Consider the following 288,358-nt stretch of genomic DNA (forward strand, 5'->3'; position numbering starts at 1 on the left):
AACACCTAAGAGAGGGAATTGCTGGCAATGTTAGTAAGATACCCTTCGACGTGACCAGATGGCACCAAATTGCTTTGGACAAATTTTACTACCACAAGCAGGGTCTAAGAGCTGCTCTGCTCCATGTACATACCAAGACTTACAATTTCCAGGCTTTTTAATACTGACAATCCAAAGAATGATAAATAAATAGCTCTTTTGTGATTGTGGCTTTAATTCACACTGCTCTGATACTCAAAGGTTAAGCATTTTTATATGTGATAAATGTAATTGACAATTAATTGTATTTGTTATGATTTATTGCACATTCTTTATAAGTTCTATATATTAATTCTTTATAGTTAAATGAATCACATTTATACCAGCATGTCACTTCTCTTCTTAATCTTACTTTTTTTGAGTTTCTACAATTTCTTCAGAAGTGAGAAAAGCAAGATGTACATATCTCAGCAACAAATAACACACCCAGTGCCAAATCTTGGCTTCTAACACCATTCCCCAATAAAAGGAATCCAAGCTACTTGGAGAAATGGGATTTTACTGCAAACATATTTATCAGTAAGTGAATATATTAGTGTTTTAGTATGTGAACTTTCACACATGGTTATCACAGTGAATAAATTTTCCTACAACCTGCTTTTTTTCCTCTCTTGATTTACAATATTCACACAGGTTGATGTGTGGCTCTATTTCATTAATTTTTACTGTTGAATAGTAATATATATGGAATCATAGCACATACACCATACTAATCTGTTAATAACAGGGGAAATCCTCTGTACTATTCCTCAATTTTCTGTAAACATAATACAGTTTTTTTAAGTGTATTTTTAAAAAATGAATTTGAAAAGATATACACCAATTTCAAGATGATGGTTATTACCCTCAAGGTAGAGAAATGGAGGTCATCCAGGGTTTGACCCATGATGTTAACTTACTTAACCACGTGTTTAAGAATGCAAACCCTGGGACTGGGCTGACTTGCTGAGTATCACAGAGGAATGCAGGTCCCCTGTGCTACCCAAGTTCTGTGGAAGGACAGGGCAGGACGGTCTGGGAAGAGGATGGCTTTCAGGAGGATTTCCAATAGGAAGTGAGGCTAGAGGTGGGTGGCTAGCAGACGAGAGGAGAGAAGGATAGTTTGAGGGGAATCCCAGGTGGGACGTTCGCTGAGATTGGGTGTGTAGCGTCTGTGTAGTGAGGCTCTTAAGGGAACCACATGCATGAGGCTTAGGCAAGAGTCAAGAGCAAGAAGACTGGCAACACCAGTGAGGGCTTTAGATCCGCTCCTGCTTCTGTGGACAGCAGACTGCGGGCCCTGCATAGGTCTGACCCTGAGCCCTCCCACAAGACTTCCATTGTCTGTCTACTAGAAAGCTCTTCACAGCTTCCTCTACCCAAAACACCATGCCCTCCTGGCTTCTCAGGCTTTGCTGCAGGAATATGCAGGGCAGAAGTGTGTGTGAGGGGGGCTGATAGCTACTGTAGGGATGCTTGGGCTCAGAAAAGTAAAGAAACTGGACTGTCACCCTTGGATGGGTCATTGGCTCCCCAAATATATGCAATCCAGCTCTGGGCAGAGAGGCAGGAGGAAGGAAATCTGGTCAGAGGCACAGCCTTGTACACAGTCTCTCGACAGCCTCCCCATCCTCCCTGTCACTGCCGTGTGCTCTGAACAGCCACGCTGTGGTCCCCGACCAGATGCTCAAGCTTCCCATGGCCTCTGGGCCACTTCCCTGCCTGCGGTGCCCTAAGGGCTGCCCGGAAGTTTCAAGTGAGCACAGCAGAGGTAGGAAAGCAGATTAGCTGATGAAAGAGCTCAGTACAAGTTCTGAAACTCAACTGAAACTATTTTGAGGAGTGAGAATCACAGAATCCAAGAATTAAAAGAATCCAAGAAGACATCAGACATGGCAGACTCAGTGTCTTGAGTAAGAATTTCCTTCTGGTCAACCACACCATGGTGCAACAAGCTTGGCAACAGACCCCAGTCATTCTTTTCGAGACAGTCCTCGTGCAATATGCCTGCAAATGATGGATAACCTGGATCTAGTCACAAGGAAATATCAGACAAACCTAAAGGAACATTATGCAAAGCCACTGGCGGTGCTTTTCAAAACTGTTAGTATAATAGAAGACGCAGAAAGGCAAGGAGACATTCTAGGTTAAAGACAGCTAAACAGACATGCTAGCTAAAAGCAATAGAAGTGCGTGCATTCCAAGTCGCTTCAGTCACGTCCAACTCTCTGACCCCAGGGACTGTAGCCTGCCAGGCTCCTCTGTCCATGGGATTCTCCAGGAAAGAATACTGGAGTGGGTTGCCATGCCCTCTTCCAGGGGATCTTTCCAACCCAGGGATAGAACCTGTGTATCTTATGTCTCCCACATTGGCAGGTGGGTTCTTTACCAATAGCGCCACCTGGGAAGCGCATACAATCCTGTATTAAATCCTGGATCAAGAGAAAAATAAGGATGCTACTGGGACAATTGAAATTTGAATGTGGACTGTAGGTTATGTAAGATTATTATTAATATATCAAAGTATATCCTGATTTTGATAATTGTGCAATTTGATAATTGATCATTTGGTAATTATGACTATGTAAGAGAACATCCTTACCCTTAGGAAATACATACTGAAGTATTTAGAGGTAACGGAGCAAAATGTCTGCAATTTACTCTCAAACTTGTCAAAAAAATAATAATTATGCATAGAGAGAAAATGTTAAAGCAAGTGTGGCAAAATGTTAATTTGCAAATCAGAGTGAAGAGTAGTTAGAATTTCATAGCATCATTCGTGTTACTTTTCATAAGTTTGAAGTCATTTCAAAATAAAAAGCTAAACTTCTTTTTAAAGAAATAGCCCTATAGGGAACAAATCGTTTTCCTTCTGTGGAACTGAAAGCGATTTACCTGCCACAGTTGCTCTGCTCGCCGGGACCATGCAGATCACATTTAAGCCCTCTTTATGCACCCTCACATACATGAAGACAATTGCTGTGTCCTCTGCTCACCCCAGCAACCCATTTGCTATTCTTCTCTCATCCAGGTTGAATGTCCCCAGTGCCTCCAATCCTGACTCTCCTTCTAAGAGGTTGCGCCTCCCCATCTGTGGAGAACCCTCCTATGATCTCTATTATTTTCCTCACTTCTCTGATAGCAAAGGGTCCTGGCAGGGAGCTGTCATCAGCTTGCCTTAAGGGGTCTGGACTCCAAGATGCCAAACGCAGGACAGCAGGCCTCCCTGGTCAGGTTCGGGTAATCAGAGTGCATAGGAAATTGGGGCTGGGAGGTAATTTCCTTGAGCACTCCACAGGGAATGCAGAGTTGTGATTACCTAAGACCACTTGGAAGCATTGCAGCTGGAGTGGTGCTTTGCTGAATTTGGCAGCCCCAGGGGGAAATGAGGCTTTTTAAATCAGGAAGTCTGATTTGGCTAACGTCTCTACCCCGTCTGTCGTGCCATCCTCTGCCAGGAGTGAGGAGCTGCCTGGAGCGAGAAATCTGCTTGCTGGCAGTCATGGGGTGGGTGGGGGTGGGGGCCGCTGATGAGAGCTGGGAAAGGCGAGGCCCCAACAGGCCAGAGCCCCTGCAACCGTCATAACTCTGCTCCCACCTTGCTGTTTTCCACTCAGAGTATTTGAGAGATGATACAAGATGGAAGGAGGTCCCTGGTGCATCCCTCTGCTTGCTGGCAGGGTGTTCCCTAAGCTGACCTCAATAGACTAGAAAAGGCAGAAGCAGGAAGGTCTCATTTTAGAGCAGAGGACACAAACTCACAGATCATAGACCACGTTATACCTGCAAGTCCATTTTATTTAGCCTGTATACTTTTTCAAATTTTCTGAACCTGTAGAAAACATTTAAAAATCAGAAGATAATCTTGTTAAAAAGAAAAAAGACTTCTGCCTTTTGTCAAGAAGTCAGGAGTTCTGTATGCTCAGTATCAGGAGCTCTGTATCAACTCACGAAGAGCATCATCAACCCTTTTTAGGTAGGGCACAAGGGTTTTAGTTTGCCACAGTCCCCACCACTTCTTAATGCCTCCTTGACTGTGGGGTCTGGGTGACTTAGCATTTATCATCACATTTGCTATTTTCCTTACAGTGGGTTCATTTTTCTCTAACCTTGTTTTTCTCCAAAGATGGAAGACAAAAGACACCTTGAGCCTTTCAAGAAGAAACATTTTCCACACCTACCCACTTTGTTCCATCATGATCCATTTCTGCCTCTCTAACCCAGAAAACTAACAATTAACAATGTCTCGTTTTAGAATTGGATTCTCAGATTCCCCTGGTGCCCATATTGGAAATCCTTCCTTAGGACTCTCTTTCATCAGTCAAATGGATAAAAATAAAATCCTTCCCACATAAGAGATTATGGCCACCATTCCTCTGTTAACAAATCTTTTCTTAATTTAAAAATCATCAAAATTACCAATATCTGATGGCCTCATATGCTTCCGTGCAAATCCTGCAGCCCCTTGCTTGAGAGTCTAACCAGCCTCCAGCTCAGGGGGGAAGCTTCCCTCAGCCCCTGCCCCTCACCTCTTCCTGTCTGTCCAGTCTAGCTGTCCCCAGCACCCAGCTGGATAGCCAGTCCTGGGGCTGGTGTCGAGCGAGGAAGGAGGTGGAGAGAGGGCAGAAGGAATCATGGGCAGATGAGAGCACTCGTGGACTGGAGTGCAGAAAGAAGACAGAGGTTTGCTCAAGTCCTCTTGTCCCCAGAGAGCCCCAGATGGCGATCTGTGAAGGGGTTTCCAGGTGAGGCAGTCTCTCAGTTACAGAGATGCTCTCACAAGATTGAGGAAAGATGAAGACTTCCATTTATACCAAAACCACACAGGAGAGTACCACGAAGTCGAGTTTCTTTTTAATAAATCCTTTGATTAAATCGTGAACAATTTTGTGTGTGTGCGTGTGTGTGTGAAGGGCTTCATCTATTCATGTAGGCTTTTGTATGTCAGATTTGGAAATCCTGCCTTGGCATTTCTGCTTCTTTTTAACAACACTGGGGGGCTTCCCTAACGGCAGTGCCCAGGCTCCCCTTGGGCGCTGGGGGCCCCAGGTCGCTGCCCCCTCCCACACAGGCTGCCCGTCACAGCCTGTCCTGGGAGAGAGAGACAAGGGCCCTTAAGACTAAGTGAGGGCTGAGCGCTACAGAGAGGAGCCTTACCTGGGCAGGAAACGCTCTGGTCCTGAGGATGGGCGGGAGAGGAGGCAGGGTCAGAAGTCACGGGGCTCCGAGGGTGGTGCCTGCCGTTTCTGTACTGCCGGGTCACCTTTGCTCCTCGGACCTCGGGTTCAGCTTCCTTGCCCCTCCTGCCTGGAGCCCTCCTCTCCAACTGCCCCATTCAACTGCCGCTCCCACCACGCCTGTGAAGGGAACCCTGGGGGATCAACATTCCCTCTGCCCACGTTAAAGGGCACTGTCCCCTCGCAGGATGGCCCTGGGGCAGGGTCCCGCTCCTTCGGTGACAGCGAAAGCTCCTGTCATGGGCTTACCCAGCCAGCCTGCCACATCACCGCCTTGTATAAGAGGAGAAATTCCTTCCCCAGCTGGTCTTCCCTACAGTCAGGAGACCAAAGAACAGAGGGTTTTCCATGACTGATTTGGAGCAAGGCTCAGACTGTAGCCAAGTCTCCCCACTCCCAGGAGATAAGCATTTCTCCCTCTGTGTTCCTGCAAAGGTGAAGCAACTCTGAGGTCCAGGGATGGGGAAATCCAATCTTCAAAGCAGAAAACTTCATTCATTCATCCCCCATTCATTTGACCAAAAATAAAATGCAACTTGAGCTTAATTTTGTTTTCTTGAATTAAATGAAAAGTAAGTCCGGGATTGGCACTCTTGCATATAAAAGTTGTCTGCTTATCTCACTTCAAGCTTGCAAACTCCGTAACACAAGTAACACAGGTCTTGCCCAATTTCTTGAGTCCCTGTGAGTGGACGGCCTCGGTACCTTCCTCAGAACACATGCCCAGCTCAGCGGTGGCTGGAGGATTCCACCGCTGCCGGTGAATGGTTGGGAAGGAGCGGCATCTATAAACCCAGAAATAGCAAATCTCGATTCATTCTTAAGAACTATTTACCACCTTAGAAGGCCTTCTTCATCTGATTCACATGGATTTTACAACAAATTTTTCTGTAGCATTTCAAGCCTGCCGAGGCCTCTTCCTACTCTCCTCCTGATCAATTTCTCCCCCTGCTGGTTGTTCCTGACTCCTTCATACCCTAGGCGTGTAATTCACAGAGGAGACACAGGCAGAGAGTGGGCCTGTGGTTGCCAAGGGGTTAAGGGTAGAGGATGGAGTGGGAGTTTGGGGTTAGCAAAGGCAAACTATCATATATAGGATGGATAAACAACGAGATCCTACTGTATAGCACAGGGAACTATATTCGACATCCTGTCATAAACCATAATGGAAAAAAATATGAAAAAGAACATTGGGCTTCCCAGGTGGCTCAGTGTTAAAGAATCCATCAAGAGACATGGGTTCAATCCCTGCTTTGGGAAGATCCCCTGGCGAAGGAAATAGCAACCACTCCAGTTTTCTTGCCTGGAAAATCTCATGGACAGAGGAGCCTGGCAGGCTTTAGTCCATTAAGTCGCAAGGTCACGACTTACTGACTAAACAACAAACAACAATAAATATATGTATCAACATATAGATATACATAAAACTGAATCACTTTTCTGTACAGCAGAAATTAACACAACATTGTAAATCAACTGTACTTCAATAAAATAATTTTTTTTAAATTCACAGAGGAGGCCTCCCTCTCTTTGTGCCTGAAAGGGAGGTGGGAAATGGAGAAAGTCTACAGACAGCTGAAGCTGAAACTCCAATAATTTGGCCACCTGATGTGAAGAAATGACTCATTGGAAAAGACCCTGATGCTGGGAAAGATTGAAGGCAGGAGGAGAAGGGGACAACAGAGGATGAGATGGTTGGATGGCATCACCGACTCGGACATGAGTTTGAGCAAGTTCTGGGAGTTGGTGATAGACAAGGAGGCCTGGCACGCTGCAGTCCATGGGGTTCCAAAGTGCCAGACATGACTAAGCGATTAGACTGAACTGAACTGCAGACAATATAGGAAAATCTTTCCAGGAGGAAGTTTCCCTGAACTCAGGGGGGTGCTGGGCCCGCAGAGGCTCTCTCTCTGCAAGTCTAAGCTGTCTCATTTTATTTGCTTCCATGCCTACCTCCATAGAAGCACATCACAGCTAATAATATAACTTGACATTTGTAGGGCCTTTGTGTATCACAAAGTTCTGCCTCCTTTCATCACTGGATCTTCACAACAACCCCAGGAGGTCTCAGAAACCCAGCACAGACTCACTTTCACAATTTCCAAACAGATTCAAATGCTGTCGGGTTTATGGAAGGAGAAGAACAGGCAATTTTCCTCCATGTCTACAGACGGTCTATAGGGTTCTACCAAGATACAGTTTGAGGTGTCACATCCAGAAGATCATTTGGCCGATCACACAGCAGGTTGTGGCATGAATCACGGAGAGGGCCCGTGCAGTCTCCACCCCAGGGAGTCCTTAGGAGAAGGATAGACAAGCTCCTGTCCGGGTGGTGAGAGCACTCACAGAAGCTCTGGGCACCGAAGCCCAGGCAGGGAGTATACACCCCTATGGAGGGGGTTGCAGAGGCCGAGAATCCACTGGAGTACAAGAAGAGAATAAACATTTTAGAAATCCTTTCTAAATTGTCCTCCTTCTTATAGAAATTCTATTTTGTGTGTGTGCCAATATGTTTGTACACAACCTGTGTGTATATGCAGTACATCATGGTAAATAAGTGTCCACGCCTGTGTCAGGACTCTGATACTGCGCTCAGAGCAAAGTTTCAGGACCGCTCCTCTGGAGGATTTTCCAGTTCTATGAGGCCTTTATTCTAAAGTCACTCTCTGTCTGAAATCCTCCCTATTCCTGCCTTCACCAACAAAGCATAAAAGGCATGAACTCAATCAACCTCAAAAAATTGCTTAATACTAAAAAAAAAAAAAAGTATGTGTGTATGAAGGAGAGAGTGAAGGAAGGAAGGAAAAGAAGGCAGGAGGGAGGAAGCTGGGAGGTGGGGGAGGGAAGGAAGGAAGGAAGGAAGAAAGACAGAGGGGAGAAATAATAAAAGGAGAAAGAGACAGACAGGGAGACAGACAGGGAGACCTGGCTCGACTACTCCCGGAAGCACACACAGATCAGCATATGGAGTTGCACAGAATCGGCACATGTAGCTCTGGAATTGGATCTGAGCTCAGAGTATCTAAAATTCAATTTCTCCAGCTACAAAATGAGAATACTAACTTCCAACCATTGTAAATTAATTGGGGATTAGATAAAGCAAGTGTTTAACACAGTGTCTTAGACATAGTAAACAGTAAATGGTAGCTATTATTTGTGAAAAATAATTTTTTAATTAGCAAGATCGCACAGGGAAATAGGAATTTTACCTTCTGGGCTGCTGTTGGAAGGACACAAAGGATCTGCTAAAGGAAGGTGTTTGGGGTTTTCATTTTTGTTTGTTTGCCTGTGAAATCAGGAGAGAGATACAGGGGGAAGATCAAACAAAGCTGATGTCAAATGATTTTGCAAAGTAACTTGGAATTCGAATGGGCTTTTGAAACAGGAAGTGAAAGAAACATAAATGAGTGAACCAGACATGTGTGCATACTGCGATCAGAAAGCAAGCCTCTTGGAAAACACAAAACATGTTCTTGGGGAGAAAACTTGTGTTCTGGCTCAGCTCTGCCACTTAGAGTTTAAAGACCTGGGCACATCTTTGGAAGATAATAGTTTTTTATTTATTTTTAATTGGAGGATAATTGTCTACAACATTGTGTTGGTTTCTGCCATACAACAACGTGAATCAGCCGTAGGCACACACATGCTCCCTCCCTCCCGAGCCTCCCTTGCATCACCCACACCATCCCACCCCTCTGCATTGTCACAGAATGCCGGATTTGAGCTCCCTGCACCATACAGCAAATTCCTACCGGCTGTCTGCTTCACGTGTAGTAATGCATATGTTTCCGGGCTCCTCTCCCAGTTCATCGCATCCTCTCCTTCCTTCACTGTGTCCACAAGTCTCTTCTCCAAGTCTGCATTTCCACTGCTGCCCTGCATACAGGTTCCTCGGTAAGATTTTTCTAGATTCCATATATATATGTTAATATATAACATTTGCTTTTCTCTTTCTGACTTACTTCCCTCTTTAAAATAGGCTCTAGGTTCATCCACCTCATTAGAATGGACTCAAATGTGTTTTTCTATGGCTGAGTAATATTCCACATGTGGGAAAGATGACCCTCCATTCTCAGGACCAGGAAAATTATGCTCATTGTCAACTATTTTTTTTTTAATGATTGGGTCATGAAGTTCTTGTAACACATCTTTCTTCTTTCTTCATGCTAACTGTTAAGAAACTCAGAGTGAAAACTCTTAACCCTCTCTAGCTATGGTGCACAATCTTATGGCAAGTATTTTGTGTGGACATGCTCTGTAAGCTCTCAATCATGAATCGGGCACAAGTCCAGAACTGTGAAGTCTATTGATGAGTGTGGGGAAAGGGGTGAGGAGCAGCCCAGTAAATGCCGAGTGGGACTGCTGCTGCCGCTAAGTCACTTCAGTCGTGTCCGACTCTGTGCGACCCCATAGACAGCCACCCACCAGGCTCCCCCATCCCTGAGATTGTCCAGGGAAGAACACGGGGGTGGGGAGCCATTGCCTTCTCCGCGAGTGGGACTGGGACTGTCCTATTGGAACAGAAGGTTCTGAATCAATCAGTTGTTGCTTGAGTACGGCACAGATGACAAAGCATTTGGGAACCAAGGACTGGCCAGGAAGCATCATTATTAAGTGGGAAAATTATGCTCCTCTTTGCTGTAATGAGAAATGGTTTTGCCCTGTGACTGCTTAGAGCTCCTGCAATGGCCGCAGGAACTAGGGAAAGGTCAGCCAAGCAGCAACACTAGAGTGTGTGTTTGGGGATCACTCCCTGCTCTGAGCAAACCTTGCCCAAGCACAGTATTGGGTGAGGCCTTTCTCCCCAGCCCTTGCTACGCTCTTGCCCTTTCTTTTTTTTTACAATCTAATTTTATTTCGTTTGTTTTATTTTTCATTTTTGGCCACATCGCATAGCATGCAGGATCTTAGTTCTCTTACCAGGGATCAAAACCACGCCCCCTGCATTGGGAGCCCAGAGTCTTAACCACTAGGCCACCAGGGAAGTCCCCTCTCCTGCCCCTTCTATTCCTCCCTGTTTAAGAGTCAAGTCCCAAGCCAGCCAGTTAAAAGCCAGTTAAAAGCCAGTTGTGGGCAAGAAGCCTCTGTCTGAGACTCAGCTTCCCTCTGTAAAATCAAGAATGGAAATAAATGAAGTTTCTTAATCCTTTTTGTGCCATGGATCTCTCTGACATTCAGAATAGAGTTTCTAATGCATAAAATAAACTACACAGCAGTGGGAAGAAAACCAATTACACTGATACATAGTTAGCAAAACAATATGTAAAAAGCAAAATCAGATATTGTCATATGTGTGCTTCTCTACTGATACAGTAAATAACTACTATAATTTCAAAGCGGTGGTGCATATAAATGATATTTCGTGAGACTTCCCTGGTGGTCCAGTGGCTAAGACTCCACACTCCCAGTGCAGGGGGCTGGGTTCGATCCCTGGTCAGGGAACGAGATCCCACATGCTGCAACTAAGATCCCATGTGTCACGACTAAGACCCAGCACAGCTAAATAAATACATAATAAAATAAAAGAAATGATATTTTGAGACATCTAAAACAACTGAAGTGAGATTTGAGAATACTGATGATTTCTATTGAGGACAAAGTCACGAGTAGTACTAATACTATTATAGTTCGTTGTCTCATTCATAATCAATGGAAATTTCTGTTAGTAAAAACAAAAACAAAACAATTTCTTTTCCCATTCAAATTGATGGCTCCCCGGAATCTAGCTAAGCAGTGCATGGACTACAGGCTAAGAACATCTGAACTGACAATGTCTGAAGCTGCTTCTGACTCTGCCGCAGTTGGATTCCACAGAGTTGGATAGACTACGACACTTAGGCTAATGGGGGTGAAATGTTACTGTCTTAACAGCTGGTGGAAACTGGTTTTTGTTGGCTTGTTTGTTTAAAGAACTGCCTTGACCGGTCTCTTAAGGTAAACTATACGGCCCTGATGACTCGCCCGGCAGGAAAAGTCATCAACAGAGAGAGATGAACAGCTCTGAGTGGCACGGTTTAGGGCTCGGGAAGTGGAGGCAGAGAGAACTCAGAGGGTGCGGTGAGCAGTATGAAGTGAACTAGCACAGAAACGCCCCCCTGGCCCAGACTTCACTGAAGTCCTCTGTATCACTGAGCGACTATCACTGTCACTTTCATAGGTACAGAGGGAATAAGGAAATTAAGAGAAAGTGCTGACTTCTCCTTCTGGGTCTGTGTGATGGAGGAAATGAGTGTCTGCATGGTCTAAGTGGATGACTCTGGAGTCTGAACCAAAAAAGGTCATAGAAATAAAAGTGCCCCAGAAATGAACTTTGGGGAAACTTTGGAGAACACATTAGAACAAAGGTTTGGACCTTTGCAGTCTAGCCCATACGTGATAGAGTCATCTTGCTAACCCCTGAATTCTGAGTATGGTGCAGGGTCTGGCATCAGCAACATCTGGGAACTTGTTAGAAAGGCAAATTCTCGAGCCCCACCCAGACCTCCTGAATCAGAAAGTGTGTCGGGGTAGCTGCCCTGGCAAGGTTTGCTTTAGCCCTAGAGGCTAAAGAACTCCTGCCATTGGCATTATCATGTTCACCATTGCATCCCAGAGTTGTATACTCCCTAGAAGTTATCCAATCTGATTTCCCATGCACACAGAATCCCTGCCCGCACTGTCTTGTGGGAACCCTCTCTGAGCCTGGAAATATCAGCAGTGCCCCTTGCCCTACACCGGGGAGAACTGTCTGAATCAGAAAAGGCTTCCAGCCAGGGGGAGCTCCTAGCCCGACCTTTCCAGTTGAAGAATGCTTGTTCCTGGGGACCTGGGGCTGCCCTCTGGAGCTGTTTCTAGAGGAAGCCCTTAGGGAAAGTGAAGACTCCCTCTTCCTTCCTGGTGCCTCTCACAACATAGCTCAGGTCACCTAGCGGTCACCCTTCAAAGAGTCTCCATTTAGCTGTGTTTCTCTTAAAATAGTGTCCAGAGCTAGAGACAGAGGGCAGGGCAGGGCCAGGCGGACCACTGTCTCCTTTGATCTGTACATCTGCTTATTGTTTCTGTGACCACATCCACATCACATAGTTTGTGTTGAAGTCTGTCCACAGCACTCAACCAGGAGGGGGCCTAGGCCCTGAGGGCAGATGGAGGCCTTTAGATCCCTGAACACTAAAAATACTCTCCCATCCCCACAGGAAGGTAATTGAAAATACAAATAATGGCAAACCATTACGAAAATACGGGCTTCCCTAGTGACTCAGATGGTAAAGAATCCGCCTGCAACGCGGGAGACCTGGGTTAGATCCCTGGGTTGGGAAGATCCCCTGGAGGAGGGCATGGCAACCCACTCCAGTACTCTTGCCTGGAGAATCCCATGGACCGAGGAGCCTGGAGGGCTACAGTCCATGGAGTAGCAAAGAGTCAGACACGACTGAGTGCCTAAGCATAGCACTAAGTAAATATAAGGAAGTAGCAGTACATTCTCTCATCATAATTATTTTTAGGTTATTTTTGTTTTTTGGTTTTTTTTTTGGTTATTTTTGAAATATCAGTTGGGGGGGACTTCCCTGGTGGTCCAATAATTAAGAATTCACCTTTCAATGCAGAGAATGTGGGTTCGATCCCTGGTCAGGGAACTAAAATCCCACATACCATGGAGCAACTAAGTCCATGCATTGCAACTAGAAAAGCCTGTGTGCTGCAACGAAGACCAGTGCAGCCAAAATCTTTTTTTTAATTTTTTTTTCAATTTTTAAAATTATATTACAATATAGTTCAGATAGCCCCCAAATATATAAAGAATTAAAGAAAACAAACTCATATTCATCATTCAACTTAAGGAATAAAATATTACCAATATTGTGTTTTTTTAAAAAAAAAAAAAAAACCAGAACATCATATATTAGTTTTTCAAACAGTTTTGCTTTATTGTTGTTTGGAGCCAATGGGTCTCAATTTCCGCCGCATATTAGATTCACTTACCGCTTTAAAAATCCCAAGGTACACTCTCTACCTCAAACCAATGAAATCAAAACACCTAGGGGTGGACCTCCATCAGGATATTTTAAGCACCTTGGGTGACTCCAGTGTGCTGGGAAGGCTGAGAACCCGCCCTGAAGAGAAGCTGCTGTGAAGAGAGGTGAGAGGAGGCCCTGAAGACCAAGTGGAAACCTGTCTGGTTCTCGTCCTCTGACTGAGGGGTCAACAGTAGTTCTCAGGGGCTCTAGACCTGGAACCCGCGGGACCGTCCCCGCATTTTTGGGGAGAGCCTGCCATCTGCTGGCCAACGGAAGGAAAACAGGCAGCTAGCTTTGACCTGGGGAAGGACCCGGGAGTCGGGCATGGGGCAGCAGCACCAAGAATGTGGAGCGCCCTCCCACATGTGTCCCAGGCAGCTGCCCCGCGGCAGCTCTGGGAGACGGCGGCGCCGGGCGAGGAGAGTGATCCTCAGCCTGCCGACGAGCAGCTCTGCGACACTGCAGAGTTGTGCCAGGCTGGGAGCAGGAGCGGCCGCTCTTCGGGGCCCCGGGAGGAAAACGCAAGGATAGAGGGGAAGAGGACCCACTCAACAAAAGGGTTTTTAAGACAGAGAAGACGTCCACCTGGGAAACACTCTCAGGAGAGAAGCGGGTTTTGCCGAAGAACCAGGCGGCTCAGAGGCGATGCACACGTGGCACCAGCTCCGGGTCCAGCGATTGAATCAGCCCTGCCACAGTTCATTCCCACATGGGGTTTGCTTATTTTCCTCTCTGCCTGGCACAGTTTTCTGAGCAAACCTTTGTCCATTTTTCTGGTCTCATCGCTTCCGCCAAGAAGCTTGCTCCGACTGCCTCCATCTCCTGAATCCTGCCCTTGCCTCCTGTCACTTGCTTTTAGAGCCTCCTGTTTCCTTGCTTACTATTTTATCTCTGGGAGGGCTTCCTTGGTGGCTCAGCTGGTAAACAATCTGCATTGTGGGAGACCTGGGTTTGATTCCTGGGTTAGGCAGATTTCCCTGAAGAAGGGAACCGCTACCCCACCCCAGTATTCTGGCCTGGAGAATTCCATGGACTGTATAGTCCATGGGATCACAAAGAGTCAGACACTACTGAGCGACTTTCACTCACTACTTACTCTCTGGCGGGCAAATTCCATGAGGTCGGGGACATCATTACATCCCCGTCATCCACCCCAGTGCAACAGAGTAAGAAATCCTCATTTACTGAATTGATCTTTCTTAGGGCAAAATTTAATCTGAAAACAAAAGGAAAGTACTTTGAAACATATTCTCCTCGAACAATGAGGTCTCCCTAGAAGTAAACTGAAAATAATTACCTTTTCTATTTATATATATCTATAACCATTAGGGGTGCAGAGGTCACAAATGATCTTATTTCCAGTTGGCATATGTATTAGTAATAAGTTAACTCTTTATTTCACCTATCTATGCTCCAATTAGTAAACAAGCACATGGTAGACAGCTACTGTTTGGGGGCTGCCCACTCTTTCCTAATGTAGTAATAACACCCCAATTTTATTTTGGGGAAACAATCCTCTCCATTCTCCGTTTATGTGATTCAGGGTAGCTGATCCCATCCCCAGGCCCGGGTGCGGGCATACAGTTTGGGCCCTGCCCCTCACTGCATTCCAGCAGCCTAACATGCAGCTCGTTCACGGCTGAGCACAGGATTCAAGCTGGCCCAGTGAGATTTAGCCCCGGAGTTTTGCTGGGATCCCTGGAGAAAGGACCGGGAGTATGGAGCTGGTGGAATGTGAGCCTCGAGGTGCTGGCAGCCGTGCTGTGCCATGAGGAGAGAAGGCCAGAGAGTGAAGTCAACAAACCAAAGTGAGGCTGAGTGAGGAAAGGCAGAGCCCGCACGGCAGACGTCCTTTTGATAATGGCACTCAACCCAGAGCTTTTTCTGCAACTTTCCATTACATGAGCTAATAACGTCCCCTTTACCAGAAAGCTTAAGAACGTTTCTGTTCCCTGTAGCTGAATGAGTACCAGCTCACAGAGAAAGCAGAACTGAGAGTATGACTTTTCATTTTTTTTTTTTCTTTTTTACAAAATCACTATCCCACTTACAACACTTTTAACACCAATCAGAAAATTGTGATAAACTTTACCATTATTATGAAATTCCTACATGGTCTCCAGGGGAGCCAGCAAGGGCCCTACTCCAGGCTGTGCTCCCTCAATGTCCTTTTCCCGCCCATCACCAGCACTTCGAGAACGTCCCAGCCCTGCTTTGTGGAGAAGCAGACTGCAGGCGGCGGTCTCCTCCCCGGCTCCAACCACTGCGCCATGGCCGGCTCAGCCACAGCCGCCTCCACGCAGCCCCTCCTCCTCAGCTCATCGAAGTACTGGCTGTTGCCAGCAGGGCTGCGAACACGGACCCCGGCTTCTTCTGCAGGACCTCAGGCTTGTCAAACTCCACCACCTGGGAGGCGGAGAGAGAAGGGGAGGGAAGCGGGGTGCAGCTGAGCTTGGCCCTGAGGGATCCGAAGGCCTGGGCGCCATCCTCCCAGCAGCCTGGGGGTGTCCCCTCACCATCCCGTTGCCCATGACCAGGATGCGGTCGCAGTTGAGGATGGTGGTGACACGGTGTGCGATGATGAGCACTGTGCAGCCCCGGAAACTTTCACGGATTGTGTGTTGGATGAGGACGTCCGTCTCCAAGTCGAGGGAGGCTGTGGCCTCATCAATAAGGATGATCTGGTGGATAAGAAACAGGGGTGAAGGCAGCCTCCTCAGACTCAACCCTGGGTCTAGTCCTGGGGTGACCACTAATCTGCCTAGTACCTCAGCTGGAAAAAGAGATCTTTGGACTCGGTTCGAAACCCACTTGGAGCTCTAAGTTATCCATCACATTATGAAGAGAATGTTAAGTCTCAACCAAGAACTAACTATACTTCATGTCTGTTAGTAGCTTAGTCGTGTCTGACTCTTTGCGATTCCATTGACTGCAGCCCGTCAGGCTCCTCTGTCCATGGGATTCTCCAGGCAAGAATACTGGAGTGGGTTGCCATTTCCTCCTCCAGGGGATCTTCCCAACCCAGGGATAGAACCCGTCTCCTGCATTGCAGGCAGATTCTTTACAATCTGAACTACCAGGGACGCCTTCTTTAGTGACCAGAAAATTAAGTTCTTGAAAGTGAAAATGTCCCAGTGGCAACTTCCTGTCTTATGAACTGCCTTCCTATTTGTCTGAATTAAGGTGGAGCAATGTCCCTCTCAGGACAGGCAAGCACACATCCTAGGTGGCAGAAAAGATGGTGTAGCTAGTATGTGGGTAAATGCACTTTGTACTTTAACATGTTTGTATTTCTTTCATTAACAATATGCATCAGATGCCATTTGCTGCAACATGGATGGCCCTAGGCATTGTCATACTGAGTGAAGTAAGAGAAGGAGACATATGACATCCCTTATATGTGGAATCTAAAAAGAAGTGATACAAAAGAACTTACAGAACAGAAAGACACTAGCAGACTTAGAGAACAAACTTTTGGTTTCAGGGGGAGGAAGAAAGGGGAGAAGGGATAGTTAGAGGGCTGGGGATGGACATGTACACACGGCTATATTTAAAATGGATAAACAACAAGGTCCTATTGTGTAGCAAAAGGAACTCTGCTCAATGTTATGAGCCTGAATGGGAGGGGGGTTTGGGGGAGAATGGATATATGTATACGTATGGTTGAATCCCTTTGCTGTTCTCCTGAAACTATCATAACATTGTTAATCAGCTATACCCCAACACAAAATTTAAAAGTTTTTTTAAAAATGCATTGGAAGAATTTAATTGGCATAGAAAGTGTGATTTTTGCTCCTGCACGGGGCATCACAAGTAAATCATGGGATAGGTGGTACAGAGATATGACAACAATCATAAAGTGATGACACAAACTTAGAAAACAATCTAGAGAAAGCAGTCTTCACACCAAGTGGCTAAGTAACCAAAATAAGGAACCGAGAGGTTAAGAAAACGCTACCTACACATTGCCAGTCCTGTCACCCCTCTCTCTTAGCAAGAGGGGAAAGTCCCTCCTCTGAAACCTCCCTGCTCCAGGCCCGTCGAGCTCTGTCTGCTCTTCCCCACAGCTCTGCCTGTCGCACCAACAATTTTTGCACTGCTCTTTAACTGACCATGTCGTGTATTGCATGTGCGTGTGTGTGCAAGTACATACACATGTGTGAGTGTGGAGGTGTGTGTATGTATGTGTGTACATAGCCTCACCTGTGAGGGAAAGATGGCTCCTAAGTAGCCCCTGTAGTACCTGCAATATTTGGAAAATTTTAAGCTAACAAAGGTCTATCTAGTCAAGGTTATGTATGGTTTTTCCAGTAATCATGTACGGATGTGAGAGTTGCACTATAAAAAAAGCTGAGTGCTGAAGAATTGGTGCTTTTGAACTGTGGTGTTGGAGAAGGCTCTTGAGAGTCCCTTGGATTGCAAGGAGATCCAACCAGTCCATCCTAAAGGAAATCAGTCCTGTATATTCATTGGAAGAACTGATGTTGAAGCTGAAACTCCAATACTTTGGCCACCTGATGCGAAGAGTTAACTCATTTGAAAAGACCCTGATGCTGGGAAAGATTGAAGGTGGAAGGAGAAGGGGATGACAGAGGATGAGATGGTTGGATGGCATCACTGACTCAATGGAGATGAGCTTGAGTAAACTCCGGGAGTTGGTGATGGACAGGGAGGCCTGGCATGCTGCAGTCCATGGGGTCACAGAGTCAGACTGAACTGAACTGAACTGAAGAAACACTATTGGATGAAACTTTAAAAAAAAAAAAATGTTATTTTGCTCCAGAACAGGTGTCATCTGATTCTCAAATCTAATAAAGATGAGGGAATATCCTGCACCCAAGTTTTAACAGGAAAGCACAGTAGGCGACTTTGAGTGACTGTATCTCTAGCCTTGTGGCTTTGTGCAGGAGGAGTGCACTGGGGCTTGGTTGTGGCAGAGATGTTTCAAGTCTAGGTTTGGGTGCCAGGGTGCAGAGCACCTGGGCAGAGACGCCCCCCCTTCTACAGGCAGGGTTGCCCAGAATGGCAGAAAGTGACCATCAAGCCCTTTGTGGATTTGTGGACAGAACCCAGGGCGGCGCCCAGAGTCCCACGTGCCTGGGGGAGAGATAGCGGTGTGTTTCCCAAGCCGAGCATCCCCCAGACCCTTCACGTGCCCCCAGCTCTCACCTTGGAGCTACGGAGGAGGGCCCGGGCAATGCAGAGCAGCTGCCGCTCCCCCACGGAGAAGTTCGAGCCATTTTCCACAACTTCTGCTTGCAGGCCTTGCGGCAACTTTGAGATCTGTGATATGGAGGAAGACGCCCGTGGGCCACTGTGGGATGAGTTCTAAAACTGACCCCCTCGTTCCTCTCCTGTCCTGTCATGACACTCCCTCCCTGCCCCTGTCTCTACACTCCAGACACTGGCCTTTCTCCTCCCCAGCTCTGCCCATCCAGTTCCCCTCACAAGGTCTTTGCACCTGCTAGTTTTTATACCTGGAATGTTCTCTCAAAGATCGGTGCCCAGCTGCCCCCTCAGCATTTGCTTTGTCAAATGTGCATCTCTACAGAGGCCGTGGCTGGCCACCCACTGCGGTGTCTGCAGTTCTCATCACTACCTGCACAGCACTTGTCCCATCTGAGTCTCTCCTGACAGTAAGCACCAGAACAACAAAGCTGTACCCGCTTGCCCTGAGCTGGTACCCGCCTGGCTTACTACTGGCATCATCAGCCTTTATCTAGGGATCTCAAACCACCTCATCCCCATGAGATGATTTCATCCACGCAGCACCTGGCATACCACAGTAGAGGAGCCCCGAGGACCAGCAGGGCCAAGAATTCAGCCTCGCACTTACTCACCGTCTTGTTCAGGAACGTCCTCTCCAAGGCATCCCAGATCTGCTTGTCTGTGCAGCGGTCAAAGGGGTCCAGGTTGAACCTGTCTCGGGAGAGGAAGAGAAGCGTTCAAGAAGCACACTTGCCCATTGAGTCGTCTGCACCCCACAGAGCACGTGACTGAGGATGGTTGGGTCAGTGAAACTCGCTCAGTCGTGTCCAGCTCTTTGGGACCCCATGGCCTGTAAGCCCACCAGGCTCCTCTGTCCATGGAATTTCCAGTCTAGAATACTGGAGTAGGTTGCCATTTCCTTCTTCAGGGGATCTTCCGGAGCCAGGGATTGGACCCAGGTGTATTGCATTGCAGGCAGACTTTTTGCCATCTGAGCCACCAGGGTAGTCAGGATGGTTAGAGCTGGATTATTGGATCCAGAGAAACTCATCAAACTCCCACAAGTGGGCTTCCTGTGCCTTGCCAGTACCCCTTCCTTCTGCAGGCAGCAGCTCCCAGGTCTTGTTTGGGGGCCGCCTCCTTCCTAGCCATCAAGCCTGTGTGGTCCAGGTGGGGCTCTACCACCAGCTCAGGGCGGAGCAAAGACTCGGGTGTAAGCAAGCCAGAAGGTGGTAACCCCTGGCCGCAGCAATTGGCTGAGGGGTGGGGAAGGTAAGCAATCAGAGCGTATCTCAGGACTTGGACAACAATCACCAGAAAAGGGGCTTCTACTTTCTCACCAACTGAACAAGTGAGGCTACAACCATCTTGCCTCGGAAAAAGGAGACATGGAGGCCCACAGTGGAGCCCAAGGATGAAGCTGAGGCAGACTGAAGGGGATATTGGTCCTTTGAGTCAACCTTGGCCTTCCTGTCTTGTGATCCCAGAGGTTCTTTTAGCTTAAGCCATCTGGGGTGTGTGTGCGCGTCTCTGTGTGTGTTAGCATATACACAACATAATATTTATCACTTTAACTGTAATTGTAGAATTCAGTGGTGTTCAATACATTTACAATGTCATGTAACAATCCACTAAAACTCATCAACACCAATAAAAACTCTGCTGATTGAATGTTCTCCCTCCCCTTCCTCCTGGTAATCTCTTTTCTACTTTCTGTTTCTACAAATTTGCCTATTCCTGGTATCTCACTTAAGTGGAAATATACAATATTTGGAGCTTCCCAGGTGGCATTAGTGGTAAAGAACCCACCTGCCAATACAGGTAGACATAAAAGACTCAATTCAATCCCATGGGTTGGGAAAGATCCCCTGGAGGAGGGCATGGCAACCCACTCCAGTATTCTTGCCTGGAGAATCCCATGGACAGAGGAGCCTGGCAGGCTACAGTCCATGGGGTCACAAAGGGTAGGACATAACTGAAGCATCCTACATCTGGCTTACTTCACTTAGCATAATGCTTTCAAGATCCATCCATGTTGTATCATATATCAATTTTTCATTTGTTTCTAATTGAATAATATACCACAGTTTGTATAGATCACATTTTCTTTATCCACTCATCTGTCAATGGACATTTGGATTGTTTCTACCTTCTGGCTATTCTAAATAAGGTCATAAGCACTGGTATACAAATATCTGTTAAGCCCTGCTTTCAATTCTGTGATAATTCTTTCAAATCTGTAGATTTGATTCTTGAAATTTAATTATTTCAAATTTAATTATTTCATATGATTTGGTGGATCATATGATAATTCCATATTTAACTAGTCAGTTCAGTTCAGTTCAATTCAGTCAGTTCAGTTGCTCAGTCGTGTCTGACTCTTTGCGACCCCATGAACCACAGCACGCCTCCCTGTCCATCACCAACTCCCGGAGTCCACCCAAACCCATGTCCATTGAGTTGGTGATTCCAACCATCTCATCCTCTGTTGTCCCCTTCTCCTCCTGCCCTTAATCTTTCCCAGCATTAGGGCCTTTTCAAATGAGTCAGCTCTCTGCATCAGGTAGCCAAAGTATTGGAGTTTCAGCTTCAACATCACTCCTTCCAATGAACACCCAGGACTGATCTCCTTTAGGATGGACTGGTTGGATCTCCTTGTAGTCCAAGGGACTCTCAAGGATCTTCTCCAACACCACAGTTCAAAAGCAGCAATTCTTCGGCGCTCAGCTTTCTTTATAGTCCAACTCGCACATCCATACATGACCACTGGAAAAACCATAGCCTTGACTAGACAGACCTTTGTTGGCAAAGTAATGTCTCTGCTTTTTAATATGCTGTCTAGGTTGGTCATAACTTTCCTTCCAAGGAGTAAGCATGTTTTAATTTCATGGCTGCAGTCACCATCTGCAGTGATCTTGGAGCCCAGAAAAATAAAGTCAGCCACTGTTTCCACTGTTTCCCCATCTATTTGCCATGAAGTGATGGGACCGGATACCATGATCCTAGTTTTCTGAATGTTGAGCTTTCAGCCAACTTTTTCACTCTCCTCTTTCACTTTCATCAAGAGGCTCTTTAATTCTTCCTCACTGTCTGCAATAAGGGTGGTGTCATCTGCATATCTGAGGTTATTGATATTTCTCCCAGCAATCTTGATTCCAGCTTGTGCTTCCTCCAGCCCAGCATTTCTCATGATGTACTCTGCATATAAGTTAAATAAGCAGGGTGACAATATACAGCCTTGACGTACTCCTTTTCCCATTTGGAACCAGTCTGTTATTCCATGTCCGGTTCTAACTGTTGCTTCCTGACCTGCATACAGGTTTCTCAAGAGGCAGGTCAGGTGGTCTGGTATTCCCATCTCTTTCAGAATTTTCCACAGTTTACTGTGATCCACACAGTCAAAGGCTTTTGGATAGTCAATAAAGCAGAAATAGCTGTTTTTCTGGAACTCTCTGGCTGCCAAATTGTTTTCCACAGTGGCTGTGCTATTTTACATTCCCACCAATAGTTCATGAGGGTTCCAATTTCTCAACATTCTTGCCAACACCTGTTATGTTCCTTTTTCTTTTCTTATTATTGCTAGTCTAGTAGGTATAAGGTGGTATCTCGTTGTGGTACGGTTGTTTTTTATGTCTCTTGCAGAGAAGGAATCCTAACGAATCATCCGGGCAACTAACATCATATTTGGATCTAATTGAACTTTATGCCCGTTAAGGTTTGCCCGGCCCTTGGCATAGGAAACATAATAAACACATCCTTGTTACGCGACCACTCAGTCCCAATTGAAACCTTTCTTAACCACTGCTTTTTCTTTCCCCAGTTCAACACACATTTTGTGTGTACAGCTAGATTGAAGAAGCAGAAGGTAGAATGACCTATTTGCATGGTATTTGATAGTTTCCAAAGCATTTTCACAGATGCGATCATTGACATCCTCTTCCTCATGAGACAGATATATCTCTTTAATTGATGAGAAAATTTATGGCTTATCAGTGTTAAGTGCCTTGTTCAAGCTCATACCACAAGTCAGAGAGACAGGCTGGAATCAAGGTACTCAGGGTTAGACAGAACCTCAAAAGGTGGGGAACCCAGGTCTCCTGTACGCCGGTCCATACTTTCTGCTGCAAGCAGTGGTCGGGGGAAGGGAGGTACTATCACTCGTTAGGGCGTTGAACTACCTGGAGTTGTATCTCATCTTTACCATTTATGTGTGTTTCTCCTTCAATAAGTCACTTTCCTAAGTTCATTTTTTAGAAAATAATAGTGCCCACCTCACAGAGTTGCTCTGACACTACAATGACACAGAATACTAAAGTATAGGGCTGGCACATTTAAATGCTCAATAAATGTTAATTCATATTTCTACTACTCCTATATCAAGGCATGATAGATTTTGGCCAACTTCTACCTTAACACAGAAATTCATCACTAAATTTTATCTCATTCCTCTAAAACAACACAATCGGTACAAAACTCTCTGTGCACATAGTATGCACTCTCCTTGGAAAGACTTTCCTCCCTTTTTCTGCCACGCAGTCTTCTACTTAACCTTCAAGACCCTACTCAAAGGCCTCCCCCACTTCTCTGGGAAGGCTTTCTGAATTCCCCCAGGCAGAGTTGTTTGTCCTACTCCTAGGTTCCCTTAGTTGGTTCATATCTCTGATCTAGCAAATTACATCCTTGTATTAATATTATAACTTGACAGATCTTACACGTCTACAACTCTCCTCACCCTTGAATGTGAACTTCTGAGGGGAGTAAGGGCACTGATCATTCATCCAATTGTCCCCAGTCCCTGGCACAATGTCTGGACCTGGCAGAGGCTCAGAAAAGGCAGGTTAAGTAGATGAATGAAGGAATGAATGAATGATGGGTAAATAAATAAATGGATAACTAAAGCTCTGTGATTAGTCTATCCTCTTGCCTCTAAGATAAATGCCCTGTATATGAGGCATCCAGCTGCATTTTCACGCCTCATCCTTCTACAGATTCCATACCTTGGACTCCCACATGCCTGAGGAGCACAATCAAGCAGCAGCCCTAACCTGGATGATCTCCAGATTGCCTTCAGAGGAAACAGAAAGTGTGGAGAGAAGGTCAGAGACCCAGTTCTATCTGCCTCACTGATGGGACTGCCTGGATGGCAAACATCCAGCTTAAACAGTCCCGTTGGCCTTATCCAGTGGGAGAGAGAAGAGAATAAACCACATCCAGACATGGAAAGATGTGGTCAACCACAGAGCAAACACTGATAGTGATCTGAAATCTGACCAATCCCATCAGGGTTTTTAAAAATTAAAATTAAAAATAAATAAATAAATAAAAATTAAAAAATTAAAATTAGGCCTTTTGTTTAGGCCTTTTGATTACAAAGTGTTCTTGTGTGTATCCAGGCCTCATTCATTCCTCAGGGACATCTCTTCTCCCACCAAGGAGAGAGCAGAGGCCCAGAAACTGGGACTCTGGCCACAGGTGACAAGAGGCAGCCCAACCCTAGGGATCCGCCCAGTGACTCCTGCTGGGAGACTGTCCTCCGCACAGGCTGCCTCAGCCCAGCGCTCACCTGATGGTCCCTGACAGCAGGACTGGATCTTGAGGGATAACCGAGAACTTGGACCGCAGGTCCTCTAGGCCAAGGCTGCAGATGTCCACGCCGTCGATGAGGATGCGGCCACTGGCTGGTTCTACCAGGCGGAAAAGAGCCACCCCCAAGGAGGACTTCCCTGCAGGGCAAGAATAAGCGGGGCTCTGTCTCCTGAGTCTTCAGGAGGGGCACACAGGTCAAACCTGCTGTCCACCCCAGACTCCCCTCCCCGTGACCCACTCCTTGTCATCACGAACCAGAGAGGGCAGAAGAGGCTCGGAGTCTCCAGTCTCCACCCCAAGCGGTGCCTGAAACCATGAGCAGCTCTTACTGCCTCAACCAGAGGGCATGAATGGAGCTCCTGGGTAAATCCAGCCCACACACAAGTCTTGTTTTACACACACACACACACACACACACACACACACACACACACACACACGGTGTTATTGCTGCTTTTTAAACTCTTTGCCAGCATTAAAAAAAAAAAAAAAAAATCCAAAGAGCCAGCATATAAAAGCTCAAATTGCATGATTCTCTTTGAGAGTCAGTAAAATGGGTGACGCTGGGCCCATATCCCCTCAGGCAACAGACAGCTGGAGCCAAGCGTAGCTGCTTCCTTAAGAGGGGACAGTATTCAAGTTCAATGCGCTGCCCTCCCCTCCCTCCTTTCCTCACACCCCAGGCCCATCACGTGCATCTGAGTTTTCAACCTCTGCTCTAAAAGGTAAGGTCGATGTGAGGGGCAGCCACGTGTCTTGTTCACCTTTGTGTTTCCAGGCCTGGCATATAGTAGGGGCTTGCTAAATACCTACTGGATGAATTCAGTCAATTGGACCATCTCTGCTTGAGAGTGGCTCTACGTCAGACCTAGCCCTCTCAGCCCAGCTACAGGTGAGAAACGGAAAGGGAAAAGCACATGAAGGAACACAGCTGGGACCTCTTCACTTTGCAGCAGTACAAGGCCTGCAGGGGCCTGAGGAGACAGAGACTTGGGAGGCTCCGGTCATCCTGGGGGGCTACCTGGAGGAGGCAGCCCCTGGAGCCCAAGGCCGGGGTCTGAACAAGGCAAAAAGTGGAAGGGGGTGAATACCCTTGGGTCAGAGCTCCCAAAAGTGACGAGAGGAAGAGAGGGAAGAAGTCAGCCAGGAGAAAGGAAGTAGGGAGAGGCAGGTGGAGAAGGAGGTGGTCTAGAGGAGGAGGGGAGAAGAAAAGGAAGAAAGACCAAAGTGTTAGTCATTCAGTCCTGTCCGACTCTGTGATCCCATGGACTGTAGCCCACCAAGATCCTCTGCCCATGAGATTCTCCAGGCAAGAACACTGGAATGGGCTGCCATTTCCTTCTCCAGGGGATCTTCCAGATCCAGGGGTCGAACCTGGGTCTCCTGCATTGCAGGCAGATTCTTGACCATCTGAGCCGCCAGGGAAGCCCAGGCAAGCAGGTCTTCACCCTTGCAGAGCCCTGAACGCCCCCTGCAGGAAGCACTCGTTCCTGCACCCTGTTCACCCTTCCATCTCTCCTCAAACATTGGCCTCAGAGTCCAGGCCACTGTAGTTCAAGGGTCCAACTCTGTGGCTCTGTTAACACCACCCGTCTCCTTCCCCAGGGCCTTCACCACCAAGGCGATCTTTTCCATTCCTTATTTGATGACCTGTCAACATCTGTCCCCTCCACTGGAATCCCACAACAGCAGTGACTATGGATTTTGTTCTTCTAGCACAAAATGAGGCCCCAGTAACTATGTAGGGTCACTGAGTCAACACATGTCTGAAGACAAGTCTGACACCCAAATCCAACGTTGAAGACAGGGCATGTCCTGGACGCTGAGCTCACCAGAGCCTGTCCTTCCCACGATGCCCACCACTTCCTGGCCGTGAATCGTCAGGTTGAGGCCATGGAGAACAATAGGCGTGTTGTCTCTGTATTTCATCTGGTAATCCTGGAATGTGATTTCCCCATTCTGTGGCCACCCATGAGGACAGTTCACGCCTTCTATGTGTAAAGGAGCCTCAGGGACACACATCTCGTTTTCAAAGAGAGAAAAAGAAATCAATGATTATCCATTTCTGCCCATCCCCTGCTGACTCACTGGCCTCTAGGTGTTGGGTGTGTGAACCATCCCAGCCTGCCCTTGAACCAGGGTTGAGCCACCGCCATGTAATCAGAGGAGCATTCCACCCCCAATCACCTGAAATGCACATGATTTTATCCCCAAAGAGTGAGAAACCATATTGGTAAGTTCCCATGTTATTAACATAGAAAACTCTAATTTACCATGTGAGGCTCTACAGACACAGAATCCAGAATAATGATAACCGGGACAGCAGAGTTAGCTTACTCCTGTGGGTTGTGTTTTAGAGCTCAGAGCCCTTGGGCAGACAATTTCTCTCTATTCCTATACATAGAGGTAGGCAATTTTAAATGATTTCACAGGCAAGGAAATAGAGGCTCACACAGGTCAGATGACATGTTAAGATCACACAGCTGATGGGTGGATGACCGGAGACTCAAACCCAGGGCTGCCTGACTCTAAGCCCACAACTCTGCATTGAGCAAGGTGGCTGGATTGGGGGGGAAGATTCCTCCTCTGGATATTGGGATAATAATTCAGCTAACCATATTAAGTTGTTTTGTGATTCCATGAAATAAACTAGATATCATTATACTGAGCCTTTACTATGGGCCAGGCACTGCACTAAGTGATTTACATAGGATGTGATCTAATCTTTGTAACAACCCAATGACACAGATACTGAGGTCTGTCTCATTTCATCAGTGGGGAGCCGAGAGGCTGAATAAGTCACAGGGTTGCACAGCTGACTCAAGGAGCAAAGCTTAGACCTGAACCCAGGTGATCTGTTTACAGAATCTGGATTCTTAAGTACTATGACATAAATAGAAGCAATATTAATAACAATTATTATTGTTATCATCATTATTATATTCGAGCAAACCTCTCTCTTCTAAAAAGAGCAGATCATTCCATCTACATCTAAGAGTGCCATGAGGGATGTAGTCAAAATGAACTGATGGGTGTGGAAGAGCTTCTGAGAGATGATGTATACCGTGCTGGGGAGTTGAGGGGGAAGGACCAGAAGCCAGCTGCCTCCTGGGAAAATCTCAGGGCCCCGGAGGTGCTGGGGCTTGCAGAGGCTGGATGTGAGACTTCCACATCTCCCTGCACAAAGCCCAGACCTGTGTCCCACCTTCATGTACTGTAGTATCCTCTCCGCAGCTGTCAAGTACGCCTCTGCCTCTGAACAAATCCGGACACTGGCCTGGAAGTTGGACGCCACCTGGAACAAAGGAGAAGCATCTGACTAGCAGGCTGTAGGGGTGAGCGCAGGTTCTCACCGCTTCCAAAGGTGGGAAATTGCCATTCCTCCTGAGTAGCTCCTCAAACCAAGACAACTTCCCCTTCAGGGAAGGAGCAGGTACCTCCGGTGCCCCGCTGAGCTACTTCTGGGTGTGGCTGCAGCTGTGGTGGGCCGCTGGAGGAGAGAATCCCACCAAGCCTGTTTCACCTCAGGAACCCTCGGTTTTCTGTTCGAAAACTTTGTCCATACCACAGGAGCCCACTCAGCCCAGGTGCAGCCCAGAAACATGGGAGTTACAGCCCTTGGGAGCAACCCTCTCCTAGTGGGGAAAAGAGCCACTAGATAAAGTCTCCTATCTCTTGCCCTTCAGGGACAATCCTGTTAGTTGAGCAATCCTGTTAGTTGGTCATAGAGCAATGACTCTCAATGACACACTCCTGCAGTGCAATTCCTCCTTCCCTGTCGCATGCTCCTGCTCCTTGGTTCTTTCTAGGGAGCATCTCACAAATAATCTATCTGCATCTGAGTCCTTGTCTCGGGCTCTGCCTTCAGAGAAACCCAGACTAAGAGGAGTCTCAGGAATTCTTAGGAATCGGAGGCACCACAGATGAGGAAACGGAGGCCCAGAGAGAGGAAGTGATACACACAGAATCACCCAGAAACCAGAGGCAGAGCTGGAATGGGGGCCCCAGTTTTGATGCTCTGCACCCCTCAGGCCATGCAGAAGGTGCCAGGCAACAACTCTCTTACACAGCCAGTCAACAAACTCTGATGGAGGTGCTGGGCCAGGCTCCATGCTTAAAGTGCAGCAGACCCAGGCCCTGCCCTCAAGGAGCACCCAGGAGAATGGGGAGAAAGACAGGTCCATAGAGAAGCATGATAGAGTCAGCATACAGCTCCGTCACGGCCACAGGACAGTCACTAGACGAGGGCCACTGGGTAGGCTTGCTGGAGAGGGTGGCACTGGAGGTACGTTTTTAAGGAGAGGTGGGATTTAGCCAGCTAAACATGGGTGGAGACAAGTGTTCTAGTAGAAGGACAGTCTTGACAGTAGTAAAATGGCATCATCCATTCAGGGCTCCTCAGGCCATGTGACTGTGGATAAAGCAAAGGGTACGTATGGGCTAGGGAGGCTAGGGACGGAAAACCTGTCTAAGTCAGAGAAGAGGCCACCATCAAGAAATGACGCTGAGCTGGGAAAGGATACCATACACAGTTGACTACCTATCAACAGCCGGTCCCATCTTCCTTCCTTGCAGACACACCTTCTGTTATGTTCGGGTGTCTGGCAGCCTGAAATTCCAGGGAGGCTTGGTTACTTCAAACCGATCCTATTAACCCCTATCCTCTCGCCAATGACTGGTTTAGCAGTGAGCCATGACACAATTCTGGCCAATGAAGCACAAGGAAAACTCAGATGTGAGTATTCTAGGAAACGACTCCTTGTTCTTACAAGGGGGCACATGGAAAAAGTTCTCTCCTCTCCAGCGTTAAGCAGTTTCTGGATGAGGATGAGTTATTTGGGGCTGAGCAGCCATTCTGTGAACTCGAGTAGACAATCCTGAGGATAAAGTCAGACTGCGGATGTCAGAGCAGAAAAATCAAAGATCATGGTGTCATGATAACCCAGTAAATTAGCCAACAGAGGACAGCCCTACCTCAGCCTTCTGGTCACATCAGGTAATAAGTTCCCAGATTGCTAAGGCCATTTTGAACTGGTTATATGACTTGTTTTGGCTTATAACCAAAAGTATCTCTAATATTTACTAAGAAATCTCTCAGGGCTACAAAGCAACATTGTGTGTGATACCTGCCTCCCAAAGCCTAAATTTCCTCCAGAGTACATGCAGGAGTCAAAGTCTGACCAGAGAAGAGAGTGTATGTGGGGTCTAGGGCTAGATTTAAGGGCCTGGAATGTAAGTCGATGGCTTAGGTCTAGTGCATAAAGAGACACGGAGTCTCTAGAGGGTCTAACCAAGGTGATGACATGAGGAAAACCAAAATTAAAGATCACTCTGGAGTGGGGGCTTCCCTGGTAGCTCAGCTGGTAAAGAATCTACCTGCAATGAAGGAGACCCCAATTCAATTCCTGGGTCAAGAAGTTCCCCTGGAAAAGGGAGAGGCTACCCACTCCAGTATTCTTGGACTTCCCTTGTGGCTCAGATGGTGAATAATCTTCCTGCAATGCTGGAGACCTGGGTTTGATCCCTGGGCTGGGAAGATCCCCTGCAGGAGGGCATGGCAACCCACTCCACTATTCTTGCCTGGAGAATCTCCATGGATAGAGGAGCCTGGCAGGCTACAGTCCATGGGGTCACAGAGAGTCAGACATGACTGAGCCGCTAAACTGAAGAGAGTGGATGGGCAAGGCAGGGGAGCTGAGAAGTTGTTACCCAGAATAGAAATTAGACACTCAAACAGAACATCAGACATTGAGAAGAAAGGATGAACCTGGGGCCATTCTTTAAGTCCTCAGGCCCCCTGGCAGAGCTCCTCCTTGGTGTCCTGTGGTGGGACAACTGGTCAACCTTGAGCAAACACCCGTATACATGATGCACCTGGGAGAGCTAAGCCTCCACCCACTTTTTGCTCCAGCACCAGATAACCAAGGCATAGCGTTCACCAGGCAGGGGGCATGTCCTTAGTGACTCGTGTCCCCCAGGACTCCAGCGTGGGGCCTCTCCCCAGAGTTCTGGAAGGCTCGGGGTAATTCTGCAGTGGGCTACATGCACATGTGCTTGTGTGTGTACAGGTGTGTGTTTATGTATTTGTGTGTCAGAGAAAGCGAGAAAGAGAGAGAAGAGTGTGTCCCACCATGGACAAACCTGTCTCTCAGTAACTGTGGGAGCACAGGCAAAGTAACTCTGGAGACTCTAGCTTCCTATCTGTAAGCTGGGAACCATAATAGGGAACGTTCATCCAGCATTTATTCTGAGCCAAGGTTTTTAACATGTATGAACCTTTGAGTTTACAGATATTACTCACAAGTCCATGATTCCAGAACTTTTATGATCTCCCTTTCATAAAAGGAGTAAGGAGGGTAACAGATTTCCCCAAAGTCACATAGGTGATAAGGCACAGAGCCTGTTGAGAACCTGCACCTTCTAAACCATATGTTCTTAACCACTTGGCCGCATCTCATGGAATGTGGTGACAGTTAAATGGAAGAAGCACAGCAAGTGTCCAGCAGGGCATGGGCTCAATACAAGCTCCCCAACTGCCCACTTACGGCCTGGGGCTGCTATCTGTGGGCATGAGCACCACACAGCCACCTGCATGGCCTGCGCACCCGTGGAAGAGTCTGCACACAGGCATGGCCATGTGGGCACAGCACACATGTGTGTCTGCCACAGGGTTCAACAAGGAGCAGGAAAGAGCCCCTCTGCACCCAAAAGGATGCCTCAGCATGGGGCACACAAGACCCAAGTCCAGTAAGAGAGAAAGAATGAGAGAGGATGGTTAATGACTACCCCCGTGGGAGAGAGTGCCAATGGAACTGTGTACGCATGGTTTCCTGAGTTTCCAAACTAGCCTCCCAGCCCTCCGTGGAGAGCCGTTCCCCAGGACTTTGTGGACATAAGGCTTGGCCCTGATTCTGGGCATGGAAGAATTCAGGCCATGAGACATGCAAAGCTTCTACACCAGGGTCCCCTCAAGAACCCATTTTAAAAATTAGATTCCAAGACCCCGCCCAACCAGGACCTGACTCTGAATCGCTCCCCTGTGCTCTGGAGCGTGGCCCTCCCGTCAGCTCCATGAGCCCAGCTGAATCAGCCCACCGGGCTGGGCCAAGCACTCGGGTTCAAGTCTGTGCACTTTGAAGCCTGACAGGCCTGCCCCAGAGGAGAACTGGGAAACTTACATTTTAAATAGCCTCCCCAGATAGCTCAGAAAAGTGACAACTGACTCAGGGTATGTATAGTAAAGTAAAAAAGACACCACAGGAAACCAAGAGGTCAATGGCCTTGCCCTGGCTCTGCTTCTAAAGCTCTGTGCATTCAGACAGTTCCTTCCCCTCTCTGGGCCTCAGTTTCCCCATTTACACTATAGGAAGGTTGGACTCTGCTGTCTCTGGGCTCCTCTTCTATATTCATATAGAATCCCAATATTCTATGATTCTGTTAAATACCTTTCAATATAGGCTTCCCAGTTGGGAAGTGACAAGGAAACAGAACAAACCTGCAGATTCAGAAAGCCAAGCCTCCAGTTCATAAGGTCACAATTGGCCAAAAGCCAAGGTGTAACCAAAGCCCCACAGAGCCCTGAGTCTGCCCACAGGCCACAGCCCACTAACAGCCTCCTCCCTGCCCCCCGCCCCGCTGTCTGAGAGCCCTCCCCTCACCTGTAGGACGAGGCTGATAGCCATGGCTTTATAGGAATAGGAGGCAGAGGAAAGGCCGAAAACCAAAAACAGGGCCACAACCAAGGTCACCAGGTTGGTTATGAGCTCCAGCCTCAAGGCCACCCATCGCGCGGAAGACAGAAACAACAGCAGGTAGTTATTCTGTACATCTGTCAGCTTTTTAAACCTGACAAAGAACACAACATGAAAGTCACATGTGTTTGTCTAACCCAGGGTTTCCTAACACTGGTTGCTTTCTCCAGCATCCAGCTCCCCAGTCTCACCAAAGAACCAACGAAGAAAATTGGAGAGGATTCCTTCCTACTCCTTTCTCAGCCATGGAGTTCACCTGACCCCAGATCTAGGAGTGAGCTCGGACCGATTTAGGCCTATTAGCAGTTTTCTTCCCCTGGCCTTGATGATTGATTTAGGATGGGTAAGTTACTCTATTGGACCAACAAGATTGAAAAAAGGCCCAGATTTGTGAGTGAATGAAGGAAAGCAATCCCTTCTTAGTATCTGTCCACCTTGTTCATGGCTGTATCCCCATTGGGTGCTGAGCACCTGGGAGGTTCTCAGTGTTGACTAAATGATTCCTTAGTCCTAGTCTCTGCACAGTCCTTGGGTCGCTCTAGCGCCATTGGGAGAGCTGGCACTATGGTTCATCCAATATTTCAGTTAACAGAGCACACACCATCTCCCACGCCCAAATCTTTCCTGGCTTCAAGGCCACCTGAGATGCTGCCTCCTCCCCAAAGTCTTCTCTGATCCCAAGCTGCGGGTTTTCACTTTCTCCTCTGAAACCCCAAGTCATTCTACCTGCATTTCTCCTACTGCATCATATTCAACACTTGTCTTATTACAAAAAAATACATCTGTGTCCCCTGTCTTCCATTAGACTGCAGACTTCTTGTAGTTCAGTGCAGACCATGTTTGACTGATGGTTACAAGTAGAAAAGTTTATGTTATACGATTAAACCTCAGCAACAATCATAGGATTTGATTATTTGTTTCAACAAACATTTAGAAGGCAAATCTATGGGTGTCAATAGTGAAGAAAATTCTTTTATTTAGAAAGCTATTGTTCTTTATTATTCTATTGTATTTAGATATCTGTTTGCAAGTGAAAGAAAAAAATGCAATAAGTAATAATATGGTAATACATCATAGCCTTCATTATATTAATATGTGTATATAACAGCACAGGTCTTTAAGACTGACAGACATTTTTCATATCACCTACATTTTTTATTCTTATAAGTACCATCTTCCAGATGGGGTTCTGGAGGTGCAGTGAAATAAATGGAATAAAACAAGGATCTCTCTGATTCTTCTGAGGATGGTGCTATTTCCGGGTGCTCTGTTTCCCACCCTTCCTGTCACCCACCATTGCCACACTCCCCGTCACCCTCAGAGAGCAGAAGGACTCACTCATCGATGAAGTCTTCAGTTTTTCCATAGACGTGGATGGAGCTCAGGCCCTGCAGCGTGGTGAGGATGTGGGAAAACAAAGGGGAGCAGCTGTAGTTCTTCAGTCTCTTGAACACATTGATGACCCTCTTGAACATCCTGCATTGAGAACGGGAGTGAGTGACCTGAGCCATCTGCCTCTGACACCCTCCAGTTCTAGGTCGGTCCTAGACTCCTACCCCTAGTCACAAACCTCATTCACAAGCAAAAAGAACCCACTCACCTAAAATAAACCAGGCAAATAAAGAGGATGATGACTCCCATCAGCAGGATATAGGGAGATAGGAAACTGATTATCAAGAGGATGATGATCACCACCAAGGACAGGAGCAGACACTGTTCAACCACGATGGGCAAGAACTGATCCAGTTCATCCATGTCCCCTGCAAAGCAGTTCAGAAGCCGGCCAGTTGGGGTTGTGTCGAAGAAGTGCATGGGGCAGTGGGACACCTGTGAGAACAAAAGCAGCCCAGATCACAAGGCTGTCTGCACGCCTTGGTGGGGGCTTGATGATGACACCAGGTATCCTCAAGCTCTGAAAGATGTACAGAATGCAGGCTAAAGGATATCCAGGGAAGGCAACGTAGAGCACTGCTTAAAGGCAGAGGCTCCAGAGTCAATCTGCCTGGACTCCAGGGCTGCCCCAGTCTTCCACCTACTGCTCTGGGACTGTAGGCAAGTTACATGTAAACTCTCTGAGTCTCAGGGTCCCCCTTTATAAAATGGGGATGATAATGATGCTTCAGAGTTGTGATGAGGATTGTACAACTCTGAAAATATACTAAAATATACAATTTCAAAGGGTATATTGGGACCTCCCTGGTGGTCCAGTGGTTAAGAATCTGCCTGTCACTGTAGGGAACATGGGTTCAATACTGGGTCTGGAAAGATGCCACACGCCTCAGAGCAACTAAGCCCATATACCACTACTACTAAGCCCACGCTCTAAAGCCAGTGCTCTGCAACAAGCAAATCCACCATAATGAGAAGCCTGTACACCACAACGAAGAGTAGCCCCCAGTCACTGCAACTGAAGAAAACCTGCACAGAAATAAGTAAATAAATAAAATTGTAAAGAGTATATGCAGGTTTGATCCCTGGGTCAGGAAGATCCCCTGGAGAAGGGAATGGCAACCCACTCCAGTATTTTTGCCTGGAAAATCCCATGAATAGAAAAGCCTGGTAGGCTAGAGTCCATGCAGTCGCAAAGAGTCGGACACAACTGAGCAACCAACACTTTAATATAATTATTTGAGTCATGAAGTGGTTCTACAGCAGCCCTCATGGCAAATGTCTGGATCCTGCTGATAAGTATAGTTTGCTTGCTGTCTAAGGTAGGAGGTCATCATCATCAAGCAGTCGCTCGGTTGTATCTGACTCTGCAACCCCGTGGTCTGCCAGGCTCCTCTGTCCAGGGACTTCTCCAGGCAAGAATACTGGAGTGGGTTGCCAGTTCCTTCTCCAGGGGATCTTCCCGACCCAGGGACTGAACCCAGGTCTCTCTCATTGCATGCAGATTCTTTACACAATCACTGACAAATAAAAGACTAAAGCAGTCACCCCCTTAGACGCTGAGCACTTTTGGGGGGTGAGGGGCTAGGGGGGCAGGACTCAGCTCAGCTGTGGCATGAAAGGGATCTTTCTGAGAGCCCTTGCTCACTAGGGATTAGAAGTATATGGTGGGGACACAGGGTCAGAATCTCTGGTTGCCTCCTTAAGTAGCAAAATCATCTGGTTCTAGTTTTGTTTCTATATTTGTTGATGTTATAGTTGAGCCAATTTTTTCAGAGATTTTTTCCTTTACTTGTGATTATTTAAAACTAGAGGGGAAATTTAAGATCAATAAAGCCATAAAAGGGTGAGCAAAGGGAAAATGTTTAAAATATGAGATGTATTTTCTAATGAAAAAAACTCGAACATTTCTCAAAATTAAAATATAGACTATAACTTTGAGAAGGCCTGGGCACTAGGTGTTTCTAGAATCTGGGAATGTGGAGTTAAAAACTTAGAGACCAGCTAGCTAGTGCCACCACCACAGATTAGGTGGTAAGGACTGCCAGGCCTTGGGGTAACATTTCCCTCTCCTGCCTTCTGGCTCATCAAGCTAGTTGCTTTATCTGAGATGTGGGGAAATGTCTTGGCCTCACCCTCCTAAACTAAAACACAGTTTGTGGGACTTCCCTGATGATCCAGTGGTTAAGATTTTGCCTTCCATTGCAGGGGGTGCTGGTTTGATCCCTGGTCAGGGAACTAAGATCCCATATGTCTCACCGCCAAAAAGCCAAAACACATTGTAACAAATTCAATAAAGATATTTAAAATGATGGCCCACATCAAAAAAATATTTTTAAAAAATTTGCATTGAATCTACAAGGAATGATGGGTGCCCTCATTGCCTCCCGAGAATCCCTCTGAGAAGCCCCTCTCTACAGTTCTCCTGAGCTCCATGCAGCTCCCTGGAAATGTTCTGCTTCTTCTCACCTCTTCATCTTGAACTGGCGAGATCTCGTTCATCCTCACATCTTAGCACAGAGGTCACTTCCTCCAGGAAGCCTTCTTGGACTCCCACCTTCCTTCCACCTTCCCCATGCTTGGGTCAGGTGTGTCATGTTCTTATGGTCTTGTGTGCCCCCACCCCATGGTTAACTCTGCGCATCATATTACAACAGATTATCTTCCTCTCCATCTCCCTCCTTAGGCTATAGTCTAAGATGACCCAAACCCCATCTGCATTGTTCACTTACCACTGTGAACCCAGTGCCTACCCCAGAGCCTGGCACCCAGTTATATTCGATAAGTGAAAGACAGAAAGGACATCTCCAAGAGGTAATGTGATACTATAGATAACTTGGTGTTCTAGCCATAACATACATTCTAACCATAACACATATGGGGTTTCAATTTTCTCATATGTAAGATAAGGGTAACATACCTACTTCCAAAGGAACTTAAGGAAATTAGAAGCAACTCTTTATGTGACTGTGCTCAGCCAACAGAGGCCAGCATTGATAGCTGAGGGCTGACCCTCTAGGAAGGGGCATTAAACTTTTAATATCATGCTCCTAGTCGTGGGAGTTTCAGTGAACCTACCTCATTCTCTGGCCTGCTCCCACCCAGTTAGTGATCCCATGTAAACTTACAACTATATGACATTATATTCTCCAAACCATGGAGATAGCAAAAAAGATCAGCAGTTTTCAGAGGTCTAGGGGAGGGGTATATATAGGCTGAGCAAAGGGGATTTTTAGGGCAGTTTGACTATTCAGTATGACGCTTGATGGCATTCGCATGCCAGTACACGTTTGTCAAAACCCATAGAAGGTACAACACAAGGAGTGAACCTTAATGCAAACTATGGACTTTGATAGATAATAATAATATATCAATGTTGACTCATCAACTGTAACAGATGTCCCCCACTAGTGCAAGCTATTAATAATAGGAGAAACTGAGGGTGTGGTGAAGGGTAAAAGTGAACCCTATATTTTCTGCTCAATTTTTCTCTAAACCAAAAACTGCTCAAAAAATAAAGTCTAATAATTAGAAAAAAGGGTTGAACAAGGTCAAGGCTCACCTGTGGCCATCCCCAGGGCCCAGGCCCATACCTTATTGAAGAGCTTGTTGTGCAATGCTGTGGGTGCCTTCCCCATCACCTTGGTGAAAACCACTGAGAGGCAAATGCTCATGAAGATTGAAAACAGGCCGCTGAAGCCAAACACCAGTTGGTAAAAGGGCAGCTGAGGATTGTCCAGTATGTCACCTGGGTCTGCAGCGGTCCAGTTGCTCTCTTGACTGCTATTATTCTTCAAGAAAGGACAGGGAGTATGGTGTGATAAGAAATATGCTTCATCTTTGTCCCCCATTCCTGACACACAAGTCCTAAAACTTTTGCAGTTTCCTAGGTGATGGGGGTGCTTGGGGCTTCATTTGTGGTAATATTTGGCCTTGGACTCTGGTTTCTGACACAGGTGCTTCTAAGACCTTTGAGGCCTCTGGACAATGAAAGAGTCTTTTGTACCTAATGAGATGACTAGGGGCTGGGGACTCCTAAATAGCTTCAGGATTGGGACTGGTCACCAGAAAGACCAAGTCATGAGTCCAAGCTTGGAACGTTCAGCCCTACTCCCATCTTCTGGAAATGGGAAGAAGCTGGAATTTTAGTTTATGATTCATCATGTCTACGTGTTAAAGTGAAAGTCGCTCAGTCGTGTCCGACTCTTTGCAACCCCATGGACAATACAGCTCATGGAATTCTCCAGGCCAGAATAGTGGAATGGGTAGCCTTTCCCTTCTCCAAGGGATCTTCCCAACCCAGGGGTCTCCCACATTGCAAGCAGATTCTTTACCAGCTGAGCCACAAGAGAAGCCCAAGAATACTGGAGTGGGTAGACTATCTCTTCTCCAGTGGATCTTCCCAAACCAGGAATTGAACTTGGGGTCTCCTACTTTGCAGGCGGATTCTTTAAAACTAAGCCACAAGTTGAAGCCACGATAAAAAAAATCTGAAAGCATGGTGTTCAGAGAGCTTCCAGGTTGGTGAACACATCCATGTGCTAGAAGGGTGGTGTACCCCAACTCTATGGAAACAGAAGCTCCTGCACTTTGGACTCTTCTGTACCTCACCCTAAATATGTTTTCATCTGGCTCTGCATCTGCATCACTTACTGTATCCCTTATTTAAAAACTGATAAAAGTATTTCCCTAAGTTCTGTGAGCCATTATAGAAAATTATCAAACCCAAAGAGGGAGTCATGGGAATCCCCAATTTATAGCTGATTCATCAGAACTACAAAAACAACAGAATGATCTCTTCATTTCCAAGGCAAACCATTCAATAGCACAGTAATCCAAGTCTATGCCCCAACCACTAATGCAGAAGAAGCTGAAGTTGAATGGTTCTATGAAGACCTACAAGACCTTCTAGAACTAACACCCAAAAAAGATGTCCTTGTCATCATAGGGGGCTAGAATGCAAAAGTACGAAGTCAAGAGATACCTGGAGTAACAGGCAAATTTGGCCTTGGAGTACAAAATAAAGCAGGGCAAAGGCTAACAGAATTTTGCCAAGAGAACACACTCATCATAGCAAACATTCTCTTCCAACAACACAAGAGAAGACTCTACACGTGGACATCACCAGATGGTCAATACCAAAATCAGATTGATTATATTCTTTGCAGCCAAAGATGCAGAAATTCTATACAGTCAGCCAAAACAAGACCGGTAGCTGAGTGTGGCTCAGATCATGAACTCTTTATTGCCAAATTCAAACTTAAATTGAAGAAAGTAGGAAAAACCACTAGACCATTCAGGTATGACCTAAATTAAACCTCTTGTGATTATACAGTGGAAGTGACAAATAGATTCAAGGGATTAGATCTGATAGAGTGTCTGAAGAACTATTGACAGAGGTTCATGACATCATACAGGAGGCAAGATCAAGATCAAGATCTTCCCCAAGAAAAAGAAATGCAAAAAAGCAAGATGGTTGTCTGAGGAATACTTACAAATAGCTGAGAAAAGAGAAGCTAAAGGCAAAGGAGAAAAGAAAAGATATACCCATCAGAATGCAGAGTTCCAAAGAAGAGCAAGGAGAGATAAGAAAGCCTTCCTTAGTGATCAGTGCAAAGAAATAGAGGAAAACAATAGAATGGGAAAGACTAGAGATCTCTTTAAGAAAATTAGAGATACCAAGGGAACACTTCATGCAAAGATGGGCACAATAAAGGACAGATAAAGATGGGCACAATAAATGGTAAGGACCTAACAGAAGCAGAAGATATTAAGATGAGGTGGCAAGAATACACAGAAGAACATACAAAAAAGATCTTAATGACCCAGATAACCACAATGGTGTGATCACTTGCCTAGAGCCAGACATCCTGGAATATGATGTCAAGTGGGCCTTAGGAAGCATCACGATGAACAAAGCTAGTGGAGGTGATGGAATTCCGGTTGAGCTATTTCAAACCCTAAAAGATGATGCTGTGAAAGTGCTGCACTCAATATGCCAGCAAATTTGGAAAACTCAACAGTGGCCACAGGACTGGAAAATGTCAGTTTTCATTCCAATCCCAAAGAAAGGCAATGCCAAAGAATGCTCAAACTACTGCACAATTGCACTCATCTCACACGCTAGTAAAAGTAATGCTCAAAATTCTCCAAGACAGGCTTCAACAGTACATGAGCCATGAACTTCCAGATGTTCAAGATGGATTTAGAAAAGGCAAAGAAACCAGAGATCAAATTGCCAACATCTGCTGGATCACAGAAAAAGCAAGAGAGTTCCAGAAAAACATCTACTTTATTAACTACACCAAAGTCATTGACTGTGTGCATCACAACAAACTGGAAAATCCTTAAAGAGAATAGAATACCAGACCACCTTATCTGCCTCCTGAGAAATCTGTATGCAAGTTAAGAGGCAACAGTTAGAACTGGACATGGAGCAACAGACTGGTTCCAAATAGGGAAAGGAATACATCAAGGCTGTGTATTGTCACTCTGCTTATTTAACTTATATGCAGAGTACATCATACAAAATGCCGGGCTAGATGAAGCACAATCTGGAATCAAGATTTCCGAGAGATACATAATAACCTCAGATACACAGATGACACCACCTTTATGGCAGAAAGGGAAGAAGAACTAAAGAACCTCTTGATGAAAGTGAAAGAGGAGAATGAAAAAGCTGGGTTGAAACTCAACATTCAAAAAACAAAGATCATGACATCTAGTCCCATCATTTCATGGCAAATAGATGGGGAAACAATGGAAACAGTGAGAAACTTTATTTTCTTGGGCTGCAAAATCGCTGCAGATGGTGACTGCAGCCATGAAACTAAGACGCTTGCTTCTTGGAGGAAAAGCTATGACCAACCTAGACAGCATGTTAAAAACCAGAGACATTACTTTGCCAACAAAGGTCCGTCTAGCCGAAGCTATGGTTTTTCCAGTTGTCATGTATGGATGTGAGAGTTGGACAATAAAGAAAGCTGAGTGCTGAAGAATTGATGCTTTTGAACTGTGGTGTTGGAGAAGACTCTTGAGAGTCCCTTGGTCAGCAGGGAGATCAAACCAGTCCATCCTAAAGGAAATCAGTCCTGAATATCCATTGGAAGGACTGATGCTGAAGCTGAAACTCCAATACTTTGGAAAAGATCCTGATGTTGGGGAAGATTGAAGGCGGGAGGAGAAGGGGATGACAGGAGATGAGATGATTGGATGGCATCACTGACTCAATGGACATGAGTTTGAGCAAACTCCAGGAGCTGGTGAAGGACAAGGAAGCCTGGTGTTCTGCAATTCATGAGGTTGCAAACAGTCAGACATGACTGAGCGACTGAACTAAACAAAACATCTAGACTTGTGATTGGCACATGAGCAGTCTTATGGGACTGAACCCTTAACCTGTGAGGTGTTGCTAACACTGGATAGGTAGTAACAGAATGGAACTGAATTGTAGTACACCCAGCAAGTGTCCAGGGAGTTGGAGAACTGGTTGATACAGAGGGGAGAAAAAAAAAAACCTGCACTTTGGGTATCAGAGAAATTATGTGTGGAGAGAGGAAAACTGTGAGTTTTCTTTTTTAGAGGTTCAGATCATCTGAGTTCAGGGTGAAATTCAGCAGGGAGAAAAATCTGTCTTCCTGGGGCTACAGAAGACTCAGCAGCCAGCAGAAGGTGAAACTATACGTTAAAACCTCCCTGCTCCCTCCCCACTGCTCTGTGCTGTTCCCCTGGACCACTACAGCATCAGTCTCAGTGGCCTATCTCCTTGATCCAGCTCTTGCCTCCACTCCATTGCCGGCTCTACCCTGATTGTTCCAAACTCAACTCCACTACCACTAGGACTTCTATGCATCCCTCCTCAATGCATCTCTGTCCTAAGGCAGCCTGCTGTTGATATGAGCCTCTTCTCTTCTGGCAGGGTAGGAAATGGCTGGATAAATTACTTCACTCTATGCTGTTAGAAATCTGTGCTAGATGTTCATCTAACATCACCTCTGCCTCCTTCCACACTCTCCACTGTGATTCAGGGAAGACCTTGAGAACTGTTTCTCAGACTCCTTGCCAGCATGGTCTTAGGTTAGATTCTATGAAAGAGAGGCACTCACAGGAAATCTAAAGGCTGAAAGAGAAGCCATTATACTCTGGTGGCAATTGTGGACAGGTGCATGGAGTGTGGAGTTAGGCCAGTGGTTAGTAGGCATCCTTCCAAGGATCAGCCCATTTAGTGCCGCCTGCTGCCAAAATTCCTGGAGTCTGCTTTCCCTCTCTCTTCCAGCCCTTCCAATGGCTGTGTAGCCTCTAACTTGTGGATTAACTCTTTGAAGCTCTAAATATTTCAAGCGGCTCCTGCTTTCCTGACCAAACTCCTTCTGAAACATGACTCAAAAGTTAACCAAATAGAGTGTTTGAAAAACGCGGCCTGGATTCAGAGCACAGAGTTCAAGGCACATTGATGTCTCAGGGCAGGCTCCTTCTCCTCTCTGAGAATAATTTCTGCAAATACAAAATGGGGACAACGATACCTACCTCAGAATGAGGTTGGGAAGATTAATGAATTAATTTGGCACATAACGGCTGAGAGCTCCAGAACCCTCAACACGAACAACCCTGTCCAAACTCCTGCACTAAAAGACTTGACCGAACTCTAGCATGGCTCCTAGAGGCTAAGTCATGTGCCTTGGAGGACCCCAGCTCTCCCCACCTTCATTAAAGTGCCTCTGCCAGGAAAATCTACTGTTTGTTCCAGCCTGCACCTGTGGACAGGCCCCTGATCTCTCTTCCTCAGAGCAGTTACTAAGAAGCACTCAAAGCTGTGACTGTGTATCTCTTGCAACTCAGAAGCATCTTTCTTAAAGATCTGAGAATGATTCCTTTAAAATGTAATCCTCAGAAGGGACAGAGCCTCTGTAGCCCACTCTCTGAGGGAGGAGAAAGCTGGCTGCAGACACTGATGGCTTAATTGTACTGACACTCACCAGCCTTTTGTACTTTTTCATTCTCTGACCCAGCAGAGCCCCGGCTTCCCCTCGTCTCTCATTCTGCCTTTCAAAAGCCCAAATCACTTCTGTGCAAGTCATACTGGAGCTCAGCTTTTTCCCTGCTGTCAGGAGTGATGGATAAAACTTCTCTTCCCTTCTCTAACTCATATTAGAGCAGACTGCAAAGCATTCTTGGTGTCAAGAGCTGTTTGGGGACAGAAACCTCTTGCTTTTATTCCTAGGAGACTGTACAGGTGACCTCTTGCTCTGTGAACACAGGATGCCCAGCTGGGAGGGAGCCCCAGAGTTTCAGCTCCCAAGGGTTCCCTCTAGGGCCCCTTTCATCAGCGTGGCAAGGGCAGGTACTGGGCTTGCCATGGGCTTCTCTAATCCATACCCATGGGGCCCCAAGGAATAAGAAGCTTCCCCATCCCACCCAGGTCCACAGAAATGCACCCCACCCCCACATGGCACTCACCCCTGAGCCCTGCCCCAGCCAGTAGCTCAGCCACCAGAAGTTGAACACCATGAAGAAGACCATTATCACCATGAGAAGGAAAATCAGGCCACAGACCACGTAACCTGGGGGTAGAGAGGTGCCAAAAGAAGGTACATGGCCACACCAGATCCTTGGATCTTCCTCAGACACCCTAGAAGACTAGAAAGAGCTGGGTTCCAAGATTAGAAAGCCCTGGGTTCAAATCCTGGCACAAACTACTTACAAGCTATATGAGCCTGGGCGAGGGACCTAATGTCAGTGACATTCCACTTCCTTACATACGAGATGGTGACGGTAGTCCAGCCAGCCTCAAGGGGCTGCTCTAAAGATGCTATGAGGTAACGTGTGTCAAGTACCCACCCCAGTGCCTGGTTATGTGAGCAGTGTTCTAGAGAAGCTGGTTCCCCTTATGTAAGTCCTGAGGGTTCAACATTCAAAATAACAACAGCTACCTTTCACTATTATGTACCAAGTGCCAGGTAGAGTACAAAATATATGAATTATTTTTGAATTCAGAACGCCTATCGCCAAGTCTCCAAGGGAGGAAGTAACTTGCCCAAAGTCATAGAGCTGGTGAGTGGTGAAGCCAAGGATGGGAAAACCTAGGGTACACACCTTCCTTTCCCATCTACCTCTTGCCCTGGCACTCTACCCACCTATCCAGTCTGTGCCCCATGCCCATATTCTTTTTCTTGAATTCTTCCTTAAGCTCCACCCAAGGGCCAACTCTCTTTGATGACATCTGAGACCATGCTTGGTCCCAGAGATCTCTCTCTCTTGCTACCAGTGGATGAATGTCTTAATTCTCCAGTTAGATTACAGGGTAGGTTCTCAGGCAACTTTATACACCCTCCCCTCCAGAACTCGGCAAGAGCCTGGTTCATAATAGGTATGTCCTAAATACAGATCAATTGGTTTTTTTGGTTCATTCATTGCATTTCACAAGTATTTGCTGCTCTCCTGCTCTGGTCAGGCCCTGTGTTACATCCTGTAAGGATGTTCACAGTGGAAGGGGTGAGGATGGTAATCCCCTACACACAGCCCTCTTCTTCCTCCCTAGACAGGTAGAGAGAAGACACACCTTGTACAGGGTTAGGTTCCAAAATCAATGAAGAATAAAAAGTTGGCATGGAGTCAAAATTACTCTCAAAAATTAAGTTACTCAAAACCACAGTAGCGTATACTTGGTTCATGTTTACAACATTGTACAGTTATATATGCGTGAATTTGGTAACATACACCATTAAATAAAGCAGAAGCTTTGAAACTTTTTATTGCCATCCACCTTCAGATATACAGTCTAATACATAATAAAATGAAAGCTTCACCAATATCACTTCTGCAGATATTTTCTACTTTAGTCACATTTCTACTCTCATTGCTACTTACGACCCACTCAGTTGATTTCACAGCCCACTAGTGGGCTAGGACCTGCAGAATGAAAAACACTGAGATAAAGAGTACGGTGGCACTCTTTATTTCAGTAAAAATATTAATGATATTTGCTTATATTTCTTATTTTCTATATTCCTAATACTTATTCGGGATCTTAATCCTGTCAGACTGCTCGTCCCAAGGCTAGCTAATTCCTAGAGACAGCAAGTAACTCCTTGCAAGCACACCTTTGATATACAAATGAACCAATCCACAGCCCACCCTCCCAATAACCTCTCTTATCAAACTCTCACCCACCAAGCCAATATTCGCCCTCCCCTAAATTACCTTAAGACCAGGTATCAGACAACTAGGACCACCACTATAGCAATGAGCCCTCCAGAATTGTTCAAGCCATCCAATCCTAAGCTTACTCAGTAGGGCTACCCTGCCTCACCCTCTTCTTCCCACGGAAACCCCAATAAAGGCTCTGGGCCCTGCTTCTCTTACCACTCCTCAGCCTCCTAAGCAACGCTGGGGCTTCCCCATGTGGTCCTTCATGGCATGCCATGCCTATTTCTAGGCAAAAAAACCATAAACTTTTCCCTTCATGAAAATAATTTACATGTCTATATGCCTTGACATATTTGATTTTTTAAATGTCAGGTATATTAACACAAATACACATGGAAACATAATTTCTGGCACTGACTACAGTGTTAGAGTTATTATAGTTGAGTATGGCTGGAATTATGCAAGTTGAACTCATGAATGGCATGACCCTTTGTTTCCCCCTACCTCCCATGACCTTGAACATTCCAGTCTGACCCAGCTTCGTGCATAGGCCTGGCCTGGGGCAGCTAACAGCCCATACCTCCGCCTGCCTGGATGTAGTGGTGGTAGACTGTCCACTTCAAGGACCCTTCTTCCATCTTCTCCTTCTGTGTGAGCTGATTTTCCAGCACTGGATCAGGGAAAAGAAAAAGGAAACAGTGTGCCTCCCAATCTCCTATATCTCCTTCCTGGTCAGGAAGAGTCCTTGCAAAGCCTTCTGTTCAGGCTGCCACCAGTACCCCACCCAGGTCTAACTCTAACCAGCAGAGTTTGCCAGCCATTCAATAGACCCTGGAGGGCCTGAGGTTCCCAAGGGCTGAATGGGTTGAGAGAGAGAGCGGGAGAGAAGCAAGAAAGCAGTGACCTGGGACCAGAACTGTCATCATGATACTGTACAGCTTCAAGAAGCAAATCACTTAACCTGTCTGTTTCCTCATCTGACAACTGGCAGGCCTACAGATAATTACTAAGATGCTTTGTAGCAATATGCTTCTGAAACAGCTCTTCAAAACAGGTGTGACACCAGCCCAAGCACACACTTGGCCTACAGCAGGGCAGAGAAACATCAGTAGATGTTGTCAACGTTGTCAATGACAACCACAACAGCAGCAACAGGAGACAGCAGTGTGGGGGATACCTATTGTTTCTGCCTGTCGCTCTCCCTTCTTCTAACAGCAACACCACAATTTTCCCAGGAGAAGACAGCCCTCTTTGTGGAATTTTAATCTTGAGGGAAATTAGACTAGGATGGAAAACATCTGAAGCAGGTTTTCTTCAAAAGGATTCTATACCTGTTCCTGCTATTCTAGACTCCAAAGTTACTGAGGTCTGGTACTCCGACTTTTTTTTTTTCAATCTGCCAACACATTATTTTTCTGCCCAAATTGGCTTCTGATCTTTGCAGCTGAAGACTCTATTTGTGACAGATGTGCCAGGCACTGTCCTAACCCTCAGGACCTCTTCTAATCTCCACTATGGTGTTGTAATATAAGCACAATTATCTCCACTTTTGCCAGTGAGGGTTCAGAGAGTTTAACCTGTTTGGCCAAGGTCACACAGCTTTGAGAGCAGTAGACCTGGAATTCTAATTCAGGACCTGTCTTACTTTAAAAATGAAAGTCTTTCTTGTCTGCTACCTTGTCTCAGAAAATAGCAAAATCTTCAATAAGCATACTAAAAGATGTTCAGCTTCACCTTTTGAATGCCCAGGACTGGGACTAATTTATTTCTGACTTTCAGTGGCATTGTTCTCAAAAAATGCATAATGAATTAACGGCCCAGAAATCTTGCAAAGTTTAAATTTGAGTCACTTGAGGTCAAGCCTCATTCTGCCTCTGCACACCCTCAGCTGTTCCCCCAGTACTCACTTTCTGGTTGCTTCAGGCCTCCTGGCCAGCACAGTCCTTACCCCACAGCCCTCCAATACTTGGATCTGTACCCTATATGAGTAATATCTGGCATCCCATTCAGTGAGTGACAAGGCCTGGTCTCACATTCAGGAGGAAACGCCAGAGCCTGTGGGATGCAGACAGGCAGGCAGAGGGTTTCACTCTGCTCCCAGGTGAAAGCACTATTTCATTCAGCACTATTACCAGCATTTTCATTGAGAAGCTCTTCCTGGCAAGCGGTCTGGGCCTGACCTTCCAGCTGTAGCTCCTCTTCTGTCTTTGCGACTCCCTGCAACACACCCTGGGGAGAAAGCACAACCCATGGATGCAGGGAATGGTCCACCCAGTTGGATCAGAAGTGAGGACGGGGTAGGGGAAAATCACCTGTGTGGCTTTCCCGTGCATCTTCTGGATGAGCTGGGCATATCGTCCCCTCTTCTGTATGAGCTCACTGTGAATTCCTTTTTCACAGATTTTTCCATCTTCAAATAAAATGATCTCATCACAAAACTCTAAATACTGAAGAGTCAGAAGAAATAAGATCTTCAATAAGCATACTAAAAGATGCTCAACTTCACTATTCAAAAGGAAAATTTTAAATCCTGAGAAAATATTTTATATCACCAGTTTGCCAAAAACTCAAACACTGGACAATCCCAAGTATTGATAATGACTAGGGGTAAGACACCCTTATGGCATAAAGTGAAGAAGAACTAAAGAGCCTCTTGATGAAAGTGAAAGAAGAGAGTGAAAAGTTGGCTTAAAGCTCAACATTCAGAAAACTAAGACCATGGCATCTGGTCCCATCACTTCATGGCAAATAGATGGGGAAACAGTGGAAACAGTGGCTGACTTTATTTTTCTGGGCTCCAAAATCACTGTGGATGGTGATTACAGTCATGAAATTAAAAGACCCTTACTCCTTGGAAGGGAAGTTATGACCAACCTAGACTGCATATTAAAAAGCAGAGACATTACTTTGCCAACAAAAGTCCGTCTAGTCAAGGCTATGGTTTTCCCAGTAGTCATGTATGGGTGTGAGAGTTGGACTATAAAGAAAGCTGAGCACCAAAAAATTGATGCTTTTGGACTGTGGTGTTGGAGAAGACTCTTGAGAGTCTCTTGGACTGTGAGGAGATCCAACCAGTCCATTCTAAAGGAGATCAGTCCTGGGTGTTCATTGGAGGGACTGATGTTGAAGCTGAAACTCCAATACTTCGGCCACCTGATGTGAAGAGCTGACTCATTTGAAAAGACCCTGATGCTAGGAGGGATTGGGGGCAGGAGGAGAAGGGGACGACAGGATGAGATGGTTGGATGGCATCACTGACTTCAATGGACATGGGTTTGGGTGGATTCCAGGAGTTGGTGATGAACAGGGAGGCCTGGTGTGCTGCGGTTCATGGGGTCGCAAAGAGTCGGACACGACTGAGCTACTGAACTGGACTGAAAGAGACTCTTACAAAACTGGGGGGTGGGGGAGAGCAGTGGGGAGAGGCCTGCATAAGTTGGTACAGCTACTTTGAAAAACAATTTTATAATATCTAGTAAAATTAAAGATTTTTGAAGAATTATGAACCAATAATTCTACTCCTAAAATACTTCCCTAAAAAAAGCCCTCTCAAACACATGCATAGAAACACATGTATAAGAATGTATCAACATACTGAAGCATTTTTTTGTAAAAGTGAAAAATGGGAAACAACCTAAATATCCATCCTGGAGAAGTAAATTCTGGGATATTCAGATATTGTAATACAGTACTAGTAAGAAAGAAATGAAATTCCATGCATCCACATGGAAGATCTTAAAAATGCAATGTTGACTAGAAAAGCAAATTACCTAAGGACACAGAAAGTAAAATATTGATTATAAGTTTTTAAATATTCAAAAGGACACTTGCTCTGTCTGGGTTCATACATATGTTGTAAAAGTGTGAAGACACACACGGGAACAGTGAACAGCCAGTGAGGGGCAGGAAGGAGGGAAGGGGCCATCAACGTTGGACTGTGATGCGTCATCTGGGAGGCAGTTACATGGGCTTTCTCTAGGTTATTTTCTAACCCGTTTTTATGTCTTACATATTTTATACCAAAAATACTAAAGCCAAAATAGGACAAGGATAAATAATAACAGGGTCTGGCTAGGGAAAATGACCCATGAGAGACAGCACCCAGCACGGCCAGTGCACTTAACGGAAGAACGTGCGACTTGGCGAATTCTTCTCTGAGGGCGTTTCCTGTAACTTCAAAAGCAGGGGCCCGCCCACACAACTTTGAAGATAAAGGAGCCCTTAAAATTTAGTTTCAAAATAACAGTTTAAAAAAAAATTCTGTAAAGCAATTATCCTTCAATAAAAAACAATCTTAAAAAATCTAGTTTCAATATTTACCAACTTATCTTCTCCACATGGAAAGCAGAGAACATCAAGTTCTTTGCAATCCTCTCTGACTTTGGGGTCTGTCTGAGATACGAAGGGGTATCTGCTGGGAGGCTGTTATTGATCATGCTGCGATGGCAGGGGCTTGAAGAGCTACATTATCTGTCAATCATGGCCAGAGCCCTGGAAGGGTGGTCACCTGCAGCTGGTGGGTCACCAGGATGACGGTCTTCCTCCTGAGCACCTTCTTAAAGCACTCCTCAAAGATATGCTTCCCCACATGGGCGTCCACGGCCGAGAGTGGGTCGTCCAGCAGGTAGAGTTCACGGTCAGAGTAGATGGCACGGGCCAGGCTGATCCTCTGCTTCTGCCCCCCTGAGAGGTTGAGGCCCCGCTCCCCAATCTGTGGACAGGCAGCCAAAGGCACTGTGTCTGGAGGGTGATTCAGCCAACTGTGCCCCCACCAGCCAGGTGGGCAGGTGGACAGACTAACCCCCCTCGGTGCACACTCCTGGACCCTAATAATTTGACACCCCTGGCACTCAAAATATTTTTCACAATCTCGACTTCCCAGTGGTTAACGGTCCACCTGCCAACACAGGGGACGTGAGTTCGATCCCCAGTCCGGAAAGCTTCCACGTGCCACCAGGCAACTAAACCCATGTGCCGCAATTACTGAACCTATGTTCTAGAGCCCGCATGCTGCAACTATTGAAGTCTGGAAGCCCTTAGAGCCTGTGTTCAGTGACAAAAGAAGCCAGCACAATGAGAAGCCCAAGCACTGCAATTAGAGAGTAGCCCCTGCTCTCTGCCACTAGAGAGAGCTTGGGTGCAGCAATGAAGACCCAGCACAAACAAAAATTTAAGTAAAAAGAAAATAAAAATATTTTTCACAATATGCCTAGTAAGGGAGGATAAAACTGATGTTCAGTTAACTGAAATTTGCCATTCATGATAAGATATATTTTTTCTAAATTGGTTGGCTTGTCAGGAAGCAAATTAAACTTTTAACAGTTTAGCTCATAAAAATAAATCGCTTATTCCCAAGAAACAGCACCTCCTTACATCTTACAATGGCTTTAAATTCCTGTTGGCTGCACATGTCAACTGGTGGGCTCACTGGCCTGGGTTAGGGGTACTGCCCAAGACCAAGACTGTATTGTAGCTGAGGTGGTAGGCGGGCTTGTCATGTCAGGAGTCGAGGGTGCCAACCAGAATCACTGGGTGGTTGGTCTGGAGTCCCCTAGCAGGCTAGTACTTCAGGCAGGGGCTGGCTGGCCCATCCCTACGTCAGGTCCTGAGGACGTGACAGCCAGGGTCTAAGTTCTATCCCTGCTGGACCCTGAACCCTGGTGACATTGTAGAGGAGAAGCAAAGTTTAAAGAGCAGTGGGGTGACCTCTTGCCTCTGCTCTGCCTCCAGTTCACATGTGACCGGAGATAAGGGGCTTGGCCTGGGCGAAGCTCAGTTTCCTTACTCACTCAGCAGGCTTAAATGTCTACTGTGTTCCTCTAATGACAGCCTAACACTTACCCTATGCCAAGCACTATTCAAAGCAAGTATATATCAACTCACCTAAACCCCAAATCATCCTGATGAGGTCAGAACTATTACTGATGTATTTTACAGACCAGAGCTGGTTCTTCCTACTGAAGGGGAGACCCTGAACTAAACAGCCAAGCTCTCTGCCCTCCAGGGTACATTGCTGATCATTAAAGGAAGGATAATAAAAGAACTGACCTCATAAGTTATCTGAGGCTCACCTAATATATTAGCGTTGCCAGAACAGTACCTTGAATGGAGTGAGTGCTCAGTCAACTGAGCTATTATCAGATAATAAAATCAAGGCAACCATACTGCTTTTATCTTACAAAGGTCTCATGTAGAGTAAAGGTGGCTACTGACGTCAAAGACGGAGAATTATCGGGAACACCTAGCAGTCAGAACTGGCATTGCCACAGCGGGGCCACAGCTGCCATCCCCACCGTTAAAGGAAGCACTCTAGAGAGGGGCCAGGGTGGTGGGAGGGGCAAAGGTGGATGACGGGGGCTTCTCATCCTCACAGGGTCTCTGCTCTTGATTCAGAAGAAGTCTGAGATCAACTCCCATTCTGGTGGGGCAAGGTAGCCTGTTTGTCAGCTCCGAAGGTCAGCTGAGCCCCAACTTCCTTCCCTTGGCAGGGAAGGCTCTGAGGCTGCAGGACCAGCTCCGGTGGCTTTGGGGAGGCAGGCTGGGGACCCCAGAACACCATGACAAAGGCAGCATCACAACAGAGCTGGGGTGCCCTCGGCTCCCGCTCACCTCCGTCATGTCTCCGAAGGGTAGGATCTCCAGGTCGTGGGTCAGGGAACAGCAGTGGAGCACCTGGAGATACCTGCGGAGGACAGGGAGCTAAGGGACAGGCGGCCGGCCGCAGGCCCTCCAGCCTTCTCGAGTTTGGGATGGAAGGTCCTGCAATCCATGCTGAAAAGTTGGGCCTTGATCCTGCAATTAATGGTAAATCACAGGAGGCCTTTTTTGTTTCCTTCACTTTTTTTTTTTTTAAATCCAGCAGGGGCACTTGGTAAATGTTTGAACAGAACAAAAAGAAGGAAAGGTGAAGAGTGAGTCTCCCTCGCATCATTGACCCTCGGCTGCTTTCCTCTGAAGCAGTCACTAATAGAGTTTCCTCTGTATGTACTCAGAAATAATCTAGTGATGTATGTGTATGTGCTGTAGACATAGGTTTATATTGTTTTAATGGCACTGCAGTAATCCAGTTTAGGGTAGCAGCATGCACTGTTTAACCAGTGCGCTAATGCTGGACATTTGGGTTGTGGCTAGTTTTTGGCTATCCTGAATAATTCGATGCGAACATTCTTGTACACGGATCTTGGCATTCATGGGTGACGCTATATGCATTAACTATCTAGCAGTGAATTTTCAGAGTCAAAAGATAGTGTGTTTTTATTTTTGACAAACTGCTCTATGAGTCATGTCAGTCTGAAGGCCCAGCAATGACAGGATGAGACTGGGCTTTTAGGACGGCTGCCCTGGAGGAAGAGCACAGAGTTGAACAGTGTGGGAGAAGGCTGGAGACAGGGAGCCAAGAGCGGGGCAGTGGGCACCGTTCAAGCAGGAGGTCATAGACCAGAGCTGGCAGTGGAGGTGGAGAGGGGAAATATTATACCAGAGCTATTTAGGAGGCTGAGTCTTCCAGGGTTGCTGACCAATGAGATGTGGAAGGAGGAGGTGGTTCTCCGAGGAGGCAGGGTTGGGCTCCTGGGGTGCACAGTTCAGTGATGCCATTAAGCCTAATTGGGAATTTGGGAGGAAAAGCAGGTGGGGTGGGGGCTGGGCGCATTGGACCTGATGTTGAGGAGCTCACAGGACAACTGGCTGGAGATGGCTGTTTTATACACCCACGTATCTGTGCATTTCAGCAAGGTTACAACAGGCAGATTGCAAAATCAGGCAAAGAGTCAAAAGGGGCCAGAGTCCACCAGAGTTGGAAGCACAGCTGCAGCAATCAGAGCAGTTTTCCTGGCTCCTCCACTGACCAGACCTTGCTCATGATTTCCAAGCGCATGTCTCAAGCAGGTCCACCCAGGACTCCGGAGGGAGAGGCTGCAAAGGGCAAGGAGGGTGAGGGCCGAGGTGGGCGGCCCACCTGGCTGGGAATCCAAACTCCTTCCTCTTCTGGTGCACATCACCCAGGTGTTTCAGCTCTTGACTTTTCCTTCTTAGGTCAGGAATTAATTAACACAAACAAAGTTTCAAAGGAACACTTTTGGAAGGGGAGGGTTATTTTGAGCCCAAGGAGCATAATAGTTAAGTTTGGGGGCACTAGTGGCAAAGGACCCGCCTGCCATTGCAGGAGGTGTGAGACACAGGTTCGATTCCTGGGTTGAGAAGACTCCCCAGAGAAGGGCACAGCAATCCATTCGTATTCTTGCCTGGAGAATCCCATGGACAGAGGAGCCTGGTGGGCTACAGTCCATAGGGTCACACAGAGTAGGACACGACTGAAGCGACTTAGCTTGAAGTTTCTGAAAGCAACTGGGTTCAGATTCTGACTCTACCATATCCTAGCAGCTCAACAACTTTGGGCAAATTATTCAGTCTCTTGGGGGCCTCAGCTGATTTGCTAGAAAATGGATATGATGAGAATCTTTCCTTCCCAGTGAGAAGGAAATACAGTGATGCATGTAAGTGAGTACATAGCAAGTCATTATTAGCAGCAAGAGGCCCCTCTCCAAACCAGCCCCACACCCCCACGCCCCGCCCTGCACCTCCCAGAAGCTCACCAGGCCTCGTCGTATTGGCTTCCCATGAGGATGTTCTCCCGGACACTCCCCTCGATGATCCAGGCCTGCTGGGGGACATAGGCCAGGCTTCCGTGCACCCCCACTGAACCCTCCAGCAAGTGCATCTGTGGCAGAGTGAGTCTAGCCTCAGGACCGTGGCAGCCGGGGAACAGAGCCCCCTCAGCTCCGCAGCCACGGTGCCCAGGGCTCCACTGTGCTCCAGGGGCCTGCGGGCTCTCCTGTGTAAATGAACTCTTGGCAGGATCCTGCCAGGCCCACTGGTGAAGGCCCTGAGAACATGGGCAGTAGTTGGGGAAAGCCAGATCTCTTCCTACTGTGACTGAAGGCAAGGTTCGCACTGAAGTCACTCATACTTTTTTCTCTTATTTCCCCAGCCCCAATCCCTAGCAAGCAGTGCCTCCCTGCTCTTTGCTATGAGATGGAAAGCTCCAGGCCACCTCTGTCCATCCCTGAGTATCACAGAATTATTACTGATTTGTGGGTGGGATAATGTCATCATGGTTAGATGAGGAAATGCCTTTACTTTTTGGACATCGTGGTGAAGCATTAGTGGGGAAAGTGTCATAATCATTGTAATTTAAAATAGGTCTACCAAAAAATAAACAAATAATGGTTCTACAAAGTATATTTCTACATAGATGTGGCAAATATACAAATGCTATCAACTCCTGAATCTCAGTTGTGGGTATACGGATCTTTACCGTAGTGTTCTTTCTGCTTTTCTGCAGGGTAGATTTAAAAGCACACATTTAAAAAGAATCAAGGCCACAACCCTCTTGCCCATGACCCCAGCAGAGGACCTCATGATCCTATGCTTCTTTCTCTTCTTATCCTGTGCTCCCTACTTCTGAATTGAAGACAGGCTTTAATAAGAACTAAACGTTTAAATGACATCGTTTTGTTTTCCTTTATGGGAAGCTAAGTGATTGGTTCATTCGGAGCGACAAGCACCCGGCCACGTAGAAAGGTGGCCCTGAATGGAAGCTGCCGGGAAACGTAGCTGTGATGAGAAGCTAAGCTCTGACATCAGCTGGACTGGTGTCCTCCCTGGCTGCATCCCTCACCTTCTGGCAGCTGTGGGCAAGTCACCTCTCTCAGCCTCATTTACTCATCTGTAAACTGACCTCAATGTCTGTGCCTTCCTCGTGGAGTTGTTTTTGGGTTGGGGGCCAAGGGAGAAAATGGGAAGCTCTGAACACAAGGCCTGACATTCAAGTACCATTCAAACCACTTTTATTAAAAAAAAAAAAAATGGGGACTTTCCTGGTGGCCCAGTGGTTAAGAATCCCTTGCAATGTAAGGGATGTGGGTTCGATCCCTGGTCAGGGAACCAAGATTCTACATGCGTGGGAGCAACTAAACCCTCACACCATAACTAGAGAATCTGTGAGCCACAATGAAAGATTCCACTTAATGCAACAAAGACGCCTCGTGCGGTAACTAAGACACAACACAGTCAAATATATAAATGAATGAATGAATTTTTTTTTAAATGGAAGTTTTCTTCTCCTTAGTTGTAAGAAGTTGGGAAAAGAAGTTGTATCACCTGTGTTGCACACAAAAAAATGAGCCATCAGATGGATTTATTAAGAGAGAATTGCTATTGACAAGGTGACTACTTTCCTAGGAGGTGATGAGTTTGTCCATGTGCTTTCAGGAGGAGGAGCTAAGGAAGGAGGGATACCAGTTAGTTCTCCCAACGATGTGGGAAGGAGGACAATGGACAAAGTTGGGAGGGGGTAGGAGAGAAGCCCTAGGCCACAGTGAGGCTGAGGCTGAGTGTGGAAGGGCTGGAGAGATCCCCCGTGGGAAGGGGGCCATAGACACACACCAGGTGTTACGGCTGGTTTTGTTGTTCACTAGGAGGTGTGCAACATGACCTCAGTGTTTGGGGGGGAAGGGGTGGGTCTTGTTGGAAACTGGAAAAGTGGGCTAAGTCACATGCCTGCAGAGCTGCAGATGAAGCAGACCTCAAGAATGTCCCAAGGCAATGAGATTAGATGGTTCAGATTTCAAGGGCCTGATGCTGTCTCCTTAGGGACACGTGTCCCACTCTGAGTTTAGCTTCATGAGATGATTTGTGTTATCATATTAAGCATCGAGATGCCCTGTATCATCACCTTGGTAGCTGCTTGATTACAGCAAAGGGCGGGGAAAGCACAGAGAACAGATGAGGATAACTCTCCAGGTATCCTAAGAAGAGGTTCTCCCAGTTGGAAGGTGAAATGGAAGCACATTCATAACTCACCTCCCCCACGGCACATGCTCAACTGTTTTGAATTTGTAAAAATTCTATTGGCTTAGACCCCTTTGTGGGAAAGAAGTGGTGGTGTGACTTGCTGGGGGAACTGGAACCTGGGAGTTCCTGGCCCTCGGCGGGGCGGGGGTGCATGCATGGGCCACAAGACACTCACCTGCCCCAGGATGGCTGACAGCAGGCTGCTCTTGCCACTTCCCGTGTTGCCACAGACCCCTAGCATGGTGCCCTGCAAAGCCAAGGAGGACAGACAGGTGTGAGGACAGACAGGCGTTGGGACAGGTGACTTGCCCAGGACAGGTCTATTGTCTTTTATGCAAAATGACAAACAGAAAACAGCTACATGCACTCCAAGGCCCCTCAAAGCTCAAGAGGAGCTGAGAGGCCAGTGTACACAGGTGGGATGGAGCAACCTCAGAGGAAGGAAACTGCATGAGGGTGGCAGAAAGGAATTAATGCATAGATGGTCCTGTCAGACACGAAACCCAAACTCCAGATCTACATCTATTTCACTCTATGATCCTGGGCAAGTCACTTAGACTCTCTATGCCTCAGTTTCCTCATCAGCCATTTTGGCGTATATCCCTTCATTCATTCATTCATCCATCAAATAGTCATGTGCGTTTCTTCTGTGTACCAAGCACTGAAGAAAAGAACTCTCATTAAGTTTACAACTAGTGGGAAGAGAACAACCATGAAATAAATAACAAAACAAAGAAAACAGATGGTGGTAAGTGGTATAAATTAAATAAATTGGCTACCAGGACAGACAGCTGGAGGTTAAAGCAGTGTTAGACGGGCTGGCCAGGGAAGGCGTCATAAGAGCATGTGTCATTGCAGCTGAGACCTGAATGACAAGAAGGAGTGAGAGAGAAGACCTGAAGGTTTCACACCATGGGAACGTGAGGGGCAAAGGTCCTGAGACAGGAACAAGGCGACTGACAAAAAGCGGCGAGAGGGCTGCTGTGGAGGGAACGAATGAGAGACAAGGTTGGCGACATGGGCAGGTGCTCAGAGAAACCTGGACTCCCTCCTAAGCGCAGTGGAAAGTCACTGAAGGACTTAACCGGAAGAGTGGCTTGAATTGGTTTGTTTTAGAAGGCTCCCTCTGTCCACCATGTGGGATGGACTGTAAGAGGGCAAAAGGGGAAGCAGAGAGGCGACTGAGGAGGCTCTGAGAGGAGCTGGGCATGGCATACTGGTGGCTGGGGCGAGGGCAGTGGCGGGGGGGGGCGGCTGTGGTGAGATGAGTCTGGTCCAGGAGAGATGCTGATGGAGAGCTTCCAGGCCTCGCTGATGGAGACTGGATGGGTGGGAGGAAAGGAAAGGAATCAAGTTTGATTTCTAGGACCTTAACCACTGGAAAGATGGTGATGCCACCTCCAGAGATGGAGAAGACCTGGAAAATGGGTCAGAGAGGGTGAAAACCAAGTTCTTTTTTGGTCTTGTTTGTTTGAAATATCTGCTAGGCATTGAACAGGAGGTAATAAACAGAGAGTTAAGTCTGGATCTCAGAGGAAACTTCAAGGCTAGAGATAATAACACCATAGAGGTGGAACCTAGAGCCGTGGGACTGCAGGTGACCACCAAGGGGGAAAATATAACACTAATATTAGATATTAATGTTTATTATTACTAGATGTCAATATTGATTACTATTAGATATTTGTATCTATTTTAGATATATCAATAGATATAGATCAATGTCTATATTCTATATCTATGATTATTAGATATTAATATCTGTTATACTTTAACAGATATAAATAGATAATAGAGAAGAGATTTGGACAGAGCAACTGTTGCAAATATTAGTCAGAGAAGCAGCCAAGTGATGTCAGTTCACAGAATAACCAAATTGAAAGATACAGCACAGTGCTTGGCGCACACTAGGAATTTAATAAACGTTAGTTTAGTCTTCTTCCTTTATCCTTGGTCCCCCCAAAGACCAGTGAACATACAGCTTGCTATTCTAGGTCATGCTATTACAAAACAGTTTAGATGATCATCTGATCTACACTTAAGTGTGAAAGACTTCCTATTTGTCCTCCATGGAAATTTTCTCTCATCTCTTTGTCTTTCTATGGAAATGTTCTATTTTAAAGGGAGATCTTGGAGAGTGCAGTTTTTAGCCAAGGAAATGGCGGTGCGTGAGGCCAGTCTCCCAGTCTTGGGCCCTAAGCGTCTGGCCGCCAGCCCGCCTGCATGGACCAGAGGAGGCTACCTTTGACAACACCAGGTTTATCTTATGCAACTCTGGGCCCCGGGTGTCCCCTTGGTCCTCTGGCTCAAGGCCACCCAGAGGTGGCTGAGCTCTGGTCATCCCCTCGGGAGTGTATCTGTTCTTCTCCAGCTCCAAGGCTCCATTGACGATCCCAGGGCAAGTCTTTCTCCATGACAATGTGGCCTCCTCTAAAACCACTGGTTTGCTGGGGTCTTCCAATGCCTTAACATATATGACAGGGCTCTCTTGGAGGAAAAATTTCTGTACCGGAAAAAAAAAACAAGGAAAGGAAGCGGGGAGGGATTTAGTTCTTTAGTCCAGTAGGAACACGTACCCGTTTTACTGGCTTGCCAACTGGTCTGATTTATGAACTTTTAATAAACCGAGAAGTCTGAAGAACCACCATCAATTAGAAAAGGCTAGTTTTTGCTGGTGAAAATTCCACATCAGGGTTTTCCAAGTCTCAGACTACTGAACCGTTCTTTCACATCTGTATCCTTCCTGTACAAGGAGTTCTTTTCCATTTTAATTTACATTAACTAGTGGCATAACCTACATTAGCCTTGTCGTAAGTGGTAAGAGCTGTTGAAACATAATACTGATATGTGGTTTTTCTCATTAACTTTCATTTCTAAGTATTAAAAGTAAAAAGGTGTGTCCAGGCATGACTCTGCGCAAAATGCTGTTTGGGTCATATATTTCAAAATGTATTGGCAGGTCACTTTTCTCCACACCTCCATCTCACTGTCTGCAAGAAATAGGAGTTGAACTGCAAGAATTCTAGCACCAAAAAAAGGTGGGTGGGAAGTATGATCTCACTGATCAAATTACATTTGCATTTCTCCACCGGGACATACTCAGAAAGAGATCTAGAAAGACACTTGCGGATGTTTTGGACAATTGATTTTATCTCTCGGTAGTAAATGCTGAGCAATCTTTATTCTCTGTATCTTTTTGCCTTGTCTGAACCTTTGCAATGAGTATATAGCATTTCACAAAAACACAACAAAAAGCTATTTTCAGAAGAATAAAAGAAATAATGCCACATGTAGCAATATGGATGGACCTAGAGATTATCATACTAAGTGAAATAAATTCAGAATCTAAAAAAAAAAAGATACAAATGAATTTTATTTACAAAACAGAAACAGACTCACAGACTTGGAAAACAGATGTATCGTCACCAAAGGAGAAAGGTAGAGGGAGGGATAAATTAGGAGTTTGGAATTAACACATACATACTACTCTATTTAAAATAGATAATCAACAAGGACTTATTGTATAGCGCAGGGAACTCTACTCAATATTCTGTAATAACCTATACAGGAAAATAATTTGAAAAAGAATGTGTGTGTGTGTGTGTGTGTGTGTATATATATATATACATATATATATATATATATATATATCACTTTGCTGTATCCATGAAACCAATACAACATTGTAAATCAACTATACTCTAACATAAAATAAAATTTAGAAAAAGAGAGGTAGTTTGTTTATTTTTTAAAATTGAACCCCGGGTACATTGAAATGAATTAACTATAATATTAGGGTCAAGGTATATAGTCATCAGCAGGAGCTGCATGGCCCACTTTATTTCATTTAGCTAGTTGGGCATTTACTTGTTTAGCAATTTTTTAATAACACACTGAATATCTGTGAGCCCACCAGCGGACCCAGAAGCCATGACTTTTACCGATCAGTGGGGTCCTTCCCCATCTCATCCCCCTCTTGGTGGGACAAAGCAACCCCCTCTTTCCAAGCCCTCCCCTTGGGCAACCACTATTCCCAGATTTGTGGTTTTCATTCCCTTGCTTAAAAAAACAAAAAAGGAGTACACTGCCTTAATGTATCAGTGTAACAAGCATGCGTCTGGACACAAATCGACGCCAACAAACTGGGTTCTGGGGTGACCCCCAAGCAAATTCTCAATCTGTAACCTTAGTGATGCCATTCAGTGACTTTTCACTCTTTTTTTTTTTTTTTTTAAATAACCAGTGCAAAGGAAAACGTGGTCTGGAGTGCTGCCCACCGCGGGGCCTTGTCCAGAGCCCCAGTGTGCAGCCTTGGCAGGACCCAGCACCAGCTGGCCTACCTGTGGCCACTGCATGGAGGCAGCCTTCCTGAGGGCCTGCAGCCTTCTTCTCCCTGCCCCACCCCCAAGGTGACTCCTCAGTACAGCCCTGAGGGGAACAGAGGAGAAGGAAACAATCTGGCCTTAGAGATCTCTCCTGCCCCTTGCAGCCTGAGGATCTCAAAGACAAATACCCATGCATCAGATGGAAAACACAGGTGACTGAAAAGAGGTCTGGAAGTGAAGGGACTTGGAGGGTTAGTACCTGTCCAGCATAATAGCCCCAGCCCCTTGAGGCCTTGAGGAAGTACAGCCCAGGGTCTGAGATCTTTGCCCTCTTGCTGGTGTTCAGTCGCTCAGTCGTGTCTGACTCTTTGCGGCCCCGTGGACTGCAGCATCCAGGCTTCCCTGTCCTTCACCATCTCCTGGAATTCGCTCAGACTTATGTTCATTGAGTCAGTGATGCCATCCAACTGTCTCAACCCTAACCCTAACCCTGTCGTCCCCTTCTCCTCCTGCCCTCAGTCTTTCCCAGCATCACAGTCTTTGCCAATGAGCTGGCTCTTCACATCAGGTAGATAAAGTACTGGAGCTTCAGCTTCAGCATCAGTCCTTCTAATGAATATTCAGGGTTGATTTCCTTTAGGATTCACTGGTTTGATCTCCTTGCAGTCCAAGGGATTCTCAAGAGTCTTCTCCAGCACTACAATTTGAAAGCATCAGTTCTTCGGTGCTCAGCCTTCTTTGTGTCCAGTTCTCACATTCGTACATGGCTACTGGAAAAACCGTAGCTTTGCCCTGACCCTCCCCTTCCAGCCTCCTCCTCTCCTCCTGCATCCATCCCACCCCCTTCCCTTCCCTGTAGCTGTCTCCTTGGTCATCCCTTCTGCCAGCATCCCTACCCACCTTTCTGAGCCCAGGCTGTAGCCTCCTCATCTCCTGCAGGTAGAAACAGGCATGGAAGGGGAGGGCAGAAGAACTAGGGCAGGAGAACTCCTCCAGAGAGGAGGAGGAGGCAGTTGAGGCCCCAACAACTGAAGCTGAGAAGTTAGGGAGCTCCTCAGGCTGTTGATAAGTCAAGAACTGGTGTTACTCAGACAAGCCAAGTTCGTTCCAGCCTCAGGGCTTTTGTACTTGCTGTCCTCTCTGCTTCGTCATTATCACTCAACTCAAACCTCTCCTTGGGAGGGATACGTCCCTGACCACTGTGGCCCCAGCCTTCCCCAGCATGCACCCCAGAACATCACTCTGCTTTATGGGCACCACAGCCCTTCACATGAGCTAATGTTATCTTCTCTGATGGTTAATTCACTTGCACATCACCTGTTTCCAATACCAGATTACATTACAGGAAAGACCTGACTCCATATGGGATCTGCTTTTTTTACTGTAACCTTTCACTTCACATTGCTTTTATCCACTAAAAGGATACTGCTTGTACATAATGGCCTGCCTCAGGGAACCCTGCCCTTCTGCTGGAATGTTAAACCAGAATGCCTTTGTTCAGGACCCCGTCCACTTGTGGATGGCTACAGGAAGGAAAAAATTAACACATCTTCTCCGCAAGGCTAGCCATGCCAGGAGATATTTGTAAAGCCAATGGTCCTTTTTACTTCCTCACCTCCCCCTATCTCTGTTCTATAAAAGAACCTGGCATCCAGACCCCAATAGGATGGTTATTTTGAGACATTATTCTGACATCTTCTCAGTCTCCCAACTTTCCAAGTAAAGTTGTATCCCTTGCCTCAACACCTCGTCACTTGATTAATTGACCTGTCATATGGTGAGTGGAGTGAGCCTGGACTCGGTAACAATTATAACCCTCTGAGAGCAGGAACCATACTGGTCGTCCTCACTGTGGTGTTCTCCTTGCCTAGTGTTCATTAATTTTTTTTTTTCTTTTTTCCTTTAAGCCATATTGTGTGACTTGTAGGATCTAAGTTCCCTGCCAGGGATTGACTCAGAGCAACAGCAGTGAAAGTGTAGAGTCTTAACCACTGGACTGCCAGGAAACTTCTTGGCAATTTTTTTTTTAATAAATGTATGAGTGAATGGATGATATAGATTGGGGACTGCACACATTTAAGAGACAGGACTATAAAATGCTTTTAGAAATTGGTTTAGAGTTTTTCTTCGATGCCTACAGGGACACGACCAGAAATGTAAAGAAGTGAAGTAAACCACTGCCGAGATGATGGATGGAAAGTAAGGCCCAGGCCTGGAGGTGTGCTATGGCATGGTGGAGGCTGCAAACTCCACCTGAATTCCCTGACTAAATGAGGGGCAGCTATCACCTCAGCTAGAGCTGCTGTGGCCACAGAATAATGTGGGTCCGCTATTGCCAGATCTTCCGATTATTCAAGAAAATCCAGAGGTCTGAGTTTTTAATATACAATTTCCGGTTTTTTAAATGCCAGCAAAAGATACAATTTTTAAAAAACCAAAACCATCGTGGTAACTCTACCCACACCTGAGCAGGGTCTGCAGGTCACCTGTCTGAGATGTGGTTTGGATCTATGTCCTAGAACGTCCCTGGGGCCTGGGAAACTAGCCTGACTCATCTGTCTTCCCAGCCCCACACCAGCCCAGGGAACAGGAGGTCACTGAGTTAGATGGTCCCTCTCCATCTTGGCTGGACTCTGCCTGGCCTGGGGTCACACTCAGGAGGAACGTCATGGGGCTGAAGGCAAATGAGAACATGGAGTAACGGGTTGTATGGTCAGACCTCTGACCACTCACCTTGAACCTGTCCGCGGCAGACCTGGCGTTTGTGAGGCCTTTGACGGCAAAGGGTGCTAAGAACACTGACAGCTTCATGGGACTCAAGGTGGCCACAGTGGTGAAGGCCTGGATGAGGCAGAGAGGAGGTGGTGAGTGTCTCAACCTTGTCCTGCTCCCCCATCCCAAGACCCCATCCCGGAGCCTCAAGCTGCAAAGCCAGACCTGCAGCTTCCAGCAAGCAGGTCCTTCATGTGGTATTTCGGGAAGACGAGGAAAAGCGGGAAAGAGCATTCATCCTAAAGTCACTGAGTGAAGGCCTGGCTGCATTTATAGCTTAGCTACTGGATAATTCCTTAACTCAGACAAGTCACTCCCACCACAGTTTCCCCATTGGCAAAATGCCCCAAACCCTAACGGTGGTACAGGAATAGTTGGGAAGCACTGAAAAATTACCCGGACAGCTACCAGTGACATAGCTTTGAACTATTACTGTTGTTAAAAGGGATTAATCTCCAAAATATACAAACAGCTCATGCAGCTCAATAAAAGAAAAAAAATCAAAAAATAGGCAGAAGATCTAAACAGACATTTCTCCAAAGAACACAGATAGATGACCAAAAAAAAAAAAAAGAAAGAAAAGAAAAGATGTTCAACACCATTAATTATTAGAGAAATGCACATCAAAACTACAATGAGGTATCACCTCACACTGGTCACAGTGGCCATAATCAAAAAATCTACAAACAATAAATGCTGGAGAGGGTGTGGAGAAGAGGGAACCCTCTTGCAGTGTTGGTTGGAAACACAATTTATACAGCCACCATGGAGAAAAGCATGGAGATGCCTTAAAAAAAAAACTAAGAATAAAACTACCATATGACCCAGCAATCCTACTACTAGGCACATACCCTGAGGAAACCAAAATTGAAAAAGACATATGTAACCCAATGTTCATTGCAGCTCTATTTATAATAGCTAGGACATGGAAGCAACCTAGATGTCCATGAACAGATGAATGGATAAAGAAGCTGTGGTCCATATTTACAATGGAATGTTACTTAGCCATGAAAAAAAAAAAACACATTTGAGAGTCAGTCCTAATGAGGTGAATGAACCTAGAACCTAGTATACAGAGTGAAGTGAGTCAGAAAGAGAAAAACAGTTATGGTATACTAATGCATATATATGGAATCTAGAAAGATGGTACTGATGAACCTGTTTGCAGAGCAACAGTAGAGATACAACGAGAACAGACTTACAGACAGATGGAGAGGGAAGAAGGAGAGGGTGGGAGGTATGGAGAGAGTAACATGGAAACATACATTACCAAATGCAAAATAGATAGCCAATGAAAATTTGTTGTATGACTCAGGGAACTCAAACTGGGACTCTGTAACAACCTAGAGGGGTGGGATAGGGAGGGATGTTGGAGGGATGTTCAAGTGAGAAGGGACATGGATAAACCTATGGTTGATTCATGTTGATGTTTGGTAGAAACAAATGTAATACTGTAAAGCAATTATCCTTCAATTAAAAATAAATAAATCAAATTCTATAAATAATAATGCTGAGAGGATGTAGAGAAAAGGGAATCCTCCTACACTGTTGGTGGGAATGCAAATTGGTACAACCATTATGGAGAACAATATGGAGGTCCCTTAAATACACACACACACACACACACACACACACATATATACATATATATATATAAAACTACCATGTTACCCAGCAATCCTACTCTTGGGCGTATATTCAGAGAAAACCATAATTTGAAAAGATATGTAGACCACAATGTTCATGGAAGCACTATTCACAATAGCCAAGACATGGAAGGAACCCAAATGTCCAATGACAGAGGAATAAAGAAGATGTGGTACATACATTCAATGGAATATGATTCAGTCATAAAACAGAATGAAATAAGGCCATTAGCAGCAACATGGATGAATCTAGAGATTATCATACTAAGTGAAGTAAGTCAGACAGAGGAAGACAAACAGCATATGACATCATTTATATGTAGAATCTAAGTTAAAATGATACAGATGTACTTGTTCACAAAACAGAAACAGACTCACTGATCTCAAAATTAAACTTACGGTTTTCAAAGGGGAAACGTGGGGGGAAGAGATAAATTAGGAAATCGGGATTAACAAGTACACACTACTATATATAAAATAGATAACTAACAAGGACCAACTATATAGCACAGGGAACTCTATTCAATGTTCTGTAATGAGCTATATAGGGAAAAAATCTGAAAAAGAATTGATACATCTGTTTCACTTTGCTAACACAACATTGTAAATGAGCTACAATCCAATAAAAATTTAGGGAAAAAAACAACTCCCTAAGCATCAATCTTAATCCATGCCTCACCTCACCCTGTCAGTAGACTTTTCCTGACTGTAGCAAACCACCCTTGGTTCTCAGGATCCCAGAGAATGACCTCCTGGAGGTACCTTGGGAACCTTCCAATTCATGTGGCTCATGCCCCGTCTCTACCTCTTCTTGGTCCAGATTAACCTCCACTCCAACAGAGCTTTAGTCTAACCTTTAGTCTAACCTGGGGTGGTGTAAGTGCAGAGTAACCTTAAAGTTCCACTGAGCATTCTCCTTACACAGTCTTCCTGCCACCCAATGACTCGCTGGGGTGTTCCTTGGTGTGTGCCGGGCTAGCAGGGGTGACTGCCGTCTGGGGCACCAACAAGCCCTTGGCGCAGACTGTCAAATGCTATCTCTCTTATGTCAGGTGCAATCTCCTGGGCTTTCTGGTTGGATTCTAACCTCTCTAAGAGCTGCTTTGTTGTTGTTTAGTCACTAAGTCATGTCCAACTCTTTGCGACCCCATGGACTGTAGCCTGCCAGGCTCCTGTGTCCATGGGACTCTCCAGGCAAGAATACTGGAGTGGGTTGCCATTTCCCTCTCCAGGGGATCCTCCCAACCCAGGGATCAAACCCATGGATTCTTTACCACTGAGCACCTGGGAAGCCTCTAAAGCAGCCCTCTGTCTTATTCTCAAATAATCAAATTCCTAACCTTGAAAGGCAGCTGCTGCTCCCCAAGACCAGCGTCAGACCACAAAAGAAAAGACAGAAGAAGCCAGACCTCTCCATTTAAAATGCATTTTCAGGGCTCTATCTTGAGATCAGAGGAGCTCCCCGCTTCAGGATTTTCAACCTCAGCACTGTCTGGGTTTTAACTACACATTTCACCTCCACTGTACCCCCAGATGATGGCCATTCCCCACCCCACCCCTGCCCCCACAGCTGCTATGCAGGGGATATCAGCTCCACGTATGGACTGAAATGGAAGAATGCTCAAGACCCTAACAGTCTGGAAAATCAAGATTCATTTGTATTATTCATTCACAAAACCTCTAGATCTTTCAAGGGGCATGGACTGGAAAAGGACACATGAGAAAACTCCCTATCAATATGAGGGAGCAAACAAAGAACCCCAGCACTTACTACTGAAGTTGTGAGTTTCAATCGTAAGCCTGTGTGGGTGAGGAACAGCAATACTACAGATAAGGAGGGGGCTAGGAACAAGATGGCTGTGCTCAGGCTCTGGACAAACCCACACTTCTCCAAGAGCTTTGTTTCCTTGTTTCTGAGATCTGGAAAATTCAAAAAGTCTGAAGTGAATCACAAGAACATTCTCCCAGGAGCATAGATCAAGCCCCAGAACATGAAAGAATCCCCAGAAAGTGAAAGGTTCAGTCCACCATGACACCCCAGGCTCAGAGCAGAAAGCCAGGTATCCTGTACCTTTAATGACTTTTGTAAATGGCTTCTCCCAGGAGTACATTTTAATCAACTTAATGCTGGTGAGAACTTCACTGGTCACGCGGATGCGCTGGTCACTGACCTCTGATGTATGATTCTGGGACTCCACAAGCTTTCTGGTCAGGAATATCTGCAGTGAGGATGCAGCAAGAGCATCTTTTATAGGGGCAGGAAAGTGCAGTCTGGCATTAGTGTGGCAACCGAGAGTACTTCCAAAGTCAGCTCTGCATGTGGACGGAATCCCTGGGTCTGATCCTGCACTCTCGGTTCCTGGTCCCCGCAGAGGGTTTGGAAGCCTCTCTGGGCCATCATGCATCAAGACACCTGCCCCACACATCCTGGGGGGCTTTCTCTCCTGGGTTCTCTTGGCTCAGGGTTTGGCTAACTAAACAGAAACATGACTCCTCTGCCTCCGGGAACCCAAAAACCTTCTACCAATTACATCACCTTTTTAAAAAGGTTTTATTCAAGTATAGTTGACTTATAGTACTGTATTAATTTCTCAGTACAGCAAAATGACTCAGTTATACATACATATATATATAAATAATTTTCCATTATGGTTTGTCACGGGATACTGAATATGGTTCCCTGTGCAATGCAGAAGGACTACAATCACTTTTTGATTAGAGTACCTGAACTGACAAAGAAAAACACTCCATTTCAATAATTCAGAGCACACAAATTCAAGAGTCACTTCCTGTTTTGCCCATTTTTTTTTTTCAGCTGCATCTTTGGCAGCAAATTTGCTTCCCTTCCTCCATTAAACTGTGCCAATGTTCTATGCTGTCAGCTCTATTATACCAGCACATTCTGGGTAAAAGAGAAGGAACCAAAATCTTACACAGAGGATAGCTACTGAGGAAAGTCCGTGAAGCAGATAACCGCTCACAGAAACCCATGAGGTGGACCTCACCCATCAGATTCACCTCTTATTAATATTTATGAGGCCCCAGCATGGTGGCCAGAGAACCATTTGAGGTAGGAATTGACACTGAATCTCCCTTGCAATAGAATGAGCAGTCAACAAGGGTCAGCCTTCCCACTCAGAGGCACCCCCAATTCCAGAGCCCTAGGAGTTCTGGGGAATGTCCAACATCAAATGGGTGGCAAAGAAAGACATTACCTGCAGCGGCAAAATCAGAAGATAGCACAGTGTGGCAATGAGCGCTGTGGGCCCGAGAATGAGGCAAGAGGTGATGGTGCAGCTTATCAGCAGTAAGCAGGTGAGCACGGCCAGGGGCCCATAGTACACTCCCTCGTACAGGTAGTTTATGTCGCTGGTGAAGAAGCTAATGGCCTGTAAGACAATAAGCCCGTGGACACAGGTGTCACCTCTCCAAGTTCCCGGAAGAGGCTGCAGGTACAAGTGACAGGTGGCTTTGCCATGCCTTCTATGGGCAGGCCAGCTTGAGAGGCATGGCGGTCGAGTGGAGAGACCCACCAGGTTCACAAGTCTCATGTCACTAGCTGTGTGACTCTAGAAGACTGTCAATGAGAGAAATACCTGCACACATGAACTGCGTCCAACGAAAGTTACATTTTTGTACTATTTCTACTGCTACTAATTAGCTACTACTATTGCTACTACTGGACTGCAAGGAGATCCAACCAGTCCATCCTAAAGGAGATCAGTCCTGGGTGTTCACTGGAAGGACTGATGCTGAAGCTGAAACTCCAATACTTTGGCCACCTCATGCGAAGAGCTGACTCACTGGAAAAGATCCTGATGCTGGGAGGGGTTGGGGGCAGGAGGAGAAGGGGATGACCGAGGATGAGATGGCTAGATGGACTTGATGGACCGACTCGATGGACCTGAGTTTGGGTAAACTCCAGGAGTTGGTGATGGACAGGGAGGCCTGGCGTGCTGCGATTCGTGGGGTCACAAAGAGTTGGACACGACTGAGCAACTGAACTGAACTGAACTGAATTGAATTGCTACTACTACTAATAGCCAGATTCCACAGAGTTGCTTCTAGTATTTTATTCTATTCTATTCCATTCATTCTGATAATGATGCCTGCATTTTTTGGCAGGAGTTGAGTCTTTTTCTCCTTCTCCTTTCCCTTTCTTGCTATAGACTCTTCTGCCCACTCCCTCCCTCCCCAACATATACTGCCTAGGGAATTGTAAAAAAGCTGACATTCCAAGTCACAAAATATTTAAGGAATCAATTCGTTAATGTCTTTTGGAATGACCAACCTGAATCCCTAAGAAGTGATTTTCTTTTCATTTTAACCCAATCTCCATCCAATGCCCAGAATGTGCCCCAGGCTGAGCCTTTAAAATTTTTTAGTGTTGGGTGAGCATGACTTTGTACAGCCCGTTTGGAGGACAAGTTGACAGTATCTTTTAAAGACTAATAATTATACAAACCCCATGACTGTCACTTTCATTTCTCTGTTGAGAAACACTCTAATGTGCTGGAGGAAGCACACATTTAAGGATGTTGATTACAGCACTGCCTATAGCAACAAACCCAGAAACATCCTAAATGTCCATTGGTGGGGAAAGTTAAAGCACTCACTTAGGAAGTATTAGTTAATATTGGATCTTGGAGCACACTGTCAGTGTTGATGTCTCAGGCTTGTCGTTTATGGGACCACAGATGTGTGACTCAGTCACTCTGTGCCTCTGTTGCCTCATCAGTAAAACGGGAATAATATAACAACCTACTTTATAGTGTTGATGTGATAACTGAATGAGGTAGCACATATAAAATATTTTCACACATTGAGAAGGCTATAAGGCAGTGATAGAAATGGACAAAAGTGATCAAAAGGTAAAAGCTTCCAGTTATAAGATAAATAAGTCCTGGGAATGTAAGGTACAGCATGGTGACTATAGTTAACAAAACTGTATTGTAGACCTGGAAGTTGCCAAGAAAATAGATCTTAAAAATCCTCATCACAAGAAAAGTCTGTAACTGTGTGTGGTGCTGGTTGTTAACTAAACTTATTGTGGTGATCACTTTGCAATATATGCATACATCAAATTATTATGTGGTATGCGTGCATGCATGCTAAATCACTTTAGTCATGTCAGACTCTTTGTGACCCTATGGACTGTAGCCCACTAGGCTCCTCTGTTCATGGGGTTCTCCAGGCAAGAATACTGGAGTGGGTTGCCATGCCCTCTTCCAGGGGATCTTTCTGACCCAGGGATCAAACCCATTTCTCTCATGTCTCCTACATTGGCAGTCGGGTTCTTTACCACTAACGCCACCTGGGAAGGCCCATTATGCTGTATATTTTGTATGAATACAAAGTTCTACATCAATTATATCACAGTAAAAAATAAAGAAAAAGAGAAAGTGCTTTAATTATGAGTAAGCATCACTGAAAAGTAATGAGGAAGATCTAAATGTGCCAATGTGGAAATTTAAGACATGGCGAGGAGAGAAGAAAAAACTGCAAAATGATGTAAGTGATGTAGTACCACTGATGTAAAAAATCTCACCTAAAAATATATACCTTACATTTTCTATTGGTAAAACCAAGTTGCAGAACTATGTAAAATGCAGTGTTATTTATGCAAAAACATGCACACAAAATATATTATGTTTTCTATGGGTAATTCACATGTGTACCTAAATATACTTTTAAAAGTTGGAAGGTGATGTTAGTTCGGGCATAAGAGGAGTGACCAGGTGTAGGGGGTCATCTATACTATTTTTTCTATTTCTTTCCTGAGGAGAAAGTATTCAGGTGTACTTTTTTAAACTTTTCTTTTTCTATTGCTTTTTTAATTAAAGTTTTTACAGTGTTGTGTTAGTTTCTGCCAGAAATGTAAACTGATATGGCCATTGTGGAGAACAGTATGGAGATTCCTTTAAAAACTAGGACTAAATCTACTATATGACCCAGCAACCCCACTACTGGACATATGTCCTGAGAAGAAGACATATGTAACCCCGGTGTTCACAGCAGCACCTTTTATGATAGCCAGGACATGGACACAACCCAGGTGTTCTTAAAATTAATTTTAATAGAAAATTTATGGAAGCAACTGTCTAGAAATCCTCATATGAGTAACTACTTCCATCTTCAGTTCCAAATGGGTCATCTTATTTTCTGCTTCTGTGACGATGTTGGGAAAGTTGGACTTCACATATAGTGGAGCTTAAAACAGACAAACAGAAAAGGAAGCAGCATTGGCCTGAATGCAGAAGATCTCCTTAGCAAGGCAGATGACGGCTTGAGTTCAGAGCCTGGAATCGGCAGCCAGCTCTGCCGCTTACTGATCGTGTGACCTTGTTCAAGTTTCATACCCTTTTGTGGCCTCAGTTTCCACCTCCATGACAATGGGAACAATAACAGAAGTTATCATGTAAGAGGTCATCCGAGGACCGACTGAGCTAACTTAGTGATACCTTTGGGATAACATCTGGTTTAGAGGACATTAACAGTTACTGTGATAACTTTGCTGAGAACAGGGAGAAGGGCTGCCGTGGATCCTTTAACTCCAGTCAAATGCAGGAGGACAGGGTAGCTTTGATGATTAAGGCATAAAATAAATTAATGATACAACTGAACACATGAATCACTGCCCCTCTTCTACATGCTTTATATGTACTAACTCATTTAATCCTGTAAGACAACCCTTCTACAAGGTTGGTCCTGTTACTATCCCACAGCTCCAGAGAGGCTGAACAAGTTGCCTCAGGTCAGAGAAGGAGTAAAATGGAGTAAAAACAACCTTACACTTGTTGGTATTTGAGTTAGATGAAGCATCTGTTTGGTGGCAATGGTTCATTTAGCAGACTGTATTTTGGAGATTGTCCTGTGTAATTCAGATGCTGGGCTTTTTGAGGGATAGAGTTGAGGATCTGAAATAGTTCATGTCTTTGAAGGGAGCTCATCTGAGTGGAGAGACCAGATTTGGGTTTGGTGGGGAGTAGGGTCAGAAGGATGGGGTCTAGAGATACTATCATGAAGGACAGACCATCTCAGCCAGGCCTTTGAAGATTAAATGAGATTTTGAAAGGGCGGGAGGGTGGGGTGGAGTGATGTGAGCAAAGCTTCCTGGAGGTGGACATGCCTGGTCTATTTGGGGCTAGAGGTTTAGCCCTGCCTGGCCAGGAAGGTAGACATCAACCTAGGACTAGAGAAAGGAACACAGGAAGAGATGAGGCAGGAGAGCAGCTGAGGCCAGATCACAAAGGAGTTTGTTTGAGAGGAAAGAGCCAGAGCAGGGATGTCTTTTCCAAATATTAAATTATCTGTTTCAATATAAAAGTAATCCATGCTCATCAAGGCAATTGGTAAGCAGTAGAAAAAGAGAGAAAGTGAAATTAAACATAGAAAATTCCAATATCCCCCCATGACTCTGGGTCATAGTTGGCCATATATCTTTCTTCAGTCTCTGCCATTGTTTGTGTTATGCTGTAGGGAGCTCCAGCTAGGAAATAACCCATCAGTAACAATAACCAGGCAGCTGTAAGTATTTCTCCTCTGCAGATAAGAAAATTAACAACCAGAGAGATTAACTCTGCTTGTTTTTCCTTAAGCTACCAAGTCCTCCCATACCTTCCTCCCCAGGTGGTCGGGGGGATATGGTTTCTGATGTGCTTCTACTGGGGATTCGTGGTTTTTTTTGTTTTAATTTTTAGCTGCATGAAGGATCTTAGTTCCCTGATCAGAGATGGAACCCATATCCCCTTACAATGGAAGCATGGAGTCTTAAACACTGGACGACCAGGGAAGCCCCAAGATTTTTGTCTTTTTGGCCACTGCTGTACCCCTTGGTGGGCTTCCTTCATAGCTCAGTTGGTAAAGAATCGGCCTGCAATGCAGGAGACCCCAGTTCGATGCCTGGGTCAGGAAGATATGCTGGAGAAGGGATAGGCTACCCACTCCAGTGTTCCTGGACTTCCTCTGTGGCTCAGCTGGTAAGGAATCTGCCTGCAGTGCAGGAGACCTGGGTTTGATCCCTGGATTGGGAAGATCCCCTGGAGAAAGGAAAGGCTACCCACCCCAGTACTCTGGCCTGGAGAATTCCATGGACTATATAGTCCATGGGGTTGCAAAGAGTCAGACCGATCCCCTCAGACGACTTGGGAAGAAAAATATGGGAGGCTTTGGTAGCTCAAGAGATCAAATTGCCAGCATCCACTGGATCATTGAGAAAGCAAGAGAGTTCCAGAAAAACATCTACTTCTGCTTATTGACTACACCAAAGCCTATGACTATGTGGATCAGAACAAACTGTGGAAAATTCTTAAAGAGATGGGAATACCAGACCACCTGACCTGCCTCCTGAAAAATCTGTATGCAGGTTAAGAAACAACAATTAGAACTGGACATGGACCAATAGACTGGTTCCAAATTGGGAAAGGAGTACATCAAGGCTGTATATTGTCACCCTGCTTATTTAACTTATATGCAGATTACATCATGTGAAATGCCAGGCTCAATGAACCACAAGCTGGAATCAAGATTGCTGGGAGACATATCAATAACCTAAGATATGCAGATGATACCACCCTTATGGCAGAAAGTGAAGAACTAAAGAGCCTTTTGATGAAAGTGAAAGAGGAGAGTGAAAAAGTTGGCTTAAAACTCCTTTCAGAAAACAAAGATCATGGCATCCAGTTCCATCACTTCATGGCAAATAGATGGGGAAACAATGGAAACAGTGCGAGACTTATTTTCTTGGGCTCCAAAATCACTGCAAATGGTGATTGCAGTCATGAAATGAAAAGACACTTGCTCCTTGGAAGAAAAGCTATGACCAACTTAGACAGCATATTAAAAAGCAGAGACATTACTTTGTCAACAAAAGTCTGTTTAGTCAAAGTTATGGTTTTTCCAGTAGTCATGTATGGATGTGAGAGTTGGACGATAAAGAAACCTGAGTGCTGAATTGATGCTTTTGAACTGTGATGTTGGATAAGACTCTTGAGAGTCCCTTGGACTGCAAGGAGATCAAAACAGTCAACCCTAAAGGAAATCAGTCCTGAATATTCATTGGAAGGACTGATGCTGAAGCTGAAACTCCAATACTCTGGCCACCTGATGCAAAGAGCTAAAACATTGGAAAAGACCCTGATGGTGGGAAAGGTTGAAGGCAGAAGGAGAAGAGGACAACAGAGGATGAAATGGTTGGATGGCATCCCCGACTCAATGGACATGAGTTTGAGCAAGCTCCAGGAGTTGGTAATGGACAAGGAGGCCTGGCATGCTTCAGTCCATGGGGTCGCAGAGTCAGACACAACTGAGAGACTGAGGGGTACTGAACTGTACCCCTAGGTGGAGAAGGAAATGGCAAACCACTCCAGTAATCTTGCCTGGAGGATCTCATGAACAGAGGAGCCTGGTGGGCTACAGTCCATGGGGTCACAAAGAGTCAGACACGACTGAAGTGACTTAGCACATACCCCTAGGGCCTAGAATAGGGCTTAGCGCAAAGCATACCTCAGTAATAATTCATTGAATGGATGGATAAGTCCTCTCTAAGGTTCTGAATACAGCTGGAATATCTCCTTGTTTACTGTTGACCTGCTCTTATGATCCCAGAGGCAATTATTGATGGTTATCAACATTCACCCTGGAAATGATTTCCTTTCTCTTTCTTCCTGGTCTCCGGCTTCTTCTCCCTCCCTTGGCCTCCAGGGTAAGGAGGTGTGGAGGAGGAGGAGGAAAGTAACCCCCTCAATGTGCAACCTCGTCACTTACCTCTCCCATGGTGATGTGTGTTAGAGACTTAAACTGCATCAGCTTCTCAAAGGCAAAGGAGAAGACAGCCGCACGGAACCGGATGGCGGTGCGCTGGTTGACGACCCAGCATGAACACATGCCCAGAGACTTCAGACATTCAGTGAAGAAAAGGGCCAGGCAAAGCCCAACTCCATAGGCAACGTCCCTCAATGAGTTTTCGGTGTATTCCAGGATCTTTGGTATAACCAACATCTAAAAGGAAACAGGAGTTTGGATCACTCTGACTTCCCAGTCCTGCTTTCAGGCAATACCTAACCAAAGTGCACCAGCTATAAGGTCCTCAGGTCAGGAGAGGGGTCTTACTTGACAATCACAACTGACTCAGGCACAATTCTGCACTCAGAAGGTCACAGTCCAGTTGGAGGACACTTAGGAGTTCAACTGACCCAGATCTGAAGCCCAGCTCCACCACCTCATACTGGTCCTGAAACCAAGCAGGACGCTCTGGTGTTTCTAGATGCGGAAGCCTATTCCGTGCCCCCTATTTCTTGTTTGTAGGGAATAGACTCCAGCCTCCATAACCTTCCCTGCATTCCTAGGGGAAGAGAGGGGATACAAAGACAAGGAAAGAGCAGCCAAGAAACAGTCTTGGGGCAGGATCCTCATTCCTCCTCAAGGGATACACATAACAATATCTTTGAGCTCTTCTACAGAATTAAAACATCCAACAAATGGAAGCTGCTAACTACTTGATGAAATACTCTACTCCAGAGAGAAGGTCACAGTTTGATAACCTCAAGAACCACAGAAGCTCATCAGAAAACCTCCTGAGGCCAGATTAAAGGAGTGCAGGCCCTATGCACACCCTGATCTCATCAGCAAACCTCACCCTTGAACCATTGTTATAAAGTGAAAATGTTAGTCACTAAGTCATGTCTGACTCTTTGTGACCCCATGAACTGTAGCCCACCAAGCTCTTCTGTCCATGGAATTCTCCAGGCAAGAATACTGGAGTGGGTTGCCATTTTCTACTCCAAGAGATCTACCCAACCCAGGGATCGAACCCGGGTCTCCATCAGTGCAGGCAAATTCTTTACCATCTGAGCCATGAGGATTGCTATAAAACTCCTCACCAAATCCCCCTAAATTGGGACACACAGTTTTGAGGTCATTAGTCCATTGTGTCCCCATTTGTCTCGCAAAGCAATAAAGCCATTCTTTTCTGTGTGAGTGTGTAGGTACTTAGCCACTCAGTCGTATCCAACTCTGTGACCTCATGGGCTGTAGCCCACCAGGTTCCTCTGTCCATAGAATTTTCCAGGCAAGCATATTGGACAGGGTTGCTATTTCCTACTCCAGGGGCTCTTCCCAACTCAGGGACTGAACCCATGTCTCTTGCATCTCCTGCATTGGCAGGGGATTTTTTTTTTTTTTTTACCACTAGTTTCACCTGGGAAGCCCTTCACCAAAACTCTGTCTCTGAGATTTGATTTGGCACCAGAGTACAGAGACCACATTTCAGCCTCAGTCCCGGTGGGAAATAGAGGACACACACATACACACGGAGTATAAAGGTGTGGGCAGAATTGAGGAGATTTAATAGGGATGGAGAAGCACCTTGGAGCTAGCAATCACAAGGAACTAAATGGGGAGGGGAGGATGAGTTTCCTGAGGCCTAGAAAGAGAAAGTCATACAAAAAGGGCCCTTCATTTTAGGATTTGGTCACCAACCTTCAGTGACAGGGAGTGAGGAAGTCAGAGTGATATATATCTTGCCCTCATCTTCTCCTTCCCTCCAGCCTCCAGATGGGGTCTCCCACTGGTCAAACTCAACCAGAAGCCAGAGTCAGAGGTACCCCACGGATGCGATCCATAGAGGTCACACACTAGGGGCATAGCATAGGGTGGGGCGGACCAGGATGGAGAGTGGATCTGAAGGGACGAATGGAGAACATGCTGTCACCCAAGTCACTTATCTCTGTGGTGTCAGCAGCTGTTGCTTCCTCCTGACCTGCAACCCCTCTCCCCCGAGCTGGTAACAACACCTCTATTTTCTTCTGGGGAGACAGTCGCCTGCTCCAATGCACACAGTCTAGGCTGGATCGTCAATCAAAGTGTTCCACTGCTGACCAACCAAAGTGAGCACGTGACCCCAGCTGGGACAGCCAGGTTCACGGTCTGCAGTTGAGGAACTGGTAGGAAATAGCGAGCCCATTCATCCTAACCATGGTACGTGGAGTCTCCTGCATGCCCCGAGCTGTTCCGCCATTTCTCAAAGCAGCTCCTACGTCCTGAGCCAGACTGAGTTCTAAATGTTTTCTATACTGAACTTATTTAATGTCACCCTGTGAGGCAGATAATGTTGGGCTCTCCATTTCAAACATGAGAGTTTCCATGAGGACTATGGTTGAGAACATCACGGGGTTCCATGAGGGAACCAAGGCACAGAAGGGGTAAACCAACTGCCCAAAGTCACCCAGAAATTAAGTGGCAGAACCAAGGTCAGAACCTAAGCACTGGCTGCAGAATTCGCACTTCCAACTACTACTAGCTCCACTGACCCCAGAAAGCCTTCATTTTCTGAGCAGCAGTTGAGAGACTGACATCCTCAAATTTTTTTGTTTGTTTGTTTGTTTATGTTTTGGGGTTTTAAAAAATTATTGTTATTTTCTTTGGCCACCCTGAATGGCATATAGGATCTTAGTTCCCCAACCAGGGATCGAACCTGCACACCCACCTTCCCGCAATTGGACGTGCAGAGTCCTAACCACTGACCCACCAGGGAAGTCTCAAGACATCTCCAGTTCTTGGGATGGATCTAAACATGCTAATCACCAAGGCCTGAAGTCCGGACACCTCGTCAAGTCTGCTACTTACGGGCCCCAGAACACTTGCAGCGGAGAAGCAGCAGCTCAAAATTATATCAAAAATAAGCCTTGTTCTTTGGAATCTTAGCATCACTCGAAACACTGAAGCTTTGTCAATTCCATGCCTTGAGACTTCTTCTTCCCAAAGAAGATGAAGCCTTGAAAAGAAGAAAATGGAGGCAAATGAAATCTCTTTGATTGTGTCACCCAACACTCCCAGTTCTTGCCGGTCTAGGAACTTGGTTACAGAAATTGTCAAAGATAACACAAGGAGAGAGAACAGTACAGGGCATTTATACTGCATGCATGCCGCAGATATGCATGTCCCAGCTCCAAGAATTATCAACCTTTGACATTTTTGTTTAATCTCTCCTCCCCTTCCGTTATTTTTCTTTTTGCAAGAATATTTCAAGCAAATCCCAAAGATATTGTTTCATCTATAAATGCTTTAATATGCATCTCTTCCAGATAAAGCCCTAAAAAGCCACATCGTAACGTAAAAATGGTTATGAATTAATGACTATTCATTATTAATAGCTATTAATAATAGCCATATATTAATAGCATAGTAAGAATGGCATTTAATTCAACTTTCCCTAATTATTTCAAGAATATGTTCTCACAGTTAGTTTGCCTAAATCAAGATCCAAACATGTCCCATTCATTGCAGTTAAAAGACAAATCTGACAGGGCTCTTGCATCTCATTTTATCTGTGACAATTTCCCTTCCTCTGCATTTTTTGCCATTTACTTTCTAAAAAATCTGAATGATTTATCCTGTTGAGTTTTCCACATTCCAGATTTGACTGATTGCACCCTTGTGGGGCTAGTATAAGTTTCTATGTCATGTACTTCCTATCAAGCTGTTAGCTAGATCTAGAGGCATAATAAAATTCAGAATTAAAGTCAGCTGGCAAAAATACTTAATAGATGATGTAGTATATGTTCTTTTCATCACATCAGAAGATATACAAAGTGTGCTGTCCTACTTTTGGATATGTTAAACTGGATCACTGCGTTAAGAAGGTGTGTTAGCCTGACTCATCCATTGCTAAGTTCCCTATTGCTGATGATCATTGCCTATATCCACTACTGACAGGACTGGCAAAATGGTGATTTTTCTAATTCTATCATTCCATTTATAGTTAGCAGCTTGAATTTTCTTTAAAAAAAAATAATAATAGTAACTTTCCCAGAGCCTTCCTGGTGGTCCAGTGGCTAAGACTCCAAGTTCCCATTGCAGGGGGCCTGGGTTCGATCCCTGGTCAGGGAACTAGATCCCACAAGCCACAGCTAAAGATGCTGCGTGCCGCAAACTAAGACCCTGCACAGCCAAATAAAAATAAATAAGTAAATATTAAAAAAAAGAAATCTCCCTCATCAACTGTTTTGTTACCCTGAAATGCAGTTAGTTGAAGAAATGGCCTAGGGCTCTGAAAAACGTCACCCTTCCTTTTTAAACACAAATTAAGATTCGTAAAACACAGAACTCTGATCTCCCAAGAGTGCCCTTATTTATTTCAAAATTCCCAAAACGGTGCCCCAGTGTTGGATCATGCAACCAAAGAAACTAAAAGTGAAGCCACTCAGTCATGTCCGACTCTTTGCAATCCCATGGACTGTAGCCTACCTGGCTCCTCAGTCCATGGGATTTTCCAGGCATGAGTACTGGAGTGGGTTGCCATTTCCTTCTCCAGGGGATCTTCCCAACCCAGGTAACCAACCTGGGTCTCCTACACTGCAGGCAGACGCTTTACCATCTGAGCCACCAGGGAAGCCCAGAAATGTAAATGTATCTTAATTTTGACATTCCAAGCTAATGATGCCTGGGAGGTTTGTGCTACACCAGCAAAATGAGAACACCTAAAACATTTCTTTGGGGGGAAACTTGATATACAATTTGTATATTAGCATTTTTAAAAAGCATCCAAGAAGTTTTCACCTAAAGATTTAAAATTGTGTTGACTTTCCTACTCTTCTCTTTTGTTTAGAGCTATACCTGAGGCAGGAACAAGTGACTGGACAATAGTCATTACGATGCTCAAGGCTTCCGGGCTCTTAATCTGGCTCTGGATGCCTCCCCACCTCACCATGCATCCACAGTCCAATCTATCAGCTGCAGGCACCATGTTGGCTGAACTTGGACGTCCTGGCTCCTGCTTCCCTATGTCTGGTCCCACTATTGGGAAAGCAGTTAGCACGGCCCATGATGACAGCAGAGACATCACTTTGCCGACAAAGGTCTGTCTAGTCAAAGCTATGGTTTTTCCAGTGGTCACGTATGAATGTGACAGTTGGACCATCAAAAAGGCTGAATGCTGAAGAATTGTTTTTGAACTGTGGTGCTAGAGAAGAATCTTGAGTCCCTTGGACAGCAAGGAGATCAAACCAGTCAATCCTAGAGGAAGTCAGCTTTAAATACTAATTGGAAGGACTGACCCTGAAGTGCCAACACTTCGGCCACCTTACAAAGAGCCAACTCATTGGAAAAGACCCTGATGCTGGGAAAGATTAAAGGCAGGAGGAGAAAGGGGTGACAGAGGATGAGACAGTTGAACGGCATCATCGACTCAATGGACATGATTTTAAGCAAACTCCAGAAGTTGGTGAAGGACGGGGAAACCTGGTATGCTGCAGTCCATAGGGTGGCAAAGAGTTGGACATGACTTAGCAACTGAACAACAGCAATGATGACAGCATCGTGGATCAGGCCAAGGGACTCCAGGCGCTTGCCAAAGCTGCTGCTCCTTAGACAGCAAGAGCACAGTGGGCAAAACGGATTCCCTTGTTGGGCTGCCCTTTGCCCCCAGGGCCCAACAGCAGGCCACAGATAAATGCTTTATCCACACACCAAAAAGGCAAAAGGGACAAGAAGCAGTACTTTCTTTCTCAGGGTCCTGGGACCTCAGACAGACCTGATAAAAGATGCGAATTCTTGTTCCAGAAAAAGTTCTCTAGCCTGTATGTAAATATTTACATATGAAATATGTAAATTATTGTTAACTCCAGATTAAGAACCTCCAATAGAAGGAAGGCTCCTGCTACAAAGGGAGAACTGATATATTTTGGTTGTCTGAAGATGAACCACTACCCCCCTCCCCTAAAAACACACATTTAAGCATCTCTGGTCACCGACTGCCAGGACATGGTCTTTAACCCCGCTGGCTCACCCAGCATGACTTTACCTTTTGGCATTTTTGTCTGCAGCATCGTGTACTGACAGCTGGGGGATGTTGTTCTCATCTAAGCATCTCCGTAAACCTCGAACCATGAGCGGGCTCAGCCATGACAGCGTGAGGTAGGAGAACAGGCCAGCATCATCCAGGGGTTGGGGCTCAGGAAACCTAGAAGAGAGGTCACAGGCAGCATGGTGACCTTGGACGTGGGCTCCAGAGGCGGACAACTAAGTTACAGGCAGAACTCGGAAGAGATGAATGAGAACTGGGGAGAAACCACAGTGGTTTCTCCGTCGTTTACATGTAGAAAAAAGTATTTTTTCCATGATTATTATTAACATCACAAATAACAGTCATGAAAAAATATATTTTTCCTACATCCAGAGGACCACACTGAGGTTTTTCCCCAGTACTCATAGTTAAAAGCCAGAAGCAACAAAAACACCCAGCAGCAGAGGAATGATTTAAAAAGAAAGAAGACAAATATGGTACATTCTGCACCATGTTGTAGAAAACAATGCAGAAGGGTCTAAAAATAGGGATGATCTACATGTGGAACATGGAACGGGCTCTAAGCATATTGAAAAAAAGGTCACTTGAAGATCAAGAAATTTAGAATATTTTTACTAACATAAAAAAGGAAGACATAAGGGAGGTCAGACAGAGAACAATATACACATATCTATATTATATATATTTAAAATATCTATATTATATAAAATAAATATCAAATTATATAACAATTTATAGCAAATCATTCATAGATTGACTTTGAAGTAGGGGTTAGAAATCACAAAGGAACAAAACTAGATTCTCATCATTTTAAATTTTTATGTTCTGCTTCTGTAACTCCCATAAAAACTGTAAAAATAAAAAAGTATATAACTAAGAATGATAAGGTCATATCTCTGTGAATAGTTCACAAAAGACAAATAATGATTTCATTAAGGTGTTGAGATTGTGTGTAATTTCACTTTTTTTTCAACATTGTCTCTGATGCTATACGGTTCAATATGAGGAAAATTCAAATTTAAAAAAGATTTGCGGAGATGGATGTGAAGACAAAAATGCCGGACTTGCAGGATGTTCTCTTGTTTGGGGTTATGGCCTCTTTTCTCCACCTTCTGGCCCTTTACACCCTCCCAGCCCACCAGCAACCATGGTTGTACATTCTGGGCAATGCTGACCAGGCCTCGGTGGGAGATGTTGGGAGAGAAGAACTGAGGAAAGATGAGACATTGTAGGAGATGTGTGGGGCCATCTGTGATGGCAAGGATTGGGCCAGAACTGGTCGCCAGGGCTGATGTTCCAAGGACCCAGCAGAAACATGGTTTCTCTAAGTTAAGGCTGTCCAGGTGAACTCAAGTACCAAGGTTCTCTGGTCCTGGTCCAGATACGATTGATTTGGTGGGTAACAATGTAACTGGCATTGATAGAAGCTCAAATTTAAAAATAGGAAAACCACTGCTGTCTGTTTGTTAGAAAAACACTGGAGAGACGAGGGATTCCTAAATACAAAATTTCTCCCAGTGACGAAACACTGAGGGATCAGGCCAGAAGTGTTAATTAAGCGCCTGTCAACAAATGCTGCATAAATGAGTATGTGTGTGAATCTGTGGAGGCCCCTGAAGCCCCAGGGGTATAAACTAGAAAGTCATTTGGGACTGGTTACTTGAAACTATAGTTTAACAGAGAAGGCTCCATGAATTTCTTAAACTCTTTAGTTTAAGGTAACATCCTAGGGCATTTGGCCCTTTCAATGGCTGCCCGTTTTTCTCTGAACGAAGACTGGCGTAATTAATGTGGTCTGTGGAGACACGCTGGCGGTGTCACCTTGCCATGTCCACTATGGCTAGAACTCTGCAGCGGCATTGGTCTCCTTCTCAGATCCTGGACATGCACATCACGGTGTTCTTCCACTGCGAGGCCAGGCCTTTGCACATGCTGCCCACCCCGTCCTCCTGTTCATCCTCCAGGTCTGTTTCAGTGTCACTCAGAACCTGTCGTGTTGTCGCTGTTCTCCTGTCCCTCACACCCCCACATTTCTTTACAGCGCCTTCTTCAAACAGCAACAATCACATGCTTCAGTTCAGTTGCTCAGTCCTGTCCGACCCTTTGCGACCCCATGGACTGCAGCACACCAGGCCTCCCTGTCCATCACCAACTCCCAGAGCTTACTCAAACTCATGTCCATGGAGTCGGTGATGTCATCCAACCATCTCATCCTCTGTCATCCCCTTCTCCTCCCACCTTCAATCTTTCCCAGCATCACGGTCTTTTCCGGTGAGTCAGCTCTTGGCATCAGGTGGCCAAAGTATTGGAGTTTCAACTTCAACATCAGTCCTTCCAATGAATATTCAGGATGATTTCCTTTAGGATTGACTGGTTGGATCGCCTTGGACTGGTTGCAGTCCAAGAGACTCTCAAGAGTCTTCTCCAACACCGCAGTTCAAAAGCATCAATTCTTCGGCACTCGGCTTTCTTTATAGTCCAACTCTCACATCCATATATGACTACTGGAAAAACCATAGCTTTGACTAGATGGAACTTGGTTGGCATGCTTATAAGCTTACTGTCATTCTACCCCATGTGAGGTCAGTGATGGGCAAGGGTCCTGTCTGGCTGGCTCACTGTTACCCCCTACAGTCTAGCACAGTGTCTATAAGAGCTCAATGAGTCCTATTGACTGACTGAACGAGTGGGTGAAGATGCTGGCTGTGCTGCCCTGATGTGTCTCAGGTTTCTTGGGAGGTGTTTGGCTGTGGAGGGTGACAGGACAGTGTTGGGACAGGGCTGTCAGCCTTTAGGAAGGGTCTGGGTGTGAGGGCTGAGGACTGCTGCCCTGGAGGGTACCAACCCTCACCTCCCACCTAGGACTCACTTTGGCTTCAGTCGGAAGGGAATCATGGTTTTCCAGGCAGCGTCATACTTCCCTCTCCCTGGTGCCTCACGGTCCCTCACCTGCTGTCTGCAGGGGCCGTCTTCAACAGTAATTGTTTTCTTGGGAAATAAGAAACAAAAGAGGATCAGTTTCAGACCTCACAAATACTGTCCTGAGGGAATGAGGGGCCAGCCACCCAATGAGAATGGATCTTTCCACATTCAGCCTCCTAGAGAAAGGATACCACAGTCAGACAGAAAAAGGCAAATACTCTATGATCTCACTTACATATATCTGAAATATACCATCCATAAGATGTTATGGAAAAACCCCAAGGAACTTTTCAGCCACCTGAATAGAATAAAGCAAGAGAGTTCCAGAAAAATATCTACTTTTTCTTTATTGACTTCCGCTTTATTGACCAAAGCCTCTGACTGTGTGGATCACAACAAACTGTGGAAAATCCTTAAAGAGATGTGAATTCTTAAGATGGGAAGCTGGGAACCATCTGCCTCCTGAGAAATCTGTATGCAGGTCAAGAAACAACAGTTAGAACTGGACTTGGAACAATAGACTGGTTCCAAATTGGGAAAAGAGTATGTCAAGACTGTATATTGTCACCATGCTTATTAAACTTATATGCAGAGGACATCATGTGACATGCTGGGCTAGATGAAGCACAAGCTGGAATCAAGATTGCCGAGAGATACATCAATAACCTCAGATATGCAGATGACACCACCCTTATGGCAGAAAGCGAAGAAGAACTAAAGAGCCTCTTGATGAGAGTGAAAAAGTTGGCTTAAAACTCAGCATTCAAAAAACAAAGATCATGGCATCCGGTCCCATCACTTCCTGGCAAACAGATGGGGAAACAATGGAAACAGTGAGAGACTTTATTGGGGGGGGGGGCTCCAAAATCACTGCAGATGGTGACTGCAGCCATGAAATTAAAAGATACTTGCTTCTTGGAAGAAAAGCTATGACCAACCTAGACAGCATATTAAAGAGCAGAGACATCACTTTGCCAACAAATGTTCAGTTCAGTTCAGTTGCTCAGTCGTATCCGGTTCTTTGTGACCCCCATGGACTGCAGCATGCCAGGGCTCCCTGTCCATTACCAACTTCTGGAGTTTACTCAAACTCATATCCATTGAGTCGGTGATGCCATCCAACCATCTCATCCTGTCACCCCTTTCTCCTCCTGCCTGCTCTCTTTCCCAGCATCAGGGTCTTTTCCAATGAGCCAGTTCTTCACATCAGGTGGCCAGAGTATTGGAATTTCAGCTTTAGCATCAGTCCTTCCAATGAATATTCAGGACTGGTTTCCTTTAGGATTAACTGGTTTGATCTCCTTGCAATCCAAGGGACTCTCAAGAGTCTTCTCCAATACCATGGGGCCAACAAAGGTCCATCTAGTCAAAGCCATGGTTTTTCTAGTAGTCATGTATGGATGTGAGAGTTTGACTATAAAGAAAGGTGTGCACCAAAGAATTGATGCCTTTGAACTGTGGTGTTGGAGAAGACTCTTGAGAGTCCTGATGTGAAGAACTGACTCATTGGAAAAGACCCTGATGCTGGGAAAGGTTGAAGGCAGGAAGAGAAGGGGATGACAGAGGATGAGATGGTTGGATGGCATCACTGACTTGATAGACATGAGTTTGAGTAAGTTCTGGGAGTTGGTGATGGACAGGGTAACCTGGCGTGCTGCAGTCCATGGGGTCGCATAGAGTTGGACACAAATGAGCAACTGAACTGAACTGAACTGAATAGAATAAACAATACCCACCCAACTAACAAGCAAACAAAATTACCTGACTGGTAATTGCCAGAGGTGAGGATAGGCAAAATGGGTGAAGGTGGTCAAAAAATACAGACATGAGCAAGTCATGGGGATATATTGTACAACATGGTGACTATAACTGATAATATCGTACTGCATATCGGAAAGTTAAGAGAGTAGGTCTTAAAATTTCTCACAGGAAAAAAAATATTTGAACTATGGGTGGTGATGTATATTGTGGTGATCGTCTCATAATTTATACAAATAATGAATCAATATATCATACATCTGAAAGTCATATGATGTTTTATGCCACTTTTGTCTCAGTAAAAATAAATAAAGGAAAGCCTGTCAGGTAGGGAATGAGTCATGTGTCAGAATAACCAGCTCCCAGCTCTGGCTCTGCTCCTACTCTGCGCAGTTCCCTCAGCTTCTCTGGGCTTTTCTCTGTCCATAAACACTGTGGCTAAGAAGAAAGAGTGTTATGTTTAGTCACCCACAGAATGCAAAACCAAGTCACTCTCTAAGGATAAAACTATTACAAAGAAATCAAGAAGTAAAAAATAAATCACAAGACATTACATGTTACCCTTTTGATAAAGTAGGAAACCAATGAAATGAAAAAGATATATTATTTCTAGGACTTCATATAGAACAAATAATACTCTCTTGAAAACACAGAAAGGGATCTATGGGTAAAGGTTTAGAATAGTGTTTCCTGAAGGAACCAGGGAGAGTTGGGGAATGTAATGGGGTCAAGGTCCGAGCTGCTGAGTTGGTGGTAGATTTACTGGTGCTTATCATATTATTATAAGTAAATGCATAAATAGGTGAGAGAGACAGAGATGGGGTGGGAAGTGGAGGGTAGTGGGAGAGAGCTGTATGAGCCATGAAGGTGCATCATGACCAAGGATTATGATTCATCATAATGTGGAAGCCAGAGCTCCATTAAAAAAAAATCAAAATTGAATAAATAGCAGACAAAAAAATTTGATCCAGTTTATGACCACTGGAAATACCCTGTGAACTCAGTTTCCTGGTGTTTTGATGCAAAGGAGATCTACTTACATAGCTAAGTCCCGAAACCATGTCATCATCTACATCCAAGCCGAGATTCACAAGGCCACCAGAAGACCTGGGGACCCAGTATATCCTCCTCCTGGTCATTTTCAGGTGTACTGCCAGTTCTTTGTTTCCCGGAATCAGAGACTCTGAAAAGGCAACAGGTAAGAGCAGCTTAGATGGAAGCCCAAGCAACCAGGAGAGGGGGATATCGCCCAACAAGGAGTGTGCTGGGGGCCATCATCACAGCACCTGCTCTTCCCTCTGTTAGGATGGGGCTTGGCTCCCTCTCTTTAAACTTCTACTTGGGGCTCAGCCTAAGATCACCAAGGGAAACCCCAAACCACCCATTCCCAACTTACATCCTTGGGCCAGGTCAATCTTCTTTAATATATTCAAGGCTTGCTCTTAAAACCATGCTTATTTAACCACACCTCTTCTTTTATTCCAGTCTGTAATTGTCTATTTAGGTGAATCTCTGATTTTTTAGTGTTCATTTCTTGCACTAAACAGAGATCCTCACAAGGACAAAGATAGGTCTACTTTGCTTACTATTAAATCCCTCAGGCCTAGGGATCTTCTAGGAGGAGGGCAGATATTCAGTAAATCAATGGTGAATGCATGAATAAATAAATGAAAGAAATGTGATTTTGCCATTCTCAGACTCAGGGAAGGGAATCTGGGTATGATTTAGGACATTTATTTATTTATGAAAATATTTATCTATTTAGCTACATCGGGACTTAGCTGTAGCATGTGGCTTCTTTAGTTGAGGTGTGCAAACTCTTATCTGAGGATTTAGGATCTAGTTTTCTGACCAAGCATGGAACTTGCGCCCCCTGTGTTGGAAGCTCAAAGTCATAGCCCCTGGACCACCAGGGAAGTCCCTGATTTAGGAAATTTAAATAACTGAAAAATATATTAATTTGTTTTTCATTTTGCTTTATGAATATATGATTCACTCTCAGAACATCCATGTGCCTGGGGCAGGAGAGGGGATGGTTATCAGTAATGTTTCTGGAGGAATGGAAAGAGAAAGAAAATGTACAAGAGGGCTGACATCATGGGGTATGAAGGGTGTCTCACAGGGCCCCAGCTTGTGATGGACTTATAGATGTTCTGCCACCACCATCTTGAAATTCTTCATAATCTGAACAAGGAGTCCCACATTTTCATTTTGCCCTGGGTCCCACAAATTATGTACTCAGTCCTCATGCTCAGATATAGCTTTTGGCTTTCAAATACTGGATTGTGTTTCAAGTAAACAGACTTGAAGACTAGCCTATTGTCTTGGGAGAAGATTCTCTAAATTCCTTTATCCCATTCCCTCTCATCTCACTTCCTTTTAGCAAATCACACCCAAATCTGGTGGACTCAGTTTCTGGAATTCTTCTATAGAGCCTACAAGACGGATTCCCTAGCCATGGCACCAGACCATAAGTATACAGTTAGCCCTCTGTACCCATAGATTTTGCGATCAAGATTCAACCAACTGACTATAGATAATATTCAGGGAAAAAAAAAAAATCCCAGTATTCCCAAAAGGAAAGCTTCAGTTAGCAAAGGAAACTGTTCACATAGCATTACATTGTATTTACAGTTACAAGTAATGACTTAAAGTATATGGGAGGATGTGCTTAGATTATATGTAAATACTACACTATTTTCCATAAGGGACTTGAGCATTCTTGGATTTTCAAATCCACAGGGGGACTGGAACCAATCCCAGCTCTGAACTGAGGGGCAACTGTACTTGCATGCGAGGATAGAAGTGGACCTTTCAGGGGTGATGGAAAACTTTAAAATAAAAGAGATATGTCAGGTAAGAGAGGCAGTCTGGTAGTTCTTGTTTAAGACTGTGGGAAGAGTCCAGTTTCCGTCTGTCATAACCAGCCTAAAGTGAAATTGGCATGATTCAATGGAAGGTTCTACCCCTGGGGTGTACTGGCTTACAGTTTATTTACTAAGACACAAAGGTGCTCAGTGGAGGGACTGGGCTGGGTAGGGGGGAGGAAGTAACTTCTAGATTGCAAGTCATGCACCCTGGCAAGGGATCGTCTTAGCGTTGTGCATGGTGTACTGGTAAACGTGTGCATCTATAACTAACCTGTGGTTGCATCTGGTGAGTGAATATAGTTCCAACACAACTGTAACTTGACATTGTGCTTTATGTTAATGAGTAAGAGGAAACTGAAGCATCAAAGACATATGTTGGTTGCATCGTCACTCATCTGCCAATGACCCATGTAACTGCTGAAGAGTTTTCAAATACTGAAAGAGGATTTTCTCATTTTTTGTGCTCTTCACAATGTAATGGCTACAGGCACCACACTTGTTAATCTGAATTATTAACATTTCCTGCGTTTATTTCTTAAGCCTAGACAATCAATAAAATAATAAAAACAAATCCAGATTTGTAGCCTTTGCGGATTGTTGTGGTATAATTATTCCCATCAAGGATTTCAAGCTACCAACATGTTGGGAAGAGAGGCGCATCAAGAAATCGCTGTACAGTATTTCTTTGTACGAATACAGTAGGTGTGTGTGCTAAGTAGAGGTGTCTGACTCTTGGAAACCCTATGGACTGCAGCCCACCAGGATCCTCTCTCCATGAGGGTTCTCCAGGCAAGAACACTGGAATCAGGTGTCGAGCCCTCCTCCAGGGGAATCTTCCCAACCCAGGGATCCAACCTGAGTCTCTTCCATCTCCTGTATTGGCAGGTGGGTTCTTTACCACTAGTACCACCTGGGAAGCCCCTATTTACAGTAGATGTAAATAAACTTAAAAGTATAAAAAGTAAGCATAGTGAAATAATTAGGAAGTGATAGATTTTTGAGCGTTATCTTGTGGGTCTTTGATATAATATAGTTAATTGTAAGTTTAATAATTTAAATACTATTTGTATTTAACAACTGGGCTCTCAAAATTCCTGAAAATTTGACAATTAGTCCTCATAAACCAGTATCTTAAAACAGTGAGCCTAAACATTTATGTTCTCCTAGTTAACTGGCAAGTAGGGACTCATGAGAAGGCCAGATTCTTGGAGCACTGATAAAGAAATTAGATTTTTTTTTCTCACCTTTCAGTTACAGTATGATTTGCCAGCCTGGTTTATTTGTATACACCTGCAAAGAGATACATGATGGTTTCAAAGATGTAACTCCATACAGAAATATAGAAGTTATCCAAGAAACTAGTAATAGGGAAAATTAAAGCAAATGCAAATGCTGCTGCTAAGTCGCTTCAGTCGTGTCTGACTCTGTGTGACCCAATGAACGGCAGCCCATCAGGCTCCCCCATCCCTGAGACTTTCCAGGCAAGAACACTGGAGTGGGTTGCCATTTCCTTCTCCAATGCATGAAAGTGAAAACTGAAAGTGAAGTCTCTCAGTTGTGTCCGACTCTTCGGGACTCCATGGACTGCAGCCTACCAGGCTCCTCCGTCCATGGGATTTTCCAGGCAAGAGTACTGGAGTGGGGTGCCATTGCCTTCTCCAAATGCAAATGAAGGGAATGCAAATGTGTATAATGGATATGCTTATACGACCCGAACTGCTCATCTCAGGATAACTGGAACTGAGTCACACATTGGCTTGGGCCACCTTCCATGTCTATAAGGCCCACCCCTGCTTCCTTGACTGGCCAGAGGAATTCCCTCCAGGGTTTCCTTTGGTATCCCAGAAAAGAGAAAAGTTCCCTGGCTTCCCAACTTCCTTTCAGGAAGAAGACAGAGCTGAAGTTTATTCAGTCTAGTTAGTGGCAAGCCCATCACTGTGGTCAGGTTGGGGTCCAGGTCAGGACTGGAAATAAACCAGGAAGGAGGCAGATGCTTCCAGCTCTGTGCTCGCCCATTCCTGGAATCAGGCAACATCAGGATTAGTTTAGACTCAGGATTAGTTCATGGCCATTTGTACATGGTGAAACAGCCTGTGGACAGGAGAGGGACGTTGGAGGGAGGTGATCTTTCTGAAAGAACTCATTGTTCTGAACACTTGCCCAGTTTGGTCTAGTGTCCAGGGCCCGAAGTGTAACAGAGCGTATGGGAGATGCTCAGGCCAAGGGGCAGAGGCACCGACAAGCCAGGCCTGAAGAAGCTGAGAGGATTAGACCTTATTTCCCCTGTTTCTCTCCCTTCCCTTCCCTGGGAAGTTGGGTAAAGCTTTCCGGGGGTGAGCTCCCAGAGCTCCTGGAGCCTCTTGCTGGCCCTGGCTGTCTGCTTGACTGCTGAATCCCTCTAGCCCAGCACCTGATCATCTGTTCCAGAAACTGGGAAACTCCTTCCCATCTTGGCCTTTGCCTACTCTCTGTCAAGAGCATTCTCCTCCCAGCTCCCGGCAGAGCCTGGCCTTCCTCATCATGTAGGTTCCAGCTTATACACGACCTTCACAGGTGACCTTCCCAGATCTCCTCCCGCATCTTGTCCTCCTCTCTCTAGCATCTTCTACACATTTTCCTATTAGATTTCCTCTACTTATCACTTTCTGAAATTGCCATTTCCTTGGGAGCTCATTTATTTACTGCCTACCTCAGCCCTTTTACACCAGGGTGGAATAAGTATTTGGTAGATAAATGAAGAAAACAGAGGCAGGGGTGTTAAAGAAGGAACCAGGTGAGCCGCTCGGTCACTTGAGACCTCACACTTAGATTCTTGCTGCTTTCCCAAGGGGACTGGCACCTCATCACAGAGACAGACTGATAGGACGGACAGAAGGTGTTAATCAAGTAAGCAACTTCAACGTGGGCCCGGGGCCACACCACACCTTCCATGGCGCGGGATGCATTTGTATTTTAAAATAAATCCAGCTACGATTATGTGACTAGACGCTCATATTGCTTGTTGTTGGGGAGAGTGTACGCTAAAAGCATTATTCAGAAAGTATACTGCAAGGCTTATAAGATGGTTTTTGAAGTTCTGAAAAAAATGGGGACATTCCCCCTTGCCCTTGGAGAAGACTTGGTGAAAAGCTAAGCTCTTTGGGAGCTCGGCCCTGCATGTTTTTATCTTTGCTTCACCGCCAGTCTATCACGGTGTCAGGTACCCAGTGCTATCAGAGAGCAATCCAGAGCATGCTGGTTGGAGCCAAGATCTCCTGCAACCAGCACAACTGCTCTGGAGGCCCTAGAGGCTCAGGCCCTGACTTTCTCCTTCACTCGCCATGTCCAATCCATCAGCATGCTCGGATTTTTTTAGTTAGTTAGTTAGTCAGTTATGGTTGTCCTGGGGCTTTGCGGCTGGGTACAGGCTACTTTTCGTGGTGTGCAGGCTTCTCACTGAGGTGGCTTCTCTTATTGCAGAGCTCAGGCTTTGGAGTTCTGGCTCAGTAGTTGCGGTGAATGGGCTTTGCTTCTTAGCCACTGGACCACCAGGGAAGTCCCATCACTGTGCTGTGTTGAAGCTACATTCAAACATGGCTTGAATATACTGCTTCTGGTCTGAGTCCGCATCACCTCTTGCCTGGGCAACTTCAACCAGCTCCTAACTGGCTCTGTGCATCTGACCTTAAACCCTTGTGTTCCATTCTCCACACAGCAGTTAACATGACCTTTTGACAACGTTAAGTCTGAAAAAGTATTCCACAACTTGAAACTGCCAGTGGCTTGCCCTGAGCTTAGAGTAAGACCCAAATTCCTCAGCAGACTCCTGACCCTTACTCCTTACTCCTTACTGAGCTCTCTACACCCCACCTCACCCACTTCTCTCCTGTTTCCCTCACCAGGCCCCACCTTCGCAAACCACAGGAGCAGGCTCCACAAACATTCTAAATTCATCCCGGTCAGAAAGCCTTTGCCATCACCACTCCTTCTGCCCGGAAGGCACTCCCTTGGCAGCCGCCCCACAACCTCTGCGTGGCTGCAGTACAGGGCTCCATTCAAACAAAGCTCAGCTTTTCAGCGAGGCCTGCTCTGGCCATCTGAAGGGCGTATCACCATCCAAAAGGATTTTCCCTGCTTATTTTCTGTTTCTCCTCCCAGAATGTTAGCTCCATGAAAGCAGGAATCTTGTCTGTTGTGTTCACTGATGTATCCCCAGCATCTAAAGTAACATCTGTTACATAGTAGGCATTCAATAAATAGTTGTTTAGTGAATGAATAAAAGGTGGGATCACAACAGAGGAAGAGCTTTAGGCAGGAGACTCTGAGTTCCCGAATTTCTGTCTCCAGCACAGCGGCTAGGGCACCTGTCTTCCCCTTTCTCTTACCTGCTTCACATACAGAAACAAACAATTCCGGTATCAGACTCAGCCACCTGTAGGTCTGTCCCTCTGGCCAAGTGGCACTTGAGGAATTAGCAGGCACTCAAGAAATGCATGTTTACTTGACTTTCAATTCTCTCCTGGATTCTGAGACCTTTGCGGAACTTCTTATTTGGGGAAAAATTTCCCTCTGCAACCTATAGCCAAAACCAAGTTCCCTATTGCTGTTTAATAGCCTTGTAATCATTAATAACTAAGCTGTTTACCCTTTTTGAATCTCAATTACTCATTTATAAAAAGGATATAGTGCTACCTTCCTCACAGGGGTGAAGGAGCTCCCAAAGGCCAAATGTGAAAAAAATTTGAGCTATGAAATACATGATATCATTGCATGATAACCCATAAAACATTGAATATTTGAGTCCATATTAATATAAAAAATAATAGAATAAGTAAATAAATGAGGGAGATGGGGCAGTTTTTCTTACAGATTCCAATTGATAAATGTAGACTTAACTTCCTACAGACTCTTACTTATGAGATAAATAGTACCTTAAAGTGGGGAACCTAATCACTTGAAATCATCATCGGTAAGACATTTCGCTGTTAATGTATCACTAAGGCACATAGCTTCTGTGGTCTTCCTGCCAAAAATGTATAATGTGATCTTGAGAAAACAGCAGATAAACCCAAAGAAAGGGACATTCTACAAAATAAGAGACCAAAGCTTTGAAGGAAAAAAGAAAAAAAGATTGAGGCGACATTGTATCTAAATAAAAAGTAGGATCCTGGACCAGAAAAAAGGACATTTCTGAGAAAACTGGCAAAATTTGTGGAAATCTATAAATTAGATAACAGTACTATTAGTTTCCTGGTTTTTAGAGTCGAATCATGATTGTGTAAGATGATTACACGGGAAGCTGGGTGAAAGGTACATGGAAACTCCCTAGTGTATTTTTGTACATCTAAAATCAATTCGAATAGAAAGGTAGAAACATTTCAAGTGGACATGATTCACACGGGACCATCGCTGGACACACAACTCAGCTATGAATGCAACTCCAGAGAAAACAGAGGGCGGGGAGGCAGGGGTCATCGGCCGGCGGAGTGCGCTTCTCTTCGTGTGTGTACGGCGCCGGAGGCTGGGGGCGGGTGAGCGAGCGCGCGGGACCGGAAGCGGCAGCGCGCCGCGCTCGCCGCAGAGGAGGCCGCGCGAAGCCGGGCGTCGGGCTCCCGGGGACTCTCCCGGCGCGGAGGGGAGTCGCTATGTCGTCCGTGAGCCCCATCCAGATCCCCAGCCGCCTCCCGCTGCTGCTCACGCACGAGGGCGTGTTGCTACCCGGCTCCACCATGCGCACCAGCGTGGACTCGGCCCGCAACCTGCAGCTGGTGCGGAGCCGCCTGCTAAAGGGCACGTCGCTGCAGAGCACCATCTTGGGCGTCATCCCCAACACGCCCGACCCGGCCAGCGACGCGCAGGACCTGCCGCCGCTGCACAGGTAGGCCGGACGGCCCGGCGGCGGCGCGACCTCCTTCCGGGACCGGCCCGGCCTCGGGGCGCGGGGCTCAGGGGGGCCCCGCCTCTCCAGACGACTCCCGTGCCAGACAGGGGGTGACAGGAGTGCCTCGTGACCGTTAAATGATTTGACCCACGGAGTCGTGAAAACTGCACCGTTAGCCGCTCACCATCTGTTGTGAATTTCCCTCCCGCCCCCCGGATCTTCAGGTTCCTAAGCCGGTGCTCCTAACCTTCCCACCCTGGCTCTTTTCTTTCCTCTCTTCCCTGTCGCTACCCCCTTCTTTCTGATCCTTCCTTCCCACTTCTTTTGTCCTCTTGACTGAGATACTCGCTCCGTCACGTTTTCTCAACCCCCGTCCCAGCCTATATTGCACCATTTCTTTATTGAGGAAGCCATTCGTTCTTCCACACTCCCTGCCTTCCTCCCACCCTCCAACCCCCGCCTTCTCTCCTCCCCTCAGTTCTTCTGTTTTCCTTCCTGAAGGGCCTTCCTTGTTCACGTTTTCCCTTGTCTCCCCCTTCTCTTCTCATGTCTCAACATCTCTTAGGCCCCAAGCTACACCACCTACACAAGCTCACCACCTACACCCCAAGCTCACCGATTCCCCTCCACCCTGACCCTGGTTGTATGACTTTAGGTGACAGATGGAACATGTACTTATTTCTTTCTTCATAATTTGCAAACTAACATCATCCGCTGCTTAGGTGTGTGATGAAGTAGTGAGATCACACATGTAGTCTTTTTTGTGCTGGCCTGGATAAATGCTTACACCGGCCATTACTGTCCCTGGCTAGCTGCATAGGTTGAAATGTGGCTTGTCCAAATTGAGATAGAGGGACCAGTTGTCAGGGTTGTCAGGGTTGCCAGGGACCGTCTTGGTTTTAGCACTGAAACTTTTGTGTCCCAGGAAACCCCTTGGTTCAGACAAACCAGGATGGTTGGTCATCCTAAGTGTACTATAAGTGTACACTACACACTAAATTTTGAAAATTTAGTATGAAAAGTGTTTTGTTGATTAATACATTTTATAGAGATTAAGTGTTGGAATGGTAGTATTTTGGATATTAGGAGTTAAGTAAAATATTAGCATTTCATCTATTTCTTCTTTCTAATGTGGCTACTAAAATTACATAGGTGGTTGGCATTATATTTCTACTGGACAGTGCTGGTATATACTATGCTCTCAACAAATGCTGTTATCGTCAAGCCTCCCAAGTCCTTGCCTCCTGTCCTTAACTCTTCTTGAGATGTTTTCAGTTTAGAGCTCTTCCCTCTTTCACCTACAGTTACCTTTTTTAAAATTAGGTGTACTTAACTCTTAATGGATTTTGAGAGGGTTAGGAATGTCTTGTTTTTGTCCAAATTCTTTTCATTATATACATTTTTTAAAAGGAGACCATGGCTTTACTCAAATTCTCAGAGATTTGGTTCTCCTCCTCTCAGTTCTCCTCCCCTCATAAAACAGAAGAAAAACATAGCAATCCTTTGTTGGTCCACATTAAGCCTAGCCTTTCTCAAGCATGGAAAACATTTTGGTTTCCATCTGATCTGCTTTGCTTTGCTTGAATAAAATTGGATACTTTTTTTTAAAACAGAGATTTGTTTTCTCAGAGTTCTATTTATTTATGTATTTATTGGCTGCATGTAGGATCTTAGTTCCCTGACCAGGGATCAAACCCACACTCCCTGCTTTGGAAGGGCAGAGTCTTGACCACTGGACCACCAGGGAAGTCCCCTGACAGTTTTCAAGTTTCAGTAAACTCTGATAAACTGTTGGATTCTGGTTTTCCTACACATGACACCACTCCTTAAGCCTCTGTGTATTCCCATGTTTTTTTGCTTTCTGTGCTCAGGCCATTAGTTGCTAGTTGAGGCAAGTGTACTCATGATAAGATATTTTTGATTACTCATGGATACACTGTGAATTTTGAAAGTAGAGTTAGTCGTGTTTCAGTTTTGAGTGACTATTTGTTGGTATGATTCTGTTTGAATTATCCTCCTTGGAAGTAATCCACTAATAATCAGATGAGGTGTAACGTGGTTCTTGCTGTTCTTATTGCGGCCTTTGTTTTACATGAGTAGCAATGTTAAAATTTAATCATTTAAGTTAGAAAACCGACATTGAAAATTATTCATGGAATTTCAGCATCACAGAGACCCACCAGACCATCTCGTTATCCTGGAAATATTATTTGCTGCTTGAAAAATCTATGTAGACTCTGTTCCTTAGTATAAGGTTCCAATGTCTTTTTTTCAAATGCTCTTATTTTTAAAAACTTAAAGAGCTTTAATAGTCCAGGTATTGAGTGAGTTACAGCGTTGTGCTGTTTCAATGCACAAATCCGCCCTTCCCCAGTTACCTGCTTTTTCAGATTGTAGTAGGACCCCAGAGGCACGGTGACGGCTCTGCTCCTGACTCTTGTTTCCTTTAGACCATCCAGTTGACAGTGCCTCGGTCTTCAAGGAACAGCAGTGATCGTCTGTTTCCCGAGACTCTTTGTCATAAAGTGGCAGGGCCAGATGTTGACTTACCGAACCACTTTCCCATGTTGAGCAGCACAGTCCCTTTTCTGCATGTTGGTGTGCAGGCATGTTGCCCACTGTTGATTATCACCAGTGTGGAACTTGGCTCTCGTGCGGCCGCAGGCCTCCCTGCTTCACTGGACTGTCTTTTGAGTGACTCCTCAGAAGCTCATTGTTTTCTTAATGAAAATGGACAATAATTTAACATTCCCTGCCCAGTGTCTTCAGACATTTCGAGATGGCCCTGCATTCTCCTCCCAGTCTTCCGTTCTTCAGTGTATCTGCCTTCCTTTCTTCATAGTACTGATTGCCCAGTCCCTCTTCATTTTGGGATATTTCATCTCTGAAGTGAAGTGAAGTGAAAGTCACTCAGTCATGTCCGACTCTCCGTGATCCCAAGGACTATACAGTCCATGAAATTCTCCAGGCCAGAATACTGGAGTGGGTAACCTTTCCCTTCTCCAGGGGATCTTCCCAACCCCAGGGATTGGACCCTGGTCTCCTGCATTGCAGGTGGATTCTTTACCAGCTGAGCCACAAGGGAAGCCCAAGAATACTGGAGTGGGTAGCCTATCCCTTCTCCAGGAGGTCTTCCCAACCCAGGAACCTAACCAGGGTCCCCTGCTTTGCAGGCAGATTCTTTCCCAACTGAGCTATCAGGGAAGCCAACTTCATCTCTAGGACCCCCAAATTAGTTTCATTTGTCTGACCAAAAAAAGAAAAAGCATTATAATACAGCAGATACACAGTTTCATGATTTGTCTTTATCCACTGACTTGTGTTACTCTTATTTCTATCTGTTAGCACTCTTAAACATCAAGAAACCTAATAATATGGATTTTAAAATTTAATATTTTATATTAGCAAGTATGTAATGAATAACTCTACTTAGGTTTTCCTGAATCTGCATTTACTTCTTTTAAGGAAGGTCTGTCTACAAGAGGCATTTCTTAGATCTAGAAATGAGCTTTCAGCAAAGGAGAGAAAATCAGATAGCCACAGAAGCCTCATCTGTGGTAGGACTTGGAGCTATCCTGATAGACTATTTTCCTCGTTTCTAAATCTTGATTAATGATGATGATAACTTTTGCTCAAAAATCATCAAATATTCAAGAAGATAAGTAGAGTGACACCACATCAAAACTAAAAAGATATTTTCATGGTTCTTTCCCAGAAGTGTGTAACTTTTGATTCCAGAGCTTTGGTGGAACTGCTTCTCTGCCTTAAGTGTTGTTAAGATGTAAATATTAAATAATGTCTATGCTTTGTAGTATCTCAGCTATTTACAAGCTATGCTACTAGTGTTTATTTTTATACTTCTTACAAGTACAAATTCATGTCGTCCATGTGGCAAGAAAAGAATCTGAGTTACTCGTTAAAATAATGAGATAGTGCAGCCTTCCTCATAGGAGTGAAAAGTGGTGGTAATGAAGTATGGACCTATGAAAGCCTTTTGTAAACTGCAGAGCAGTAACCCTGAAGGTTAATGATATTGTCGTTGTCCAAATGAGTAGTTTTAAGTGTAGATTTCACAAATGGAGGTGGGGGAAGGAGTGGGCATTTCTTTCAGGATGTGCTGAACTGCAGTAGCATTATTACAAAAATAGATTTAGAATTAAGGATTCCAAGAAAATGGAGGGCTTTAAAGTAAAGAGAAAGGAGGGAATTCCCTGGTGGTCCAGGGGTTAGGCCGCTGAGCTTTTACCGCTGAGGGCGTGAGTTCAATCTCTGGTTGGAGAACGAAGATCCCCACAAGCCAAGAGGCCTGACCAAATAAATAACGTTAAAAAAAAAAAAAGTGAAAGAAAAGAAAAAAGCAAGTGGTTGGCAAATAGACCGCAGCTATCCTTATCTTCATATTCTAGCAAGGTTATGCTCAAAATCCTTCAAGCTAGGCTTCCATACTATGTGAACTGAGAACTTCCAGGTGTACAAGCTGGGTTTAGAAAACGCGGAGGAACCAGAGATCAAATCACAAACATTCATTGGATCATAGACAAAGCAAGGGAATTTCGGAAAAACATCTGCTGCTTCATTGATTATGCTAAAGCCTTTGATTGTGTGGATCACAACAAACTGTGGTAAATTCTTAAAGAGATTGGAGTATCAGACCACCTTACTTGTTTCCTGAGAAACCTATATGCAGATCAAGAAATAACAGAACCGGATCAAACAATGGACTTGTTTCCAAATTGGGTAAGGAGTGCCTCGAGGCTGTATATTGTCACCCTGGTTATTTAACTTCTGTGCAGAATACATCATGTAAAATGTTGGGCTGGATGACTCGCAAGCTGGAATCAAAATTGCCAGGAGAAATATCAACAACCTCAGATATGTAGATTATACCACCTCTAATGGCAGGAGGCAAAGAGGAACTAAAAGGCCTCGTAAGGGTGATAGAGGAGAGTGAAAAAGCTGGCTTAAAACTCAACATTAAAAAAATGAAGATCTTGGCATCTGGTCCTATCACTTCATAACAAATACAAGGGGCTAAAATGGAAACAGCAACAAATTTCATTTGCTTGGGCTCCAAAATCACTGCAGACAGTGACTACAGCCATGAAATTAAAAGACACTTGCTCCTTGGAAGGAAAGCTGTGACAAACCTAGACAACGTATTAAAAAGCAGAGACATCACTTTGTCAACAAAGGTCTGTATAGTCGAAGCTATGTTTTTTTCCAGTAGTCATTACAGATGTAAGAGTTGGACCGTAAAGAAGTACCAAAGAACTGATGCTTTTTAATTGCGGTGCTGGAGAAGATTCTTGAGACTCTTGGACAACAAGTAGATCAAATCAGTCAATCCTAAAGGAGATCAGCCCTGAATATTCATTGGAAGGACTGATGCTGAAGCTGAAACTCCCGTACTTTGGCCACCTGATGCAAAGAAACAACTTATTGGAAAAGATCCTGATGCCAGGAAAGGTCAAAGGCAGGAGAAGGGGGCTGCTGAAGATGAGATGGCTGGATAGCATCACCAACTCAGTGGATATGAGTTTGAGCAAACTCTGGGAGGTGGTGAAGAGCAGGGAAAGCTGGTGTGCTGCAGTCCATGTGGTCACAAAGAGTTGGACACAACTTGGCAACTGAACATCAACAAATAAAGTGCTTGGGCTTCCCAGGTGGCTCAGTGGTAAAGAATCCACCTGCCGGTGCCAGAGAGGTAGGCTCGGCACCTGGGTCCAGAAGTTTCCCTGGAGAAGGAAATGGCAGCCCACTGCAGTATTTTTGCCTGGGAAATCCCATGGGCAGAGGAGCCTGGCAGGCTACAGTTCATGGGCTTACAGAAGAGGACATGACTTTGCATCTAAACAACAATAAAGCTCATAGTAATAGAAGAAGTAGATTATATAGACAGATGACTAAGTTGATATAAACCCTATGTATCATAGTTCCATCATAGAAGGAAAGTATTAATTGAACATTTTGTTTCCTTAATACCTATTTTTATGTGTAAAACCTAGAGCCCAACATACAATACAGCTTGTCTAAAATAGCAGTAGGGGCCTCCGTGGCAGTCAAGTGGTTAAGACTTAGCCTTCCAATGCTTAGGGGGGGATCTGGTTGGTCGGGAGCTAAGCTCCCACCTGCCTCCCTGCCAAAAAAAACACTGGAACATAAACAACACAAGCAATATTGTAACAAATTCAATAAAGACTAAAAATGGTCCACATTAAAAAAAAAAACTTAAAAATAAATAACATAAATATCATCCTTCTTCCCAGAGCTTTTACCCCAGATGTCTTTCACTGAATGGTCTGTTTCTAGCCATCTAATTATTTCACATCATCATGTTTCTTCTTTAAAAAGGGTACCTTCTTTTTATGTACCCTTTTGTGTTTTTGTTTTTTTAGGTCTTTTGTCAACTACGAGTGATTTAAAGTAAGAAATAATTCACATTGAAAACCCCTGTATATTTTTTCTTATTAGGACAAACAGTATAAATCCAACTTAATCTCTGTACTGTTTGGAACGTCTCCTTTCACTGTTAGCAAAACTTTTATTTGCTTTGTGAGAAGACTCATTTTTAGTGTCACCTTTAATCAGTGACATAGCCCAAATAATTAAATTTACTTCCTAATCTGGAGGTTTGGGTTTGTTTTATTTCCCTCTGGTTTCTCTTTAGTTTGTAAACCCCTGAGGCCAGGAATCCGGTTTCTCACCTGTCAGTGTTTCTTATAAATAGAACTGTAAACATTCTGCATTGTATAAACTTTGGTGGTTGTCGTCTGCAGTGAACCACAGTCTTCATTAGTCTCTAGTTTAGGTCCAGCTAACTCTCTCAGGCAGTTAGGCAGGTTTTCAGTGACTGGGAGAGAGAACCTACTGTTTGATTCATGCCTGAGGAAAAGCAGCTGCAACACAAGATCAGGTTTTTTAAGTACATGATGTGTTTTTTCTCCCCACCAAATTATTTTCCTGATTTTTTGGTTTCACTTGGTATTTAAATAAAGTTTTATCCCCTGTCCACGTGGTATGCCTGCAAGGATGGTAAGGAAATATATGCATAACTCAGAATAAACTGAGTGGAAAGCCAAAGGTGACAGGCTCTGTACAGAATTTGTCCTTTACAAGGAAGGAGTCAAGAATGAGCTGCAGCTGGAAGTGAGCGAGCTCACTAAAGTATGCGCACATTGTCTGTGCCATCAGCATGTTTGAGATGGGCAAGCGCAGTTTTCCTGTGTCACCATTGTCCAGAGTGTTAAAAGTGCTGAGCACTTTGATTTTAGTTTCTTGTCTGAAGTTACAACCTAGCCTGTGGCTCAGGGGAGAAAATCTAAGTGTAGATAACATCTGTAAGTCTCCTCTGAATGTTGATCTTGCTCTTTTGTATTACTTCAGCTTAGTTTGGTTGAGGCTTCCTTCCTGTGAATTAGTTTATATGCAACTTGGTCAGGATTGAATGATAAGGAGCTGAGGCTTAAATGAAGTATAACTTTCTATCAAGTGTTAGGTGTGGTGATTACCACTTAGAACTAGGTTTACACTTTCCTGAGGTATAGGTCTTTGACTAAGTCTCCTCGGACCGCAAATAAGTGTGGCCTCTGATATTTAGTCCCACATTTAGCAATTCAGAATTCAAGGGCATACATGTTAATTCCCAGATTTGATGGCAGTTTTATAGATTGATTATGTAAAACACCTGGTTTGGTGTTAGTAGAAAAACTGGTTGGAGCAGGGATTACTTAGGTTGGTTTACATCATACTGTTTGTATTTAAATCTATTTAGAATGGGTGTCTATGTGTGCGCAGTCGTGTCCAACTCTTTGCAACTCCATAATGCTAGTGTGTACTCTGGTGACAGATTACCTCATTCCCAGCTGGCAAAATTAAACTAAATCTCAACTGCTTTTACTTTTTCTTTGTGGGGGGGTGCTTTTACGTTTTTATGTTTAAATAATCCAAATGCTTAGGAATTTCTGTCTAATTCTTAAAACATCTAATTAGAATGAGACGGCCCCATAGCAGGCGGTAGGGACTTAACAGACCATGTTGTCGTTACTGTTCAGTCATGTCTGACTTTTTTTGACCCCATGTACTGTAGCCCTGCCAGGCTCCTCTGTCCATGGGGTTTCCCAGGCAAGAATACTGGAGTGGGTTGCCATTTCCTTTTTCAATGGATCTTCTAGACCCAAGGATTGAACCCAGATCCTCATTTGTGAAAAGAAGTGAAGTGAAAGTTGCTCAGTCATGTCCAACTCTTTGCGACCCCATGGGCTATACAGTCCATAGAATTCTCCAGGCCAGAACATGGAGCGGGTAGCCTTTCCCTTCTCCAGAGGATCTTCCCAACCCAGGGATCGAACCCAGGTCTCCCACATTACAGGCAGAATCTTTCCCAGCTGAGCCACCAGGGAAGCCCCCTTCATTGGTAGGCGGATTCTTTACCACTGAGCCACCAGGAAGGCCCAGCAGACAGTGCACCGGATGCGAAATTAAATAGAGAAATAATTCAGTTGCACTTCGCATGTTCTTTGCTTTTTAATGAATTTCTCAGAAAAGGCAACCCTTTTGAGGTGAGTTTCTGCCCTCCCATACTGAGCATTTGTAATGCTGATATTCTGTGTGTTTTTCAGGATCGGGACAGCTGCACTGGCAGTCCAGGTTGTGGGCAGTAACTGGCCCAAGCCCCACTATACTTTGCTGATCACAGGCCTGTGCCGCTTCCAGATCGTACAGGTTGTGAAAGAGAAGCCGTATCCTGTTGCCGAGGTGGAACAGTTGGACCGGCTGGAGGAGTTCCCCAATACCTGTAAGACTAGGGAGGAGCTCGGAGAGCTATCGGAACAGTTTTACAAATACGCGGTACAAGTGAGTTGCTTTTAGTGTTTCCTTAAAATTCTCTTTTCTTCGGTTTCTTTGTTGCCGTAAGATGTGATAAATTTGTTGAGTGGTGAAGTGTTCAGGCAGTATGTGCTTAGAAGATTTAGTGATATTAATATATTGATTTCAAATGGCTTTTGTCTGGGCTTGTATCTCAGTCTTTCTAGGACATGCTAGCCGATCCTTTCTAAAATTTTTCCAAAGAGTGTTTCTGGAGCTTTCCTTATAACTTTCAGTGTCTCCAAACCAGATAGTTATTAAACCTAAATAATCTTAAAAATTAAAATACTGAACAGAAGCTGTTTGTTGCTAGAAGATCTAGGCATCACACTATATGTTATGTTGGTTCAGAAGTCAGGATCACACTGTGACTGGTGTGGAAGATTAAGCCTGTGGTTTCACATGTGGTTGAAACCTCCATCCTCTAGAATTCTGGGAGGGATTCACAGGTTAGGTGTACATTAAACACTGGACTCCTTAATTGTAGGTTTGAGTTTTTTTTGGTTGATTCTCGATTGAACAGAAAGCTTCTTCCCTCACCCCAAAACATATGCTTTTATGCTTTTATTCACTTCAGATCTTACTGAAGTATATTACAAAAATGTAGTCTTGTATGTTCTATTGATGTAACCCAGTGACTAAACTGGATCTGTATGGGACAGGCAGCGTCTAAAGGCCTTGATTATAAACTCTGTTGACTGTTGAAAAGTGTGTAGGCAGGTGTTCATAGCCTGTGGTATTTGTACTTGATGTGGCATTTGAAGGGACACATTTCTAGTGTGGTGAACAACAGAAAAATAGAGAATTTTGAACTATAACCGCTGTCGGGACTGAAAGGAAAAACCCACTTAAAGAGAGAAGCTTCAGTTTGAGAACCAGAGTAAGTGAATATGCTATTTAGGAATGAAGGCGATTGAGGGGAAAGTAGAATTTATCTTCCTTTTCCTGAGTGATTGTCCCTGAGTCTCAGTTCCTCTCTTGGACATAGCTTCATAGCTTCTTTCTTTTATGCTTTACTTTTCCCCACTTTGAATCAACAAAAAGTTTTAAATATGTAAAGATTTTATAATGACATTCAAGGAATTTGTATAACATCACCACGGTTATACCACCATTGTGCAAAAGGAAAGGGGAACTTTTATCAACAGCTCCACTGAATATCACAGTTACTGAAAGCTTGCCTGGAGCTTGATCTGTCTTAACTCCAGGCTGTACCCTGGAACGTGTTTTTTAAAAAAAAAATCAGTCAGTGCTCAGATTTTAATTCATCCTGTGTTCTACTAAAAACAGTATTTCAGCTACTGACTGGTTGACATAATAAGCCATGTTAAATTTCCAGATTTTGATAATTACACTCTCTAAGAGAATATGTATCCTTATTCTTAAGAACAAGGTCATGATGTCTGCAGTTTATTCTGACATTTTAGCAATATTTGTGTGTTGTGTGTGTGTCGTGTGTGTATATAGAGTGGGGGAGAGAGAGAGACAAAATGTTAACCGCTGATGAATTTAGGGGAAGTTTATTAGGGGAAGGAGTTTCTTTATACTACTGCAACTTTTCTATAAATTTTAATTTTTTAAAATAAAATACTAAAATCACTGATTTACAAAACTTTTTATAAACATTATTATTACCCACTTTCCAGCCATTTTTGCTTTTCATTCCAATTGACATTTTAACAGTACTTCTTTTCCTTTGAGTCCTGTAAAAATGCCTGGTCTCTAATAATCAGTGATTGTTTGGAAGCAAAGACTTTCTTTGTGACCCAAACTTAAACCTGTATGACAATTTGATTTTTTAAATTCACAAACAATGCCCAATTTTATTAAAAAGACTTTTTTTTCTCCCTTTGTAGTTGGTTGAAATGTTGGATATGTCTGTCCCTGCAGTTGCTAAATTGAGACGTCTTTTAGACAGTCTTCCTAGGGAAGCTTTACCAGACATTCTGACATCAATTATCCGAACAAGCAACAAAGAGAAGCTCCAGGTCAGTGTTCCCCTCTGGAATGCCACGCTGCTTTGTCACTTCTTAATTGGATCTAGGTAGTAAGTTTTGACTTTCAGGTAAGAGATACTGGAGACCCACAGAAGTAATTAAGATACGTTTACACTTAAATTGACTTTTACAGTGATTGCTTTACATTTTTGTGTACCCAGATGGTTCTTTCATTTGCATTATCAGTACTGGTAGTTTGTTAACTTATGGAAATAGTTTAAGTGAGAATGACTTTTTAAAAGTGTGGAGCTGTGACCTTTCCCTCGTATATGATAAGCCCGCATTGTTAGAATTCTCCATGTTTCTTACAGAGACCACAGCTATGATGTGTTATCTATGATTTTTTTTTATGGTTTTCAACTTCTAATTCTTTAAAGTGAAATGAATTTAAAAGACACTTGAAAAATAATCCAAATGTGGATTGTTAGATTTGAATGTCTTTTCTCCAAACTATAAAAGTTTTCCTGTACACTTATTTTTGTAGTATTTTTAAGCGATCTATTTTATTGACTCTTCGAGAACATTAAACTACCTTCCTTATTTCATCAGTTTATTTAATGCTTAAGTCTAACAATTATACTAGCCAGTGCAACTAATGCAGATAGGTTGTGTTTAAACACAAGAATTCGGTTTAGCTGGTAGGAGCAGAGAAGGCAGGAGTTCTACCGACTGACCTAGCGTGGGCTTAGCAAGGGCATTTTACTGAGGGACCAGAGAACCTTACTCACTCAGATCATTCGTGGAGGTTGGTTAAAATGTTCTAGACTCTTGTGTATGTAAAATGTTAAGTTTTTTGAACCTATGATTTGTTTAGACCTACTACGTAGACACATCTGGGCTTTCAGAGGATAATTCCCGGGAAAGAGTTGACATAAAATGTGTTTTCTTCTTGCTCTTGGAACCATATCTTGACTTCATCTTTTAAATAGAAACTGAAGATATTATTATTCTTATCTTTTTTTTTAGGATTCTGGTGTTTATGTCAGATGACCTTGCTGATAATTTGGTTGTGTTAGCCATAGTGTAGCTGTGAATATTGAGAGGAGTTATCTTTCTTACTTAGCAGTTTAGTCATGACTCTTGGCTGCCTTGTTTCTGGAGCATGTATTTCTGAGAGAGAGGTGCTGTACGTTTCAGATTTTAGATGCTGTGAGTCTGGAGGAACGGTTCAAGATGACCATTCCGCTGCTTGTCAGACAAATTGAAGGCCTGAAATTGCTTCAGAAAACCAGAAAACACAAGCAAGATGATGATAAGCGGGTAAATCCTCCTTTTAATCCATTTCTTTAGGTTCTTTAGTTGTTTTTGTGTGATGTAAGGTTCAGTTGTTTTCTTTCTTTTTTTTTTTTTTAAGAAAAAAATTGGGGGAATAAAGAAAGGAACAAAGAAGAAACAAACTCATTGTCTCTTTCACCCAAGTTACTGATAAAATTTTGAATTCTAGTTTGTTTCTCTCTGCCCCTTCTCCGTGTTTGGATCTTTTTTTTTTTTTTTTTTCCTTTTAAGCATGTAGACACTTTCTCATGTTGTGTTTTGATAATCATTGAAAGGGGTAAGTTTAGTAAGCCATTTCTTCTTCTGCCAGTGTGTGATGTTTTCAATGTATTAAAAATTAACAAATAACAATGATGACTGTTTTTGAGTAGGATTTTTTTTTGCCACTGCATACAGTATTTATTAAGAACATACCACAAAATTATTCCTAAAAGGACTGACTGAATGTATTGTACCATACTTTGACTTTTTAAAAATTATCTTGTACTGTTTTAAGTTTTTGACTTGACTTTTTTTAGTTTTAACTTATAAATGTTTCAGTTGTCATTTCTACAAACTGTTAGTCTTAGTTTAATATTTCTGTTTTTATAAAATTATATTTTTGCTGTTTTATGTTTTTAACTTTTATATTTGACTATATTAAATAGGTAATTTCATAAGTTAAATAAATTCTAAGGCCTTTAAGTTAAATGCTAGTATATCATTTTGCTCCAGGAACAGCTAGAGTTGATTCATGATATTAATGAGTTGAGAATTTCAAAAGAGTAGGTGGTTTTTAAAACATGGTAGAGAGTCACAGAGAAGGAAAACTTAAATAAGACCGTTTGACTTGGCAGAGGAGACTGTTGTTGGGTTTCAGGGAACAATTTCAGCACATTGGAGACAAAAGTCAAAGTACTAAGTACAAATTATTAAGTAACCAGTAAGGAAGGAGAAGTGGTGGATAATGCCTCTTGTTGGAAAAGCAGAACATCACAAGGGAAGTAAATAGTGTATAGTTAATTGGGAAAAACCATAGATAAGACATTTTGAAAGGTGGAAAGACTTTTCTGCTTGGTGCAGATGAAGGGAATAGAGACAGTGGTGGAAAGGTAAAGATGCTAAAGAGAAACTTTGTATTGTAGGGAGAAAATGGAATTTATTCAGTTGCCAAATGTTGAGTAGTCATTAAGTATATCAAGAAAATAGTGGCTGCAGTAGTAGCTCAAGAAGAGACAGTTCTTAGATGTTTTCGTTATTACTAGTAGCCAGTTTCTTGAATTTTTTCTTCTCATGCTGGTAGTGTTAGCATGCATGGAAGAATCATGTCCATCTCATCTTCATCTGCTTTTGTAAATTCTGCTCCCTCCATATGTGCATGTGCCTCCTCCTCCTCATTCTGAGCTTTAGTCCCTAAAGATTTAGCCTCTACCCATAAACATGTTTACGGTGGTTCAGTGCTTCGTCCCCAGTTTATTTGGGTATGCAGTTTTTCTCTCCTGCTTCATCTTGTAGGTCATCGCAATACGCCCCATGAGAAGGATCACACACGTCCCAGGTGCTCTAGCGGACGAGGGTGAGGATGAAGATAACGATGACATTGTCATGCTGGAGAAAAAGATACGGACATCCAGCATGCCAGAACAGGCCCACAAAGTCTGTGTCAAAGAGATAAAAAGGTAAGTTGTAGAAGCTGCTCGTTCATTAGGATTTTCATTTGCTTATTAACGTTAAAAACTGTTGCTCATGGAAGTGAATCTGCTACTTTGTGTTACAAAGCTGATCTCTCATTTCATATTCTTTTATCTTTCTCCTTTCCCGTATATTTAGTATAGCCACGGACCACTCTGTTTCCACTGTTAACTCTTACATTTCTTATGTTTATGGCTTCCCTGATTCTCAGGTTGAGCGGTGATCTGTGAAGTGCTTTCTCTTCTTTATTCCTCCATCAGAATCTGCTTCTTAGTACTTAATACTCTGGAATCAACACCATGTTCAGCATTTTCTTTTTCTTGAATGCTGAATATAAGTGATATAACTTTTCCATCTACTGTATGCTGTCAAGCACAGTCACTGTTGCCACTGCCTTTTCACTGTCTTAAGGCCATACTTAGAAATAATGTTTATTCAGTTATTGTGTTCTTTGCACATCACTGTTTTCGTCCTTAGGTTATAAACTTTAGGAGGCAGGGCCAATCAGTTTTGCCTTCCTACAAGATAAAGTACAAGGGAACCTTGCTGACAGAATAGGGTACATGAGTTGATCACATTTTCTGGATAGTCTCAGGGTTAAAACCAATTTTTCCTTTCCACACTTAAAACATTCTGACTGTATTGCATTTTTTTATGAGTGGATTGTAATCAACCTAAATGTATGCCCAGGAACTGAAGATCTGACTTCTGAGACACACAGTTAAGAACATAAGTAAATGTTGCTGAGATATTTTACAATGACTCTGACATTAGTTAACAAATGCAGAACATCTATTTTGTACAGAACACTTTATTAAGCACTGCATATATTATGGAAGTTGCATTATTTTAATTAAATATCTGATGAGCTGACTTTCTCTCTGATCCAAGACAATATGTAATTATCATATTATACATGATTAGGCACCTGAATAAATCACTGGGTAATTGACTTGAGACTCTCCCTATGAGATACAGATACTGATAAGGCCTTACGTATTTCAAGGATAGAATCAGAACGCTAGTTTGCAAGTATCTGTTTAAAACAAAATAATCTTTTTATTAACTAGATTTTTATTAGGTTGATGCAAAAGTAATAGTAGTTTTGGAACACACCTTTATTAATCAAAATAGGAACCATTACAATCAACACATTTTTGCCAGTGAGAAATAAGTTTGCTTATTCCTATAGCATAAAACTCTGTGCTTTGGGATTCAGTGAACTCTTGGAAAGCATTTGCAGCCTCTTGCTGGCTGTGGAAGCATTTTCCCTGCAAAAAGTTGCTGAGATGCTTGAAGAAGTGGTAGGTGGTTGGTGAGAGGTAGGTGAATACGGCAGATGAGGCAAAACTTTGTAGCTCAATTGGTTCAAATTTTGAAGCGTTGGTTGTGCAACGTGTGCAACGTTGGGCATCATTGTGGAGAAGAATTGGGCCCATTCTGTTGATCAATGTCAGCTGCAGGCATTGCAGTTTTCAGTGGATCTCATTGATTTACTGAGCATACTTCTCAGATGCAATGGTTTTGCCAGGATTCAGAAAGCTGTAGTGGATCAGATGGGCAGCAGACCACCAGACAGTGACTGTGACCATTTTTGGGTGCAAGCTTGGCTTTGGGAAGTGCTTTGGAGCTTCTCGGTCCAGCCACTGAGCTGGTCATCGCTGGCTGTCATCTAAAATCCACTTTTCGTCACACATCACAATCTTACTGAGAAATGGTGTGTAGTTGTTGTGTATTTCAAAACTATGAGTTTTTTGATTTGCAGTCAGTTCATAAGGCATCTGCTTATCAAGCTTTTTTACCTTTCCAGTTTGATTCAGATGCTAAATGACCATGGAATGGCTGACTTCTCATGTAGTTTTAAGAGGATCAGCTTCAATGATTGCTCTTGATTGGTCATTATCACCTTCCCATAGCTAGCCATTACGCTCCTTATCTTCACTACTCTTATCTCCTTTGCAAAATTTCTTGAACCACCGCTGCGCTGTACTTCCATTAAGCAGTTTCTGAGCCATATGCGTTATTGATGTTGTGACTGTCTCTGCTGCCTTACAACCCATTTTGAACCTGAATAAGAATATCATAGAATTTGTTTTTTGTCTAACATCATTTCCCCAGTCTAAAGTAAATAGCAAGTAATAAGTCATTAGCAAAAAACATAGAAATGCACATTAAAATGATGTACAGCATACCCACATTTATTAAGAATGTATTCCAATATCAAATGGCAGAGTTCAACAATGCAAAAACCACAGTTATGTTGAAAAGTGAAAGTGAAATTTGCTCAGTCATGTCCAACTCTTTGTGACCCCATGGACTGTAGCCTGCCAGGGTCCTGTGTCCATGGAATTCTCCAGGCAGGAACACTGGAGTGAGTAGCCATTCCCTTCTCCAGGGGCTCTTCCCAGCCCAGGGATTGAACCCAGATCTCCTTCATTGCAGGCAGATTCTCTACCGTCTAAGCCACCAGGGAAGCCCCAGTTACTTTAGCTAAGTTACGGAAGCTAACAGTTACATTAGCACCAGCCTAATGAAAATGTTTTCAGATTTGTTTAGCCAAAAATGCGTGATATATCTGACCAAGAAAGGGAGATATGCTTGGTTTTCCTGTTTTACAGAATTTTTCTGTGTTCCTGAACAGGTTGGCTATGTATTCTTTCCCCACAGGCTCAAAAAAATGCCTCAGTCAATGCCAGAGTATGCTCTGACGAGAAATTATTTAGAACTCATGGTGGAGCTTCCCTGGAACAAAAGTACAACCGGTGAGTGCACAGATAACAGCTTTTTTTGCAGTCTGATTGTCTCCCAGGAAGCGCGAGCAAATTCTGGTGAAATATCGCCCATTGATTACCTTTCTGTTACAGTAGTTCATGATGTGAACTGTTTAGAGACTGAACTTGTGTCATAGGTTTTAGGAAATACAGGAAAACTTGCTGCGTAAAAGTGCCTTTTGCCTCATTCTGGAGAAAGTAGGATTTTCTGTAATTGGTGAATATGTGTTTTTTAGTACCAGTAGTCAGTTAGACAGTAAACTTTATATTTAGGTACTCTTTGCCAGGAGCATAGGAAAGCAAAACAGTTTTGAGGTAGTTGGCAGTAAGTGCCAAATAAGTACTAGAGACAGCAAATCTTTTATGTTTTCTAAAAGAAATAATTATGTATAATGACAGGATAACAGTAAAACAGTTTTGCCATTGAAAGTTTGTTTTTTTCCCACTAAAACTATTTAAAGAGTTTAATTTCTTTTTACCTCTCCTATCTTTGAGTAAAGTTTTTTTATCTACCAGGAGGATTTTATACCAGTTTTTGTTTTTTTTTGTTTTTTAAATGTATTTGTTATGTACTTTCTCTTGGGGTAAGAAATATACTCAGTTGTCTTTCAGAATTTTCAGAATCATTTTATTTGCATTTGTTTCTGTTATTGGACTCTCTTGTTAAATTTACATACAAAGTTTATTAAGTTCAGCAGTGGGTTGATTCTTTGAACTATTTTTGGCATAAGAATTGGTGAGTCTTGAGAATTGATCAGATATATTTTCCTGGCTAATAAAACTTACATTTAAAGCAGTGCTGGAAATTTTGAGACGTGTTAGCCCCAAAACATATGTTTATGCCCCATATAAGGTACGCCATACATACTAGATTTCAGAATGCTGAATTTTTAATATTAAAAAATGTTTTTCTTAAAAAATAATTTTCTGTTAATCTACAGAGGAGCATATTCTCCAGTACTTAGAATTCAGAAGAAGCATTTTTGTCTCAAAGAGGGCCCAGAATGAAGCATATTTGTGTTATATTAACTATGCTAGGGCAGTATTAAGGTTAAAACAACCCTATTTTAATTAATTTTTTTGATGGACTCACTTGGCTTATTTATTAATGTATATGGCTAAAATTTTATACAAATGGAATGATTCAGTATGTGCTCCCTTTTTTTTTATTCTTTCACTTAGAATAATTACTTTAGAGCTCATCCATGTTACTGCATCTATCAGTAATTGGTTTATCCATTTAGCAGTTGTTGGACATTTGGGTTGTTTCCAGGTTTTGAGTAACTGTATATAAAGCTACGTTGATAAATTTATTTCTTAATTTACTTTATGTTTACATTCATGACAGTCTGTTGCCTTCCAGTTGATGATGTTTTATGAAACAAACTGAAGCTGAATTTCTTGGTTTAATTCTTAATTCAAAATTTTCTGGAACGCAGGGGAGCATGCGTTCCCATTGAATTAGCCCCTGGCTGTCCCCTGATCAGTTTGAGTTCTGATGGCCATCTGGATCTAGCTGGGCTATTAGGAAATACCATTTTGGTTCAGATGGTCTTCTGTTAACTCCTAGCACTTTAGCGCCTGCTTTGAAGCAAAGTGGCCCTATTCTGAGAGATTTGGAGAAGGCCCTGTGCACGGTTAGTACAGACCTGGGAAAGAAAGTGACGTTGCAGTTTTAGTGCTTTCATTTCATCTGCATAAAATGAAATGCCTTACATTTTGGTGTGTTTTTGACAGGTATTTGTGTCATTAATGGAGTCACGATAATTTCCAAGCCCTGTTATTTTCTCTGTTGACATTAGGGCTAGTGCATGATGTGAAGCACATCTAGATAACTTGGTAACACCAAGGGTCTTGTTTTGAAATGCTGGTGTTCTCTTGGTAATGTTTTTCTGTGCTCTAGGATTTATCTTAACTAATGACTTACGAGACATGCAGGGTGCATATAGTATGATGACCTGAAGATATAAAATTGCAGGTTTTACTGTTTGCTTTTAGCAACCTAGTAAGTTGCCCTCAGCTTCCTCCCCTCCTGCACTGGTCCTATTTGTAAAGTGAAATTAATGACTAACTAGGAATTTTTGTCAGGTTCATACAATGTCACTTGTAGAGAATTGAAGGCAAAATGTTTACTTAAATGCAGAGTGCTAGCTCCCATTCTTTACTGACATAACCAAGAAAATATAAAAACAAAGCAAAGCTATTTTTTTTCCCCACAACTCAGAGTTTCTGTTGGACATGTGTCAGCGTTAGAGATGCACGGCACTCATGTACCCATCACAGAAACACTTCTCGTTGTTCACCATCTCATTGGAGAACTGAAGAGGGATACTTTGTGGTGTAAAAGTAGTCATGTTGAACTTCTAAACTAGTACTTCAGGGCTAAATACTTGTTACAAGTAAAATCATAAAACTGTGAAAAATGTCTTTTATAATTCTCAAAAAGAGAAGCTTACCTAAGTAGAGACAGTTACCTAAGCAAAGAGGAGTGGGTTGGAAGAAATAAGTTTGTTGATTTTCCATCTTGAATGGAGGGAGCCAGTAGATACCATTTCAATCTTCTAATTGTAAATAGAGAAATAAATGTTGAAGTAAGTTTTACATTTTTTTATGTTTCACTGTGAGTCTTATTCGTAATAGGAAGCATGCATTCTGAATAATTAAAAAGAATAATCAGAAAAGATGCATCCTGTAGAGAAAAAATAACACAACAACAAGTAGCATGGAAATTTTCTTTCCTTAAAAGTTTGAAAGACTTGACTTTTAAAATTATCTTGGCATATTAGAAGAAATTCCTTCAGTGTTTTCATTTATTTTCTAAAGTACATAGTTTCTGTTCTTGGTTTTGTTTTTGTTGTTCAGTCGCTCAGTCATATCTGGTTCTTTGTGACCCCGTGGACCGCAGCACGCCTGGCTTCCCTGTCCTTCGCCGTCTTCCGGAGTTTGCTCAAACTCAGGTCCATTGAGTTGGTGATGCCATCCAACCATCTCATCCTCTGTCGTCCCTTTTCCTCCTGCCCTCAGTTTTTCCCAGCATCAGAATATTTTCCAGTGAGTCAACTCTTCGCATGAGGTGGCCAAAGTATTGGAGTTTCAGCTTCAGCATCAGTCCTTTCAATGAATATTCAGGGTTGATTTCCTTTAGGACTGACTGGTTTTATCTCCTTGCTGTTCTAGGGAGGCTAAAGAGTCTTCTCCAGCACCACAGTTAAAAAGTATCAATTCTTCAGTTCTTGGCCTTTTTTTTTTTTGTAAATTTATATATTTTTAAATTGAAGGATAGTTGCTTTACAGAATTGTGTTGGTTTCTGCTAAATATCAACATAAATCAGCCACAGGTATACATATGTTCCCTCCCTCTTGAACGCTCAAGCCTTCTTTATGGTCCAACTCTCACATCTGTAAATGGCTACTGGAAAAACCATAGCTTTGACTATATAGACCTTTATTTGCAAAGTGATGTCTCTGCTTTCTAATATGCTGTCTAGGTTCATCATAGCTTTTCTTCCAAGGAGTAAGTGTCTTTTACTTTTGTGGCTCTAGTCACCGTCTGCAGTGATTTTGGAGCCGAAGAAAATAAAGTCTGTCATGGTGTCTACTTTTTTCCCATCTATTTGCCATGAAGTGGTGGGACCAGATGCCATGATCTTAGTTTTTTCAATGATGAATTTTAAGCCAGCTTTTTCACCCTCCTCTTTCACCTTCATCAAGAGGCTCTTTAGTTCCTTGTTGCTTTCTGCCATTACGGTAGTGTTATCTGCATATCTGAGGTTATTGATATTTCTCCTGGTAATCTTGATTCCAGCTTGTGCTTCATCCAGCCCAGCTAGTTACTAAGTATTTACTAAATGTTCATCAGAAGTGAATGTTGCATTATAACAAATGCCTTTTTAGATGCAAAATGACATTTTCTTGGAAAGTGCCCTTAGACATGATATAAATATATTGATAACTAAGTATTGAACCATCTTTGCATAACTGAAATCCCACTGGGACTCTGTAGATTACTCTTTGAACAGCATTTGAATTATTAGACCTATGCAAAGTGGAATTGGTCTGAAGTGGGTTTTTTCTTTACTGTGGTAGGTTTTGGTGTCAGGGTTAGAATCATGAAATAGGAGACTTTCATTTATTCATATATTCATTGGTTGGCTTCTGAAGCCAGGAAAGGGGAAGAAATTTTTTTCTTCCCTTTCCAAATCGCTCAGCCAAGACTCTGACTAAATTTAGTAGTACTGTAATTAATTTACATACATTATTGCTTAGCTGGATTTTTGTAGACTAGCTTGAGAACTAGGCCATTTTTTTTTCTTGTAGGAAAAATGCATAGCATGTTCCGAATAACTTGAGTTAAAGAGTGGACTTCTGTGTGTTTCTCTCTCCCATTCTTTTCACTGTCAGTTTTGTGGTTGTGGATTATCCTCTGGCTGCCACCCAGCTGATAAATTCATTTTGGCTTGACCTGTTGTTTAATCTGTGATTATTTTAGGTCCTAAAGCAGCGGTAAACCTGATGAAAGCTTGGCTCTAGAAGCAGGGCTTAATTCGTGCATTTCTGGTGAGATTTTAGTAGATAGAACTTAGACAGTTCTTCATGTCTTAATTTTTTTTTTGACCCAGCTCTTTTGTTTTAGAAGATTAGCTAAAGGAAGTAATTACAGAGATAGGTGGAGATTTAGTTACAGAGATGCACAGTGAAGCATACTTTATAGCTGTAAAGATTTGTAGGTAACCTAAATGCTCAGCAATAGGGAATGAGTGTGGATAGTTAAATAATGGAATATTATGTAGCCACTAAACTGTTACTGAAGAATACATTTGACCCTAAAAGATGTCCCTATTATTTAAGTGAGAAAAACTTACTTTTCCAAAATCTGAAGACCTCATATAATCTTAGTTTGAAAAATAGGTATATAAGTGTGTGTGTGTGCGCGTGCGCACACACACACACACACACACACACACAGAGAATGTGGAATAATGTGTACTGAAGTGAAGGTAGTGATGCTATCTGTGGGGAAATGAGATTACGGGTGAGTGTTTTCTTCCTTTTTTATTAGTGTCATCAGATTTTCTGGAATGAGCATATATAACATAATAAGAAAAAACCACTTAAAAAGAAAAAGAACAAATACAAGCATAAGTAGAATATGTAAGAAATATTCTGCTTGTCTCCATAGAAATAATATGTATATAGAAAATCATTCCAAATGGAATGAGTATTAACTCCTTGAGTTTTTAATTATGTAATATCTATTATTTCTATAAATACTAAATCTTCTTCAGCAAGAAAACCAAGTCCAGGTCTCCCTGAAGACTCATTTAGAAGAAACCAAGCCTATTCTAATCACTTCTTTTTTCAAAAAGCTATTCTGACTTTTGCCAGTGTGAAAAGGAGGTCTTCCGTAGAATAGCTCCATGTGCTCAGCTTGTGGCTGTTGGATTACTTGGCAGATCGTCTGGACATTCGAGCAGCCCGAGTCCTGCTGGACAGTGACCATTATGCCCTGGAAAAATTGAAGAAGAGAGTGCTGGAATACTTGGCAGTCAGGCAGCTGAAAAACAACCTGAAGGGCCCCATTCTGTGCTTTGTCGGCCCTCCTGGGGTTGGTAAAACAAGTGTGGGAAGATCAGTGGCCAAGACCCTGGGCCGAGAGTTCCACAGGATTGCACTTGGAGGCGTGTGTGATCAGTCTGACATTCGAGGACACAGGTAGGGGACCTCTCTCAATTTAATCTCTGAATCTCCTCCCTTTTCATTTGTCTAGAGCCCCCTCCTAAGTCAGTGCATAATACAGATCTTTTCCTTAAAATGGCTCTTTGTGGTACCTTGAATGCAAAGGACATTTATGGTACTTACTTGCTAGCCTCAGGCCTCTGCCATCAAGGTATACCCAAACTAACCTTGATGTCTGTGCGATGGTGGACAGGGAGTCTATGCCTCAGCTTTCCTGGAATCTTATTATAATGCAATTATAAATCGGTTATTCTTAAATATTATATCTTTATATTCATTTTGGCCCTATAACATTTCATAAATAATGACCTATAACTTTTAGAGTTTAAGAAGTAAGTGCAAATAGCAGGCAAACAGAAGGAGGTAAATCTTTGATAACAAATTTATTATGTTTGCAGTTTAAACCTTCTTTCAAGGAGGCTGGTTTGTAATGTGAGAATGAGTAATAAGGAGAAAAAATAATTAAGCCTTATCCTTGCATTTTTGACACCCTTTCCATAAAAATACATTAAACTATAAGAATTGTGTCTCTGATTAATCTGACATTATTAGAGTGAGATTTTCATGTTATGTTCATTGTTTTATTCTCTGTGGCTCAGATTGGAAGATGCTTTGGGACAACATGAACCTCTGTTTCATAGTTTCAGGTTGTGAGAAAACATACCTGTGGTGTATGTGTTAAGGTACATTTAGAAATGTAGAACATTTAAGAATGTAGAAATTATGAACTGCTTAAAAGAATATGATGCTGTATACTTAGAAGAATATGATGTTGACATATTAATAATATAATGTAGTATGTCAGTTATATCTCAATTAAAATGATTTTTTTTTAAAAGAGGGCATGTAACTTTTAATAGAAAGTAATTAAACTCCAAATAAACTCTGTCCTTAAGATCATACCCTTGATCTTGAAATTGCAAAAGCATTGCAGATTATAAGTAGGGGCTTTGGCAGGCCTGCCAATGCAAGCATTGAGCGATTACCAGTAGCCAAGGGTAATTTAAATGCATGTTTACAATTTGGTGAATGTGGTTTAAACTTGAATTGTGGGAGAAAAAAGAATATGATGCTTTCATGACACCTTATTTTTCATTTGCCTTATTCGTGGGATCCTTAAGCAGGGATGGGAAACTATGGTTCTTTTTATTCTCTTTTACTTGCTTATTTACAATACTTAAACGCATTGAAGAAAAATCATTTCAAGATTTTCATAAACAAGCAATAACGACTGCAGATTAGGTCAAAGAATTGATCGGGGTTGGTCTTTCTGGCAATTTCAAATCATGTTTTTGTTGCCTAGACTTTCTGATTCTCATATGTGCCACTAGAGGTTGTAGTTTGCTTTTGTAAAGAGATTGGCATCGTGGACCAATCCTAGAGAAGCTAGATCTGTGGCCCGAGTTTTCAGATTTTACGTACTGAGCTTTAGGGAGGTGTTCTCCATGCAAGAGACTTGATTCCTGCACTCCGAGTTGTCTTCATTTATTTCTTCCTTTTATCTGTAGCACATTATTGTGTGAGTATTTGATGAAATTTAGACAGTAAGTTTGTGGAGTTACTGTTATGTGAAATTAATGTCTTGGGCACATGACATGTAGGTATTTGTCCTTATTTCTTCCTACATTGGTGTTGATTATTTAGTAAGGCTTGGTGCCCAGCACACACTGAATATTCAAAAAAAATTACCTTTCATTATTATTTTAATTCTCAATTTTCAGGAGGACATGTTTAGATTTATAAGCTTCAGGATGATTTTTTATAAAATTCAATCTGATTCTTAAATTGTTCCTAAAATATCCTGTTTGGGACTTATTTAATTTGTGTGGCAGAATTGTGGAAAATGTATCTTTACAATGCCTGTTGGTGCATATATGCGTCCTGAGTCACTTCAGTCGTGTCCAACTCTTTGCAACTCTGTGGGCTGTAGCCCGCCAGGCTCCTCTGTCCATGGGATACTCCAGGCGAGAACACTGGAGTGGGTTGCCATGCCCTTCATGACCCAGGGATCGTGATCTTGCTGACCCAGGGATCAAACCTGCATGTCTTACGTCTGGGCATTGGCAAGCGGGTTCTTTACCACTAGCGCCACCTAGGAATCCTGGTTGGTGGGCAATATGTAAGGTCATAATCCGCACCATTTATTATGAGCATTGTTGGGTTAAACAGATCCCTGTTTTAAATCTTTACTGAAAAAAAATAAATCTTTACTGAAACTGATAGGTAGAAAATTTGTTTTCTTTTTTGCAAGTGAGTATACTTTTGTGTGTGTGACTGTTGTTAAGAGAATTGAACCTAAAGAAAATGAAGATTTATTTTCTTTATGGCTCTTTTGTGAAAGAAGCTTGTGTATTTGCATAAAATATGTGTAAATATAAGCTTTTTATGGTGCATGTTGAGGTTATGATCACTGCCAAGTGAAAGGTATGTGGGTTTGTCTGAATCACTCTGTTAAGCCTGATTTTCGATACACCTTGCTGGTAAACATGTACTTTCTAGCCATCACTGTACCAGATGTTTCGCTGAACACTACAGCAATCTGTGCTTGTGGTACTGGGGACTTATTACCCACCCACCCAGCCTCTACATGACCAAAGCCTGGAGAAAATTTCTGCTTGGAAACCTGTTGAGAAGCTGGTGGAGAGCCGGGAGCAATGGATAACAGAAAGGCCAGTTGAGAGCAGAGTATGTGTTTGTGACAGAGTTACTGGTTGGAGGAGGTGATGAGGAGATAGGAAACAGTAGAGGATTATAGCACCACCGTGGGGTGGGGTTTGTGGGAGCAAGTGGCTCATGTCACAGTTGAGGCATTTGGGGAACACCCAGGTCTTGACATTTTAGTCCTGGTCACATGCTCACAAGCCGGGTTCACGCAGAGTTTTGTTTTTCCTCAGCCTGTGAGTAGGCACCACTGTTCAGCAGCCTTAAAATAGTCAAGGAAAAACAGAGCTGCGTTCTCTTATCTTCCTTGCTTGTTCTCTTGATTCTGCCACTCACTTCCCCAGTTTCCCACGCATGGAGCGCTAGCCTTTTGGTAGAAGTGCCTGTTTATGTGGAGGAAGGTGCTAATAAGTTAGAAATTGATTTTAAAAACAACCCAAGATATTATCTTTTAGAGTTAAAATGACAGTGAGGTGGGAGATGGGAAGAAAAAGATTTGGTTTACATGTAAATCCTAGACTGAGAAAATAACAGTGATCTGACTGAACATTGTCCCATTGTTTAGGTTCTTGTTATTTTGGTGGATTAGAGGAAGAATAGCCATGTGTATGCTCCATATTAACTACTGCATTTTTTCAGTTTAATATTTCTCATTATCTCCTTTGAGATTTTTGTCTATTTTATATAAGTCACAGAGTCTCTGTTCCCATCTATCAGTTTTTATGACTTATATTTTAATAATTTAAACAATTTAATTAATTATTTAAATATAAACAATTTAAATCAGTTCATAGACATTAAAGATAAAGTGACTTCTTTTGGGGTGAGGTTTCATAAAATCATGTTTGTATAATGATCTTTTTTCATTAGCTGTTCCTCAGTGAAATATATGTTGTGATATTTCTCAGGTTGTTGATGAGAGTAACTCTTTGAAAGTCACTTACCAGCTGTCTGTTCAGATGATAAAGTTTTATCATTGTAAGGAATCCTCAGCTCAATTCTTAACCAAGATGAGAAGAAAAATGAACTTTTGCTTTCCACCTTGATAAATTTTCATATGTAACCTGAAATAGTGAAATTTTAACTAAATTAGCTGTTTCATTATTAGTCTCTACAAGGGAAAAATAACTGAAGCAGCAAGGTTTTAAAATATTTTTAGCATAGTACACCAGACATGTTACTGTTTGCTCATCAGCCTCCTTTATAACGTGTATTTGCATATAGCTCTTCTTTGCCTCCGAAAAGCTTCCAAGTTTGTCTTGAGGCCGCAACCCAAGGCTTCCTCCACTAAGATAAGTGCAGTTGGTGGTGATCCTGCTCTCCTCTGAACTATTGTGCTCCTTAATGATTAAATAATACAGGCCTCTGGCATTTCTAATACATTCCTGTGGAGGTAAAATGTAAATATAGTAAAAGTAGGGGCTCTGTAGGGTAGGGATTGTTTTGTATTTTCTAATCCTCTGTACATTTGGTACTGCCGAGCACAGTGCAAGGCATGGTACGTGCTCTGTAAGTGCCGTGTGAGTTCAAGTAAAATGAAAATAATCTTGGAAATCAGGCAGTCCTTTGGAGGAGCACATCCATGCAAATGGCTGTCTAAGAAGATTTAGAAATGACTGCTATAGAACAGTGTGATTTGTTTAGACATGCTATATTAAAGACTATTTTTAGTTCCTTAAAGACTGTTTTTCTGTTTTAAAAAGAGCTCATTAGGATTTCTTTTAGGTTTATTACTTTATCCAACTTGAGACACACACATATACACGCACCCCCCTTGGGTAGAAAACTTGAAAAATAAAAGGAAAAAATTTCTTATGTTTTTCTACCATACAAAAGTAATCACTTCTAACATTTTATTTCCTGCCAGATTTTCATTAGGCAGCTTTTGCCCTTTTTTAAAGCAACAGAATTCTCATCCTACCCTTTCAACCTAACATTATAACATAAACTTTTTATATTACTTTAAATTGTTTGTGAATATCACTTTAATAGTTTGTCTTGTAGCCCATAAGTGCTCCTTAATTGGATAGGCATGAAAAAATTGATGGTAAAATGCCGTTTTTTCCTCCCTCTCTACATACTGGAAAAGAAGTAAGGAAAAACACCCCTTATTCCTAACATTTAGATATCCTTGGCAGTGACAGAATGACCAGCCTCTTGGACTACATTGGATTTGATTTGAATATATCTAGGGATGATGCAATATAGTAAAATAGTTGATTACCATGCAGCTGTAAGTAAATGATATTGTAATTTTATGTAGTTGTTTTTTCAAGTATAATACAGATTGCTTTTTGGAAAATTAAGAATGCTAATCTTGTAACTTAAAATTTTGAACTATGTAGGCATTTTTGTTTTTGTATCTCATACACTGGTTGAATTGTCCTGATAAGCCTATGAACAATTACAACTATGGATCTATATATTTTCAAGTTCACCTGTATGGTTTAATTTTGAGAAAAACTCCAAGATAGTTACGTATTCAGGCTGAATAATAAGTAATTGGAGCTATACATTCTTAGAAAAATAAAAGGAAAAAGTCCTCAAGCTTTCCTGTATTGTACTGTATTGCTTTCTAGATGTTGTATCATAAGGAAGAAGTATTTTGCCCTCAAAACAGAGTATTTTGCCCTCAAAAGACAGTATTTTGCCCTCAAAACAGTTACAATTTGTAAAGACATTCATTTCCTACCTCTGTAGTTTCTCAGGATGCTAATTTGTTTTTTAAAATGTTTGTGTTTGTTTGTTGAAAGAGAACATTTTTGTGTTGTGTTTGTAAGTGTATAGCACTTACAGCTACATTTTTTGTCATCTTATTCATATTCCAAAGGGTTCAGTTCAGTTGCTCAGTCATGTCTGACTCTTTGCAACCCCATGAACCGCAGCACACCAGGCCTCCCTGTCCATCAGCAACTCCCGGAGTCCACCCAAACCCATGTCCATTGAGTCTGTGATGCCATCCAACCATCTCATCCTCTGTCGTCCCCTTCTCCTCCTGCCCTCAATCCTTCCCAGCATCAGGTTTAGTCCGAAGGTTTAGTCATAGTATACTCTCTAACTTCAGTCAGTGAATTGCCTGCTCCCCATACCTTCTGGCAAAACACAAGCACATCACAGATACTTACATAGCTGACAGGCTCTGATCACAGTTGTCTTGGCTTGACATCTAGATTAGCGGTACACGTTTGGGGATGTCACCTGTGATGGAGGAGCCCTAGGGTCATTGAATGCTCTTGGGGCTGTTGTAACTGAGGAAAAGGCTCATGTGCCCATGGCTCGGAAAGCTGAACTCTGACAGCAGGTTTGTAGCAAAGGAAGGGTTCATTGCAGGGTGCCCAGCACCCTGTGGGAGACAAGCCTCAGATCCAGTTTCACTTGCTCTTTGAGCAAGGGGTTTTTCTAAAGGTGGGGAACAAAGAGGCTGGGGTTAATTATCATTGCGTGACATTTCTGTGACATTTCTTAATTGTAGTTTCAAGAGTCTGAATGTCTCTTGTTTATGATTCTCTGGCCAGGTGGTCTATGGCTTGGGGCCCCTTGCCCTGGAGAAGCAACCTGAGTTGTATGTGAAACAATGAGGTTTATAACAGCTATTTCAGTACACTGGCGATGTTATCGACACCAGTCAGTCATCTGACTGTGCTTGGTCAGTGTTGGATTAGTGCAGGATTGAGGTCAGAGGGGACAAGGAAAGGAATAAAGTTTTGGATAGATTAATCATTAACTCAGTAAGGGAACTTGGTCTGGGGGGCTCGGTTTCACTATGAAAAGACAATTATAAGAGTTGCTTCTGTGAGACAGACATTGAAATGGGACCCAAATTTAGGTGTACTGACACCTGCGTTTTATCTTTTTCCAGGAAATTACAAGTGGACTTAAAGTAGCGCTTACTAATAACAGTTACAGTTAACATCTTTTGAAAGCTTACTGTGTGCCAGGCACTGTGCTGTGTGCTTTACCTATAATAGTCTCTCGTGATCTCATATAATCTATCAGATTGGCACTGCCATTACCCCATTTTAGCAGATGAGGAAACTGAGGCTTGGGTCATATTATTCATGCAAAGCAGTACTCAGAGACTTATATGACCTTATCAGTGGTCATAGATATTTTGGGTCCTGGCGTCATTGATCTGGTGTCTTTAAGTAAATAGGGGCTTCTATTTGGGGAACAATCTTACAACTCTGTCTGCAGCATCTAATCTGTATTAAGACCCACTTTCTGTTATCAGAGTGCTCACTGCCTTTTTAGAGGAGGCCATATGCTTGGTACCCATGGATAAAACCTAGGTCTTAAGTATGAATCAGAACTATAGGGCCAGTACATGCTGCAGACATTGCATTATTGGAAAGATTCCTTTGTGAGAGTTGGTCAGGAAGAGTTTAGCAGGATTTCTGGGATTTACACAGGCGGGGAGGGTATTAAGAGCAGGAACTTACCATATTAACAAAGATTAAAAAAAAAAAAAAAAACCGTGTGAGGGGTATTAAGAACCTCAATTGTATTTGGAGAGCCGGTGGTGGGGACTGAATTGTGAAGAACCTTGAATTCCAGACTGAAGAGTTCGGACCTTATCTTCTAGGTTCTGGGAAGCAGTGGAAAGCCTAGGAGGAGTTGTTTTATACTATGACTGGTACTTAGATTTCTGCTGCTTCTTTAGAAAGGGCAGCTGTCTAAAATACTATTTTCTCTCCATGACTGTAGGTCTAGAATTGTCATGACTTGGCTTTGAAATCTGCCTGTCAAAAACAGTAAGGAAAGGAAAAGAAATTAATGCAGCAAGAAATGACCCTTAGAGCTTTGAGGTGTTGTGTTTTTTTTTTTTTTTAATTTCCCTTCCCTGCTTATTCACAGAAGGCTGACAAATCTGTCAGTTCTCCAGAGAGAGAATTTCAGAGAACTTATTACTTATGAGTCTTGTCATTCCTGTATCCTGTTCTGAAGTCTTGAATGTGCTAACTCCTCATTATAACCGGACAGTGTTTATTATATCTTGTTCCAGGGCCTCAATCACTCCCCCAGATGAAAAGCATTCCTGTGATATTCTTGAGGCTTTCTTGTCTTTTCAAAGGTCACTATTTACTGTGTCCTACTTTATGCCAGTCAGGCGGCAGGATTGCTCCGTGAGCCGGCTTTGTGCAGATCATGAGATGCGGCCGCTGTTCCGCTTGTCCTTGGTTTGTTTCTTGCAGGCACTCACCCGTTCACGCCTCTTCACAAACAGCATTTGATTTCTCATGGCTTAGGCCGTAGGGTTATAATTAAAATCGGGAAATTGCTGCTTAAAATAAAGTTTTGCTGGCTTTGTAATAAAGGCACTGTCTTTAGTTTGACAAATATATTTTTATTTCGTGTCATGCTCTGCATCTGTCAGTTATGTAGATGATTTTTGTTCAGATATGTTAAAGCAGCCTCTAACATTTGAATGCACAACTAAATGTCTGGCTGAGCTTGGTTATGCCAGTTGGTGTATAGAGGGTGAACACAGTTTTATTCAAAAGGCCAGAATTAATGAAATTTTTCTATAAATACTGTTGGTCCCAGATCCTCTTACTACTATGTGTAAAAAATTATTGTCTATGAAAATAAAAAAGTTGGAATTTTTCTCTTTTTTTGGGTGGAGCCTGCAAGTATTTTGAGTGGCCCTTTGAACCAATTCTAATTTCCTTCATGAATATGGTGATAATGTTTTAGCCAGCCTTGAGTCAGCCTTTTCAGACTGTAAAAAGGCAGTTATGTTGGGGTTTGGGAAGTGCCAGAAGGGTGCCCGGAAAAGCTATGAAAAATATGGGAATTAAATTCATAGGGCTCTCTGGATGTTTTGGAATCTTAGAAGTGTAAGAATCATAACTATGTGACTCAAGTGTAATTTTTTTCAGTTTCACTAAGTGGTAAAAATTAGATGCAGTCCTTCCAATATCATGGGTAATTTACAGCCAGAATTAAATAGAAAATAAGAATTGAATCTAGTAACTCTTTGATGTGTCACAGGGCTTTTAAAATTTATAGTATCTCTTTACTCTATTCCTGTGATAACTAAATGACTTTTTCCTGACCCAAAATTTTGATTTCTAAGCAATACTGTGCCTGCCTCCTGCCATCTCTCTGTTGCTAATCTATGGCTTGCCTTCTGCAGGCGCACCTATGTTGGCAGCATGCCTGGCCGGATAATCAATGGCTTGAAGACTGTCGGGGTAAACAATCCAGTGTTCCTGTTAGATGAAGTGGACAAACTAGGGAAAAGTCTGCAGGGTGATCCTGCGGCAGCTCTGCTTGAGGTAAGATTTAGAAGATCTCCATCTTTATTCCCACTGGAAGACTATGAGTGAGAGTAGATAATCACATTTAGGGAACACACACATTCATGTGGACTTCCCAGGTGCTGATGGTGGTAAAGAAACCACCTGCCCATGCAGGAGACATCAGAAGCTCGGGTTTGATCCCTGGATCGGGAGGAACCCCTGGAGGAGGGCATGGCAATCCACACCAGTACTCTTATCTGGACAATCCCATGAACAGAGGAGCCTGGCGGGCTACAGCCCATAGGGCTGCAGAGTCAGACATGGCTTAGCACGCACGCATGCAATACATTGACGTGGGAAAAATACTTTGATACAAACTAAAATCTGAAGCCATGTGATAATTTAAAATGTCTTAGGAATTTTCTTTGTTCTTTTTCTAGTAATTCCTCTTGTTGCTTTTTTCCTTTTTTGTTATAAGTATAGTTTAATAAAATTTTCTGCATTCTTATTGTTTAGAGAATAGTAATTCTATAAGATTGTTACAAAAAACAGCAAGCAAATCTCATCCCTGGGGTTCCTTATTTCCTTTTCTGCACTTTGACCCTCTGACTTTTAGTTTGTTCTTGAGATAGTGTGGCTGTATTGCTTTCTTGATTTTAGAGGTTTGGGCATTATCTGTGGATTCCTTTCTATAGGAGATGAGTTTGCTTGCTTGCTGCCTTTTGCCCCTACTATATCATTTTTATACTTCTAGTCTCCCGGTGTAAATTGTATCCTGATTTTGTTGAGTCATTGTTGAGTGTTTACACTATTACAGTTATATAAGTGCTTTTCACAGTTGAACCATGTGAACCATGATCGCTCTTCTTTTTCTCTCCTTTGTGTTTTCCTGTGTTTTTAAAAATCTTTTTGAAGTTAATGATTGTCTTGTTTCTTTTGTTTACTTTCACCAACTATCTAATTCTTATTGGGAGACTTTCAAACACTTTGTGGTTTATCGATTTTGTCTTCCGTAAGCCTCCAGTCTAAACTGGTTGTTCCCATCCTGGGCACAGAGCTGTGGTCTGAGGGTCACTCTTTACCTCTCCCACGTTGGGTTTCCTGATTTCTGTAGTCCATGTCTTCCTCTTTTTTGATTTATTCTCTCACTGTCGCAGTGTTAGTCCCTCAGTAGCTTCCTGAGAAAGCCTGAAGTTAAACATTTTTCAACTGTGAATGTCAGAAAATGTCTTTATGGTTCCCTCATACTTGATCGGTAGTTTGACTGGGTACAGAATTCCAGGTGGAAATAATTTTCCTGCAAAATTTTAAAGACATTTCTCCTTTGTTTTCCAGTTTTCACTGTTGCTGTTGTTGAAACAAACCTGTTGTGGTTCTGTCTTTTGTGACTTGTTTTACTCTGAAAACTTTTCAGATCTCCGCTATATCCCAGTGTTCTGAAGATTAACTGCCATGGCTTGAGTCTCTTTGTTTCCATTTTTGCTGATGCTTTGAAAACTCTTTGTATTAGAAAATCTCTCCTTGTGTTTCTATAAAATTTTCTTGAATCTTTTTGTTGATTCTTCTCCTTCATTTTTGGAGAACTCCTATAAATTTGATGTTAGATCTTTAATTTTCTTCTCTCTCCTATTACTCACCTTTTTTATGTTTTGCTCTACTTCCTCTGAAGACTTCCTCAGCTTTATCTTTTAATCCTTCTCTGAGTTTGTCATATCAGAGAACCCCCCCTTTTTTTAACTTCTCTGCATGCTCTTTTTATAGTATCTTGCTCTTGTTATATAGATGTAAAATGTCCTTTTATCTCTGTGAAAAAAATACTAATAGATTAAAAAATTTTTTTTCTTTCTTTGCTCTAAAGCTGCATTTGTCTATTAATTATATATATATTTTCTGGTCTCTGTCTTTTACATTAGAGTCTTTCATTAGATGTCTGACAGTTTTGTCTGTTCATATATAATTGGTTGATTGGTTGGTTGCTAAGTCCTGTCCAACTCTTGGCAACCCCGTGGACTTTAGCTCACCAGGCTCCTCTGTCCACGGGATTTTCCAGGCAAGAATACTGGAATTGGTTACCATTTCCTTCTCCAGGGGATCATCCCAACCCAGGGATTGAACCTGTATCTGCTGCCTGGCAGGTAGATTCTTTACCACTGAGCCACCAGGGAAACCCCACTCATATTTAATAGGATTTTAAAAAGCTGATTGGAAGCTAGAAGCATGTGAGAGAGGGTTTATTGATGACAATTTTCAGGGTAGGTCATCTGACTAATATATTTCATTGGGGAACCTCATGTGTCAATAACTTGAGGTCTTTTTCTGAGGCTGGTCAGATTTCTTAGGGAAGACTCTTCACGTCTCTTGGCTTGAGGATGAAGGCCCAGCTGCCAACCTCTGGGAGCCAGGCAGGGGAAGCATTCAGCACCCCAGATGTATGCACTCACCTGAGTTGTTGTTCTCAGTAGGGTATGTACTGTACTCGGCTCTGCCGAGCACAGGGACCTGCTGATTTACGTCCTTAAGGAAGTCCCAGTACTTCACTGGGACAGGGGAAGGGATCTGGCATCTGACTGCTTCACAAGTTTACTTTAACCATCCTCCGTATTTGACCACTTCTGCCCCACTCTTTACCCTGGTTTATGTAAAATAATATTAATACTCAAATTGGTGTTTAAAACTGAGGGGAAACTTGCTTTGTGAAAGTTTTGTTTTTTCTTTTCTTGTTTATTTCCTTGCTTTGCATTCCCTCTGGCTTCCTGATTCTTTTCTGTTGTTGTAATCTCCTGAGGACAGGATAGACTGGGACGTGTCTTACAAGCAGGGAGACCATACATTCTGTTTTGCATGGGGCACTCCTGGTTATGCCTAATTCTTAATTGCATTCTCTTTTAGTCTTAGAAGTGGGGCCTCTTTGGACAATAAAAAGCATAGTTACCTCACTTTAAAAGCCCCAGGGTTTGTAGATAAGAGTTCTATTTGGTTTGGTTTTGCTTGTTTTTATTCAAAGACATTCTCCTTTGTCTCAGTAACTAGTTTACTAATCAGTACTATGAATGATAGAATAATGAACATTATTTAAGATTTTAGTTGTTTCTTAGATGCTGACTTTGACTTGAAGACTTTAATTGGGGCATTTTTCAGATAATATTACAGATTCTCTCATTAGACACATACTGTTACCTTGTTGAAAAGAACTTAAGGAGGATTCCCTGATAGTTAGATTTCCCAACAGACTGTGGGAGTTGTGAAACAAGTCCACCAAAGACAGCTTCACAAGTAGTAGGAGGAGAGGAATAAGCCTCCGTATGTTTGTTTGACTGTATATTTTAAGTGTTCACCTAGTGCTTTGTGGTGATTCAGTAATGTTTGTTGAATTGATGTTTGGTGACAAGTAGCTGACATCTTGGTATTTTCTGACATAGAAAATTTCTGCCACTCTTTTGGCAGTTGATTTATTAATATTCTAAAGTGAAAGTACAAAAACCTCAAATGATACCTTTAAGCACGTGCCACCCTGGGTTGCATGCTTATCTCTGAGGTTTAGTGACTAATAGCATCAGTTCCTTATTGACTGTGGTGCTGTAGAGTGAAGCAAGATGCAGATGTGGAAGAACCAAGGGTCTTGGTCCCGGACATCCTCCTCCCCACCTGCCCAAGTCCTGGATAAGAATTTCTCATGCCTCGCAGCATATTGAAGCAAGAAGAATACATGTAAAAACACTTTGTAAACTGTAAAGCAGAAGTAGATGTTTTTCTGGAATCCCTTTGCCTTCTCCATGATCCAAGTGTTGGCAATGTGATCTCTGGTTCCTTTGTCTTCTCTAAACCCAGCTTATACATCTGGAAGTTCTTGGTTCATATACTACTGAAGCCCAGCTTGAAGGATTTTGAGCATAACCTTGCTAGCATGCCAAATGAGCGCCATTGTATGGTAGTTTGAACGTTCTTTGGCATTGCCCTTCTTTGGGATTAGAATAAAAACTGATCTTTCCAGACCTCTGGCCACTGCTGAATTTTCCAAATTTGCTGGCACTTTATTATTTATTTATTATATTATTTATTTATTTAGTGCAGCACTTTAACTACATCAACTTTTAGGATTTGAAATAGCTCAGCTGGAATTCTGTCACCTCCACTAACTGTTCATAGTAATGCTTCTTAATGCCCAGTGGACTACACTCCAGGATGTCTGGCTCTAAATGAGTGACCACACCACTGTGGTTATCTGGGCCATTAAGACCTTTTTTGTATAGTTCTTTGGTGTATTCTTGCTACCTTTTCTCAATCTCATTTGCTTCTATTAGGTCCTTACCGTTTCTGTCTTTTATTGTGTCCACCCTCGCATGAAACATTCCCTTAATATCTACAGTTTTCTTGAAGAGGTCTCTAGTCTTTCCCATTCTGTTGTCTTCTGCTATTTCTTTGCATTGTTCATTTAAGAGGGGCTTCTTATCTCTCTTTGCTATTCTCTGGAACTCTGCATTCAGTTCAGTTTATCTTTTCCTTTCTCCCTTGCCTTTCACTTCTCTATTTTCCTCAGCTATTTGTAAAACCTCCTCAGACAATCACTTTGCCTTTTTGGATTTCTTTTTCTTTGGGATGTTTTGGTCACTGCCTCCTGTACAAGGTTACAAACTGCTGTCCATACTTCTTCATTCATTCTGTCTACCAGACCTAATCCCTTGAATCTATTTATCACCTCCACTGTATAACCATAACGGATTTGATTTAGGTCATAACTGAATGACCGAGTGGTTTTCCCTACTTTCTCCAACTTAAGCCTGAATTTTACATTGAGGAGCTCATGTTCTGAGCCACAGTCAGCTCCCCGTCTTGTTTTTGCTGACTGTATAGAGCTTCTCCATCTTTGGCTGCAGAGAATATAATCCATCTGCTTCATTGTCTACGCGAAATCCTTTGACCATGTGGATCACAACAAACTATGGAAAATTCTTAAAGAGATGGAAGTATCGGACCACCTTAACCGTTTCCTGAAAAACCTGTTTGCAAGTCAAAAAGCAACAGAACTGGATGTGGAACAACTGACTGATTCAAAATTGGGAAAGTAATGCAAAAAGGCTGTGTATAACTTACTGCCTATATAACCTGTATATATAACTGCTGTATACAACCCTGCCTATATAACTTACATGCAGGGTACATCATGAGAAGTGCTGGGCTGGATGAATCTTAAGCTGGAATCAAGATTGTCAGGAGAAATATCAAGAATCTCAGATATGCAGATGATACCCCTCTAATGGCAGAAAGTGAAGAGGAACTAAAGAGCCTCTTGATGAGGGTGAAAGAGGAGAGAGAAAAACGTGGCTTAAAACTCAGCATTCAAAAACTAAGATTATGGCATCAAGTCCTATCACTTCATGGCAAACAGAAGGGGAAAAAGTGGAAACAGTGACAGATTTTATTTTCTGGGGCTCCAAAATCACTGCAGATGTTGACTGTAGCCATTAAATTAAAAGGTGCTTGCTTTTTGGAAGAAAAGGTATGACATACCTAGACAGCTTATTAAAAAGCAGAGATATCACTTTACTAACAAAAGTCCATGTAGTCAGAGCTATGGTTTTTCCGGTAGTCAGGTACAGATAATGAGAGCTGGAACATAAAGAAGGCCAAGTGCCAAAGAATTGATACTTTCAGATTGTGTTTCTGGATAAGACTCGAGAGTCCCTTGCACTGCAAGGAGATTAAACCAGTCAATCCTAAAGAAAATCAACCCTGAATATCCATTGGAAGGACTGGTGCTGAAACTGAAGTGCCAATACTTTGATGAAGAGCCAACTCATTGGAGAAGACCCTGATGGTGGGAAAGAAGGAAGGCTGAAAGAGAAGGGGATGACAGGGGGTGAGATGGTTGGGTGGCATCACCAACTCAATGAACAAGAGTTTGAGCAAACTCAGAGATAGTGAAGGACAGGGAACGCTGGCATGCTGCAGTCCATGCAGTTGCAAAGAGTCAGGCACCATTTCACTACTGAACAACAACAAAATGTGCTAAAGCTGCCATAACAAAATACCACACACTGGATTTCTTTAAAAAAAAAAAAAAAAGCAAACATGTATTTTCTCACAGTTCTGAAAGCTTGAAGTCTAAAATCAAGGTGTCGGCAGGTCTGATTTTCCCCGAGGTCTCTGACGTGGGCCGCCTTCTCACTGTGTTCTCAGATGACCTTTTCTCTGTGCTCACGCATCCCTCGTCTCTCTCTCTCTTACAAAGACACCAGTCATATTGGGTAAGAGACCCACCCTTAATGGCCTTTTCTAACCTCAATTGCCTCCTTAAAGATCCTTTTTCCAATTATACATTGAGGGGATACAAGTCAGTCTATAACTAAAGATAATTATGCAACGGAAACATAACATATATGTGCCATTGTACTAATGTTAGGTATTCATACGTGCAGCCCATACAGAATACGTTTTTAAAGGTTAAGCAGTTATGTTTGGTTGAAACGATGCATTTTAATTAGGTAATTGTTTTTATTTTATTTTGTACTGTGGCTGTCAAAGCTGATTCCAGAAATAAGTGTTAACTCCTATTATTTTCTTACTGTTCACATTTTTGCCTCTATTATCTTTAATGATATGTTGCAGAAATCTTTTTAAACACTGCGTTCATCCATTTGTATCCTGTAAAAATGCTGAAGCAGGCAAACATGGACTGCAGTTGTACTATCATCACAATTAAAGCAGATGAGTGAGGGCCCCACATCAGCCCATTATGTTATGTGATTTCTACTCTTCTCTTAGAATATCTCATTTGTGTGTGATGCGTATTCCAAGTGAGGACATTACTTCTTGTAGTAAATATTTTAAAAACTAATTTCTTTCTGGTATTTATAGATACATAAAGATGAATATATGTACTCGTATTTTCTACTTGCACTTCAGGGGATTTTTCTAAATATTCCACTTTGGTGACCCCTGATCTAGACACAAAATACAGATGTAGTCACAATTGGATAGTGGGCTCACAGGTATTCACTTTGTTACCCATTGTATCCTATGTGTTGCTACATGTATTCTATTGTATTTTATTACACAAAAGTCATAATTATGCTTGAAAATTCTGTAGGTGTTACCCTAATCACCTTCTGTCATTTATTATTATTGCACAAGAGGAGTCTGAGGCTTTTCAGTCTGTAGTGTTGAGTCTTCTGGAATATTTTCTTGGTTATTTCTTTAATTATATCTGATGTTACATTTGCTAAGACCTCTTCTTTAGTTACATCAATTAGGTATGAATTGAATATTGTTATTTTTTTCCATATCTTTCCTCTACATAGCCTTACTGCCTTCGTTTTCTATGTTCTGGACATTTTCCTCAACTTTGTCATTATCACTGATTTAATTTCTATGGTATTTGTGTGTGGCTTCCAGAGTTGATTTTAGTTGTTTTATTGTACTTTATTTTTTACTTTTGTTGTGAAAAAATACAACCGTAACAGAAGTTGAGAAAATAATATAATTAACCATGAAATTTGCACTTGCTTTTAACCATTGCCGTCTCATGCCCAGTGTTGGTTTTTTTGACTGTGCTGGGTCTTTGTTGTGGCACGAAGGTTCTCTGGTTGTGACATGCAGGCTCACTTGGGCTCTAGAGTGTGCAGGCTCAGTAGTTGCATTGCTTAGTTGCCCCACAGCATGTGGGATCTTACTTCCCCGACCTGGGATTGAACCTGTGACCCCTACATTGGATGGGTGGATTCTTAACCACTGGATTGCTAGGGAAGTCCCTCATGGCCAGTCTTGTTTTGTCTGTTCCTACCCATGCTCCTTCATCCCATTCTTACTTATGTTGAATCAAATTCCAGACATCATATCTTTTCATAAATATTTTAGCATCTACCCCTAAAAGAGAACAGACTTTTAAAAAGTATCACCACACTATTAATATCATACTTAGAGATGATAGTTGCCTCATCCTGTATAATATGTGGAGTATATTCCTGGGTTACCTACAAATTTATCTGTAGTTCTTCTCTTGCCAGAAACAGTTACTGAAGAACAGTTCTCGGCATACACCCCTTCCCATAGTTTAATCCCACTATGTCAGGGATATGACTTCACATCCCTGAGAATAAAATGTCATATCACAGCTGTTTCCATTCCCAGTCATTCTGCATAGGTAGGAATTACAGAGATAACTTTTAATGAGAAGAGAGAAAACAGCTCTGGTCATTCCTGAAATCTGCTCCTTTATGTGAGTGAGTTGGGCCATGGAAGCCCTCACTCTAAGGCTTGGGGAAGAAGCAGAAGTTTGATAGCTGGAAAGTTCTCTCTGTAAAATGTGTCACTCCCTGGATTTAACAGTTTACCTTAAGGTTTCATCTGAGTAATGGTTCCCAGAAACGCTTTATCTGGCATTCTAATGATCATTATTATTTTTGATGTTGTTCAAACTCTACATTTTTTAAAAAATTTTCCTAAATAAAAGGTGGAGGTACACAAATTGAGTATCACTGATTTTCTCTCCTCCTGACCTAGGTGTCCAGTAATACACTTTAAAAAGACTTCATTCATAATCCAGAAACCATTGCTTTATTAATTTTCCTACTTTTTAACAAACTCAGTGTCTTAAAATTTTAAGGGAAAAAAATTATTTCTCTTGGATGGCAACATATCCAACATGTATGTATTAAATTTAATTACAACCATTAAATGAGAGATTTTTTGCTTAACTAGACAATCAGTTTAACTGAGATTGCCATATATAGATGAGCAATTTTCAGATCATTGGTAGACAGTAATATTACACTTAGCCAGTTTAGACTGAACATAATTAGAATTGTCTTTGACTTGTAAGTAACATTTTTATAACATTAAACATTATTTTAAGTCTTGTGAAAATATAAATAGTAGAACTTTCTGGGAATTATATTCTAGATACACATTGAGTTACCAATAACAATGAATATTTAACAAAATTCAAGAGTCTTCAAGAAAAGGGCTTTGAATTAAGACTAACTTGTGGATATGTTTAAAAATAAGTAAAACTTTAGAAAGGGAATCAGAAGCAAGGAAATATATAGTAAGATTGTGATTGATTAAGTATTTAACTCATTTTACTTCCTTTTTGACTGTGCCTGTTAACCCTATTTATATCTGTACTAATCCAGTCTAAGTGAAAGCATTAAGATGTTGAAGGTTAGAACATGGAAGCCATATGTTGCCTTCTTTAAAGTCCAGTGTAGGCCTCTCCCCTGTGAGTGCCTACAACTTGGAGCATTTGAGCAGTGATCTGAGAAGATATAGTCTCCTTAATATACAGTTGTTCAACATTTTAAGAATCTAATTAGTAAATATCTAATTTATTCAATTAAAATATCTTCAAGGGATAGTAATATTTTGCTCATTATAAACAAAGATTTTGCTTTTTAAAAAACCATCAGGGAAAAAAAAAAAAACCATCAGGAAAATTCCCTGGTGGTTCAGTCTTTAGGAGTCTGTGTTTCCAACTGCAGAGGGCATGGGTTCAATTCCTGATCAGGGAACTAGATCCTACTTAACCATGATGAGCCAAAAAAAAAAAACTGTTAAAGACTTTCTGATAATGTTTGAGGAGGAATATACTAATTATTATTTTACCTATTACCTTAGAATTTCAAAATACCATACACATTTACTTTACATTCTCATAGCAGTTAAGAGAGGGTGTGTTACCCAGAGGTAAACTGGTTTTGCGGGATTGGTAACTTATTTGTGGCCAGATAGTGAGTCATTAATAGATTTAAGAACAAAGTTTGAATGGTTAATTTTTGCTTCTTTGTGCTTTTATGTGTTTAAAAGAATTTTAACATTGAGCATGTTTCCCATTTTTAATGTTATCCCCATATTTCCCAAACTAACTGTGCTGAGCAGAAATATCATCATGTATGTTTTAATTTATATGGTTTTCTGTTGGAACTACTGCATCTGTTTCAGTGTTTATTGTTCTCCCACAGGTGCTGGATCCTGAACAAAACCATAACTTCACAGATCATTATCTAAATGTGGCCTTTGACCTTTCCCAAGTTCTTTTTATTGCTACTGCCAACACCACTGCTACTATTCCACCTGCCTTGTTGGACAGAATGGAGATCATTCAGGTGCCAGGTACTTGATTTGTAAACAGAAGTCATTACTTTGTTAAATAAAAGGCTATTTGTTGCTTTTCTGAGCAGAATTCTTTAAAACTGGTCGAGCTATAGAATTTTGAGTAAAAAGTTGATTTGCCAGTGTTGATCAGAAGTTAACCTGGCATATAAACAAGCTTTTATATAGATTCAACATCTATAAAATAAGCATGACAGATAAGAGTGTGTTTATGCTTTATATAATATACATTGTATGTTCTGTAACACTCTCAGATTCAACTTAGCATTAAAAACTGATTATTTTTATGGAAAATAAGATATTCTTTGAAGCAATTTCTAAAATTATAGATAAATAGCTTACCTTTTTTTTCAAAGTATGTGTCTAAAAACCAGAAATAGATCTTCTCATTGCCAATGCAGCTTCCTGTCTATCAGATTTGGAAGTTTTTACTATCTCTTAGAAAATCTAATCATTTATTCTCATTAGGAAGTAGATCGTAAAACTTTCTGTTTATTACATCTGGCCTCATTTTTGTATAAAATTATAGAGTTCTTTCAAATTCTTCTTTTTAGTTGACTCTGTCAAGTACTTATATACTTTGTTTTTTTTAGCCATGTCTTCTCCTTCACAGGGCTGTGTTTTTAAAAAAGTCCTTTAGTTGTGTGTGTGTTCAGTCACTCAGTCATGTCACTTTTTGTGGCTCCGTGGACTATAGCCCACCAGGCTCCTTTGCCCATGGAATTTTCCAGGCAAGAATACTGGAGTGGGGTGCCATTTCCTACTCCAGGGGATCTTCCTGACCCAGGGATAGAACCCGTGTCTCTTGTGTTTCCTGCTTTGGCAGGTGGATTCTTTTCCACTATTGCCACCTGGGAAGCCCCTTTTAGTTACTAACACTAAATAAATCCCAGTGTTTTCACCTTATTTAAATTGTTCAGAATTACTTCTCCCTAGAAAAGATCAAATGTCAGAGGGTATCTTTTAAAATAAAAATAGATAAAAATAAATATAATCTGAATATATATTTCATATTAAACTGAAATATATTTTTACCCTCAAGTAAGTGATAATTCGATTTTTTAGTTATCTTGAACCCTGCAGGATCCTGTAGTTTTAAAATATGGTCGAGTATTTTAAAATTGCTTTGTGCTTATTTATAAGACTAAAATAAATAAGTAATGAGACCCAGTTGCATGGAAACTCCAAATTAAGGCAAAAATCCATAAGATATATTAACGTGAAGTGAAATAATCAGGACAGCTGCTGCAGAGGTGGACATTGATGCCACCTTCTTCTGCAGGTTTGGTTATTTTATCTTTTAGCTCTTCTGGTGTCTTTTAATCTCCTTTTTATACTCAAAAGATAGATTCCTTGTCCATTCATCTTTTTAATTTTTGCTTGGTAAATGGAAAGGGGGCAATCATTATAGGGGACACTCATCTTACAGGACTTAAAGTAAATTTATACATATTGAGACTTTTAAGTAGATAAGACCATAAAGTATTTTAAATATATAAATTATCAATGTAATTCCAACATGTAAGGAAAAAACTCTTATAGGGACATCTTAGTTTCTGTTTTGTTTGTTGCTAAAACTTACAATTGGATTTCTGGAAATAACCCCATTGCAGCTCTTCCCTTGAAGTCTTAATAGAAGCCTCTGTTGTTACTGTTGTAAGTTTTTTTTCAATTACGCAGCAAATTATGCTAAAGAAAAAGGATGGCTTTATTTTCCTTTCAAATAATAAAGTAAAACTTGCATTTAAATTAAGGAGGAGGTTTAAATTAAATCTTTATCTTAATGAAAGTGAGATTTTTTTTCTCTCTAAGAGAGATACCATGTTAATCAAAAAACTTTCAAACACTGTGCTTATTTAGTAAGTGCGTGTTTTGTTTGTGAAAAAGTTGGAAATTTTAGCAGTTATTGATTGGCAATTAGATTAATTTATTCTAATCTTAGTCAAAGTCATACTTAAATCCATTCTAAATCCAAGACGCATTGCACCTGTGTTGGATTTATTAATGAAGCCTGGCACTGTGGAAGCCATGTGAATAATCATAAAGCACGATGACTTCTTTTCCAGGGTATACACAAGAGGAGAAGATAGAGATTGCCCACAGGCACTTGATCCCTAAGCAGCTGGAACAGCATGGGCTGACTCCTCAGCAGATTCAGATCCCTCAGGTTACTACTCTTGACATCATCACCAGGTTAGTCAGCCATCCTGGGGCTTCAGTAACGTTCAGATCTGAAAAGGAGATTCCTATTTCACTGGCGACCCACAGCATCCATTTCCCTCTCCAGCAGATTCCCAGCAAGCATTTCCGTAACTGTCGATTTACACAGGGCTCTGTATTAGGCAGAAATTCACAGGGAAAGCTTTTAAAGTATCTTCATAGCTAACTAAGGACTTTAGTGGAGCCAGAATCTCAGCTTTTCTACAGTAGCAATGTCAGGGATTAATTTGATAAATTAGCAACCAAATACATGGAAAATACAGAGACACCTTTTTATATCCCAGAACCTTGAAAGTTGAAGTCTCCTAAGAAGTGAGATGATCCTTTCAGACATCTGTTATAAGTTGTTCAGATTTTCTTTTCCTCTCTTTGAGAGATTTTTAAAAATCCTTAGTGTTTTTATCTTCAGAATTAATGCCAGAACAACAGAGAAGGTATTTTCCCAAGTTAGCTACCAAGTGGTGAAGCCTGTAGCAAGCAGCACATACATTATCTGAGTTGAGTACTGCTGAGTCTAATTTATGGATTGCATGTTTGAATGGAAAATATATCCTGTTGAGAATTTCTATCTACAATAGCCTCTCACAGTTTTCCTGGCTCAGCATTGCAGGTCTGTTGCATCATCTGGCAAATAGTGTCAGGCTGCCAGGACTCCTCAGGCAGCCCCATCCCAGTAACCGCAGTTTTTTCAAGAGAAGTGAAGTCTCTCTCTGTGTTTTTTTTTTTTTTTCCTCCCTCTGTTTTGAACTTTGACTTAGAGCTTGGCTAGTCGGTCTGCTTTTTGATCTAATCCAGCCTTCTTATGGAAGTCTATTTGGAAGTCTGTTTAAATTTACTTATGAAACAGTAAGACTCAATCTGACCTGGGAGTTCCTTTTCTTAACTTGTGATTTACTATGTGGATAATGCCAGGGGAAATAAAGTAGGTGATTTCTGGGCCAGAGTCTTCCAAAAATATCATTATTCCAGATAATTCGCCTGATGTTTCTGGGTAACTTTTCAACAAGTAACTTACTTAACCTTCTTTGATCGCTTCCCCATCTGTAAAATATGAATATAGAGAAAAATATCCATTCATAGCTTATCTGGATATAAATACTAATAACTCAAAGAGTAATCGCCGTTTGTATTTGCCAGTTGTTGCCTGGAGAACTGTTTCTTTTCTATATACTTGTTAGGTCAAAACATCAGCTGTTAAAAGCTGCAAACATTAGGAAATTTCTCTGAGCAATTTTGTTATTCATAGATACAGCACAGGTATTTGCTACTCCAGGCAAGTTTTGGGTATGTAGTGAGTTACCCAAATTAGGACATGGTTTTTCATTTTTTCCTGTGTTGTAGTGGTAGACCTGTAATGTTTAGGAGGAAAGGAAGGAGTCTTAGAAGTCATCTAGTTTTCTTCTTCAGGCTAAATATTCCTATTCTCCTTACCATTCATCTTGACCCACTTTCAAGACTTTTCACCTTCCTGATTAGTCTTCTTCAGAATGATTCCTCTGATGTCAGTGTTTCTTTTAAAATAAACACCCAGAGTAGAACTCAGTATTTCTGATATAGCCTAAACAATTCGTAGTATAAGAAGACCACTGTGGGGAAGGAAATGGCAACCCACTCTAGTATTCTTGCCTGGGAAATCCCATGAACAGGTCTCTACAATGAAAAGCCTGGCAGGCCATGGGGTCGCAAAGAGTCGGACATGACTTAGCAACTAAACAGCAATAAGGAATTAAAAAAAAAAAAAGACCACTAGTCTTATTCTGACTATTATTATTTTATGACTGTATCTCCAGAGTCTTAGCTTTTCTAGGTTATCCTCTTGTCTCTTGTAAATTTAGTTACTGACACTTCAGTTCTTTTTCATATGAATTTGTTATTCACTTGATCTGTCTTGTTCCATATTTATAGGGTTAAATTTTTTAAAGTCCAAATGTAGAAGTTTACAATTGTATATATTTTAATATCCATGTTAGTTTCAGCTACCATTGCAGCAAATTGATTTTTTTTTCATCTTGATTATCTCCAGTGCATTAGTTTTATGTCCTCTGATGCTTCACGAGCATCTAATTGTGGGTCGGAAACTTTAACCAATTCTTACTTATACTGGTGATTCTTCTTCCTCTTTTGGTTTAAAAATGCTAAACTGAACCAGTGGTTGATACGTCTACTTTCCTCTAGTCGAGGTTAATATTATACTGTCTGCCTTAGTTCCTAGCCTGTTATTGTTCTAAACACCTAAAAAAAAATATCTCGTTGTTGATGATGTCCTTATTGTTTTTGGCAAGCTCCAGTTCATTCTGAACTTCCTGGTACCATTTCTGCATGTTCACGCTATCCTTCTGAAAGCATCCTCAGGCCTTTCTCTTCTATCTTTTGTCCAGATCTTTTTGTCTGAGCTCATCAAATAGCTGTCTAGGAAGCTACACTGGGTTTTTGTTTTTACGTGTTGGTTTATTTTTAAGGTGCCTCCCTATTTTCTTTCTTACTGAACTTACATGCGTGTGTATAATATGGACTTTATTCCTGTATCCTTCTATTCCTTTGATTGAAATAAACTTTTTACTTTATAGTGTTTGGCCAAGAATTTGTCTTTTCTCAGAACTTAAAAAATCTGCTTTCCCAGAGTCTTGACTGTGTGTTTGGCTGCCTAATCAGATGCAGTTTTTCAGATAAAACTGCATTCTCTAGCTGATGTTGTGTGTTCAAACTCACCCAAAGCTGGGTGCCAAAATTGATTGTACTGTATAAAGGATTATGAAGTGGCTTATGGAATTTGAGTCTAACATGGAAGTCTTTTAAGACAGCTCTGCTTAACCACATCAAGAACCTTTTCCACTGAATCACACTGCTTGCATCATTAGCATATTTCTTTCTTTAGAAGGTCTCTACAATGAAAATACACTGAATCGGATAATTAGCACAGTTCCAGGTAAAGACTCCATTCTGTCTCAAATTATTTTTTGCTTTAGTTAGGAAAAAATTCTGTTTTTCTGATTCTTTCAGCAGTATTTCACATGTAATAAATTTGTCAGAATTTTCTTAAATCAACAAATTATAAGAAAGCTTTTATACATATCAAAGAGTAAATGATATTTTATGTGCTGCAAAATTTACTTTGGCGGTATGAATTGAAGAGCCAATAATTCATTTTTAAGTATAGGGTAATAGTTCAAGATACTCTATATAAAAGGGAAAGTTGTAGCTGGAATTACTTCTGAATATTTTAAGAAATAAGAATACTGAGGAATTTTTCAAGATGAGGCTGTTAATACTCAAGAAACTGTAATGAACTTTTAAATGTACACTTCCTTAGTATAGTTGTTAATCACAGTAATTCTGCTTTTACAGGTGGTGTTTAGCCAAAATTAAAATATTTTTTCTTTGATGACAGATACACCCGAGAGGCAGGGGTTCGCTCTTTGGACAGGAAGCTGGGGGCCATTTGCCGAGCGGTTGCTGTGAAGGTGGCGGAGGGACAGCACAGAGAAGCCAAGCTGGACCGTCCTGACGTGGCTGAGGGAGAAGGTTGGGACCTTAATCTGGGGCCCACAGGCTTGGTGGCTAGAAGTGAATGCAAACAGCTGGATGTGGAGGGATGGTGTGGGGTGGTCCTTGGAGCAATGGTACATATTCCTCCACTGGTGAAGGCATCCAGTGTGTAAGTAACACTTAATGGTTGACGTATCGAGAGGATTCTTGTCTACAAAGAGTGCAGAGTTTTGGCGGGAGTAGTAACTTAGTATTGCCTTAGGAATATATTTCTCCAGCTTGTAATGATGGTACACTTCATGTTTGGCTTCTGGTGTTCACTTGTTTCTTTCTGATCCAGATTGTTAAGTCTTTCAGTATTTACAGCATAGAAAGTGGCTACAGCAGTTAAGAAAAAAAAAATCGTAGTTGTCCAAGTACTGCAATGGCCGATATTTATTCTCTGGAATGGCTTCATGTGTAATCATTTGTTTTTCTCACATATTTCCTTTGATAGGTACACAATTAAGATAAAATTTAAATTATTTTTTCTTAGAAAAATAATTGAGGAGGTGGTGACAAGGAAAAAAATGAAGAGGTCTATTCCTCAAATTAATGAAATACGGATATTTAAGTTAAAATGTTTTAACTTCTTACCGCCAAGCATGCTGCTGCATGGTTGCCAAAATTTGCTTTAACAAACATGACTTGAATAGAGAATTTCTTTATTCTTTCATAGTGAAGAGATTTATTAGATGTTCTACCATTTCCATAGCTCTTTCTAGACAGAAGTTTGATGAGTATGGCTGAAGAACCATAATTTGTGATAAGCTCAGTGGAATAGAGGCAATAAAGCATCATTCCTGCTTTTCCTCCTTTTGCTAAACACAGTGCTTTAACAGCAATATCATCCAAAGAGTTGTTCAGTCGCTAAGTCATGTCTGACTCTGTGACCCCATGACCTGCAGCATACCAGACTTCCCCGTCCTTCACTGTCTCCTGGAGTTTGCTCAAACTCTTGTCCATTGAGTAGGTGATGCCATCCAACAAGTAGACTTTCCCAAATCCTCCTCTTCCTCATATGTGCTTCATCCCCGCTCGCACTGTGCCTAGAACCTCCTGGTTCATTTCTCCCAAAAGTAAACCTCCCACCTTTTGTTGAATTGGGAAGGGGTAGTACCCTTGTTATGTAGAGTAGGAATAGGGATCTTAAACCCATAATGTTTCTTCTTCTTTAGTTACTAAGTCATGTCCGACTTGTTTGTGATGCCATAGGCTGTAGCCTGCCAGGCTCCTCTGCTCATGGGATTTCCCAGGCGACAGTGCTGGAGGGGGGCTCCATTTCCTTCTCCAGGGATTCTTCCCAACCCAGGAATCAAACCCACATCTGCGCTGCAGGCAGTCTTTACCACTGCGACCACTGAGCCACTTGGGAAGTCAGTTATTCCTTACACAGTTTTAAAAATGTTTTGTCTTTAGTCCCACTTCTCACCCATATTTTCAGTGATACCTCAAATTCCTGAGCCTTTGTAGGATTTTGCGGATAACCACCCCCTGCCCCCACCTACCTCCTTCACAGACATTAAAGTTTCAACTTTTTCTAGCCTGCTAGATGTTTATTACTTCTTGCCCATCTACTTGCTGTTACCTAAAATGTTGTCAGCATCTCTTGTCTTCTTTCTTTTTCTTTTTGTGGGTTTATCCTTTTTTTTTTTAAATCCCTTACTTGTCATTTTAATAGGATTTGGTGGGGGGGAGTTTAAAGATAAACACATGTTCAGAAGATTCTCAGAAATCTGAATTTTGGAAAAGTACTTTAGGTGATTGATAGCCTGTCAAGAATGGCATTGCTGATGCAGCTGACAGTGACAGTGAAGAACTGAGATAGTTTTCTCTTTTTTCCCTTTCTGGATGTAACGCTGAAACCCTCATGAGTTTCCCTTTTTAATTCTTAGAACATTCTCTTTTGCTGTGGCCTCCAGCACCTGAACCAATGTCCTTTTATTCTTGTCTGTGATATAATAGAAAGGCAGAGAGTTAAGTGAGTTTATCTACTTGACACAATTTGAAAATTGTGTTTAGGATTTTGATGGTTTCTTTTGGAACTTATAATAATACATTCAGAGGTATGTATTAATTTTTTAAATTTATTTTTAATTGGAGGATACTTGCTTTACACGTTGTGTTGGTTTCTGTGGTACAACAACGGGGACTTGATGTTTAAAGAAGCTTTTCATAGTTACACAATGCTTATTATATTTTTAGCATATTTCTAATAATGTCTGTGATCATATTAGCTTTTTAAAGATAACCTAGAAATATTCAAGAACTTACTCAAACTGCTTGTGTACCATATAAGAACATACAGTGTTTCCTGGTAACATTTATTTGGTTATTTTTTTTTTAATCTATGATTCACCGACAGTACAAATCCTAAATGATACATAGTTAAGTAGATCTGGGTTAAGATACTACCAAGGACACCCATAGTGTGAAAGTGAAAGTTGCTCAGTCGTGTCCGACTGAATAATTAGGATAAGGACTTGTCTCTTGAGATGATGATTTTGATTGTATTTCTTATTAGGAGATACGGGACTCCAAGCTGGGTCTTAGGTTGTTAAGATACCGTGGAGTTACCTGTAAGTGACTCTTCTCCAGATTTTAGTAAAATAATTATACGATGTTCTGAATTGATGTTTATGACCTCAACCAAGCCAAAAGAAAATTTTCTGTAAAAAAATATCTTTCAGGGTTTCATGCCACAAAGTTCAAATGGAGCTAGCTTAGTAACTGAAAGTTTCTCATTAAGAAATTGAATTATTTTAAAATTAGAGTATAAAATTGTTTTATATAAAGTTAGAGTATAAAGTTGTTTTAGAAATTTCGAGTAATTCAGTGAGGGAGTTATTTTTAATGTTAAAAATATTGCTGGTCTTAGAGTTACTGCCAGGAAGAAAAGTAATTTCAGGCCACAAGCTTTAAAAACAGGCAGAAACCTCCAGCATATCGAACAAACTTTCTGGAGTAGGCCCAGAAATACTGGTCTGTGAACAGTTGTCTTTGTATTTGTGAGGTCTTAACTGGCAGTCAAACAGAACAAATAACAAAATTTAAAAGGCAAGTGAGATTCCTAATCGATTGTGTCAGTGGAGGAATATTTATGGTGTCAGTCACTTACCTATAAAGTATGGGAATTATTTCATGAAAGCAGCACTGCCTATGTTTTTTTGTATGTTATTAGTGTATTCTAAATTGCTCTTTTCCTTTCTGCAATACTAGTTGGATCGAAAGATAAAAGTTTATGGTTACAGTTTTATTCTACTTTTGCCTGCCTTTTAGCCTAGGACACAGATATCCTGTGTATTCAGTTTTGCAGTTTGGAGGTTTCTCTGTAAAGAGTTAGCTTAGGTCCATTTGTTCAAATACTCTTTTACCATATATGTTCATTTAATACCTAGTAAGGTTTTCTTCCTCAAAAATTATCTCCAGCCAAGGATTCAGGTTATAACTAATGCTTATGAAGTTTCTCAGGATATGGAGCATTCTAAATTATTTTTGGAAAATGTGGTATTTATTGGAGAAGCTACATTAAACTTAATGTGCCTCAAGATGTTAGTTCTTAACTATTCTCATAGAAGTCATCTGAAAAACTGATTAGATGAAAACAAAGACAGATGAAATGAACAGATTTAACATGAGGTGTGTTAGATGTTGTTATGGGTAAACCTTAAAAATGTCACTTCAGGCAGTATGTATGTGATTATGTTATGGAGATCTCAAATAAACACTTAAAGGAAAAATGAATTAAACTAGCTGACTTGTGGTAAGTAGAGGGGTAGTTTGGGCCTGGGATGAAATTTCCAGTGTTACCATCATACTTGATTTCAATAATGACTACATCTCGGTTGGTCTTGATGCCTAGTCATGTAAATCCTCCAGCTTTGTTTTTCTTCAAGATTGCTTTGGCTATTGTATGTAGGTTCATCAAATATCTGTATTAATTTTAGATCAGCTTGGTGACTCTGTACCAGTAAATCACCAAATAAATAACACCTTTTAAAAAAATGTATTTATTTTAATTGGAGGCTAAATATTTTGATTGTGATTGCATCTATAAATCAGTTTGGGGAGAATTGATAATTTGATATTAGCAAGTCTTCTAGTTCATGATTAGCTTCATTTATTTAAGTCTTAATACATGTCGTGTTTTAATAGTTGTAGTGGTGAGCTTTTGCATATTTTTTCTTTAGATATATTCCTAGTTAATCTTGTATCTATGTGTTATGTGTGTGTGTTATTGTAAATACTATTTTTAATTTTCTAATTCTTTTGGTTGCTACTCTGTGAGAATACTATATTGACTTGTATCCGGCAGAATTGCCAAATTGAAACACTGATTTTTTTGAATTTTCACTCAGTCGTGTCCGACTCTTTGCAACCCCATAGACCGTAGCCCACCAGGCTCCTCTGTCCATGGGGATTCTCCAGGCAAGGATACCCGAGTGGGTTGCCATGCCCTCCAGGGGACCTTCCCAACCCAGGGATCGAACCCAGGTATCCCGCAATGCAGGCAGATTCTTTACCATCTGAGCCACCAGGGAAGCCCTACATACACCATCAGCTATCACAAATGCAAATGATGTCAGTTTTTACTTTTTCTTTTATGATCATTATAGCTTTTATTTCACTTCTTTCCTGATGAACTAGCAGGGACCTCTAGGAGAACACTGAGTAGAAATAGTGGTGATAGACAGAGGAATCAGGAAAAAAAGCCTGTGAAGAATTGCCAGTCTCTTTAGCTTTTGTTTCGTACATTTGGGCCACTTGATTGATGGCTGTAAAATCTCAGTTGAGTAGGATTCTCAGTAAGCTAATTTGACTGTGATTGAATTTGTAAGTCCCTTCACAAAATCCCCCAGTAAACACTAAGGCTTGCCTGTTTTAACTGTTAACAGACACATCTTTGTAAGCTTAGCCATCTACTTCCCAGCCCATAGGAAAACAGAAGCTGTAGTTTGGAAAAAGGGTTAAGTGGTTGGGTGGTATGAGTCACAAGCAATAGGATTTAATGTCAGTGAAAACATGCCTACCCCCTCTTGATAGATGCCCTGGGCCCCTTGCTGACCACAAAACATCGGGCTGGCTAGACCACAGATCTAACTCTAGGACAGTTTCTCTAGTTCAGTCTGGATCGCAGTTTGACTGAGTTGCATTTCGACATGTATTGGTTCTCTGATACGTTTGCCATATGTAGGACAGTGAAATCGGCGGAATATAGTGGAAGCAGGCAGATAACAATATCCTTAGTTTTTTATTATCCTTTCTAGGCGACTTCACATTTAAAAGTGCGTCAAAATAAAATATTCAGAGTTTATGGCACTGTTCTCTGCCTTCTTTAGCTTTAATTCTCCTAGGTGTCCGCACTCTCTGCCGTCGGCAGGAGCGTGCTGGCTGAGGGAGAGGGGTCCTCCTGGCTGCAGCAGTGCCGGGGCAGGCGGGGGCGGGGGCGATGCCCGGGGAGAGCGTCATTCCGACGGGCCTTCCTCACCGCACATCCCACTCATCTGCTAGGGTAGCTTTTCCCTTAGCCTTTCTTGGGTCCTTTCCTCTGAAGGAATCCTCTTTTGTCGAGCTGCTTTCAGCGCTTTGTTGTGGCTTCCTGGCATTGACTTCTCAAGCCCTCAGCATACTTCACAGTGGTTATTTTAAGCGTGGCTCCTTTGTAACCAAAACAGGAAGCTGTTCCTGCAGGAGAAACAAGTGCTTTTGATTCTTTTTCAGCTCTTTTCCCCCTACTACTTGTCATCTCCAGATCTGAAGCATATCCATTCGCTTGTCTAATGTCATGGGTTTCTTTTATTTATGAAAACACTATGTATAATAATGTCTTCAGGAAGTAACTCCTGAGCTTTGTGTAACTTCACCAAGTTCTTTTGTCTTTGACTTCTTGGAACAGTCTTCTGTCCAAATGGGATCTGCCCCTTTATCTTTTGGATTTTTACGTTGTTCAATGCTGTGTGACAGATTACTCCAAAACTTGGTAAAGCACTTGTCCTTAGTGCCCCAGAAGTTAGCAAAAAAAGTCATCTCGCTGTATCTGTGGGTCTGGCACCCAGGAGCAGTTTAGCTGGCTAGTTGTGGCTTGAGACCTGTTGTGAGGTTGTCATCAAGCAGTAGCCAGCTCGGGGTTCAGCTTGGGGTGGACCTGCCTCCAGGCTCACTGACGTGGCTGTGAGCTGAAAAGGGCTCCAAGACCCGGTTCCAGTGTGTGTGTGGATGCTTCCCCACACTGACGAGCAGTTCGGGGACACCAGTGGGTCCACGAATCCAACTCAGTTCTGATGCCATCTACCTGGAAACAGCGTTCTGCTCCAGACGAAGGGCTCAGCCTCGCTAGACCGCCCTTTACTCAGAGACAAATCACATGCCCTGGGTATTACCTGGACTTCTCACCAACTGGCTCAAGCTGGAGGTTCCCACAACCCCCTCCTCCGCCTTGATTAATTTACTGGAACGGCTCAGCAAACTCAGGAGACCCCTTTGACCCAGTAGATTACCGGTTTATTATGAAAGGATATTAAAGAGTATGAATCAACTACATAGGGCCAGGGCCAGAACAAAAGAGCCTCTGTCCTCACGGAGCCTGTGGCCCAGCAAACGGGCACAGGGAAGCTCTCCAAAAATGGACCGAAGAGCTCTGCTTTGGGGTTTTATGGAGGCTTCATTGCTTAGTTGTGATTAACTAGATCATTGGCCAGTGGTGACTTCTTCAACCTCAAGCCCTGCCCCCCTCCCCAGAAATCAGGGAGTGGGAAAGAAAGTTCCATCCCTCTAATCTGGCCACCAGCACTGTCCTGATTCCTGGAAGTCACCTCATTCACATAACGAAAGATACCTTTATCGCTGTCAATACTTAGGATATTCTAAAGGCTTTGGGGGTTGTGAGCCACGGTGGTGGGCAGATCAAGATGAGAAATACTTCTTAAAATCACAATATCACGTGACAGCCTGGGTTCCTTGCTGACTGATGGCCAGGTGTTCAGCTTCTCGCCACTTCGGCCTCTTGCTAAGCTTAGGACATGGCTGTTGGCTTCCCTTAGAGAACTGTGCTCTCTTAGTGAGAGAGCTCACAACAGAAGCTGCAGGCTTTTGTGATCCTCACTCTGCCACATTCCGTTGGTCACACCGACCACTCCTCGTACCGTGAGGGATGGCACTCCACGGGGTGGGGTCATTGGGGACCGTCTTGAAAGCTGGCTCTTACAGACTTTCTTTCTAACTTATTTTAAGTAAAGTTATTATACATTTCATTTCTGATAGTACAACCCCCATTCCTGAAGAGGAAAATAGTTTGTTTAGAGTTTTAAAGAAAACCTGTGGTTTGGGTTGTTAATAGAGAGTGGAAATTGTGTGCGGCAAAAACAGTTAAGCACAATTGGGTAGACCTTGAGGGGAGAAAAACTTAATGAGACCCACAAGCAAATGAATGATTCTTTAGTAACAACTGAAACAATCTTTAGTTAGTCAGCTTTTAACGTGGATGGATTTTATTGATACTGTTCCTGTTTGTTTTGTTTCAGCACATAAAAACTTTGCTAGCTGTTTTTAATGAAGTGAGGGTAATTGAGTCGTTTCTTATTACTTGGTTCCAGTGACGTATAAAAATCCTCAAACATTTTAACCTAAATCCTGTATCTTCCTTTCTGGCTAGTGTTAGAACAGAAAAGAGAGAGTAATTTGTGTGCTTGCCTCTGAACCCAAAACCACAGACCAGATGCTTGAGCTGTTTATTTTAGATTGTTGAAATAATACTCAGAAGTCTGATTTGCAGTTTCTGAAGAAATGCCTCCATCTGATGTTAAGAGGTCTTTGAACAGAGTGTGACAGGCCACAGTTTCAGTGTTGCTATGGGGGCTGAACTTAAATTGGTCTACATTTTCCTAATTTTTAAGCAGCACAGCTTTGAGAATTTCTGCTCATCCTTACAGAATTTACTGTCTTAAAAAGCTGTAGCGGTTCAATAGTCATTACAATCTAAGACACTTTATTATCAGAAGGGTTTTTCTAAGCCAGCATTTAAGTTTGTACTGTTGACTATCCATCCATCAAACTTGAGCTGGTTTCTTATTAAAGACCCAGGTTGCGCAGATAGGGCCAAAAAGTTTTGGTTCATTTTTGCATTTTTAGTATTTTAAAGTCTTTCTTCATCTGTTCATGCTTATCTTTCCTTTGATTGTATTAGTGACTCAGGACAAATGGAGTGTTTTAATAGTCAAAGAAACAGCTCAGGTTAACTGTTAAGGAATATGGATTTAAGAGAGAGTGTCAGTCCGAGGGCACCTGCCTGGCTTGCTGATGGTTCTGAAGCCTTGGGAGTTTGTAGGGTTCTATTACAGCTAACTGGATTTTGCAAACCAAGATCGAATTAAATTTAGAGATTAAGACTTTCTATGCTAAGTCCTTCACATTTGTAGGGATATTAGGCAGCATGTTGTGTCCAAACACCCAAAACCAAGTGGTATTCTAAGGTTGAGATGAAAATGTCATGTTGGAATGTACTCCTGTCTCATGAAGATATTCTACATTCTGTTCTGATGTTTATGCTGATTCACTGATTGTTCCCTCTTCAGTACTGGCCTGGTTTAAGAGAGATTTGTTTGACTATGTAGACTGTCAGGAAGCTGTAATAAAGGAAAAACCCTACTTACGTATGATAGGAGACAAATGTTTGTTATTTAAACTGTATTTGGAAACAGGAACATCAAATATTGTCAAAAAAAAAAGTCATTGTTCCACTTAATGAATCATGTAGGAAGATGCAGTGGCTTTTGGATGGCATGGACATATATTATCAAAACCAGCCTTAAGTTACAAGGTAGTAAAATAATACCTACTTTAAAAAAAGCTACAGATGGTCTCTGCTTCTTAACTGCTAATCCAGGTAGTTCCCCAAGACTATTTTCTGAATCTCTGACACAGGAAATGAGATCTATTAATGCAAAAAAAAAAAAAAAAACCCTGGGAGACAGGATACAAGCTCTCTTGTCTGGTACAAAGTTAGGGTCGTATGTTTTGGACCATTGTGTAACACTGATTTATTCAGCGAGTCAACTAACAGTCACTGAACACTTACGATATGCAGGGTTCTAGGTTGGATTCTGGGCAGGAGATGGAAGAGAACTTGTAACAGGTAGTCCATTGGGGGAGGTAGATATAAGCAAATAATATTTAGATGTGGGATAAATGCTGGTTTTTAAAGTGCTGTAGAGGCATTGAATTGATGATTGAAAGCTTCATTTGATTTATTATAAATATTGTAGCTTCTAAAATTTGGTTTTAGTAAATTGAGACAAAATAGTCATTTATTTACATCTCAAAATTCATTGAAATAGATAGGGGGAAAAGTTTTCCAGATACCTTTTTTGATGTTCTTCTTTTCATGAATAGATGAGAAATGGTTCACAATCATAATGTCCCTCTTTGTCTCAACAGTTATTACACAGAAATGTTTAGTAGATCCCCAAAATAATGAAGAAAGTATTGGCAGAAAGGGCTTGAAAGATTTTATTGCTAACATGAAGGTTTTTCTGGCCATTTGATCCACAGATTTCTCCGTTATGACTAGTTCCTTTTTAAAAAAAAAAGAAAGAAAAACAGATTGAAAATATGCAGGCACAAATGCCTTGGCAGTCAGGGTCAGTAACTTGAATCTCAGTTGTATTCAGTATACTTCCTCTGGCTGGGAAGATGGTTTTCTGGAAAAGATTAACCTGAAACTGACAGACAAATTATATAGTTGAAGATATTCAGGTTTTTCTGAGTTGTTTTTAGAGGTTTTGTTCTCCCCTTTCTGCCTTCCTAAGAGAAGGCTCTCAGATGCTTTTTGATCTATGGTCAGTTTAGCTTTGAGGCACATACTTCTACTGTCTTGCAAGAAATAACAAAGCCACTTGTAATCTCAGCATCACATCTCAATTTTTAAAGTAGACTACTCAGTTTTTTTTTTTTTTTGAGTAGTTTTATAACTACAGCCATACAAATCTTTTCCTTTATAGCTAAATGGGGTCTGGATCCATGTTTACATTCCCATGTATGCTAAGGAGTTGAAATGTAAACAGTATTCCCATTCATTGGTTCATGCACGACCTCTTTGCCAAGCTTCCTGTTAATACGCCTGGTAGCACACATCCTACACTCTGCACACGAATACAGTTGAGCCAGTCTGTAAGTTTCACTTTGCCCCTGCTTCAGGATTCAGGAGCCCAGTGTGACTGGATTCAAAACTTTCAAGAAAAAATTTTACTCATTCAGTAATAATTTTGTTACAGCCTTAATTTTCATTTATTAAAAATCTTCATATTTACTTGACAAAGTCAGCATTAAAAATCTGGTAATTTCTTGGCAAGTCAAGTAATGATTAAGTGTTTTGGTGATTTGTCATTTGTCCATACATGTTACTAAGATTTAAGAATGCAATAGGCAGTCACTATACTATACACCTAAAACTAATACAACATTGTAAATCAACTGTACTCCAATAACATTTTCAAAAAAAGAATGTAGTAGGCAAATTCAACTTAATTCAACAAACCATAATTGAATACCTGTTTTGTATGAAGCACTTGTGATGAATTGGTGTGGTAAGGTTAGATTTCCTGTAGTCTGACATTTTGCAAATAGGGGATCTAGGGTGAAGTTTCTTACCCTGATTTGTGTTCCTTAAATGTTAGTCGAGTTATGGATGGTGGTTATGTTCTCTTTGAGTTTAAAAGGCATTCCAGTGGGAGCTTTGATTAGAAAGGTAATTTAACAGTATATGGTGGTAGATCTGAATGCAACTCTTGGAAGTTAATTTGCTTAATTTGTAATGAAAACCTAGGAAAGATGTTTAAGTCTGGAAATAATGTAATTAGAATAGTGATTTGAAAGATTCATTTCCAAAGAGTGAATAAAATGGATAATAGGCAACTAGGAAGAGAAACCAAAGTAGAAGGCTCTGTGATACTTCAGGCAAGAAGGCTAGTTGTCACTTATAAAGTTCCTGCTGTTTGCTAGACTCCTTCCTAAGCACTTTACATGTATTTACTCATTTAATCCTCTAATGATCCTATAAGATAGATATTATTTTTAGGCCCATTTTACAGATGAGAAGACTAAGGCACAGAAGATTAAATAAACTCCTCAAGGTTCACAGCTAGTAAATGTCAGATTTTAATTTAGGCTGAACAGCTCCAAGCCTAACCTTAGACGCTATACTATGATTTCATTATTCCTTTATATCCTGTATCCATTATCCCTGTAACAACTATCTGAAGTGTACGTACCATTTCTCTCTTTTCAGATGAGGAAATGGAGCTTTAAGGGCTTAGGGAAATTAACAATCTGAAAATGAAATTTAAAAGGCAGTTCCATTTACAATAACATCTAAAAAACTTAAATACTAAAGACTAAATCTCACCAAGGAGGCAAAAGACTTGTATGCTAGAAACTACAAAACATTGATGGAAAGAAAGATTTTAAGAACCAAGTAAATGGAAGGATATCCTGTGTTCATGAATAGGAAGACTTAACATTGTTGAGATCTATAGATTCATTGCAGTCTTTTCCAAAACTTCAACATCCTTTCTCAGAAAAATGGAAAAGCCAGTCTTCAAATTCATGTGAAATTTCAGTGGGCCCCAAAAAGCCAAAACAATCTTTAAAAAAGAAGAACAAAATGGAGGACTCACGTGTCCTGACTTTGAACTTTCTACAAAGCTACAGTAATTAGGTGGTATGGTACTGGCATAAAGACAGACATATATAAGCCATTGGGACAAATAGAACAGAAAGAAAGGCTCACATATGTGGTCAGTTGATTTTTAATAAGGATGCCTAGATCAGTGGGGAAAGCAAAGTGTTTTCAGCAAACTGTTGCTGGGAATACTGAATATTCACATGCAAAAGGATGAATTTGGACCTTTACCTTATAATATATATAAAAGTTGACTAAAAATTGATCAATAACCTAAACTTAAGAGCTAAAATTATTAAGCACCCAGAATAAAACAATGGGGAAAATCTTCATGACATTAGATTTGGCAGTGACTTCATGGATATGATACCAGAAGCACAGGTAACAAAGGTAAACAAGCGTCATCAAAATTTAAAACTTTAGTGCATTAAAAGACATAAGAAAGTAAGGGGGAAAAGCTATAGAATGGGAAGAAATATTTGCAAATCATGTGACTGATAAGAGATTGATATTCAGAATGTATAAAGAACTCCTACAACTCAACCAACAAAAAACTACCCAGTTCAAAAATAGTGAAAGGACTTGAATAGACACTTTTTCCAGAGAAGATGGGCAAATGGCCTGTAAGCACATGGAAAGATACCTACCATTGTTAGTCATTAGATAAATGCAGATGAAAGCTACAGTGATTCATTACTTCATATCCAGTGTGCTGGCTGTGATAAAATAAAATGGAAAATAAAAAGCCGCACATCGGTGAGGTTGTGAAGAAATTGAACGCTTGTGCAGTGCTAATGGGAATATAAAGTGGTGCAGCTGCTGTGGAAAATAGCCCATCCGTTCTTCAGGAAGTTAAACACGGAACTACCTTGTAACCAAACAATACCACTTTTAGGTTTATATCCAAAAGAGTTCAAAGCGGGGATGATAGCAGTGTTCATGGCAGCATTATTCACTATAGCCAAAAAATGAAAACACCCATCAGCCGATGAGTAGATAAACAAAATGTGGTGTCTGCATATAATGGAATGTTATTCAGCCATGAGAAGGAAAATTTTGATATATATTACACAACATGACTGGACTTAGAAAACATTATGCTTAAGTAAAACAAACCAGACCCGGAAGGACAAATATTATATAAGTCCACTTAATATGCAGTTGCTAGGATAGGCAAATTCATTGAGACAGAAAAGTAGCATAGAGGTTGCCAGTTGGATGTGGGAGTGAAAGAATGAGAAGTTGCAATTTAATGGGTTCAGAGTTTACATACAGATGATAAAGTTTCAGGTATAGATAGTGGTGAAGGTTGCAACAACATTGTGAATATATTTAATGCCACCAAATCGTACAGTTCAAGTGGCTAAAATGATCAACATATATGTTACATATATATTATCATAATGAAGTTACCCCCCAGAAAAAGGAAATTTCCCAAAATGATACCAACTTGTAAGAAATGGACCACAAATCCAAGCTGTCTGACTCCAAGGCCTCTTGGAAATAAAGAGGATCAGTTGTGCCTCTCTCCTGGATGTTTCTGAGGATCTACCCAAAATCAGGAATACCCAAAATGGGAAGTTCATGTTTTTGTATCTAAAGCAATTTGGTGTATCTGTCTGAGGCCCTAAAGTTTTTAAATCTAAACATTTCAGCTTAAGGGTTGACTCCTGGGGGAATCTGTCACTTTTTAGAAACATTTGTTTTTGTTCAGTATTAAAGGATAACAATTTTTAATGGCAAAATCATCACTGTTATACAGATATAAAATGAACACGTGTTAAAGATTTGAATGAACTCATTTATTAATGAGAGAACCAGTAAGGTTGATCTTAGTAAGGTCTGGTTCCATGGAGAATTCAAAACATAGACATCTATATAGGTGATTAGGAATGCTGAAATTAATTTGCAAAACCGGCTTCTTGAGAAAGGGAGAGGACAAAATCCTTTTTCATTTCTATGGACAGGAATCATCTTTGTTACTGTTAGTTTCCTACAGCTTCCAGGAGAATAGCCGAAGGGCACCAAGACACAGCCTGGCGGCACACACTGGACAGCTCGCCCAGTAATCTATGTTTTGCTCTTTTCCAAGTCTTTCGCAGTTTTTTCTGACAACAGTCATAGAAGGGAATGTGTATGTGATGGCAGATGAGTTGATTATTTTCAGTCAGGAAAAAATAATCTAACCTCTAAATTTGCCACCAGGCTGCTTGTCAAGGAACTCCTGAGCCATAGGCAGCTTTCCTAAACCAGACTTCAGGTAGAACAACACGTGCCCTTGACCGGACATCCAGAATCCCAAGGCTGTCTGTGATTTACTGTGGACGTCAGGAGATTTGCTCAATCTTCCATCAGTTTCCTTGAGTATAAAATGAAGGATTGGACCAGACTTTTTACTTTTTGCCTAGTTCTTAAATTTTAATGGCTCGTGGTTCCATTCTGTATTTGAATTTCCTGACACTTCCTGAATTCTGCTAAGCCTCAGAATGAGATCTGGACGTTCTTGGGGACATCGTGTTAGTATGACAGGAACAGGTAGCATTTGTTCCTTTGGAGAATTAACCCTCTGTGTTCAAGTTACCCCTGTTACTCGATTGCTGGTTGCAGTCAACGGTATTGTACACTCCATCCTCTCCTCCATCACTACCCCAAAGGAGTTAAAAAAAACAACCAACAACTATTATTCATGAAAATGAATACTACTTCTTCTTTCATAATCTAGAAGAAGGGGTTCGTTTTATGTCTTTACCACAAAATGTAGCTTTTGAACTCATGAGAGTGAGCTGGAGAGTGTAGCATATGCTTCAAGTTAAGCAGAATATAGAGAATAATAAGTGATACCTGCAAGGTTCTGTCTTGAGTAAAGATGACTGTAGATAACCTGGGGCTGTGTGTGGTAGGGTGGGTTTTTGTTTCTGCCACGTTCTGGGGAGTACCTGTTGGTGTTGGTACCTGATCCTGGCCTCTGCTACTTTCCCTTGGTCGGATCACTTGCTCAGAAACACCATTTGCTGCAAGATTTGTTCAAAAGGTGAGAAACTTTTTTTTAAATAAACAAGAAAGCCACTGGATTTTCCTGAGGTATCACACCCCTCTGTTCTTCTTCCTGTCTGCCTCTTCTCTTAGGACCTTCCTTTGTCCCTCCTTCCCACAGTGATTCTTTGGCTCTAGGGCTTGTTTATGTAAATCATGTTCCTCTGACGGGAAAAGTGATTGGGAAATATCACGTGTTCGAGTCCTGGTGACAGCTGCTTTGGAAGGCTGACACCCCTCCCCCCCACCTCTCCCGCCCGAGAAGTTCTCAGCTATAGAATATCCTTCGGTAGTAGCTGTGGTGACATCGAGTTTCACCCTTGCTGTACCAAGGTCCACATTTGCTAGCAGAGCAGCTACCTTGCAGGTTCAGCCTCTGCTTATCTGTCACCTTCATGCCATTCAGCCCCTCGGTTATGCCCTGACCACCCTGGCTGTATCCTGAATTAGACTCAGGACGGGCTGATAATACTGATGAGAAACATGGGGCAGAGTCTTGAGTCTTGGTATCTTTTTCTATTTTCTTGAATAAAATAGAAAAAATAATTTATGTCATCCCCTACCGTCATGTGTGGTCAAAGCCCTGTCTGTGGGGCCCTGGGTGGGGTTGGGGTGCAGAAAGCATTTTGCTTTCTTCCAGTGAAATGGGCTATGGAGTAAGACATGTGGGTCTTAGAAGTCTGTGTTAAATACTGCTCTATATAATTCAGTTTTTCATTTATGCATAAGTAAGGCTTTTAGCATTATCAAATTCTCCCAGCAACTCTCTAAGGGTTACTATAGTTGTTATGGTTTTACTGATTGGAAAACCAGATATGGAGAGGTAAAGTAGCTTTTTTCAAGGCCAACTAGAAAGACAGAGCCAAGATTGGAGACTTTTATTTATTGACTATCTCATCATGTAATCTTAACCTCATAACTCAGGGAACAGCTTGTATTAACATTTTGAATTATATAACTTCGTTCTCATAGACATTTATATTAGTAAGATTCACGGCATGAGAAATTTTACCCCTCTCTTTCCTCCATTTGATGATGTTTCAAAAGGCTTTTCTTGCATCACTTAAAAACACATAGGGAAAAAAATTATCAAAAAAGAACACTTAGAAAGCAGTTTTAGTGACTGTATAGTATTTCATTAGATCCACGGCTGTACCACAGTTTATTTAATCATGATCCTAATGTTGCATCTTTATATTGGATCTAATTTTTGCTGTTAAAAATAGTGCTACAGTGAGTAGATTTGTTATCTAAGCATTTGTTTAAAGTTAAAGATAGGTTCCTGAGAAATAGAATCACTGGGTGTGAGATTATGAATATTTAGGAAACTTTCAATATATTGACAAATGGCCTTCCAGAAAGATTGAATCAATTTATATTTCCATAAGCAGTAATATTTGAGAAGATCTCTCCATTCTCTTTAATGTTGATCTTTGTCATTTCTTAAACTTTATTGGTTACTGTAATTTGGTAACCAGAAAATGTAACTTGGCTTTTATCATTTAAACTTCTTGGGCTTCCCTGGTGGTCCAATGGCTAAGACCCCAGTGCTGGGGACCTGGGTTCAATCCCTGGTCAGGGAACTAGATCCCACATGCCTCACTGCAACTAAGACCCAGTGCAGCCAAACAAATAAATAAAAATAAATATTATTTTTTAAAAAGCTTCTTGGTGAAATAATGTTTTTCATGTGACTGTTACCCATTTTTTAAGAACCACTGTTTTACACCAGGATAAGGGCATAGAAGAAAGTTAACTGTGCGGTTCTAGCAGGAAGGATCTGTGGGACAGGGCCCTTGTTCTATTGTTGTTGTTTGCTGGGCCTTAGAAAGTCCGTCTGGCGTGAATGTTATGATCTGGGGCAAGGCCATTTATGAGTCCCAAGGACTCTGCCACTGTCTTCTCTTGGTGCTGATCCCTTCTGACAAGGGAGAACAGGGCATTTGAGTTGAGTACTGAAAGCTTATTTGAGGACTCAGGGTTCAGCTCTAACCTGGGCCTCATTCCTGGAATGGCAGGTTGGTGAGATGACGTTTAATGAGGAATCAAAGTGTACACTCTGTGAAAATCCATTTCCTTACTCACTCTGTGTTACCCAAGGTGTAGTAGGGGCTTCCCTGGTGGCTCAGTGGTAAAGAATCCCCCTGCCAATGCAGGAGACATGGGTTCAATCCCTGGGTCAGCAAGATTCCTGAGGAGGAATCTGAAGAAGGAGGAAATGGCAACCCACTCCAATACTCTTGCCTGGAAAATTGCATGGACAGAGAGGAGCCTGGTGGGCAGTAGTCCATGGGGTCACTGAAGAGTCAGACATGACTTAGCAACTAAACAACCACAACAATGGTGCAGTAGATGGTTCTTGAAATCCAGTGCCAGCCTGTCTTTTCTGATTAGCTGGTACAATTTCCTTGACATGAAGCTTTAGTTCTCTAGGCTTGTGTTTCATGATGGAACATTTCAAAGCACAGATTAGTTCTAAGTTTATTGCTTTTTCATCACCCAGCTGCTGTGCCTAGAACCTGGAGTGGATGGCCATCCTTTGCATTGTAAGGTCTAGTCGCATTAGAAGTAGCTCTCCCCATGCCCACCCCCTCTGTGCTCAAAGCACTGAATTCACTACTCCACTCGGAAAGCGATGGGATGTCCCAAAGCATTGATTACATAAATGTGGATTGGCTTTCACCCATCCAGTTTTCCTTCCTCCTGTGATAGTGAATTCCAGGCTGGCAACTGTAATTAGATCTCAGGAAAGTCCGACACAAACACAACAGGCTAAAGAAGCTGGCAGCCTCTTCTAGGCATCAGCTAGAGTTTCAGAGCCCTTCATTCTTAGTGTACAGTAACCTTAGACAGCAGTGCTTTTTTTTCTGTGCATTAATTTTAGTTAAGCATTGACACCTGCCTTCTGTTCCGCTCTGAGATCTGTGTGTAGCTAAACTGTTGCTTCAGGTGCCTTCCCGCCCTTGGTCACTGACATTGCTGCAGACAGAAGAGCAGGCAGAAAATCTCCCACATGCCACTGAGTAACCCAGAAATTGCTCAGTTTTGCGAAACAGATAAGTAAGCACTGTAAGAAGTTGGAAAGATCAGGGAAGGCTTCTCAGAATGTGATTGAGCCAAAGATCAAGTGACATTGCAGAAGTAGGACTGTGAGATTATCTGTAAGTTAAGACCCACACTTGGAATACAGTGTGTGCATTGCACTTTGCCGTCACAGAGTTTTCTTTGTATAAAGTCAAGTAGCCAGCAAGTAGGAAAAAGTCTGAGCTGTTGTCTGTCTTCACTCATGATTCAGTCTTGAAGAGGAGCCCTGTAGGGTCCAGCAGGAGAGTAAGCCAACAGAGGCCTTCACCCTGACGTTACAATAAGGCCGCAAGACACAGGGGTCTTGGGGGACACTCCAGGGTGTGTCCAGTTGTCATTGGAGTCTAAAATTAAGGTCTAATGTTAATAAACATATTCAGTAATCACTTGTGAAAAGAGTTAGTGGAAAACAATTCTTTTAAATTCATGAGGTATCAGAATAGAAGGATCATAGCGAAACTAGAATAAATATATATGCATATACAATGTTTAGGTGACTTTACAATTATCATGTATTGTATGTTAATATATATAGTAATCATCTCCAGAAGGAAGGGTGTAGGTAAAGAAAGTAATAAAAGAAAAATATTTTTAAAACACTTTGTGAGATAGAACAAGAGGTAGGAGAATTATGACAGAACTAAAGGAAAAGAAAAACAGGGAATGAAGCTGAATAGAGCCAGATATTTCCTGCATTTTTAAACCTCTTCTCATTTTCGGTTTCTGGCTATAGACGTAAGTAACATTTTTCTTTACTCAGATTGAAATTACAAAGACCAATAGGAAAGGTCTGCTAGGGCAGCTGGCTCCTGTTCCCCGATGTCTAATCCCGACCACAATGAGTCAGTCCTTCGACAAGATGTCAGCAGCCAGGGCTCTTAGGCAGGTAAAGGAAATGGTCCATTATTATAGGGGTTTCAAGCCAGGCTTCGTGTTCTCTTACCAGGCACTGACAATTTTATTTGTTTTTATTGGAAAACAATAACCTTGGAATTGAGCTGTATGTTTACGCAAGAGGCATTGCTTCTATGGGTTCTGTCATTTCCAAGTTCTCGTTGCCCGAGAGAAATGGGACACCTGATGGAATTCCTCTGAAGAGGGACTTGAACAGTTTAAATTGTGTTGATTTCACAGAGAATTGTACACGTTGATCTATGCATCTGACCCTTGAGTATCTGGCCTCTAAAGGCCATCCGTTGAGTAGTACCAGGCATTGCTCTCAGCTTAATATAATGGTTGAAAAGAAGACAGGCAAGGCTGCTGCTCTTCTGGGGCTTAGTCTTTAACAGGGGGAGATGAGGACAAACAAGTAAAAGTAAATGAACGGAGCAATGCACTGTGTCATCCTCAGGGGCTCTTGAAAGACTAATTCTTCTGTTGTGTTCCACAGATACGCAAGGTGAATTTTTGTGCCTTCATACATGTATAAAGGTGACTGAACTGCTAGAAACCCAGCGAGCTTCTGTTAGATGTTTACTGATAATGAATTTTCATCCTGCACATCTCTGAGTGTTCTTGGGTAAATTTTTCTCCCTTAGGTTGCAAAGAACACGTCTTAGAAGATGGGAAATCCGACCCTGTGAGCGACACTGCCGACTTGGCCCTCCCGCCTGAAATGCCGATTTTGATTGACTTCCACGCTCTGAAAGACATCCTCGGGCCCCCTGTGTATGAGATGGAGGTGAGCATTCTCGTTGCTTCATTGATACCCACCTGTTTACTCTGTTGGTTGCCCGATAGATTGGGGGAGAAATAGGTTTGGCTCTTTGGTGAGGCTGAATTTCGTCTTCAGATTGGAAACTTGTTTTCTCTCGAGTATTAAATGTTGGTACTTAATGTGATAATAGGGCTGCCCAGGTGGCACTAGTGGTAAAGAACTTGCCTAGCAGTGCAGGAGACCTAAGAGATGTGGGTTTGATCCCTGAGTCGGGAAGATCCCCTGGAGGAGGGCATGCAACCCACTCCAGTATTCTTGCCTGGAGAATCCCATGGACAGAGGAGTCTGCCAGGCTACAGTCCTTGGGGTTGCAAAGAGTCAGACATGACCGAAGCGACTTAGCACAACACAACGTGATAATACATATGGCTTTAGCAGAGCCCCAGAGACCCTGGTGGGTGCTCTTTTAGAAACCCAGTGTGATTTTATTCTTTTCATTCAGTTCCATTTTAAGAACAGTGTCTCTGACTTTCCTCCTTAGAAATTCTATATTCCTATTTATGTGCCTTAATTAAGGATTCTTCCTCTGTGCTATCAAAGGCTTGGCAGAAGGCGGTAGGGAAACAGCCTAGTACATAATACCTAGAGACATGAGCCTGGCTCTAGTGCAGACCAGATGACATCTTTCAGGATCTGTTCTTCCATCGTTATTACTAGTTCCTTTCAGGTTAAACCCACTTGCAAGTCCAGCTCTATGTTGTCTTCTTTCCCCTAACCATCCCTCATAGCGGGACGCCAAGCCATAAAGACCTGGGAGCAGGACTGAGTCAAGGCAGCTGGGTGGAAATAGGCATTTGAAGCTGTGATTACTGAGGTATTGTGATGTATTTCACAGGATGCTTAGATAAGCTTTCATGAAGCAGTTACTAGAAAAATATGTACGTTACTACTGAACTTATTAGTATCTTTCTTCAGAAGCTTTCCCATCACCTTTTCTGTATAAAGGAAAAAAAAAATTTCAGACAATATATCTGATAAGTTAAGCAGACGACAGTCTCCCATCCAGCATTTGAAACCACTACCAGTCAATATGATTTTCCTCACATCTTAAAACTGAGGGGAAATAGTTCCCAAAGCCATCTTGTTTATCTGTTTAAACTCTGAGCTGGCAATTCCAGAAAAATAAATGACCCAATCAAAAAATGGGCCAAAGATCTAAACAGACATTTCTCCAAAGAAGACATACAGATGGCTAACAAACACATGAAAAGATGCTCAACATCACTCATTATCAGAGAAATGCAAGTCAAAACCTCAATGAGGTACCATTACACGCCAGTCAGGATGGCTGCTATCCAAAAGTCTGCAAGGAATAAATGCTGGGGAGGGTGTGGAGAAAAGGGAACCCTCTTACACTGTTGGTGGGAATGCAAACTAGTACAGCCACTAGGGAGAACAGTGTGGAGATTCCTTAAAAAACTGGAAATAGAACTGCCATATGACCCAGCAATCCCACTCCTGGGCATACACACCGAGGAAACCAGATCTGAAAGAGACACGTGCACCCCAATGTTCATCGCAGCACTGTTTATAATAGCCAGGACATGGAAGCAACCTAGATGCCCATCAGCAGACGAATGGATAAGAAAGCTGTGGTACATATACACAATGGAATATTACTCAGCCATTAGAAAGAATTCATTTGAATCAGTTCTAATGAGATGGATGAAACTGGAGCCCATTATACAGAGTGAAGTAAGCCAGAAAGATAAAGACCAATACAGTATACCAACGCATATATATGGAATTTAAAAAGATGGTAACAATAACCCTATATGCAAAACAGAAAAAGAGACACAGAGGTACAGAACAGACTTTTGGACTCTGTGGGAGAAAGCGAGGGTGGGATGTTCAGAGAGAACAGCATTGAAACAAGTATACTATCAAGGATGAAACAGATCACCAGCCCAGGTTGGATGCATGAGACAAGTGCTCGGGGCTGGTGCACTGGGAAGACCCAGAGGGATGGGATGGGGAGGGAGGCGGAAGGGGGGATCGGGATGGGGAACACATGTAAGTCCATGGCTGATTCATGTCAATGTATGGCAAAAACCACTACAATATTGTAAAGTAATTAGCCTCCAACGAATAAAAATAAATGGAAAAAAGAAAAACAAAACTCTGAGCTGATCATTTAGCTAATGAGCCTCTACAAAGCGATCAGCTACAAGAATAGAACACATTTACTCTTGACAGTAAATGTGGTCCTGAACGGTAGAATCAGAAACATTATTTTGCTTATTTGAATTCTTAAGATACTGTGGATTTAAATTTTGAAGTGTTGAAAGAAGTGGAGCAAAACTTATCTTGGTTGAGAAAGCTGTTTCCTGTTCCAAGTAAACCCAGTGATTTTGTGAGTGACGATGGAGACAGGTTCTGCTCCCGCACGTCCAAAGGGCTTTTTGCTCTTGGCTTTCAGAACAGTCTGTGTCAGTCATCCTTTGGGAATTTACACCAGAGCAGTTAATAAAAACAAAAGATGGATCCTTGTTTCTGTTGCGTAGACCCTTCTCTCCCAGCCACATCTGCTCCTGTTAGGTTTGGAAGCATTGCTGACATTCTTAGAGCTTTAGTGGAGAAAGAGCCAAAGGACAGAAAAGAGAAATTTTATAAACACTGCGTAACAGCTCTGTTTGATATCATTACAAAAATGGTTTTATTTTTCTTGTAGCATCTGAGCTATTACATATGAACACTTTTACCAACATGAATCCTGTAGCCATTTTCCCATCTATAAATAGCATCTTAGAATAGAAGGTCTGGTGTCTGGGAGCTTGGAACATTTTGTTCATCTTTCCACAGCTGAGAGAATTTATGCTGGTGCAGGGGGTTTCTTTCTCTACCTCTAGTGGTCTGATGACTATCACCCTCTGCCTCAATGTTTCATCTATGAAATAAAGATTTATGGAACATTTCTTTATTATCCACAAGGGCTTTCTTTGTGCCCGGGGTCATCCATTTTACACACAGGAAAAACCTTAAATGAATCATGCAAAGTCACAGAAGGTGCAGTTAGTGAAGCCAGTCAGCCAACTCAAATCCAGCATTCTTTCCACTCGCCTGCAATCCCTGCAGCCAAGTCGATCCTGCCCTTTTCTCTCTGCTGCGAAAGAAGTGGTTGAAGTACAGCAATGTAACATAAAGGCATACCTGCTATACCTCAGAGTTTCAATTCTTACCAACTATGGTGCTCTGTGTTGGACTGGGAGGTATAAATTATAGAGTTGCTAGAAAATAGAGGAGTTCTAAAGTCCCGGGAAAAGGATACGGCGTGAAGAGCAGGGAGCCTGGGAAGAGGCCCTGGACAGTGAGGGTCCCGTAGGAGAAGAGGAGCCTTCACAGCAGAGAGAAACAGAAGGAGCAGGCCACCAGCTAAGAGCAGGACACGGATGCGGTGCTGCCACGGAAACTGAAGAGGGAGCTGTCTGAGGAAGGGGGAACGTGTGGGCGGGTTTGCTGTCTGTGTCCTGGATCTGACCACGTGGAGGGTGTGGGCAGCCTTGACGGAGCAGGTTCACAGGGAGGGATGGAGTGTGTGAAGAGGGTCTGGACAGTGGGAAGTAGAAGGAGGTTGCCGGGAATTCCTTCTGCCGTTTGACTGCGATGGCTGCACACAAGTGAGGTGGCTGGAAGGGACAGTGGAGGTCAGAGGGAGGGGGTTACATATGGCAGCCTGTTTGCTAATCAGAATAATCCCATAGAGTTGGACTGAGTTTGCTGGAGAGAGAGGTGGTACCATAGGAGCAGAGTCTCTGGGAAAGTGCTATGGGAGGAGGTATCTGTGATGAGGATCCCTTGTGTGACAGATGATGGAGAAAGGGCCAAGGAAGAGATGATAACGCTGGAAAAAAGGCATCTCAGTGCCCAAGGAGAGCAGTGAAGCTGTGACAGAGCTGGTGTATAACATGAGGATGGTAGAGTTGGTGGTCTTGAATACAAGTGAGCTGGAAGGATAAGAAAGTGAGTGGTCAGGGGAAGGGAGTGGTGGAATTCAGATTTCAGAGGTTGTATGGATTCTGTTGGCAGTCAGAACTGGGAAAAGGGTGACTGGGTTAGGTTGAGTATGTTTGGGGGGTCAAGGGGGTGCTTAGAGACAGAGAAGCCAGGTTGCATGAGTCTCAGGTACTTGCTGAAGACACCCAGGATGATAGCAGGACTCAGGGTGGTCAGGAAGGAGAAGAGTGGTTTTGAATATAGAAGAAAGTGAGCAGAGAGTGAAGATGGGAAAGCCAGCCGCCATAAACAGGACTTAGCAGGAGGAGGAAGAGGCCTGTCACTCACAGGGATGAACCCCTCCCCCTGGACTGTGCTGGCGTCATCTGATGCAAGGGAGTAATTATGTGTAGGTTTTCAGAAGCTGGTGAGTTAATATTTATAAAGTACCCACCATGGTACGTGTGTGGATGCATTTGTGCAGTCATGTTTGACTCCTTGTGACTCCATGGACTCTAGCCCATCAGGCTCCTCTGTCCATGGGATTTCCCAGGCAAGAATACTGAAGTGGGCTGCCATTTCCTTCTCCAGGGGATCTTCCCAATCCAGGGATTGAACCCGAGTCTCCTGCATCTCCTGCATTGGCAGGAGGATTCTTTATCACTGTGCCACCTGGGAAGCCCACCATAGTGCCTAGTACATGCTAAAAAAAAATGAACAAATACTAGTTTGTGCAGCCACCATGCACCCTAAAAACACATAGACCCATGTCTAGTCACAAAACTAAAAGTCCCTGTGACTTTTATTATAAGCTTCATTGTTATTTGCTTTAATAACATGACCATCCCTTACTGTGCTTTCAGTTCAGTTCAGTGGCTCAGTCGTGTCTGACTCTTTGCGACCCCATGAATCGCAGCATACCAGACTTCCCTGTCCATCACCTACTCCCGGAGTTTACTCAAACTCACATCCATTGAATCGGTGATGCCATCCAGCCATCTCATCCTCTGTCATCCCCGTCTCCTGCCCCCAATCCCTCCCAGCATCAGGGTCTTTTCCAGTGAGTCAGCTCTTCGCATGAGGTGGCCAAAATATTGGAGTTTCAGCTTCAGCATCAGTCCTTCCAGTGAACACCCAGGACTTAGCTCCTTTAGGATGGACTGGTTGGATCTCCCTGCAGTCCAAGGGACTCTCAAGAGTCTTCTCCAACACCACAGTTCAAAAGCATAAATTCTTCAGTGCTCAGCTTTCTTTATAGTGCAAATCTCACATCCATACATGACTACTGGAAAAACCATAGCTTTGACTAGACTGACCTTTTTTGGCAAAGTAATGTCTCTGCTTTTTAATATGCTGCCTAGGTTGATCATAACTTGTCTTCCAAGGAGCAAACATCTTTTAATTTCATGGCTACTGTGCTTTACTTTTATTGAAGATGAGTCTGCAAAAATATGTTAGTACCAAAAAACGCTACTGATGTAGCAAACTAACAGTGAAGAGGAAGGACAGGAAGGCACACTTCTGCTTGTGTTGCATTCCTTTAGAATTCTCTCAGCAGGTTGAAAAAGGAGTTCCTGAACAAATGAGAAACTTCGTCTAGATTTCAAATTTAGGAACAGTATCATTAGTCACTTTTTCATATACAATAACAAGATCAGTTAAATCCACTTAAAAAAAAAATAAAAGATCTCCCTGTGTTGTGAGATTTTAAAAATGGGAGAGAGTGAAGCAGGTGCTTCTCAGATTACCTCCTCAGGGCAGGCCTGGATCCAGATATGGAGGATTTAGGAGGGGCCCAGCTGTTGAATCTTACTGAGCTAGTCAGTTATGAGATTGCTATTAATAATGGTAAGCTTGGTTATGATTACTTTTATTGATTATGTGAACCTCTTTGGGGTGAGATGAGAATCTTACTTTCATTATCCTAGTGAAGCCAAGAGAAGCTTCCACATGATTAGATACACACACACACACACATATACATTTATGTATATATCTGCATATTGGATATACATACAAATTAGATACATTATGTAAATATTATACAATCCTGCAGTTCATACTCCTCTTCCCCCCAAAAATACCAACATATGAAGAGTTCCTGTATACCTCTGGGGATCGCAGTCTTAATCCCACAGATTGCAAATATGGTGACTCAGTCAGAAGAACACATAAATTCTAGGGTTTCCAGGATGCATTTGATTTTCAGCCTCAGAAAACTGGTCATCCAAGCCATGAGTGTGTTTTGTCCAGTCTGCTAATCCTGACAATCTGTCATCTGAGCATTTGTGACTCCATTCATGAGTATGAAAGCCTCCATGGTGTATGAAAAGTCCTTATCCAGATGTCACTACCCTTAGAAAAAACAGGGAAGGGAGCAAAAAAAGGGAAGAAGAGACTAGACATGGCGATTTTAAAAAGCATCCTGAATAGAATGCATCCACAGGTGAATTCCAGGCAATCCCATCCACGTGCTTCCCTTGCAGGCAGACACAGTCCGCTGCTAGGAATAACCAGGGCGTGTAAACACTAAGGAAATGCCCAGAGTCATGGTAGTAAGTTCGTCCTCCATCCCTCCGACGCAGACCTGCCATGCCCCGCAGCCCCGTTAAGGCTGCACCGACGCTGCGGTCGCCTGGCCCACCACCAGTCACCGGTGGCAAGGAAAGGCCTTCCTTACCGGAAGCGTCTGAGAGCGGCTGGCTCTCGGCAGCGCTGGTGTCGGGCCAGACAGCGCTGTGTCACGCTGCTTCCAGGGCGGACCCCAGGGCCCCTCCAAGCGAGACGCTGCCGAAACGCATTTACAACTAGAAAAATCAGATATTCCTCCAAAGACTTTACGGAAGTTGGCAGATGGAGAGCTGCTGTGGGGACAGCCCCGGCAGGAGCACAAAGCGTGCCGTCTGAGCTATAAAAGAAACCGGCGTGTGCTGTAACCATCACCGTGGGGCAAACCTGGGCACGTGCCGCAGCCGTCTGACAGCGCAGGCTTCGCGTTTAGGGAGGCGCCGCGCTCGTCTGGAGAGAAGGCCCACGATATATCCTATCTCTGGCCTCTCTGCTGTGAAAAGGCATCCTGGCCTTTTTCTGCCCAGCAGACACCTGCCCCAGCTCTCCAGACATGGGCCCTCGCCTCTGCAGGGCTCTCTGTAGACAAGCGCTGGCTCGATCCTCTTGTTGCACTCCCCGTGCTGGGGGATTAGCGGCCCCTTATTCTTTGTGGTTAGGCAGGTAGTCTGTCGCGGCCCTGAGGTTTTGGCTTGCTATCCCTGTGATCTGTAATGGAGCCTGGCGCCAGATGCTAGTAAAGCCCCGACAGATGAAGGAAAAACTGCATCCCTCCAATGGCCGCAATAGTAACTAACCAGGTGTTAAAACTGCAGGTGTTGGTCTAGGCTTGGAAGGGTCACAAAGAGTTGCGTGTATTTACTATTTCAGTCAAATATCAATAAATATCACTACTGAGTTCATCAAGAGGAAAGAACAGAGTGAAATTGGCAGTGATTAGATGCTCAAATGCTTAAACACTGCTATCACTGAAGTGTTAGGAATGCAGCCATACTTTATAAGACATACCCTATCATTAACTTTATTAAATATTTTAAACATCTCCTCAATTTGCATATATACATGATTGATAGAATTGTTACAGAAGAAACTGACTGTTTCTTTGAACAAGCTTTAGTTAACAGATAAAGGAAACTGAAGCACCAGTTTGAAGGGAAATTGAATGACAAATGAACTTGAGATACTCATGTTCCACTTTGACATTTGAGGGAAAAATGTTCTAAGCATCAAGCTGAGGCCTGGCTTACCTAATGTAATTGATGATTCCACAAAACAGTAGTGGAGTTAGAAACTGGTAGCAAAGCACCAATAGATACCATTTTGAAATTATTGTGTTGAATCTCGTTAGGGAATTCTATAAAATACAAATTGTTCTATACACAGTTTAAGATGGCTGGGAAACTGCATTCAGGAGCAAGAAAGAGCATATATCTCATCTTTTAAATTCGTATTTACTTGTACTCATTATTTCTGAGGGAAAAATACATAGAAAATGGATGCTTGGTAGTTAGAGAATTGTTTATTTAAGAACAAATGACTTTGAAGAGTATGACTCCAAGTTCTTGAGTTACAGATTTTTTTTTTTTTTTCCCTCCAATATATAATACTATATATGGTTTGGGCTTCATGGGGTCTTAACTGTTGCACTCTTCATGGTGGTGCATGGGCTTCTGTCTAGTTTAGGCGTGAGGGCCCAGTGGTGCTGCGGCATGTGGGATCTTAGTTCCCCGACCAGGAATCGAACCTGCGTCCCCTGCATTGAAGGGCTGATTGTTAACCACTGGACCACCAGGGAAGCCCCTGGATTCTTGACTTGTCTTAGATGGCTGTTATTAGCCTGATCACGAGATTCTCGGTTTGACAGCAACTCCTGCCCTCAGCTCTCCCACCCCTGTATGTTGTTGAGTTACACAGATTTGTCACTAGTCCCATTTTCAGGTTAATTTTAGAACACTTGCCATCAAGCTAGAATAAAGTGATTATGAGCCTGGATGGTTTTGGTTTGGCCCTCCTGCCTGTCAGTGAACTGTGTACCAGTTACTTCTACCCAGAACAGCACGACTCCCCAGTAAATGGAGAGTCCTGGAAACTGGCTTGGGTTTCTTGAAGCAACGTGATAATCAGCATGAATCTTACTCTTGATTCTTTGGGCACATTATTTTGACAAAATGAGTTTTGAGGATTTAGCTATTTTTAAAAAGTGGGATTTGTTCTTGTTATAGCTAACAGTTGTACAGTATGGCTTTTTCTGTTAAATTAGCACAGGATTAAGTATATTGAGGATAATTGTGTAGGGCTGGTTCGGGTCACTCAGCCCTGGAAAAGAGCCAGGCAGTAAAAACAGGAGCCCCTGGCAAGTTCCCGCCCACTAGGTGTCGTTCAGGTATAGAGCATTGCTTTTATATTAGCAGGAACAAGCCTTGTGAACTCTTATAGTGGTTTCTGTGTTTTCTGTAAACAGTACTGATCTTCTGCACGTTGTTCTTTTGCTGCTTTCTCTTTGAATAGATACAGAACAGGGCAGGTGCGAGGTGAGGTCCATGGTGCACAGCGTCAGCTCAGCCACCACTGCAGCCTGGCCTTCCCAGTGTCTAACCTCTCATTAAATACAAAATTAAAATTTTAAACATAAAACCAACTTTAACAATAGGCCTTTATGTTCACTATTTTAAAAAGTGCCCAGTAGCTTCAAAGGATTTCACACATCCATTTAAAATCAGGATTTTCGGCATCTAAGCCCCTTGGAAAAGGAGAGAGCATCCCCCAACCAGCCCTTTAACCGGAAACTCATCCTATAGACTCTGCTGTACCTTAGAGAGAAGGTTACCTCTCAGTGGAAAAATCTCATGTTTGCATTAGTGCTGGCATGATATATTGTGCCCAGTTCCTCTAACATGCATAGCTTCTATAGGAAAAGAAATTTGGAGGCTCAGCATGTGCAATAAAAGTTACCATGATTGTTTTTCAACTGTTACTTTTTATATGTTTTCATAACTTGGATGTGGTAAGCTCTGGTGAGTGACACGATCAGTTTGAGATGGCATTGAGGGCTTATTCTCAACACTAGCGAGGGACTGAGCGGATTTGTTGATCTAATATAGATTGAGATGTCTTGGGTTTATTCAGATTTACATGGACAGCTTCTGGGGATAAAAAAACAAGGCAGTGAGGCAGCACGGTGGGCCTCCGAGCACAGAGTATCCAGGACACTGTGAAGCAGCACTTTACAGCATCTCTGCAGCGATAAGGAAAAAACAAAGATGAGTGGCGGAGAAGTACAGTCCAGGGGTTTTAATAAATACCTTCACACTTGGCCTCTGGAGCTAACACTTCTCAACAGCGTGTTTAAAAAGACGGTAGCAATTTCATGATTGCCTGCAATAAAGTTTGGCACTGGAGTGTTTTTTAAATATGCAGCTTAATAAAAGTACTGAGGTAAATAAAACGATTGTGTTTGTTCCTTGAAAATTAGGGCATGTGGTGCTCAAGCATCGAAGTCATTCATACATACTTTAAGGTAAAACTGTTTCTGATAAATGCCAAACCTCTTGATTTGGCAGAAAGCCTGTGTGGCTCTAAGTTGAGCGCAGTAATAAGTTCTTTGAGGTGCAGCGTATGCTCAGGTCCTCTGAAGGGGAGCCCGCCTTTGTGATTAGGTCAGCCTGAAAAGCATTTGGCTGTTTTTGACCTTACTGTTCATTGTCCTTCTTTCTGCCAAGGTGTCTGAGCGTTTGAGTCAACCAGGAGTGGCGATCGGTTTGGCTTGGACTCCCTTAGGCGGGGAAATCATGTTTGTGGAGGCAAGCCGGATGGATGGCGAAGGCCAGTTAACTCTGACCGGCCAGCTGGGGAACGTCATGAAGGAGTCCGCACACCTTGCCATCAGCTGGCTCCGCAGCAACGCCAAGAAATACCATCTGACCAATGGTGAGTGGCCCGCCCCGCGGCCGCGGCGGGGGTGGGGGGCGTGCTCAAAGCCGTGGGCAGAGAAGAGCCTTGGGCTCGTGACCCAGGCGGTGTCCCACAGTTCTGAAACAAAGATAAAGGAGAGCTTTAAATGACCACTTACACCTTAAAGCACAGACCTTTGCTTTTGAACTGCAGTGGAAATTCTAGTTCCCAGTTGAGGACTGTTTGACTGGAACCTGAGCTGGAAACTGATTCCAAGAGTTTGTTTTGTTTTTCCTTCTACTTAGAATAGAATGAAGCTGTTCTTCCACACCCGCACTTACACTGCCCACTAATATTTTGAAGGATTTATTTACCCCAAACATTCATTTTTATCTCTTTGATTTTCTTTTTTCAGAGAAAGAGAAAACCAGTTTAATTTTTCTACATCAAAATCTTTTTTTCCTTTCTTAAAGCTTCTGGAAGTTTTGATCTTCTTGAGAACACAGACATCCATCTGCACTTCCCAGCTGGAGCTGTCACAAAAGATGGACCATCTGCTGGAGTCACCATAGCAACCTGTCTGGCCTCACTTTTCAGTGGGCGGCTGGTGCGTTCAGATGTAGCCATGACTGGTGAAATCACACTGCGAGGTCTTGTTCTTCCAGTAAGTATGAAAAAGCCTATTTATATGTTTTTCTTTTAATTTTTTAATTTAAAATTTTTATTAATAGTATTTAAAAATCTAAATTAATAGTGGTTTGCCATCTTCCTATAAATGGCTTAATCAAATAAAGGAAAAACTGACGATTTTCCCCATGTTTTCCCTTCCACTAAAAAAAAAAAAAAAAAAAAACTTGCTGACAGGAGAAAGACACCAGTGTGGTCACCAGAAATATTAGCTGTTCAGATGAAGATTGGAGGCTTTGTTCTAGTTAATGAATTGTTAAATATATAGCACATGTGTGAAATAGGATGGTGGCTGTGTATTTTATTTTGGCTGCACGGGTCTTCACTGCAGCGCCTGGGCTGCTCTTGTGGTGGAGCATGGGGAACGCATGGGCTTGGTAGTTGTGGCGGCAAGCTTAGTCACCCCAGGTGGCATGTGGGATTTCAGTTCCCTGACCAGGGATCAAACCTATGTCCCCTGCATTGGAAGGCTGATTCTTAACCACTAGACCACCAGGGCAGTCCTGGACAGTAGCTGTTTTTAAACTTTCAGCCCAGTTCTCACCTTTGAAATTCCTTTGAGACCTCCTGTCCTCCTATAGATAATTTAGATTACTGTAATTGATAGATTGGTAGAAAAAGAAGTAGTACAAAATGGAAGTTTGTAGTAAAGACTAGCCATTCTTAATTGCTAAATGTTGAAAAGTTCTGTATATATGAGGCTTTGGGGTTCCAGCTTATATGGTAACTACTTATAAAAACACTGAAAAATGCATAAAACCTGAGAGATCATTTAGAGGTTTAAGTCATTAGATAGCAGTACCACCTCTACATTAAAGTTTTGGCAGATTTAATAGCAAACTGAGAAGAAAAGAAATGTCCTTTATTCTGAGAACACCTCTGTTTTAATGAAGTAATGGTGAAAGTAGGTCATAGACTCACCAATTAAGATCACCAACAATGCTCTCAATTCTCTGGGTTTTTAAATTTAATTCAACCAGGAAGTCATATCCTAAACTGTATTTATGTTCTGTACTCAAAAGGAATGTTGATCTCTTTTCTTCACATTGCCCCGGAACTATTGCGTTTCTAGTGACTTGTGGTTAACACCAGCTGTACTACTAAAAGGAAATGAGCAAGTGCTTTAGCAACCATAAACTCTGTAGCTTCCTTGTTCAAACGGTAAGCCAAGTGAAGGAATACATGTTAATGGTCAGAAATGAGTGGGGAGCCATCAGCTGATAGTTCAGCCCACTTCTAGAAGATAGAAGTATCCCAACTGATGTAGCAGGACTGGAGATAGAGACATTCTTCCCAGCAGGAACCTGGTGAGAAGCACTGGCTCAGAGCCAGAAGGTTCAGACCAGGAGAACAGGAAGGGGATGGGAGACAAAAACCAGGGCATTCATTGACATCTCCACAGAACAAATGGCTCTTCGGCTTGGTCCCCTGCACTCAGAGCACATCTCACCCAGGCAAAGGCTTCCCCACCCCCAGGGGAGGACAGCCACAGCAACTCTGAGGAAGCCTTCACTTTTAAACTATTACATGAGACATGGAGAGAAGCAGCAGCATTTAAGAAAAAGACCTGCTAAGGCTAGAGAAAACATAATTCAAGAACAGAGGATAAGACAAAGCTCTTAAATTTAAAATGATGGTTTTAGGAATTGCTCAAAGAACTAGTCAGAAAAAAATAGAAAGAAACAATCTTGACAGATCCAGCATCTTAACTAAACTGAGAAAGTGGAATAGAACAAATTGTCAAGGAAATAACGGGGCATTTCCTAGAATTGAAGACTGTGTTCAGTTTGAAAGGACCTAAGAAAGATTGAAAGGACCAACTCAGGAAAAGGATTGCATCCTCATGACTTTCCAGTTCATCAAGGACAAAGCTTACTCATTGACGACACTAGATATATATACAGCACCTTCAAGACCCTGAGAGAAAATGATTCTTAATCAAGTCTTGTATACACAGCCTTCAGTTCAGTTGCTCAGTTATGTCCAGCTCTTTGCGGCCCCATGAAGCGCAGCATGTCAAGCCTCCCTGTCCATCACCAACTCCCGGAGTCCACCCAAACCCATGTCCATTGAGTCGGTGATGCCATCCAACCATCTTATCCTCTGTCGTCCCCTTCTCCTCCTGCCCTCAATCTTTCCCAGCATCAGGGTCTTTTCCAGTGAGTCAGCTCTTCGAATGAGGTGGCCAAAGTATTGGAGTTTCAGCTGCAGCATCAGTCCTTCCAATGAACACCCAGGACCAATGAACAGTCCATCCTTTAGGATGGACTGGTTGGATCTCCTTGCAGTCCAAGGGACTCTCAAGAGTCTTCTCCAACACCACATAGACAGCCTTAGTGTCAGTTAAATGTGAACACAGAATAGACATTGCCATACATTCAGGGAATCAGTTCATCGCACACTTTCTGATGAAGGTACTGTGAAAGTGTAGTTCAGCAGCATAAAGAAAAAGCCTGGAAAGAGCGACGGTGCGATAGGATGGTAGAAGTGCAGCAGGGGGGAGACAGCCTCCAAGAGCTGCCTCCAGGGATTATCTGTGTGTGGCATCTACTGCTGCATACACACCGCCCCCAAACAGTAGTTACTCTTAGCTTCTGTGGGGCAGGAGTTCAGGAGAGGCTTAGTTGGGCTCTTCTCAGTGTGGTCACTGTACCAGCCTGGGCTGTCATCTGAAAGTTGCCTGGGGCAGGGCATCTGCTTCCGTTGTGCTTCACTCATGACTGCAGATTGGTCCTGGTCAGCAGGAGGCCCTGGGTCCTCATTTAGAGCTGGGGTGACCTCAGACACCTGAGCTACCTATTAACAAGATTGATGTGAGTGTACAGAAAGGAATAGAAATATAAAAGGGAATCATGAACAGAAGAGGTGCTCATACCTGTCAAAACTTTAGAATTTTCCAGAAAAAGTTTAGAATTTTCCATTAATAGGATTTAGTTTGATGCTAATTGAAATGTAAAGAATATACTATTAACTTTTTAGTGGCTTTGTCAGCTCAAGCTCTAATGAAGTGGAAGATGATTTGGATGTTTGAAAATAGCAATGAAAGGTGGGTCAGGGTTTATCTTGAGACCTGAGGATGATCATAAATAAACCTTCCAAACCTTCTCTCCTTACAGGTGGGTGGCATTAAAGACAAAGTCCTGGCAGCACACAGGGCGGGACTGAAGCGGGTCATTATTCCTCAGAGGAATGACAAAGACCTTGAAGAAATCCCAGCCAATGTCCGGCAGGATTTAAGTTTCATCACGGCAAGCTGCCTGGATGAAGTTCTTAACGCAGCTTTTGACGGTGGCTTTACTGTCAAGACCAGACCTGGTCTCCTAAATAGCAAATTGTAGCCCAGATCGCAATAGAATTTTATTGTTACAAAGTGCCAAAAGGTACTGACATGATTTTATTCGCACCAGTAGGGGTAAAGCAAAATGTCCCTAATTTGTGAACATAATCACAGCAGTAACAAGCCTCACTCAAGTGGTGGCTGGTGTTTATTACAGAAATGTTAATTTAATAAATTGATTAAATTGGAATTGAACTCTTGTCTTGAATGGGCTTATTACTGTCCCTGGCAAGTTACAGAACAGTGGTTTTCTTGTGGTTCCAAACTGAAGCCTCTGTATTACCTGAGAACTTGTTAGAAATGTGAATTCTCAAAACCCATCAGCAGACCTTCTGAATCAAACTCGGGGGATGGGAGCCAATCTGGACTAAGCCACCAGGTGATTCTGGTGTGTAGTCAAGGTCAGGAAACACTGGGATAGACCATTACGTTAGCAGATGCATCTACGGACTTTATTGGACCCTGAAAGCAATCAGAAGGGGAAATGAGCAAAGGTGAAACTATAGCCAACTATTGTTCTTTGTGGAACGTATCCAAGTGAAGCAAACTCTGATGAGGTCTACACATCCCAATACAGGCCCCTTCCTTGCTGAGGGGAGTAACAGAGTGGCCTGTGTTGGCTCACATGACAAACACACCGACCCTGAATGTGATCTTAGGAAAAGTAACCAGAAGGAGGCAGCCGTCCATCTGGGGAGGTCCCTATGCTTGGGGTCCTGGCTCCTGCCACCTCCCCTCCTGTTCCTTGTTCCCTGTGCCCAGGCCCAGTCCTGGTAGATCTCTGGTAGACGTGTCTTCTGTGACTCAGTCCAGGATATGGGTCTTTTGAGATACGGGTCTTGGACTGAGTCACAGGAGAAGACAAGTCTACTAGAGGAAGTCTACCAGGGCTGGGCCCTGGCACAGGCGAACAAGGAACAGAAGGGGAGGTGACAGGAGTCGGGGAAAGACAGGCGGGAGACACAGGAAAAGACCCTGATGCTGGGAAAGGCTGAAGGCAGGAGAAGGGGATGACAGAGGATGAGAGTTGGATGGCATCACTGACTTGATGGACATGAGTTTGAGCAAGCTCGCAGATTTGGTGATGGACAGGGAAGCCTGGCGTGCTGCAGTCCATAGGGTCACAAAGAGTTGGACAAGACTGAGTGACCCGAACTGAACCGAGATATGGGTAACTTCTATGTACTAGCATTTGAACTTACTGTATCTTAGTTTTCCTTACCTTTAAAATGCAAATAATTGTATTCCACAGTCTTACTGTAAAGATACAGTTAGAATGCAATATAAAATAATGTTGAGCAATTTCTAATCATCATTCCAGCCAGTAATGGATTTTAGAATCTTATTATATACAAAATATAACAAGAGACTTGTAAAGATACATTGAAATTTCTTGGATAAGAATGTGTTAGTTGCTCAGTCGTGTCTGACTGTTTGCAACCCCATGGACTGTAGCCCACCAGGCTCCTCTGTCCATGGGATTCTCCAGACAAGAATACTGGAGTGAGTTGCCATTCCCTTCTCCAGGGGATCTTCCTGACTCAGGAGTCGAACTCTTTTCTCCTGCATTCCGGGCAGATTCTTTACCATCTGAGCCACTAGGGAAGCCCTAGATAAGAATAAGGTATACAAATTACCCAAATACTGTGCTCAGACCTGGTAAATAAAAATCTGAAGGTGTTCTGGGAAGACAAGTCCAGATCTGGGACTATGGCCAGTGGTAGCAGGCACCAGGAATTTTGAAAACATGTCATTTACTATCTTACCACTACTATGAATGTATTACTTCTGCTCAATCATCTTACAAGGTAGGAAAAGAAACTATATTTGTTTTCAGCAACCAGAGGGAGCTAATCCATACCCAAGTTGCTCTGCCTTGTCCCACCCAGAAGTGCAACATAGCACGCTTTAAAAGTGGGGGTTCTCTGTATTCTTCCTCAAGCGTTCTGAGCGTGCAAGTTTGTGCTGGTGCTTTGGCAGCAGCAGGGCATCTTCTGTGCCCTCTGACTCTGAGCATGGCTCTCCTTCCTAAAGGAGCTGACCAAGAAAATCTGTACCTGTCTGAAACTAACAGTATGACCTTCCATTTCTCTAGCATTGTTTTCAGTTTGTTATTTTAAATCTAAGCTTTTACTTTTTAAAAGTTATGGCAGATTTATTTACCATTTTAACTTAAAAGTGTATATGGGGTTGTTAATTACACTAATGTACAACCATCACCACTATTATCCAAAACTTTTTCATCATCTTAAACTGAAACTCTGTGTCTATTAAAAAAGTAACTTCACATCCCTTCATTCCCCAGGCCCTGGTAACCACTATTTTGTCTCTGAATTTGCCTATTCTAAGTACCTAATGTAAGTGGAATCATAATAAATATCTACCTTTTTGTGTCTGGCATATTTCACTTAGCATGTTATCAGTGTTTATCCATGTAGGATGTATCAGAATTTCGTATCTTTAAGACTGAATAATATTCCATTGTTGGACATGCCACATTTTATTCATCTTTTTTTCTGCTTCTAGGCTGTTGTGCTATGAACGAGTGTACACAGCACTTGTCTCTTTGAGTCTGTTTTACATTCTTTTGGAAAGATGTTTGAGGAACCCAACTCATGTTTCCCACCACAGCTGCATCATTTGGCATCCCCACCAGCAATACACCAAGGTTCTTATTTCTCCACATCTTGCCAGCACTTGCTTGCAGTATTTTTTAAGAATTATTTTGGTTGCACTGGGTCTTCCTCACTGCGCTTAGGCTTCATCTAGCTGCAGTGTGCTGGCTTCTCCCTGCAGTGGCTTCTCTTGTGAAGCACAGGCTCTAAGCGCACAGGCTTCAGTAGTTACGGCACAGGCTTAGTTGCTCCACAGCATGTGGAATCTTCTCGGACCAGGGACCGAACCCTGCACTGGCAGGCAGATTCTTATCTGCTGTACCACCAGGGAAGTCCTATTTTCATTATTGGTAACGACCATCCTGAGGGTATGAAGAAGCATCTCATGGTTTTCATTTACATTTCCTTAGTGACTAATATTTTTTTCTTTCTAGCAATGTTTCTGTTTCCCAAAGACCCCCCCTTATGTCAGCTGGGTTTTTTGAGAACTGCTAACTAACTTAAATTCCGGTTCAGCAGGCCTACAGGCAAAGGCTTGTTAATCAATGTATTTATCCAGTGCTCTCATGCTTTTTATGCATGGGCTTTAAAAATTTTCGAGTATTAAAACTATATAAAATTTTTAAGTGCCTTGGAAACCAAGAAATTTTATACTGCTTGAGGCACACATGCTTTTTACTTTGCTCTGCTGCTTCTGTTTTGAACCTTACTGCAAACCATGTCAGACATCTTTAGTGCTTTTAATCATCTATATGCAAATACAGTGGAAGATGCCATCACAGTGAGTGAGCCTTTTTAACATCTATTTACACATCATTGGAAGACCCTGATGCTGGGAAAGATTGAAGGCAGGAGGAGAAGAGGGCGACAGGATCAGATGGTTGGGTGGCATCACCAATTCAGTGGACATGAACTTAGGCAAACTCTGGGAGATGGTGAGGGACAGGGAAGCCTGGTGTGTTTCAGTCCACAGGGTCATGAAGAGCTGGACATGAGTTGGCAACTGAACAACACACATACTGGACCATAGTTAAGGTCTTCTGACTATGTGAGTGGTATTTAAAAGATATTAAACATATCTGAATTTTTCTAAATAAGGGAAGGTAAAAAAATAGGTTTCTTTTCTTCCCTTGACATTAGTCAAGATTTGCTTTCTAGCACAGATGTCAAAGTACAGATCATCTTCACAAGAAGAATGGAGTTGTAAATTCATTTCCATTTCCAGTGCCATCTGAGTTGTAGAGGCTGCTTGAAATGCAGAGGTTTTCTGCTTCCTGTCATCTGAACACAGTGACCTAGTGATGTCTACCATCAGGAGCTCCCTGGACTAGGTGACTGGCCCACATTTAAACCTTATCAAACTCTACCATGTTGTGAGGTAACCAACTGCTGAGGGTAGAGTGGGCTATTTCTTTTTCACTGACCACTGAAATGAGAAAAACCTTCCTATAATTAAGGGACTTGACACGAAGCCACAAAGAATGTTAATTTTGCCAAGTCTCCTTCCAAATCTGTAGTTTATCTGGGACTATTAGATGTTAAAAAAAAAAATCAGTAATTTTTGTTTTTTAAATAAGTGTAACTTGTTCAAGCTCACATTATTTTGGCAAAAATAAGTTGTATTTGAGTGCCCATCTTCATGAAGATTTTATCCAGCTGCTTAAAATGTCGACTACAAAGTTTTACAGTCATGACCCAATTTGATGATTTATGATCCAATCCTGTGTGGATCACAATAAACTGGAAAATTCTGAAAGAGATGGGAATACCAGACCACCTGACCTGACTCTTGAGAGACTTGTATGCAGGTCAGGAAGCAACAGTTAGAACTGGACATGGAACAACAGATTGGTTCCAAATAGGAAAAGGAGTATGTCAAGGCTGTATATTGTCACCCTGCTTATTTAACTTATATGCAGAGTACGTCATGAGAAACGCTGTGCTGGAGGAAACACAAGCTGGAATCAAGATTGCCAGGAGAAATATCAATAACCTCAGATATGCAGGTGACACCACCCTTATGACAGAAAGTGAAGAACTAGAGCCTTTTGATGAAAGTTCAAGAGGACAGTGAAAAAGTTGGCTTAAAGCTCAACATTCAGAAAACTAATCATGGCATCTGCTCCCATCACTTCATGGCAAATAGATGGGGAAACAGTGGCAGACTTTACTTTTTTGGGCTCCAAAATCACTGCAGACGGTGACTGCAGTCATGAAAGTAAAAGACACTTACTTGCTCCTTGGAAGGAAAGTTATGACCAACCTAGACAGCATATTAAAAAGCAGAGACATTACTTTGCCAACAAAGGTCCGTCTAGTCAAGGCTATGGTTTTTCCAGTGGTCATGTACGGATGTGAGAGTTGGACTGTAAAGAAAGCTAAGTGCCGAAGAATTGATGCTTTTGAACTGTGGTGTTGGAGAAGACTCTTGAGAGTCCCTTGGACTGCAAGGAGATCCAACCTGCAAGATCAGTCCTGGGTGTTCATTGGAAGGACTGATGTTGAAGCTGAAACTCCAATACTTGGCCACCTGATGCGAAGAGCTGACTCATTTGAAAAGACCCTGATGCTGGGAAAGATTGAGGGCAGGAGGAGAAGGGGATGACAGAGGATGAGATGGTTGGATGGCATCACTGACTCGATGGACATGGGTTTGGGTGGACTCTGGGAGTTGGTGACGGACAGGGAGGCCTGGCGTGCTGTGGTTCATGGGGTCGCAAAGAGTCAGACACGACTAAGTGACTGAACTGAACTGATCTAATCCTATGTTTTTTTGCTTTAATAACAGTTGATACACCAATGACAACTAGACTGTTACTAAAAAATAAATTTTACAGCACCAAAACACAAAGGAGTATTAAATGGATCTGAAGGGACACAAACAGGCAAATGCACTGAATGACTACTGAAATGCTATAAAACAGCTGTATCAAGTTTCTTTTTTAATCTAGGAAAACCTTTATTTGATATGAAAATTCACTTGTTTGGAACACATTAGGTATGGTTTGTCGGAGAAGGCAATGGCACCCCACTCCAGTATTCTTGCCTGGAGAATCCCAGGGGCAGGAGAGCCTGGTGGGCTGCCGTCTATGGGGTCACACAGAGTCGGCCAAGACTGAAGTGACTTAGCAGCAGGTATGGTTTGTACTATCAATGAGCTAAAGAATGTATTTAACATTCTTGGACATAAAAAATCATAATTTTTAATTAAATTCTAACAGTACATTTCTAGGCAATAGGAACTAAAACCCTTCAGGCTAAACCCTAATCTTGACACAATGCAAACTTACCAAGAGGTGCCTTTATTATAAAACCAAGTGTTCTTTCATATCCAGTTTCTTCTTTTCAAAATGTAGAAAAGCCTAAGAGAAGTAATTTTCAAAGAAAATTCTTCAATCTGTACAAGGTTAAGGAAAATGTCTGTTTTAGCAGACAATGAGGCTATAATGCCAGACATCAGGATAAGCACGTTACAGCACATTTAACCATCCTCATTTTCTTAGGAGGCTGACATCATCACACCTTTTAGTACACCTAGAGGAGCAAAGTTACATGTTAGTAGGGAGTAGGTCAGGACTAAAACCCAGGCAGTTAGAACCTAGAGCCCACAGTTTACATTTTAGTGGGTGAATTTGGAGGAGGATGCTGTTTTTAGATAAAACTGAGTTTCTTTTGGTAAATGACTCAACTAGCTTAAAATCATAAGCAGTGAGCCACCAAATTATCCTTTATGTTTAGAACATGCACACTGGTAGGTGGGGAAGAGAATGACTAAGGTTCTAGCAGTGCATTCAGTCTATCGATTTTCCTAACATTCTATCTGTTCCTTTCTTGTGTAACCTACATAGATGACTATAGTACTAGTTGGTAAGACATACACTCACTTTCACCCTGTGTGTTCTGATCTTACTCTAGATCTAATGCACCCATCACGGGCTGGCCCCCAGAATGTTTAAGTTTTGTTCAGTGTTTTGTTTTTTCAGTTGGGTTACTTACCAATTCTTCTACTCAAGAATCTGAATGAAATAAAATTCCACCATTAGAATCATTTGCAGATGTTCCTGGATATAAAGAGCTCTTGGGCTGCAGGGAAGGTGGGCACAACTAAGATTTTTGGTGAGCCAAAACATTTATAGCCATTAGGTTAAGTTTAAAGTTTGCAGTATTGTGGGCCTAGGCACACATATGATTCAAAAAAAAAAAAAAAAATCAGAGCAGAAGAAAAAAATTGCCCAACAATCATTAACATATTAAACTAGTTCATGATTCAACAGGATAAATTCACATATTTAACTAGTCCATGATTCAACAGAATAAATTCATATTTAACATAAAATAACAAAGAATATCACCTCAAAGAATTAACTCTACCGGGCTTCCCTGGTGGCTCAGCTGGTAAAGAATCCACATGCAATGCAGGAGACCTGGGTTCCATCCTGGGTTGGGAAGATCCCCTGGAGAAAGGAAAGGCTACCCACTCCAGTATTCTGGCCTACAGAATTCCATGGACCATACATAGTCCACCGGGTCACAAAGAGTTGGACACAACTGAGTGACTTTCACTCCACTTAAATCTATATAGTCCCCTGAAAGAAAACACGAAGACTCCAGGAGTAGGAGCATCAGTAAAAGTAGGATATTGATTACAATATAGATGATTTAAGAACAAGAGTTAGACCTCATAAATCAAATCTCAAATGAACCAAGAACTACAACTCTAGACCTATAGGCCAAGAATATAAAGACTACTAAGAAGAAATACAGTTAACAAATATCAAAATATCAACCTTATTACCAGCAGACACACAATTTATCTTAGGCATAAATTGGCAAAACATGAGGTTATAATGAAATGCAAAACCCTTCATTTTACTACCCTAAGTTTCCACTGAAACTTCTCTGGAAAGCAATGAAAACAGTATCATGACCTTAAAAAAAAAAAAGAACCCCAAAGAATATAACCAGAAAATGTATTAGAAATGTTCACAGGCTATTTAAAATTAGCCAGAAAAATTACAGGGACAAACTGGACAAAGCAAATATCCAATGCTGGGGACTTGGCTAAAATTACAGTCAATCTTCACAAAAGTTAACCAAAATGATATATTTCCAAGATTATTATAAGTGAGGAAATGCTTAGATGATCAGGTGATGTGTGTGAGGGTGAGTTACATAATTACATGATCCCAAATTATATAATTTCAAAATAAATGTGTGTAAACACATGTAAATATACATAAAGAACTAGGAAAATGAAAATGTTTGTAATCATCTCTGAATGGATAAAATGACTGACTCTTGTGTGTACCAAAGTCTATATATTAAACACATACTGCTTTTACAATAAAAACATTTTAAAATATTTTAAATATAAAATGATATACTGCCACAAAAATATATTAAATGAGGAGGAAAAGTCATTTTTCTAGCATTCATGCCAATAGGAATACACCTGGATGGATGCACCCTGGTGGTTGATCTGCTCCCTTTCACAACATAAACGGCTATACAAGCACACATTACAATCAGTTCAAAAAATAATGCTAATGTAGGAAAGAAACCACACAAACTTCTTTCCTGAAAATGGTTAACAGAAGTAAACTGTTACACCCAGAATTGGTGGTAGGGTAAGGGATGGGGGAAGGGGGAGTCCAAATTTTTTAGATTAACTTTCTACCTTTAGGGTACCCATAAAACCCACACAAAATAAAATGATCTCTAGCCAATCAGAGGGCAATTTCAGAATCTTTTTAGATGCTTCAGGGTAACTAGCAACAGTTAACTAGATGGTGCTAGTTATAGGTATAATAATAGCATCTAACATTTGTTGGGTGCTTATTAAGTGCAGAGCACTGTCCTTGGTAACTTGTATCCATCCCATTTAACCCTTGAAGGTAGCTACCATAATTAACCCCATTTTACACACTAGTAAAAGGGAGCCCAACATCACACAGCTGATTAGTGAGTAAAGGTAGCAGAGGCGTCTAGGTCCCTGAAGTCTGGCTGCAGAAGCCAGGCTCTAACCACTAGGCTGTAAAACACCAACTCATTTTTTTGCTGTTAAAGGGGTGTGAGGGGGTTGGGAGTGGGGAGTGATCAGTGTTTTAACTAACTGGCCTCCCTAACAGAGTTATAGGAATCAAAATGAAAGCTAGAGAAAGGAAGAAAACTAGACTCTGTAGGCCGAACAGAGGCCATAACCCATTCTTTTGCTATATCTTCAAACTTAAGAGCTAAAGCAGACACGTAAGAGTTTTTAATTTGCCAGATATTCTTTTAATGAGAATTATAAAAGACCAAAAACATTTTTTTGCAAACTGCCTTTTTTTTAAACAAATGATTTGCTTTTAATTACAAATACTGTGTGAGACGATGCCTTCTTTTGCAAAACCAATAAATACAAGAACAAATTTTAAACATATGTGATTTGTCCAAGATATGTGGGGGGAAGGGAGAGCCTGATTTTTTTTCCCCAGCATTAAAAAAAAAAATCAGTACTCCCTAATCTTACAAAGAATAAGTTTGAAGGTATGACTCAACTGGAGAAGAGAGGGAGACCATTTTATAGCTGCTTTAAATAGCTTCTGATAATTCTTCTGATGTTATCTTTCCTTTCTGAAACTCATATCTTCACGAAACAGTTGAATTTAAAATATTTCTAATGAACTGATTAATGGGGGAAAAGAAAATATGTATCGAACACATGTATAAATTTTACCATCAACAATTATGCATATCAAAAAGACACTAACTTTAAAAGGTACAAAAAAAAGTGAGGAAAAACCTGAATTACAGAAAAGAAAGTCAAATTTATTTAATGAAAAACTAGAATTAATAAAAATTAGCAAATACACACACACAAAAAAATACACACACACAGCAGCACTATGTATTGACTCAGAGGGAAAGCAGTGGCCCAAGACCACTCAGCATGGCTTGTCAGTTAAAGGAAAAAAACCCAAGCACACTCACACGCACGCGCACACACACGCACAGGCACACAAAGAAACAAACAAGAACCCAGTATTTCTCAACGGTACACTCGATCTACAACAAACACAAATTCAGAATTATTTTACAATGCTTCCTTTCTTAATACAAAAGATGCCCATCTTGGGTGTATATATATATATATATTTATTTTTCAGTGGTTTACTGTTGACTTATTTTTAAATATATTAGTGTTATTACATGCAACTGTTTCCTGTATTTAACAGCCTTTCCTTTTATTTACCTTCATGTGTCTAGCTTCCACCTACCACAAGTTTTTGGTTGGTAGGCAGACAGGTGCCTTATTCTCTGTGAAATTGAATGCAATGGTTTTAAACACTGGCCAGAAAATGTTTGATTGCCATTTCAACACATGGAAATAGTTACATTGATGCCTAAATTGCCGTTTTCTGCAAAGAGCTGTGCAATGCTGGTGTCAAAGACTAGGCAGTCACTGTTCATAATGGCTGTTGCAATTCCCTCATGAATAGATCGAGGAGTGGCTTCCCAAGTCAATCGCCGCCTATGACCATTTAGCTCAAGTCGATAAGCAAAATTTTCAGCTTGCTTGCGTGTTCCTATCAGCTGTACAATTGCAAAGAATTGCTGGTGACCATCATATTTTTCCTGTTTCTCCAAGACCAACATGAAGTGAAAGCCAAAACAGGACTGCATCATCACCCAGTCAACAGCACCAGGAAGATTAATGTCTGTGGCAAGGAACACTATGTCCTCTCCCTGCAGGGTCGTGATGGACTTGTGCTGATGCATCAGATGCGGCATGACGGCATCCAGAGAGCCTTGCCACTTACAGGAAGCACCAGGGCACGGACAGGAGTAAGGCCTAAACTCACAGAGCTCTTCGTGATCTGCTTTTTCTGTGTGTGGCAGAGTTATTTCACATCCAGAAGAGGCATATTTACAAGGGAAAAGTACTGAATTGGCCACTTTCTCCATAGCCAAGTTGCGAATGGATCCCAGCGGGCCCCGGCAAGTTGGACAACATGTGAGCTTTGGGCGACAGTTGCTACAAACAAGATGGCCACTCTGGCACTGAAGAATGGGTGGTAACACATAGTCGAAGCAGACGGGACACTCAAAGAGACTCGCCAGGTCATTGTTGGAGGCGGTTGTGCCCGTCAGGGCAGGCACCCTCTGGGACGGTGCGCACTTTGAGGTTCCAGTAGGTAATGCTGTTGCAGTCTGACGGCTCATTTCTGTAATAAAAAACACAAAAGTATAAGGAGGCAGGAGAAAAATAATTACAACTATAACATGTTTTATATAAATAACATTTACTTGCCAAAAATACTTGAAAGTTTAGTGCAAAATTTACTGTAAGCAAAATAAAACAAACAGGATTTAAAACAACATCGATTACACAAAATATGTGCACCGTACATTGGATAAAATCTGTTTTCACAATGTTCCAGAGCACGTTCCCTTTTTCTATAAAATGTTAAAAAATCATCCTTGGATGGACTATATGGAATAAATGCTAAAATAGAAACTAGGATCCTATACAACTAAGGAACACTGTTAAGTTCAATGAAATTAGTTTTGACTGGAATTTCCCCTGCCTCTCTGTGTTCAACTGCCCTACTCATTCTATTTCTTCCCCGTTCTTAAGTCAGCTGTTGACAGCCTCAGTGAGTTCTACATGATCCAAGGATCACCAGGGTACTGACTTTTGATTGCTCTTTCTAACGGTAAATATTATCTGCTCAAGAGATCTATTTGGGGATGCCATCCCATCATCTATCTCCATGGAATGTTAACACCAGCTCGATCTTAATCTTGTTTCCTACCAATCTGTGACCCCCTTCAAAATTGAGGAAGTATATAGGTGAAATAGAGGGCCACCCTCTAAAAGATGTGAGTCTGGTATTCAGAAGTAAATCATTCTGTTCTACTTCCATTCTACAATATAAATCAGGTATAATTTGCAAAGAGGAAGGAGAGTCAGGAAAAGATAAAGAATAAAGATAAAAAGTATCAGAGAGACTCACACAACATTAGGGGTGAGGGACAGAGTCAACAGGTAAAGAATTCCTTATACTCTATTATAGAGTTCACCAGTGTTGCTGAAGCATTCATCAGCACAGCATTAAACATTATTTAAGAAATAAACTCCATCTGGAAGAAATGATCAACAATGTTAACTAACTTGTCAAGCTGAATTAAAGATAAAACAAGCACCTTTTCCCAGGATATAGTGGGCCACTTTCTTGGGGATGACAAAAAAATCAGTCCATTTATGTCCTAAGAGTATGTACTTAATAACCACAAGCCATATTTCTACAAAATCAAAATTAACAACTTCTAAATGTTAATGTTTCCTTAATTATAATTGTCGTTCTGTTGGAAAGAATTTAACGTTGAAAAAAATAATGCTGATTATCAATGAGACCACATAAACGCAATCTGGGTTCTATTACTCATAGACAGCACGTCCTAGGTGGCCTGGTGGTAAAGAATCCACCGGCCAAGGCAGAAGACACAGGTTCCATCCCTGGGTTGGAAAGATCCCCTGGAGGAGGGAATGGCAACTCACTCCAGTTTTCTTACCTGGGAAATTCCCATCGACCAAGGAGCCTGGTGGGCTACAGTCCACAGAGTCACAAAGAGTCAGACCCCATGTACTGATTGAGCACAAGCACATACTCATAGATTACTCAAGGACAGACACCTTAAATGGGGATTGAGAGTGAAACCTCTCCCCCAGGAAGCCCCAAAATAGAGCAATTCCACTGTCACTAAAGGAATATTCGAGTTCAAGGGGAAACAAAAGTATCACAAGAATTCTGTCATAACATGGCTCATCACATGGATTTAAGACCACAGGAATCAACTCTCATCACTGAAGCCCTGTATAACCAAAGTGTTCAGCCCAACAAAAACACTATAAACTCTTATGAAATCCAGTTTACCCCTGAGATTTTTTCTGCATGTGATGATCCATGCATTTTATTTTAGCTCACTAGTAAAACAATGGCTTAGCATTGCCAAAGTGTCCCGTATATATGCTTATTTCATGGTCCATTGTATGCGGCTCATTTAAGAGAGCAACATAATAACTGGGAAGTGATTCCCTGGGCACAAAATCTAAGCTGATGCCTTTCAAATCACTAAACCAAAAAAAGCTGGTCACTAAACTCAGTTTGTATTCAACATAATACAACTAAGCAAGAAAAATATTACTGTTTCATTTTTTGACCTAGCAAAAGTTATACATTTATCAATAGTCCAGACTCACATTACAATATACATTATTATTTTCCCAAATGTACAAAGCACAACTTAAAATTCCTATTCAAAGTGTGAAAACAAGTAAAATATGGCTTCTATTTCTGGTGAATTTAAGTATTACAGGGCAGTAGCTGCTAAAACTTCCCAAAGCTCGGAAGGTGGAACTCAGTCCATCTTCACACAGAAAAATAATCCAAACACACCACAGCAGCCGTGCAGTAGAAACCAAGGACTGAAGTGTCTGGACAGCTCTGCAGCAGTCATGACATAACCTGAAGTTCGGTTTAAACTGAGAAAAGCACGGCTGATCAAAAGAACATCACTGCCAGCTCAATTTTGTTGCAGCAATTTCCTGATCCGTTTCAGAGGCTCAAAACAACTTTCCCGTTTCACAGCTTAAGCAACACAAGGCAATACCTTTTCTCTTCCTTGTCCCAGATGCTGGTAAACAAGTGAGCAAGACGCCTCTCCAGGAGTACAGAAAAGGTAAGGGAGACTTCCCGGTCATGAGAAGTCAGAGAGCTCACAGCCTTTCCCCCAGAAGCAAAGACAACTTGCAACAGAGGGCTCTCCTGGATACCTTCTTTTCCTAAACATGTCCTGGGTCTAGTTTTCAAAAGGCGGCACATGCCCTACTCCATACACTCCATTCACTCCTCAGAAGCACTGGCTACTGAAGAAGAGAACTGATGCCCACTCCTGTTCCAAGAGGAGTCGACCACACCTCCCCATGAGCTCAAATTCGCCTGCGTCTCCAAAAATGGGAGCCATTGCTGAGCTGTCCTCTGCTGGGCCCTAAACCTTCCTCTGTCTTGGAAGTCTGTCTTCCCCAAATTCATCGGCTAGGCTCCTGCCAGCTGGGTGAAGAACAGGGCTGAAGGGTGCGTAGAGGCGACTGGTCGACTACGTGCGCTCTCGGTGCCAGCTCGAGCTACTACTGCAGGATCCGGCCCGCAGCTGGAGAGTCTGCGCCAACGCAGTGCCAGGCGGCCGCAGGCTCTCTCCGCACAGGGCGGAGGCTGCCGCGGCTGGCGAGAGGCGGGGAGGCGTACGGGGCGGGGCTTAAGGCTCCGCCCCACCCTGTCTGGGGCAGCTCCCAAGCTGCTCTTGAACAAGGAGCGCTGACTCCCACCCAGGCCCCCAGCCGAGTAAAACCCCGTAAAACCCGGCGATCCTCAATCCCCGGTGATACTGTGCACGTCTCAGCACTTCCATCAGCTTACTAGAAAGCTGAAACACTCCATTTCTGTAGGCCTAAACAGTCGGATATCGGCAATTTTGCATGGTTTCAACCCAAAGTCTACACAGAATATGTGGGAAATACGCGACCAGACAAGCACACATCTCTGCACTATATACTGCAGCCAGTTAACCCTGCGGACGCTAGATTTTTAAAAGTAAAAGTATTCTCCCTACTTTGTTCAGTAACTATTTAACAAGCGTTAACTACCTTATTTCCTCAACTGTAACTCACTTCTCCATTTTTACCACCGTCGGCACCTTAAACTCCTCCCTTCAGGAAGATTTTGTAGTGAGAGTAGTAAGCACACATATCCATATTAAACTCCCGCTTTAACCTCCAAATTTAGATTTTATTCTCTTCCTACTCTAGGAAAACCATCTTAAACGGCCTCATTAAACAGAGTAGCTTGTTTTGTTTTTAAATAAGCATTACCCTTGCCCCAGTAAAGTCCAGGGCCTCCAATCTGCATTGCGTCAGCTCAGGCATTCAGAGGTTTAACCTGTCATTACATCATGCTTAGTGTAGCCTTTAAAGGCACCAAGACCTGGTGTGGGGTGTGAACCCTGTGCTGTAAATTGGCCATTTTCAGCATAAATTTTTAACTCTAATCACTTCCCCACCCTATTAATAGTGTGTTCAATCACCTCAATGTCATTTTGGTATTAGGCTACAGAAAACATCATTAGGAATAGAAATATAATTGAAAAGTCTGTTCACTGAAAAATTATGATAATCTATGTTTTGATTTTCTAATACATATTCATTCTAGATAGGTCTCAGGTTTCTAGAGCAGGAGACTTCAAATGTTTTAGAACAGAAAAACTTCAGACAGATTTAAGACAGAGTCCAAATGTGTAAAAACAAGTAAAAGGGATGACATATTTCTCAAGCAAAAAATGTTTTTCCAAACTTCCAAAGAACCTATACAAAAAGAACCTATATACAAAGAACCTATACCCAGATCCTTACAACACCATCTAAAAATCATTAATCTGCAGACAAGCCTCTGAATAAGTGAGTCAGGACAGTAAAAATGGAAGTGTTCTGGAGTCATCTACACTTGAATTCAAACTTCACCACCTGCTCAGCTGTAAAACTGGGACAATATTGCTAGCTTTGAATGGCTTTTGTCTGGATTAAGGAAGATGGGGAAATTATATATAGCATAGATGGTACATATTCCAAAATACGTAAGTGCTGACTTAGACAATTCCAAAAGTTAACTTGTCTGGCCTGAAGTCATTAGTTAGAGACTCAGAACTTGTGGGTTCCAGATGTATACTCTAAAAGATGCCTTTAGCTTTAGTAAGATTATCAAACATGTCTACCAAAGAGCAACCACCTTTAACTAATTTTTAGCACAATACAGTAGAATTTCTCGACTAGGTAGAACATTTAAACTGGTTTTATGAGATAAATTTTTACAAAAATTACATTACAATAAGACAAGCCCACAGAATCCAAAGTTAGCAAAATTCCAAAATTTATCAAGAGTCCACTATTACTTACCCTTTCTAAAATAAAGCTTACATCTCAGGCCCCATTTGGTATAAAGTTTAAATAGACTTTAATTTAAATAAAAACATTTTACCATCAGCCTTTAATGTTGCCTTAGTAATTTTAGAGCATTTAACCATTGCTATGCCACATTAACAAACACGACTAAAGTAAACTTTTAGTCTCAATTTCATGTGGGAACCTTTTTTTCCTATTATAAATGACTAATGAACAATTTCTCTGATTAATCGTAACGTTGTGCCTGGGCATTTTAATGAATACCCAACAATGCTGTGCTTTTCATTTTCTTGCAGTACAAATGTTACCATGACCTGCAAATAATGGCCCCCCTCAAAGATGCCCACCACAAAATTAAAACTATGGCGTCTCCTTAAAAATTCAACAGCTTAAAATGCTAAGTTAAAAACCAAACTTCATTATAACACAATAATGCCAAGGGGGGGGTGGGAATCAAGCAATCTATTTTTAGTTTCCAAAACTGTATCAAATTAATGGTAATTTTAAAAAATTGTACACAATATTTTCCTAAATGCTCTTTTCCTAAAGATAATTCAGAAAATGTTGTAGCCACAGAGTAAAATTTATATATCCAATAAGATACGAAGTGGGGGAAGTCCAGGACAAAAGACCTGATAGAAGATGTAAAAGCAGAAGTCTGAACAAAGGTGATGACAGTAAATGGAGAGGAAAATGCAAACCATAACCTAAATGTATAAAGCAAAGTATATTTGTTTTTCATTCCCTAAATCACTGTATTTTGAGGCTTCTATAACTTAGTAAAAAAACAAACAAAAAATACCTAACCAGAACCGATTAGGCACTAGGCTAAATACCAAGCTGTGGTAAGAGATGAAATGAAAAGTAGAAGTGAGAGGCCTGTGAGCTATCTAAGAGATGGAACTATTAAACTCTGCTGATGGGGATGCAAAATAGTTACCACCATATCCTCGTCACTGCAGAAAGTCCCACTGGACAGCATGATTCTATATCCTAATTTTACTTCACTATTTTCCTCATTGTTTTATTTCACAGTGAATCTAACCTCAAAATGAAATTAACCTCAAAAATGAAACTATAAACATCTCCCAAAACAAGGCAGGTCAAACTTCAATCTTAACAATCTGAAGCTCTTGCATAAATTGCACAAGCTCTGAATTTTAGTCATACCATTTACCCCTAAGAATTACATAAATCCTGCTGTCTTCTGATAAGTAACTACACATATCAAAAATCTAACCTCACTTTTATTCTCATTCCTCTGCAGGTAACTTTTCTACCCTAACAGGTGGCTTCTAGGATTCTGTCTTTGAAAGATATTTTCATCAGAACATCTAGATATATATCATAGCCAAACAGCAAGTATTTTCAATCTCAAGACAAATCTTTACCTTTGTGGGCCTTTCCTCTTCTTTTTTAACTCTTACCATTACTCAGTTCTTTTCTTCACATAATTCTGATACTGACTCTCCTGAATCTATCTTCAAAAGTCTTAATATATTTTTTCTCATCATTCCGATCCTTGCTTTGTACTGCATTCCAAGAAAACTCAAGTTCTAATTCATAAATTTGGTTTTGCTAAGGTTACCTATCTCCTGTTATGCTAAAGTATTTAATTATATAGATACCCTCAACCTCCATCCAACAAGGGAGCAGAGTAAGATGGAAGGAATGGCTGCTTCCCTTCCCTTTCCTGGAAGTCGGAATGGCCACATAAATTCAGACTGCACTGCTCTTGTACTTCCTTAACCTATTAAAGTTTCCATGTTTAATATTCATGTCCCTCATTGAAGCATCACTCTTGGTTAGTGGTTTTTTCCTCATTGCTATAACCTAAATGGTTCCAGGGTCAGCAAACTAAATAAATAAGGAGGCAGAGAAGGGACTTTCTTTCATCCTCACTAGAACAGTTGCCCCAGATGTTCATTAATAAGCATACGTATGTACCAGGTATTGTCCTCAATGAGCTTCCAGGTTAAGCATTTATCCCCCATGTTACAGAAAAGAAAATGGATTTCAAAATAAATTTCAGATCACAGAACTAATTAAAAAAAGGGGGGGAGCTGAAGAGCTATGTGACTAAGGAAGACTTAGAAGGGGTGGTAAATGGCATCCTAGGCCAACAGACATTATGAAAAATTTTAGACTTGGAAAAGATCTTAACCAACTCTCTCATTTTCAGAAGAGAAAAATGACACAGAAGAACTTGCTAAATGTCATATAAAGTAGGTCAATGTTCTAATCTGGGCAATGTTATAATTTCCTAGATCCTTGTAAAGCAGATATTCTTTGGACATTTTCTAATTCAACTTGAAAAATCAACCTTTTCTGAATTTAAGTTTAGTAAGATTCAACTATCTTTTGCTTTCCCTCCCAACACAAGAGGGATCCCCAATGCAGCCAGGAAAGAGTAAAAAAGAGTAAAAAAAAAATGGGAGATGAGTAAGAGTCAGCATCTTAGAGGGGCCTTTCCTGATCACTTTATCTAAAGGCCAGATCACTCTTCTTACTGTCTTCATATTATCTCTTGCCATATGAAATTCACTTGCTAACTAATTTCTTACTACTTATTGTCTGTCTCCTGTCCTTTTCCCTCTCCTCCTCAGTATCAGCTTTTCGCTGATAACAGCAATTCTCAAACATTTTTGGTTTCAGGAACCCTTTCTACCAGTAACTGGCAAACTACAGCTGCAGGCCACTTGCCTGTTTCTGTAAGCAGTTTTACTGGAATATAGTTAAGCACATTCACTTACACCTAGGACTGCTTCCAAGGGTGGAGATGAAAAGACCCTATGTATGATTCCTAAGGTCTTCCCTGGTGGCTTAGTCGGTAATGAGTCTGCCTGCAATGTGGGAGACCCAGGTTCAATCCCTGGGTCAGGAAGATCCCCTGGAGAAGGAAATGGCAACCCATTCCAGTATTCTTGCCTGGAAAAATCCCATGGACAGTGGAGCCTGGCAGGCTACTCTTTGGGGGTCAGTAAGAGACACGACTGAGTGACTAACACTTTTCACTTTCATGACTCCTAAAGCCCTTTAAGCCTATATAGCCACGTAAGAAAAAATTTGTCTTTACTGTTTTAAAGTTTTAAAAAATTGAGGACCCCAAAAGAGCATTCTGTCAATGTGGTTTATATGTATTAATTTTTACAATATTAGAAATTCAAGTCAAGAACTTTAAATATATGTTAAAATTACCATCATATTTTTTATATAACATGTAAAAATCTACATGTTAAATGTTTATGAAAAATAACTTCCATAATAGGGAGAAGAGCATCTATGTTATGTTTTTTGCAAATCTTTTTAATATGATACAGTAAGAAAAACAAAAGTTGGATATTTAGTATCTGCTCAGTTACAATGCAGGAGACGCCGGTTTGATTACTGGGTAGGGAATATCCTCTGGAGAAGGGATAGGCTACCCACTCCAGTATTCTTGGGCTTCCCTTGTGGCTCAGCTGGTAAAGAATCCACCTGCAATGCAGGAGACCTGTGTTCAATCCCTGGGTTGGGAAGATCCCTGGAGAAGGGAAAGGCTACCCACTCTAGCATTCTGGCCTGAAGAATTCCATGGACTGTGAAGTCCATGGGGTCACAAAGACTCAGACACCACTGAGCAACTTTCACTTTCACTTTCTGCAATTAATCTGTGAAGATACCACATGTCATGAAGCCTCTGGGAACCTCACTTTACTTTCACGTCTCATTATTATGAAAAACAGCTTTGACCCTCAAAGGGTCTTGAGAACTCCCAGGTTCCCTGACCATTAACTTCTCGTTCAGAAGCTCTGCAGAATATAAGCTTCATCAGAACAGACTTTGTTTATTGTGCTCTCTCTTCTATCTCCAGCACCTAGGACAGTACCCAGTCCAGATCAGGTACTCAAGTATTTCTGAACGAATAAATCAATCAAGTACAACAGTATGAAGGATTAGCATGTGTATAACCAGAGCTCACTCATCCCTGATGACTCCTTGGTAAAATATATCTGTTGCTTGATATAACCTTAAAGAGATTCACGATTGAGACTTACAATTTACTTTAAATAACAATATTTTACAACACCGCCATGCTTATCTTTTACAAAGGAGCAAAAGGCAACAACACAATGAAGAGAAGACTTCAACAAATGGTGTTGAACAGCTGGGTATCCACAGGCAAAACAAAAAAAGAAATCTAGACACAAATCTTACACCTTTCACAAATTAACTCAAATCACAGGCCTAGTAAAACATAAAACTATAAAAATCCTAGAAGATAACACAGGAGAAAATCTGGAAGACCTTGGGTTTGGCAATGACTTTTCAGAAAAATCAAACGCATGAACCCGGAAAGAATCAATTCATCAGCTGGACTTAAAAAGTAAAAATGTCTGCTCTGCGATATGATCAAGAGAATGAGAGGACAAACCACAGACTGGAAGAAAATCTTTGCAAAAGACATATCTGATAAAGGACTGTCATCCAAAATATTGCACAGAACTCAACAAGAAAATGAATATGCCAATTAAATGGCGTGCCACAACTACTGAAGCCCCCAGGCCTAGAGCCCAAGCTCCGCGACAGAAGAAGCCACCGCAGCGAGAAGCCCATGCACAGACTAGCCACCACTCGGCCCAACTAGAGAAAGCCCGCACAAAGCAATGAAAATCCAGCACAGCCAAAAATGAATTAATCAAAAAAAGAGGAAAAAAAGTGGGCAAAAGACCATAACACTCACCTCATCAGATATACAGATAGCAAAGGAGCATATGAAAAGGTGCTCCACATCATTTGTCATCAGGGAAATGAAATTAAAACACAAAAAAGATACTACCACACACCTTTTAGAATGGCAAAATCCAGGACACTGATAACACCAAATGCTAATGGGCATGTGGAGCAACATTCACTGCTGGTGGGAATGCAAAATGGTACAGCCACTTGGAAGGGAGTTTAGCAGTTTATTCAAAACTACACATATACCATAAGATTCAGCAATCATGATCCCCAAAATTTACCCAAAGTAGTTGAAAACTTATATCCACACAAAAAACCTGCACACAGATGTTTATAGCAGCTTTATTCATAATTCCCAAGATGCGGCAGCAACTAAGATGTCTTTCTATAGTGAACAGATAAACTGTGGTACATTCATACAATGGAATATAATTCAGAAATTTTAGAAAATGAACTATCAAGCCACAAAAAGATATTGAAGGAACCCTAAATATGTACTGCTAAGTGAAAAACAGTGAGTCTGAAAAGGCTACATGTTGTATCATTCCAGCTATATGACATGCTGGAAAAGGCAAAGGTATGGAGGCAGTAAAAAAATAAGTATTTGCCAGAGACTGGGCAAGAGAGGATGACTAGGTGGATCACAAAGGATTTTGAGGGCAGTGAAATGATCCTGTATGCTATAGTTGTGGATACATTTGTCAAAACTCATATAGCACTAAGTTGTTTGTTTAGCCACTAAGTCGTGTCCAACTCTTTTGTGACTCCATGAACTAGATAGCCCACTAGGCTCCTCTGTCCATGGGATTTCCGAGGCAAGAATACTGGAGTGGGTTGCCATTTCCTCCTCCAGGAGCTCTTCCCAGCCCAGGGACTGAACTCGAGTTTCCTGCATTGCCAGGTGGTTTCTCTACCATCGAGTCATAAGGGAAGCCCACAGCACTAAGAGTGAACCATTAATGTTCATGGACTTTGAGTCAAACTAGATGCCACGTGTCGCAACGCAAGACCCACATGCTGCCATGAAGATCAAAGATCTCACATGTTGCAACTAAGACCCAGCGCAGCCAGATAAATTTTTTAAAATATTAGAAAAAAACCCAGACTTTTGGACATTAAGATCAAGTATATGGAAACATTTGGTATATTACTAACAACACATGCAACAAATCACCAAATTAAAAAGACCCAGATTACCCAAGATTTTACTGAAAACTGTTGTTTCAACCTATTGTATTCATTTTTATAACCTCAGCCTAGGACCGTGTCTGAAATGTGATAAAGACAACAAAGTCTGCTATGACAGAAGCTTCCAACTGACCACCTACCAACCTGTAAAGCACTGTGTCAGGAGCTTCACACAGTCTATACTCATAAAGGCTGTATCTCCATTTTGCAGATGAGGAAACTGAAGATCAGAAAAAGTAAGGAGTAATAAGAACAGAGCCAGACCGTCTGCTTTGTCCCTGAATCTTATTTTCTTTCAAATAAGCCTAAGAAAAGTATGTATAATCTTCTCACTCTTACACCGAATATTCAACTTCACATGCAACTAATCTTCAATATTCATAAAAACTGACCAAAAAGCAAGTCCCTAAATTCTTTTAATTAAACCTGTAGTCACAGCAAGTAGTTTTTTTTTAATTTTTTGTATTAAAGTGGAATAACCTAACAGTCATTAAGCCATTAGACATTAAATCAAACCAAAGACTCAAGAAGAGAAGAGGAGAAAAATAAGAGTAAAAGAAGCAGGGTAAAAAAAAAAAAAAAAAAGAAGCAGGGTACTTCTCCGGCAGTCCAGTGGTTAAGACTCCGAGCTTCCAGTCCCTGGTCATGAAACTAAGACTGAACTAAGATTCCACATGCTGCACAGCAAGAATAAAAGAAGCAGGAAGAGATTAAATAGGCTCTCAACCTTTTTAAGTCAAACCACATATCACTAAAGAGAATTTTGGGGAACTCACTTGAAATTATTGAAACCATACCAGTCATAATTACAACACAATCACTTCTGCAATATCACCAAGACTCACAGTGTCTAGATAAAAGCAGCCAAATTCTCATCATTTAGTTACTAATGTTTACTAATCTGCTTGGGCTTTATATTCTCTCAGGATGTAAAGCTGTCACACATTCCAGTAGATCTTTGCTCTTTTGCTCCATCTTGATGTTAAACTATGTTTTCAAAATTCTTCCCTGTATCCTGTACCCAGTTTTACACTGTAACATAAAACTCATCCACCTTCCCTTTCTTCTTGACAAGTAATGGTAGGTAAATGCACAGAGAACACAAATTTTAAAGCAGATCAACACTGGCAGTAACCTACAAAGAGTTGATGATACTAAGCTAAATAGAAAAGAACACACGGCTTGAGAGATGAAGAAATTACATGAGATAAAAAGTCACACTGAAGAGACTCTTTAATACATCATATGATCAATAGTTCTTTACTACCTTTATAGAACAATGGAATATATGGGGGAAATGCCATATTAAAAAATTCATGGAGCCTTATTCAAACTAAATTACACTCCTTTGAAACAGTTGAAGCTTTCCTGATGGCTCAGATGGTAAGAATCCAGCTGCAATGTGGGACACCTGGGTTTGATCCCTAGGTCAGGAAGATCCCCTGGAGAAGGGAATGGCTACCCACTCCAGCATTCTTTCCTGGAGACAAGGATGGACAAAGGAGCCCGGCGAGCTCCAGTCCATGGGGTCACATAAGCATCACATCTCAAACTCTAGCCAAATCATTTTAGTTATTTTGAATAAGGATATAACACATGAATTAACTCTAAATTTCATCAAACTAAGATTCCATTCTTTGGGCAGGTACCACATTTCTCTACAAAAACTTTCCTGTTTTATTCTCTTGGGTTTAGTTTTTTTAAAAACAGCATTAGCACATTCTCATCTGAATCCACCTGTTAGCCATGTAACTGAATGCTCCTGTTCACAGTTATGGTCACACTGGCTCCAAGTTGGTACTAATAGTACTCTAATTATGGGAAGTTAAAGAGAAAAATAGAGGGGGACCCAATATATAAGTGATGCATTTGTGTGAAGTGAAGCGCAGGTGACATCATGGTTTTCACTGAAGCACTGATACATTGGTAAGATAACGCAACATGTGGTGACCACACATATGGGATAACTTTGGTGTGCTCAACTCAAAAGAAGCTCCAGCGTAAGTCAATTCCATAACATGTTGTTTCAAGACTTCAATTTTGCAGGCAGTATTCAATACTTTCATTAATTAGTGTAATTCGAATTTTACTGGTTTTGCAGGTTTTTTTGTGTTTAATTTGCAGGTTTTGAACCTCACCAACGTCACACAGAGTTGACCACACCACTGGTCCCTGCTGTGTAAACTGTCACTGACTCCACACGCTCGGGTTTTCCTGTCTCACCAGGTGCTCGTGTTTCCTTTACTGATTCCTGCTCTTCTCCCTGAACTCCTGATATTGGAAGTTGTCCATGGTCCACTTTTCTTCACTTTGGTAATCTCATTCACTCCTGTATTTTTAAAATTTCACTGATATTGCCATGGACCTCAACATTTTTATGTCCAAATTAAAAAACAAACAAACAAAATCTCCCAGATTTGTCTTAAAACTACGGATGTGTACACCCAGCTGTCTCCTAGACATTCCCACAGCCTGCGTGCATAGCCACTCAGTCATGTCCAACTCTTCACAACCGCACAGACTGTAGCCTGCCAGACTCCTCAGTTCATGGGATTCTCCAGGCAAGAATATTGGAGTGGGTTGCCGTTCCCTCCTGCAGGGGATCTTCCCAACCCAGGGACTGAACCTGTGCCCTCCTGCATTGCAGGTAGATTCTTTACCATCTGAGCCACCAGGGAAGCTCCAGACATTTCTACAGGAGGATGGTCAAAACTGAACTCCTTATCTTCTCCCAGAATACTCAACCAATAGCCTTCCTCTCACTTCATGGAAACTTCATCCTTCCAGATACTCATTCCAAAAGTGTTGAAGTCATCCTTGACTCTTCTCTACATATCACATGTGTAAAACCACCAGGAAATCTTGTACCTCCCTGAGAAATGAATCTAGAATCCAACCACTCCTCATCACCTCTACTACTACCATATCAATATCTTTCAATTGGATTACTCCAATACCCTTCTAACCAGTCTTCCTGCTTCCATCCTTGTCTCCCACCCCACCCACCAATTCAGAGAACAGCAATAAGAAAAAAAAAAATCTATTAAATTCTCCCGTATCCAGGTAAAAGACAAATCCTACAACAGTCTACAAGACCCTAAACAATGATGGTATGTCCCCATTACTGTCTGACTTCATTTCCCACCTCTTCCTTCCTCACTGGCTGACTGGCACCCTTGTCCCCTAAAGGTAGGTTGCTCCTTTGGGTCTCTGCCTTAAAATACTTCTGAGATAGCCACAGGGCTCTCACCTCCTTCCAATCGTTGCTTGTATACCTCCTTCTCAATGGGGCTTTCCAGTCTCCTCTGTTTAAATAAACAGTGACCACACTCTGCCCACTGACCCCTTCTCCTAACCCTTGCTCATTGGGTCTCTGCCTTAAAATACTTCTCTCTGAGATAGCCACAGGGCTCTCACCTCCTTCCAATCGTTGCTTGTATACCTCCTTCTCAATGGGGCTTTCCAGTCTCCTCTGTTTAAATAAACAGTGACCACACTCTGCCCACTGACCCCTTCTCCTAACCCTTGCTCATTCATTGTTGTCAATCCTTGCCTCTCCTCCTCTTCCTTACCCCTCCTTCATTTCTACTCTATTGTTGTCCATAAAATGTATTACCATCTATCAGTCATTCAGTCAATCAGTTCAGTCGCTCAGTCGTGTCTGACTCTGCAATCCCATGAACCGCAGCACCCAGGCCTCCCTGTCCATCACCAACTCCCGGAATCAACCCAAACCCATGTCCATTGAGTCGGTGATGCCGTCCAACCATCTCATCCTCTGTCATCCCCTTCTCCTCCTGCCCTCAATCTTTCCCAGCATCAGGGTCTTTTCAAATGAGTCAGCTCTTTGCATCAGGTGGCCAAAGTATTGGAGTTTCAGCTTCAACATCAGTCCCTCCAATGACCACCCAGGACTGACCTCCTTTGACCATCTATCAGGCTACACAATTTACTCATTTGCTATGGTTGTTGGCAATATGGTTGCTGTTGTAAACCCTCCTCCACCACCTGGAAAATGGGAATTTGTCTGGTTCAGTGATGTGTCCCAAACACCTCAACAGTACCTGACACATAGTGCAGGCTCAATAAATATGTTAGGTGAATAAATAAAACTAGAAAGCAGAAGCGCTTTGGACTTCTGGACATTAATATCCAAAGCTAGAGGTAACAGAGCAGTACTTGTTAAAGTCCAGGAGAAAACGATCAAACGCAGAGAAAACAGAGCAGAGAAGATGAGCATTAACTACGAGGAAAACTGTACAAATGGTTCCGAGAGAAGCAACCATTTACTACATGGCTCAGATTGCGACTGTTACAGTCATAGCAATGCAAACACAAAAGTATGGTGTTACTAAACTAGGAGAGTATAGGAACGGTAAGGGTCTGTACAGGTGATAACGGCAGGAAAGGTAGCTAAATACACAATAGGAATAAGGCCTAAAACTGAAATCCTAAAGTAACAACATAAGCATGTTATCTAGAGACAATGAAGGTAAATAAAATATAGTCACTTCAAAGAGGTTAAAGTAGTTGCCTCTGGAAAAAGACATCTGGAGAGGAATACAGCAGGTCGTTTTTCTTTAAAAAAAAAAAAAAAAAATGAGCCTAGCGGAATATTTCATTTTGAATTATTTTGCATGTAAACTCTAGACTAAAAGAAAAAGTTCAAAAACTTGGTATGAATTGTCACCAACTGCATGCATTACTTAAGAAATTACAAACATAAATTTGTTTTTAAAGACTTGATTCCAAGTATTGACTAAGATCTGTGGAAACATACTTCCCCTACACTGTTGGAAATGTCCACTATGCAGGTTTCCAAGAAGATTTGTCAGTTTGTTTCAAAATTTAAAGTTTGTATACTCTCTGTGACCCCACAGTTTTTCTTTCAAGAGTCTATCCTATGACTTACACAGTGGCAAAGGTATATATATATGGATGCCTACAGCAACCCTATTTGTAAGAGCAAATAAACTGCAAACTGCTCTAGATGAAGAAAGTGACTAAATGATGGTCCATACAACAGAATACTATGCTGCCTTTTTTTTTCTTTTAAATAAACAGACTCATACCTACTAACATATAAGAATCAAATTGTTTAAACAGGTAGAGAAAAAAAAAAGCCCACAGAATATATTACAATCCCATTTATGCTAAAAGAGATAAAAGAGATAGCTGTCTTTTTATATATGTACACATGTACATACATACCATGTAATGGGACAGAAAACTAGAAGGGCATCCAAATTGCCAAATGTGGTTTAAAGACTTAAGGTAAGGAATTAGAAAGGGGGGAAAGGAGGTCAAGTCCAGAACCAGAAATCACACAAAGACTAGAGTTGGGACCACTGAACTACAAATACATACACAAAACATCAAGATGGAAGGATATATAGACTACAGAGTATAAACACAAATTTCATTATTTGGAATTATGCAGTTTAGGGAAGCCCCTCAAACATGTATAGTTACTGACAAGTAGTAATCATTTAAAGGGAAAGTATCTACAATGATTAAGTCAGATCAAAGAAACTGACTTTAAAATGTCTATGGCTAACTTAAAAGAATGTGTAACACACACAGACTAGAAACTACACCACAATGTCTACAATGGTTACACTTTTTAATTACCACATTGTGAATGATCATGAGGAAGGTGGGGGTTGCATTTCTGTATATGTTTCTCAAATGCTCCATAAAACATATATATTACTTTGGGGATTTAAAATGATTAAATTTTAGTGCCTATGTTGTGTCCCCACACTTTCCTGCTAACGAACTGCTAGTGATTTCATACACAAATTTAAACATTAAGAGATCAAGAGTCGATTCTGCCTACTGCTTTCCTTTTTCCTTAAAATGCCTCAAATAGATGAATACTTACTTACAGGGAAAAATTATTTTTAAAAAAGCCTCTTCACATTTTAAAAACCCTATATTTCAAATACATGTACATATATTTCAGTTTATATAAACTTAAACTTAGCACTTTAAAAGTTAATTCTGAAAGACAAAATTTGTCTGATCACTTCTCCAAGCAAAATCAAAAGAATATCTGTAGAAATTAACTCAGAAACTATCTGTTTTAACAAAATATCCAAAGCTGTCCCCAACAAAGCTAAATCAGGGACCTTGACAAAACAAAACCCACAACTCAACTTTAGCTGAGCTCAAAAGAGCTAAAAGGTAAAACACAAAGGCAGGAAAAAGCAAGTTTTTAACAATTAGATTATTTCATTTAGTCAAACCAAAAACTGAAGTAAAATAGTTAGTGTACAGCACACTTAATTTTGCTGTATCAACCATTACTAGGCGAAGGCTGTCAATTATGACAATAATAACTATAACAATTACAATACCTCCTATAAAATTCAAGACTGGCATTAAATTCTTCTCACTTTCTAAGAAAATATTTCTCACTGGTAATACCAGCTTTATAAATATAGATTCATTCTCCAAAGATTTTTCCTCTATTTCTTTTTCTACTTTCATGTGCTCCCAACTCCCCTGCTATTCAAAATAAGCAAAAACAAAAGCCACAAGTAAGTTCAACACAACTGGGCAACCTCAAACCTAATAAAAGGTCTTTGCCAATATCATTTTGGTCACTGTGGTTCAAACCTGGAGAATAAATTGAACTCTAATGAACTGTATTATCTGTATCTTTCAGCTTAAGAGTTCTGCAGGACTTACTCCCCCTCCCCACAAAAATCAAAATAAAAGTAATGAGATACATGGGAGCTGGTCACAATAGTGTGCGAAATGCATTAAGTTGTATCCTTAAAATCTTGAGCAAATTTCTATATGTAGTTATCCTATATGTCTTCAAAAACAAAAAGTTTACATTGAGGGGAAAAAAAGTAATACCACAGCTCCAGGTAGTCTACAATTTCCTGAGAACAGTAAGCATCAGGTGTCGTAGCTGGTGACATATCACAGCATCTCCTCTCCTGCCTGCTCAGTCTCTCTCTCTCTACTGTGGCTTCCACTGGCTGGTACAGTAATCACCAACTACCAACACTTAACTGACGGCTTCACGCATACCTCCTTTAGAAAGTACAACAGAAGCCGTCGAATGCTGACTTCCCACTTCTTCCCTCCTCGTGGAATGGAAGAAGTGACCCAGGCCTTTGGGCAGTGTCCGCTCACCTCCTCAGAGGTCACACTGCTATTCTCCCTCTCTCCTGCAGCCGTCTTTTTCTACTGGACCACTCCCTAACACCTGAACATGCTCTACTATCTCCCATCTGGCTTCTGTGATGTTCCTCTACCTCACTGCATCATTCTGGGTGTCTCATAGATACCTTAAATCCAACATATCAGAACTTCGAATTTGCTGTCCTTCTGTTTTTTGAGTTTTATTGTTATTTGCAAACCCCCTCCTAGTTCTTTCATTCTTGGTAAACAGCACTATGATTCACAGTTGCTCAAGCCAGAAACCACCTAATTCTCTCCTTCCCTCACCTCTCATATCTAATCCATCAGTAAGCCCTGTTAATTCTGTCCCCAAAATACATCTCGAATCCACCCACTTCTCTTCATATTCACAGCCGCCACCACATTAATCCAGGTCATAATCAACTACTGTGCTTCATGATCAAAGTACATGTGTTAGTTGTGCAGTCATGTCCAACTCTTTGCGACCCCATGGACTGCAGCCCACCTCTGCAGGGGAAATCCTCTGTCCATGGGATTTCCCATGGCAAGAATACTGAAGTGGGTTGCCACTTACTTCTCCGGGGGATCTTCCCAACCCAAGAATCAGACCTGCGTCTCCGGCAGTACAGGCAGATTTCTTTACTGAGCCACCAGGCGAGCCTGATCAAAGAAATGGCCTTCTATATTCTCCAAAGAGCTAGGCATTTGTGCTCAGTCATCTCCGACTCTTTGCGACTGCATGGACTGTAGTTAGCCGGGCTACTCTATCCATGGAATTTTCCAGGCAAGAATACTGGAGTGGGTTGCCATTTCCTTCTCCAGGGAACCTTTCTGACCCAGGGATCTAATCCACGTCTCTTGCATCTCCTGCACTGGAAGGCAGATTCTTTACCACCTGAGCCACCGGGGAAGCCCCCCCAAAGAGCTTCTCAGGACCCTTAAAATTCACATTCCTTACTTTGACTCTGCAGGATCTGATCCTTGCCTCTCTCTCCCCCTCAACCATTTGTTCCAGCAACACTCCCTTCTCTCAGTTCCTGGAACAGTCCATGTTCATTTTTGCCTCAGGGTCTTTACTTCTGCTGCTCCTTCAGCCTCATATTCTCCCTCCTCTCCTTCAGACAATTCCTTATCCTTTTAACAGAGATTAAATAGCAACACAGGGCTTCCCAGGTGGGGAAGTGGTAAAGAATCCTCCTGCCAATGCAGGAAACACGGATTTGATCCCTGGGTGAGGAAGATCCCCTGGAGAAGGAAATGGCAACCCACTCCACTATTCTTGCCTGTGAAATCCCATGGACAGAGGAGCCTGGCAGACTACAATCCATGGGGTCGCAACAGCCGGACACAATTTAGCAACTAAATAGCAATGTCACCATTTCTCACAGCAAGACTCCCTCCAACCATTATTCTTCACTCCTTTATAGTATATATCACAATTTATAATTCTGCTCTCTTCCCTAACCAAAATGTAAGTAGTAATACAGAAATTAAGTAACTTATTCAACAGCTAATTTTTTTAATTATTTAAGTACTTTCTCTGTTAAGTAATGTCCTTTTAAATGCAACAGTAGGCACTGTCCCTGCTCTTACAGAGCTTAAGGTCACAAATAACTAGTAACAGATGCTAGACACACATCCAGATCTGGCTCTTAACCACTTAGCTACACTGCCTCTCTAGCTGTAGGACACTGGATCAAGGGGCAGCAATATGCTTAGTAGATGTTCACATGCTAATGGAAACTAAGGCTTGGAGAGGTTAAGTCATCTGCCCGAAGCAGCACAGACAGATTATCTGAGGAATTAAGTACAATCATGAGGAAAGGCACAGATATATTTAAGTATGGAGAATGTTCAAGAAACAAAAAAGCATCCAGTCTAATCAGGTATGGCGAAGAAGAAATGCTGGAGGATAAGACCAGAAGAGCATAAAACACTGTGAAGGTATTAGCCATTCAATAAACATCTACTGAGCACCACCTACATGCCAGCCACAGTAACATACTCCAGACAGGGGTGATCAAGGCAAAGTCCTCATAGAGACTGCAGTCTCCATCTGTGAAGGCAAAGGAGAAGAGAAAACTACAGTTCAGGGGAATAGATCTTGTAGTAGGGCCAAGCAGAAAGTGCTATGAGAACATGGAGAGATGACATCCAACTCAAGGAGGGGCGTCCAGGAAGAGCACATCAGTTAAGTGATGTCCAAGCTGAGATTACAGAGCTTAGGTGGAAGAGAATATGTGGTGTGCACAGGCACTTGCAAGTACGTAGTTGAAAATGGCAGGAAAGTAACAAAAGCCAGCTTCAGGAGGCACTGTCGACTTACTATCTATATACTGTCAAGGAACCTGGGACTTTAAACTGAAGGCTTTAAGTCCACCTATGTTAGAAAGCTCCCTCAAATGGCAGTAGGAAAGCTGAAGGGAGGGGGCAGAGACCAAAAGCAAATAGATATTTAGAAAGTAGAAGAGGACTGAATGCACACATGAAAACAGGGAGAGAAGCAATGCCAGATCTCTGGCAATAACCAGAGAACAGAAAAATCAAGGCTCTATGACTGATACAGAAGATGAGAGCCTAGGACGGCTGGAAACGAAGGTTTTAGTTTAGGATGCATAGATCGGAAGCACTTTGGTATGTGAAAGTGGAAAATGACCTGCAGGGAAAGACATGGTTAAAGGAATGAGGATAAACCACAGATTGGGAGAACACGTTTGCAAAAGACACACCTGATAGAGGACTGCTAACCAAAATAGAGCCCAGCTCTTAAAGCTCAACAAGAAAACGAACGTGTCGATTAAAAATTGGGTAAAAGACCTGAACAGGCACCTCATCAGATATCCAGATGGTAACGGAGCACGTGAAAAGGTGCTCCACATCACTGTCATCAGGGAGATGCAAATTAAATCAAAAATAAGATAATGCCACACACCTTTAGAATGGCAAAACCCAGGGCACTGAAAACAGCAAATGCTAGTGGGCACTTGGTGCAACAGAACTCTCATTCGTTGCTGGTGGGAATGCAAAACGGCACAGCCACGTGAAAAGGCAGTCTGGCAGTCTACTACAAAACTAAACAGGGACTTCCCTAGTGTTCCAGTAGCTAAAATGCCAAGCTCCCAATGCAGGGGGCCTGACTTCGATCCCTGGTCAGAGAATTAGATCCCACAGGCTGCAACTAAAGATCCCACGTGGTGCAATAAGACCCAGCATAGACAAAGAAAGAAAGAAACTAAACATATTCTTACCATATCCAGCAAATCATGCTCCCTGGTATTTATCTACCCAAAGGAGTGGGAAACTTATGTCCATACAAAAACCTGCACACAGATGTTGACAGCAGTTTTATTCATAATTCCTAAGATATGGCGGCAACTAAGATGTTTTCTGGTAGGTGAGTAGATAGATAAACTGGTACACTCAGACAATGGAATAATACTCAGCGCTAAAAAAGAACCAAGCTATCAAGCTACAAAAAGACATGAAGGAAATTTAAATGTACATGACTAGCAGCCAATGTGAAAGAGGTACACACTGTATGATTCCAATTATGTAACACTCTGTAAAGTACAAAACTATGGAAACAGTAAAAAGATCAGAGCTTGCCAGAGGTTAAGGAAGGAGGGATGAACAGGTAGACCACAAAGAATTTTTAGAGCAGTGAAACTATTTGTGTGATACTATTAACGGTGGATACATATCATTTGTCAAAACTTGTAATACGTAACACCAAGAGTGAACCATAATGTAAACCATATTCTTTGAGTGATAAGGTGTGGGTACATCAACTGTAACAAATGTATCACTGTAGTGGAAGATGTTGATAATGGAGGAAGTTATGCATGAGTAGGGCAGAGTATATGGGAAATCTCTGAACTTTCTGTTCAATTCTGCTGTGAATCTAAAACTGTTCTAAAAAGAAGTCATTAAAAAAAAAAAGACCTATGAGCAAGAGAATACATGGGTCTAGGTTTCACAAGCAAAGAAATCTGAGTGTCATACGAATATATTAATAGAAGTAGTAGGTCAGGAAACAAGTCTGTACTGAGTGTCAGCCACTGAGGATACAGGAATAAAAGACCACAATCCCTGCCCTTTTGCAGCAGAAACTCTAGTAAATCTAGCCATGGAAAACCAAATGACTCAAAATGCATTAGAAAAATCTTTTTTAAAGAAACCATTAAGGATTTTTTTAGGGAGGCCAAGTTTATACCTAGGTTTTTCTTTAGGGGTTGGTAGGAAGTCTGAGGTTTTCATATATTGATTTTGTTTGTAGTGAGGTCTAGAGCAAAAATAACCAAAAATTAAAACATTTTATAAGACGTATATGAACATTTCATAATTATAACTGAAGTCTGTAAAACAGATCTAAGCCAAGAAAAACTTCAATCTCTAGAAACCAAGTAAATCAATTCCTTCAAAATACAATTTTAAGTGGTTGCTCTGCAAAGTTACTGAACTTTGTTTACCCTCCTTATGTAAGACCTGTTTTCTAAACACTGTATAAGCTGAAAATAAAATCCTATTCTCCATATTACGTCATTGTTGCCATAGCTAGATGTTTCCTTTGCAACTTCAATTAATTGTAGCCTAACACTTTTAAATTATAGATATTAAAGTTTATTGCTCTACAACAATTTTGTAAAAATTTCCCAAAGCTTAGACAGAACACATTACACTAAATTGAATTAAATTTCTGAATGTGTAGCTTGTGTAATATTTATCCTGAAAAGTTCCTCATCTATCATTTAAACTGTACTTCAGCTTAAAATATTATTAAATGTTCAATTATGCTGCAAAGTGTCAAGAGGGGTCATGCAAAGCATTTCTATAACAGAGCAAGAGAAAATATTTTGGCAAAGCCAACTTTAGGGTTGTAACTAATTATTTCAGATCACAAATGTCTGTTGTATATTTTAATTTCCAGAGCGAAAAATCACAGAATTTGTACACTCCATTTGAGGTCAAAATCTACTCGTCATGAACTTCTAACAGCTAACCAAAATCCTCTCCTCCACAATTTAAGCCAGTATCTCCCGAAGAAAATTACCAGACCATTACCTTTATCACCACACTACACTCTGCTCTTCAGTAATGTCCAAAAGAGATGGTGACACCATAGACACCTAACACTCAGAAACTCACTGTTTCACTTTTCTAAGTTAAGACCTCAAAAGCAAACTGAGCCATGAATGTGATTAAATTCTAGATCACACAAGACTCACCCAGATGTCTTACTACAGAAATTTTCCAACGCCATCATCTTCAAAGGCCTGGACATTTATCATCTAAACGGCTTGTTTTCATTTTTAAGAACTAACAAAATGCACTAAAAGAAAACCTACGCAGTTCCAACATATCCAACATGCCAAAATAATCCCATAAATTTAGTTATTAAACAACAACAGCCTTGGCAGCAAACATTTACTGAGCACTTACCATGGGCCTGCCACTGCTCTAAGCCTTAGGCCCTTCACCTACTATCTCATCAATTCTCCCAACAATCCTACGAGGTCGGTACTGTTATTTACCCTATTTTGCAGGTAAAGAAAAAGAGGCACAGAGAGGTTAAGTATCTTGCCCAAGGTCACAAACCGGTGGGGCAGGACTGGAACCAAGGCAGGTAGTCCCGACTTCAGAGTCCGCGCTCCCAACGTTCAACTGCTGCAAAGAGTTAACAATTTACCCTTGACAGCCCCTTATCAAGAAATGGTAAATGTTCAACAGCTAGAAACGGGCAGTCCGATCCCTGTCCTATATCCGTGCTCACGGCTTCTACGACTTTGACAAATCGGCTACACCATCTGATTTTCCGGACACACAAACTGGACTTCTCTGGATGTCAGAGCAAATTCTCAATCTTTCCAGGAACGGGAAAAGGAAAACCTACGCAACGCTGTGGCCCAGATTATCCACATTCCTAAATAATAAATCTGGGAGCGTCCAGAAAGGCCCCCAAACTACCCAACAAACGAAGCCTAGGAAAACCAAGGTTTACAATAAAAAGCTGGAGCTTCCCTGGCAAATCGTTCACGCGATCTCCTCTCTAACGACATAAACAAGGGAGGAGGCTGCATTCTTCCCACCGCACAATGAAAACGCAGGCCGGAGCGGGAAAGAACGCAGCGCAATCGGGGACGACCGCTCCCGGGGTCGGGGGCAGGCGGGGGAGGCCAAGGACGACTGAGTCGCCCCGTCCTGCCCCCGGGCCGATGCGGGGAGGGGCCGGAGGGAAGGGCCGGCCACTGCCCGCACTCAGCTGACCTCCGCCATGTTGGCCGCAAACCCCGGGACCCTTCACAACAAAGGCCGGCACCCGGGAGCAGGGAGTGCCGGGCGCCTCCCCCGGCCAGGCCCGCCTCCCAGGCGCGCGGGGGCCGGGCCGGTCGGCGAGGCGGCCCTTCCCCGCCCTCGCCCGGCGGCGAGGGGCCGACCCCCGGCGCGGGCCTGTCGGGCCCTGGGCGCCGGGGGCGGGGGCGAGCCGGCTCGCCTCGGCGGGCAGGGCCGGGCAGGGGAGGGGAGGGGCGGGGGGCGGCGCTCGGCCGGGCGGCCGGGCTCGGGCCGAGACAAAGGCGCCCAGGTCTGGGGGCTGCCCGCACCCCCTTCCGGGCGGCGCGACCCGGCCCGGTCGACCTTCCCGCCCGCCGCCATGACCGGGCCTGGAAGTCCTCCTCCCGCGGAGCCCCTCGCGGCCGGCTCCTCCCTCCAGGCCAGGCCCCACTTACCTGTGGGCGGAGAGCGCGCCTCGGACCCCGGTCCTGGCTCAAACGCGCTCTGTCGCCGCCGCCAACCCCCGCCACCGCGGGCAGCGCCACCGCCTCCTCCTCGTGCCAACACCGACGGGACACTCTGGGCCGCCGCTGCCGCTCGAGAGTGCGCCCCGCAACGGCCGCCCCGGCTCCCCCCTGGCCGCCGCCGCCGCCGCCGTTTCGCGCGTCCTCGAGCCCGCCGCGCGCTCCCGCTAAATACCACACACTGCGGCGGCCGCCATGAGGAGGCGCGGCCCCGCGCGCCGGCAGCCCGGAGGGGGCGGGGCTTTCACGGGCGCGCAGGCGCAGAGGCGCTCGCGCGGCCGGCGGCGACTTTCGCGGGTCGAGGTGCTGGGTATCGAGGGTGGCGGTTGGCGCCCGGGCTCTGCGGGCACAGTTGCTGTGACTGAAGACCTCGCGACAGGCAAACACTTGAACATCGCGCTTTTGCCTGCAACCGTCCCCTCCTGGGGAGGAGCAGGGCTTCGCTGCCGCGTCTGGGACCCGCTTTGCGCGCCCCGCGCGGGGCTTTGTTCCGCGGCCCAAGGGGTCGTCCCGCGCGGCGGCCCCGCTATCTACCCACTCCTGTTTCGTTTGCTGGTTTCACACAGCGCCTCCTCCGGCTCTTCCCATCTCCACTCTTCCCCAAAGGAAAAAGCAACGGACTGCCTTAGCCACCGACCTGAGCCCCCACCCCTAAAGGGGAAGAGGTCCAAACCCCTTCGTTAGCTTTGAGCTGCTCTTCAGCGAAAGCGGAACGAGTTTCAAAAGCTTATTTTAGCTGAAAAGTGGGTAGTGGCACGCCCTTCCCCGTGTCCTCCTCTGGAAGCTAAATGAGACTCTGGGTTTTCTTTTCCTAGGAAATAAAAAGAAAGTCATTCAGGGTACTTAACAAATACAAAGTATATACCAGAGCAAAGGCTAGTGTCAGACCTTAAACTGGATTTCCATGTAAGAGCCTCCATAAAAATAGTATTCTGTGTGAAAACAAAAAGTACTTTTTATATGAGACTTTAGAAACCACCAGGGAATAGTCTCGCATTGTGTCCAAGTTCCTATCAATAGGAAATCTTTTTAGATGGGAAGTTTGTATGCAAGCACCGCTGACAAAACTTTTCGGCTTGAAAGTGAGAGGCACACAGTTATTAATATCTTTAGGTACTAATGCAAGCTGCTAATTTCAGCTTCCCCCAACAAATCTGTAGACTGTGTCTGTGTTGATACTTCTCTTCTCAACCTAGTACTTGCTTTTTGTGGCTACTTTCTTCCTCTGGGACCATTAGCACAGTGTTTCTTGAGGCTGGGAAAGTAAAAAACCACGTGTTCTTAACCACAAGCTATACTACTAATATGCTGGTCCCCAAAGCCCAAAAGTCACTTGAAGAACTTGGGTGAATTATAGAGGCCCCTGCAGTAATTTCTTCAACAATAAATTCTGACAGGTTCTGTTATACATTGCTTGGTCGGGCTTGGAGTTTACTGAGTGAAGAAGACATTCTTTATTCATTCTTCAACACAGTGTTAGGTTCTGGGAGTACAGAGGCACTAGTCCTACATCCATGTATATGTTATCTAGCGGGGAACATAAAATCAGTCTTAACAAATCTATGACTACAACTGGGGAAAATATTACAAAAAGGGGGGTGATGGACGGTCCCTGGTGCTAAGAAGGTATGTAACTTGCCAGGTATATAATAACAGGTGACTAAGTAAAGAACCTAAGGATTAGAAGGAATTAACCAGTTAGAATTGGACATGGAGCAACGGACTGGTTCCAAATTGGGAAAGGCGTATCAAGGCTGTATATTGTCACCTTGCCAATTTAACATATATAAAGAGTACATCATACGAAATGCTGGACTGGGTACAGCACAAGCTGAAATCAAATTGCAATTGCAGGGAGAAATTTCAATAACCTCAGATATGCAGATGACACCACCCTTACAGCAGAAAGCAAAGAGGAACTGAAGAGCCTCTTGATGAAAGTGAAAGAGAGTGAAAAAGCTGGCTTAAAACTCAACATTCAAAATACGAAGATCATGGCATCCGGTCCCATCACTTCATGGCAAATAGATGGGGAAACAGTGACAGACTTTCTTTTCTTGGGCTCCAAAATCACTGCAGATGGTGACTGCAGCCATGAAATTAAAAGACACTTAATCCTTGGAAGAAAAGCTATGACAAACCTAGACAGCAGAGATACTAACTTTACCAACAAAGGTCCGTGTAGTTCAAGTTACTTTTTTTTCCAGTAGTCATGTATGGATGTGAGAGTTGGACCATTAAGAAAGCTGAGTGCCGAAGCATTGATGCTTTTAAACTGTGGTGTTGGAGAAGACTCTTGAGAATCCCTTGGACTGCAAGGAGATCAAGCCAGTCAATCCTAAAGGAAATCAGTCCTGAATATTCATTGGAAGGACTGATCCTGAAGCTGAAACTCCAATACTTGGCCACCTGATGCGAAGAACTGGCTCATTGGAAAAGACCCTGATGCTAGAAAAGGTTGAAGGTAGGAGGAGAAGGGGATAACAAAGGATGAGACAGTTGAATAGCATCACCAACTTGATGGACATGAATTTGAGCAAGCTCTGGGAGTTGGTGGTGGACTAGGAAGCCTGACTGCCGTCTATGGGGTCAGACACGATGGCTCAGCGACTGAACTGAACTAAGCCAGTTGGGGATCGGGGGTGAGTTACTGGAAAGTGAAGGAAAGGCATTTCAGAGGAAAGTGAAAGTGAGAGGAAAGTGAAAGTGAGTTAGTTGCTCAGTCCTGTCTGACTCTGCCACCCCATGGACTGTATGTAGCTCACCAGGCTCCTCTGTCCATGGAATTCTCCAGGCAAGAATACTGAAGTAGGTAGCTATTTCCTTCTTCAGGGAATCTTCCCAACCTGGGGCTTGAACTCAGATCTCCTGCATTGCAAGCAGATTCTTTACTATCTAAGCCACCAGGGAAGCCCTATTTCAGAAGAAAGCCTTGCCCAATTCCTGGAATGGAAAACAACTCCACTGCAGATTTTTTTTCCTGGGGGGTAAGAGAAGGGACTAGGAGGGCACAAGTTATAGGTAAGTGGTGTAAAGAGGGATGCTAAAAAAGTCAATGGAGTTCAGAGACTGCTGGGTTTTGTGGGCCAAGGTGTCCAAATTATGTAATGGACAGCACTTCTCAGGCTAGTGAGGCCAAGAAAGGATTCATTCACTCAGGAATATACTTGAAACTGAGACTCGGCTAAAAGGTAGGAGGAGGAAAATGAAAAATCCTTCCAAACTGAGGTCAGATATGGAAGGGACAATCACAAAAAGAAAATGTGTGTCTAAGTTACAGTGTAATGGGGAGGTAAAGTTTGGCTGAGACTGGCCAAAATGAGCAAAGGGTGACCAGAGAAAACACTTTGGTCTAGGTAAGAAATGAAGGCCTGAACCAAAGAGCTGGTTGAGAGTCTTGGAGAGACAATTGGATCTAGAGAGCAATCAGGTGGATTTAGGGAGGGTAGGATGTGGAGATCAAAGAGCTGAGGCTGGTGATAATGCCAAAGATATAGTAGAAATAGATTTTGTTGTTTAGTCACTAAGTGGTGCCTGACTCTTTTGCGACCCAAAAGACTGTATTAGTGAACATTCTTAAGCATCTACTGTGTTTCAGTCACATGCATTACCTCATTACTCCTCACAAAAACTCCATAAAGCAATACCATTATTATCCCCATTTGATACATGAGGCAACTGAAGCATGAAGAGGTCAAATAACTTGCCTTAGGTCACAGAGCTACTAAGTGGCAAAGGCAGGATTCAAACCCAAGCCCTTCTTCTGTGCTCTGCTCTAAAGCCTATTCTGAGATTTCTAGCTTGGTAAATGGTGATGGACAGGGAGGACACAAAGAAAACTAAATTCTTGTTGTGGAGGCATTAGGTGTGAAGTGCCTGGGGAACGTGCAGCAAGAAGCTGGAAATAGAAGCCCAGGACTTAGGAAGGAGGTTGTGGGTCATTCCCCACAGTCCCCGCCCCACCTCACCCCACCCTATCCTAGCCCACCCCTGTTTAGGGTGGAGCAGAGATGTGTGTTCTAGCAGATTCTCTGGTGTCACAGAGAACAGAGCCTAGTAGGGGAATTAATGAGGAAAACCCAGGTTTCTTTTTCAACAGTCATTTTGAGGTTTGCCAATTTCAATTCGATTAAGGCAAAACTGGACATTACAAGATGGAATATGGTACGTACTTTTAAGATAGAATTCAATAAACTAAATTAAAAAGATAGATATGAATGGAACACTGTTCAGCTGTAAAAAAGAAATAATGTCATTGTAGCAACATGGATGGCCCTAGAGATTATCATGCTAAGCCAAGGGAGAAAGAAAAAGACAAATACCGTATGATATCACTTAAATGTGGAATCTAAAATATGACACAAATGAACTTATCAAGGAAACAGAAAGCCACAGACATAGAGAACAGACTTGTTGCCAAGGGGGAGGAATGGATTGGGAGTTTGGAATTAGCAAGTACAAACTATTATATATAGAATGGGTAAACAACAAAGTCCTGTTTTTAGCTCAGAGAACTATATCCAATATCCTATAATAAATCATAATGGAAAATAATATGAAAAGTATATATATATATGTATATATATATATATATATATATATATATATATACTGGATCACTTTGCCATACAGCAAAAATTAACACAACATTGTAAATCAACTATACTTCAATAAAATTAATTTTTAAAAAATGAAATGAGGGAGGCTTCCCAAGTGACCCACAGTTAAAGAATCAGCTGGCCAGTGCAGGAGATGCAAGAGACACGAGGTCGATCCCTGGGTCAGGAAGATCCCCTGGAGTAGGAAATTGGCACCCCACTCCAGTAATCTTGCCTGGGAAGTTCCATGGACAGAGGAGCCTGGCAAGCAACAGCCCAAGGGGCTGCACAGAGTCATACAAGACTGAGTGACTGAGCAAACATGGAATGATGTAAGCCAGTGGGACACAATCCTCTACCTTTGCAAAAGCTACCTCTTTATAAGGAGAGTTGAGAGCGTTGGTCTCAAAGAAAACCTGGTATTTTCTTAGAAGGGAGAGCAGAGAGACTCCCAGATTCCCTCAGTTTTCAAACTTTGCCTTCCTCTCCCATTGAGATTTGAGCTGTGTCTCAGAGTCTGACGAACATTCTACCTTTTTTTTATTTTTAGAGGTAGACGTGAAACAAACATATGTGTAGATAGACTTAACATATAGTGACATCACAGCTTACCAGAGTTAGGATTTAAACTCTGCCCATTAAAAAAAAAGTAAGTATAAAAAAAAAAAAAGTAAGTATAATCAAAACTATCCTTGAAAATCCTTTGAATTGCCCATAAGTTACAGTGCATATTGTTTTGTGGCAATCAAAATTCCAAATATCATTCTTTGCCAAAATCTAATTTTGGCTCCTCATGTCCCTGTTCCTTCTCCCTGTTAGACCATCAATACGTATTTTGCCCATCCAAAAATGACACTAATTCCTTTGGCCCCATGCTGGAGTACCTTATAAGTTGGTAGATTCTTTTAAGCTGCAGGAGTGCCCAGGACAAAGTGTTGCCTGAAGATGCTACAGGTCACTTACGAAGTGTCAGAAGCAACTTCTGTTTCTGGAATTCTCGAACTTGATTTTCTTGGCTAGGTTGGTACCTGCTCTCCTGTAGAAAAGTTGAAACTACTTCCTTCTCCCCCTTCCTTTTATATAAAACTAGCTCATGAGAATAATTTCATCCCCACTAATCTCATCTAGATTCGGGAGGGGCTTAATCTGGTTTAGTTCATTCCTACTGAGGGTATGAATAGCTGATAGATATGGGTGGGACACGAACACAGTATTATAAGTTTTAAACATTGGAAGGAAAATAGCCCCACTGTGAAGTAATTATACATCCTTTTCTCAATAGGGAGGCAACTCTGCTTCCATGATAGTTAATCTCAAGAAAAGCATTTCTATAAATTCTAAAGCCAACCCAAATAGTCCTCTACTTGATGGGATTTCAGGATGAGTGCCAAATATTTTCAGGCCAGATGGGGAAAATATTTCAGCCTTCCTAGTCCCCTTGAATCATGTCAAATGGCAGTTTCCTCTGCTCCAAAGGAATGTAAAGTGCTAATCCTGTAGGTGACCCACAATAAAGACTCTAGTGATAGGAAATGATGTGACTTTCTTCTTTCCTAATCATGAATAAAGCAGACACTGATAATAGTATCTAGATTTGGGGATCTTATATAAATTCACAGTAACTTGAAATTTAATACAGGTCTGAGACCAACTTATTGACATCTTCTCAAAAAGAACTATTCTTTCCACGGTGTCTGGTGAGATTTTACCAAGAGATGAAGTAGGAGCAAGTGGAATAAGTAGAAAGTGTTTTGACTGACTGCATTAGTCCATGAGTTTTAATAACTGAGTCATGTTCAAAATTGGATATCATTATTTCTTTCACATGGAAACTTGCCAAAAATACATACATATACATGTTCTTTCTCCCACATTCTCTTGTATGATTGTTTTAAACTATTCTATGGATTAAGAGCACTCAGGCACACCTATGTAAATCTTTGGGCACACCAATGTTCTTAATTTAAGAAATATGAATTCAAACTTTATAATAATAATATATATATTTTCTAGTTTTTGGTTTTTGGAAATACCACTCAACGGGCAGGATCTTAGTTCCCTGGCTAGGGATCCAACCCTGGCCCCTGGCAGTGCAAGTGGCTTGTCCTAACCACCAGATGACCAGGGAATTCCTCAGTTACCCAAAATTCTCAACTCCCAACATGACAATACAATGCAACAGTACCTTTCCAAATGCTCCCCTGAAAGCTCAAAGCCTTAGCCCAACTTAGCATCACCTTCCCCTCTCCCAGTCACCAGTGTCCTTTTTCCAAAGTACAAATCCTGCCTTTGGTAAGTTGCTTTCCTGTTCCTGCTCTAGCTGGTAGCTTCCTGTATGGGTCCCTGAAATCCGTGAGTTTTTGGAAGGTTTGTTTCTCAAACTTCTCTTCCATCAAGCCTCTACTAGTTCACTGACTCACTTGAGGAATGTGCTAGTGCTATTCAAGGCACACTGGCTGCCCTCCATACAGTCAAAGCAACTTGTCCTTTGCATGATTACATGCAATTCCAGATAACACCATAAAAATTGGCAAAACCAGTTAAGACAGTACACTTAATTTCTAAGTGTCTAATGTCAATACAATTATTTTTGTACAGATTGGTTCACAAGGCCAAAGCCATCATTCCCAGATCACTGATGGGCTGTGTTGGTTTCCAGGCAATCAAAGATATCTTTTGCCCAGGAAACTATTGCTATTAATATCTTCTCTTACGTTAGCTCGTTAATACCCATTTATCATTCAACCAACATGGATAGCTCTGAAGACATATTAGCATTCCCTTCCTAGCTGAGCTCTGCCGCAAGCCAAACCGGGAGCCTTTCTTGGCCTGAAACATGCAAGCATGCCTCCCTCCCAAATACTAGATTCCTATCAGCTTTGAGAGGGGAAGCAGGTCCCAACACGTCAGACATGTCTAACACAGAGCAGAAACAATGTTTTCTTTATCAGACACACCTGTTGACAGTCAGTGCCTATCTGGGGGTGGTGAATGTATTAAACAGCGTCCAAAACAAATTCTACCAAACCAGGTGAAGAAGAAATTGGAGCTACAGCATAAATACCCAAAAACATGGTAGGGACTAACTGCCGAAAGGTCCTCAGTGATCAGGAAGTGCATTAGTCCACAACTTTTTTTTCCTTAATCTATTTCTTCACAAAAAATGTTATGTGCTAGGCACTAAATTTTGCAAGAAGCTGGAAAATCATTTAGGTTTTTAGGTATATGGCAGTCTGTGGGGATGAGTGGTGTTAAGAATAATTACTTTCAGTCTTACATCAAAGAAACGCAATTAGTGTCCATCCCATCCAGAGCTCTTGATACAATCCCTGCCTCCCCTGACCTCCCAATACACACATACTTATTTCCACAGATCCAAATCTTTTCTTTATAGTCACCGGAAGTTAGCCTTTTAAAAGATTCTATGTTGATTTCCTGTTCTTTGCTAAGGAATACACTAAGCCTTTTGCAGGGAGGGGCGCAGCAGAGTCACCATTGTGTTCCCATCAAGGCCTAGCACAATGCCATAGAGAGCCCTCAACATTTTTGCTGAGCAAAGGAGTAAATACTAGACAAGGACCATGTCCCAAAAACCTCCCGCTGTCTAGGAAATCTGTTTACGATTTTTAGTTTATATGTTTTCATTCCTTGTTAGAAGACATTTGTTTCTTCTTTCTTGGAAGAACTAGCATTTATTGGACTCCTAACGTGCTTGAATTTACAGGTTATTTACTTTAAAGCTAACAACATATATGAAGGGAGTATCATATAGATAAGGAAACTGAAATACAGAGGAAAAGTAACTTTTCCAAGGGTACCTAACAATAACGAATGGAGTGAAAGCTGACAGTCAGGCCCACCTGGCTTCAAGGCCTTCGCTCTTTGCTCTGTGTGTGTTTCAACAAAGGGACGTTGATCTTTAAGTATTTACACATGAATTCTTCTCCAGAGCTCTGAAGTCTTTGACAAGAATTTTTAAATTCAGCATTTTCACTTGAATAATTGTAGAAGAATTAGTAAAGGTATACATTATCTGAACAACTACCTACAACTCTCTATATTAATTGAAAAATTGAGGCATATTATAACGTTAAGGTATGGGGTGATTACTGGAAACACTATAGTTGACAAGGACTGTTAGGATATGGCTAATGATGGGGTGAAGGAGAGGGAAAGGGATTTTCATTTGAATTATTTTTAATCACTTATATTGCTTGACTTTTATAATTTTTCTTTTTTTTTTTGGCCTAGCCAAGTGGCTTGCAGTAACTTAATTCCCCTATCAAGAATTGAACCTGGGGCCACAGCAGTGAAAACTGGACTGCCAGGAAAGTCCCTACTTTTACAATTAAAAACAGTAAAGGCAATAAAAGTCTTTAAGGACAAAGTCTGTGAGTTTTAGGCTTGAGTACTAGATTAGTGACCCCAGGCAAGTAATCTAACCTTTTTGCGTCCAAGTTTCCTTATCTATAGTAACAGACCCCCTCTTCTAGGGTGAGTGTGAAAATTATCCATGTTAAACGTTTAGAACAGAGCCTGACTTTAGTAGACAGAAAAAAAACAACAACAACAACAAACAGAAGGGGTCCAGCAGTTGGAGGCTGTAGTAGATAGCATAATGATCGCCCTAAATGCCAACAATCTCCCCCCACCCCGCCCCCCACTCCCAGATCCTGTGATGTTGGGAGGGGGACTTTGCAGGTATGATTGAGTTAAGGATCTTGAGATGAAGAGATTATCCTGGACTGTGCAGGGGCATGCAGTGTAATCACAGGGTCTTCTAAAGAAAGAGGCAAGCAGGAAAGTCTGATAGAAGGAGGTGTGAGGAGGGAAGCAGCGATCAGGGTGAGTCAGGAAAGACTCACAAGCCAGGAAATAACAAACAGCCTCCAGAAGGCTTGGAAGTGCAAGGAAGCAGATTCTCCTCTGGATCCGCCAGAAGGAACTAGGCCTTCCAGCACCTTGACTTTAGCCCAGAGAGACTGATTGTAGACTGCTGACATCCGGAACTGTAAGAGAATGCATTGCTGTTTTAAGTCATTACACTTGTGGCAATTTGTTGCAGCAACAATAGGAGTGCAGACACAAAAGGAAGTCTTAGACTTGAGTCAGCGTGGGTTGAAAGGCGAGGGTCCGCTGAGGATGGCGCTCTCTTGAATATCACAGAACCTCTGGGAACAAGGCAGAGGCATCCCTGGGCAAGTCTGCCAGCAGGGTGAAAGCTGGAGAATGCTGCCTCATGCTAATGTTAAGATGGAAAGGCCATCCAAGCACATGGAACTCCATGCTTACATGCGTTCAGTCTCACAGCCTCGGAGTCCCTGAATCCATTGAGAGAAAGCAAGTGCGTGTCTGCTGATAAGCTGTCCCTGCACCTTTGAACACCTGATTCCTAGTAACTGTCTCTTTGGTAGGCAATAAGAAACAGCTTCTCACGGCTCATTTCTTAATCAACAGAAACATTGATTAATCAGGTTGACTTTCCAGCACGTGTGTATGCAAATTATGGAAACATTTCTTTTTTCTCCTTCTTCCCTCCTTTTAATAAAAATGTCGCCCTCAAAGATATCCTGGAAAAAGCACTCAGGCTTACAACAGTACAACTGTAACGAGCCAAGAATTCTATTTTTTTCCCTATTACACAGAACAATAATTCTTAACAGCTTAAATTTTCAAAGCATTTCACAAGCATTTAATTAGTCCTCTCCACTGCCAGAGAGAAGGAAACTGATATTCATAGTATTTCATCCTGACATCCTTTAATTTGGCAAAACTTCCACTGACTTCAAGAAAGCATCGGTACCACTAAGGCTATTTGGGTCACTGTTGTTTAATCAGTTCTCCTCACCTATTGAAACCTGGTCATTGGAGCTGTTTAAATCATCATCTCATGAGGGCTAGATGGGGTAGGGGGAGCTGCTTTGAGCTTGGAAGAGAAATGGCAATGATTCCCTCAGAGAAATGACAAAGCTCGTCTGTACAGAACCTGCGAGATGGGGCTCGTGATGAAGGCCCTTTGCCAGTTGCATCAGAGCCTGATTCACTCCGGAGAACTGGGGCACGGTGATGCTATCGGGATGCCCTTCTCAGCCCTGGGCTCTCTGGAGGCCCAGGACAATCAGCAGTTGAATTGCTCTGGGCTCTTTGCTTAACCTCTTGGATGCGTGGGAAGCTCTAGGAAGCCCTACTTTTCTCTCTTTTCAGACCTACTTTCTGAAGGTTCCTCTGATATAGACTAGCCTCGCAGCCTCACAGACCTAACTCTCCACCTGCCAACCATGCCCTGAGGGTGTGGCCTTGCCACCAGACCCGCTCCATTGACTGCAACTGGATGAGGTAATCCCTTCCACTCCATTATGCCAGCGACACAGTGGCCAAAATAATGTCAAATCCCATTTTCAATTCAAAGAAGCGAAATTCAATAAATGCTCCCTGAGTGCCTGTTTTGTGCAAGGCACTGCCCGATCCTAGCTAGATAAAGTCCCAGGCCCTTAACAACCTTGGTTTTAAGTCAGACAAATCGTCAAATGACTGTAATCCAAGTACAGTGATGAAGGTGCCTGCAGGCTGTTACCAAGAGAAGAGGGCATGAAAAGAAGGGGCAGAGGAGGGAAAATAACATATATGGGGGGAGGGGTGGGGGAGGAAGCACGGGAGGGCTTTTAAAGTGGCTCTTATAGGATATGATTTTCATGAGCATGTTGGGAAGGGGTGATATGATAAAATAAGAAATGTATATTTGGTCTCTGTTCCTGACAGAGGCCCCTGTGTTCCAGACCTTCCATTTCTCGTCCTGTGTACCCCTCCATCTGGCTGTTCTTTCATATCCTTCATCATACCCTTTATAATAAACTGATAATGGGAAGTAAGGGCTTCCCTAGTGGCTCAGTGGTAAAGAATCTGCCTGCCAATGTAGGAGATGTGGGTTCAATCCCTGGGTCTAAAAGTTCCCTTGGAGCAGGAAATGGCAACCCACTGCAGTATCCTTGCCTGGGAAATCCCATGAACAGAGGAACCTGGCCAAGAACAGTGTTATAATGGGGTTGAACATCCAGCTGGTGTCTGGAGAATTGATCTAGTTGTTGCTGTGGGAAAATCCCACACTTTTGATGTCAGAAGTACAAGGAATAAAAATGACTCAGAGAGGGTATTTGAAAACAAAGGACTTGGGGACGTGCAGGCTGTGTGGGAGACAGAAGCCTGGCCCGGCTGGGTCTTGGAGGAGATGCAACTGGACAGCTAGGTTGAACCAGGTCTTTGTGGGCCGTAAACTTTTATTGATGTGTTTCCCCACCTTATATTATTCTTGCACCACTGTCAGGATCTTCTCCAGACCCACATATCATCTCTACACTTCTTTACTTCATACTCTTCTTGTTAATTCACTGTTTGTTGTTGAAATGTAATGAACAGTCTGTACCAGGGGTCAGCAAGTGGCCCCACAGACCACATCTAGCCCATTATCTGTTCTTATATGGCCCACCGGCTAAGAATAGATTTTACTTTTTTGAATGGTTGGAAAACATCGAAAGAAGAAGAATATTTAATGGCATGTAAAAATTGTGTGTTTAGTTGCTCAGTCATGTCTGACTCTTTGCAACCGTAGCCCTCTGACTCTTCTGTCCATGGGATTCTCCAGACAAGAATACTGGAGTGGGTTGCCATTTCCTGCTCCAAGGGATCTTCCCAACCCCAGGGATTGAACCCTGGTCGAGTTGCATGCAGATTCTTTACTGTCTGAGCCATCAGGAAAGCCCATGTAAAAATTATATGAATCCAAATTTCAGTGTCCATAAAAGATTCTTTTGGACACACCTATCCCCAGACACATATATGTGGTCCATAGCTGCTTTTGCGCTATCACAACAGAGTTAAGTGGTTGTGACGTAGACCATACATGGCCCACCTAGGCTAAAATATTTACTCTCTGGCCCTTTACAGAAAAGATTTGCTAATCTCTGCTCTTTAGTAAATGTATGCATTTGAAAATCCTGTCACTTGTCATAATGAAAAGTGTCTAGAACAAATAATTTAAAAATAAAAGTAATACCAGAGGTACACAGTCAAGTAACACCTTGGGGAAACACTGATTTGTTGAGCAAATACTTTGCAGAGGTACTTTTTGCTAATGTCTTTAAATGGGATGGTAATGATAGAAGCTACAAAGTAGCTCCTGGTTTCACTTGAACAAGAGTAAAAACTTTATGTACATTATCTTATTTAATCCTCAAGATTGTTGTCATTCAGTTGCTCATTCATGTCCAACACTTTGCAAGCCCATGGACTGCAGCACACCAGGCTTTCCAGTCCTTCACCGTCTCCCGGAGTCTGCTCAAACTCATGTCCATTGAATCGGAGCTGCCATCCAACCATCTCATCCTCTGTCTTCCCCTTCTCCTCCTGCCCTCAATCTTTCCCAACAACAGGGTCTTTTCCAATGAGTCGGCTCTTTGTATCATGTGGCCAAAGTACTGGAGCTTCAGCATCAGTCCTTCCAGTGAATATTCAGGGTTGATTTCCTTTAGGATTGACTGGTCAAGACAGCTGATTGGAAGTAACGCTATTTGTCTTTTGGAGATAAGAAAACACAGGCTTATAGAGGTGAGGCTCCTTGCCCAGGGTCACATTATTAGTAAGTGACATATCCAGGATTTCATCTCGGGTCTCAGGAGGTTAAGCCTATTGTAGGTTAAACATTAAAGCACCATAATCTCTCACATTGTGAGACCCTAGGATGCCCCGCTGAAAGTCTGTAACCAGGAGGAGCCCTTGAAAGTTCTGAGCCAGAGAGTAACATAATCAGAGCCCTGCTGTTCAAGGATTAATCCAGGCATGCTCAGCAGGAAGGAGTGGACCGGGATCCCTGGAAACAGAGAGACCAATTCATAGACTCTCATAGTAGATTAGTGACACTGTCATCATGGTGAAATCCAAGGGGCTTAGTGGCAAAATGGACATGTGAGGTGAGGGAGAGGGAAGGGTCAGAGTCCCTTGAATCTTGATGATAACAGGATGATGAGCAGATTAGGAGACGGAGGCTAAATGTAGACAGGACATGCTGAGCAGGCTCTGGGGAAATGTACAACCGATAGGAGGAAATTTGGGACTGGAACTTGAGAGAAGCACATGCTCTGGGGTATCATCTACCTGTAAGAGATAGTTAAAACCATGGATGATAATGAGTTTCAAGGACAAGAGTGTACAGAGAAACAAAAGGGCATTAGGGAATGTCCATGTTCAGAGAAAGGAAGGAGGAAGAAGAGCCAGCAGAAGAGTGAGATAAAGAGAGATGATGGGAGGAGGGGGGCGCTAGCGAGGGGCTAGATCACAGAACTGGCGGGATGGTGACTAGGAGTGAAAGGGATTTATTGGAATGTTGGGGGTCTGTGTACTTCTGTGACCGGAGAAAATAGGCTGGGGGAGAGAGAAAATGGTGAAAGATTCAGACCCAAGAGAAGAAAAAGACAATGGTTAAAAAAAAATTAGCATCTGGTATTGAGCTGCATGAGTTGCTTGTGGACCGGGTTTTGGAGATTTTGGAGATTAATTCTTTGTCAGTTGCTTTGTTTGCTATTATTTTCTTCCATTCTGAAGGCTGCCTTTTCACCTGCTTATAGTTTCCTTCGTTGTGGAAATGTTTCTAAGTTTAATTAGGTCCCCTTTGTTCATTTTTGCTTTTATTTCCATTACTCTGGGAGGTGGGTCATAAAGGATCTTGATGTGATTTATGGCAGAGAGTTTTCTGCCTGGGTTTTCCTCCAGGAGTTTTATAGTTTCTGGTCTTACATTTAGATCTTTAATCCATTTTGAGTTTATTTTTGTGTATGGTGTTAGAAAGTGCTCTAAGAACACATTGAGTCCGTTCTAATGAGGTGGATGCAACTGGAGCCTATTACACCAGACTTTTGGACTATGTAGGAGAAGGCAAAGGTGGGATGATATGAGAGAATAGCATTGAAATAGGTATATTACCATATGTAAAATAGATGACCAGTGCAAGTTTGATGCTTGAAGCCCGGCACTCAAAGTCGGTGCTCTGGGACAACCCAGAGGGATGAGGGAGGGACGGAGTTGGGGGGGTGCTCAGGATGGGGGGACACATGTGCACCCGTGGCTGATTCATGTTGATGTATGTCAAAAGCCACCACAATATTGTGAAGTAATTATCCTCCAATTAAAGTTAATTAATTAATTTTAAAAAGTTTTAAAAGAGTGCTGCTGCTGCTAGGTCGCGTCAATCATGTCCAACTCTGTGCGACCCCATACATAGATGGCAGCCCACCAAGCTCCTCTGTCCCTGGGATTCTCCAGGCAAGAAGACTGGAGTGGGTTGCCATTTCCTTCTCCAGCAACAACAACAAAAAATAGCATCTGCTAATCCCAAACTCCCAATCCAACATTCTCTTAAACCTCTCCCCCTTGACAACCACAGGTCTGTTCTGTCTGTGAGTCTGTTTCTATTTCATAGATAAGTTCATTTGTGTCATATTTTAGATTCCCACATACAAATGATATTATATGGTATTTGTCTTTCTCTTTCTGACTTAGTCTGGTAATCTCTAGGTCCATCTATATTGCTGCAAGTGGCATTATTTCATTTTTTATAGCTGAGTAGTGTTCCATTGTATATATATGTACCACATCTTTATCCACTCATCTGTCATGACATTTAAGTGGTTCCCATGTCTTGGCTGTTGTGAATAGAGCTGCAATGAACATTGGGTTGCATGTGTCTTTTTTCTTTTGGATAAATGACACAAGTTTCCTATGTAACACAAGAAACTATATTCAACATCTGTGATAAACCATAATGGAAAAGAATAAGAAAAAGAATGTGTATATATATATATATATACCCGCCTGCCAATGCAGGAGATGTAAGAAATACGGATTCAGTCCCTAGGTCAGAAACATCCCCTGGAGGAGGGCATGGCAATCCACTCTAGTATTCTTGCCTGGAGAGTCTCATGAGCAGAGGAGTCTGGCAGGCTATGGTTCACAGGGTCACAGAGAGTTGGACACTACTGAAGTGACTTAGCACACACATATATAATATAACTGAGTCACTTTGCTGTATAGAAGAAATTAACACAACATTGTAAGTGAACTATACTTCAATAAAAAAAAATCAAGGAGGGAGATTAATCTTTGCAAGGAAGCAAGACCCGTCTTGGTCATTGTAATGCTTTAAAAATGTATCCATAAATATACCTTCTTTTAAAAGGTAGAGCTTAATCCCCCAACCCTTCAGGGTGGGTTGGACTTGGTGACTCATTTCTTACAAATAAAACAAGACAGAGTCACTTTCAAGAGAGGTCAAAAAAAGGCATTTTGCCTTCCTTCTTGCTCTTTTTCTTTAGGATCACTTGCTCTAGGAGATCCAACCACTTTGCTGTGAAAACACTCAAGTTACCCTCTAGAGAAGTCCACATGGTGAGCAACCAAGGCTGAGGCCTTCAGCCAATAGCCTTGTGAATAGGCTGTCTTGGAATGACTCTCCAGCCCCAATCAAGCCTTCAGAATGCCGGCAACCCCAGTGAGTCAACAGCTTTACTGCAACCTCACGAGACTCTGAATTAGAATCATCAAGCTAAGCCATTCCCAAACTCCTGATCCGCAGAAACTATTTAATAATCTATGCTTGTTTAGGGCTTCCCTGATAGCTCAATTGGTAAAGAATCTGCCTTCAGTGAGGGAGACCTGGGCAGACAAATAAATAAATATTTCTTAAAAAAGAAAAGAATACCAGGTTTGAATTTAAAATCCGCAGCTTCTCAGAGTTTCCCACCAGAGCCTGGCAGTACAGAGGCCAGCTTGATCTCTAGCCCTCCTCCTGACCTTCTTCATTTCCCACACTCCCTTACCCAACTCTGTCCCGCGAATCAAGGAACCTCACCTGGGCACACGGCACTGCAACACAGTGTCCCAGCTCCGGCCTCAGCCCCTCCCAAACACATGCATAAGTGGTGTTCTTGTGTCCACCCTCTGGAGGCAGAAGTGCGCCTGGCCTTGGGAGCAGTCCCAGGGCCCTTGAACTGAGACTCCAAGGTCCCAGGAGCGGACGTGTGGTCCAGAAGGGGGCCTCCAGGTGGGTTCCTCTCTCTGGAACCTTAGACTCCTCACACTTGAGGGGCAAGGCCAGAGGAGGGCCAGAGCTGGTCTGCTACAGATCAGTTTCCCATTGCTGCTGAAGTTACCGCACACTTAGTGGTTTAAAATGACAGAAGACTTGCCTGGCAGTCCAGTGGTTAAGGTTTCACCTTCCAGTGCAGGGCATGGGGTTTGATCCCTGTTCAGAAAGCTAAGATCCCACATGCAGCTCAGTCAAAATACCAAAACTTTAAAAACAAAAACCCCTGGAAGCAATATAGTAAGAAATTCAGAAAAGATTTTACAAAAATAAATAAATTAAAATAAAGAACATAAAACTTAAAAAAAGAGAAAGATGCAAATCCATTATCTCCTAATTCTGTAAGTCAGAAGAACTGCAGGACCTCACAGGACTGAAATCAAGGTGTCAGAGGCTTTACTCCTTTCTGGAAATCCTAGGGGCTAACCCATTTCCTTGCTCATTCCAGTTCTTGAGCAAGTGTTTGAACACTTCAAATCCTTCCTCCTTTTTCATCCTTCTCATTCTCTAGCCCATACTGTTTCTGTACTTACTTCTACATTTAAGGACTAATACAATTAAACTGAGCCCACCCAGAAAACGCAGACTAACCTTCCCATACCAAGGTCAGCCGATTAGCTGCTTAATTCCATCTGCAACCTTAATTCCCTTTTGCCATGTAGCAAGATATGGTCACAAATTCTGGGGATCAAAACATGGGCCTCCCACAGGCAGTGAACCTGAGGGAATCTTCTCTGACAGAGTGATTGAGAAGTGAGATCTGAATGTTGAGAAGGTGCCAACCATGAGATAATCTAGGGCCGAGCTGTCCAATATGGGGGCCATGGTGGTTATTTAAATTGGAATTAATTAAAATTAAATAAAATAAAAAATGTATTCCTCAGTCACACTGGCCACATTTCAAGTATGCAATACTCATATTTGGCTGGTGGCTACTGTGTTGGATGGCGTAGGGTAATAGAACATTGCCATCATCCTGTGTGCGCATGTGTGTGTGCTAAGTCACTTCAATCACATCTGACTCTTTGTGATCCTATGAACTCTCCACCAGGCTCCTCTGTCCATGGGATTCTCCAGGCAAGAATACTAGAGGGGGTTGCCATTTCCTACCACTAGCGCCACCTGGAAGAAATCTGCCTTCATCCTAAAAAGTTCTATTGACCAGAGCTGGTCCAGAGGAGTTCCAGGCAGAGGGAAAGTCATGTGCAAAGGTCCTGGGAAGGACACAGCTCCATCGAGTTACAGATAGATGTAACACACACTAGGAGCGGAAGCCTGACATCTTTGTATTCCTGACACCAGAGAATCATAGACGGATCATAGATAATTAGCATTGGAAAATGGCTTTGAAGACCCTGGGCCACCTCACCCCTCAAATACAGGTCCCACCTCAAGATAACTTGGATGCATCCTGAGTTTCCCTAACTGTAGGTTGATTGTCCCTTCCCTGACACCTCATTGCCTTCCCTACCAGGAAGATCACCTCTCTGCTAGTCCATCTCCTCCTTTCCTTCAAGAGCCAATCCGCAGAACGCCCTTTCAGAAAATCTCCCCAACTTTCATGTGAAGGAGCAGAGAGACACCAGGGACACAGTCTGGCCAGCATCCTGTCTTTTTTTTTCCCTGTTAAATGTCTATATATATTGTCCCCATAACATCCCTTGCACAGGGATTGTGACTTCTCTATATTTGATTTCCCTACAGCAGACGACAAAGGAGATTGAAAAGCTTTTGAGGAAGGAAGGAAGGGAGAAAGGACAGACAGGAGGGAGGGAAGGAGGGAGGTATGATGGAGAAAAGAAAGATATAGGACTCCACTGCTAGGATAGAGTCCTAACAGTGATTTCAGACTGATTGATGATGTGCAAGATGTCTCTATTTAATCTGTGGGGCTGCTAAGATAAAAGAAGGTTAGAACATGTTCTAAGTGACCCTCACTGATCTGGGACAATTACCTCCCTAGCACCTTCACACCTGCCTTTAAAGAGCACTTCCTTCCTCTTCAGTTTGTCTTGGGCAGCTCCCTTAGCATATGTGTCTATTTCTTGTTCCCTCTGGGTTTATACTTTCTAGACTCCTTGAAGGGAAGTTTTACAATGAAAAGAGACTAGGAGTAGAAAACCAATGATCATTGTTGTTAGGGATTTGCTTAAGAGATTCTAGAATTTGAAAGAATCCAGATTGTAGATAATCCCTTGATCTCCCTCTTGCCTGCTGGCTGAATATGCCAACCAAAATGAACACAGAGAAGAAATACTAGGTTTCTCTACTCAGTATTTTTGGGGCTTCCCAGGTGGCGCTAGTGGTAAAGAACACACCTGCCAATGCAGGAGACAGAGGGGATATGCATTTGATTCCTGGATTGGGAAGATCCCCTGGAGAAAGAAACAGCAACCCACTCCAATATTCTTGCCTGGAGAATCCCATGGACAGAGGAACCTGGTGGGCTACAGTCCATAGGGTCACAAAGAGTCGGACACGACCAAAGCGACTTAGCATGCCCTACTCAGTTTAAATATTTCTTTCCTTAATTTATAATGCAAAGTTCTCCTGCCCAACACCACCTAATGTATGTTTTAGCCGAAAAGCACAAGATATTTATGTGAAAATGGATATGGAGTTCAATCCCCAGCAGACTGTTAAACGTTTGGCCCAGGAAAGTGAGATATTCATGTAATGAAGAATTCAGTTTTTACCATTGAAGCTGGGGACATGGTGTTTGGAGGGACAGAGGTGATAAGATTTCTAGACATCCTTCGCTGGTTTGACCTGTATCACAAGACTCAAAGGCCACAGTAGAAGGCATCCAGGGCCGAGACATGAAGCAAAAGCTCAGGGCAGGTAGGCCTCTTGTGAAGTAAGCCATTCAGCATCTTCCAAATAATTTTTGTGTGATTCTGTAAACTGTTCTGACTAAGGTGTTTTGTTTTTTTCTTGGAAAGAGTATAAGCTCTGAATGGTCATATTCCGCAACCCCCTTGGATGTTAAGAAACAAGGCAAGACATTACGTTCACCCTTCAGGACCTTGTTGTTATGGCAACGGGGACAGGCAAGCGCAAATTTCCTGACACTGAGGGCCTCAAAGTCAACATAAGGATGTGCTTTTGTGAAACCCAGGTGGTGAAGGAAAAAGCAAATAAATATCGTCCCTCCTGCTCCCCGACTGGGGGCCCCACAAGAGCCTCCATTAAACTAATTCACGCAGGTCCTGCTGGGGAGCTGACAAAACTCCCAGCAGGGTTAGGTTTCTTGGCTCGTTCCATGGCCAGGATCTCAGATGTCTTCCCTCTTTCTCAGCAAAGCTGAGTCACAGGGCCCCGCGGAGAGGGTGCAAAGCAATGGCCAGGGTCTAGAAAAGACCTGCACACCCTGCCCACTGGGGATTCACCAGTCAGTCCCTTCTCTCTGAGGTTCCCATTTGTGAAGTGGGGGTGTCGGCCCAGAAACACTTTTCCAGCTCTAGTCCTGTGCCTAGAGGCAGATCTTAACCAGAGAGAAGCTCTGCATGCGTGCTAAGTTGCTTCAGCTATGTCTGACACTTTGCGACCCTATGGACTGTAGCCCGCCAGGCTCCTCCGTCCATGGGATTCTCCAGGCAAGAATACTGGAGTGGGTTGCCGTGCCCTCCTCCAGGGGATCTTCCCAACCCAGGGATCGAAACTGTGTCTCTTACATCTCCTGCATTGGCAGGCAGGTTTTGTTTGTTTGTTTGTTTTTACCACTAGCGCCCCCTGGGAAGCCTAGAGAAGTTCCAGGAGATGTCATAGTCTCCTAGATAGACGTAACTGGACGCCCATCCTGTGGAAGCCACTTACATGAACTCCTCTAATGCTCACAGCCCCAGGAAGGTGTCCCCACTCGATAAATGAAGAAACAAGGTCCAGGAGCTGTAACCGGCCCAGCCAAGGTCGCTACAGGTAGGCAGCCATGCGGCTGGCCTCAGTTCACAGCGAGGTCTGAGTCCAAAGTCCTTTCTTCACACCCCTCTGCCTCCCTGTTGCCTTCTACTTCTTTACCACCTGCCCTTATTGGTGACCGAGGCTCGAGAATCTGCTGGGAGGAACCCTGAACCCGCCCTGCTTCCCTGCGGCCCCCAGAGTCCTGCCACGTATCCGCCCATCACAGCCTTTTGTCCCCAGCACGCTTGTTCTCTGGGCTGCTCTCTCTCTGTCCTTGACGGTGAACTCGGCTTGAGCCCCGCACTGCGCTGAGCTCCCGTGACCCTCATTACAACTTTATGAGATAGGCGCCCTTGTCAGCCCTGCTTCACAGAGGCCAGGACAGACCTAGAGAGGGTAAGTAGCTGACAGAGCCGTGCTGCCCTGGGAAAGGCAGTGTTACCCAGACAGGGTCAGGTATGAAGAAGGACACGCTCCAGGAGCTGGGGATTGGTGTCAACTCCGCTCTTCCGCGGTTACTTTTTGAATGCCCAGGCGGCCAGGCAGAGGATGCTGTCTGCTCTCAGGCCTTTTGCTGCTCCATGAGGACTCACTGGAAACTAGATTTTTTAACTGACTTTGGCTGAACATTCCCATTACTCACAAAGATGATCTGAAGACTGGGACGTGAGAATAAGGAGGTGCCCCTTGGATCAGCTGTATTTCCATACAACCCAGAAGCCTGCTTTAGACCTTCCAATGGCTTCTCATCAACCAGAATACAATCCAGTCTCCAGCCCTATATGACCTGGCCCTTGCCTACTTCTCTTACTCTTGACCTCCACATGACTATAAATCTAGCCTGTTTGTCACCTTTTTAAAGAGCCCTTTTAGTCTGTTTATTCATTTTACTTCCTGACTACCCTGCTCTCCTCAACCAAGAAGCACACAGTAAATATTTATTTGAACTTACTACCATTTATTGATTTTATTCCTTATTGATTTTGTTGCTGTTGTTTTTCAGCAGCTAAGTTGTGTCCAACTCTTTGTAATCCCATGGACTGCAGCATGCCAGGCTCCTCTGTCCTCCACCAACTCCCAGAATTTGCTCAGATTGAGTCAGTGATGCTATCTAATCCTCTTATCCTCTGATGCCCCCTTCTCCTTTTGCCTTCAGTCTTTCCCAGTATCAGGGTCTTTTCCAATTAGTCCACTCTTCATATTAAGTGGCCAAAGTATTGGAGCTTCAGCTTCAGCATCAGTCCTTCCAATGAATGTTCAAGGTTGATTTCCTTTAGAATTGACTCATTTGATCTCCCTACTGATCAAGGGAATCTCAAGAGTCTTCTCCAGCACCACAGTTCAAAAGCATCAGTTCTTCAATGCTCAGCCTTCTTTACGGTCCAACTCTCATGTCCATACATGATTGCTGGAAAAACCATAGCTTTGACTATATGCACCTTTGTTGGCAAAGTGATGGCTCTGCATTTAAACATGTTGCCTAGGTTTGTCATTGATTAAGCCTAAACTTATTGATTAAATCAAATCTTATTGATTAAGTCAAAGTATCAGCAAAAGTATAACCCTGCTTTTGGTGGGCAGATACCCATGGATCTGTTAAATAAAGCAGGATGTCTTAGGGATGTCTGTGTAGGGAACAGCTTCTGAATCAAGAGATAGCACCTCCCTCAGGCACTCAACATAGGTTTACTGAAAAGATAGTGGAATGCTCTGGAGCAAAAGAGTTTGTTGTTGTTTTTGTTCAGTCACTCAGTCACGTCTGACTCTTTGCGACCTCATGGTCCGCAGCACGCCAGGCCTCCCTGTCCATCACCAACTCCCAGAGTTTGCTCAAACTCATGTCCATTGTGTCGGTGATGCCATCCAACCATCATCCTCTGTCATCCCCTTCTCCTCCTACCTTCAATCTTTCCCAGCATCAGGGTCATTTCCAGTGAATCGGCTCTTCATATTAAGTGGCCGAAGTATTGGAGCTTCAGTTTCAGCATCAGTCCTTCCAATGAATATTCAGGGTTGATTTCCTTTACGATTGACTGGTTTGATGTCCTTGCAGTCCAAGGCACTCTCAAGAGTCTTCTCCAACACCACAGTTCAAAAGCATCAGTGCTTTGGTACTCAGCTTTTTTCATGGTCCAATTCTCACACCCACAAGTGACTACTGGAAAAACCATAACTTTGACTATTTGAACCTTTGTCGGCAAAGAGATGTCTCTGCTTTTTAACACACTGTTTTGGTTTGTCATAGCTTTTCTTCCAAGGAGCAAGTGTCTTTTAATTTCATGGCTGCAGTCACCATCTGCAGTGATTTTGGAGACCCAAAAAATAAAGTCTGTCACTGTTTCTGTTGTTTCCCCGTCTGTTTGCCATGAAGTGATGGGACCGGATGCCATGATCTTAGTTTTTCGAATGCTGGGTTCTAAGCCAACTTTTTAACTCCACTCTTTCACTTTCATCAAGAAGCTCTTCACTTCTTCGCTTTCTGCCTCAAGGATGCTGCCATCTGCATATTTAAGGTTATTGACGTTTCTCCCGTCAATCTTGATTACAGCTTGTGCTTTATCCAGCTTGGTGTTTTGCATGATGTACTCTGAATATAAGTTTAAAAAGCAGGGTGACAATATACAGCCTTGATGTACTCCTTTCCCAGTTTGGAACCAGTCTGTTGTTCCCTGTCCAGTTCTAACTGCTGCTTCTTGACCTGCATACAGGTTTCTCAGGAGGTAGGTGAGTTTCCTGCCCACTATAAAGGATTTAGGTTCCCAAATACATGCAGGGTTCTTCTCGTGGAATGCAACCTGTTGTCAGTGCACATGCCTCCTGGTCTTCTTCACATCACCCCATGAGAACTGGGGCTTAGGAAACACACAAGAAAAGATTGATACTTAGCTGCTGCTACTGCTGTGAGTAATTGAGTCTTTTGCCTCTGACCCAAGAGTCTCCCATCTTCTGCCAACATTCGTGGAACTGTGGCAGGATAAATAATTAGCCTGCAAGACCTGTAAAGGCTCAATACTTTCAGGGTTCTTAACACACAGTCAAGTTTTTGCTTCAGATGATATAGCTTTAATTCATTCATGCCCCCAGCATCCAGATGCAGCACAGAGTTACCCAAAAGTCTCTGCTATTTCTGGGCTGTGAATTTGCCAGAGAGGTTATTTAGACTCTGTCATAACATGGTGAGGGAATCCCATTAGCATTGTTATTGTCCAGTTGATAAGTCGTGTCTGACTCTTTGGGACCCCATGGACTGCAGCACACCAGGCTTCCCTGTCCTTCACTATCTCCCAGAGTTTGCTCAAGTTCATGTCCATTGAGTCGGTGATGCTCAATCACCAATGAGACCTAACCATCTCATCCTCTGCCACCCTCCTTCTCCCATTAGCATTGCAGTACATTATAAGCTCTGTAGGTACTAATGTGAAAGTTGTGTCCAACTCTTTGTGACCCCGTGGATATATATAGTCCATGGAATTCTCCAGGCAAGAATACTGGAGTGGGTAGCTTTACCCTTCTCCAGGGGATCTTCCCAACCCAGGGATCGAACCCAGGTCTCCCACATTGCAGGCGGATTCTTTACCAGCTGAGACACAAGGGAAGTCCAAGAGTACTGGAGTGGGTAGCCTATCCCTTCTCCAGCAGATCTTCCCGACCCAGGAATCAAACCAGGGTCTTCTACATTGCAGGTGGATTCTGTAGTACAAAGATGTTTCCAATTTTGCATCATCTTCAGAGAAAAAGAAGAGTGAGCCTTATCGATCACCTTGCACTCTCTTTTTGTGCATTTGTATTGGCTAGCATCACTGCCTCATCCAGAAACTGGGCAGCACCATGAGGCTCCTGCTTCATAACCCTGATGGAGCAACCTGGGCGGGGGCTGGGGGTGGGGGAACTTCTGGTCCTGCATTGTGTGATTGTATATTGTTATAACTTGTTACTATTAGCTAAATAACTTTACTATTATTTAAATAACTATTAGCTAAATAAAAAAGATTTAAATACTGAAAAATAAAATACAATTTACAATAATGACAAAAATAAGTTCCACCATCAAATAAAGAGAAAGGAAATTTTAGAGTCTGGTAAACACTTTGGTTGTTCATCTCTCTCCTTTCCATGTCTTGTAAAGATTTTGCTTTTTTGTTTTTTTTTGTGTGTGTGTGTGGTCAGTGTGGGGGTTGTTCGGGCGCTAAGTCATGTTAGACTTTGTAACGCCATGGGCTCTAGCACACCAGGCTTCCCTTTCCTACACCATCTTCCAGAGTTTGCTCAAACTCATGTCCACTGAGTCAGTGATGCCATCCAACCATCTCATCCTCTGCTGCTCCCTTCCCCTTTTGCCTTCAATTCTTCCCAGCATCAGGGTCTTTTCCAATGAGCTCGCTCTTCACATCAGGTGGCCAAAGTATTGGGTATAGGGGAAGGGGTGTCAATAACTGGACTGAGAAAAAACCAAAGAAGTTATTTGAAAATTCATTCACTCATTTAAAAAATATATTAATTTCCTATCTGTACTAAGCAAAATGGGGGTTACAAAAACGTATCCGCTGTCATACAAATGAACTTAATTACAAAACAGAAACAGACTTACATACTTAGAAAAAGAACTTACGGTTTTGGTGGTGGAAGAGATAGTTAAGGACTTTAGGATGGACATGTACACACTGCTATATGTAAAATGGATAGCCAACAAGGACCTATTGTATAGCACATGGAACTGCTCAGTGTTAAGTGGCAGCCTGGATGGGAGGGAGGTTTGGGCAAGAATGGACACATGGACATGTATGGCTGGGTCCCTCTGGTGTTCACCTGAAAATACCACAACATTGTTAATCAGCGATGAGTTAGTCCCTCGGTCATGTCTGACTCTTTGCAACTCCATGGGCTGTAGCCCGCCAGGCTCCTTTGTCCATGGGTTTCTCCAGGCAAGAAAACTAGAGTGGATTGCCATTTCTTCTCCAAGGGATCTTCCCTATGAAGGAATTGAACCTAGGTCTCCTGCATTGCAGGCGGATTCTTAACTGTCTGAGTCACCAGGAAAACTTCTATGCCCCAGTACAAAATGAAAAGCTTGAAGTTTGAAAAAAAAAAAAAGTGTAATCACTCATTCTCCACCCTTAAGGACTTGACCATCATGAGGGAGGTGACTGGGACACAAATAGTTTGGATAATTTGAATAACCCCAGAGGTGAGTTCTGCCCTAGAAGAGTGAGGAATTTCATGTAGGGAGCACACTTCATGGTAGAGGCAGCATTTAACCTGGACCTAAGGCTGGCCGTGCAGGGACCTTGCATGTTGAAGGGGCACAGAGGCATGGGCGCTGGGCAAATGAGCCTGTGCTGGGAGGAGGGAAGATACTTCTGGATACATAGGTGGAGTCAGGTTGGGTTGAATACCTAAGAAACTGGACTATATTGATTGCTACTATATGTTTATGTGTGGGACCAAGTTTCTGGAATAGAGAAGGAAGGTCATACAAGGGTGACAAATAGAAGAGTAGGGAAATGTTGGAGGGTGAAGATCAGGGTGAAGGGAAAGGCAAATGTAGAAGGAAGGGAATGGGGCCAACTGGAGGCCAGAGTGTCTAGGAAGTGATTCCATTTGGGAAAACCTGGTCCCCTTATTAACAAACTCAGGTTCAGCTGCTCACTGTTTGAAAGCCAGTATCTGAGAGACAAGAGTTGGTAGGAAGGGAAAGGTTGCTCTCTTCAGAAAGTCAGCAACTGAGGGAGAAGGTGGATTCATGTCCACAGGCCAACTCCCCATTGCTGATCAGGGAGCAAGAGCTTTTTTTTTTTTTTTAATAATTATTTGTAAGTCAGGTCTTGGTTGCAGCATGCGGGCTTCTCTGTAGTTGCGGTGTGTGGCTTTACTTGCCCCGGGGCGTGTGGGACCTTAGTTCCCAAGGCAGGAATTGAATCCACGTCTCCTGCATTGGAAGGCCAATTCTTAACAGCTGGACCACCAGGGAAGTCCCAGAATAAGAGCTTTCAAAAGAGAGATTCAGGGGTGTATAATTGGAGGGATGCGGCTATGTGTAGAACAACACAGTCAGCTCTGACGGTCATCTTGAGATTGGTCATGCGGTGGTCAGAGCACATCATCTTGTTTTAAGTATAGTTAATCTTCAGTTCCAGGGTTGATTATTTCCCACATCCTCGAAGCCAGTTCTCAGAGTAGTGTAAGACGGAGCAGCTTATGTGATGGCTACAGTCTGGCCTCAAGAAGTTAACTTCTTTTACTTGGTGGGGGTTGCAGTATCTGCAAAACAGCTGAAAGGATATAGTTCAGAATACTACCTATAGCCCTTGAGGAGGAACTAAAAGTCCTTGGCTTTAATGACTAAACTTTTAATGTGTTGACTACCTGACTATTTTTCTTTGGTTCTGTATTTTCTCATTTCTCAGATTAAGCTTATTCTTTGACTAAAGTGTTTCTTTCTTTTTATGACTTTTCTTTTTTTAATGCAACCGTTTTTAAGGTCTTTATTGAATTTGTTACAATATTGCCTCTGTTTTATGCTTTGGTTGTTTGACCACAAGGCATGTGAGATCTTAGCTCCCTGACGAGGAATAGAACCTGCATCCCCTGCTTTGGGAGACAAAGACTTAACCACTGGACCACCAGGGAAGTCCCAACTGAAGTGTTTCTACAGACAAAGGGCAGGCTTCCCCTGTGGCTCAGCCGTAAAGAATCCACTGCAATGCGGGAGACTTGGGTTCAATCCCTGCATGGGGAAAATCCCCTGGAGAAAGAAATGGCAACCCACTCCAGTATTCTCACCTGGGAAATCCCATGGACAGAGGACCCTGGTGGACTACAATCCATGGGGTCGAAGTCTCTAAGTCAACCATGACTTAGAGATTAAACAACAACAGACAAAAAAAGGCAGACAGAGAACATGGCAGTGGAGGTAGAGAGTCTGACCTGGAAAGGCCCCGAGGGTCCTGCACCCTTCCCTGACTCATGGGGAGGGCTTGTGAAGCACTCTATTTGTGGATGGAGGGTTAACACAAATCTTTATCTGATTCCTGTTTCACAGTACCAGTTCAACAATTACAGATTCAGGATTTAATTTTAATGAATTCTTACATCATACTTCTGGTGTGTAAGCTTCATTCTACTTTGCTAAACATTTTTGAGTTGTGCAAATCTCTGACGGTCATGAAATTTTAAAATGGTAAAGCTGGAGAAATGTCTATGGCTATTGGGTGGAAAGTTCACAAAGCCTTATTTAATATCCAATGTTCTCTAACTTAAAGGATTGGGCAATGATTCTTGTCATCCTAGAAGGCAAAAATGAGGCTTGTTTCTTGTTTCTTTCTTTCTTTCTTTTTAAACAAATAGACAAACCTGTTTGTGGAACTTGCTCCATGTAGGTGGAACATGTGAAGTCCTTGTTAGGAGAGACAGTCCAGACAGAGTAAAATAGTCTGAACTGAGCTCACACACCATGCTTTCCCAAAGGAAACTCAAATCTGAACCTTGCTGCAGAGAGAGAGAGGGCTTATCAGTCACTCCATGAGTCAGCCTGGCTGCTTCACATACTAATTACCTAACATGAAGCAACAAATCGGGAGTAGGCCAGGGGTCACGGTGCACACGCCTGAGTAATGCCTACCAAGGGGCAGCCATGTAGCTGAGTGCATTCTCCTCCCCAGTGCCCCTGTGTTTTGAGGCTGGCAAGGTGGTTTACCCAGGGCCCTACAGGGATCAAGGATGGGCAACCTCCGGGAAGTGGGCTGTGCCCTTTGAGCTCACAGGGCAGGCCAGAAGTCTCCTCTGTCCAGTCCTGCCTCTTCTTGGCACTCACACGAGACTTTTGTGATATCCCTCTGCACCTCCTAAATGGTAATTACAGATGTGAGTCTACACACAATTGCCTTGGCAAGATGCACCGATGGAGACACCTCTACTGAAAAGGTAGGGAGTCAGGGCGAGGACATAATTGCACAACCCTCACCTCACCCACTTTTTCCACTAAGAATGATTTGTTACTTAGAGCCCAAAGCCATTAGTCCTTGCTCAGAAACAGTACATTGAAATCATCCATGAACCCAATCTAGTCCACCAGTCTTTCGAACATGAGTTCATTTGACTACAACCATGCATGTATTTGTTGAAAACAGTTTATGCAAGAGTTGTGTTAGGGAATAAACAGCTCAAATATATATTTGTGGCTAAGGATATTATCTGGACAGAGGAAGTGGGTGGTAGGTGCGATGCTCTGAGAATTAGTTAACTAGCATTATCATTTTCCCTCCCTGCACATGTCTAAGCAGGAGAGCCCTAGACCAAGTGAGTGGCTGACTTGGGAAATGCCTCTCACTTGCTGCTCAGCACAGTTCTCACAACAGAGGCTTCATGGCCCTGATGAGTGCCCTAGCCCTTCCTCCAGGCAACCCACTCCAGTGGCACTGTTTCCTGAATCCCTTGGAGGGCTGTCAAATGACATCCCCCAAGCTGGTGATTGATTTGGTTTTTAAAGAAAATCAGCCAGATGACTCATCAGGTTTAGAGGAACCTGATCATTTGGTCAATGAGTAGGGGAGGGTTTGGTGAGCAGCTGAAATTTTGATTTTTCTACTAAATGCAGATAAGGCCAAGTGGATACAATTTTGGGAGAAGGTGGTGGAGAGGAAAGGAGCTGATTCTAATAAAAAAGTCTAGATTCCAAGAAAAGAAGCCAGGGCAAAGATGTGAAATGGCTTGAAAAACCCTGGATCTGCTAATAACATCCATGAGTGGGATGCAAGTGGGGGAACTCAAGCGGCTGAGTTTGAAGGTGATACTGGGCACAATCCTACAGGTCATATTATAGAGTTTCTGTTTCATCTACTGTGTGCTGGGGAGCCATCAGAGCATTTAAGTGAATAACTAGATCTGATTTTTGTCTGAGCAAGAGCATTCTGACTGCTAAGTCCCAGAGGAACTGCAGACAGAGGGCAAGAGTGGCCTCAGGGGACCAGAGAGAGACTGTAGCAGCGCCCCAGGTAAAGGGTGGTCTGGGCTTTGGTCGCAGCTGAGTGTAGAGAGAAGTGACCTGGAGATATATTCTGGAGAGGAAATCTACAGGACTAGCTATCAGGAGGGAGAGAAAAGGAAGAACAAAAATCATCATTTTGCTTAACCCCACCAGCTGGGGTTATATATATTGAGATGGTAAAGACTGGAAAGTAGGAGTTTGTATGCTCAAGGTAGGAGGTGAAAAAAAAAACAAAAACTTGAAATACTGATAGGAAGTTTACAAGAAACTACACATGGGGCAAGCCTAGAGAACAATTGAAGAACACAAGTGCTCATGGTGGACCAGACTCTGTATTCCCCAGCTTAAAATCCTCTTGCCTAAACCATCTGTTTTCACCTGGCTGTGCTTCTGAGTCACATGTGCCCTCCGGATGCAGGTGTCCTCCTAACTTATCTAAGGACTGGAGCCCCCCACCCCATCCCAGGACACAGAATTGACCCTCAGCAGACGGGTCACATCTGGGTGTTTATTGGGCACTGTTTATGCCTTCACATTTTTCTGTTTGCAAAGTAATAGATACAGATTGTAAAAATTCATGTAATATAGAAATTTTTTTTTCCAGAAAGGTTTTTTTAAAAAGGAAAAAAATCTTAGAGACTCCCTCCTAGTTCCCCACCCCACCCCCACCCACCTCCACACCCATATTTATTCTTACTAGAGGGATCTAGAGAATCCCTGGTAGCTCAGATGGTGAAGAATCCACCTCCAATGAGGGAGACCTGCGTTCAATCCCCGGGTTGGGAAGATCCCCTGGGGGAGGGCATGGTAACCCACTCCAGTATTCTTGTCTGGAGAATCCCATGGACAGAGGAGCTTGGCGGGCTACAGACCAAGGGGTTGCAAAGAGTCGGACTTGACTGGGTGACTAAACACAGCACACAGGGGTGTCTAACTGGCCAGATCTGGGATCTGAAAGTGGTACACCCTTCCCTAAAAGCGCCTGACCTTGCCAGCAGGGAGCTGGGCACTGGGAAACACAAGTCATGCCGGGGGAAAGCTGAGATGGCCTGAAATTCCAAGAAGGGGCAGGAACTGCAGCGTCAGGAGGGGAAGGCGGCAAGCCTGGGCTGTCTGATTAGCCAAGCCCCTCCACCCGCAAAAGGGTTCAGGGGGTGAGTCAGGAAGCCTGCAAATATTCTAACTGCTTACTTTTCAAAATCAACATTTCAATTATTTTAAAATAGAAGATACATGTCCATGTAAAGAACAAAACAAAACTCCAACATTTCAAAGAGTCAACAGGAAAAAGGAATTCTCCCTCCCAGCCCTGTCCTGAAGTCTCCCAGGGCAATCCCCGTGACCAGAGGTCCTGTTTCTTTCCAGGAACCGAGTTGTGTGGAGGGACCCGGCCCCTCGTTTCCACACTAATGAAGCGTGTGGCTCCTCTGCCCTACCTACCTCCTCACCTGCCGTTGAGTCGAAGGCCTCCATCCGTCCACTGTGCAGTGTGTGACCATCAGCGGGCAGCCGGCCCCTTACTGGCTCTGCCCACAGTGGTGTCGACCAAGAACCAGGGCAGAGCGGCTCGTGGAACTGCTGGGTTGTTGAATGTGAGGGCCAGGGGGTTTAGATCTGTGCCAAAAAGGTACAAATTTAATACCACGTGTTCTTGTTGATTCATGAGCAACCCCACCAATACACTGACTCCTGTTCTCTCTGTCTCTCTCTCTTCCCAACTCCCCCATAGGTCTTACAACAAGTAGCATGAAAACCTCATTTGATATTTTGACCTTCAGGCTGATCCATAGTAGAGATTTTGCCAATAAGTTTGCTGCTGCATTTGTTCGTTGCACAGATATGTATTAAGAGCCTAGTCTGTGTCAGGCTGAGTGTCAGAGAAGGAACCCCGTTCACACAAGTCTGGCATGCATGCGCCCTGGCTTCACAGAGCCTACAGACTAGTAGAGGAGTGTGTGCTCCTAAGTCAGTCATGTCCGACTCTTTGTGACCCTGTAACTGGAGCCTGCCAGGCTTCTCTGTCCATGGGATTCTCCAGGCAAGTATACTGGAGTGGGTTGCCAATTCCTTCTCCAAGGGATCTTCCTGGACCAGAGATTGAACCTGCATCTCCTGCACTGGCAGGCAGATTCTTAACCACTGAGCGACCTGGGAAGCCCATATATCTAGTAGGGGAGGCAGGCTTACAAACAGCTATGTCAGTAAAGAGTGCTAAGTGCCATGGAGAGGAAACAGGGTCCCAAGGGAGTGATAGCTGAGCAGCAAACAGACCAGGGAATCCGGGAAGGCTTTCCAGAGGAGGTGATATTTCAGCCAAAATATGAAGAATAAGTAGAGTTAGTCAGGCAAGCCAGAGAGTATATTCTCTTCATAGGATGGGAGAACTGTAAGTACAATGATTAGAAGACAGAGGAGGGCCCACTGGGAGAAAGTAAAAGAAGTGGCATTTGCGGGACTCCCCTGGTTGTCCAGTGGGTAAGACTCCATGCTCCCATGGAGGAGGGGCGAGTTCGATCCCTGATCAGGAAACTAGATGCTGCATACTGCAACTAAGAAGCCTGCATGTCACAACAAAGAATCCTCAAACTGCAACTAAAACCTGGCACAGTCAAAATAAAGAAGTATATATTTTTTAAAAGTTATCACTGAAAAAATAAAAGAAATGGCATTTGCTAAATAGATGTGGAAACAATGGAAAGAGTGAGAGACTTTATTTTGGGGGGCTCCAAAATCACTGCAGATGGTGACTGCAGCCATGAAATTAAAAGATGCTTGCTCCTTAGAAGAAAAGCTATGACCAACCTAGACAGCATATTAAAGAGGAGAGACATTACTTTGCCAACAAAGGTCCGTCTAGTCAAGGCTATGGTTTTTCCAGTAGTCATGTATGGATGTGAGAGTTGGACTATAAAGAAAGCTGAGTGCCGACGAATTGATGCTTTTGAAATGTGGTGTTGGAGAAGATGCTTGAAAGTCCCTTGGACTGCAAGGAGATCCAACCAGTCCATCCTAAAGGAAATCAGTCCTGAATATTCGTTGGAAGGACTGATGCTGAGGCTGAAACTTCAATACTTTGGCCACCTGATGCAAAGAGCTGACTCATTTGATAAGACCCTGATGCTGGGAAAGATTGAAGGCAGGAGGAGAAGGGGGTGACAGAGGATGAGATGGTTGGATGACATCACCGACTCAATGGACATGAATTTGAGTAAGCTCTGGGAGTTGGTGATGGACAGGAAAGCCTGGCGTGCTGCGATTCATGGGGTCGCAAAGAGTGGGACACGACTGAGTGACTGAACTGAACTGAGAGATGAACATATTGGATAAGTCCTTATGCTTTCTCGAATAATACTGCTTGAGTTCAATTTTCAGCTCTACCACTTACCTAGCTGTGTGACTCTAGGCAAGTTATTTAACCGCTCTGTACTTAGTTTGGTCATCTATAAAATAGATAATAATTGCACTACTTCATAGGATATAAATGAGACAGTGCATGCTAAGTCGCTTCAGTTGTGTCCAACTCTTTGGACCCCATGGACTGTAGCCTGCCAGGCTCCTCTGTCCATGGGATACTTCAGGCAAGAGTACTGGAGTGGACTGCCATGCTTTTCTCCAGGGGCTCTTCCTGACCCGGGGGTCAAACCTGTGTCTCTTATGTCTCCTGCATTGGCAGGTGGATTCTTTACCACTAGTGCCACCTGGGAAACCCAGATGAGACAGTATATAATACAAAAGGGAAAAAAAAAAGGTAAATGAGATGATATAGGTGAAATGACTTAGAACAGTACATGTGAGCACAGAATAAATCTCAGCTATTATTTAAGTTTGGTGTAGCTGGTCTGGTGACTGGGCGTGGGGGAAGGTGGGGAAGACTGAGGAAGAGGTGGGGATGAGGAGGAGGATATGGGGCAGTTCTTGAAAGTCCTTCTAATTCATGCTAAGAGATTAGGGCTTTTCTCTCACAGGGGAGCAAATGAATTTGAGGAGCTAAAGAGAAGCCATGATCACAAAAGGCCTGGGCAAGTGCCTTGCTCAAAGAGCCAGCTTTTGGTGAACCCCATCCAGTACCTGTCATAGACAGAGAAGAACAGGCTGAGAACCCTGACACCTGGACTTGAACTCAAGCTCCATGGGGGCAGGTATGGACCAGCAGCATCACTTCTCTGGGTCTGTGCTCTCAACTGAGAAAGGTTTTTCCAGTGACTAAATACGATGAGGGAACTCAGATGCCTCCTACTGAGTACCCAGCATGAAAGCATAGGTTCAGTGCTGACTGGTGCCGTTCCCCACATTCCGCAAATAGTTCTTGAGTGTAACAGCTTCAGAGTTCCTATTCTATCCCCTTGAGCAAACCTAGCCAAGGTTTCCTCTTCATTGAGATCTCTGATCTGGCCAGATGCACTTGTCTGTGCACTTACCTACCCTGCTTGGAACCACACTTGGGGGGAAATGTTCTCTACTGGGGTGTCTCCAGCCGCTGGAGGAGTTCTGTGACACCGCCAACATTCCACACCAACCACAGTGATTTTAATTTGATTTGATGAAATATGCCAATTAGCACTTCTCTGGGAGAAGAGAGATGACAGATTGCACAAGTTATGCTGGAATGTGGACTGTTTTTAAACTCAGAAACAATGGATCCAGAAATTCACCAGCAGTGCTCTCATCATTTTCATGAGTTACATTAACCCTGAAACTGGCCTTCCCTGGCGGTTCAGTGGATAAAGAATCTGCCTGCAACACAGGAGAGTCAGGTTCAATTCTTCGGTCAGGAAGATACACTGGAGGAAGAAATGGCAACCTATTCCAATATCCTTGTCTGAAAAATCCCATGGACAGAGGGGCCTGGCAGGCTATAGTTCAAAAGTCACAAAGAATTGGACATGACTGAACACACACATACACACACATAACCCTGAAACATTTAGTGTTTTATTAGTTTATCTTTGGTATCCAGGAAATATTTAATTCAGTAGTGACACAGACATTTATTGAGGTCTTTCTCTGTGCCAGACTGTGGGCTACATGCCAAGGATATACAGATGAGTGAGACTCGCAGATTCACTGAGTTAGAACACGAAGCATGTGAGAAATATTAGAGGTTTGAAGAGAGTTCCAGGGAGCCTAGAGGCAGGGTTGCGAGGGCCCGTCTGCCTAGGTTGTACACTGCACCACTCTGGGACTTCATTCACATAGACTGGAGTTTGGCAAATTTTTTTCTGCCCAGGACCAGACAATAAATATTTTATGTCTTGTGGGCCATAGTGTCTTTGCTGCAATTTTTCAACTCTGCTGTTGTAGCACAAATGCCACAAGAGACAATATATACACAGATGAGCTTACCTAAATTCCAGCTAAACTTTATTTATAGGCCCTGGCTTGTACCTTGAAACATTCTAATCTTTAATTCTTTTTGACCATTAAAAATGTAAAAATGTAAAAATGAAAGATAAAGAACATTACAGCATACTAACACATATATATGGAATTTGGAAAGATGGTAACGATAACCCCATATGCAAAACAGAAAAAGAGACACAGAAATACAGAACAGACTTTTGAACTCTGTGGGAGAATGTGAGGGTGGGATATTTCAAAAGAACAGCATGTATACTATCTATGGTGAAACAGATCACCAGCCCAGGTGGGATGCATGAGACAAGTGCTCGGGCCTGGTGCGCTGGGAAGACCCAGAGGAATCGGGTGGAGAGGGAGGTGGGAGGGGGGATCGGGATGGGGAATACATGTAAATCCATGGCTGATTCATATCAATGTATGACAAAACCCACTGAAATGTTGTGAAGTAATTAGCCTCCAACTAATAAAAAAAAAATAAATAAATAAATAAAAGTTTTTAAAAAAATGTAAAAATCACCTTAATTTGTGCACTAATCAAAAACTGGTGGTGGGCTAGAACTGGGGTGTGGGCTATACGTGGCTGACCCCTGATGTAGATTCCAATGAGAATGGCGTCCTCTGTGGTTGTACACCATGATGGCCCCGTCTTGCTTCACTCCACATATTCTGTTTGAAGGACTGTATGTGCAAATGAGGTGGACATTTCAGGAGGAGGGATGATGAGCAGAGGGAACAGGACAGATGCACAGCAGGAAACAGAGAGGGACGTTGGAGACAGGCTGTGAAGGGTCTCCAGTGCTCCACCCAGCAGTTCGGGCTCTGTCCTGTGGGTCAAGGGAAATGGCTCAATTTTTTTAGGCAGAAAATGACACAGTCTGAGATTGTATTTTAGGGACTGAAATGGACTATGGAAAGACCAGTTAGGAGGCATGCAAATCAGTAAGGGAAGAGAGGTCGAGGGCTTAAACAAGCGGAGACAGGGGAGTTAAAGAGGAGAGAGATGCTCAGAGATAAACTGGCTGCAAGTAAAGATGCTCAGTATCACCCGCCATCAGGGAAATGCATGTCAAAACCACAGTGAGATGCCACTGCGGACTCAGTGGGACAGTTGTTATTTAAAAAGACAGATATTAACAAGTGTTGGCAAGGATATGGAGAAACTGGAACCCTCACACACTGCCAGTAGGGATGCAAAATGGTGCAGCCACTTCGGGAAACTGTCTGGCAGTTCCTCACAAAGGAGGACCATATGACCCAGCAATACCACTTTAATGTACACCAGGAAAATAGAAAACATATGTCCACACAAGAACTTACACACTAACATTCACAGAAGCATTATTCACAATAGGGGAAAGAACCCAAATGTCCATCAGCTGATACATAGATAAATAAGATGTGGTAAATCTGTAAAATGGAATGTTACTTGTCAAAAAAAAAAATATGAAGTAATGAGAAAAAACATAAAACACCTTACAAAACATCATGCCAAGGAAACAAGCCAATCACAAAAGACCACATATTATATGATTCCATGTATGTGAAATGTCCAGAATAGGGAAAACTATGCAGACAGAAAGACTCGTGATTGGCTAAAGCTGACGAGATGACAGCCAGAGGGGGTTGCAGGGTGATTGCTAAAGAGTACAGGGTTTCTTTTGGGGGGTGAATAAAATGTTATAAAAATTGGTTGAGAGGATTGTGCAACTGTGAACCTGCTCAAATCTGCTGAATTTACACATTGAAAGGGTGAAATGTGTAGTATGTGAATTATATCTCAAAAAAGTTATTTTAAAAAGACGACTACACTATTGTAACTCAAGAAGGATAATTTTCTCTCTGCATCACTAAATAAATGATCTGTCAAATGCAATTTAAACCACTCATCATTGGTTTTAAAATACACACAGCTTTTTGTAATTTAGGTTTTTACATTTTATTTAATTCAATGCACATGTTTTCATCTTAGGGATGATATTCTAATAACCACTTTTACAAAACTAGAACACTGTAGCCCATGGAGAATTATACATGTAGTAGATTCAGAAACATGTACCCCTGGACCTCATACTTTTCCCTTAGTCCTCACGGCCATCAGCCAAGATCTCTTCAGTTTACTTTTCTGGGGGTAGAGATATAATTCACATTACTGTACAACTCACCCATTTAAATTGTATAATTCAATGGTTTTTAGCCTAGTCACAGCATTGTGCAATGATCGTCACAATCTATTTTTAAAATAGTTTCATCATCCTAAAAAGAAACTTCTTACCCTTTTTTTTTAACTGCTTACTCTTTAGCCATCACCCTTCATTCCCCCATCCACCAACTCTAGGCAACCATTAACCTACTTTCTGTCTGTATAGATTTGCTTATTCTGAACATTTCACACAAAGGGAATCATACAATATATGGTCTTTTGTGGCTGGCTTCTTCCACTTAAAGATTTCAAGGTTCATAAAACCTTGTAGTGTGTGTCAATATTTCATTCCTTTTTACTGACAAATAATATTCCATTGTATGGCTTTTTAATTTATCCATTCATTCATTCATGGATATTTGGTTGCTTCCACTTTTTGATTATTATGAATAAAACTGCTGGGAATATGTACAAGTTTTTGTATAGATGTGCATTTTCATTTCTCTCGAACACATCACCAGGATTGGAATTATTGGGTCAAATCTAGTCATTTTATAAGATGATAGTAATGACATTGGTTTAGACGTTCAGCAGAAAAGGATCTCATTGTCTACTGACCATAGGTGTCATATGGTAAGTTTCCTTCCATCCAGGGAAACTCAATCAACCCTAATAACCACATCATGTATATATATGGATATACACTTGGCAGAAGACTGCTTAAGTAATATTACATGGGTGCAGCTATCATTTTTAAGCAGAGGTAAACTCTCAATAGTATTAATATGTCTTAAAGAAGAACCCTGCCACTCTGTCACCCGCCCCATATCTTTTAGTTACATTTCATGATAATTACAGCATGATGTTTCGCCTTCCAAACCAGATGAGAGAGGGTACAAATAAGAATGTCTCTTTTGGCTTCTTTTCACATGCTTCTTGTGATTTGCTTGTTTTTTCCACAAAGGAAGCTAACAGAGCTAATGGTGCAGTAATTTAAGCAGACCTGGCTCCCACATTTAGGGGTTCAGTGCAGTTCTGCGCCGACAGAGCTGAGAATTCTAATACAACATCCTCATGACCCCTTTTCAGTGGTTAAAATATATATAACAGGGGGACTTCCTTGGTGGTCCAGTGGTTAAGAATCCGCTTTGCAATGCAGGGGACATGGGTTTGATACCTGGTCTGGGAACGAAGATCCCACCTGATGTGGAACAACTAAGCCTGCATGCCACACCTGGAGAGTTCATGGTTCCCTGGAGAGATCTCACATGATACAACCAAGATCCCGATATGGCACCGGAGACCCGACGCAGCCAAACACACAAATATTTAAACGTCTGTATAACTCAAAATGTGTCACTTAAGCCATTTTAAAGTAAATTAAGTGGCATTAATTACATTCACAATCCTGAAGGTTCATTGGAAGGACTGATGCTGAAGCTGAAGCTCCAATACTTTGGCTACCTGATGTGAAGAGCTGACTCATTGGCAAAGACCCTGATGCTGGGAAAGACTGAGGACAGGAGGAGAAGGGGACGACAGAGGATGAGATGGCTGGATGGATCACTGACTAACAGACATGAGTTTGGGCAAGCTCCAGGAAGACGGTGAAGGACAAGGCAGCCTGGCGTGCTGCAGCCCACAGGGTCGCCAAGAGCAGAACACACTAACTCTGGAACAACAGTCACGGTCTCAAAGGTGTGCAGCCGTTGTAGTTCAGTTGCTCGGTCGGGTCCAGTGCTTTTCAACCCTGTGGACTGCGCACGCCAGGCTTGACACTGTTTCCACAACCTTTTCCATTACTGCAAACAGAAACTCTATACTCCTTAAGAAAAACCCCCATTTTTCTCTTTTCTAGCCCTTGGTAACCTCTGGTCTACTTTCTCTAAGAATATGGTTAGTCTAGATATTCCATGTGAGTGGAATCAAACAGTATTTGTCTTTTTGTGTCTGGCTTATTTCACTGAGCATCACGTTTTCAAGGTTAATCCAGGTTGTAGCATGAATCAGAACTTTGGACACATTGCTTTTATGGATAAATAATATCCTACTTTTCGGATATACCAGATTTTGTGTATCTGTTGGCAGACGTGGGCTGTTTTTACCTTTTGGTTACTATGACTAATGCTGTAATGAAATTGGAGTTTAAGTATCTGAGTCCTTGTTTTCATATTTTTGGAATGCATACCTAGGAGTGGAATTGCTGAGTCATGTAGTAACTCATATGCTTAACTTTTTGAGTAAACACCAAATTGTTTTCCACAGCTGCTGCACCATTTTATTGATACAGTTTCATGAGCAATGCACAGTGGTTCCAATTGCTCCATATCCTCATCAACACTTTAAAACTCCGGTTTTAAAAAATCAATATAGCCATCCTAGTAGATGTAAAGTGGTACCTTATCGTGGCTTTGATTTGCTGCTGCCTAATGACTACTGATGCTGAGCATCTTTTCATGTGCTTGTTGGTCATGTGTTTATCTTCTTCAGATAAATGTCCATTCAAGTCTCTCTTTTGCTGATTTTTAAATTGTGTTGCTTGCCTCTTTGCTGGTAAGTTTTAAGAGTTCTTTACATATTCTGGATATTAAGTCCTTATCAGATAAATGATTTGCAAGTATCTTTCCTATTCTATAGTCATCTTTACAATTTCTTGGTACTGTCCTTTGATGAACAGCAGTTTTTAATTTTAATGAAGCCAAATTTATTGTTTCTTTTGTTGCTTGTGACGTTGGTGTCACATCTAAGAATTCATTGCTACCTCATGACTCTTATGTAAGAGAAGCAGGGCATATAAATGTCCCACAAAAGAATTAACATAGCGGAAGTGGCAGGTCAACTGACTATCTTTCTATAAAGAAAATATTTGGAAAACCACATCTTTCTACTGAATATTGGCTGAAAAGAGTATGTATGTTTTCTGAGTCAATTCTGTGGCTCTCTACCAGAGTGGACAATTGGACAGGTTGAGCCCATAAATCACTGTTCCTTCTACAAAAACTTCCCCCTGCAGCATAGTCCTCTACATAGGTGGCTCCCTAGAAGCCATGTTTGTACCCTGTGATCCCATCCCCCTGGTCAGGACCCAAGCTGGGCAATCAGCTTCTCTCTTGAGAATCTCTATTTGAGACTGAGAAATGTTGCATTATTCCAGGGGATTATGAGGCAGCCTGGTATGCTGCCATTTCTGCTTCACCCCTTGCCTTTGGGTCCATGTGAGATCCTGTATCTTTACAATAGGTATTTCTTCTTTGCAAGTATATTTGGGTATATTTTGTATCACTATGATATTTTGTGATAATATTTATGTCTTCTGGGGCTTCCCTGATGGCTCAGCTGGTAAAGAATCCGCCTGTAATGTGGATTCGATCCCTAGGTTGGGAAGATCCCCTGGACAGGGGAAAGGCTACCCATTCTAGTATTCTGGCCTGGAGGATTCCATGGACTGTATAGTCCATGGGGTCATAAAGAGCCGGACATGACTGAGCAGACTTTCACTTTGACTTTTCCCCTTATTGGTCAGTTGGTTTCTCTTCCTACAAAGACACCATGTGCAGTTGGATTTAAACGATGAAATTGGAGTTGGGAAGAGAGTAGGACCTGGTGGGCACAACAATCAGACAGAGGAGGGTGTGAAAATTCTCTTCTTTCACCTTCAAGAGATCCTGGGAGAAAAGGCCTTGGAGGCCAGGTGAGAAGGTTGGCTCCTTCCTGTTTCCTGCCCACTGCGTCTATCCCCTGAGTGAGGAAGTGAGGGCATTTTAGGCTCATTCAGTGGGGAGCAGGGAAGCCTCAGAGCATGGGGGCCCATGCTAGGCAGAGTCTAGGAGGTGCCAACCCTGAGGGAAATGCTGTCTTCTCCATGTTGGTGCCATCTTAACATGACAGAGGAGAAATAGTGAGGGCGTGGCTCCAAGGCAGCTATAACAACTCGCTTACGGCAGGACACCTTGGCTCTTCAAGGCATGGCCTTCGGGAACCCACGTCACAGGGAGGAGACACAGAAAGCCTAGGAGAGCCTGTGGCCCATCAGAGGCCTGTGTCTGATGAACAGGATCATAAACACTAGCAGTAGAGACCAGATGGACAGTCACACTTCAGGGCTCACCTGTCCCAGAGGGCAGGGCAGAGGAGGTACCCAGCTCCAGACACTAGTAAGCATCTCTGAGGCACTTCTTGGGTCAGACTAACCTTTCTGTCATCTGCGGGACCCAGGGACACTCAATACCAAGGCACCATCCTGGGGAGGAGAGGCGAGTGTGCCTCAAGGGAATGTGAGATTACCGATCTCGGCTCTATTGTCTAGCCTAGACGAGACAGAGCTCTCTCTCACTAACACTTCTCTGCAGGGTATGGCCACATCAGACACTGGAAAGCTAAGGAAGACACATTTTCTTTGAATATCTGAGTGTTCTATGAAGTTCAGTTTAGACTGTACTATAGTAAAAACTCCAGAGTCCAAAATCTACAGAAATTGCTATCGGAAGCCAGGAGAGTAATCCAAAGGAGACCAAGTACTGAACTTCCTTTCCCCATTCCTCCTCCTGCCCTCCTCCATCAACAGGTAGTAAAGGATCTGGGTCAGGCCCTTTGCCAGGCTCCAGGGATCCCAAGACTGTGACATAATTCCTCCTGTTTGGAGCTCATAGTTCTGAGGGAAGACAGAGACTGAATTTCCAAACCAGGTCATTAATGCCACACCAAGATGTCTATGGGGCTGTGGGAACAGAGAGGAGAGACACTCATAGTGATCTGGGCAGGTGTGAGGGGAGGTGTATGAGCTTCCAAGGAGGAGGGCAGGCTCCTTGGTTATAGATGTTGGTGGCTGTGCTAGACACAGTTAGTTATCTGCCCTAAAACTATTCTTCCCTTCTAGCTTCCTTATAAAACCCAATTTCATTTTGGGTTGCCTGTGCCCCCATCCTAAGCCCTGGGCAACACTGCTTCTCTTTCTATTGTCCAAGAACCTACTTCCCAGGCCGCCTTGGCTTGTAGCTGTAGCCTGTGACCCAGATCTGGTCAAAGAGATACACCACAAAGGGAGCTTCTGCAAAGCTCTGCCTCCTTGATAAACCGGCTAGATCTGGCTGGTGCCAGCCCTTCCCCCTTCTACCTGCCCCAAATGTGGGGCCAATGCCTGGAGCTGTGGATTCATCTTGCAGTCATGATGATGCAAAGTCAAAATGCTAAGAGAGCAAAGAGCAAAAGACGAAAGAATCTGGCTTCTCAAAGACCTTGCTAAGCTGTCCACCAGTACTGGATTATCTACTACCAGATTTCTTATGTAGAAAAATAAAACAAAACTCTGCTAATTGAGTGCTTTTAAAAACATGACTGAAAAAAAACATTCCTAACTGACAGTGTCTCCGAGGAAAGACCTGAGACCCCATGCAACATTTGGGGTCTGACTACCTTAGAGTTGGTTTTCTTCTTGTTCACCTTAAACAAAAATCTGGCAGTCTGCAGTCAGTATTTGGCGATTGAGCCTGTTAGGAGGTAATGTTAAATGAGTCCATAGAGGACCCCATTAGGACTGGTGTCCTTATAAGAAAAGGACAAGAGGGACTTCCCTGGTGGTCCAGTGGCTGAGATTCCACACTCCCAATGCAGGGGGCCCAGGTTTGATCCCTGGTCAGGGAACTAGATCCCACATGCCACAACTAAGACCAACGCAGCACAGCCAAATGAATAAATAAATAATATCTTTAAAAGAAGAAGAGAACAAGACACCAGGAGTGCACACATACTGAGGTAAGACTGTGTGAGGACATAGCAAGAAGGCCACTATCTACAAGTCCGAGAGAGAGGCCTCTGGAGAAACCAACCCCACCAGCATCTTGATCTCAGACTTCAGCCTCCAGAACTGTGAGAAAACACATTTCTGTTGTGTAAGGCTCTCATTTGTGGTATTTGGTTAGGGCAGCCCTAGGGATCATTTCACAAAGACGTGCTCTCTGAAAAAGATATAGTGAACAGTCAGTCCTTTCCAACAATAGCAAAAACACATCCCTGCTGTCCTGTCTTTCTTTCTTAAATATGAATGGAAGATCATGCACTAGGTTTCTGAGGAAAGCTGCAGCTTGTAAGGGAATAACCAAAAATGAAAAACTAGAACAGAAAGAAAAAAAAGACAATCCAATGATCAGGAAAAAAAAACCTATTTTTAAAATCACTTCATGAATACACTCAGAGAGATTCAAGACAATATTATAGCAGTGGAACAAGAAAAGGATGCTATGGAAAAGGATCAACTGGAGAATAAGAAGACACTTTTAAGGATTAAAACATTACCACCAAAATAAAATAAATTATTAAAGGATGGGAAGCAAGGCCAATAAAGTAAATTATTAAAGGGCAGAAAGTAAAGTGTGGTAGAATGTCAAGCTGTGTGAGAAAACAAGAATTCAAGAGAAAGGAGAAAACAAGAAAAACAGAAAAAAAACAGGGAGAAACAAAAAAGAAGGAGGAAGAGAATTCCTCCAAGTGGAATCAGGATCCAGATTTTTAGATTGAAAGCACCCACCATGAATGAAAAAGACATTCTAGTGAAATGTCAAAATTGCAAGGAAACAGAAAGTTCAAAAGTTTCCCAAGAGACAAAACAAGTTAGTTAAAAAAAGAACAGAGATCAGTCTGGTTTCAGATTCTTAGTAGTAACTCAAAATAGAGAAATACTTTCACAGTTGTGACAAAATATTATTTTAAACCTGGAATTCTATATCCAGTTAAATATCTAGCAGGTAAGAACAAAATAAAAAACTTCCAAACAGGCAAGTTCTCATAAAATTTAACTCCCACAGTTCCTGTTATAGGAAGCTATGTGAGGATGTATAAAACAGTAAGTGGTAAAATGGGGTATTGGGAAATAGTAGCTCTAATTCTGGAAGCAGTGAAAGGAAGACACTGTATTGTCAAGAAGGAAATCGTTTAGCTCAGAGCAGAAAGATGGAGAAGTTCTGGTCAGAGGCATCTGGAAAAATGGAGGACTTCAGTTGAGACTTTTATTTTAATGTGAGAGTATGATAGACCCATGGCTTCCCTGGTGCCTCAGGGGATAAAGAATCCACCTGCATTGTGGGAGACCGGGGTTCGATCCCTGGGTTGGGAAGATCCCCTGGAGGAGGACATGGAAACCCACTCCGGTATTCTTGCCTGGAAAATTCCATGGACAGAGGAGCCTGGTGGGCTACAATCCATGGGTTTGCAAAGAATCAGACATGACTGAGTGATGAAGAACAGCATAGCACATGATAGACACGTAATGCAAGGGATACAAAATCTAAGTCTGTTAGAAGCTCTAGGAAAAAAGAATGATAGTATAAGAAAATTATGGTCCAAACTGGAAGTAAACAAACAAAAAAAAAGAATTTAAGGTAACTATATCCAATTCCATGGAAAAACCAGTAATTTTTTTTTTTAATCACAGAACGTACTGTTTACTGAACTGTATGCTGCTTCCCACAGCTCCTTTATATTTCCCATGTCTTACAGTCCCTACAAATGCTTATGAATATAAACTTTTTTTTTTTGGTCGTTCTGGGTCTCCATTGTTGCATGCCCGGTTTCTCTAGTTGTGGTGAGGCGGGACAGCTCTCTAGTTGCAGTGCATGGGCTTTTGCATTGTGGTGGCTTCTCTTCTTTTGGAGCACCAGCTCTACAGATAATGGGCTTCAGTACTTGTGGTTCATGGGTTTAGTTGCCCCATGGCATGTGGAATCTTCCCAGACCAGGGATCAAACCCATGTCTCCTGCATTGGCAAGCAGATTCTTAACCACTGGACCACCAGGAAAATCCTGTTTACTTTTTTTTTTTTTTAATATTTGTTGATTTGGCTACACTGAGTCTTAGTTGTGTCATGCGGGATCTTTAGTTGCAGCACATAGGATCTAGCTCCCTAACTAGGGTTTGAATCCTGCATTGGCAATGATAAGTCTTAGTCATTGGACCATCATGGACATCCCTAAACTGATTCTTGAAACATGCATTGAAATTAGTTTTGCTTCATACACCTTTGAGCCTATTCCAACAACACAACATCTGGGAAGAATAATACTGTTCTGTTTCTTGATCTGCGTGCTGGTTAGATAGATGTGTTTTCTTTCTGAAAAATCAAAAAGTTGTATTCTTACAATGTGTGCACCTTTCTTCATGTTGTACTAAAAAAAAAGCTTTTTTTTTTTTTTTTATGTGTAGTTGACAAACACTGAAGTGTTGGGGATGGAGGATGAGAAAAATGATAGAAAGTTCTGATATCTTTATCTCACAAAGTGAGAGATAAGTTAGGGAGCATGTTAACTTGATGGGAAAGAAAGTTATGAGTATTTAAATTTACAAAGGCAACCAATGGAGAGAAGAAAAATAACATTAGAACTACTAAATGGAAGTTGGTGATGGACAGGGAAGCCTGGTGTGCTGCAGTCCATAGGGTCACAAAGAGTCAGACATGACTGAGCGACTGAACTGAACTGAAACACTGGGAGGACTTGTGGGGGGAGGTAGAGTGAATGAGTTTAACAGTGTGAGTCAATAGACGTCCTCTAAGGTGTAATTAGTCACTTAAATAGTTTCGATCACTAGTGGTTAAAGAGATTGCTTCTGAGGCGGGGAGGAATTCAATGGAAGGCCATCTTCATCTGTTACTTTAATACAGTAATATAAAGCTTTAGGGCAATACAATAAATAAGTGCTAATTTGCATGACACAATCTATGAGGGCTGAAGTGGGGAATAGAAACAGTACCCTCTGCAGTGGAAACAGAGTCCTAACCACTGGACTGTCAGGAAATTCCAAAAGGCCTTTTTCTTAATCTTCTTTACTTTCTAGATTGGGGATGGTATTTCCAAATCCTGGTTTTTCAGCACATCAAATAGCTAATAAGTTGGCTTGCTTTTTTTCAAATTTAAGTATCTTGAGGAGGTAGTGGTTAGATTGGTCTTACATCTCTTTTGGGGCTTCCCAGGTGGTGCTAGTGGTAAAGAACTGCCTGCCAGTGCAGGAGATGTGGGTCATCAGATCCCCTGGAGGAGGGCATGGCAACCCGCTCCAGTATTCTTGTCTGGAGAACCCCATGGACAAGGGAGCCTGGCAGACTACAGTCCATGCGATTGCAAAGAGTCGGACCTGACTGAATCGACTTAGCACATACGCATGGGGTTTCCAGTGGTCACGTACAGTTGTTAGAGCTGAACCGTAAAGAAGGCAGAGCGCCAAAGAATTGATGCCTTTGAACTGTGGTGCTGGAGAAGACTCCTGAGAGTCCCTTGGACAGCAAGGAGATCAAACCAGTCAATCTTAAGGGAAATCAACCCTGAGTACTCACTGGAAGGACTGATGCTGAAGCTGAAGTTCCAGTTTTGGCTACCGGATGCAAATAGTTGACTCATTGGAAAAGTCCCCGATGCTGGGAAAGATTGAGGGCAGAAGGAGAAGAGGGTGTCAGAGGATGAGATGGCTGGATGGCATCACCGATGTAAGGGACGTGAACTTGGGCAAACTCCGGGAGATGGTGAGGGACAGGAAGGCCAGGCCTGTCATGCTGCAGTCCATGGGGTCGAAAAGAGTCAGATACTATTGGAGAATTGAACAGCAACCACATAGCTGATTAACAATGTTGTGGTAGTCTCAGGGGAACACTGCAGGGCTCAGCCATACAAACACAGGTATCCATTCTCCCCCAGATTCCCTCCCATCCAGGCTGCAGAAAGTGGCAACTTGACGGGTAATCACCAGGACCTTGTGGATGGAATAGTTTCCTCAAGGAAACAGAGGAGCCTCAAAGGAAGACCTCTTGCTGATGGTGAAGGAGGAGCAAGTGGGGAGTAAGAAATGCTAAAACCCCTGGCTTCCCCATGCAAAGAAGAGGGGCGCTGACCTGGAGCCGTGTTCTGAGGGTTGGGGACCTCCTGTAGAAGCGCTGATTGTGTAGTACTAAGCAGTCGAGACTTTTCCTCCCCGTACGCTTGACCTTTCCAGGTTCATCATCGCTACACCAGGCCTGACAGCTCATCCTCCATCCACGTCCAGCTCCTCCGCCATCCTGGCCATTCCTTGAGTTTTTCTCCTCTGCACCTTTGTATTCAGGCTACTTCCTCAGCCTGAGCTAGCCTTCCTTCTCAGTCCAACAATTGCAAGCCCAGTCCATCTTCTGGATCTACGGCAAAAACTGCTTCCTCCGAGAAGTCCTCCCTGATTCCCCATCTTTCTGGATCTTGCACTGTTTGCTCACTCTTCTCACCAGGCGTCTCTTGGTCATTTCTACCTGATACATGACCCTCTTTTTAATCCTGTGGGCTTCTCATCCTGTTTCACTGATATCTGTGTCCTCCGCAGCACTCGGTAGGCCCCAGGGCATGGCAGATGCTCCTTACATCTGCGGTAACAGAGAAATAAGGCTTCTCAGGACAAAGTTGAAGTGAAGACAAACTCCAGGCAATGCCTTCAGGGCAAAGGTCCAGATGAAACAGGAGCACTGCTTTTGCTTCCAGACGCACTAATCTTCTGCTTCATAGACTCACGCCCAGTTGGTTCCTCCTTTTCCCACTTCTCAGCTGGCTATTTTGGCCCAACTTTCACTTTAGCACGATTCCACTATCCCCCAGCTTGGAGACCCTCCCTTCTGCCTCTCTAGCGGCTGACCCTTGCTTCACCAGGTGTTTATTTTGCCTCCAGGGTTGCAGAGTCTAAATATTGCTCTTGCAAAATGAGCCACTGGCAGCGGTGTGACCTTGGCATGTTCCTCACCTCGCTGACTTACTTACCTACTTAATTCCTCATCCTCATCAGTGGGAGCAGCTGCCCCCTGGGGCTGCTGTGAAGATCAGATGAGCTCAGACATAAGAAGGTCCTAGCCTGGTGCCCAACACACTGAGTCTTCAGCGAATGCTCCCAAGATAAAAAGAGGAAGAAAACCCAGCTTTCATCACTTGTTTCTATGTTGCCCAAACCTGGTCCTGGACCTATTCTCCCCATTTCGTTGTTTTGTAAGTCCTGCTTGGAACAATAATATAGCTGCTACTGCCGGGAGAGCCCCTGCCATCACTCAGCCACTGAGCCCCAGACCCTTGCAGACAGCCAGGCCTGGGGAGGCGAGGGCTGCTTGCAGGATTCTGAATCCATGGTTGATGCCTTTGCTAAGACAGGCAGCTACAAACCTACAGTGTTATTTTTTTTTTTTTCTTTTTAAAAACATACTAAGTCATGCATGAGAAGAAGGTTCTGAGGGATTGGAGCAGGTCCCACTTCCTGGAGGCCCCCGTGGGCTCCTGGGGTGGCCTTCCAGCGAGGGAGGCTGGCAAAGTCTTGAGGTGCCCACAGGGAAGGAGTATCCTGGACACTTGTGTTGCTTCAACAGCAGGTTACTCTGCTCCTTGGCTTCCTGACGCTCCCTTCTGGCCCTCTCTCTAACCACGGCCATTTCCAAGGAGAAACTGACAGCAAAGTCCCAGGCAAAATGCTGGAGTTCAGCCTTGGTGCGTCCTCTCCTTGGAGGGATTGCCTCCCTCCTTGGTTCTCCCACTTGGAGGGCAATTCCCACCTGTAATTAAAAGTGGGAGCTGAGTGCCAGCCTTCCAATTCTCAGTGACACTGTTCAGAAATAACAGAGGGAATTAGGTCTCATAAAACCACCTACTTAAGTGGCTTTAAATTAAGTCCCACTGTGTGGTTTCTCTCTCTGTTTCTTTACATCCTGGTTGTTAATGAGAGGTCCCATTGGACAGATGAAAAACACTATTTTTTGAAGAGCCAGCAGAAAGGAGTCAGTCTTCCTTACCAAGCAAGCCAGCCAGGGCTAGCATTTCTCGGAGAAGCAGCAGCAGGGGAAAGAGCAAGGTCGAGGCCGGGACTGTTAACACACAGTAGGTTTCTGAAGGCATGCAAACTATTGATACACACCTAATCCTCCTTCTTCCCCTGTATCCTACTTGGATTTTCAGCTGGATGAAGCTGGGGCTTTAGCTGACTTTCATCACCAAATGACCTTTGTATCTAATTGGTTTCTGCAGAGCTTCTTAGTAAACTTTGCAAACACTTGATTAGCTCACTGCTGTCTCACTGTATCAATCAGGATCCAGAAACTACTCTAGATCTTTCGACAGAGGGAATTTAATACAAGGATTTGGTTACAGGACATAGAAGAGACCAGAAGCTAAACAGGGAATAGTGAGGAGCACAGCTTAGCAAGAGCAGGAAGCCCCTTACCCTGAGGCTGAGGACTGAGAGCCCAGCAGAGCATGCTGGCTGGCAGACACTGGACCAGGCAAGGCTCCTGTGTGCCTTGACCATGTGGAGATAAAGCCATCCTGCAGGAGTTGGCTGAATTATGAATTTGGCACCACAGAGGAGACACGACCATACTTTAGGTGCCACCTATGGCAGAGTGAGAGGGGAAAAAAATGTTTGTGTTCTCCCCTCCTCTTGCACTCCAGTCTCCTAACAGTTTCTCCCATTGGGCAAAGCTATCTGGAAGCCACTAGGCATGGGAAATGTACTGTACAGAGAGAAGGAGAGTCAGGGAACAGACTGGGAGCAAATAATGGTCAGAGTCTCCAAAAAGTCAATTGCTAGATTAAACAGCTAGGAAGTAGGAAAGCAGTGATAGAGCAGGGGAATTCAGCCGCAGTGTGGGGCTGAGAGCCTGTTCAAAGCCTGACTGTGTGTGTGCTCAGTCGCTTAGTCATGTCCGACTCTTTGGGACCCCATGGAAGGCAGCCCACCAGGCTCCTCTGTCCATGGGATTCTCCAGGCAAGAATACTGGAGTGGGTTGCCATTTCCTCTTCCACAGGATTTTCCCAACCCAGGAATTGAACCCACTTCTCCTGCATCTCCTGCATGGGCAGGTGGATTCCTTACCACTTGAGCCACCTGGGATGCCCCAGAGCCTGACTACTGTGTCCCAAAGCGTGGGTGAGACACCGGAGCTGAGGAAGGTGGCAAACAGACCAGGCAGGGCATCCGGGAATAATATAATGTGAGAAAGCTGGTCTCCTTTTAATTCACTTTTCCATCGTCGGACAGCTTTAAAGAGATGGTCTCTGTTCAGTGCTAACAGATCTTTAACGTCTCTCTGACGCATGCTCTTTCTTCTCTCATCTTAAGTTCTGAAGACAGGGACCTCAGGTCTAATCCTCTGGCTGTCGTAATGATTGTGTTGGCCCGCTCAGATCCCCTTGACCCAGTTGTCACTGAACACCCAGCTTCTGTGAGTGTTGACACTCACAGTTTATACCTTTCTCTTGGAAGCTGCCTCACCTGGAAATAGGTGAAATGTACCATCACTCCTGAGGCCATCTGCAGCCAGCGACTGATGGATGCAGCAGACAGGGCCCACTGTTCATTCGTCAGGGTGGTTCAAGGCCATAGTGCCATTTGTGGACAAGAGCTCCTGGGACCAGGCGGAGGCCAGACTTAACTGAACCCTCTCCTTTATGTCACCTTCTATTTCACCCTCCTCCTTCATCAAGAGCCCTCCTTTGATCAAACACTTGAACACAAATTTAAAGGATTCTCAGATAGCAGGCAAGAGGATCCAGCTAGAATTTAATAACTTCTTTATTATCCTTTTTCATATCTTTGCCTGATTGACTTATGGTACACTACAAAGGTTTTACATTTATGGTAATTTTAATTCTAAATATTTAATTAAAAGAAAAATATTAAATAAAATGTAGTACAGTTTGTGCACACGTGTTCATAGCAGCTTCATTCATAGGACCCCCCACCCCCCCAGACTAGAAACAGCCCAGTATGTTTCAGCTGGTGAAGGGATGAGCAAATTAAGGGGACTCCATACTCAGCAGTGAAAAAGAATGAACTATTAACACATGTTACTATTTGGACAAAGCTCAAAGGTGTTATGTTAAGAAATCATCACAGGGACTTCCCTGGTGCTCTATTGGTTAAGAGTCCGCACTTCAGTGCAGTGGGCCTGGGTTCAATCCCTGGTCAGGGAACTAGATCCCACATGCTGCAACTAAGATTCCGCATGCCACAGTTAAAGATCCTATGTGCTGCAAATAAGACCTGGTGCAGTCAAATAACTTTAAGAAAAAATTACAAAACACTGGTACTATATGATTTCTCCTTGTATGAAACTTTGAAAAGGCAAAAAAAGAAATAGCGTATCAGTCGTTGCCAGGTGTCAGGGGTGAGGGGTGGAGAGTGTCTGCAAAGGGGCATGTAGGAGCTTTTGGGGGTGATGAAAATGTTCCATGTATTGTGATTCTGGCAGTGGTTACCTACTGTTTGCATTTATCAGAACTTATGAAGCTATACTTAAATACATGAATTTTAATAGGAATTAAACCGTAATAAAGTCAATTTAAAAACTAGTACTGGTTGAATATGGGCACAGGAGAAATCATGACGATTGTAGGAGAAGAGCTGAAATGGATGAAGATGGCAGTGTTTCAGAGGGAGTAATCCCAGGCTTCACCGTGTCACTCCCTGGCGGGTAAGCAGGCCTGGAAGGGTCTGTTGGTTGGGGCAGAGGAGCGGCCCCACCATGCTCCCTGACCCTCGACCGCAGGCATGATGCTGGTGATGGGTGCAGACAGTTGGGGGAGAGTGGTGGGCAGAGCCTTGGTTCCTTCTCTCTCCTTCCCCCATGAACAGGTAGAGTAAAAAGCAAGGCACCCCTGCCTCCGCAGAGTGATACCTTTTTTGATCCTTCCATTGTTGTTTTGTTTTAAGCAAATACCCCTAGCAGGAGAGGAAGGAGGAGGAAGGAAGAGGTTTCTAAATAGGGGGATGAAGAAAGGTCTTCCCCTGCTCAGCCTTTGAGGTGAGGTGGAGAACAAAAAGAGGAGTTAAGGGCTTGCCTGGTGGTCCAGTGATTAAGAATCCTCCTTGCAATACAAGTGACAAAGGTTGGAATCCTGGTCGGGGAAGATCCCACATGCCATGGACCAGCTAGGTCTATGGGCCACAACTACCGAACCTGACCTCTAGAGCCCTGGGCCTGAAACTACCGAGCCTGAGAGCTGAAAGTACTGAAGCCCATGTTCCCACCGCAACAAGAGAAGCTGCTGCAATAAGGAACCCAAGAACCACAACTAGAGAGTAGCCCTCGCCTGCCACAGCTAGAGAAAGCCCTTGCACAGCAATGAAGACCAAGCCCAGTCAAAAATAAATTAAAAAAAAAAAGAACTTTTTTTTAAAAGAGTGGTTAGTGGCAATGGAAGTGAATGCAAGTGACCACCTTGGAGAGTCCGATGGACAATGAGACAGCCCCCAGGATACTCAGCCAGGAGTCTCTGCTCTCAGCCTTGGTCTTTCAACTTCCAAGTTTTGTAAAGATGGCCCTTCTCTGTCTCCCCTTTCTGCTCTGACTTTCTCTGATGGAAGATCAAGCTGAGCAGGGGTGGGACAGCTTTACTCAAGCAGAGGAGGCTGCTCTGAGAGTTCCATAAATGTTGACTTTGTTCAAAGTCGGCTTGTCCAAACATCATCCATCACTGTGAGCCATATTTCATTGGATTAAATGGCTTCTTTTTGCAAAGAAGGACTTGTACTAATATTTACCCTGCATCTTGTAAAATCATATGGAAATCAGATAATGATGTTGAAAATAGAAAAAGTGAATTTCCAGAGAGAATATGACTGAGATGGCTGTGCTTTCCTGTGTAGCCTGTCTGGCTCCGGGAACCTTCTTTTCCACCCTGGTCTCTAACCCTCACTCTGAGGCAGCCTCCCCCCACCTCCCCCCCAGTAAGAGGCCGAGGGCAGACTCCATAGTCTATTTGGATGGAGAGATTTTAAGTAGACTCAGCTCATTTTTCACCCAATGGGTATTTTTTTAAAAATTTGCTAAGAAATTCCAGAAAAGGGAGTATAAACACTTATGTGACTATAGGCAATCTGTTGCCAGTAAATATTAAGAGAAGACAATATGAAAAATAATTTTGGTAGTTTTCTAAGGGATACACATAATGCTAATAATTTCATTTATTAGTTTGTCAGACATTCATAGAGTGCACACACTGTACACCATGCATTCTAATATAAATACCATGGGTATACTTTTTCAGGTATGCATCCCTTTATTCATTCAATAAATAGTACTCCTTACTATGAGCTGAGTACTGAGGCAGTCATTGGGTAGAGAAGAATGGGAAATAGCTCAAGTCCTATACACTTTTATCTTATAAGAGGCAATGATGGGGAATTCCACCACAGGGGGCATGGGTTCATCCCTGGTTGAGGAACTAAGATGCTGCATGTCGAGTTGTAGCCAAAAAAAAAGGCAACAAGGGAGGCTTCATCTATTCTGTTGTTCCTTCCTATGTTAATTCACTCCATATTTTTTCTTTTATAAAAAATTATTTTATGGTCTTTTAAAAAATTGAAGGATAATTGATATAAAGTATTAGCCTCAGGTGTACAATATAATGGTTTGATATCTATATATATGGGGTCAGATGGTAAAGAGTCTGCCTCCAGTGATGAAGGCCCCATTTCAAACCCTAGGCTGGGAAGATCCCCTGGAGAAGGGAATGCAACCCACTCCAGTATTCTTGCCTGGAGAATTCCAGGGACAGAGGAACCTGGTGGTCTATAGTACAGAGAGTTGCAAAGGGTTGGACATAACTGAGCAACTAACACTTACTTTTTATCTGTATATATGGCAAAATGAGCACCACAATTAAGTCTAGCTAACATGTCACCATAGATAGTTTCAGATTTTTTCCTTGTGATAAAAACTTTTAAGATCTACTCTTAGAAAATTTCAAATATGCAATACAGTATTATTAACTATAGTCACCATGCTATAAATTATATTCCCAAAGACTTATTTATTTTATAACTGGAAGTTTGTACCGTTTAACCCATCTCATTCACTGCCCCCATCCCACGCCTCTGGCAACCATCAATCAGTTCTCTCTATCTCTGAGCTTCTTTGTTGTTGTTTCTGTAAATTCCACATGTAAGTGAAGTCATATGGTATTGCTCTTTTCCTATCTGACTTACTTCACTTAGCATAACGCCCTCAAGTTTCATTTATGTTGTCCCATACAGCAAGATTGCCTTCTTTTTTATGGTTCAATAAAATTCTGGTGTGCATATATAAAGGTGTGTGTCCAGGACACACACTTTCTTCATCCACTTTTCCATCGATGGACACAGGTTGTTTCCATATCTTGGCTATTGTGAATAATGATGCTATGAACATTGGGATGCAGATATCTTTGAGAGTAAACATTTTCATTATTTTTTGAAGATAAATACCCAGAAATGGAATTACTGGATCACATGGTGCTTCTATTTTTAAGTTTTTCAGGAACCTGTGTGCTGTTTCCTGTAATGATTGCATCAGTTTACAATCCCATCAACAGTGCCCTAGGGTTTTTGGTTTTCTTTTCTCCACACCCTCACCAGCACTGACATCTGGCCTTTCTGATAACAGCCATTCCAACAAGTGGGAAGTGATGTTTCATGGTGGTTTTGATTTGTTTTTCTCTGATGACTAGTGATGTTGAGCATCTTTTTATGTGCCTGTTGGCCATCTGTATGGCTTTGGGAAAATGTCTATTCAGATCTTCTATCCATTTTTAAAGTAAATTGCATGTATTTTTGCTATTGAGTTGTAAGAGTTTTGTTTTTTTTTTATAACATATTTTGGGTATTAACTGTTTATCAGATATTGATTTACAAATACTTTCTCCCATTCAGTAGGCTGTCTTTTCATTTTACTGATATTTTTCTTTGCTGAGCCACATTGGTTCCTCTGTATCTACTCTGGGCACTAAAATGCAGGGGTGAGGTACCTCCTGTCCTGGACAAGCTCACAGCCTGGACACACCCCAGAATCTCTCCCCAGCTCTGCCTTCATGAAGCCGCTCAACCTTCCACCCACCAAGGGGAATGAGGGGCACACACAGTGGTGTGAAACAGTGGCTAAGAAGATGGGCAGTTGATCCATGAAGTGCTCGGCAACTGAACTGGCCAGGGTTCTGGCTCTGGGGATCCTGGAAGAGGTCAGCTCTCAGTGGTGGCTACTTCCCAGGGGCACCTTGTATTTCCCCTTTACTCATCTTAGTCACGTTTGCAATTCGTTGTTTAATGACAGCAATGTGCGTTGAGAATTTTCCGGAACAGTGTCTGATACATAGAAAGTGCTCAATAGATGTTTGTAGCTTGACCTCTCCCACCTTCACAGAGGCTTCCTGGAGGAGGGGGCTTTTGGGGCAAGATTTTTGAGGGTGTCTGAGGGGCCGTGGTGTGCTGGTATGAAGAGACACCATTTAGAAAACTGCCAGGTTGCAATGCATGCTCAAAAGAAGCATCAGTGATGATGACAGTGACAGCGCTGATAATGGTGATCAGCCGCAAGTAGCTAAGAGCTGGGCTGCCTGAAGACAGACAAACTCTGGAGCCGGTGGGCTCCAGAGGATGCATCCAGGGATGCTTGTGCAATCCACGCACAAAGATATTTCTCTGCTTTTCTCTTGCAGGTACCCTATCTTGGAAGCTCACACAAAGGATTATTCAAGAGCTTGTCGAGGTGGGACTTCCCTGGAAGCTCGTGGTGGGGTTCAAGGTCTCTGGGCTGCTGAGGAAGGCTGGAGGGCAATGGCCATAGATGGAGCAGAGCTGTAGAGCCGGCATTCTAGAATTAGGGCGCTTCCTAGTTCTCTGTTAGTGGATGTGGTTCTCAAGTTACTTCCCTCTATGCCTATGTTGGGAGAGGGGGTGGGGCTCTATTTGTCCTTCAAGTGACTTAAAGGAAGGAGCTCCTTGCTTTGCAGGATGATGGAGGAATTCCTGGCTCTGCTGCTATTTATAGTTGAAATGATATCATGCGGCCTAAAGTCTCTAGCATTTCCCTTTCTCATTTCCTCCTTGTGCATAGACTTCCTTTAGTTTAAAACCTTGAATTCCTGATGCCAATTTCCTCATAAATTTCCAGAAGCCCCAGGAAAGTAGTTTGGTCACATCATAATTCAAGCTGACACTCACAGAGGTCTGACTGTGTGACGGGCATGGGTCTAAAGCATTTTTACATGTGTTCATTCATCTAATCCTCACAACGGTTCTTTGAGGCAGGTACTATTAGCACTCTCGCTTTACAGATGAGGAGTATTTGCATATGCTCTGTGTATGCAAATCATCTCTTACCAGTTATTAGGTGGTAAGTGGCCATAATAGAGCCCAATCTCATCAGGACAAACATTTAAATCTCCAAAAAAGGCAGCTTATGTTTCTGGATATTGAATTGAAAGAAAAGGAAAGAAGACAGAAAAAGCTGTCACTTTGCTTGTGACAGCTACTTAGAGGATGATTGTTGGTGGTTATGGTGCAGGAAGGGGGACCCTTTCCAGGGCCCAAATGGGGCACTTATCTAACACGCGGAAATGAATGGTCTGAGGAGACACATGTGCTAACAAAGCCCGAGATTTTATCGGGAAGGGGTGCCCAGGCGGAGAGTGGTAGGGTGAGGGAACCCAGGAGAACTGCTCTGCCTTGTGGCCCGAGTGGGTTTTATGGTGATGGGATTAGTTTCCGGGTTGTCTTTGGCTAATCATTCTAACTCAGAGTCTTTCCTGGTGGCACACACATCGCTCAGCCAAGATGGATGCTAGCGAGAGGGATTCTGGGAGGTGGTTGGGCATGTGGTGTCTCCCTTTGACCTTCGCTGAGCTCTCCTGGTTAGTGGTGACTTACTAGTTCCCTATTCCTCACCAGGACCTCCTGTGGTAAAATAACTCATGAAAACAGTTATTATGGTGCCTGGCCAGGGTGGGCGGTTTCAGCCAGTGTGCTTCCTTCCCGTAACAGTTGGAGGAAATGTTTTTAATATAAAACATAGTCCTGAAACATGGCTTCCTTTTTTGCAATAATCACAAGCGAGGTAACGCTTCCTTGTCTGTAATCTTCCATCATCTCAAGGTATAGTAAGGTGGCCAAGGAAACGAAATCTCTGACCACCGGACTGAGAGCCAGAGGGACCAGTGATGGACCTGCGAGTTACCTGACTGCCAGTTGCCCCAACAGATCGGTCGCATCCATGCCCCGTCCCATTACCCATCCCTCATCACCCTGGGCACAGCATCTTGGGTGTGGTGAGACCACTCGCAGAGAGCTCTGATGACCTGCCAGAGATCGCTCTGGGCAAGGGCTGCAGCAGAGAGATGGAGAGGTTTCACTTTGTTTTGTTTTCATAAACAGGGAGGGAATCAAATGAAGAAACAAACATCTGGCACAGAGCAGTAAGAAGAGGATCCCACAGCCCCAGCAGCGAAGAACCCAGACCCACCCATGGTTCTCTTGCCCCATTCAGGCGGCTAAGCCCAGACTTGCTGGATGCCTTGGGGAAAAGATGTGATGAAAGTGGAGGAGAAAAATGTTCTTTCCCTGACGTTTGAGTTTCAAGAGCCTATATGTCTTTAGACAAATATAATAAATCTGATGTTTAAAGATGGAGGTGGGTGCGTGATAAGTAAGAGCATCACCCCCCCTCCCCGCCCCAGGCAGATGGAATGTCAAGGTTGAGGGAGGGGAGAGGGGTAGAGGGGAAGGCCTGCAGCAGATACTAATGGGCTCCACGGGGCCCTTGATCCTTAGCTCAGCCTTGGGTTGAAGGCAAAACTCCCAGGCAGTAACCAGAACACCCAGTGCCACTTCCTGGGAAGAGTTCCGGGGAGGAAATGAGACTCAAAGAAAAGACTGTCGCCACGGGCAGCTTCCTAGAGTAGGGGGCTGTGAAATGATGCTGGGCTCCCCGGTTCTGAGAGAGGCCTGGACCCAAAGCACTAAAGAGAGTGCGTCCCCCCATCGCAGCCCTGAGGAAACATGGAACCTGGGCCCTCGATAATACCAGGTCCTCGGTCACTCCCCCAGAAATTAGAGGTGACACTGAACAAAAAGGCAAACACTCCAAGTTCCTGGAGATGGCGTCTCTGCCACCTAAAATAGAGGCTCAGAACAAAACTATACTGTATAAAAAAATAAACGTTTTTATCCTATCTCTATGAGAAGATGGATGTTAGCTGAACCCATTGCAATAATTTTACAATATATGTAAATTAAACCATCATGCTGTACATGTAACACTCATACAGTGATATATGTCAATTATTCTTATTAAAACTGGAAAAAATGCAAAATAATACAGGATAAAAAATGAAGTCCAATTTTATTACAATTGGGGATCCCCTAAACACTCCCATACTCCCCTCCACCCCCAGTTTGGAGACTGAGGCTGGCCTGGTACATCCTATTTTGAAGGCATATTGTTCTCACAGAGTGCAGACATCATCATTCTCAGCCAAATTTGCTGGTTTTGTATCTTCCTGAAGGTCCCTGGGGAGGGGTCTACACAACAGGTTTCTTGTCACTTTGGGGAGCCCAGTGACTCAGAATCCCCCTGTGGTCTGGAAAGACCTGCTGACATCTTGCACTAGAGAGACTTGGTTTCCTCCAGAATGCTGTCTGCACCTCCTTGCCTCCCAACTCACCTTCCCGCTTATATTCAGTTTGGAATTTCAACCCTAGGCAGTAAATGTTCCATGCTGAGGATATCAATTAAGAGGCTAGAGTCCACAGCTTGTCCTCTTGGACTAGACACTCTGATGGCAATATCGCAAACAAAAGGTCTTGGGCATGATCTCCTGCATGTCTCTGCCCCCATCCTTCCTCCCCTGTTCACCACCATCCATCTATCTATCCCTTGGCAAGCAGCTCCTGAAATTTCAAACCAAGCCCAAATACCACCTCCTTTGTGAAGTTTCCCCAGGTAAAGCTAGCCACGCCCTTTTGTGGTGACTTCACTGTGCCTGCTCCAGATGGCTGCCAGGGACGGCCCCATCCTGCACCATCATAGTGAACTTGTCAGTATGCAAGCAGCTTCCTTCCATTCCAAGGCTTTTAGGAGGAGATAGAGAGAAGGAAAGAGCACGGAGGGGAGTGGGGAGAGAGAGATAAAGAGGCCAACAAAGAGAGTTGCTCACTATTTTGCAGTGTTTCTGTGTTTATGAAAATACCCCAGCTCCTCTACCTTCACCATGATTTCATAAAAGCAAGGCAATATTCATACAAAAGGCAATCAGAAGGTCATGACCTCAGATTTAAGGACAGTGTTTCAAAGAAAAGAGTCTTGACAACTTATACATTTATATACACATGTTGTCTTTATATTTCTTAATTGTCCTTAGGCCCCAGGGTGGGGACAAACTTTTGACATCTTCTAGAGTGTGAGCCCTAGCAGGGTGCCTAGCAACCTGTGAGCTCATAGCTCCAGCTGCTGCAGTTTCCCTGGCAACCAGAACCCTAGGGATGCCCTTCAGATGTTGCCTGAGACATCCTGCCCCCTTGCCTCAGTTCCAGTTGATGAGTGCAGCTGACTGGAAGCTGAGAATAACACCAGGAGATGCCTGGTATTTTGTATGGAATTCCATTTAATCAGGGATTTTCTCAACTGATAAATGCCACTTGGATTGGGAGCCTCAGACTGAGAATGGCTCCAGGGCAGGACCATTGGATCTGATATGGCTTCCCCAGCCCCAACAACAGGAGCCCTAAGTGGTCTCCTGAACTCTGCTCAATAGCCAGGGAAGGCAGTATGGGAGTTGTTGTCTGAAATCTATGGTTTACTGTCAGCCAAGGTCCCCAAATACTTTGGCCACCTGATGCGAAGAACTGACACATTGGAAAAGACCCTGATGCTGGGAAAGATTGAAGGTGGGAGGAGAAGGGGACAACAGAGGATGAGATGGTTGGATGGCATCACCACCTTGATGGACATGAGATTGAGCAAGATTTAGGAGTTGGTGATGGACCAGGGAAGCCTGGCATGCTGCAGTCCATGGGGTAGCAAAAAGTTGGACATGACTGAGCGACTGAACTGATAGAAGTTTCCTAACCTAGAGTCCCAGCATCTATGCTCCTTTTCCTGTCTCTTTCCATGATTTCATACAGTTGTTGAAGTCCGTCTCTTATAAAAAATACTTGGTTAAAATATTTTGTAAAATCCCTTATTGCTCTGAAATATATATATAAGTGGCCTACATGTATTACATATATAAAAGAAGAGCACTTTATAGTAAAATGAAACAATAAGCTTTCAAACAGGTAAATGCTCTGGTCAAACTATGCTAGCAGAATGAGTGAAAGAGATACTTGTACCTGTATATGCAGTAGAAGAACAGAGCTGGGGAAATCACGCTCCCTGACTTCATACTATACTATAAACCTACAGAAATCAAAACATTATGGTTCCGGCACAAAACCACTGATCAATGGAACAGGGTAGAGAGCCCAGAAATAAACCCAGCCAGTTATGATTTATTAATCTACAACAAAGGAGGCAAGAATACACAATGGAGAAAAGACAGTCTCTTCAATAAGTGGTGCTGGGAAAACAGGACAGCTACATGGAAAAGAACGAAATTACAACGTTCTCCAACACCATATACAGAAATCAACTCAAAATAAAGATCTAAATGTAAGACTGGATACTATAAAACTCCTAGAAGAAAACATAGGCAGAACACTCTTTGACATAAATTGCAGCAATATTCATTTGGATCCAACTCCTAAAAGTAAAGGAAATAAATGCAAAAGTAAACAAATGGGACCTAATTAAACTCAAAAGCTTTTATACAGCAAAGGAAACCATCAACAGGACAAAAAGACAACCTACTGAATGGGAGAAAATATTTGCAAATGACAGGATTGATAAAGGATTAATTCCAATGTATGTAAACAGCTTATACAACTTAACATTAAAGAAGGAAAAACAGCCGGATTAAAAAATGGGCAAGAGACCTGAATAGACATTCTTCCAAAGAGGAAATGCAGATGGCCTACAGGTTTCATGGGAAGATACTAATCAGGAAAATGCAAACCAGAACCGTAAGGAGAAATCATCACACACCTGTCAGAATGACCATCCTCAAAAAGAGCACAAACAACAAATGTTGATCAGCATGAGGAGGAAAGGGAACCCTAATACATGGTTGGTGGGAATGTAAATTGGTGCAGCCATTGTGGGAAACATATGGAGGTTTCTCAAAAAACTAAAAACAGAACTACTATATGACCCAGCAATTCCACTCCTGGCTATATATTCAAAGGAAACAAAACACTAATTTGAAAAGATCCATGGTTGCCAGTATTTTAGTTCGGTTCAGTTCAGTCGCTTAGTCGTGTCCGACTCTTTGCGACCCCATGAATCGCAGCACGCCAGGCCTCCCTGTTCATCACCAACTCCCAGAGTTTACTCAAACTCATGTCCATCAAGTCAGTGATGCCATCCAACCATCATCCTCTGTCGTCCCCTTCTCCTCCTGCCCTCAATCTTTCCCAGCATCAGGGTCTTTTCCAATGAGTCAGCTCTTTGCATCAGATGGCCAAAGTACTGGAGTTTCAGCTTCAGCATCAGTCCTTCCAGTGAACACCCAGGACTGATCTCCTTTAGGATGGACTGGTTGGATCTCCTTACAGTCCAAGGAACTCTCAAGAGTCTTCTTCAACACCACAGTTCAAAAGCATCAATTTTTCGGTGCTCAACTTTCTTCACAGTCCAACTCTTACATCCATACATGACCACTGGAAAAACCATAGCCTTGACTAGATGGACCTTTGTTGGCTAAGTAATGTCTCTGCTTTTTAATATGCTCTCTAGGTTGGTCATAACTTTCCTTCCAAGGAGTAAGCATCTTTTAATTTCATGGCTGCAGTCACCATCTGCAGTGATTTTGGAGCCCAGAAAAATAAAGTCTGACACTGTTTCCAGTGTTTCCCCATCTATTTCCCATGAAGGATGGGACCAGATGCCATGATCTTAGTTTTCTGAATGTTGAGCTTTAAGCCAACTTTTTCACTCTCCTCTTTCACTTTTCATTAAGAGGCTTTTTAGTTCCTCTTCACTTTCTGCCATAAGGGTGGTGTCATCTGCATATCTGAGGTTACTGATATTTCTCCCGGCAATCTTGAACAGTCTTGCCAGTATTTACAGTGGCATTATTTACAATTGCCAAGATACGGAAGCAACATAAGTATCCACAAACAGCTGAATGGATAAAGAAGAAATACTACTCAGCCATAAAAAAAAAAAATAAAATTTTGCCATTCACAGTAATATGGATGGACTTGGAGGATAGTACGTTAAGTGAAATAAACAGAGAAAGAAAAATACTGAATGATATCACTTATATGTGGGATTTTAAAACTACAACAAACCAGTGACTGTAACAGCAACAAAAAATCAGACTTACAGATACAGAGAACAAACGTGGTTACCAGGGGTGGGAGGAGAGGGGCACCAGAGGGGTGGGAAGTGGGAGGTACAAGCTACTGTATGTAAGGCGGGCTACAAAGATGTACAACATGGGGAACACAGAGAATATTTTGTCATAACTGTAAACAGTATAACCTTTAAAAATAGTACAAAAAATTAAAAATTGAGGCATAGGGAAAAAAAGGCTTTCAACTGTCCTGGCCAAACTAAGTCAGTAGAATTAGTGAAGTAGATGCTTGCCCTGCTGTGTGGAATCAGCATAAGTGTTTGTGATGTTTTGTGGTGTGATGTTTTGATGTCAAGCACCCTGAGCTGTGCTGCTACGGTGATTGGAATTTCTGAACCGCCTTGGTAAATTAATGTACAAAGCAATACACCTTACCTTGATTTGTGCAGGTGTTGTAATCCCAGAAAACCCAATATGGGTTAAAACTACAAAAATACTTGCTGTTCATATGTAAACATGTACATCCTATGTAAAATGAATTTATAAACAGGGGATTACTAACAGCTGTTTCATCTGTTGGGTTGGCCAAAATGTTCGTTCGGGCTTTCTCCAACATCTTCCAGAAAAATCTTTGACCAACATTTTGGTCAACACAACACCAGGCTGTTTGAAGGGGCAATTCAGTTTGGCCAGAGGAGAGACTGACTATTTCACAGTCACTGTGACAAAGCAAAACTTGCCCTCAGGCCCAACAAGTTTTCACACTGTTCTTGTTTGGTTTGCAAATGAAACCAGGATGCAGTGAGATAAAATGACTCAGGAACTTGCTAGCAGCTCAGCCTGGCCTGGGCCCGCTGCCTCCTGACCCCAGCCTGGTGACCCTCCCGCCGCAGTGGGTTCCGCCTCCTCTCTCTGGAACTCAGGCTTCCCTGGAGGTCCCGTCTGGGCTTCCACAGAGGCTCAGGGAAGGTCTTCACTCCCTTAACCAGGGCAATTCTGACTATATTTTTTGTTTTAAAACCTTTGCTTACTAATTGCTAACACACTTTGTACATTAGAGTGAGATTACCCTGAATTCTCACAGCCACCCTGTGGGGAAGTATTAGGTAGAATCCCATTTTACTGATGAAGAGCTGGAGGTGGGGGGGGACTTGTCGGGGGTCCCACAGCCCCAGGCCTCTCTGATTTCTGAGGCTGGGCCCCATCCACTGTGCAGGCTGCCTCTCCCTCTTGTATGCACCTTCCGCTTCTGCGTGAAATTTCTTTGAAAAATGAGTTTTACTCTGAAGCAGCAGCCCCGAGGAGGCCACCTGAGCAGAGCCTGAGTCACTCTGTGGGAGAAGTTTGGACAGGAGGGATCTTCCAGTGTTGAAGGAGCCCCCTCTACAGAGTTGTGGCCCAGAACCCACTGCTTCTAAAAAAGGCATGCGAGCAATCAAACATTGCAAAAAAGACAGGTAAGGGAAGAGAATAAGATTAAAAACCACCCACAACCCCCTCTTGGTGAGGTCATTATTAGCAGTTTGTGAATAACCTCCCAGGCTATAGATAAGACAGTAAATTTAGTTATAGATTTTACTTATATATTTTCAGAAATTATATTTAATGTTTCATCTAAAGCAAATCTGTCTTACAATTTTTGTATATTTGATAACATATACATTTACATATTTAAAACAAAATGAGATAAGAACGCACCCTAGACATGATTCGGTAAACCTCAAGTTTGACCCAGTGGGGGATGGATGTGTCTTCTTTCACAGGGTGCCCTGAACCCAGTTCTTTATTTGTAATGAAGATGAATGGCTGGACTTCACTTCACAACTTACTGACCCCTCTCCAGCCACTCTCTCTTTTAATTCTGACGATCCCTCTGGGAGGTCTGTTGGTGTTGTCTAATTATTCTCATTTTATTGAGAAGGAACCTCAAGTTCAAAGTGGTGACCTTACTCGCTAGCTAGGGAGCCGCCACGATGACATGCAGCTTAGGGGGCCCACCCCGAGTCCTCCCCCACGCCCCGGCCGCTTCTCTGAGGACCACAAGGTGCAGCTTGCCTGCTCCAAGTGAGTGACTTCTCAGCAAAGATTTTGGCTCCTGCCAGTGACCTCTGGCCTCTGCAGAGGCTGAGGATGTGGGCAAAGTCCCAGCCTCTGCCAGGGGCTGAGTGTTGGCAGGGCTCCGGGGAACCCTTCCTGCCAGCTTCTGTGATGCCTGCTGTCTCTTAGCAACTGTTGGTGGAGTCAACACTGAAGGCGCTTCCAGAGTGAGGCTGGATCCTGTTTCAGAGCTTCTGAGGGCTCCGCAAGGGAACTACCATTTCCCTTGCTGATGGGTGCCCTCGAGCCCAAGGTCAGCCTTGTAGGACTTGGACTGTCAGCTCATGACTTCTCCTCTCCCCTCTGCCTTCGTGGACCCTGCCCTGCAGCAGGGCCTGATCTCTAGGCAGCAGAGGGCTGTGTGCTCCTTCCAGGCCTCTTCTTCAGGCGCCAGGGCAGGAGGTGTCAGATCTGGGGCACTCCTGGCATTCTAATCCACCAAGGATTCCAGCAGGTGCCAAGTCTCTGGTATCAGGGGAAATGACCTCAGAGCTTTGGACGTGGCTGGCAGGCCACTGCCTGGGCTTAAAGGTTCCCAGGCAGGCACCTGTCACCCAAGCTGGACTGTTTCATATCCTTCCCCTGCCTCAGACCTTCCAGAAGGGAAGCTGAGGGTTCTTGGGAGGAAAGACAGGCTTCCAGGACAGGGCAGAGCCTTGACATTTCAAAGCCTCTTTTGTGAGTGTACAGCTCCCTGATGTCTGAAAACAGCTTTCCCCTGGGGTCAAGGAAGGAGAAAGAGACCTGCTTGGGAGGTGGAGGTGGGTAGCCCTGTCTTCCCAGGATCTATCACTCCCACTGGGTGAGAAACTGCAATCAGGGCTACTTTTCAAGTGGAGAGCTTTCCAGGGCCTCTACCTCCTTCTCTCTGTCCCTACCTCCCCCCCCCCCCCCCGCCCGCCCCCCGCCGCCCTGCCAGTGCAGAGTGTGGATCAGCCCTGTCATGACCATTTTTTTATAGCTGAGGAATCTCAAGTTCAGAAAGGTTCTGGGTGATCTGTCCAGAGCCAGAGACTAAAGCTGGTCAGAGCAGAGCTTGTTCTCAAATGCAGACTTCCCAATTTTTCCACCAGAACCCAAAGCATCAGGCCATTTACCAGTTCCTTGAAGAGAATCATCAGTGTGTTTAGATTTCTGTACTCATTCATTCATCACCAGCATTTATTGGCTGGAGTCTGGGGGGAGTCAAAGGTGGAGAAGGCCCACTTCCAGTTTCAGAAGGAGAAGAGCTTGGGGATCAGAGGGAAAGAGAAGGCAGGTCCTGAGGCATAACTGATGCTGCGATGCAGGAGGGGACAGCCAGCCCTGCCAGGGGGAGCCGCCTTTGGGTGCAGGATCTGTGTGGGCTTCCTGGAGGAGGATGGGGCTCAGTGGGAGCTGTGAAGACCCTTCAGAGTCTTGACATGCCTCAGCTTCGGGTTGGCACCATGTGGGCTGAGGCTGGTGCCCAGAGGCGTGTGGAAAGAGACTCAGGAAGGAAGCCTTGGTGCATGCATTCTGCCTGGCTAGAGTGGGAATCTGTTCCAGCATCCTGGGCTCGGCTCTGAAGAGCAGGACATGATGTGTCCCCGGTCAGGGTCCTGGCTAGTCCTCAGCCCAGGGATAGCCTGGAAGCCCCTTCCTTTCCTGTGGCCATGTGTGGGTGCTCTGCCCAAGGCTGGTGGGAGGCTGGCAGGTCACTCCACATGCCTGACCAGCGGGGCCTTCTTCAAGGCCCCAGTTTCTTCCCAAATAACATTTAAGCAGGGCTTGGAGCTCAGGGGACCCTCAGGAGAGACAATGTAGCCCCATCCTCAGGGTGCAGCAGGGCCAGGCCACCTCTGGACAAGGCCGGCCCTGCCACCTAGCAGTTCTGGGCATCTTGGGGCAAGTCACCTAGCTGTCTGGACTTCAGTTTCCTCCTCTGTAAATGGGGTTGCAGTTGTGTCTGCCTCATGGGCTAATTTTCATTAAGCGACCAGCATGCAGCAGGTGCACATAAATGCCAGCAGGTAGATCACATATAATGGGGACACAGGAAATGTCAGAAGATTGAATCAAACACGTTTCCCCTTTCTTTTTGTCCCCCAAATCATTGCTCTTTCCCTATAAAGCTACGTGGGATCAGAAAGCTTTGCCTCTTGGAAATAAGAGGGGAGGGAGGCCAGGGCTGTGGGCAGGTGACGTGGCTGCTATATCCTCGTGGGGGCTTGATCTGACCCAGCTGAGTGCAAGGTCTGGACAGTGAGGGTTTGCCCTGGAATCCCCAGACAGCTCTCCAAGGGGCTGGGGTGATGGGCTTGTCAGTTACTTGCCCTTACAACATATTTTCATTTTAAAAATGTTTGCTTTTTGTTTGTTATAGAAGTAGTGTGTGTTTGTTAAAACAAAAGCTTATATTGAGCTTATGATATAGAACTGCAGGCACTGTTCTAACATTTGTCTTTATTTACTTAGTTTGCACGACAGTTTTACAGGTTAGGTACTATCATGTCCCCATTTTATGGATGAGTAAATCAAGGCACAGAGAAGATAAGTGACTCTCCCAGAACCACATGGCCAAGCAGTAACAGTTCTGTGACCACAGAGTTCCCGCTTTTGACCCCTATACTATCAGGCTTTGGGGTCACAAAGAGTTGGACACAGTGACTGAACAACTATCAAGACTTATTGTACATGTATGAAAATACAGGTAAGTAAAAATTAAGATAACCTGTATTCTTAATATCCAGAGATACTTGCTATTATTGCTAACAATATAGCAAAGAGTTACACACACAAGGTATGAAGTAAGACAAACTCATGTTCAAATTCTGGCTTTCCTGTTTATATGTAACCTTGGCCTAGAAAACAGATGAAAATATTTTTATAATCTTTGGGATAGGGAAAGTGTTTCTTGGCATTGATATCAAAGACACAAAGCAAAGGAAAATTCTGTGTGACATGACAGAGCACAAAAGAAAATGTAAAGTGAAACTAAGAAATAATAACTGCTTCATATGTGATAGAATCATTGTTAATCGCTTTACCACCTATGAGAGACTCAAAAAGTGAGACGTATACCTCACTAAAAATGAGAAATTCTTACAAAAGAAGAACTGCAAATGACGATTAAACATTGATTCAACCTTGCTTATAATCAAAGAGATGCTAATGAAAATGACAAGATGGTATTTTCATACATCAGATTTGGCAAGGACTAAAAAGACAGACTGGGTTTCCCTGGTAGCTCAGAGGGTAAAGAATCTGCCTGCAGTGCAGGATACCTGCAAAGGGTTCAGCCCCTGGTTCGGGAAGATCCCCTGGAAAGGGGAATGGCTACCCACTCCAGTATTCTTGCCTGGAGAATTCCATGGACAGAGGAACCTGGTGGGGTTGCAAAGAGTCAGGCATGACTGAGCAACTAAAAGCAACAAGAAAAAGACTATAGCAGTGTTGGCAAGGTTATAGGGGAAAAGATACTCCGCTAGACTGTGGTGGGATAAATGCTTATAGCCTTTCTGGAGACTAATTGGAGACATTTCCAAATCCTTATCCACAAGAGCATCTTTGGCTTAATATTTTGACTTCACATCATTCTTTTTTTTTTTTTGCTGGAGGGGACGATGTCTGCATTTTCTTGAATTTCAACTTTCCTATTGGAGGTACTGGAAAATAGGCAGGAAGGAGAGTGTCTTTCCCTAGACCCTGGAGTAGACCCCGGTCTTTTTCAGTTGTAGTCTGTGCTACTCCATCCTTTATTGAATCTTGTTAAGTCTGTGCAAGAGCTCCATGTGATACTAGCCCACGGGCTTTACAGGCACTATATGTGTTTATCAGACCACATACCTGATGGCCTCCTTAGGAAGCAGACACCAGAATGACCCCCACTGGGCAGATGGGGAGATTGGGAAGGCCCTGAGAGGTACATGGCTTGTCCAGGGCCACATCACGGGTGACGAGGACGAACCGCGTCTGAACTCAGCTGTGTCCTCAGACCTGGGGCCCTGGCTGCACCCAGGCCTCCCCAAAGCTGTGGGGCCAGCTGGGTTGTAGTCACAACTCACGGACATGGCGTGGGCTGAGGGGTGAGCAGTCAGCAGCCCACAGGTGCCTTCGGGGAGCTTTGTATAAGGAGGACGTGCAGGTAAGGAGGCCTCAGGAAAGGACCTCACTTCCCTGGCAGGAGAGCCCAATAGAACTTGGAACCAGGATAAACAGGCACCTACTTCCAGAGAAGCTCACTCGGTTGGAGAGGAGGAAGGGATGTTGTGCTGTGTCCCCGAGTCTTGTGGCCGAGGCCTCAGGGAAAGTCACAGCGAGAGCGTTTCCTGACGTTGCAGATACCCGGTCAGGTCTCACCTCAGACGCCCTCGGCCATTTCCCCGGGCCAGGGAGGCCCAGGCCAGGCCACCACTCCGATCCCACCGGGGGAATCCTATGGAGGTCGGGGTTTCTGTGGGGTGGGTCTGCCTCAAGCAAGAGCAGGCTGATGACGGGTCAGAAGCCGGGTGGGCTGGGAATGTCCACACCCCAGGTCCTACCTGGATTGATGCTATCACATAGGAACCAGATTCTTTTTTTTTTCCTATATGGGTATTTGGTTCACCCAGTAACATTTATTGAAAAGCTCATCTTTTCCCCACTGCAGTGTCACCTTTTGTCTTAGCTATATATATGTGGGCTGTTTCCAGACTCTTCTTTCCCCCACATCTTTGTATCAATACCAGGCTATCTTACTACTGTAGTTTAAATCCTCCAGCTGTGTTCTTTTCCTTCAAGATTGTCTTAACTATTTCCGGACCTTTGTATTTTCTATAAATTCTAGAATTCGCTTGTCAATTTTGAACCTCTTTCATCCCTAAAAACAAACCAAAACAAACTAACAAAAAACCTACTGGGATTTTAGTTGTGATTGCATTCAATTTATAGATCGAGTTAGGAAGAACCAACATCTTAGAAGTGAGTATTTCAAGTTATGAACGTAATAGATCCTTTCAATTTTGTAACTCTTCTTTAATGTTCCTCAATACAGTATTGTAATTTTCTGTGTAGAGATTCTGCACAGTTTTGTTATATTTATTCTTTTGTATTTTTTTATATCCTTGATGCTACTGTATATGGTATTTGAGTTTTTCTTCAATTTCTAATCAGATAGAAAAGCAATGGATTAAAAACATTTTTAACCTTGTATCTAACGACCTTGCTAAATTCACTGTTGATTGCAATAGTTTATCTGTAGATTTGTTTAGAACGTCTGTCATCTGTGCATTGTGACCATTTTTTTCCTTCCTTACTGATCCTTGTGCATTTTATTTCTCCTCTCTTTCCTCACCTTCCCCTCCTTTTCCTCCTTCTCTCTTTTCTTCCCCCTCCTCTTCTTCTTTGTTACTATTGCACTGGCTAAAACCTCCACTATAGCATTAAATAGAAATGGTGACCATGGGCATCTTTGCTCTCATCCCAGTGGAATGCTTTAATATGTCACCATTAGGTACCAGATTCGCTGTAGAATTTGAGGTGAAATTTTACATAACATAGAATTCACTAATTTCAAGTGAAAGATTTAGTGGGATTTAGAAATTCACAATGTTGTGCAACCACCTCTATCTAGTTCTAAAACATTCCCATTCCTCCAAAATAAATCCCCATACCCATTAAGCAAGAACTCCCTGTTACCCCAAAACCCCTGCCTCTGGCAACCACCAATCTACATTCAGTTTCCATGCATTTGTCTGTTCTGAGTATTTCATGTAAGTGGAATCATATGTTACTTTTTGTGTCTGACTTCTTTCAGTTAGCATCAAGTTTACAGAATTCATTCATGTTGTAGCAAGTTGTACTTCATTTCATGGTGGAATAATATTCCGTTGTGTGTACACAGCACAGTGGATGGACATTGGAGTTGTTTTCATCTTTTTGGCTATTGTGATGAGTGCTGCTGTGAGCATGATTTGTTTGAGTTGTTGTTCAGTTACTAAGTCGTGTCCAACTCTGCAACCCCACGGACTGCAGCACACCAGCCCTCCCTGTCCTTCACTATCTCCTGGAGCGTGCCCAAACTCATGTCCATTGAGTCGGTGATGCCATCCAATCATCTCATCCTCTGACACTCCCTTCTCCTCCTGCATTCAATCTTTCCCAGCATCAGGGTCTTTTCCAATGAGTCGGCTCTTCAGATGGCCAAAGTATTGGGACTTCAGCTTCAGCATCAGTCCTTCCAATGAATATTCTGAGTTAATTTCCTTTAGGATTGACTGGTTTGATCTCTTGCTGTCCAAGGGTCTCTCAAGAGTCTTCTCCAGCATTACAATTCGAAAGCTTCAGTTCTGTGTTCAGCCTTCTTTATGGTCCAACTCTCACATCTATACATGACTACTGGAAAACCATATCTTTGACTATACGGACCTCTGTTGGCAAAATAATGTCTCTGCTTTTTAATATGCTGTCTAGGTTTGTTGTAGTTTGAGTACTTGCTTCCAATTCTTTTGAATGTATACATATGTATAATTCTGTGGGTTTTGTTTGTTTGAATCAACAGTCTGTTTTTCACAGAGGCTGTACCATTTTATATTCCCACGTTGCAAAGTCTGAGGGTTCCAGTTTCTCCATATCCTTACCAACACTTCTTATTTTTCATTTTTTAAATTATAGTTATCCTTTTGGGTGTGAAGTGTGCTGTAGATTTTTTAAAGCATGTTCTTTATCAGATTAAGAAAGTTCCCTTCTGGCATAACATCATTTTGTAGTATTTTTCAAAAGTGTTAGGGTTTCCCTGGTGGCTCAAATGGTAAAGAAGCTGCCTGCAGTGCAGGAGACCCTGGCTTGATTCCTAGGTGCAGAAGATCCCCTGGAAAAGGGAATGGCTTCCCTCTCCAGTACTCTTGTCTGGAGAATTCCATGGACAGAGGAGCCTGGTGGGCTACAATCTATGGAGTCGCAAAGAGCTGGACATGACTGGGCAACTTTTACTTTTATTTTCAAAAGTGTTAAGGTCATGGAAGACAAAAACACTGAGGAACTCTCTCAGGAACTGTCCTCACTGCTTACTGTATCTGAGAGAGTACAGCAAGCAGTGAGGACAGTAAGTAGACATGACAAATAAATGTAAGGTGGAATCTTGGGTTGGATCCTGGATCAGAGGAGGACTTTAATGGGAAAATGGGCCACATTTAAATAAGATCTATAAATTAGATCATGTTGTATCAGGGTTAATTTTCTGATTTCAATAACTATACTATGATTATATAAGACAGTAAGATTAGAGGAAGTTGGGTTAATAGTATATGAAAATTATTATTTGCAACTTTTGTGCTATTTTTGCAACTTTTCTGTAAGACTGAAATAGTTCTTCTTAAAAAGATTTTGTTCCTAGTTTACCATGCGTTTATTGTGAATGGTATTGAATTTTAGCCAATGCTTCTCTGTATCTATTAACGTTTTATGCAATTTTCTCTTTTATTTTACTAATGTACTGAGTTACAGTGATTGATTTTTAACTGTTAGATCAATCGTTCATTCCTAGAATGAATCCAACTTTGGCTTGATATGTTACTTTTTTTATATGTAACTGAATTGAATTTCTCATTTTGTCTTTTTAGAAATTAAAAAAATTAATACAATTTTAAGGATTACTTTCCATTTACATTTATCACAAAATATTGTCTGTATTCCCTTTGCTATCCAGTACAAGATTATAGCACATCTTACCCCCAGTACTGTGAACCTTCCTCTCCCCAACCCGACAGTGCCTCCCACCCACTGGTAACCACTAGTTTGTACTCTGTATCTGTGGATCTGCTTCTTTTATATTGTATTTACTAGAATGGTTGTATTTTTAAAATTCCACACATCAGTGATACCACTGAGTACTTGTCTTTCTCTGTCTGACTTATTTCACTTAGCATAATGCCCTCCAAGTCCATCCATTCTACTGCAAATGGAAAATTTTCATTTTCTTTTATTACTGAGTAGTATTCTGTTGTATACGTCTACCATATCTTTTTTTTTTTTTTTTTTGTCTACCATATCTTTATCCATTCAGCTGTTGACGGACACTCAGGTTGCTTCCATATCTTAGTAATTGTAAATAATGCTGCACTATGAACACCGGGGTGCATATTAGTGTTTTTGTTTCTTTCATGTATATACCCAGGGGTGAAATGACCAAGTCATATGGTAGTTCTAGTTCCAGTTTTTTGAGAAACCTGCATACTGTTTTCCATAGTAGCTACACTAATTTACATTTCCTTCAACAGTGTTTGAGAGTTCCCTTTTCCCTTCATCTTGTCCAGCATGTGTTATTTGTGCTCTTTTTGATGATAGCCATTCTGACAGGTATGAAGTGACTTTTCCTTGTGGTTTTGATTTGCATCTCCCTAATGATTAGTAACGTTGAGCATCTTTTAATGACCCTGTTGGCTATCAGCATTTCCTCTTCGGAAAAATGTCTATTCAGGTCTCTTGCCCATTTTTTAATCTGGTTGTTTAGTTTTTTGATACTGAGTTGTATAAGCAGTTTATATACATTGGATATTAATCCCTTATTGATCATCTCATTTGCAAATATCTTCTCCCATTAAGTACGTTGTCTTTTCATTTTATTGATGGTTTCCTTTGCTGTGCAAAAGCTTTTAATTGGGTCCCATTTGTTTATTTTTGTTTTTATTTCCTTTACTTTCAGGAGATGGATCCAAAAGAATATTGCTGCAATTTATGTCAAAGAGTGTTCTGGCTATGTTTTCCTCTAGGAGTTTTATAGTATCTAGTCTTACAGTTAGGTCTTTAATCCATTTTGAGTTTATTTTTGTGTATGGTACTAGAGAATGTTCTAATTTCATTCTTTTACAAGTAGCTGTCATGTTTTCCCAGCACAACTTATTGAAGAGACTGTCTTGTCTCCATTGCACATTCTTGTCTCCTTTGTTGTAGATTAATTGACCATAACTGTCTGGGTTTATTTCTGGGCTCTCTATTCTGTTCTGTTGATCAATGGTTTTGTGGCAGGACCATAATGTTTTGAATATTGTAGCTTTGTAGTATAGTCTGAAGTCAGGGCGCTTGTATCCTCCAGCTCTGTTCTTCTCTCTCAAGACTGTTTTAGCTATTTGGAGTCTTCTGTATTTCTACATAAATTTAAAAGTATTTGTTCTAGTTCTGTGAAAAATGCCATTGGTATCTTGACAAGGATTGCCTGGATTCTGTAGATTGTCTTGAGTAGTAGGGTCATTTTAAAAACATTGATTCTTCCAATCTGAGAACACAGTATATCTCTCCAACTATCTGTGTTATTTTCAATTTCTTTCATCAGCATCTTATAGTTTTCAGAATACAGGTCTTTTGCCTCCTTGGGTAGGTTTATTTCCATGTATTTTATTCTTTTTGATGTGATGGTAAATGGGATTATTTCCTTAATTTCTCTGGTAGTTTGTTGTTAGTTTATAGAAATACAACAGATTTCTGTATATGAATTTTGTATCCTGCAACTTTATTGAATTCACTGGTGAGCTCTAGTAATTTTCTAGTGTCTTCTTTAGGGTTTTCTGTGTATATTATCATGTCATCTGCAAACAGTGACAACTTTACTTCTTTCTTGCATTTTTGGATTCCTTTTATTCCTTTTTCTTCTCTGATTCTGTGGCAAGGACTTCCAAAACTGTGGTGAATAAAAGTGAGGAAAGTGGGGATACTTGTTCCTAATCTTAGAGGAAATGCTGTCAGCTTTTCAACATTGAGTATGATGTAAGCTGTAGATTTGTTATATATGACATTTATTATGTTGAGGTATGCTCCCTCTATGCCCACTTTCTGGAGAGCTTTTTAAATTATTATTATAAATGGACATTGAATTTTGTCAAAAGCTTTTTCCACACCTGTTGGCATGATCCTTCAATTTGTTAATATGGTGTATCACATTGTTTGACTTTTGAATATTGAAAAATCCTTACATCCCTGGGATAAATCCCACTTGATAATGGAATATGGTCCTTTAAATGTTTTATTGGATTTGGTTTGCTAGAATTTTGTTGACAATTTTTGCATCTATGTTCATCAGTGATATTGGCCTGCAATTTTCTTTTTGATATATTTGTCTGTTTTTGGTATCATGGTGATCCTGGCCTCATAGAATGAGTTCAGAAGTATTTCTTTCTCTGTAGCTTTTTGGGAATAGTTTCAGAAGGATATGTAACTCTTTCCTAATGTTTGGTAGAATTCTCCTGTGAAGCCATCTAGTCCTGAACTTTTGTTTGTTGGAAGTTTTAAAATTATTGATTCAATTTTATTACTGATGATTGGTTTGTTTATATTTGCTATTTCTTTCTGGTTCAGTCTTAGGCGATTGTACCTTTCTAAGAATTTGTCCATTTCTTCTAGGTTGTCTATTTTATTGATGTATAGTTGCTGTTAGAAGCCTATTATGATCTTTCGTATTTCTGTGGTTTTTGGTTTGCAAACTCTCCTTTTTAATTTCTGATATTATTGATTTGGGCCCTCTCCCTTTTTTTTCTTGGTTGTTGTCATTCAGTTGCCAAGTCATGTCCGACTTTTTTCAACCCCAAAGTGCATCAGTCCTCCCCGCCCCTCACTATCTCCTGGAGTTTGCCGAAATTCTTGTCCATTGAGTAGGTGATGCTATCCTATCATCTCATCCTCTGCTGCCCTTTTCTCCTCTTGCCGTCAATCTTTCCCAGTGTCAGGGTCTTGTCCAAAGAGTGGGCTCTTCACATCAGGTGGCCAAGTATTGGAGCTTCAGCTTCAGGATCAGTCCTTACAATGAATATTCAGGGTTGATTTCTGTTAGGATTGACTGGTTTGATCTCCTTGCTGTCCAAGGGACTCTCAAGAGTCTTCTCCAGCACCACAATTCAAAAACATCAATTCTTTGGTGCTCAGCCTTTTTTATAGTCCAACTGTCACATCTGTAAGTGACTACTGGAAAAACCATATCTTTGACTATAAGGACCTTTGTCAGCAAAGGGTTGTCTTTGTTTTTTTTCCTTTGCATCAAATTTGTAAAGTTGTGTTTTTCTAAGGATTTTCTATTTTATTTAAATTTTAAAGTTCATTGTACCTTGCTTATAATATTCCTCTATGTACTATATTTCTAATGTATGGGATTTGTAATGATGATTTCATTTATTCTTAGTATCAATATTTTGCGCTTTTTCTATTTTTATTCTAGATCGGGGGCTTATTTTCTAGGGGCTTATAAATGTGAATTTTTTAACATTCTTTTTTGTATATTTGTTTTCAACTTCATTAATTCTCTGTTGTTATCTTTAGCATTTCCTCTCCTCTACTTTCTCTGCATGTAATTTGCTATTTTCTAACTACTTGATCTGGATACTTAGATAACTGATTTATAGTATTTTTTTCTTATAAATACATGTATTTGGAGCTACATGATTTTCTCTATGGCCTAAGAAATACTTCAGAGGTATTGATATATGGTTTTTATAATTCTTTTCAAAATACTTCATAATTTTAATTGTAATTTCCTTTCTGATCTGCAATATACTACTGATAACTATGTTCCTTAATTTCTAAACCCTTGGGGACTTTTCTAGTTTTTCTTCTGTAATTCACATCTAGCTATTTCCACTGTAGTCAGAGACACACATCTTATATGATTCTAATTATCTGAAATTATAAAGAATTGCTTTGTAACCAAGTATGCTTTCTTTGTGTCTAGTAAAATTTGTTTCTTAATGTTTATTTTGGTTGATATTAGTATAGACACTCTAGCAGCATTTGGCTAATATTTACATGGTATATCTTTTCTTATCCTTTTATTTGCAATCTATTAAATCTTTGAATCTAAACTTGTCTCTTATATAGCATTGAGTTGGGTCATTTAAAAAATTTATTATGCCAATTTTTGCCTTTTGCTTGGCATGTTTAATCCATTTATATTTAATGTAATTACTAATAAAGTAGGATTAATGCCTACCATTTTTCTACTTGTTTTCTACATATTTGTATCTTTTTTCCTGCTACTTTGCAATTATTGATGCCTTTTGCACTAAATATTTTATAGAGCACCATCTTAATTCCCTTCTTGTTTTTTTACTCTGCTTTTTAAAGTTTTTGTGTGTGTGTGGTTTTCCTGAGTATTGCAATTAACATCTTAATTTAAAACAATCTAGCTTGGATTAATATCAGTTTCACTTCAATCTAACACAAAACATGCTGCAATATAGCTAATTATCTTTCCCCTCAGTGCTATTATTATTACACAAATAACATTTTTATAAATTATAAGCCCATTTACTATATAGTTCTGTAATTATTGCCTTGTGTGGTTGTTATTTAAATAAGAAAAAGTAGTAAATCAACAATATTTCAATAAAAATTTTAAGAAATAAATTAAATTTATAATTACTGTGTAGATCACAACAAAATGTGGAAAATTCTTAAAGAGATGGGAATATCAGACCACCTTACATGCCTCCTGAGAATCTGTATGCAGGTCAAGAAACAACAGTTAGAGTTGGACATGGAACAACAGAAAGGTTCCAGATTGGGAAAAGAGTACATCAAGGCTGTATATTGTCACCCTGCTTATTTAACTTATATGCAGAGTACATCAAGTGAAATGCCAGGCTGGATGAAGCACAAGCTGGAATCAAGATTGCTGGGAGAAATATTAATAACCTCAGATATGCAGATGACACCACCTTTATGGAAGAAAGTCAAGAAGAACTAAAGAGCCTCTAGATGAAAGTGAAAGAGAAAAGTGAAAAAGTTCGCTTAAAGGTCAACATTCAAAAAATTAAGATCTTGTCATTTGGTTCTTTCCCTTCATGGCAAATAGATGGGGAAACAATGGAAAGAGTGACAGACTTTATTTCCTTGGGCTCCAAAATCACTGCAGATGGTGACTCAGCCATGAAATTAAAAGACGCTTACTCCTTGGAAGAAAAGCCATGAGCAACTCAGGCAGCATATTCAAAAGCGAGACATTACTTTGCCAACAAAGGTCTGTCTAGTCAAAGCTATGGCTCTTTCAATAGTCATGTATGGATGTGAGAGTTGGACTATACAGAAAGCTGAGTCCTGAAGAACTGATGCTTTTGAACTGTGGTGTTGGAGAAGACTCATGAGAGTCCCTTGGACTGCAAGGAGATCGAAACAGTCATTTCTAAAGGAAATCAGTCCTGAATATTCATTGGAAGGACTTATGCTGAAGCTGAAGCTCCAACACTTTGGCCACCCGATGCGAAGGGTTGACTCATTGGAAAAGACCCTGATGCTGGGAAAGATTGAAGGCAGGAGGAGAAGGAGATGACAGAGGATGAGATGATTGTATGGCATCACAGACTCGATGGACATGAGTTTAACCAAGCTTCAAGAATTGGTGATGGACAGGGAAGCCTGGTGTGCTGCAATGCATGAGGGTTGCAAAGAGTCGTACAAGACTGAGCAGCTGAATTAACTGATAATGATTTTCCAAAAAGTATCAGAAAGGAGTAGAAAAAATTCACAAACAAATGCATTTTTGCTGTCTTTTACATTTATGTATGTACTCACTTTCACTGGTACTCTATATTTTTTGTGTATATTCAAGCTGTTGGCAGGTGTTCTTCCATTTCAGCCTGAAAAATCTCCTTTAGTATTTCTCATAGGTCAGGTCGACTAGTGATGAGTTCTCTGAGAATGTCTAAATTTTTGAAGTATAGTTTAATTGGATATAGAATTCTTGATTGATAGTCTCCCTCCACCCCCAGCATATTGGATGTGTCACTGTCTGCCTTCCACCTTCCACCTTCTGATAAGTCAGCTGCTAAACTTTTTGTGAATCTCTTGTATGTGATGAGTTATTTTTGCCTTGTTATTTTTAGGGTTCTCTCTTTATATTTTGAAAATTTGGCTGTGATGTATCTAGATATGGATCCTTTTGAGTTTATTTGGAGTCAGTAAGTTTCCTTAATTTTTAAAATTTTAACATATTATTGATTGGAGATGTATTAACAGCACAGGTATTAGCTTATGCAAAAATCCCCTGGTCAATAATGTGTTAAAATCAAATTTGGGAAGTTTTTTGGCCATAATTTCTTCAAATATTCTTTCCTCCCTTTTCTCTCTATTCCTTCCTCCTGTGGGTTCCATTATTGTATATTGATATACTTGATTGTGTCCACAGGTCACTGACATGCCATTCATTTTTCTTCATTCTTAGTTTCTTCCTGTTCCTCAGGCTGGATAATCTTATTGACCTATCATTAAGTATGTTTATTCTTTCTTTTCCCAAATCACATCTGCTGTTGAACACCTCTAGTGAATTTTTCATCTCAGTTATACTTTTAGTTCCAGAATTTCATTTTCTTTTTTTAATAATATTTTTTTCTTTTTAGTGATATATTCTATTTGGCAAGACATCATTTTCATACTTTCCTTTAATTCTTT

At 42.7% G+C, this 288,358-nt stretch overlaps 3 protein-coding genes across 13 annotated transcripts; 1 reads left to right on the top strand and 2 right to left on the bottom strand.

Annotated features, from left to right (window-relative positions):
* Positions 1 to 14,239: 14,239 nt before the first annotated feature.
* ABCC11 (ATP binding cassette subfamily C member 11) lies at positions 14,240 to 95,643 on the bottom strand. Of its 4 annotated transcripts, XM_043898388.1 has the most exons (30): positions 95,516 to 95,643; positions 85,448 to 85,590; positions 82,597 to 82,715; positions 79,725 to 79,883; positions 76,550 to 76,697; positions 73,691 to 73,924; positions 67,141 to 67,314; positions 65,997 to 66,144; positions 65,697 to 65,845; positions 62,241 to 62,348; positions 57,425 to 57,685; positions 55,358 to 55,429; positions 52,923 to 53,047; positions 50,938 to 51,010; positions 48,836 to 49,039; positions 46,641 to 46,775; positions 46,461 to 46,557; positions 44,909 to 44,998; positions 42,640 to 42,743; positions 36,777 to 36,974; positions 33,395 to 33,621; positions 33,133 to 33,270; positions 31,702 to 31,888; positions 27,249 to 27,338; positions 25,876 to 26,065; positions 24,021 to 24,180; positions 19,090 to 19,168; positions 18,419 to 18,532; positions 15,766 to 15,930; positions 14,241 to 15,655 (listed from the first exon to the last, which is right to left on the bottom strand). In XM_043898388.1, exons 2-30 carry the CDS (start codon positions 85,544 to 85,546, stop codon positions 15,563 to 15,565), a joined length of 4,140 nt encoding a protein of 1,379 aa, XP_043754323.1. In that variant the 5' UTR covers positions 85,547 to 85,590; positions 95,516 to 95,643; the 3' UTR covers positions 14,241 to 15,562. The 4 variants fall into 4 exon arrangements, with proteins under 4 accessions (XP_043754325.1, XP_043754326.1, XP_043754327.1 ...); XM_043898390.1 differs by lacking the exons at positions 65,697 to 65,845; positions 65,997 to 66,144; positions 67,141 to 67,314 and having other exon boundaries at positions 14,240 to 15,655; XM_043898391.1 differs by lacking the exons at positions 62,241 to 62,348; positions 65,697 to 65,845; positions 65,997 to 66,144; positions 67,141 to 67,314 and having other exon boundaries at positions 14,240 to 15,655.
* Positions 92,808 to 174,326, top strand: LONP2 (lon peptidase 2, peroxisomal). Its single transcript, XM_043898393.1, has 15 exons — positions 92,808 to 93,134; positions 101,756 to 101,990; positions 103,859 to 103,990; positions 105,137 to 105,259; positions 106,769 to 106,932; positions 109,613 to 109,707; positions 115,170 to 115,428; positions 124,250 to 124,391; positions 134,312 to 134,462; positions 136,529 to 136,655; positions 140,071 to 140,204; positions 159,537 to 159,679; positions 169,936 to 170,143; positions 170,581 to 170,771; positions 173,911 to 174,326. Exons 1-15 carry the CDS (start codon positions 92,902 to 92,904, stop codon positions 174,130 to 174,132), a joined length of 2,559 nt encoding a protein of 852 aa, XP_043754328.1. The 5' UTR covers positions 92,808 to 92,901; the 3' UTR covers positions 174,133 to 174,326.
* Positions 174,327 to 182,999: 8,673 nt separating this feature from the next.
* SIAH1 (siah E3 ubiquitin protein ligase 1) lies at positions 183,000 to 209,740 on the bottom strand. 8 transcript variants are annotated; one of them, XM_043898401.1, is made up of 2 exons: positions 209,537 to 209,740; positions 183,000 to 184,953 (listed from the first exon to the last, which is right to left on the bottom strand). In XM_043898401.1, exon 2 carries the CDS (start codon positions 184,949 to 184,951, stop codon positions 184,103 to 184,105), a length of 849 nt encoding a protein of 282 aa, XP_043754336.1. In that variant the 5' UTR covers positions 184,952 to 184,953; positions 209,537 to 209,740; the 3' UTR covers positions 183,000 to 184,102. The 8 variants fall into 8 exon arrangements, with proteins under 8 accessions (XP_043754336.1, XP_043754333.1, XP_043754331.1 ...); XM_043898398.1 differs by lacking the exon at positions 209,537 to 209,740 and adding an exon at positions 209,076 to 209,194; XM_043898396.1 differs by lacking the exon at positions 209,537 to 209,740 and adding an exon at positions 208,830 to 209,021.
* Between the last annotated feature and the right edge of the window lie 78,618 nt (positions 209,741 to 288,358).

Source organism: Cervus elaphus, chromosome 4, assembly GCF_910594005.1.
Source record: "Cervus elaphus chromosome 4, mCerEla1.1, whole genome shotgun sequence".
NCBI lineage: Eukaryota > Metazoa > Chordata > Mammalia > Artiodactyla > Cervidae > Cervus > Cervus elaphus.

Bases quoted from the DNA above. Each gene is read 5' to 3' on its own strand.
- ABCC11 (XM_043898388.1), bottom strand. From the start codon at position 85,546: ATGACCAGGAGGAGGATATACTGGGTCCCCAGGTCTTCTGGTGGCCTT. The intron at 62,349-65,696 runs GTAAGTGCTGGG...TGCCTCATCCAG, and splicing joins TGAAACTCACAACTTCAGTA to GCCTTCACCACTGTGGCCAC. The intron at 26,066-27,248 runs GTGGGACACAGG...TTTGAAAACGAG, and splicing joins GGATACTACAGTACATGAAG to ATGTGTGTCCCTGAGGCTCC.
- SIAH1 (XM_043898394.1), bottom strand. From the start codon at position 186,404: ATGAGTATGTGCTTGTGCTCAATCAGTACATGGGGTCTGACTCTTTGT. The intron at 184,954-186,304 runs GTAAGAAAACTG...TTTTTATTACAG, and splicing joins GGTCGATGGGAATTTCCCAG to AAATGAGCCGTCAGACTGCA.
- LONP2 (XM_043898393.1), top strand. From the start codon at position 92,902: ATGTCGTCCGTGAGCCCCATCCAGATCCCCAGCCGCCTCCCGCTGCTG. The intron at 93,135-101,755 runs GTAGGCCGGACG...TGTGTTTTTCAG, and splicing joins GACCTGCCGCCGCTGCACAG to GATCGGGACAGCTGCACTGG. The intron at 170,144-170,580 runs GTGAGTGGCCCG...CCTTTCTTAAAG, and splicing joins GAAATACCATCTGACCAATG to CTTCTGGAAGTTTTGATCTT.